Below are 288,358 nucleotides of genomic sequence, written 5' to 3' on the forward strand. Positions count from 1 at the left end.
ATTCACTTGTCACTCCGAAGGGTACCACAGACTAAATCTCCCTCTGCGTGGCCCCAGCGAGCATAAGAAGACGAGAGAGTCCAGTGATTTCATTGAAATCAGCGTGCTATACTAGATACACTTGTCACTCAGACGACTACCACAGACCAAACCTGCCGCTGCGAGGCCCCACAGTGGATATTAAGACGAAAGAGACGCGTGATTTCATTGAAATCAGCGTGCTATACTCAGATACACTTGTCACTAAGAAGGCTACCACAGACTAAATCTGCCGCTGCGTGGCCCCAGCGAGCATAAGAAGAGGAGAGAGTCGAGTGATTTTCTTGAAATAAGCGTGCTATGCTCAGATTGTCTTGTCACTCAGAAGGGTACCACAGACTAAATCTGCGGCTGCGTGGCCCCAGCGAGCATAAGAGGAGAGAGTCGAGTGATTTTCTTGACATAAGCGTGCTATGCTCAGACTCACTTGTCACTCAGAGGGGTCCACAGACTAAACCTGCTGCTGCGTCGCCCCACAGAGGATATTAAGACGAGAGAGTCGAGTGATTTTCATAAAATAAGCGTGCTATGCTCAGATTCACTTGTCACTCAGAAGGGTACCACAGAATAAATCTGCCGCTGCGTGGCCCCAGCGAGCATAAGAAGAGGAGAGAGTCGAGTGATTTTCTTGAAATAAGCATGCTATGCTCAGATTCACTTGTCACTCAGAAGGGTACCACAGACTAAATCTGCCGCTGCGTGGCCCCAGCAAGCATAAGAGGAGAGAGTCGAGTGATTTTCTTGAAATAAGCGTGCTATGCTCACATTCACTTGTCACTAAGGGTACCACAGACTAAATCTGCCGCTGCGTCGCCCCACAGAGGATATTATGACGAGAGAGTCGAGTGATTTTCTTGAAATTAGTGTGCTATGCTGAGATTCGCTTGTCACTCAGAAGGGTACCAAAGACTAAATCTGCCGCTGCGTGGCCCCAGCGAGCATAAGAGGTGAGAGTCGAGTGATTTTCTTGAAATAAGCGTGCTATGCTCAGATTCACTTGTCACTCAGACGGGTACCACAAACTAAACCTGCTGCTGCGTCGCCCCACAGAGGATATTAAGACGAGAGAGTCGAGTGATTTTCTTGAAATTAGCGTGCTAGGGTCAGATTCACTTGTCACTCAGACGGGTACCACAGACTAAACCTGCCACTGCGTGGCACCACAGAGGATATTAAGACGAGAGAGATGCCTGATTTTCATGAAATAAGCGTGCTATGCTCAGATTCACTTGTCACTCAGAAGGGTACCACAGAATAAATCTGCCGCTGCGTGGCCCCAGCGAGCATAAGAAGAGGAGAGAGTCGAGTGATTTTCTTGAAATAAGCGTGCTATGCTCAGATTCACTTGTCACTGAGAAGGGTACCACAGACTAAACCTGCCGCTGCGTGGCCCCACAGTGGATATTAAGACGAGAGAGACGCGTGATTTCATTGAAATCAGCGTGCTATACTCAGATACACTTGTCATTCAGAAGGGTACCACAGACTAAATCTGCCGCTGCGTGGCCCCAGCCAGCATAAGAAGACGAGAGAGTCGAGTGATTTTCTTGAAATAAGCTTGCTATGCTCTTATTCACTTTTCACTCAGAAGGGTACCACAGACTAAATCTGCCGCTGCGTGGCCCCAGCGAGCATAAGAAGAGGAGAGAGTCTAGTGATTTTCTTGAAATAAGCGTGCTATGCTCTTATTCACTTTTCACTCAGAAGGGTACCACAGACTAAATCTTCCGCTGCGTGGCCCCAGCGAGCATAAGAAGAGGAGAGAGTCTAGTGATTTTCTTGAAATAAGCTTGCTATGCTCTTATTCACTTGTCACTCAGAAGGGTACCACAGACTAAATCTTCCGCTGCGTGGCCCCAGCGAGCATAAGAAGAGGAGAGAGTCGAGTGATTTTCTTGAAATAAGCGTTCTATGCTCAGATTCACTTGTCACTCAGAAGGGTACCACAGACTAAATCTGCCGCTGCGTGGCCCCAGCGAGCATAAGAAGAGGAGAGAGTCGAGTGATTTTCTTGAAATAAGCGTTCTATGCTCAGATTCACTTGTCACTCAGAAGGGTACCACAGACTAAATCTGCCGCTGCGTGGCCCCAGCCAGCATAAGAAGACGAGAGAGTCGAGTGATTTTCTTGAAATAAGCTTGCTATGCTCTTATTCACTTTTCACTCAGAAGGGTACCACAGACTAAATCTGCCGCTGCGTGGCCCCAGCGAGCATAAGAAGAGGAGAGAGTCTAGTGATTTTCTTGAAATAAGCTTGCTATGCTCTTATTCACTTTTCACTCAGAAGGGTACCACAGACTAAATCTGCCGCTGCGTGGCCCCAGCGAGCATAAGAAGAGGAGAGAGTCTAGTGATTTTCTTGAAATAAGCTTGCTATGCTCTTATTCACTTGTCACTCAGAAGGGTACCACAGACTAAATCTTCCGCTGCGTGGCCCCAGCGAGCATAAGAAGAGGAGAGAGTCGAGTGATTTTCTTGAAATAAGCGTTCTATGCTCAGATTCACTTGTCACTCAGAAGGGTACCACAGACTAAATCTGCCGCTGCGTGGCCCCAGCGAGCATAAGAAGAGGAGAGAGTCGAGTGATTTTCTTGAAATAAGCGTGCTATGCTCAGATTGTCTTGTCACTCAGAAGGGTACCACAGACTAAATCTGCGGCTGCGTGGCCCCAGCGAGCATAAGAGGAGAGAGTCGAGTGATTTTCTTGACATAAGCGTGCTAGGGTCAGATTCACTTGTCACTCAGACGGGTACCACAGACTAAACCTGCCACTGCGTGGCACCACAGAGGATATTAAGACGAGAGAGATGCCTGATTTTCATGAAATAAGCGTGCTATGCTCAGATTCACTTGTCACTCAGAAGGGTACCACAGAATAAATCTGCCGCTGCGTGGCCCCAGCGAGCATAAGAAGAGGAGAGAGTCGAGTGATTTTCTTGAAATAAGCGTGCTATGCTCAGATTCACTTGTCACTGAGAAGGGTACCACAGACTAAACCTGCCGCTGCGTGGCCCCACAGTGGATATTAAGACGAGAGAGACGCGTGATTTCATTGAAATCAGCGTGCTATACTCAGATGCACTTGTCATTCAGAAGGGTACCACAGACTAAATCTGCCGCTGCGTGGCCCCAGCCAGCATAAGAAGACGAGAGAGTCGAGTGATTTTCTTGAAATAAGCTTGCTATGCTCTTATTCACTTTTCACTCAGAAGGGTACCACAGACTAAATCTGCCGCTGCGTGGCCACAGCGAGCATAAGAGGAGAGAGTCTAGTGATTTTCTTGAAATAAGCGTGCTATGCTCTTATTCACTTTTCACTCAGAAGGGTACCACAGACTAAATCTTCCGCTGCGTGGCCCCAGCGAGCATAAGAAGAGGAGAGAGTCTAGTGATTTTCTTGAAATAAGCTTGCTATGCTCTTATTCACTTGTCACTCAGAAGGGTACCACAGACTAAATCTTCCGCTGCGTGGCCCCAGCGAGCATAAGAAGAGGAGAGAGTCGAGTGATTTTCTTGAAATAAGCTTTCTATGCTCAGATTCACTTGTCACTCAGAAGGGTACCACAGACTAAATCTGCCGCTGCGTGGCCCCAGCGAGCATAAGAAGAGGAGAGAGTCGAGTGATTTTCTTGAAATAAGCGTTCTATGCTCAGATTCACTTGTCACTCAGAAGGGTACCACAGACTAAATCTGCCGCTGCGTGGCCCCAGCCAGCATAAGAAGACGAGAGAGTCGAGTGATTTTCTTGAAATAAGCTTGCTATGCTCTTATTCACTTTTCACTCAGAAGGGTACCACAGACTAAATCTGCCGCTGCGTGGCCCCAGCGAGCATAAGAAGAGGAGAGAGTCTAGTGATTTTCTTGAAATAAGCTTGCTATGCTCTTATTCACTTTTCACTCAGAAGGGTACCACAGACTAAATCTGCCGCTGCGTGGCCCCAGCGAGCATAAGAAGAGGAGAGAGTCTAGTGATTTTCTTGAAATAAGCTTGCTATGCTCTTATTCACTTGTCACTCAGAAGGGTACCACAGACTAAATCTTCCGCTGCGTGGCCCCAGCGAGCATAAGAAGAGGAGAGAGTCGAGTGATTTTCTTGAAATAAGCGTTCTATGCTCAGATTCACTTGTCACTCAGAAGGGTACCACAGACTAAATCTGCCGCTGCGTGGCCCCAGCGAGCATAAGAAGAGGAGAGAGTCGAGTGATTTTCTTGAAATAAGCGTGCTATGCTCAGATTGTCTTGTCACTCAGAAGGGTACCACAGACTAAATCTGCGGCTGCGTGGCCCCAGCGAGCATAAGAGGAGAGAGTCGAGTGATTTTCTTGACATAAGCGTGCTATGCTCAGACTCACTTGTCACTCAGAGGGGTCCACAGACTAAACCTGCTGCTGCGTCGCCCCACAGAGGATATTAAGACGAGAGAGTCATGTGATTTTCTTGAAAATAACGTTCTATGCTCAGACTCACTTGTCACTCATACAGGTACCACAAACTAAACCTGCTGCTGCGTCGCCCCACAGAGGATATTAAGACGAGACAGTCGAGTGATTTTCTTGAAATTAGCGTGCTAGGGTCAGATTCACTTGTCACTCAGACGGGTACCACAGACAACCTGCTGCTGCGTCGCCCCACAGAGGATATTAAGACGAGAGAGTCGAGTGATTTTCATAAAATAAGCGTGCTATGCTCAGATTCACTTGTCACTCAGAAGGGTACCACAGAATAAATCTGCCGCTGCGTGGCCCCAGCGAGCATAAGAAGAGGAGGGAGTCGAGTGATTTCTTTGAAATAAGCATGCTATGCTCAGATTCACTTGTCACTCAGAAGGGTACCAAAGACTAAATCTGCCGCTGCGTGGCCCCAGCAAGCATAAGAGGAGAGAGTCGAGTGATTTTCTTGAAATAAGCGTGCTATGCTCACATTCACTTGTCACTAAGGGTACCACAGACTAAATCTGCCGCTGCGTCGCCCCACAGAGGATATTATGACGAGAGAGTCGAGTGATTTTCTTGAAATTAGTGTGCTATGCTCAGATTCGCTTGTCACTCAGAAGGATACCAAAGACTAAATCTGCCGCTGCGTGGCCCCAGCGAGCATAAGAGGTGAGAGTCGAGTGATTTTCTTGAAATTAGTGTGATATGCTCAGATTCACTTGTCACTCAGAAGGGTACCACAGACTATATATGCCGCTGCGTGGCCCCAGCGAGCATAAGAAGAGAGAGTCGAGTGATTTTCTTGAAATAAGCGTGCTATGCTCAGATTCACTTGTCACTCAGACGGGTACCACAAACTAAACCTGCTGCTGCGTCGCCCCACAGAGGATATTAAAACGAGAGAGTCGAGTGATTTTCTTGAAATTAGCGTGCTAGGGTCAGATTCACTTGTCACTCAGACGGGTACCACAGACTAAACCTGCCACTGCGTGGCACCACAGAGGATATTAAGACGAGAGAGATGCCTGATTTTCATGAAATAAGAGTGCTATGCTCAGATTCACTTGTCACTCAGAAGGGTACCACAGAAAAAACCAGCCGCTGCGTGGCCCCAGCGAGCATAAGAAGAGGAGAGAGTCGAGGGATTTTGTTGAAATAAGCGTGCTATGCTGAGAATCCCTTGTCACTCAGACGGATAACACAGACTAAGTCTGCAGCTGCGTGGCCCCAGCGAGCATAAGAAGAGGAGAGTGTCGAGTGATTTTCTTGAAATAAGCGTGCTATGCTCACATTCACTTTTAACTCAGAAGGGTACCACAGACTAAATCTGCCGCTGCGTCGCCCCAGCGAGCATAAGAAGCCGAGAGAGTCGAGTGATTTCATTGAAATCAGCGTGCTATGCTCAGATTCACTTGTCACGCAGAAGGGTACCACAGACTAAATCTCCTTCTGCATGGCCCCAGCGAGCATAAGAAGACGAGAGAGTCGAATGATTTCATTAAAAGCAGCGTGCTATACTTAGATTCACTTGTCACGCAGAAGGGTACCACAGACTAAATCTCCTTCTGCATGGCCCCAGCGAGCATAAGAAGACGAGAGAGTCGAATGATTTCATTGAAAGCAGCGTGCTATACTTAGATTCACTTGTCACTCAGAGGGGTACCACAGACTAAACCTGCCGCTGCGTTTCCCCAGCGAGCATAGGAAGTGGAGAGAGTCGACTGATTTTCTTTAAATAAGCGTGCCATGCTCACATTCACTTGTCACTCAGATGGGTACCAAAGACTAAATCTGCCGCTGCGTGGCCCCAGCGAGCATAAGAGGAGAGAGTCGAGTGATTTTCTTGAAATTAATGTGTTATGCTCAGATTCACTTGTCACTCAGAAGGGTACCACAGACTAAATATGCCGCTGCGTGGCCCCAGCGAGCATAAGAAGACGAGAGAGTCGAGTTATTTCATTGAAAGCAGCGTGCTATGCTCCGATTCACTTGTCACTCAGAAGGGTACCACAGACTAAATCTCCCTCTGCGTGGCCCCAGCGAGCATAAGAAGACGAGAGAGTCCAGTGATTTGATTGAAATCAGCGTGCTATACTCAGATACACTTGTCACTCAGACGGCTACCACAGACCAAACCTGCCGCTGCGAGGCCCCACAGTGGATATTAAGACGAAAGAGACGCGTGATTTCATTGAAATCAGCGTGCTATACTCAGATACACTTGTCACTGAGAAGGCTACCACAGAATAAATCTGCCGCTGCGTGGCCCCAGCGAGCATAAGAAGAGGAGAGAGTGGAGTGATTTTCTTGAAATAAGCGTGCTATGCGCAGATTCACTTGTCACTCAGAAGGGTACCACAGACTAAATCTGCCGCTCCGTCGCCCCACAGACGATATTATGACGAGAGAGTCGAGTGATTTTTATGAAATTAATGTGCTATTCTCAGATTCACTTGTCACTCAGAAGGGTACCACAGAATAAATCTGCCGCTGCGTGGCCCCAGCGAGCATAAGAAGAGGAGAGAGTCGAGTGATTTTCTTGAAATAAGCATGCTATGCTCAGATTCACTTGTCACTCAGAAGGGTACCACAGACTAAATCTGCCGCTGCGTGGCCCCAGCAAGCATAAGAGGAGAGAGTCGAGTGATTTTCTTGAAATAAGCGTGCTATGCTCACATTCACTTGTCACTAAGGGTACCACAGACTAAATCTGCCGCTGCGTCGCCCCACAGAGGATATTATGACGAGAGAGTCGAGTGATTTTCTTGAAATTAGTGTGCTATGCTCAGATTCGCTTGTCACTCAGAAGGGTACCAAAGACTAAATCTGCCGCTGCGTGGCCCCAGCGAGCATAAGAGGTGAGAGTCGAGTGATTTTCTTGAAATTAGTGTGATATGCTCAGATTCACTTGTCACTCAGAAGGGTACCACAGACTATATATGCCGCTGCGTGGCCCCAGCGAGCATAAGAAGAGAGAGTCGAGTGATTTTCTTGAAATAAGCGTGCTATGCTCAGATTCACTTGTCACTCAGACGGGTACCACAAACTAAACCTGCTGCTGCGTCGCCCCACAGAGGATATTAAGACGAGAGAGTGGAGTGATTTTCTTGAAATTAGCGTGCTAGGGTCAGATTCACTTGTCACTCAGACGGGTACCACAGACTAAACCTGCCACTGCGTGGCACCACAGAGGATATTAAGACGAGAGAGATGCCTGATTTTCATGAAATAAGCGTGCTATGCTCAGATTCACTTGTCACTCAGAAGGGTACCACAGAATAAATCTGCCGCTGCGTGGCCCCAGCCAGCATAAGAAGACGAGAGAGTCGAGTGATTTTCTTGAAATAAGCTTGCTATGCTCTTATTCACTTTTCACTCAGAAGGGTACCACAGACTAAATCTGCCGCTGCGTGGCCCCAGCGAGCATAAGAAGAGGAGAGAGTCTAGTGATTTTCTTGAAATAAGCGTGCTATGCTCTTATTCACTTTTCACTCAGAAGGGTACCACAGACTAAATCTGCCGCTGCGTGGCCCCAGCGAGCATAAGAAGAGGAGAGAGTCTAGTGATTTTCTTGAAATAAGCTTGCTATGCTCTTATTCACTTGTCACTCAGAAGGGTACCACAGACTAAATCTTCCGCTGCGTGGCCCCAGCGAGCATAAGAAGAGGAGAGAGTCGAGTGATTTTCTTGAAATAAGCGTTCTATGCTCAGATTCACTTGTCACTCAGAAGGGTACCACAGACTAAATCTGCCGCTGCGTGGCCCCAGCGAGCATAAGAAGAGGAGAGAGTCGAGCGATTTTCTTGAAATTAGTGTGATATGCTCAGATTCACTTGTCACTCAGAAGGGTACCACAGACTATATATGCCGCTGCGTGGCCCCAGCGAGCATAAGAAGAGAGAGTCGAGTGATTTTCTTGAAATAAGCGTGCTATGCTCAGATTCACTTGTCACTCAGACGGGTACCACAAACTAAACCTGCTGCTGCGTCGCCCCACAGAGGATATTAAGACGAGAGAGTCGAGTGATTTTCTTGAAATTAGCGTGCTAGGGTCAGATTCACTTGTCACTCAGACGGGTACCACAGAAAAAATCTGCCGCTACGTGGCCCCAGCGAGCATAAGAAGAGGAGAGAGTCGAGTGATTTTCTTGAAATAAGCGTGCTATGCTCTGATTCACTTTTCACTCAGAAGGGTACCACAGACTAAATCTGCCGCTGCGTGGCCCCAGCCAGCATAAGAAGAGGAGAGAGTCGTATGATTTTCTTGAAATAAGCGTGCTATGCTCAGATTCACTTGTCACTCAGAAGGGTACCACAGACTAAACCTGCCGCTGCGTGGCCCCACAGTGGATATTAAGACGAGAGAGACGCGTGATTTCATTGAAATCAGCGTGCTATACTCAGATACACTTGTCATTCAGAAGGGTACCACAGACTAAATCTGCCGCTGCGTGGCCCCAGCCAGCATAAGAAGACGAGAGAGTCGAGTGATTTTCTTGAAATAAGCTTGCTATGCTCTTATTCACTTTTCACTCAGAAGGGTACCACAGACTAAATCTGCCGCTGCGTGGCCCCAGCGAGCATAAGAAGAGGAGAGAGTCTAGTGATTTTCTTGAAATAAGCGTGCTATGCTCTTATTCACTTTTCACTCAGAAGGGTACCACAGACTAAATCTGCCGCTGCGTGGCCCCAGCGAGCATAAGAAGAGGAGAGAGTCTAGTGATTTTCTTGAAATAAGCTTGCTATGCTCTTATTCACTTGTCACTCAGAAGGGTACCACAGACTAAATCTTCCGCTGCGTGGCCCCAGCGAGCATAAGAAGAGGAGAGAGTCGAGTGATTTTCTTGAAATAAGCGTTCTATGCTCGGATTCACTTGTCACTCAGAAGGGTACCACAGACTAAATCTGCCGCTGCGTGGCCCCAGCGAGCATAAGAAGAGGAGAGAGTCGAGTGATTTTCTTGAAATAAGCGTGCTATGCTCAGATTGTCTTGTCACTCAGAAGGGTACCAAGACTAAATCTGCGGCTGCGTGGCCCCAGCGAGCATAAGAGGAGAGAGTCGAGTGATTTTCTTGACATAAGCGTGCTATGCTCAGACTCACTTGTCACTCAGAGGGGTCCACAGACTAAACCTGCTGCTGCGTCGCCCCACAGAGGATATTAAGACGAGAGAGTCATGTGATTTTCTTGAAAATAACGTTCTATGCTCAGACTCACTTGTCACTCATACAGGTACCACAAACTAAACCTGCTGCTGCGTCGCCCCACAGAGGATATTAAGACGAGACAGTCGAGTGATTTTCTTGAAATTAGCGTGCTAGGGTCAGATTCACTTGTCACTCAGACGGGTACCACAGACAACCTGCTGCTGCGTCGCCCCACAGAGGATATTAAGACGAGAGAGTCGAGTGATTTTCATAAAATAAGCGTGCTATGCTCAGATTCACTTGTCACTCAGAAGGGTACCACAGAAAAAATCTGCCGCTACGCGGCCCCAGCGAGCATAAGAAGAGGAGAGAGTCGAGTGATTTTCTTGAAATAAGCGTGCTATGCTCTGATTCACTTTTCACTCAGAAGGGTACCACAGACTAAATCTGCCGCTGCGTGGCCCCAGCCAGCATAAGAAGAGGAGAGAGTCGTATGATTTTCTTGAAATAAGCGTGCTATGCTCAGATTCACTTGTCACTCAGAAGGGTACCACAGACTAAATCTGCCGCTGCGTGGCCCCAGTGAGCATAAGAAGAGGAGAGAGTCGAGTGATTTTCTTGAAATAAGCATGCTATGCTCAGATTCATATGTCACTCAGAAGGGTACCTACCACAGACTAAATCTCCCTCTGTGTGGCCCCAGCGAGCATAAGAAGACGAGAGAGTCAAGTGATTTTCTTGAAATAAGCGTGCTATGCTCAGATTCACTTGTCACTCAGACGGGTACCACAAACTAAACCTGCTGCTGCGTCGCCCCACAGAGGATATTAAGACGAGAGAGTCGAGTGATTTTCTTGAAATTAACGTGCTAGGGTCAGATTCACTTGTCACTCAGACGGGTACCACAGACTAAACCTGCCACTGCGTGGCACCACAGAGGATATTAAGACGAGAGAGATGCCTGATTTTCATGAAATAAGCGTGCTATGCTCAGATTCACTTGTCACTCAGAAGGGTACCACAGAATAAATCTGCCGCTGCGTGGCCCCAGCGAGCATAAGAAGAGGAGAGAGTCGAGTGATTTTCTTGAAATAAGCGTGCTATGCTCAGATTCACTTGTCACTGAGAAGGGTACCACAGACTAAACCTGCCGCTGCGTGGCCTCACAGTGGATATTAAGACGAGAGAGACGCTTCATTTCATTGAAATCAGCGTGCTATACTCAGATACACTTGTCATTCAGAAGGGTACCACAGACTAAATCTGCCGCTGCGTGGCCCCAGCCAGCATAAGAAGACGAGAGAGTCGAGTGATTTTCTTGAAATAAGCTTGCTATGCTCTTATTCACTTGTCACTCAGAAGGGTACCACAGACTAAATCTGCCGCTGCGTGGCCCCAGCGAGCATAAGAAGAGGAGAGAGTCTAGTGATTTTCTTGAAATAAGCTTGCTATGCTCTTATTCACTTTTCACTCAGAAGGGTACCACAGACTAAATCTTCCGCTGCGTGGCCCCAGCGAGCATAAGAAGAGGAGAGAGTCGAGTGATTTTCTTGAAATAAGCGTTCTATGCTCTTATTCACTTGTCACTCAGAAGGGTACCACAGACTAAATCTTCCGCTGCGTGGCCCCAGCGAGCATAAGAAGAGGAGAGAGTCGAGTGATTTTCTTGAAATAAGCTTGCTATGCTCTTATTCACTTTTCACTCAGAAGGGTACCACAGACTAAATCTTCCGCTGCGTGGCCCCAGCGAGCATAAGAAGAGGAGAGAGTCGAGTGATTTTCTTGAAATAAGCTTGCTATGCTCTTATTCACTTTTCACTCAGAAGGGTACCACAGACTAAATCTGCCGCTGCGTGGCCCCAGCGACCATAAGAAGAGGAGAGAGTCTAGTGATTTTCTTGAAATAAGCTTGCTATGCTCTTATTCACTTTTCACTCAGAAGGGTACCACAGACTAAATCTTCCGCTGCGTGGCCCCAGCGAGCATAAGAAGAGGAGAAAGTCGAGTGATTTTCTTGAAATAAGCGTTCTATGCTCTTATTCACTTGTCACTCAGAAGGGTACCACAGACTAAATCTTCCGCTGCGTGGCCCCAGCGAGCATAAGAAGAGGAGAGAGTCTAGTGATTTTCTTGAAATAAGCTTGCTATGCTCTTATTCACTTTTCACTCAGAAGGGTACCACAGACTAAATCTGCCGCTGCGTGGCCCCAGCGAGCATAAGAAGAGGAGAGAGTGTAGTGATTTTCTTGAAATAAGCTTGCTATGCTCTTATTCACTTGTCACTCAGAAGGGTACCACAGACTAAATCTTCCGCTGCGTGGCCCCAGCGAGCATAAGAAGAGGAGAGAGTCGAGTGATTTTCTTGAAATAAGCGTGCTATGCTCAGATTGTCTTGTCACTCAGAAGGGTACCACAGACTAAATCTGCGGCTGCGTGGCCCCAGCGAGCATAAGAGGAGAGAGTCGAGTGATTTTCTTGACATAAGCGTGCTATGCTCAGACTCACTTGTCACTCAGAGGGGTCCACAGACTAAACCTGCTGCTGCGTCGCCCCACAGAGGATATTAAGACGAGAGAGTCGAGTGATTTTCATAAAATAAGCGTGCTATGCTCAGATTCACTTGTCACTCAGAAGGGTACCACAGAATAAATCTGCCGCTGCGTGGCCCCAGCGAGCATAAGAAGAGGAGAGAGTCGAGTGATTTTCTTGAAATAAGCATGCTATGCTCAGATTCACTTGTCACTCAGAAGGGTACCACAGACTAAATCTGCCGCTGCGTGGCCCCAGCAAGCATAAGAGGAGAGAGTCGAGTGATTTTCTTGAAATAAGCGTGCTATGCTCACATTCACTTGTCACTAAGGGTACCACAGACTAAATCTGCCGCTGCGTCGCCCCACAGAGGATATTATGACGAGAGAGTCGAGTGATTTTCTTGAAATTAGTGTGCTATGCTGAGATTCGCTTGTCACTCAGAAGGGTACCAAAGACTAAATCTGCCGCTGCGTGGCCCCAGCGAGCATAAGAGGTGAGAGTCGAGTGATTTTCTTGAAATAAGCGTGCTATGCTCAGATTCACTTGTCACTCAGACGGGTACCACAAACTAAACCTGCTGCTGCGTCGCCCCACAGAGGATATTAAGACGAGAGAGTCGAGTGATTTTCTTGAAATTAGCGTGCTAGGGTCAGATTCACTTGTCACTCAGACGGGTACCACAGACTAAACCTGCCACTGCGTGGCACCACAGAGGATATTAAGACGAGAGAGATGCCTGATTTTCATGAAATAAGCGTGCTATGCTCAGATTCACTTGTCACTCAGAAGGGTACCACAGAATAAATCTGCCGCTGCGTGGCCCCAGCGAGCATAAGAAGAGGAGAGAGTCGAGTGATTTTCTTGAAATAAGCGTGCTATGCTCAGATTCACTTGTCACTGAGAAGGGTACCACAGACTAAACCTGCCACTGCGTGGCCCCACAGTGGATATTAAGACGAGAGAGACGCGTGATTTCATTGAAATCAGCGTGCTATACTCAGATACACTTGTCATTCAGAAGGGTACCACAGACTAAATCTGCCGCTGCGTGGCCCCAGCCAGCATAAGAAGACGAGAGAGTCGAGTGATTTTCTTGAAATAAGCTTGCTATGCTCTTATTCACTTTTCACTCAGAAGGGTACCACAGACTAAATCTGCCGCTGCGTGGCCCCAGCGAGCATAAGAAGAGGAGAGAGTCTAGTGATTTTCTTGAAATAAGCGTGCTATGCTCTTATTCACTTTTCACTCAGAAGGGTACCACAGACTAAATCTTCCGCTGCGTGGCCCCAGCGAGCATAAGAAGAGGAGAGAGTCTAGTGATTTTCTTGAAATAAGCTTGCTATGCTCTTATTCACTTGTCACTCAGAAGGGTACCACAGACTAAATCTTCCGCTGCGTGGCCCCAGCGAGCATAAGAAGAGGAGAGAGTCGAGTGATTTTCTTGAAATAAGCTTTCTATGCTCAGATTCACTTGTCACTCAGAAGGGTACCACAGACTAAATCTGCCGCTGCGTGGCCCCAGCGAGCATAAGAAGAGGAGAGAGTCGAGTGATTTTCTTGAAATAAGCGTTCTATGCTCAGATTCACTTGTCACTCAGAAGGGTACCACAGACTAAATCTGCCGCTGCGTGGCCCCAGCCAGCATAAGAAGACGAGAGAGTCGAGTGATTTTCTTGAAATAAGCTTGCTATGCTCTTATTCACTTTTCACTCAGAAGGGTACCACAGACTAAATCTGCCGCTGCGTGGCCCCAGCGAGCATAAGAAGAGGAGAGAGTCTAGTGATTTTCTTGAAATAAGCTTGCTATGCTCTTATTCACTTTTCACTCAGAAGGGTACCACAGACTAAATCTGCCGCTGCGTGGCCCCAGCGAGCATAAGAAGAGGAGAGAGTCTAGTGATTTTCTTGAAATAAGCTTGCTATGCTCTTATTCACTTGTCACTCACAAGGGTACCACAGACTAAATCTTCCGCTGCGTGGCCCCAGCGAGCATAAGAAGAGGAGAGAGTCGAGTGATTTTCTTGAAATAAGCGTTCTATGCTCAGATTCACTTGTCACTCAGAAGGGTACCACAGACTAAATCTGCCGCTGCGTGGCCCCAGCGAGCATAAGAAGAGGAGAGAGTCGAGTGATTTTCTTGAAATAAGCGTGCTATGCTCAGATTGTCTTGTCACTCAGAAGGGTACCACAGACTAAATCTGCGGCTGCGTGGCCCCAGCGAGCATAAGAGGAGAGAGTCGAGTGATTTTCTTGACATAAGCGTGCTATGCTCAGACTCACTTGTCACTCAGAGGGGTCCACAGACTAAACCTGCTGCTGCGTCGCCCCACAGAGGATATTAAGACGAGAGAGTCATGTGATTTTCTTGAAAATAACGTTCTATGCTCAGACTCACTTGTCACTCATACAGGTACCACAAACTAAACCTGCTGCTGCGTCGCCCCACAGAGGATATTAAGACGAGACAGTCGAGTGATTTTCTTGAAATTAGCGTGCTAGGGTCAGATTCACTTGTCACTCAGACGGGTACCACAGACAACCTGCTGCTGCGTCGCCCCACAGAGGATATTAAGACGAGAGAGTCGAGTGATTTTCATAAAATAAGCGTGCTATGCTCAGATTCACTTGTCACTCAGAAGGGTACCACAGAATAAATCTGCCGCTGCGTGGCCCCAGCGAGCATAAGAAGAGGAGGGAGTCGAGTGATTTCTTTGAAATAAGCATGCTATGCTCAGATTCACTTGTCACTCAGAAGGGTACCAAAGACTAAATCTGCCGCTGCGTGGCCCCAGCAAGCATAAGAGGAGAGAGTCGAGTGATTTTCTTGAAATAAGCGTGCTATGCTCACATTCACTTGTCACTAAGGGTACCACAGACTAAATCTGCCGCTGCGTCGCCCCACAGAGGATATTATGACGAGAGAGTCGAGTGATTTTCTTGAAATTAGTGTGCTATGCTCAGATTCGCTTGTCACTCAGAAGGATACCAAAGACTAAATCTGCCGCTGCGTGGCCCCAGCGAGCATAAGAGGTGAGAGTCGAGTGATTTTCTTGAAATTAGTGTGATATGCTCAGATTCACTTGTCACTCAGAAGGGTACCACAGACTATATATGCCGCTGCGTGGCCCCAGCGAGCATAAGAAGAGAGAGTCGAGTGATTTTCTTGAAATAAGCGTGCTATGCTCAGATTCACTTGTCACTCAGACGGGTACCACAAACTAAACCTGCTGCTGCGTCGCCCCACAGAGGATATTAAAACGAGAGAGTCGAGTGATTTTCTTGAAATTAGCGTGCTAGGGTCAGATTCACTTGTCACTCAGACGGGTACCACAGACTAAACCTGCCACTGCGTGGCACCACAGAGGATATTAAGACGAGAGAGATGCCTGATTTTCATGAAATAAGCGTGCTATGCTCAGATTCACTTGTCACTCAGAAGGGTACCACAGAATAAATCTGCCGCTGCGTGGCCCCAGCGAGCATAAGAAGAGGAGAGAGTCGAGTGATTTTCTTGAAATAAGCGTGCTATGCTCAGATTCACTTGTCACTGAGAAGGGTACCACAGACTAAACCTGCCGCTGCGTGGCCCCACAGTGGATATTAAGACGAGAGAGACGCGTGATTTCATTGAAATCAGCGTGCTATACTCAGATACACTTGTCATTCAGAAGGGTACCACAGACTAAATCTGCCGCTGCGTGGCCCCAGCCAGCATAAGAAGACGAGAGAGTCGAGTGATTTTCTAGAAATAAGCTTGCTATGCTCTTATTCACTTTTCACTCAGAAGGGTACCACAGACTAAATCTGCCGCTGCGTGGCCCCAGCGAGCATAAGAAGAGGAGAGAGTCTAGTGATTTTCTTGAAATAAGCGTGCTATGCTCTTATTCACTTTTCACTCAGAAGGGTACCACAGACTAAATCTGCCGCTGCGTGGCCCCAGCGAGCATAAGAAGAGGAGAGAGTCTAGTGATTTTCTTGAAATAAGCTTGCTATGCTCTTATTCACTTGTCACTCAGAAGGGTACCACAGACTAAATCTTCCGCTGCGTGGCCCCAGCGAGCATAAGAAGAGGAGAGAGTCGAGTGATTTTCTTGAAATAAGCGTTCTATGCTCAGATTCACTTGTCACTCAGAAGGGTACCAGAGACTAAATCTGCCGCTGCGTGGCCCCAGCGAGCATAAGAAGAGGAGAGAGTCGAGTGATTTTCTTGAAATAAGCGTTCTATGCTCAGATTCACTTGTCACTCAGAAGGGTACCAGAGACTAAATCTGCCGCTGCGTGGCCCCAGCGAGCATAAGAAGAGGAGAGAGTCGAGTGATTTTCTTGAAATAAGCATGCTATGCTCAGATTGTCTTGTCACTCAGAAGGGTACCACAGACTATATCTGCGGCTGCGTGGCCCCAGCGAGCATAAGAGGAGAGAGTCGAGTGATTTTCTTGACATAAGCGTGCTATGCTCAGACTCACTTGTCACTCAGAGGGGTCCACAGACTAAACCTGCTGCTGCGTCGCCCCACAGAGGATATTAAGACGAGAGAGTCATGTGATTTTCTTGAAAATAACGTTCTATGCTCAGACTCACTTGTCACTCATACAGGTACCACAAACTAAACCTGCTGCTGCGTCGCCCCACAGAGGATATTAAGACGAGACAGTCGAGTGATTTTCATGAAATAAGCGTGCTATGCTCAGATTCACTTGTCACTCAGAAGGGTACCACAGAATAAATCTGCCGCTGCGTGGCCCCAGCGAGCATAAGAAGAGGAGAGAGTCGAGTGATTTTCTTGAAATAAGCGTGCTATGCTCAGATTCACTTGTCACTGAGAAGGGTACCACAGACTAAACCTGCCGCTGCGTGGCCCCACAGTGGATATTAAGACGAGAGAGACGCGTGATTTCATTGAAATCAGCGTGCTATACTCAGATACACTTGTCATTCAGAAGGGTACCACAGACTAAATCTGCCGCTGCGTGGCCCCAGCCAGCATAAGAAGACGAGAGAGTCGAGTGATTTTCTAGAAATAAGCTTGCTATGCTCTTATTCACTTTTCACTCAGAAGGGTACCACAGACTAAATCTGCCGCTGCGTGGCCCCAGCGAGCATAAGAAGAGGAGAGAGTCTAGTGATTTTCTTGAAATAAGCGTGCTATGCTCTTATTCACTTTTCACTCAGAAGGGTACCACAGACTAAATCTGCCGCTGCGTGGCCCCAGCGAGCATAAGAAGAGGAGAGAGTCTAGTGATTTTCTTGAAATAAGCTTGCTATGCTCTTATTCACTTGTCACTCAGAAGGGTACCACAGACTAAATCTTCCGCTGCGTGGCCCCAGCGAGCATAAGAAGAGGAGAGAGTCTAGTGATTTTCTTGAAATAAGCTTGCTATGCTCTTATTCACTTTTCACTCAGAAGGGTACCACAGACTAAATCTGCCGCTGCGTGGCCCCAGCGAGCATAAGAAGAGGAGAGAGTCGAGTGATTTTCTTGAAATAAGCGTTCTATGCTCAGATTCACTTGTCACTCAGAAGGGTACCAGAGACTAAATCTGCCGCTGCGTGGCCCCAGCGAGCATAAGAAGAGGAGAGAGTCGAGTGATTTTCTTGAAATAAGCATGCTATGCTCAGATTGTCTTGTCACTCAGAAGGGTACCACAGACTATATCTGCGGCTGCGTGGCCCCAGCGAGCATAAGAGGAGAGAGTCGAGTGATTTTCTTGACATAAGCGTGCTATGCTCAGACTCACTTGTCACTCAGAGGGGTCCACAGACTAAACCTGCTGCTGCGTCGCCCCACAGAGGATATTAAGACGAGAGAGTCATGTGATTTTCTTGAAAATAACGTTCTATGCTCAGACTCACTTGTCACTCATACAGGTACCACAAACTAAACCTGCTGCTGCGTCGCCCCACAGAGGATATTAAGACGAGACAGTCGAGTGATTTTCTTGAAATTAGCGTGCTAGGGTCAGATTCACTTGTCACTCAGACGGGTACCACAGACAACCTGCTGCTGCGTCGCCCCACAGAGGATATTAAGACGAGAGAGTCGAGTGATTTTCTTAAAATAAGCGTGCTATGCTCAGATTCACTTGTCACTCCGAAGGGTACCACAGAAAAAATCTGCCGCTACGTGGCCCCAGCGAGCATAAGAAGAGGAGAGAGTCGAGTGATTTTCTTGAAATAAGCGTGCTATGCTCTGATTCACTTTTCACTCAGAAGGGTACCACAGACTAAATCTGCTGCTGCGTGGCCCCAGCCAGCATAAGAAGAGGAGAGAGTCGTATGATTTTCTTGAAATAAGCGTGCTATGCTCAGATTCACTTGTCACTCAGAAGGGTACCACAGACTAAATCTGCCGCTGCGTGGCCCCAGTAAGCTTAAGAAGAGGAGAGAGTCGAGTGATTTTCTTGAAATAAGCGTGCTATGCTTAAATTCACTTGTCACTCAGAAGGGCACCACAGACTAAATCTGCGGCTGCTTGGCCCCAGCGAGCATAAGAAGGGGAGAATGTCGAGTGATTTTCTTGAAATAAGCGTGCTATACTCAGATTCATATGTCACTCAGACGGGTACCACTGACTAAACCAGCCACTGCGTGGCACCGCAGAGGATATTATGACGAGAGAGATGCGTGATTTTCATGAAATAAGCGTGCTGTGCTCAGATTTACTTGTCACTCAGAAGGGTACCACAGAATAAATCTGCTGCTGCGTCGCCCCACAGAGGATATTAAGACGAGAGAGTCATGTGATTTTCTTGAAATTAGCGTTCTATGCTCAGACTCACTTGTCACTCATACGGGTACCACAAACTAAACCTGCTGCTGCATCGCCCCACAGAGGATATTAAGAAGAGAGAGTCGACTGATTTTCATAAAATAAGCGTGCTATGCTCAGATTCACTTGTCACTCAGAAGGGTACCACAGAATAAATCTGCCGCTGCGTGGCCCCAGCGAGCATAAAAAGAGGAGAGAGTCGAGTGATTTTCTTGAAATAAGCGTGCTATGCTCTGATTCACTTTTCACTCAGAAGGGCGCCACAGACTAAATCTGCCGCTGCGTGGCCCCAGCGAGCATAAGAAGAGGAGAGAGTCGAGTGATTTTCTTGAAATAAGCGTGCTATGCTCACATTCACTTTTCACTCAGAAGGGTACCACAGACTAAATCTGCCGCTGCGTCGCCCCAGCGAGCATAAGAAGACGAGAGAGTCGAGTGATTTCATTGAAATCAGCGTGCTATGCTCAGATTCACTTGTCACGCAGAAGGGTACCACAGACTAAATCTCCTTCTGCATGGCCCCAGCGAGCATAAGAAGACGAGAGAGTCGAATGATTTCATTGAAAGCAGCGTGCTATACTTAGATTCACTTGTCACGCAGAAGGGTACCACAGACTAAATCTCCTTCTGCATGGCCCCAGCGAGCATAAGAAGACGAGAGAGTCGAATGATTTCATTGAAAGCAGCGTGCTATACTTAAATTCACTTGTCACTCAGAGGGGTACCACAGACTAAACCTGCCGCTGCGTGGCCCCAGCGAGCATAAGAAGTGGAGAGAGTCGAGTGATTTTCTTTAAATAAGCGTGCTATGCTCACATTCACTTGTCACTCAGATGGGTACCAAAGACTAAATCTGCCGCTGCGTGGCCCCAGCGAGCATAAGAGGAGAGAGTCGAGTGATTTTCTTGAAATAAGCATGCTATGCTCACATTCACTTGTCACTCAGAAGGGTACCACAGACTAAATCTGCCGCTGCGTCGCCCCACAGACGATATTATGACGAGAGAGTCGAGTGATTTTCTTGAAATTAATGCGCTATGCTCAGATTCACTTGTCACTCAGAAGGGTACCACAGGCTAAATATGCCGCTGCGTGGCCCCCGCGAGCATCAGAAGACGAGAGAGTCGAGTTATTTCATTGAAAGCAGCGTGCTATGCTCAGATTCACTTGTCACTCCGAAGGGTACCACAGACTAAATCTCCCTCTGCGTGGCCCCAGCGAGCATAAGAAGACGAGAGAGTCCAGTGATTTCATTGAAATCAGCGTGCTATACTCAGATACACTTGTCACTCAGACGACTACCACAGACCAAACCTGCCGCTGCGAGGCCCCACAGTGGATATTAAGACGAAAGAGACGCGTGATTTCATTGAAATCAGCGTGCTATACTCAGATACACTTGTCACTAAGAAGGCTACCACAGACTAAATCTGCCGCTGCGTGGCCCCAGCGAGCATAAGAAGAGGAGAGAGTCGAGTGATTTTCTTGAAATAAGCGTGCTATGCTCAGATTGTCTTGTCACTCAGAAGGGTACCACAGACTAAATCTGCGGCTGCGTGGCCCCAGCGAGCATAAGAGGAGAGAGTCGAGTGATTTTCTTGACATAAGCGTGCTATGCTCAGACTCACTTGTCACTCAGAGGGGTCCACAGACTAAACCTGCTGCTGCGTCGCCCCACAGAGGATATTAAGACGAGAGAGTCGAGTGATTTTCATAAAATAAGCGTGCTATGCTCAGATTCACTTGTCACTCAGAAGGGTACCACAGAATAAATCTGCCGCTGCGTGGCCCCAGCGAGCATAAGAAGAGGAGAGAGTCGAGTGATTTTCTTGAAATAAGCATGCTATGCTCAGATTCACTTGTCACTCAGAAGGGTACCACAGACTAAATCTTGCGCTGCGTGGCCCCAGCAAGCATAAGAGGAGAGAGTCGAGTGATTTTCTTGAAATAAGCGTGCTATGCTCACATTCACTTGTCACTAAGGGTACCACAGACTAAATCTGCCGCTGCGTCGCCCCACAGAGGATATTATGACGAGAGAGTCGAGTGATTTTCTTGAAATTAGTGTGCTATGCTGAGATTCGCTTGTCACTCAGAAGGGTACCAAAGACTAAATCTGCCGCTGCGTGGCCCCAGCGAGCATAAGAGGTGAGAGTCGAGTGATTTTCTTGAAATAAGCGTGCTATGCTCAGATTCACTTGTCACTCAGACGGGTACCACAAACTAAACCTGCTGCTGCGTCGCCCCACAGAGGATATTAAGACGAGAGAGTCGAGTGATTTTCTTGAAATTAGCGTGCTAGGGTCAGATTCACTTGTCACTCAGACGGGTACCACAGACTAAACCTGCCACTGCGTGGCACCACAGAGGATATTAAGACGAGAGAGATGCCTGATTTTCATGAAATAAGCGTGCTATGCTCAGATTCACTTGTCACTCAGAAGGGTACCACAGAATAAATCTGCCGCTGCGTGGCCCCAGCGAGCATAAGAAGAGGAGAGAGTCGAGTGATTTTCTTGAAATAAGCGTGCTATGCTCAGATTCACTTGTCACTGAGAAGGGTACCACAGACTAAACCTGCCGCTGCGTGGCCCCACAGTGGATATTAAGACGAGAGAGACGCGTGATTTCATTGAAATCAGCGTGCTATACTCAGATACACTTGTCATTCAGAAGGGTACCACAGACTAAATCTGCCGCTGCGTGGCCCCAGCCAGCATAAGAAGACGAGAGAGTCGAGTGATTTTCTTGAAATAAGCTTGCTATGCTCTTATTCACTTTTCACTCAGAAGGGTACCACAGACTAAATCTGCCGCTGCGTGGCCCCAGCGAGCATAAGAAGAGGAGAGAGTCTAGTGATTTTCTTGAAATAAGCGTGCTATGCTCTTATTCACTTTTCACTCAGAAGGGTACCACAGACTAAATCTTCCGCTGCGTGGCCCCAGCGAGCATAAGAAGAGGAGAGAGTCTAGTGATTTTCTTGAAATAAGCTTGCTATGCTCTTATTCACTTGTCACTCAGAAGGGTACCACAGACTAAATCTTCCGCTGCGTGGCCCCAGCGAGCATAAGAAGAGGAGAGAGTCGAGTGATTTTCTTGAAATAAGCGTTCTATGCTCAGATTCACTTGTCACTCAGAAGGGTACCACAGACTAAATCTGCCGCTGCGTGGCCCCAGCGAGCATAAGAAGAGGAGAGGGTCGAGTGATTTTCTTGAAATAAGCGTTCTATGCTCAGATTCACTTGTCACTCAGAAGGGTACCACAGACTAAATCTGCCGCTGCGTGGCCCCAGCCAGCATAAGAAGACGAGAGAGTCGAGTGATTTTCTTGAAATAAGCTTGCTATGCTCTTATTCACTTTTCACTCAGAAGGGTACCACAGACTAAATCTGCCGCTGCGTGGCCCCAGCGAGCATAAGAAGAGGAGAGAGTCTAGTGATTTTCTTGAAATAAGCTTGCTATGCTCTTATTCACTTTTCACTCAGAAGGGTACCACAGACTAAATCTGCCGCTGCGTGGCCCCAGCGAGCATAAGAAGAGGAGAGAGTCTAGTGATTTTCTTGAAATAAGCTTGCTATGCTCTTATTCACTTGTCACTCAGAAGGGTACCACAGACTAAATCTTCCGCTGCGTGGCCCCAGCGAGCATAAGAAGAGGAGAGAGTCGAGTGATTTTCTTGAAATAAGCGTTCTATGCTCAGATTCACTTGTCACTCAGAAGGGTACCACAGACTAAATCTGCCGCTGCGTGGCCCCAGCGAGCATAAGAAGAGGAGAGAGTCGAGTGATTTTCTTGAAATAAGCGTGCTATGCTCAGATTGTCTTGTCACTCAGAAGGGTACCACAGACTAAATCTGCGGCTGCGTGGCCCCAGCGAGCATAAGAGGAGAGAGTCGAGTGATTTTCTTGACATAAGCGTGCTAGGGTCAGATTCACTTGTCACTCAGACGGGTACCACAGACTAAACCTGCCACTGCGTGGCACCACAGAGGATATTAAGACGAGAGAGATGCCTGATTTTCATGAAATAAGCGTGCTATGCTCAGATTCACTTGTCACTCAGAAGGGTACCACAGAATAAATCTGCCGCTGCGTGGCCCCAGCGAGCATAAGAAGAGGAGAGAGTCGAGTGATTTTCTTGAAATAAGCGTGCTATGCTCAGATTCACTTGTCACTGAGAAGGGTACGACAGACTAAACCTGCCGCTGCGTGGCCCCACAGTGGATATTAAGACGAGAGAGACGCGTGATTTCATTGAAATCAGCGTGCTATACTCAGATACACTTGTCATTCAGAAGGGTACCACAGACTAAATCTGCCGCTGCGTGGCCCCAGCCAGCATAAGAAGACGAGAGAGTCGAGTGATTTTCTTGAAATAAGCTTGCTATGCTCTTATTCACTTTTCACTCAGAAGGGTACCACAGACTAAATCTGCCGCTGCGTGGCCCCAGCGAGCATATGAAGAGGAGAGAGTCTAGTGATTTTCTTGAAATAAGCGTGCTATGCTCTTATTCACTTTTCACTCAGAAGGGTACCACAGACTAAATCTTCCGCTGCGTGGCCCCAGCGAGCATAAGAAGAGGAGAGAGTCTAGTGATTTTCTTGAAATAAGCTTGCTATGCTCTTATTCACTTGTCACTCAGAAGGGTACCACAGACTAAATCTTCCGCTGCGTGGCCCCAGCGAGCATAAGAAGAGGAGAGAGTCGAGTGATTTTCTTGAAATAAGCTTTCTATGCTCAGATTCACTTGTCACTCAGAAGGGTACCACAGACTAAATCTGCCGCTGCGTGGCCCCAGCGAGCATAAGAAGAGGAGAGAGTCGAGTGATTTTCTTGAAATAAGCGTTCTATGCTCAGATTCACTTGTCACTCAGAAGGGTACCACAGACTAAATCTGCCGCTGCGTGGCCCCAGCCAGCATAAGAAGACGAGAGAGTCGAGTGATTTTCTTGAAACAAGCTTGCTATGCTCTTATTCACTTTTCACTCAGAAGGGTACCACAGACTAAATCTGCCGCTGCGTGGCCCCAGCGAGCATAAGAAGAGGAGAGAGTCTAGTGATTTTCTTGAAATAAGCTTGCTATGCTCTTATTCACTTTTCACTCAGAAGGGTACCACAGACTAAATCTGCCGCTGCGTGGCCCCAGCGAGCATAAGAAGAGGAGAGAGTCTAGTGATTTTCTTGAAATAAGCTTGCTATGCTCTTATTCACTTGTCACTCAGAAGGGTACCACAGACTAAATCTTCCGCTGCGTGGCCCCAGCGAGCATAAGAAGAGGAGAGAGTCGAGTGATTTTCTTGAAATAAGCGTTCTATGCTCAGATTCACTTGTCACTCAGAAGGGTACCACAGACTAAATCTGCCGCTGCGTGGCCCCAGCGAGCATAAGAAGAGGAGAGAGTCGAGTGATTTTCTTGAAATAAGCGTGCTATGCTCAGATTGTCTTGTCACTCAGAAGGGTACCACAGACTAAATCTGCGGCTGCGTGGCCCCAGCGAGCATAAGAGGAGAGAGTCGAGTGATTTTCTTGACATAAGCGTGCTATGCTCAGACTCACTTGTCACTCAGAGGGGTCCACAGACTAAACCTGCTGCTGCGTCGCCCCACAGAGGATATTAAGACGAGAGAGTCATGTGATTTTCTTGAAAATAACGTTCTATGCTCAGACTCACTTGTCACTCATACAGGTACCACAAACTAAACCTGCTGCTGCGTCGCCCCACAGAGGATATTAAGACGAGACAGTCGAGTGATTTTCTTGAAATTAGCGTGCTAGGGTCAGATTCACTTGTCACTCAGACGGGTACCACAGACAACCTGCTGCTGCGTCGCCCCACAGAGGATATTAAGACGAGAGAGTCGAGTGATTTTCATAAAATAAGCGTGCTATGCTCAGATTCACTTGTCACTCAGAAGGGTACCACAGAATAAATCTGCCGCTGCGTGGCCCCAGCGAGCATAAGAAGAGGAGGGAGTCGAGTGATTTCTTTGAAATAAGCATGCTATGCTCAGATTCACTTGTCACTCAGAAGGGTACCAAAGGCTAAATCTGCCGCTGCGTGGCCCCAGCAAGCATAAGAGGAGAGAGTCGAGTGATTTTCTTGAAATAAGCGTGCTATGCTCACATTCACTTGTCACTAAGGGTACCACAGACTAAATCTGCCGCTGCGTCGCCCCACAGAGGATATTATGACGAGAGAGTCGAGTGATTTTCTTGAAATTAGTGTGCTATGCTCAGATTCGCTTGTCACTCAGAAGGATACCAAAGACTAAATCTGCCGCTGCGTGGCCCCAGCGAGCATAAGAGGTGAGAGTCGAGTGATTTTCTTGAAATTAGTGTGATATGCTCAGATTCACTTGTCACTCAGAAGGGTACCACAGACTATATATGCCGCTGCGTGGCCCCAGCGAGCATAAGAAGAGAGAGTCGAGTGATTTTCTTGAAATAAGCGTGCTATGCTCAGATTCACTTGTCACTCAGACGGGTACCACAAACTAAACCTGCTGCTGCGTCGCCCCACAGAGGATATTAAAACGAGAGAGTCGAGTGATTTTCTTGAAATTAGCGTGCTAGGGTCAGATTCACTTGTCACTCAGACGGGTACCACAGACTAAACCTGCCACTGCGTGGCACCACAGAGGATATTAAGACGAGAGAGATGCCTGATTTTCATGAAATAAGCGTGCTATGCTCAGATTCACTTGTCACTCAGAAGGGTACCACAGAATAAATCTGCCGCTGCGTGGCCCCAGCGAGCATAAGAAGAGGAGAGAGTCGAGTGATTTTCTTGAAATAAGCGTGCTATGCTCAGATTCACTTGTCACTGAGAAGGGTACCACAGACTAAACCTGCCGCTGCGTGGCCCCACAGTGGATATTAAGACGAGAGAGACGCGTGATTTCATTGAAATCAGCGTGCTATACTCAGATACACTTGTCATTCAGAAGGGTACCACAGACTAAATCTGCCGCTGCGTGGCCCCAGCCAGCATAAGAAGACGAGAGAGTCGAGTGATTTTCTAGAAATAAGCTTGCTATGCTCTTATTCACTTTTCACTCAGAAGGGTACCACAGACTAAATCTGCCGCTGCGTGGCCCCAGCGAGCATAAGAAGAGGAGAGAGTCTAGTGATTTTCTTGAAATAAGCGTGCTATGCTCTTATTCACTTTTCACTCAGAAGGGTACCACAGACTAAATCTGCCGCTGCGTGGCCCCAGCGAGCATAAGAAGAGGAGAGAGTCTAGTGATTTTCTTGAAATAAGCTTGCTATGCTCTTATTCACTTGTCACTCAGAAGGGTACCACAGACTAAATCTTCCGCTGCGTGGCCCCAGCGAGCATAAGAAGAGGAGAGAGTCGAGTGATTTTCTTGAAATAAGCGTTCTATGCTCAGATTCACTTGTCACTCAGAAGGGTACCAGAGACTAAATCTGCCGCTGCGTGGCCCCAGCGAGCATAAGAAGAGGAGAGAGTCGAGTGATTTTCTTGAAATAAGCGTTCTATGCTCAGATTCACTTGTCACTCAGAAGGGTACCAGAGACTAAATCTGCCGCTGCGTGGCCCCAGCGAGCATAAGAAGAGGAGAGAGTCGAGTGATTTTCTTGAAATAAGCATGCTATGCTCAGATTGTCTTGTCACTCAGAAGGGTACCACAGACTATATCTGCGGCTGCGTGGCCCCAGCGAGCATAAGAGGAGAGAGTCGAGTGATTTTCTTGACATAAGCGTGCTATGCTCAGACTCACTTGTCACTCAGAGGGGTCCACAGACTAAACCTGCTGCTGCGTCGCCCCACAGAGGATATTAAGACGAGAGAGTCATGTGATTTTCTTGAAAATAACGTTCTATGCTCAGACTCACTTGTCACTCATACAGGTACCACAAACTAAACCTGCTGCTGCGTCGCCCCACAGAGGATATTAAGACGAGACAGTCGAGTGATTTTCATGAAATAAGCGTGCTATGCTCAGATTCACTTGTCACTCAGAAGGGTACCACAGAATAAATCTGCCGCTGCGTGGCCCCAGCGAGCATAAGAAGAGGAGAGAGTCGAGTGATTTTCTTGAAATAAGCGTGCTATGCTCAGATTCACTTGTCACTGAGAAGGGTACCACAGACTAAACCTGCCGCTGCGTGGCCCCACAGTGGATATTAAGACGAGAGAGACGCGTGATTTCATTGAAATCAGCGTGCTATACTCAGATACACTTGTCATTCAGAAGGGTACCACAGACTAAATCTGCCGCTGCGTGGCCCCAGCCAGCATAAGAAGACGAGAGAGTCGAGTGATTTTCTAGAAATAAGCTTGCTATGCTCTTATTCACTTTTCACTCAGAAGGGTACCACAGACTAAATCTGCCGCTGCGTGGCCCCAGCGAGCATAAGAAGAGGAGAGAGTCTAGTGATTTTCTTGAAATAAGCGTGCTATGCTCTTATTCACTTTTCACTCAGAAGGGTACCACAGACTAAATCTGCCGCTGCGTGGCCCCAGCGAGCATAAGAAGAGGAGAGAGTCTAGTGATTTTCTTGAAATAAGCTTGCTATGCTCTTATTCACTTGTCACTCAGAAGGGTACCACAGACTAAATCTTCCGCTGCGTGGCCCCAGCGAGCATAAGAAGAGGAGAGAGTCTAGTGATTTTCTTGAAATAAGCTTGCTATGCTCTTATTCACTTTTCACTCAGAAGGGTACCACAGACTAAATCTGCCGCTGCGTGGCCCCAGCGAGCATAAGAAGAGGAGAGAGTCGAGTGATTTTCTTGAAATAAGCGTTCTATGCTCAGATTCACTTGTCACTCAGAAGGGTACCAGAGACTAAATCTGCCGCTGCGTGGCCCCAGCGAGCATAAGAAGAGGAGAGAGTCGAGTGATTTTCTTGAAATAAGCATGCTATGCTCAGATTGTCTTGTCACTCAGAAGGGTACCACAGACTATATCTGCGGCTGCGTGGCCCCAGCGAGCATAAGAGGAGAGAGTCGAGTGATTTTCTTGACATAAGCGTGCTATGCTCAGACTCACTTGTCACTCAGAGGGGTCCACAGACTAAACCTGCTGCTGCGTCGCCCCACAGAGGATATTAAGACGAGAGAGTCATGTGATTTTCTTGAAAATAACGTTCTATGCTCAGACTCACTTGTCACTCATACAGGTACCACAAACTAAACCTGCTGCTGCGTCGCCCCACAGAGGATATTAATTCGAGACAGTCGAGTGATTTTCTTGAAATTAGCGTGCTAGGGTCAGATTCACTTGTCACTCAGACGGGTACCACAGAAAACCTGCTGCTGCGTCGCCCCACAGAGGATATTAAGACGAGAGAGTCGAGTGATTTTCTTAAAATAAGCGTGCTATGCTCAGATTCACTTGTCACTCCGAAGGGTACCACAGAAAAAATCTGCCGCTACGTGGCCCCAGCGAGCATAAGAAGAGGAGAGAGTCGAGTGATTTTCTTGAAATAAGCGTGCTATGCTCTGATTCACTTTTCACTCAGAAGGGTACCACAGACTAAATCTGCTGCTGCGTGGCCCCAGCCAGCATAAGAAGAGGAGAGAGTCGTATGATTTTCTTGAAATAAGCGTGCTATGCTCAGATTCACTTGTCACTCAGAAGGGTACCACAGACTAAATCTGCCGCTGCGTGGCCCCAGTAAGCTTAAGAAGAGGAGAGAGTCGAGTGATTTTCTTGAAATAAGCGTGCTATGCTTAAATTCACTTGTCACTCAGAAGGGCACCACAGACTAAATCTGCGGCTGCTTGGCCCCAGCGAGCATAAGAAGGGGAGAATGTCGAGTGATTTTCTTGAAATAAGCGTGCTATACTCAGATTCATATGTCACTCAGACGGGTACCACTGACTAAACCAGCCACTGCGTGGCACCGCAGAGGATATTATGACGAGAGAGATGCGTGATTTTCATGAAATAAGCGTGCTGTGCTCAGATTTACTTGTCACTCAGAAGGGTACCACAGAATAAATCTGCTGCTGCGTCGCCCCACAGAGGATATTAAGACGAGAGAGTCATGTGATTTTCTTGAAATTAGCGTTCTATGCTCAGACTCACTTGTCACTCATACGGGTACCACAAACTAAACCTGCTGCTGCATCGCCCCACAGAGGATATTAAGAAGAGAGAGTCGACTGATTTTCATAAAATAAGCGTGCTATGCTCAGATTCACTTGTCACTCAGAAGGGTACCACAGAATAAATCTGCCGCTGCGTGGCCCCAGCGAGCATAAAAAGAGGAGAGAGTCGAGTGATTTTCTTGAAATAAGCGTGCTATGCTCTGATTCACTTTTCACTCAGAAGGGCGCCACAGACTAAATCTGCCGCTGCGTGGCCCCAGCGAGCATAAGAAGAGGAGAGAGTCGAGTGATTTTCTTGAAATAAGCGTGCTATGCTCACATTCACTTTTCACTCAGAAGGGTACCACAGACTAAATCTGCCGCTGCGTCGCCCCAGCGAGCATAAGAAGACGAGAGAGTCGAGTGATTTCATTGAAATCAGCGTGCTATGCTCAGATTCACTTGTCACGCAGAAGGGTACCACAGACTAAATCTCCTTCTGCATGGCCCCAGCGAGCATAAGAAGACGAGAGAGTCGAATGATTTCATTGAAAGCAGCGTGCTATACTTAGATTCACTTGTCACGCAGAAGGGTACCACAGACTAAATCTCCTTCTGCATGGCCCCAGCGAGCATAAGAAGACGAGAGAGTCGAATGATTTCATTGAAAGCAGCGTGCTATACTTAAATTCACTTGTCACTCAGAGGGGTACCACAGACTAAACCTGCCGCTGCGTGGCCCCAGCGAGCATAAGAAGTGGAGAGAGTCGAGTGATTTTCTTTAAATAAGCGTGCTATGCTCACATTCACTTGTCACTCAGATGGGTACCAAAGACTAAATCTGCCGCTGCGTGGCCCCAGCGAGCATAAGAGGAGAGAGTCGAGTGATTTTCTTGAAATAAGCATGCTATGCTCACATTCACTTGTCACTCAGAAGGGTACCACAGACTAAATCTGCCGCTGCGTCGCCCCACAGACGATATTATGACGAGAGAGTCGAGTGATTTTCTTGAAATTAATGCGCTATGCTCAGATTCACTTGTCACTCAGAAGGGTACCACAGGCTAAATATGCCGCTGCGTGGCCCCCGCGAGCATAAGAAGACGAGAGAGTCGAGTTATTTCATTGAAAGCAGCGTGCTATGCTCAGATTCACTTGTCACTCCGAAGGGTACCACAGACTAAATCTCCCTCTGCGTGGCCCCAGCGAGCATAAGAAGACGAGAGAGTCCAGTGATTTCATTGAAATCAGCGTGCTATACTCAGATACACTTGTCACTCAGACGACTACCACAGACCAAACCTGCCGCTGCGAGGCCCCACAGTGGATATTAAGACGAAAGAGACGCGTGATTTCATTGAAATCAGCGTGCTATACTCAGATACACTTGTCACTAAGAAGGCTACCACAGACTAAATCTGCCGCTGCGTGGCCCCAGCGAGCATAAGAAGAGGAGAGAGTCGAGTGATTTTCTTGAAATAAGCGTGCTATGCTCAGATTGTCTTGTCACTCAGAAGGGTACCACAGACTAAATCTGCGGCTGCGTGGCCCCAGCGAGCATAAGAGGAGAGAGTCGAGTGATTTTCTTGACATAAGCGTGCTATGCTCAGACTCACTTGTCACTCAGAGGGGTCCACAGACTAAACCTGCTGCTGCGTCGCCCCACAGAGGATATTAAGACGAGAGAGTCGAGTGATTTTCATAAAATAAGCGTGCTATGCTCAGATTCACTTGTCACTCAGAAGGGTACCACAGAATAAATCTGCCGCTGCGTGGCCCCAGCGAGCATAAGAAGAGGAGAGAGTCGAGTGATTTTCTTGAAATAAGCATGCTATGCTCAGATTCACTTGTCACTCAGAAGGGTACCACAGACTAAATCTGCCGCTGCGTGGCCCCAGCAAGCATAAGAGGAGAGAGTCGAGTGATTTTCTTGAAATAAGCGTGCTATGCTCACATTCACTTGTCACTAAGGGTACCACAGACTAAATCTGCCGCTGCGTCGCCCCACAGAGGATATTATGACGAGAGAGTCGAGTGATTTTCTTGAAATTAGTGTGCTATGCTGAGATTCGCTTGTCACTCAGAAGGGTACCAAAGACTAAATCTGCCGCTGCGTGGCCCCAGCGAGCATAAGAGGTGAGAGTCGAGTGATTTTCTTGAAATAAGCGTGCTATGCTCAGATTCACTTGTCACTCAGACGGGTACCACAAACTAAACCTGCTGCTGCGTCGCCCCACAGAGGATATTAAGACGAGAGAGTCGAGTGATTTTCTTGAAATTAGCGTGCTAGGGTCAGATTCACTTGTCACTCAGACGGGTACCACAGACTAAACCTGCCACTGCGTGGCACCACAGAGGATATTAAGACGAGAGAGATGCCTGATTTTCATGAAATAAGCGTGCTATGCTCAGATTCACTTGTCACTCAGAAGGGTACCACAGAATAAATCTGCCGCTGCGTGGCCCCAGCGAGCATAAGAAGAGGAGAGAGTCGAGTGATTTTCTTGAAATAAGCGTGCTATGCTCAGATTCACTTGTCACTGAGAAGGGTACCACAGACTAAACCTGCCGCTGCGTGGCCCCACAGTGGATATTAAGACGAGAGAGACGCGTGATTTCATTGAAATCAGCGTGCTATACTCAGATACACTTGTCATTCAGAAGGGTACCACAGACTAAATCTGCCGCTGCGTGGCCCCAGCCAGCATAAGAAGACGAGAGAGTCGAGTGATTTTCTTGAAATAAGCTTGCTATGCTCTTATTCACTTTTCACTCAGAAGGGTACCACAGACTAAATCTGCCGCTGCGTGGCCCCAGCGAGCATAAGAAGAGGAGAGAGTCTAGTGATTTTCTTGAAATAAGCGTGCTATGCTCTTATTCACTTTTCACTCAGAAGGGTACCACAGACTAAATCTTCCGCTGCGTGGCCCCAGCGAGCATAAGAAGAGGAGAGAGTCTAGTGATTTTCTTGAAATAAGCTTGCTATGCTCTTATTCACTTGTCACTCAGAAGGGTACCACAGACTAAATCTTCCGCTGCGTGGCCCCAGCGAGCATAAGAAGAGGAGAGAGTCGAGTGATTTTCTTGAAATAAGCGTTCTATGCTCAGATTCACTTGTCACTCAGAAGGGTACCACAGACTAAATCTGCCGCTGCGTGGCCCCAGCGAGCATAAGAAGAGGAGAGAGTCGAGTGATTTTCTTGAAATAAGCGTTCTATGCTCAGATTCACTTGTCACTCAGAAGGGTACCACAGACTAAATCTGCCGCTGCGTGGCCCCAGCCAGCATAAGAAGACGAGAGAGTCGAGTGATTTTCTTGAAATAAGCTTGCTATGCTCTTATTCACTTTTCACTCAGAAGGGTACCACAGACTAAATCTGCCGCTGCGTGGCCCCAGCGAGCATAAGAAGAGGAGAGAGTCTAGTGATTTTCTTGAAATAAGCTTGCTATGCTCTTATTCACTTTTCACTCAGAAGGGTACCACAGACTAAATCTGCCGCTGCGTGGCCCCAGCGAGCATAAGAAGAGGAGAGAGTCTAGTGATTTTCTTGAAATAAGCTTGCTATGCTCTTATTCACTTGTCACTCAGAAGGGTACCACAGACTAAATCTTCCGCTGCGTGGCCCCAGCGAGCATAAGAAGAGGAGAGAGTCGAGTGATTTTCTTGAAATAAGCGTTCTATGCTCAGATTCACTTGTCACTCAGAAGGGTACCACAGACTAAATCTGCCGCTGCGTGGCCCCAGCGAGCATAAGAAGAGGAGAGAGTCGAGTGATTTTCTTGAAATAAGCGTGCTATGCTCAGATTGTCTTGTCACTCAGAAGGGTACCACAGACTAAATCTGCGGCTGCGTGGCCCCAGCGAGCATAAGAGGAGAGAGTCGAGTGATTTTCTTGACATAAGCGTGCTATGCTCAGACTCACTTGTCACTCAGAGGGGTCCACAGACTAAACCTGCTGCTGCGTCGCCCCACAGAGGATATTAAGACGAGAGAGTCATGTGATTTTCTTGAAAATAACGTTCTATGCTCAGACTCACTTGTCACTCATACAGGTACCACAAACTAAACCTGCTGCTGCGTCGCCCCACAGAGGATATTAAGACGAGACAGTCGAGTGATTTTCTTGAAATTAGCGTGCTAGGGTCAGATTCACTTGTCACTCAGACGGGTACCACAGACAACCTGCTGCTGCGTCGCCCCACAGAGGATATTAAGACGAGAGAGTCGAGTGATTTTCATAAAATAAGCGTGCTATGCTCAGATTCACTTGTCACTCAGAAGGGTACCACAGAATAAATCTGCCGCTGCGTGGCCCCAGCGAGCATAAGAAGAGGAGGGAGTCGAGTGATTTCTTTGAAATAAGCATGCTATGCTCAGATTCACTTGTCCCTCAGAAGGGTACCAAAGACTAAATCTGCCGCTGCGTGGCCCCAGCAAGCATAAGAGGAGAGAGTCGAGTGATTTTCTTGAAATAAGCGTGCTATGCTCACATTCACTTGTCACTAAGGGTACCACAGACTAAATCTGCCGCTGCGTCGCCCCACAGAGGATATTATGACGAGAGAGTCGAGTGATTTTCTTGAAATTAGTGTGCTATGCTCAGATTCGCTTGTCACTCAGAATGATACCAAAGACTAAATCTGCCGCTGCGTGGCCCCAGCGAGCATAAGAGGTGAGAGTCGAGTGATTTTCTTGAAATTAGTGTGATATGCTCAGATTCACTTGTCACTCAGAAGGGTACCACAGACTATATATGCCGCTGCGTGGCCCCAGCGAGCATAAGAAGAGAGAGTCGAGTGATTTTCTTGAAATAAGCGTGCTATGCTCAGATTCACTTGTCACTCAGACGGGTACCACAAACTAAACCTGCTGCTGCGTCGCCCCACAGAGGATATTAAAACGAGAGAGTCGAGTGATTTTCTTGAAATTAGCGTGCTAGGGTCAGATTCACTTGTCACTCAGACGGGTACCACAGACTAAACCTGCCACTGCGTGGCACCACAGAGGATATTAAGACGAGAGAGATGCCTGATTTTCATGAAATAAGCGTGCTATGCTCAGATTCACTTGTCACTCAGAAGGGTACCACAGAATAAATCTGCCGCTGCGTGGCCCCAGCGAGCATAAGAAGAGGAGAGAGTCGAGTGATTTTCTTGAAATAAGCGTGCTATGCTCAGATTCACTTGTCACTGAGAAGGGTACCACAGACTAAACCTGCCGCTGCGTGGCCCCACAGTGGATATTAAGACGAGAGAGACGCGTGATTTCATTGAAATCAGCGTGCTATACTCAGATACACTTGTCATTCAGAAGGGTACCACAGACTAAATCTGCCGCTGCGTGGCCCCAGCCAGCATAAGAAGACGAGAGAGTCGAGTGATTTTCTAGAAATAAGCTTGCTATGCTCTTATTCACTTTTCACTCAGAAGGGTACCACAGACTAAATCTGCCGCTGCGTGGCCCCAGCGAGCATAAGAGGAGAGAGTCTAGTGATTTTCTTGAAATAAGCGTGCTATGCTCTTATTCACTTTTCACTCAGAAGGGTACCACAGACTAAATCTGCCGCTGCGTGGCCCCAGCGAGCATAAGAAGAGGAGAGAGTCTAGTGATTTTCTTGAAATAAGCTTGCTATGCTCTTATTCACTTGTCACTCAGAAGGGTACCACAGACTAAATCTTCCGCTGCGTGGCCCCAGCGAGCATAAGAAGAGGAGAGAGTCGAGTGATTTTCTTGAAATAAGCGTTCTATGCTCAGATTCACTTGTCACTCAGAAGGGTACCACAGACTAAATCTGCCGCTGCGTGGCCCCAGCGAGCATAAGAAGAGGAGAGAGTCGAGTGATTTTCTTGAAATAAGCGTTCTATGCTCAGATTCACTTGTCACTCAGAAGGGTACCACAGACTAAATCTGCCGCTGCGTGGCCCCAGCCAGCATAAGAAGACGAGAGAGTCGAGTGACTTTCTTGAAATAAGCTTGCTATGCTCTTATTCACTTTTCACTCAGAAGGGTACCACAGACTAAATCTGCCGCTGCGTGGCCCCAGCGAGCATAAGAAGAGGAGAGAGTCTAGTGATTTTCTTGAAATAAGCTTGCTATGCTCTTATTCACTTTTCACTCAGAAGGGTACCACAGACTAAATCTGCCGCTGCGTGGCCCCAGCGAGCATAAGAAGAGGAGAGAGTCTAGTGATTTTCTTGAAATAAGCTTGCTATGCTCTTATTCACTTGTCACTCAGAAGGGTACCACAGACTAAATCTTCCGCTGCGTGGCCCCAGCGAGCATAAGAAGAGGAGAGAGTCGAGTGATTTTCTTGAAATAAGCGTTCTATGCTCAGATTCACTTGTCACTCAGAAGGGTACCACAGACTAAATCTGCCGCTGCGTGGCCCCAGCGAGCATAAGAAGAGGAGAGAGTCGAGTGATTTTCTTGAAATAAGCGTGCTATGCTCAGATTGTCTTGTCACTCAGAAGGGTACCACAGACTAAATCTGCGGCTGCGTGGCCCCAGCGAGCATAAGAGGAGAGAGTCGAGTGATTTTCTTGACATAAGCGTGCTATGCTCAGACTCACTTGTCACTCAGAGGGGTCCACAGACTAAACCTGCTGCTGCGTCGCCCCACAGAGGATATTAAGACGAGAGAGTCATGTGATTTTCTTGAAAATAACGTTCTATGCTCAGACTCACTTGTCACTCATACAGGTACCACAAACTAAACCTGCTGCTGCGTCGCCCCACAGAGGATATTAAGACGAGACAGTCGAGTGATTTTCTTGAAATTAGCGTGCTAGGGTCAGATTCACTTGTCACTCAGACGGGTACCACAGACAACCTGCTGCTGCGTCGCCCCACAGAGGATATTAAGACGAGAGAGTCGAGTGATTTTCATAAAATAAGCGTGCTATGCTCAGATTCACTTGTCACTCAGAAGGGTACCACAGAATAAATCTGCCGCTGCGTGGCCCCAGCGAGCATAAGAAGAGGAGGGAGTCGAGTGATTTCTTTGAAATAAGCATGCTATGCTCAGATTCACTTGTCCCTCAGAAGGGTACCAAAGACTAAATCTGCCGCTGCGTGGCCCCAGCAAGCATAAGAGGAGAGAGTCGAGTGATTTTCTTGAAATAAGCGTGCTATGCTCACATTCACTTGTCACTAAGGGTACCACAGACTAAATCTGCCGCTGCGTCGCCCCACAGAGGATATTATGACGAGAGAGTCGAGTGATTTTCTTGAAATTAGTGTGCTATGCTCAGATTCGCTTGTCACTCAGAATGATACCAAAGACTAAATCTGCCGCTGCGTGGCCCCAGCGAGCATAAGAGGTGAGAGTCGAGTGATTTTCTTGAAATTAGTGTGATATGCTCAGATTCACTTGTCACTCAGAAGGGTACCACAGACTATATATGCCGCTGCGTGGCCCCAGCGAGCATAAGAAGAGAGAGTCGAGTGATTTTCTTGAAATAAGCGTGCTATGCTCAGATTCACTTGTCACTCAGACGGGTACCACAAACTAAACCTGCTGCTGCGTCGCCCCACAGAGGATATTAAAACGAGAGAGTCGAGTGATTTTCTTGAAATTAGCGTGCTAGGGTCAGATTCACTTGTCACTCAGACGGGTACCACAGACTAAACCTGCCACTGCGTGGCACCACAGAGGATATTAAGACGAGAGAGATGCCTGATTTTCATGAAATAAGCGTGCTATGCTCAGATTCACTTGTCACTCAGAAGGGTACCACAGAATAAATCTGCCGCTGCGTGGCCCCAGCGAGCATAAGAAGAGGAGAGAGTCGAGTGATTTTCTTGAAATAAGCGTGCTATGCTCAGATTCACTTGTCACTGAGAAGGGTACCACAGACTAAACCTGCCGCTGCGTGGCCCCACAGTGGATATTAAGACGAGAGAGACGCGTGATTTCATTGAAATCAGCGTGCTATACTCAGATACACTTGTCATTCAGAAGGGTACCACAGACTAAATCTGCCGCTGCGTGGCCCCAGCCAGCATAAGAAGACGAGAGAGTCGAGTGATTTTCTAGAAATAAGCTTGCTATGCTCTTATTCACTTTTCACTCAGAAGGGTACCACAGACTAAATCTGCCGCTGCGTGGCCCCAGCGAGCATAAGAAGAGGAGAGAGTCTAGTGATTTTCTTGAAATAAGCGTGCTATGCTCTTATTCACTTTTCACTCAGAAGGGTACCACAGACTAAATCTGCCGCTGCGTGGCCCCAGCGAGCATAAGAAGAGGAGAGAGTCTAGTGATTTTCTTGAAATAAGCTTGCTATGCTCTTATTCACTTGTCACTCAGAAGGGTACCACAGACTAAATCTTCCGCTGCGTGGCCCCAGCGAGCATAAGAAGAGGAGAGAGTCGAGTGATTTTCTTGAAATAAGCGTTCTATGCTCAGATTCACTTGTCACTCAGAAGGGTACCAGAGACTAAATCTGCCGCTGCGTGGCCCCAGCGAGCATAAGAAGAGGAGAGAGTCGAGTGATTTTCTTGAAATAAGCATGCTATGCTCAGATTGTCTTGTCACTCAGAAGGGTACCACAGACTATATCTGCGGCTGCGTGGCCCCAGCGAGCATAAGAGGAGAGAGTCGAGTGATTTTCTTGACATAAGCATGCTATGCTCAGACTCACTTGTCACTCAGAGGGGTCCACAGACTAAACCTGCTGCTGCGTCGCCCCACAGAGGATATTAAGACGAGAGAGTCATGTGATTTTCTTGAAAATAACGTTCTATGCTCAGACTCACTTGTCACTCATACAGGTACCACAAACTAAACCTGCTGCTGCGTCGCCCCACAGAGGATATTAAGACGAGACAGTCGAGTGATTTTCTTGAAATTAGCGTGCTAGGGTCAGATTCACTTGTCACTCAGACGGGTACCACAGACAACCTGCTGCTGCGTCGCCCCACAGAGGATATTAAGACGAGAGAGTCGAGTGATTTTCTTAAAATAAGCGTGCTATGCTCAGATTCACTTGTCACTCCGAAGGGTACCACAGAAAAAATCTGCCGCTACGTGGCCCCAGCGAGCATAAGAAGAGGAGAGAGTCGAGTGATTTTCTTGAAATAAGCGTGCTATGCTCTGATTCACTTTTCACTCAGAAGGGTACCACAGACTAAATCTGCTGCTGCGTGGCCCCAGCCAGCATAAGAAGAGGAGAGAGTCGTATGATTTTCTTGAAATAAGCGTGCTATGCTCAGATTCACTTGTCACTCAGAAGGGTACCACAGACTAAATCTGCCGCTGCGTGGCCCCAGTAAGCTTAAGAAGAGGAGAGAGTCGAGTGATTTTCTTGAAATAAGCATGCTATGCTTAAATTCACTTGTCACTCAGAAGGGCACCACAGACTAAATCTGCGGCTGCTTGGCCCCAGCGAGCATAAGAAGGGGAGAATGTCGAGTGATTTTCTTGAAATAAGCGTGCTATACTCAGATTCATATGTCACCCAGACGGGTACCACTGACTAAACCAGCCACTGCGTGGCACCGCAGAGGATATTATGACGAGAGAGATGCGTGATTTTCATGAAATAAGCGTGCTGTGCTCAGATTTACTTGTCACTCAGAAGGGTACCACAGAATAAATCTGCTGCTGCGTCGCCCCACAGAGGATATTAAGACGAGAGAGTCATGTGATTTTCTTGAAATTAGCGTTCTATGCTCAGACTCACTTGTCACTCATACGGGTACCACAAACTAAACCTGCTGCTGCATCGCCCCACAGAGGATATTAAGAAGAGAGAGTCGACTGATTTTCATAAAATAAGCGTGCTATGCTCAGATTCACTTGTCACTCAGAAGGGTACCACAGAATAAATCTGCCGCTGCGTGGCCCCAGCGAGCATAAAAAGAGGAGAGAGTCGAGTGATTTTCTTGAAATAAGCGTGCTATGCTCTGATTCACTTTTCACTCAGAAGGGCGCCACAGACTAAATCTGCCGCTGCGTGGCCCCAGCGAGCATAAGAAGAGGAGAGAGTCGAGTGATTTTCTTGAAATAAGCGTGCTATGCTCACATTCACTTTTCACTCAGAAGGGTACCACAGACTAAATCTGCCGCTGCGTCGCCCCAGCGAGCATAAGAAGACGAGAGAGTCGAGTGATTTCATTGAAATCAGCGTGCTATGCTCAGATTCACTTGTCACGCAGAAGGGTACCACAGACTAAATCTCCTTCTGCATGGCCCCAGCGAGCATAAGAAGACGAGAGAGTCGAATGATTTCATTGAAAGCAGCGTGCTATACTTAGATTCACTTGTCACTCAGAAGGGTACCACAGACTAAATCTTCCGCTGCGTGGCCCCAGCGAGCATAAGAAGAGGAGAGAGTCGAGTGATTTTCTTGAAATAAGCGTTCTATGCTCAGATTCACTTGTCACTCAGAAGGGTACCACAGACTAAATCTGCCGCTGCGTGGCCCCAGCGAGCATAAGAAGAGGAGAGAGTCGAGTGATTTTCTTGAAATAAGCGTGCTATGCTCAGATTGTCTTGTCACTCAGAAGGGTACCACAGACTAAATCTGCGGCTGCGTGGCCCCAGCGAGCATAAGAGGAGAGAGTCGAGTGATTTTCTTGACATAAGCGTGCTATGCTCAGACTCACTTGTCACTCAGAGGGGTCCACAGACTAAACCTGCTGCTGCGTCGCCCCACAGAGGATATTAAGACGAGAGAGTCATGTGATTTTCTTGAAAATAACGTTCTATGCTCAGACTCACTTGTCACTCATACAGGTACCACAAACTAAACCTGCTGCTGCGTCGCCCCACAGAGGATATTAAGACGAGACAGTCGAGTGATTTTCTTGAAATTAGCGTGCTAGGGTCAGATTCACTTGTCACTCAGACGGGTACCACAGACAACCTGCTGCTGCGTCGCCCCACAGAGGATATTAAGACGAGAGAGTCGAGTGATTTTCATAAAATAAGCGTGCTATGCTCAGATTCACTTGTCACTCAGAAGGGTACCACAGAATAAATCTGCCGCTGCGTGGCCCCAGCGAGCATAAGAAGAGGAGGGAGTCGAGTGATTTCTTTGAAATAAGCATGCTATGCTCAGATTCACTTGTCCCTCAGAAGGGTACCAAAGACTAAATCTGCCGCTGCGTGGCCCCAGCAAGCATAAGAGGAGAGAGTCGAGTGATTTTCTTGAAATAAGCGTGCTATGCTCACATTCACTTGTCACTAAGGGTACCACAGACTAAATCTGCCGCTGCGTCGCCCCACAGAGGATATTATGACGAGAGAGTCGAGTGATTTTCTTGAAATTAGTGTGCTATGCTCAGATTCGCTTGTCACTCAGAAGGATACCAAAGACTAAATCTGCCGCTGCGTGGCCCCAGCGAGCATAAGAGGTGAGAGTCGAGTGATTTTCTTGAAATTAGTGTGATATGCTCAGATTCACTTGTCACTCAGAAGGGTACCACAGACTATATATGCCGCTGCGTGGCCCCAGCGAGCATAAGAAGAGAGAGTCGAGTGATTTTCTTGAAATAAGCGTGCTATGCTCAGATTCACTTGTCACTCAGACGGGTACCACAAACTAAACCTGCTGCTGCGTCGCCCCACAGAGGATATTAAAACGAGAGAGTCGAGTGATTTTCTTGAAATTAGCGTGCTAGGGTCAGATTCACTTGTCACTCAGACGGGTACCACAGACTAAACCTGCCACTGCGTGGCACCACAGAGGATATTAAGACGAGAGAGATGCCTGATTTTCATGAAATAAGCGTGCTATGCTCAGATTCACTTGTCACTCAGAAGGGTACCACAGAATAAATCTGCCGCTGCGTGGCCCCAGCGAGCATAAGAAGAGGAGAGAGTCGAGTGATTTTCTTGAAATAAGCGTGCTATGCTCAGATTCACTTGTCACTGAGAAGGGTACCACAGACTAAACCTGCCGCTGCGTGGCCCCACAGTGGATATTAAGACGAGAGAGACGCGTGATTTCATTGAAATCAGCGTGCTATACTCAGATGCACTTGTCATTCAGAAGGGTACCACAGACTAAATCTGCCGCTGCGTGGCCCCAGCCAGCATAAGAAGACGAGAGAGTCGAGTGATTTTCTAGAAATAAGCTTGCTATGCTCTTATTCACTTTTCACTCAGAAGGGTACCACAGACTAAATCTGCCGCTGCGTGGCCCCAGCGAGCATAAGAAGAGGAGAGAGTCTAGTGATTTTCTTGAAATAAGCGTGCTATGCTCTTATTCACTTTTCACTCAGAAGGGTACCACAGACTAAATCTGCCGCTGCGTGGCCCCAGCGAGCATAAGAAGAGGAGAGAGTCTAGTGATTTTCTTGAAATAAGCTTGCTATGCTCTTATTCACTTGTCACTCAGAAGGGTACCACAGACTAAATCTTCCGCTGCGTGGCCCCAGCGAGCATAAGAAGAGGAGAGAGTCGAGTGATTTTCTTGAAATAAGCGTTCTATGCTCAGATTCACTTGTCACTCAGAAGGGTACCAGAGACTAAATCTGCCGCTGCGTGGCCCCAGCGAGCATAAGAAGAGGAGAGAGTCGAGTGATTTTCTTGAAATAAGCATGCTATGCTCAGATTGTCTTGTCACTCAGAAGGGTACCACAGACTATATCTGCGGCTGCGTGGCCCCAGCGAGCATAAGAGGAGAGAGTCGAGTGATTTTCTTGACATAAGCGTGCTATGCTCAGACTCACTTGTCACTCAGAGGGGTCCACAGACTAAACCTGCTGCTGCGTCGCCCCACAGAGGATATTAAGACGAGAGAGTCATGTGATTTTCTTGAAAATAACGTTCTATGCTCAGACTCACTTGTCACTCATACAGGTACCACAAACTAAACCTGCTGCTGCGTCGCCCCACAGAGGATATTAAGACGAGACAGTCGAGTGATTTTCTTGAAATTAGCGTGCTAGGGTCAGATTCACTTGTCACTCAGACGGGTACCACAGACAACCTGCTGCTGCGTCGCCCCACAGAGGATATTAAGACGAGAGAGTCGAGTGATTTTCTTAAAATAAGCGTGCTATGCTCAGATTCACTTGTCACTCCGAAGGGTACCACAGAAAAAATCTGCCGCTACGTGGCCCCAGCGAGCATAAGAAGAGGAGAGAGTCGAGTGATTTTCTTGAAATAAGCGTGCTATGCTCTGATTCACTTTTCACTCAGAAGGGTACCACAGACTAAATCTGCTGCTGCGTGGCCCCAGCCAGCATAAGAAGAGGAGAGAGTCGTATGATTTTCTTGAAATAAGCGTGCTATGCTCAGATTCACTTGTCACTCAGAAGGGTACCACAGACTAAATCTGCCGCTGCGTGGCCCCAGTAAGCTTAAGAAGAGGAGAGAGTCGAGTGATTTTCTTGAAATAAGCATGCTATGCTTAAATTCACTTGTCACTCAGAAGGGCACCACAGACTAAATCTGCGGCTGCTTGGCCCCAGCGAGCATAAGAAGGGGAGAATGTCGAGTGATTTTCTTGAAATAAGCGTGCTATACTCAGATTCATATGTCACCCAGACGGGTACCACTGACTAAACCAGCCACTGCGTGGCACCGCAGAGGATATTATGACGAGAGAGATGCGTGATTTTCATGAAATAAGCGTGCTGTGCTCAGATTTACTTGTCACTCAGAAGGGTACCACAGAATAAATCTGCTGCTGCGTCGCCCCACAGAGGATATTAAGACGAGAGAGTCATGTGATTTTCTTGAAATTAGCGTTCTATGCTCAGACTCACTTGTCACTCATACGGGTACCACAAACTAAACCTGCTGCTGCATCGCCCCACAGAGGATATTAAGAAGAGAGAGTCGACTGATTTTCATAAAATAAGCGTGCTATGCTCAGATTCACTTGTCACTCAGAAGGGTACCACAGAATAAATCTGCCGCTGCGTGGCCCCAGCGAGCATAAAAAGAGGAGAGAGTCGAGTGATTTTCTTGAAATAAGCGTGCTATGCTCTGATTCACTTTTCACTCAGAAGGGCGCCACAGACTAAATCTGCCGCTGCGTGGCCCCAGCGAGCATAAGAAGAGGAGAGAGTCGAGTGATTTTCTTGAAATAAGCGTGCTATGCTCACATTCACTTTTCACTCAGAAGGGTACCACAGACTAAATCTGCCGCTGCGTCGCCCCAGCGAGCATAAGAAGACGAGAGAGTCGAGTGATTTCATTGAAATCAGCGTGCTATGCTCAGATTCACTTGTCACGCAGAAGGGTACCACAGACTAAATCTCCTTCTGCATGGCCCCAGCGAGCATAAGAAGACGAGAGAGTCGAATGATTTCATTGAAAGCAGCGTGCTATACTTAGATTCACTTGTCACGCAGAAGGGTACCACAGACTAAATCTCCTTCTGCATGGCCCCAGCGAGCATAAGAAGACGAGAGAGTCGAATGATTTCATTGAAAGCAGCGTGCTATACTTAAATTCACTTGTCACTCAGAGGGGTACCACAGACTAAACCTGCCGCTGCGTGGCCCCAGCGAGCATAAGAAGTGGAGAGAGTCGAGTGATTTTCTTTAAATAAGCGTGCTATGCTCACATTCACTTGTCACTCAGATGGGTACCAAAGACTAAATCTGCCGCTGCGTGGCCCCAGCGAGCATAAGAGGAGAGAGTCGAGTGATTTTCTTGAAATAAGCATGCTATGCTCACATTCACTTGTCACTCAGAAGGGTACCACAGACTAAATCTGCCGCTGCGTCGCCCCACAGACGATATTATGACGAGAGAGTCGAGTGATTTTCTTGAAATTAATGCGCTATGCTCAGATTCACTTGTCACTCAGAAGGGTACCACAGGCTAAATATGCCGCTGCGTGGCCCCCGCGAGCATAAGAAGACGAGAGAGTCGGGTTATTTCATTGAAAGCAGCGTGCTATGCTCAGATTCACTTGTCACTCAGAAGGGTACCACAGACTAAATCTGCCGCTGCGTCGCCCCACAGACGATATTATGACGAGAGAGTCGAGTGATTTTCTTGAAATTAATGCGCTATGCTCAGATTCACTTGTCACTCAGAAGGGTACCACAGGCTAAATATGCCGCTGCGTGGCCCCCGCGAGCATAAGAAGACGAGAGAGTCGGGTTATTTCATTGAAAGCAGCGTGCTATGCTCAGATTCACTTGTCACTCAGAAGGGTACCACAGACTAAATCTGCCGCTGCGTCGCCCCACAGACGATATTATGACGAGAGAGTCGAGTGATTTTCTTGAAATTAATGCGCTATGCTCAGATTCACTTGTCACTCAGAAGGGTACCACAGGCTAAATATGCCGCTGCGTGGCCCCAGCGAGCATAAGAAGTGGAGAGAGTCGAGTGATTTTCTTTAAATAAGCGTGCTATGCTCACATTCACTTGTCACTCAGATGGGTACCAAAGACTAAATCTGCCGCTGCGTGGCCCCAGCGAGCATAAGAGGAGAGAGTCGAGTGATTTTCTTGAAATAAGCATGCTATGCTCACATTCACTTGTCACTCAGAAGGGTACCACAGACTAAATCTGCCGCTGCGTCGCCCCACAGACGATATTATGACGAGAGAGTCGAGTGATTTTCTTGAAATTAATGCGCTATGCTCAGATTCACTTGTCACTCAGAAGGGTACCACAGGCTAAATATGCCGCTGCGTGGCCCCCGCGAGCATAAGAAGACGAGAGAGTCGGGTTATTTCATTGAAAGCAGCGTGCTATGCTCAGATTCACTTGTCACTCAGAAGGGTACCACAGACTAAATCTGCGCTGCGTCGCCCCACAGACGATATTATGACGAGAGAGTCGAGTGATTTTCTTGAAATTAGCGTGCTATGCTCAGATTCACTTCTCACTCAGAAGAGTACCACAGACTAAATCTGCGGCTGCGTCGCCCCACAGACGATATTATGACGAGAGAGTCGAGTGATTTTCTTGAAATTAGTGTGCTATGCTCAGATTCACTTGTCACTCAGAAGGGTACCACAGACTAAATATGCCGCTGCGTGGCCCCAGCGAGCATAAGAAGACGAGAGAGTCGAGTTATTTCATTGAAAGCAGCGTGCTATGCTCAGATTCACTTGTCACTCAGAAGGGTACCACAGAATAAATCTGCCGCTGCGTGGCCCCAGCGAGCATAAGAAGAGGAGAGAGTCGAGTGATTTTCTTGAAATAAGCATGCTATGCTCAGATTCACATGTCACCCAGACGGGTACCACAGAAAAAATCTGCCGCTGCGTGGCCCCACAGAGGATATTAAGACGAGAGAGTCGAGTGATTTTCTTGAAATTATCGTGCTATGCTCACATTCACTTGTCACTCAGAAGGGTACCGCAGACTAAATCTCCCTCTGCGTGGCCCTAGCGAGCATAAGAAGACGAGAGAGTCGAGTGATTTTCTTGAAATAAGCGTGCTATGCTCAGATTCACATGTCACCCAGACGGGTACCACAGAAAAAATCTGCCGCTGCGTGGCCCCACAGAGGATATTAAGACGAGAGAGTCGAGTCATTTTCTTGAAATTAGCGTGCTATGCTCAGATTCACTTGTCACTCAGAAGAGTACCACAGACTAAATCTGCGGCTGCGTGGCCCCAGCGAGCATAATAAGAGGAGAAAGTCGAGTGATTTTCTTGTAATAAGCGTGCTATGCTCACATTCACTTGTCACTCAGAAGGGTACCACAGACTAAATCTCCCTCTGCGTGGCCCCAGCGAGCATAAGAAGAGGAGAGTCGAGTGATTTTCTTGAAATAAGCGTGCTATGCTCGCACTCACTTGTCACTCAGACGGGTACCACAAACTAAACCTGCTGCTGCGTCGCCCCACAGAGGATATTACGACGAGAGAGTCGAGTGATTTTCTTGAAATTAGCGTGCTATGCTCAGATTCACTTGTCACTCAGAAGGGTACAACAGACTAAATCTCCCTCTGCGTGGCCCGAGCTAGCATAAGAAGAGGAGAGAGTCGAGTGATTTTCTTGAAATAAGCGTGCTATGCACAGATTCACTTGTCACTCAGAAGGATACCACAGACTAAATCTGCTGTGGCGTGGCCCCAGCGAGCATAAGAAGACGAGAGAGTCCAGTGATTTCATTGAAATCAGCGTGCTATACTCAGATACACTTGTCATTAGGAAGGGTACCACAGACTAAATCTGCCGCTGCGTGGCCCCAGCCAGCATAAGAAGACGAGAGAGTCGAGTGATTTTCTTGAAGTTAGTGTGCTATGCTCAGATTCACTTGTCACTCAGAAGGGTACCACAGAATAAATCTGCCGCTGCGTGGCCCCAGCGAGCATAAGAGGAGAGAGTCCAGTGATTTTCTTGAAATAAGCGTGCTATGCTCAGATTCACTTGTCACTCACAAGGGTACCACAGACTAAATCTGCCGCTGCGTCGCCCCACAGACGATATTATGACGAGAGAGTCGAGTGATTTTCTTGAAATAAGCATGCTATGCTCAGATTCACTTGTCACTCAGAAGGGTACCACAGACTAAATCTGCCGCTGCGTCGCCCCACAGACGATATTATGACGAGAGTCGAGTGATTTTCTTGAAATAAGCATGCTATGCTCAGATTCACTTGTCACTCAGAAGGGTACCACAGACTAAATCTGCCGCTGCGTCGCCCCACAGACGATATTATGACGAGAGAGTCGAGTGATTTTCTTGAAATTAGTGTGCTATGCTCAGATTCACTTGTCACTCAGAATTGTACCACAGAATAAATCTGCCGCTGCGTGGCCCCAGCGAGCATAAGAGGAGAGAGTCCAGTGATTTTCTTGAAATAAGCGTGCTATGCTCAGATTCACTTGTCACTCACAAGGGTACCACAGACTAAATCTGCCGCTGCGTCGCCCCACAGACGATATTATGACGAGAGAGTCGAGTGATTTTCTTGAAATAAGCGTGCTATGCTCAGATTGTCTTGTCACTCAGAAGGGTACCACAGACTAAATCTGCCGCTGTTTGGCCCCAGCGAGCATAAGAAGAGGAGAGAGTCGAGTGATTTTCTTGAAATAAGCGTGCTATGCTCAGATTCACTTGTCACTCAGAAGGGTACCACAGACAAAATCTGCCGCTGCGTGGCCCCAGCGAGCATAAGAGGAGAGAGTCGAGTGATGTTCTTGAAATAAGCGTGCTATGCTCAGATTCACTTGTCACTCAGACGGGTACCGCAGACTAAATCTGCTGCTGTTTGGCCCCAGCGAGCATAAGAAGAGGAGAGAGTCGAGTGATTTTCTTGAAATAAGCGTGCTATGCTCAGATTCACTTGTCACTCAGAAGGGTACCACAGACAAAATCTGCCGCTGCGTGGCCCCAGCGAGCATAAGAAGAGGAGAGAGTCGAGTGATTTTCTTGAAATCAGCGTGCTATACTCAGATACACTTGTCATTCAGAAGGGTACCACAGACTAAATCTGCCGCTGCGTGGCCCCAGCCAGCATAAGAAGACGAGAGAGTCGAGTGATTTTCTTGAAATAAGCTTGCTATGCTCTTATTCACTTTTCACTCAGAAGGGTACCACAGACCAAATCTGCCGCTGCGTGGCCCCAGCGAGCATAAGAAGAGGAGAGAGTCGAGTGATTTTTTTGAAATAAGCGTGCTATCCTCAGATTCACTTGCCACTCAGAAGGGTACCACAGACTAAATCTTCCGCTGCGTGGCCCCAGCGAGCATAAGAAGAGGGAGAGTCGAGTGATTTTCTTGAAATAAGCGTTCTATGCTCAGATTCACTTGTCACTCAGAAGGGTACCACAGACTAAATCTGCCGCTGCGTGGCCCCAGCGAGCATAAGAAGAGGAGAGAGTCGAGTGATTTTCTTGAAATAAGCGTGCTTAGCTCAGATTGTCTTGTCACTCAGAAGGGTACCACAGACTAAATCTGCCGCTGTTTGGCCCCAGCGAGCATAAGAAGAGGAGAGAGTCGAGTGATTTTCTTGAAATAAGCGTGCTATGCTCAGATTCACTTGTCACTCAGAAGGGTACCACAGACAAAATCTGCCGCTGCGTGGCCCCAGCGAGCATAAGAAGAGGAGAGAGTCGAGTGATGTTCTTGAAATAAGCGTGCTATGCTCAGATTCACTTGTCACTCAGACGGGTACCGCAGACTAAATCTGCTGCTGTTTGGCCCCAGCGAGCATAAGAAGAGGAGAGAGTCGAGTGATTTTCTTGAAATAAGCGTGCTATGCTCAGATTCACTTGTCACTCATATGGGTACCACAGACAAAATCTGCCGCTGCGTGGCCCCAGCGAGCATAAGAAGAGGAGAGAGTCGAGTGATTTTCTTGAAATCAGCGTGCTATACTCAGATACACTTGTCATTCAGAAGGGTACCACAGACTAAATCTGCCGCTGCGTGGCCCCAGCCAGCATAAGAAGACGAGAGAGTCGAGTGATTTTCTTGAAATAAGCTTGCTATGCTCTTATTCACTTTTCACTCAGAAGGGTACCACAGACCAAATCTGCCGCTGCGTGGCCCCAGCGAGCATAAGAAGAGGAGAGAGTCGAGTGATTTTTTTGAAATAAGCGTGCTATCCTCAGATTCACTTGCCACTCAGAAGGGTACCACAGACTAAATCTTCCGCTGCGTGGCCCCAGCGAGCATAAGAAGAGGGAGAGTCGAGTGATTTTCTTGAAATAAGCGTTCTATGCTCAGATTCACTTGTCACTCAGAAGGGTACCACAGACTAAATCTGCCGCTGCGTGGCCCCAGCGAGCATAAGAAGAGGAGAGAGTCGAGTGATTTTCTTGAAATAAGCGTGCTTAGCTCAGATTGTCTTGTCACTCAGAAGGGTACCACAGACTAAATCTGCCGCTGTTTGGCCCCAGCGAGCATAAGAAGAGGAGAGAGTCGAGTGATTTTCTTGAAATAAGCATGCTATGCTCAGATTCACATGTCACCCAGACGGGTACCACAGAAAAAATCTGCCGCTGCGTGGCCCCACAGAGGATATTAAGACGAGAGAGTCGAGTGATTTTCTTGAAATTAGCGTGCTATGCTCACATTCACTTGTCACTCAGAAGGGTACTGCAGACTAAATCTCCCTCTGCGTGGCCCTAGCGAGCATAAGAAGACGAGAGAGTCGAGTGATTTTCTTGAAATAAGCGTGCTATGCTCAGATTCACATGTCACCCAGACGGGTACCACAGAAAAAATCTGCCGCTGCGTGGCCCCACAGAGGATATTAAGACGAGAGAGTCGAGTCATTTTCTTGAAATTAGCGTGCTATGCTCAGATTCACTTGTCACTCAGAAGAGTACCACAGACTAAATCTGCGGCTGCGTGGCCCCAGCGAGCATAATAAGAGGAGAAAGTCGAGTGATTTTCTTGTAATAAGCGTGCTATGCTCACATTCACTTGTCACTCAGAAGGGTACCACAGACTAAATCTCCCTCTGCGTGGCCCCAGCGAGCATAAGAAGAGGAGAGTCGAGTGATTTTCTTGAAATAAGCGTGCTATGCTCGCACTCACTTGTCACTCAGACGGGTACCACAAACAAAACCTGCTGCTGCGTCGCCCCACAGAGGATATTACGACGAGAGAGTCGAGTGATTTTCTTGAAATTAGCGTGCTATGCTCAGATTCACTTGTCACTCAGAAGGGTACAACAGACTAAATCTCCCTCTGCGTGGCCCGAGCTAGCATAAGAAGAGGAGAGAGTCGAGTGATTTTCTTGAAATAAGCGTGCTATGCACAGATTCACTTGTCACTCAGAAGGATACCACAGACTAAATCTGCTGTGGCGTGGCCCCAGCGAGCATAAGAAGACGAGAGTCCAGTGATTTCATTGAAATCAGCGTGCTATACTCAGATACACTTGTCATTAGGAAGGGTACCACAGACTAAATCTGCCGCTGCGTGGCCCCAGCCAGCATAAGAAGACGAGAGAGTCGAGTGATTTTCTTGAAATTAGTGTGCTATGCTCAGATTCACTTGTCACTCAGAAGGGTACCACAGAATAAATCTGCCGCTGCGTGGCCCCAGCGAGCATAAGAGGAGAGAGTCCAGTGATTTTCTTGAAATAAGCGTGCTATGCTCAGATTCACTTGTCACTCACAAGGGTACCACAGACTAAATCTGCCGCTGCGTCGCCCCACAGACGATATTATGACGAGAGAGTCGAGTGATTTTCTTGAAATAAGCATGCTATGCTCAGATTCACTTGTCACTCAGAAGGGTACCACAGACTAAATCTGCCGCTGCGTCGCCCCACAGACGATATTATGACGAGAGTCGAGTGATTTTCTTGAAATAAGCATGCTATGCTCAGATTCACTTGTCACTCAGAAGGGTACCACAGACTAAATCTGCCGCTGCGTCGCCCCACAGACGATATTATGACGAGAGAGTCGAGTGATTTTCTTGAAATTAGTGTGCTATGCTCAGATTCACTTGTCACTCAGAATTGTACCACAGAACAAATCTGCCGCTGTGTGGCCCCAGCGAGCATAAGAGGAGAGAGTCCAGTGATTTTCTTGAAATAAGCGTGCTATGCTCAGATTCACTTGTCACTCACAAGGGTACCACAGACTAAATCTGCCGCTGCGTCGCCCCACAGACGATATTATGACGAGAGAGTCGAGTGATTTTCTTGAAATAAGCGTGCTATGCTCAGATTGTCTTGTCACTCAGAAGGGTACCACAGACTAAATCTGCCGCTGTTTGGCCCCAGCGAGCATAAGAAGAGGAGAGAGTCGAGTGATTTTCTTGAAATAAGCGTGCTATGCTCAGATTCACTTGTCACTCAGAAGGGTACCACAGACAAAATCTGCCGCTGCGTGGCCCCAGCGAGCATAAGAAGAGGAGAGAGTCGAGTGATGTTCTTGAAATAAGCGTGCTATGCTCAGATTCACTTGTCACTCAGACGGGTACCGCAGACTAAATCTGCTGCTGTTTGGCCCCAGCGAGCATAAGAAGAGGAGAGAGTCGAGTGATTTTCTTGAAATAAGCGTGCTATGCTCAGATTCACTTGTCACTCAGAAGGGTACCACAGACAAAATCTGCCGCTGCGTGGCCCCAGCGAGCATAAGAAGAGGAGAGAGTCGAGTGATTTTCTTGAAATCAGCGTGCTATACTCAGATACACTTGTCATTCAGAAGGGTACCACAGACTAAATCTGCCGCTGCGTGGCCCCAGCCAGCATAAGAAGACGAGAGAGTCGAGTGATTTTCTTGAAATAAGCTTGCTATGCTCTTATTCACTTTTCACTCAGAAGGGTACCACAGACCAAATCTGCCGCTGCGTGGCCCCAGCGAGCATAAGAAGAGGAGAGAGTCGAGTGATTTTTTTGAAATAAGCGTGCTATCCTCAGATTCACTTGCCACTCAGAAGGGTACCACAGACTAAATCTTCCGCTGCGTGGCCCCAGCGAGCATAAGAAGAGGGAGAGTCGAGTGATTTTCTTGAAATAAGCGTTCTATGCTCAGATTGACTTGTCACTCAGAAGGGTACCACAGACTAAATCTGCCGCTGCGTGGCCCCAGCGAGCATAAGAAGAGGAGAGAGTCGAGTGATTTTCTTGAAATAAGCGTGCTTAGCTCAGATTGTCTTGTCACTCAGAAGGGTACCACAGACTAAATCTGCCGCTGTTTGGCCCCAGCGAGCATAAGAAGAGGAGAGAGTCGAGTGATTTTCTTGAAATAAGCGTGCTATGCTCAGATTCACTTGTCACTCAGAAGGGTACCACAGACAAAATCTGCCGCTGCGTGGCCCCAGCGAGCATAAGAAGAGGAGAGAGTCGAGTGATGTTCTTGAAATAAGCGTGCTATGCTCAGATTCACTTGTCACTCAGACGGGTACCGCAGACTAAATCTGCTGCTGTTTGGCCCCAGCGAGCATAAGAAGAGGAGAGAGTCGAGTGATTTTCTTGAAATAAGCGTGCTATGCTCAGATTCACTTGTCACTCATAAGGGTACCACAGACAAAATCTGCCGCTGCGTGGCCCCAGCGAGCATAAGAAGAGGAGAGAGTCGAGTGATTTTCTTGAAATCAGCGTGCTATACTCAGATACACTTGTCATTCAGAAGGGTACCACAGACTAAATCTGCCGCTGCGTGGCCCCAGCCAGCATAAGAAGACGAGAGAGTCGAGTGATTTTCTTGAAATAAGCTTGCTATGCTCTTATTCACTTTTCACTCAGAAGGGTACCACAGACCAAATCTGCCGCTGCGTGGCCCCAGCGAGCATAAGAAGAGGAGAGAGTCGAGTGATTTTTTTGAAATAAGCGTGCTATCCTCAGATTCACTTGCCACTCAGAAGGGTACCACAGACTAAATCTTCCGCTGCGTGGCCCCAGCGAGCATAAGAAGAGGGAGAGTCGAGTGATTTTCTTGAAATAAGCGTTCTATGCTCAGATTCACTTGTCACTCAGAAGGGTACCACAGACTAAATCTGCCGCTGCGTGGCCCCAGCGAGCATAAGAAGAGGAGAGAGTCGAGTGATTTTCTTGAAATAAGCGTGCTTAGCTCAGATTGTCTTGTCACTCAGAAGGGTACCACAGACTAAATCTGCCGCTGTTTGGCCCCAGCGAGCATAAGAAGAGGAGAGAGTCGAGTGATTTTCTTGAAATAAAGTGCTATGCTCAGATTCACTTGTCACTCAGAAGGGTACCACAGACAAAATCTGCCGCTGCGTGGCCCCAGCGAGCATAAGAAGAGGAGAGAGTCGAGTGATGTTCTTGAAATAAGCGTGCTATGCTCAGATTCACTTGTCACTCAGACGGGTACCGCAGACTAAATCTGCTGCTGTTTGGCCCCAGCGAGCATAAGAAGAGGAGAGAGTCGAGTGATTTTCTTGAAATAAGCGTGCTATGCTCAGATTCACTTGTCACTCAGAAGGGTACCACAGACAAAATCTGCCGCTGTTTGGCCCCAGCGAGCATAAGAAGAGGAGAGAGTCGAGTGATTTTCTTGAAATCAGCGTGCTATACTCAGATACACTTGTCATTCAGAAGGGTACCACAGACTAAATCTGCCGCTGCGTGGCCCCAGCCAGCATAAGAAGACGAGAGAGTCGAGTGATTTTCTTGAAATAAGCTTGCTATGCTCTTATTCACTTTTCACTCAGAAGGGTACCACAGACCAAATCTGCCGCTGCGTGGCCCCAGCGAGCATAAAAAGAGGAGAGAGTCGAGTGATTTTCATAAAATAAGCGTGGTATGCTCAGATTCACTTGTCACTCAGAAGGGTACCACAGAATAAATCTGCCGCTGCGTGGCCCCAGCGAGCATAAAAAGAGGAGAGAGTCGAGTGATTTTCTTGAAATAAGCGTGCTATGCTCAGATTCACTTGTCACTCAGAAGGATACCACAGACTAAATCTGCTGTGGCGTGGCCCCAGCGAGCATAAGAAGACGAGAGAGTCCAGTGATTTCATTGAAATCAGCGTGCTATACTCAGATACACTTGTCATTCAGAAGGGTACCACAGACTAAATCTGCCGCTGCGTGGCCCCAGCCAGCATAAGAAGACGAGAGAGTCGAGTGATTTTCTTGAAATTAGTGTGCTATGCTCAGATTCACTTGTCACTCAGAAGGGTACCACAGAATAAATCTGCCGCTGCGTGGCCCCAGCGAGCATAAGAGGAGAGAGTCGAGTGATTTTCTTGAAATAAGCATGGTATGCTCAGATTCACTTGTCACTCAGAAGGGTACCACAGACTAAATCTGCCGCTGCGTGGCCCCAGGGAGCATAAGAGGAGAGAGTCGAGTGATTTTCTTGAAATAAGCGTGCTATGCTCACATTCACTTGTTACTCAGAAGGGTACCACAGACTAAATCTGCCGCTGCGTCGCCCCACAGACGATATTATGACGAGAGAGTCGAGTGATTTTCTTGAAATTAGCGTGCTATGCTCAGATTCACTTCTCACTCAGAAGAGTACCACAGACTAAATCTGCGGCTGCGTCGCCCCACAGACGATATTATGACGAGAGAGTCGAGTGATTTTCTTGAAATTAGTGTGCTATGCTCAGATTCACTTGTGACTCAGAAGGGTACCACAGACTAAATATGCCGCTGCGTGGCCCCAGCGAGCATAAGAAGACGAGAGAGTCGGGTTATTTCATTGAAAGCAGCCTGCTATGCTCAGATTCACTTGTCACTCAGAAGGGTACCACAGACTAAATCTGCGGCTGCGTCGCCCCACAGACGATATTATGACGAGAGAGTCGAGTGATTTTCTTGAAATTAGTGTGCTATGCTCAGATTCACTTGTCACTCAGAAGGGTACCACAGACTAAATATGCCGCTGCGTGGCCCCAGTGAGCATAAGAAGACGAGAGAGTCGAGTTATTTCATTGAAAGCAGCGTGCTATGCTCAGATTCACTTGTCACTCAGAAGGGTACCACAGAATAAATCTGCCGCTGCGTGGCCCCAGCGAGCATAAGAAGAGGAGAGAGTCGAGTGATTTTCTTGAAATAAGCATGCTATGCTCAGATTCACATGTCACCCAGACGGGTACCACAGAAAAAATCTGCCGCTGCGTGGCCCCACAGAGGATATTAAGACGAGAGAGTCGAGTGATTTTCTTGAAATTAGCGTGCTATGCTCACATTCACTTGTCACTCAGAAGGGTACCGCAGACTAAATCTCCCTCTGCGTGGCCCTAGCGAGCATAAGAAGACGAGAGAGTCGAGTGATTTTCTTGAAATAAGCGTGCCATGCTCAGATTCACATGTCACCCAGACGGGTACCACAGAAAAAATCTGCCGCTGCGTGGCCCCACAGAGGATATTAAGACGAGAGAGTCGAGTGATTTTCTTGAAATTAGCGTGCTATGCTCACATTCACTTGTCACTCAGAAGGGTACCGCAGACTAAATCTCCCTCTGCGTGGCCCTAGCGAGCATAAGAAGACGAGAGAGTCGAGTGATTTTCTTGAAATAAGCGTGCCATGCTCAGATTCACATGTCACCCAGACGGGTACCACAGAAAAAATCTGCCGCTGCGTGGCCCCACAGAGGATATTAAGACGAGAGAGTCGAGTGATTTTCTTGAAATTAGCGTGCTATGCTCAGATTCACTTGTCACTCAGAAGAGTACCACAGACTAAATCTGCGGCTGCGTGGCCCCAGCGAGCATAATAAGAGGAGAAAGTCGAGTGATTTTCTTGTAATAAGCGTGCTATGCTCACATTCACTTGTCACTCAGAAGGGTACCACAGACTAAATCTCCCTCTGCGTGGCCCCAGCGAGCATAAGAAGAGGAGAGTCGAGTGATTTTCTTGAAATAAGCGTGCTATGCTCGCACTCACTTGTCACTCAGACGGGTACCACAAACTAAACCTGCTGCTGCGTCGCCCCACAGAGGATATTACGACGAGAGAGTCGAGTGATTTTCTTGAAATTAGCGTGCTATGCTCAGATTCACTTGTCACTCAGAAGGGTACAACAGACTAAATCTCCCTCTGCGTGGCCCGAGCTAGCATAAGAAGAGGGGAGAGTCGAGTGATTTTCTTGAAATAAGCGTGCTATGCACAGATTCACTTGTCACTCAGAAGGATACCACAGACTAAATCTGCTGTGGCGTGGCCCCAGCGAGCATAAGAAGACGAGAGAGTCCAGTGATTTCATTGAAATCAGCGTGCTATACTCAGATACACTTGTCATTAGGAAGGGTACCACAGACTAAATCTGCCGCTGCGTGGCCCCAGCCAGCATAAGAAGACGAGAGAGTCGAGTGATTTTCTTGAAATTAGTGTGCTATGCTCAGATTCACTTGTCACTCAGAAGGGTACCACAGAATAAATCTGCCGCTGCGTGGCCCCAGCGAGCATAAGAGGAGAGAGTCCAGTGATTTTCTTGAAATAAGCGTGCTATGCTCAGATTCACTTGTCACTCACAAGGGTACCACAGACTAAATCTGCCGCTGCGTCGCCCCACAGACGATATTATGACGAGAGAGTCGAGTGATTTTCTTGAAATAAGCATGCTATGCTCAGATTCACTTGTCACTCAGAAGGGTACCACAGACTAAATCTGCCGCTGCGTCGCCCCACAGACGATATTATGACGAGAGTCGAGTCATTTTCTTGAAATAAGCATGCTATGCTCAGATTCACTTGTCACTCAGAAGGGTACCACAGACTAAATCTGCCGCTGCGTCGCCCCACAGACGATATTATGACGAGAGAGTCGAGTGATTTTCTTGAAATTAGTGTGCTATGCTCAGATTCACTTGTCACTCAGAATTGTACCACAGAATAAATCTGCCGCTGCGTGGCCCCAGCGAGCATAAGAGGAGAGTCCAGTGATTTTCTTGAAATAAGCGTGCTATGCTCAGATTCACTTGTCACTCACAAGGGTACCACAGACTAAATCTGCCGCTGCGTCGCCCCACAGACGATATTATGACGAGAGAGTCGAGTGATTTTCTTGAAATAAGCGTGCTATGCTCAGATTGTCTTGTCACTCAGAAGGGTACCACAGACTAAATCTGCCGCTGTTTGGCCCCAGCGAGCATAAGAAGAGGAGAGAGTCGAGTGATTTTCTTGAAATAAGCGTGCTATGCTCAGATTCACTTGTCACTCAGAAGGGTACCACAGACAAAATCTGCCGCTGCGTGGCCCCAGCGAGCATAAGAAGAGGAGAGAGTCGAGTGATGTTCTTGAAATAAGCGTGCTATGCTCAGATTCACTTGTCACTCAGACGGGTACCGCAGACTAAATCTGCTGCTGTTTGGCCCCAGCGAGCATAAGAAGAGGAGAGAGTCGAGTGATTTTCTTGAAATAAGCGTGCTATGCTCAGATTCACTTGTCACTCAGAAGGGTACCACAGACAAAATCTGCCGCTGCGTGGCCCCAGCGAGCATAAGAAGAGGAGAGAGTCGAGTGATTTTCTTGAAATCAGCGTGCTATACTCAGATACACTTGTCATTCAGAAGGGTACCACAGACTAAATCTGCCGCTGCGTGGCCCCAGCCAGCATAAGAAGACGAGAGAGTCGAGTGATTTTCTTGAAATAAGCTTGCTATGCTCTTATTCACTTTTCACTCAGAAGGGTACCACAGACCAAATCTGCCGCTGCGTGGCCCCAGCGAGCATAAGAAGAGGAGAGAGTCGAGTGATTTTTTTGAAATAAGCGTGCTATCCTCAGATTCACTTGCCACTCAGAAGGGTACCACAGACTAAATCTTCCGCTGCGTGGCCCCAGCGAGCATAAGAAGAGGGAGAGTCGAGTGATTTTCTTGAAATAAGCGTTCTATGCTCAGATTCACTTGTCACTCAGAAGGGTACCACAGACTAAATCTGCCGCTGCGTGGCCCCAGCGAGCATAAGAAGAGGAGAGAGTCGAGTGATTTTCTTGAAATAAGCGTGCTTAGCTCAGATTGTCTTGTCACTCAGAAGGGTACCACAGACTAAATCTGCCGCTGTTTGGCCCCAGCGAGCATAAGAAGAGGAGAGAGTCGAGTGATTTTCTTGAAATAAGCGTGCTATGCTCAGATTCACTTGTCACTCAGAAGGGTACCACAGACAAAATCTGCCGCTGCGTGGCCCCAGCGAGCATAAGAAGAGGTGAGAGTCGAGTGATGTTCTTGAAATAAGCGTGCTATGCTCAGATTCACTTGTCACTCAGACGGGTACCGCAGACTAAATCTGCTGCTGTTTGGCCCCAGCGAGCATAAGAAGAGGAGAGAGTCGAGTGATTTTCTTGAAATAAGCGTGCTATGCTCAGATTCACTTGTCACTCATAAGGGTACCACAGACAAAATCTGCCGCTGCGTGGCCCCAGCGAGCATAAGAAGAGGAGAGAGTCGAGTGATTTTCTTGAAATCAGCGTGCTATACTCAGATACACTTGTCATTCAGAAGGGTACCACAGACTAAATCTGCCGCTGCGTGGCCCCAGCCAGCATAAGAAGACGAGAGAGTCGAGTGATTTTCTTGAAATAAGCTTGCTATGCTCTTATTCACTTTTCACTCAGAAGGGTACCACAGACCAAATCTGCCGCTGCGTGGCCCCAGCGAGCATAAGAAGAGGAGAGAGTCGAGTGATTTTTTTGAAATAAGCGTGCTATCCTCAGATTCACTTGCCACTCAGAAGGGTACCACAGACTAAATCTTCCGCTGCGTGGCCCCAGCGAGCATAAGAAGAGGGAGAGTCGAGTGATTTTCTTGAAATAAGCGTTCTATGCTCAGATTCACTTGTCACTCAGAAGGGTACCACAGACTAAATCTGCCGCTGCGTGGCCCCAGCGAGCATAAGAAGAGGAGAGAGTCGAGTGATTTTCTTGAAATAAGCGTGCTTAGCTCAGATTGTCTTGTCACTCAGAAGGGTACCACAGACTAAATCTGCCGCTGTTTGGCCCCAGCGAGCATAAGAAGAGGAGAGAGTCGAGTGATTTTCTTGAAATAAAGTGCTATGCTCAGATTCACTTGTCACTCAGAAGGGTACCACAGACAAAATCTGCCGCTGCGTGGCCCCAGCGAGCATAAGAAGAGGAGAGAGTCGAGTGATGTTCTTGAAATAAGCGTGCTATGCTCAGATTCACTTGTCACTCAGACGGGTACCGCAGACTAAATCTGCTGCTGTTTGGCCCCAGCGAGCATAAGAAGAGGAGAGAGTCGAGTGATTTTCTTGAAATAAGCGTGCTATGCTCAGATTCACTTGTCACTCAGAAGGGTACCACAGACAAAATCTGCCGCTGTTTGGCCCCAGCGAGCATAAGAAGAGGAGAGAGTCGAGTGATTTTCTTGAAATCAGCGTGCTATACTCAGATACACTTGTCATTCAGAAGGGTACCACAGACTAAATCTGCCGCTGCGTGGCCCCAGCCAGCATAAGAAGACGAGAGAGTCGAGTGATTTTCTTGAAATAAGCTTGCTATGCTCTTATTCACTTTTCACTCAGAAGGGTACCACAGACCAAATCTGCCGCTGCGTGGCCCCAGCGAGCATAAGAAGAGGAGAGAGTCGAGTGATTTTTTTGAAATAAGCATGCTATCCTCAGATTCACTTGTCACTCAGAAGGGTACCACCGACTAAATCTTCCGCTGCGTGGCCCCAGCGAGCATAAGAAGAGGAGAGAGTCGAGTGATTTTCTTGAAATAAGCGTTCTATGCTCAGATTCACTTGTCACTCAGAAGGGTACCACAGACTAAATCTGCCGCTGCGTGGCCCCAGCGAGCATAAGAAGAGGAGAGAGTCGAGTGATTTTCTTGAAATAAGCGTGCTATGCTCAGATTGTCTTGTCACTCAGAAGGGTACCACAGACTAAATCTGCGGCTGCGTGGCCCCAGCGAGCATAAGAGGAGAGAGTCGAGTGATTTTCTTGACATAAGCGTGCTATGCTCAGATTCACTTGTCACTCAGAGGGGTCCACAGACTAAACCTGCTGCTGCGTCGCCCCACAGAGGATATTAAGACGAGAGAGTCATGTGATTTTCTTGAAAATAACGTTCTCTGCTCAGACTCACTTGTCACTCATACAGGTACCACAAACTAAACCTGCTGCTGCGTCGCCCCACAGAGGATATTAAGACGAGACAGTCGAGTGATTTTCTTGAAATTAGCGTGCTAGGGTCAGATTCACCAGTCACTCCGACGGGTACCACAGACAACCTGCTGCTGCGTCGCCCCACAGAGGATATTAAGACGAGAGAGTCGAATGATTTTCATAAAGTAAGCGTGCTATGCTCAGATTCACTTGTCACTCAGAAGGGTACCACAGAAAAAATCTGCCGCTACGTGGCCCCAGCGAGCATAAGAAGAGGAGAGAGTCGAGTGATTTTCTTGAAATAAGCGTGCTATGCTCTGATTCACTTTTCACTCAGAAGGGTACCACAGACTAAATCTGCCGCTGCGTGGCCCCAGCCAGCATAAGAAGAGGAGAGAGTCGAGTGATTTTCTTGAAATAAGCGTGCTATGCTCAGATTCACTTGTCACTCAGAAGGGTACCACAGACTAAATCTGCCGCTGCGTGGCCCCAGTGAGCATAAGAAGAGCGGAGAGTCGAGTGATTTTCTTGAAATAAGCGTGCTATGCTCAAATTCACTTGTCACTCAGAAGGGCACCACAGACTAAATCTGCGGCTGCTTGGCCCCAGCGAGCATAAGAAGGGGAGAAAGTCGAGTGATTTTCTTGAAATAAGCGTGCTATGCTCAGATTCATATGTCACTCAGACGGGTACCACTGACTAAACCTGCCACTGCGTGGCACCGCAGAGGATATTAAGACGAGAGAGATGCGTGATTTTCATGAAATAAGCATGCTGTGCTCAGATTTACTTGTCACTCAGAAGGGTACCACAGAATAAATCTGCCGCTGCGTGGCCCCAGCGAGCATAAGAAGAGGAGAGAGTCGACTGATTTTCTTGACATAAGCGTGCTATGCTCAGATTCACTTGTCACTCAGACGGGTCCACAGACTAAACCTGCTGCTGCGTCGCCCCACAGAGGATATTAAGACGAGAGAGTCATGTGATTTTCTTGAAATTAGCGTTCTATGCTCAGACTCACTTGTCACTCATACGGGTACCACAAACTAAACCTGCTGCTGCATCGCCCCACAGAGGATATTAAGACGAGAGAGTCGAGTGATTTTCATAAAATAAGCGTGCTATGCTCAGATTCACTTGTCACTCAGAAGGGTACCACAGAATAAATCTGCCGCTGCGTGGCCCCAGCGAGCATAAAAAGAGGAGAGAGTCGAGTGATTTTCTTGAAATAAGCGTGCTATGCTCTGATTCACTTGTCACTCAGAAGGGTACCACAGACAAAATCTGCCGCTGTTTGGCCCCAGCGAGCATAAGAAGAGGAGAGAGTCGAGTGATTTTCTTGAAATCAGCGTGCTATACTCAGATACACTTGTCATTCAGAAGGGTACCACAGACTAAATCTGCCGCTGCGTGGCCCCAGCCAGCATAAGAAGACGAGAGAGTCGAGTGATTTTCTTGAAATAAGCTTGCTATGCTCTTATTCACTTTTCACTCAGAAGGGTACCACAGACCAAATCTGCCGCTGCGTGGCCCCAGCGAGCATAAGAAGAGGAGAGAGTCGAGTGATTTTTTTGAAATAAGCATGCTATCCTCAGATTCACTTGTCACTCAGAAGGGTACCACCGACTAAATCTTCCGCTGCGTGGCCCCAGCGAGCATAAGAAGAGGAGAGAGTCGAGTGATTTTCTTGAAATAAGCGTTCTATGCTCAGATTCACTTGTCACTCAGAAGGGTACCACAGACTAAATCTGCCGCTGCGTGGCCCCAGCGAGCATAAGAAGAGGAGAGAGTCGAGTGATTTTCTTGAAATAAGCGTGCTATGCTCAGATTGTCTTGTCACTCAGAAGGGTACCACAGACTAAATCTGCGGCTGCGTGGCCCCAGCGAGCATAAGAGGAGAGAGTCGAGTGATTTTCTTGACATAAGCGTGCTATGCTCAGATTCACTTGTCACTCAGAGGGGTCCACAGACTAAACCTGCTGCTGCGTCGCCCCACAGAGGATATTAAGACGAGAGAGTCATGTGATTTTCTTGAAAATAACGTTCTCTGCTCAGACTCACTTGTCACTCATACAGGTACCACAAACTAAACCTGCTGCTGCGTCGCCCCACAGAGGATATTAAGACGAGACAGTCGAGTGATTTTCTTGAAATTAGCGTGCTAGGGTCAGATTCACCAGTCACTCCGACGGGTACCACAGACAACCTGCTGCTGCGTCGCCCCACAGAGGATATTAAGACGAGAGAGTCGAATGATTTTCATAAAGTAAGCGTGCTATGCTCAGATTCACTTGTCACTCAGAAGGGTACCACAGAAAAAATCTGCCGCTACGTGGCCCCAGCGAGCATAAGAAGAGGAGAGAGTCGAGTGATTTTCTTGAAATAAGCGTGCTATGCTCTGATTCACTTTTCACTCAGAAGGGTACCACAGACTAAATCTGCCGCTGCGTGGCCCCAGCCAGCATAAGAAGAGGAGAGAGTCGAGTGATTTTCTTGAAATAAGCGTGCTATGCTCAGATTCACTTGTCACTCAGAAGGGTACCACAGACTAAATCTGCCGCTGCGTGGCCCCAGTGAGCATAAGAAGAGCGGAGAGTCGAGTGATTTTCTTGAAATAAGCGTGCTATGCTCAAATTCACTTGTCACTCAGAAGGGCACCACAGACTAAATCTGCGGCTGCTTGGCCCCAGCGAGCATAAGAAGGGGAGAAAGTCGAGTGATTTTCTTGAAATAAGCGTGCTATGCTCAGATTCATATGTCACTCAGACGGGTACCACTGACTAAACCTGCCACTGCGTGGCACCGCAGAGGATATTAAGACGAGAGAGATGCGTGATTTTCATGAAATAAGCATGCTGTGCTCAGATTTACTTGTCACTCAGAAGGGTACCACAGAATAAATCTGCCGCTGCGTGGCCCCAGCGAGCATAAGAAGAGGAGAGAGTCGACTGATTTTCTTGACATAAGCGTGCTATGCTCAGATTCACTTGTCACTCAGACGGGTCCACAGACTAAACCTGCTGCTGCGTCGCCCCACAGAGGATATTAAGACGAGAGAGTCATGTGATTTTCTTGAAATTAGCGTTCTATGCTCAGACTCACTTGTCACTCATACGGGTACCACAAACTAAACCTGCTGCTGCATCGCCCCACAGAGGATATTAAGACGAGAGAGTCGAGTGATTTTCATAAAATAAGCGTGCTATGCTCAGATTCACTTGTCACTCAGAAGGGTACCACAGAATAAATCTGCCGCTGCGTGGCCCCAGCGAGCATAAAAAGAGGAGAGAGTCGAGTGATTTTCTTGAAATAAGCGTGCTATGCTCTGATTCACTTTTCACTCAGAAGGGCGCCACAGACTAAATCTGCCGCTGCGTGGCCCCAGCGAGCATAAGAAGAGGAGAGAGTCGAGTGATATTCTTGAAATAAACGTGCTATGCTCAGATTAACTTGTCACTCAGAAGGGTACCACAGACTAAATCTGCCGCTGCGTCGCCCCAGCGAGCATAAGAAGACGAGAGAGTCGTGTGATTTCATTGAAATCAGCGTGCTATGCTCAGATTCACTTGTCACGCAGAAGGGTACCACAGACTAAATCTCCTTCTGCATGGCCCCAGCGAGCATAAGAAGACGAGAGAGTCGAATGATTTCATTGAAAGCAGCGTGCTATACTTAGATTCACTTGTCACTCAGAGGGGTACCACAGACTAAACCTGCTGCTGCGTGGCCCCAGCGAGCATAAGAAGTGGAGAGAGTCGAGTGATTTTCTTTAAATAAGCGTGCTATACTCAGATACACTTGTCACTAAGAAGGCTACCAATGAATAAATCTGCCGCTGCGTGGCCCCAGCGAGCATAAGAAGAGGAGAGAGTGGAGTGATTTTCTTGAAATAAGCGTGCTATGCGCAGATTCACTTGTCACTCAGAAGGGTACCACAGACTAAATCTGCCGCTCCGTCGCCCCACAGACGATATTATGACGAGAGAGTCGAGTGATTTTCTTCAAATTAGTGTGCTATGCTCAGATTCACTTGTCACTCAGAAGGGTACCACAGACTATATATGCCGCTGCGTGGCCCCAGCGAGCATAAGAAGAAGAGAGAGTCGAGTGATTTTCTTGAAATAAGCGTGCTATGCTCAGATTCACTTGTCACACAGACGGGTCCAAAGACTAAACCTGCTGCTGCGTCGCCCCACAGAGGATATTAAGACGAGAGAGTCGAGTGATTTTCTTGAAATTAGCGTGCTAGGGTCAGATTCACTTGTCACTCGGACGGGTACCACAGACTAAACCTGCTGCTGCGTCGCCCCACAGAGGATATTAAGACGAGAGAGTCGAGTGATTTTCATAAAATAAGCGTGCTATGCTCAGATTCACTTGTCACTCAGAAGGGTACCACAGACTAAATCTGCCGCTGCGTGGCCCAAGTGAGCTTAAGAAGAGGAGAGAGTCGAGTGATTTTCTTGAAATAATCGTGCTATGCTCAGATTCACTTGTCACTCAGAAGGGTACCACAGACTAAATCTGCCGCTGCGTGGCCCCAGCGAGCATAAGAAGAGGAGAGAGTCGAGTGATTTTCTTGAAATAAGCGTGCTCTTCTCAGATTGTCTTGTCACTCAGAAGGGTACCACAGACTAAATCTGCGGCTGCGTGGCCCCAGCGAGCATAAGAGGAGAGAGTCGAGTGATTTTCTTGACATAAGCGTGCTATGCTCAGATTCACTTGTCACTCAGAGGGGTCCACAGACTAAACCTGCTGCTGCGTCGCCCCACAGAGGATATTAAGACGAGAGAGTCATGTGATTTTCTTGAAAATAACGTTCCCTGCTCAGACTCACTTGTCACTCATACAGGTACCACAAACTAAACCTGCTGCTGCGTCGCCCCACAGAGGATATTAAGACGAGACAGTCGAGTGATTTTCTTGAAATTAGCGTGCTAGCGTCAGATTCACTTGTCACTCAGACGGGTACCACAGACAACCTGCTGCTGCGTCGCCCCACAGAGGATATTAAGACGAGAGAGTCGAATGATTTTCATAAAGTAAGCGTGCTATGCTCAGATTCACTTGTCACTCAGAAGGGTACCACAGAAAAAATCTGCCGCTACGTGGCCCCAGCGAGCATAAGAAGAGGAGAGAGTCGAGTGATTTTCTTGAAATAAGCGTGCTATGCTCTGATTCACTTTTCACTCAGAAGGGTACCACAGACTAAATCTGCCGCTGCGTGGCCCCAGCCAGCATAAGAAGAGGAGAGAGTCGAGTGATTTTCTTGAAATAAGCGTGCTATGCTCAGATTCACTTGTCACTCAGAAGGGTACCACAGACTAAATCTGCCGCTGCGTGCCCCAGTGAGCATAAGAAGAGGAGAGAGTCGAGTGATTTTCTTGAAATAAGCGTGCTATGCTCAAATTCACTTGTCACTCAGAAGGGCACCACAGACTAAATCTGCGGCTGCTTGGCCCCAGCGAGCATAAGAAGGGGAGAAAGTCGAGTGATTTTCTTGAAATAAGCGTGCTATGCTCAGATTCATATGTCACTCAGACGGGTACCACTGACTAAACCTGCCACTGCGTGGCACCGCAGAGGATATTAAGACGAGAGAGATGCGTGATTTTCATGAAATAAGCGTCCTGTGCTCAGATTTACTTGTCACTCAGAAGGTTACCACAGAATAAATCTGCCGCTGCGTGGCCCCAGCGAGCATAAGAAGAGGAGAGAGTCGACTGATTTTCTTGACATAAGCGTGCTATGCTCAGATTCACTTGTCACTCAGACGGGTCCACAGACTAAACCTGCTGCTGCGTCGCCCCACAGAGGATATTAAGACGAGAGAGTCATGTGATTTTCTTGAAATTAGCGTCCTATGCTCAGACTCACTTGTCACTCATACGGGTACCACAAACTAAACCTGCTGCTGCATCGCCCCACAGAGGATATTAAGACGAGAGAGTCGAGTGATTTTCATAAAATAAGCGTGCTATGCTCAGATTCACTTGTCACTCAGAAGGGTACCACAGAATAAATCTGCCGCTGCGTGGCCCCAGCGAGCATAAAAAGAGGAGAGAGTCGAGTGATTTTCTTGAAATAAGCGTGCTATGCTCTGATTCACTTTTCACTCAGAAGGGCGCCACAGACTAAATCTGCCGCTGCGTGGCCCCAGCGAGCATAAGAAGAGGAGAGAGTCGAGTGATATTCTTGAAATAAACGTGCTATGCTCAGATTAACTTGTCACTCAGAATGGTACCACAGACTAAATCTGCCGCTGCGTGGCCCCAGTGAGCATAAGAAGAGGAGAGAGTCGAGTGATTTTCTTGAAATAAGCGTGCTATGCTCAGATTCATATGTCACTCAGACGGGTACCACAGACTAAACCTGCTGCTGCGTCGCCCCACAGAGGATATTAAGACGAGAGAGTCATGTGATTTTCTTGAAATTAGCGTTCTATGCTCAGACCTACTTGCCACTCAGACGGGTACCACAATCTAAACCTGCTGCTGCGTCGCCCCACAGAGGATATTAAGATGAGAGAGTCATGTGATTTTCTTGAAATTAGCGTTCTATGCTCAGACTCACTTGTCACTCATACGGGTACCACAAACTAAACCTGCTGCTGCGTCGCCCCACAGAGGATATTAAGACGAGACAGTCGAGTGATTTTCTTGAAATTAGCGTGCTAGCGTCAGATTCACTTGTCACTCAGACGGGTACCACAGACAACCTGCTGCTGCGTCGCCCCACAGAGGATATTAAGACGAGAGAGTCGAATGATTTTCATAAAGTAAGCGTGCTATGCTCAGATTCACTTGTCACTCAGAAGGGTACCACAGAAAAAATCTGCCGCTACGTGGCCCCAGCGAGCATAAGAAGAGGAGAGAGTCGAGTGATTTTCTTGAAATAAGCGTGCTATGCTCTGATTCACTTTTCACTCAGAAGGGTACCACAGACTAAATCTGCCGCTGCGTGGCCCCAGCCAGCATAAGAAGAGGAGAGAGTCGAGTGATTTTCTTGAAATAAGCGTGCTATGCTCAGATTCACTTGTCACTCAGAAGGGTACCACAGACTAAATCTGCCGCTGCGTGCCCCAGTGAGCATAAGAAGAGGAGAGAGTCGAGTGATTTTCTTGAAATAAGCGTGCTATGCTCAAATTCACTTGTCACTCAGAAGGGCACCACAGACTAAATCTGCGGCTGCTTGGCCCCAGCGAGCATAAGAAGGGGAGAAAGTCGAGTGATTTTCTTGAAATAAGCGTGCTATGCTCAGATTCATATGTCACTCAGACGGGTACCACTGACTAAACCTGCCACTGCGTGGCACCGCAGAGGATATTAAGACGAGAGAGATGCGTGATTTTCATGAAATAAGCGTCCTGTGCTCAGATTTACTTGTCACTCAGAAGGTTACCACAGAATAAATCTGCCGCTGCGTGGCCCCAGCGAGCATAAGAAGAGGAGAGAGTCGACTGATTTTCTTGACATAAGCGTGCTATGCTCAGATTCACTTGTCACTCAGACGGGTCCACAGACTAAACCTGCTGCTGCGTCGCCCCACAGAGGATATTAAGACGAGAGAGTCATGTGATTTTCTTGAAATTAGCGTCCTATGCTCAGACTCACTTGTCACTCATACGGGTACCACAAACTAAACCTGCTGCTGCATCGCCCCACAGAGGATATTAAGACGAGAGAGTCGAGTGATTTTCATAAAATAAGCGTGGTATGCTCAGATTCACTTGTCACTCAGAAGGGTACCACAGAATAAATCTGCCGCTGCGTGGCCCCAGCGAGCATAAAAAGAGGAGAGAGTCGAGTGATTTTCTTGAAATAAGCGTGCTATGCTCAGATTCACTTGTCACTCAGAAAGGCAGCACAGACTAAATCTGCGGCTGCGTGGCCCCAGCGAGCATAATAAGAGGAGAAAGTCGAGTGATTTTCTTGTAATAAGCGTGCTATGCTCACATTCACTTGTCACTCAGAAGGGTACCACAGACTAAATCTCCCTCTGCGTGGCCCCAGCTAGCATAAGAAGAGGAGAGAGTCGAGTGATTTTCTTGAAATAAGCGTGCTATGCACAGATTCACTTGTCACTCAGAAGGATACCACAGACTAAATCTGCTGTGGCGTGGCCCCAGCGAGCATAAGAAGACGAGAGAGTCCAGTGATTTCATTGAAATCAGCGTGCTATACTCAGATACACTTGTCATTCAGAAGGGTACCACAGACTAAATCTGCCGCTGCGTGGCCCCAGCCAGCATAAGAAGACGAGAGAGTCGAGTGATTTTCTTGAAATTAGTGTGCTATGCTCAGATTAACTTGTCACTCAGAAGGGTACCACAGAATAAATCTGCCGCTGCGTGGCCCCAGCGAGCATAAGAGGAGAGAGTCGAGTGATTTTCTTGAAATAAGCGTGCTATGCTCAGATTCACTTGTCACTCAGAAGGGTACCACAGACTAAATCTGCCGCTGCGTCGCCCCACAGACGATATTATGACGAGAGAGTCGAGTGATTTTCTTGAAATAAGCATGCTATGCTCAGATTCACTGGTCACTCAGAAGGGTACCACAGACTAAATCTGCCGCTGCGTCGCCCCACAGACGATATTATGACGAGAGAGTCGAGTGATTTTCTTGAAATAAGCATGCTATGCTCAGATTCACTTGTCACTCAGAAGGGTACCACAGACTAAATCTGCCGCTGCGTCGCCCCACAGACGATATTATGACGAGAGAGTCGAGTGATTTTCTTGATATTAGTGTGCTATGCTCAGATTCACTTGTCACTCAGAATTGTACCACAGAATAAATCTGCCGCTGCGTGGCCCCAGCGAGCATAAGAAGAGGAGAGAGTCGAGTGATTTTCTTGAAATAAGCATGGTATGCTCACATTCAATTGTTACTCAGAAGGGTACCACAGACTAAATCTGCAGCTGCGTCGCCCCACAGACGATATTATGACGAGAGAGTCGAGTGATTTTCTTGAAATTAGCGTGCTATGCTCAGATTCACTTCTCACTCAGAAGAGTACCACAGACTAAATCTGCGGCTGCGTCGCCCCACAGACGATATTATGACGAGAGAGTCGAGTGATTTTCTTGAAATTAGTGTGCTATGCTCAGATTCACTTGTGACTCAGAAGGGTACCACAGACTAAATATGCCGCTGCGTGGCCCCAGCGAGCATAAGAAGACGAGAGAGTCGGGTTATTTCATTGAAAGCAGCGTGCTATGCTCAGATTCACTTGTCACTCATAAGGGTACCACAGACTAAATCTGCCGCGGCGTCGCCCCACAGACGATATTATGACGAGAGAGTCGAGTGATTTTCTTGAAATTAGCGTGCTATGCTCAGATTCACTTCTCACTCAGAAGAGTACCACAGACTAAATCTGCGGCTGCGTCGCCCCACAGACGATATTATGACGAGAGAGTCGAGTGATTTTCTTGAAATTAGTGTGCTATGCTCAGATTCACTTGTCACTCAGAAGGGTACCACAGACTAAATATGCCGCTGCGTGGCCCCAGCGAGCATAAGAAGACGAGAGAGTCGAGTGATTTTCTTGAAATTAGCGTGCTATGCTCACATTCACTTGTCACTCAGAAGGGTACCGCAGACTAAATCTCCCTCTGCGTGGCCCTAGCGAGCATAAGAAGACGAGAGAGTCGAGTGATTTTCTTGAAATAAGCGTGCTATGCTCAGATTCACATGTCACCCAGACGGGTACCACAGAAAAAATCTGCCGCTGCGTGGCCCCACAGAGGATATTAAGACGAGAGAGTCGAGTGATTTTCTTGAAATTAGCGTGCTATGCTCAGATTCACTTGTCACTCAGAAGAGTACCACAGACTAAATCTGCGGCTGCGTGGCCCCAGCGAGCATAATAAGAGGAGAAAGTCGAGTGATTTTCTTGTAATAAGCGTGCTATGCCCACATTCACTTGTCACTCAGAAGGGTACCACAGACTAAATCTCCCTCTGCGTGGCACCACAGAGGATATTAAGACGAGAGATGCGTGATTTTCATGAAATAAGCGTGCTATGCTCACATTCACTTCTCACTCAGAAGGGTACCACAGACTAAATCTGCCGCTGCGTGGCCCCAGCGAGCATAAGAAGAGGAGAGAGTCGAGTGCTTTTCTTGAAATAAGCGTGGAATGGTCAGACTCACTTGTCACTCAGACGGGTACCACTGACTAAACCTGCTGCTGCGTCGCCCCACAGAGGATATTAAGACGAGAGAGTCATGTGATTTTCTTGAAATTAGCGTTCTATGCTCAGACTCACTTGTCACTCAGACGGGTACCACAAACTAAACCTGCTGCTGCGTCGCCCCACAGAGGATATTAAGACGAGAGAGTCGAGTGATTTTCTTGAAATTAGCGTGCTATGCTCAGATTCACTTGTCACTCAGAAGGGTACCACAGACTAAATCTCCCTCTGCGTGGCCCCAGCTAGCATAAGAAGAGGAGAGAGTCGAGTGATTTTCTTGAAATAAGCGTGCTATGCTCAGATTCACTTGTCACTCAGAAGGGTACCACAGACTAAATCTGCTGTGGAGTGGCCCCAGCGAGCATAAGAAGACGAGAGAGTCCAGTGATTTCATTGGAATCAGCGTGCTATACTCAGATACACTTGTCACTCAGACGGCTACCACCAGACTAAACCTGCCGCTGCGTGGCCCCACAGTGGATATTAAGACGAGAGAGACGCGTGATTTCATTGAAATCAGCGTGCTATACTCAGATACACTTGTCACTCAGAAGGGTACCACAGACTAAATCTGCGCTGCTTCGCCCCACAGGGGATATTAAGACGAGAGAGTTGAGTGATTTTCTTGAAATTAGCGAGAGAGATGCGTGATTTTCTAGAAATTAGCGAGAGAGCTGCGTGATTTTCTTGAAATTAGCGAGAGAGATGCGTGATTTTCTTGAAATTAGCGAGAGTGATGCGTGATTTTCATGAAATAAGCGTGCTATGCTCAGATTCACTTGTCACTCAGAAGGGTACCACAGAATAAATCTGCCGCTGCGTGGCCCCAGCGAGCATAAGAAGCGGAGAGAGTCGAGTGATTTTCTTGAAAAGCGTGCTATGCTCAGATTCACTTGTCACTCAGAAGGGTACCACAGACTAAATCTGCGCTGCGTCGCCCCACAGGGGATATTAAGACGAGAGAGTTGAGTGATTTTCTTGAAATTAGCGAGAGAGATGCGTGATTTTCTAGAAATTAGCGAGAGAGATGCGTGATTTTCTTGAAATTAGCGAGAGAGATGCGTGATTTTCTTGAAATTAGCGAGAGTGATGCGTGATTTTCATGAAATAAGCGTGCTATGCTCAGATTCACTTGTCACTCAGAAGGGTACCGCAGACTAAATCTGCCGCTGCGTGGCCCCAGCGAGCATAAGAAGCGGAGAGAGTCAAGTGATTTTCTTGAAATAAGCTTGCTATGCTCAGATTCACTTGTCACTCAGAAGGCACCACAGACTAAATCTCCCTCTGCGTGGCCCCAGCGAGCATAAGAAGAGGAGAGAGTCGAGTGATTTTCTTGAAAAGCCTGCTATGCTCAGATTCACTTGTCACTCAGAAGGGTACCACAGACTAAATCTGCGCTGCGTCGCCCCACAGGGGATATTAAGACGCGAGAGTTGAGTGATTTTCTTGAAATTAGCGAGAGAGATGCGTGATTTTCTAGAAATTAGCGAGAGAGATGCGTGATTTTCTTGAAATTAGCGAGAGAGATGCGTGATTTTCTTGAAATTAGCGAGAGTGATGCGTGATTTTCATGAAATAAGCGTGCTATGCTCAGATTCACTTGTCACTCAGAAGGGTACCACAGACTAAATCTGCCGCTGCGTGGCCCCAGCGAGCATAAGAAGAGGAGAGAGTCGAGTGATTTTCTTGAAATAAGCTTGCTATGCTCAGATTCACTTGTCACTCAGAAGGCACCACAGACTAAATCTGCGGCTGCGTGGCCCCAGCGAGCATAAGAAGAGGAGAGAGTCCAGTGATTTTCTTGAAGTAAGCGTGCTATGCTCAGATTCACTTGTCACTAAAAGGGCACCGCAGACTAAATCTGCGGCTGCGTGGCCCCAGCGAGCATAATAAGAGGAGAAAGTCGAGTGATTTTCTTGTAATAAGCGTGCTATGCTCACATTCACTTGTCACTCAGAAGGGTACCACAGACTAAATCTCCCTCTGCGTGGCCCCAGCGAGCATAAGAAGACGAGAGAGTCAAGTGATTTTCTTGAAATAAGCGTGCTATGCTCAGATTCATATGTCACTCAGACGGGTACCACAGACTAAACCTGCCACTGCGTGGCACCACAGAGGATATTAAGACGAGAGAGATGCGTGATTTTCATGAAATAAGCGTGCTATGCTCAGATTCTCTTGTCACTCAGAAGGGTACCACAGAATAAATCTGCCGCTGCGTGGCCCCAGCGAGCATAAGAAGAGGAGAGACTCGAGTGATTTTCTTGAAATAAGCGTGCTATGCTCAGATTCACTTGTCACTCAGAAGGGTACCACAGACTAAATCTGCCGCTACGTGGCCCCAGCGAGCAGAAGAAGAGGAGAGAGTCGAGTGATGTTCTTGAAATAAGCGTGCTATGCTCACATTCACTTGTCACTCAGAAGGGTACGACAGACTAAATCTCCCTCTGCGTGGCCCCAGCGAGCATAAGAAGAGGAGAGAGTCGAGTGATTTTCTTGAAATAAGCGTGCTATGCTCGGACTCACTTGTCACTCAGACGGGTACCACAAACTAAACCTGCTGCTGCGTCGCCCCACAGAGGATATTAAGAGGAGATAGATGCGTGATTTTCATGAAATAAGCGTGATATGCTCAGATTCACTTGTCACTCAAAAGGGTACCACAGACTAAATCTCCCTCTGCGTGGCCCTAGTGAGCATAAGAAGACGAGAGAGTCAAGTGATTTTCTTGAAATAAGCGTGCTATGCTCAGATTCATAAGTCACTCAGACGGGTACCACAGACTAAACCTGCCACTGCGTGGCACCACAGAGGATATTAAGACGAGAGAGATGCGTGATGTTCATGAAATAAGCGTGTTATGCTCAGATGCACTTGTCACTCAGAAGGGTACCACAGAATAAATCTCCCGCTGCGTGGCCCCAGCTAGCATAACAAGAGGAGAGAGTCGAGTGATTTTCTTGAAATAAGCGTGCTATGTTCAGATTCACTTGTCACTAAGAAGGGTACCACAGACTAAATCTGCCGCGGCGTGGCCCCAGCGAGCATAAGAAGACGAGAGAGTCCAGTGATTTCATTGAATTCAGCGTGCTATACTCAGACACACTTGTCACTCAGACGGCTACCACAGACTAAACCTGCCGCTGCATGGCCCCACAGTGGATATTAAGACGAGAGAGACGCGTGATTTCATTGAAATCAGCGTGCTCTACTCAGATACACTTGTCATTCAGAAGGGTACAACAGACTAAATCTGCCGCTGCGTGGCCCCAGCCAGCGTAAGAAGACGAGAGAGTCGAGTGATTTTCTTGAAACAAGCCCGCTATGCTCAGATTCAGTTGTCATTTAGAAGGGTACCAAAGACTATATCTCCCTCTGCGTGGCCCCAGCGAGCATAAGAAGACGAGAGAGTGAAGTGATTTTCTTGAAATAAGCGTGCTATGCTCAGATTCATAAGTCACTCAGACGGGTACCACAGACTAAACCTGCCACTGCGTGGCACCACAGAGGATATTAAGACGAGAGAGATGCGTGATGTTCATGAAATAAGCGTGTTATGCTCAGATGCACTTGTCACTCAGAAGGGTACCACAGAATAAATCTCCCGCTGCGTGGCCCCAGCTAGCATAACAAGAGGAGAGAGTCGAGTGATTTTCTTGAAATAAGCATGCTATGTTCAGATTCACTTGTCACTAAGAAGGGTACCACAGACTAAATCTGCCGCGGCGTGGCCCCAGCGAGCATAAGAAGACGAGAGAGTCCAGTGATTTCATTGAATTCAGCGTGCTATACTCAGACACACTTGTCACTCAGACGGCTACCACAGACTAAACCTGCCGCTGCATGGCCCCACAGTGGATATTAAGACGAGAGAGACGCGTGATTTCATTGAAATCAGCGTGCTCTACTCAGATACACTTGTCATTCAGAAGGGTACAACAGACTAAATCTGCCGCTGCGTGGCCCCAGCCAGCGTAAGAAGACGAGAGAGTCGAGTGATTTTCTTGAAACAAGCCCGCTATGCTCAGATTCAGTTGTCATTTAGAAGGGTACCAAAGACTAAATCTCCCTCTGCGTGGCCCCAGCGAGCATAAGAAGACGAGGGAGTGAAGTGATTTTCTTGAAATAAGCGTGCTATGCTCAGATTCATAAGTCACTCAGACGGGTACCACAGACTAAACCTGGTACTGCGTGGCACCACAGAGGATATTAAGACGAGAGAGATGCGTGATGTTCATGAAATAAGCGTGCTATGCTCAGATGCACTTGTCACTCAGAAGGGTACCACAGACTAAATCTGCCGCGGCGTGGCCCCAGCGAGCATAAGAAGACGAGAGAGTCCAGTGATTTCATTGAAATCAGCGTGCTATACTCAGATACACTTGTCACTCAGACGGCTACCACAGACTAAACCTGCCGCTGCGAGGCCCCACAGTGGATATTAAGACGAAAGAGATGCGTGATTTCATTGAAATCAGCGTGCTATACTCAGATACACTTGTCACTAAGAAGGGTAGCACAGACTAAATCTCCCTCTGCGTGGCCCCAGCGAGCATAAGAGGAGAGAGTCGAGTGATTTTCTTGAAAAGCGTGCTATGCTCAGATTCACTTGTCACTCAGAAGGGTACCACAGACTAAATCTGCGCTGCTTCGCCCCACAGGGGATATTAAGACGAGAGAGTTGAGTGATTTTCTTGAAATTAGCGAGAGAGATGCGTGATTTTCTAGAAATTAGCGAGAGAGATGCGTGATTTTCTTGAAATTAGCGAGAGAGATGCGTGATTTTCTTGAAATTAGCGAGAGTGATGCGTGATTTTCATGAAATAAGCGTGCTATGCTCAGATTCACTTGTCACTCAGAAGGGTACCACAGACTAAATCTGCCGCTGCGTGGCCCCAGCGAGCATAAGAAGAGGAGAGAGTCGAGTGATTTTCTTGAAATAAGCTTGCTATGCTCAGATTCACTTGTCACTCAGAAGGCACCACAGACTAAATCTGCGGCTGCGTGGCCCCAGCGAGCATAAGAAGAGGAGAGAGTCCAGTGATTTTCTTGAAGTAAGCGTGCTATGCTCAGATTCACTTGTCACTCAGAAGGGCACCGCAGACTAAATCTGCGGCTGCGTGGCCCCAGCGAGCATAATAAGAGGAGAAAGTCGAGTGATTTTCTTGTAATAAGCGTGCTATGCTCACATTCACTTGTCACTCAGAAGGGTACCACAGACTAAATCTCCCTCTGCGTGGCCCCAGCGAGCATAAGAAGACGAGAGAGTCAAGTGATTTTTCTTGAAATAAGCGTGCTATGCTCAGATTCATATGTCACTCAGACGGGTACCACAGACTAAACCTGCCACTGCGTGGCACCACAGAGGATATTAAGACGAGAGAGATGCGTGATTTTCATGAAATAAGCGTGCTATGCTCAGATTCTCTTGTCACTCAGAAGGGTACCACAGAATAAATCTGCCGCTGCGTGGCCCCAGCGAGCATAAGAAGAGGAGAGACTCGAGTGATTTTCTTGAAATAAGCGTGCTATGCTCAGATTCACTTGTCACTCAGAAGGGTACCACAGACTAAATCTGCCGCTGCGTGGCCCCAGCGAGCAGAAGAAGAGGAGAGAGTCGAGTGATGTTCTTGAAATAAGCGTGCTATGCTCACATTCACTTGTCACTCAGAAGGGTACGACAGACTAAATCTCCCTCTGCGTGGCCCCAGCGAGCATAAGAAGAGGAGAGAGTCGAGTGATTTTCTTGAAATAAGCGTGCTATGCTCGGACTCACTTGTCACTCAGACGGGTACCACAAACTAAACCTGCTGCTGCGTCGCCCCACAGAGGATATTAAGAGGAGATAGATGCGTGATTTTCATGAAATAAGCGTGATATGCTCAGATTCACTTGTCACTCAAAAGGGTACCACAGACTAAATCTCCCTCTGCGTGGCCCTAGTGAGCATAAGAAGACGAGAGAGTCAAGTGATTTTCTTGAAATAAGCGTGCTATGCTCAGATTCATAAGTCACTCAGACGGGTACCACAGACTAAACCTGCCACTGCGTGGCACCACAGAGGATATTAAGACGAGAGAGATGCGTGATGTTCATGAAATAAGCGTGTTATGCTCAGATGCACTTGTCACTCAGAAGGGTACCACAGAATAAATCTCCCGCTGCGTGGCCCCAGCTAGCATAACAAGAGGAGAGAGTCGAGTGATTTTCTTGAAATAAGCGTGCTATGTTCAGATTCACTTGTCACTAAGAAGGGTACCACAGACTAAATCTGCCGCGGCGTGGCCCCAGCGAGCATAAGAAGACGAGAGAGTCCAGTGATTTCATTGAATTCAGCGTGCTATACTCAGACACACTTGTCACTCAGACGGCTACCACAGACTAAACCTGCCGCTGCATGGCCCCACAGTGGATATTAAGACGAGAGAGACGCGTGATTTCATTGAAATCAGCGTGCTCTACTCAGATACACTTGTCATTCAGAAGGGTACAACAGACTAAATCTGCCGCTGCGTGGCCCCAGCCAGCGTAAGAAGACGAGAGAGTCGAGTGATTTTCTTGAAACAAGCCCGCTATGCTCAGATTCAGTTGTCATTTAGAAGGGTACCAAAGACTATATCTCCCTCTGCGTGGCCCCAGCGAGCATAAGAAGACGAGAGAGTGAAGTGATTTTCTTGAAATAAGCGTGCTATGCTCAGATTCATAAGTCACTCAGACGGGTACCACAGACTAAACCTGCCACTGCGTGGCACCACAGAGGATATTAAGACGAGAGAGATGCGTGATGTTCATGAAATAAGCGTGTTATGCTCAGATGCACTTGTCACTCAGAAGGGTACCACAGAATAAATCTCCCGCTGCGTGGCCCCAGCTAGCATAACAAGAGGAGAGAGTCGAGTGATTTTCTTGAAATAAGCGTGCTATGTTCAGATTCACTTGTCACTAAGAAGGGTACCACAGACTAAATCTGCCGCGGCGTGGCCCCAGCGAGCATAAGAAGACGAGAGAGTTTAGTGATTTCATTGAATTCAGCGTGCTATACTCAGACACACTTGTCACTCAGACGGCTACCACAGACTAAACCTGCCGCTGCATGGCCCCACAGTGGATATTAAGACGAGAGAGACGCGTGATTTCATTGAAATCAGCGTGCTCTACTCAGATACACTTGTCATTCAGAAGGGTACAACAGACTAAATCTGCCGCTGCGTGGCCCCAGCCAGCGTAAGAAGACGAGAGAGTCGAGTGATTTTCTTGAAACAAGCCCGCTATGCTCAGATTCAGTTGTCATTTAGAAGGGTACCAAAGACTAAATCTCCCTCTGCGTGGCCCCAGCGAGCATAAGAAGACGAGAGAGTGAAGTGATTTTCTTGAAATAAGCGTGCTATGCTCAGATTCATAAGTCACTCAGACGGGTACCACAGACTAAACCTGGTACTGCGTGGCACCACAGAGGATATTAAGACGAGAGAGATGCGTGATGTTCATGAAATAAGCGTGCTATGCTCAGATGCACTTGTCACTCAGAAGGGTACCACAGACTAAATCTGCCGCGGCGTGGCCCCAGCGAGCATAAGAAGACGAGAGAGTCCAGTGATTTCATTGAAATCAGCGTGCTATACTCAGATACACTTGTCACTCAGACGGCTACCACAGACTAAACCTGCCGCTGCGAGGCCCCACAGTGGATATTAAGACGAAAGAGATGCGTGATTTCATTGAAATCAGCGTGCTATACTCAGATACACTTGTCACTAAGAAGGGTAGCACAGACTAAATCTCCCTCTGCGTGGCCCCAGCGAGCATAAGAAGAGGAGAGAGTCGAGTGATTTTCTTGAAAAGCGTGCTATGCTCAGATTCACTTGTCACTCAGAAGGGTACCACAGACTAAATCTGCGCTGCTTCGCCCCACAGGGGATATTAAGACGAGAGAGTTGAGTGATTTTCTTGAAATTAGCGAGAGATGCGTGATTTTCTAGAAATTAGCGAGAGAGCTGCGTGATTTTCTTGAAATTAGCGAGAGAGATGCGTGATTTTCTTGAAATTAGCGAGAGTGATGCGTGATTTTCATGAAATAAGCGTGCTATGCTCAGATTCACTTGTCACTCAGAAGGGTACCACAGAATAAATCTGCCGCTGCGTGGCCCCAGCGAGCATAAGAAGCGGAGAGAGTCGAGTGATTTTCTTGAAAAGCGTGCTATGCTCAGATTCACTTGTCACTCAGAAGGGTACCACAGACTAAATCTGCGCTGCGTCGCCCCACAGGGGATATTAAGACGAGAGAGTTGAGTGATTTTCTTGAAATTAGCGAGAGAGATGCGTGATTTTCTAGAAATTAGCGAGAGAGATGCGTGATTTTCTTGAAATTAGCGAGAGAGATGCGTGATTTTCTTGAAATTAGCGAGAGTGATGCGTGATTTTCATGAAATAAGCGTGCTATGCTCAGATTCACTTGTCACTCAGAAGGGTACCGCAGACTAAATCTGCCGCTGCGTGGCCCCAGCGAGCATAAGAAGCGGAGAGAGTCAAGTGATTTTCTTGAAATAAGCTTGCTATGCTCAGATTCACTTGTCACTCAGAAGGCACCACAGACTAAATCTCCCTCTGCGTGGCCCCAGCGAGCATAAGAAGAGGAGAGAGTCGAGTGATTTTCTTGAAAAGCGTGCTATGCTCAGATTCACTTGTCACTCAGAAGGGTACCACAGACTAAATCTGCGCTGCGTCGCCCCACAGGGGATATTAAGACGCGAGAGTTGAGTGATTTTCTTGAAATTAGCGAGAGAGATGCGTGATTTTCTAGAAATTAGCGAGAGAGATGCGTGATTTTCTTGAAATTAGCGAGAGAGATGCGTGATTTTCTTGAAATTAGCGAGAGTGATGCGTGATTTTCATGAAATAAGCGTGCTATGCTCAGATTCACTTGTCACTCAGAAGGGTACCACAGACTAAATCTGCCGCTGCGTGGCCCCAGCGAGCATAAGAAGAGGAGAGAGTCGAGTGATTTTCTTGAAATAAGCTTGCTATGCTCAGATTCACTTGTCACTCAGAAGGCACCACAGACTAAATCTGCGGCTGCGTGGCCCCAGCGAGCATAAGAAGAGGAGAAAGTCGAGTGATTTTCTTGAAATAAGCGTGCTATGCTCCCATTCACTTGTCACTCAGAAGGGTACCACAGACTAAATCTCCCTCTGCGTGGTCCCAGCGAGCATAAGAAGACGAGAGAGTCAAGTGATTTTCTTGATATAAGCGTGCTATGCTCAGATTCATATGTCACTCAGACGGGTACCACAGACTAAACCTGCCACTGCGTGGCACCACAGAGTATATTAAGACGAGAGATGCGTGATTTTCATGAAATAAGCGTGCTATGCTCACATTCACTTCTCACTAAGAAGGGTACCACAGACTAAATCTGCCGCTGCGTGGCCCCAGCGAGCATAAAAAGAGGAGAGAGTCGAGTGCTTTTCTTGAAATAAGCGTGCTATGGTCAAACTCACTTGTCACTCAGACGGGTGCCACAAACTAAACCTGCTGCAGCGTCGCCCCACAGAGAATATTAAGACGAGAGAGTCGAGTGATTTTCTTGAAATTAGCGTGCTATGCTCAGATTCACTTGTCACTCAGAAGGGTACCACAGACTAAATCTGCGCTGCGTCGCCCCACAGAGGATATTAAGACGAGAGAGTCGAGTGATTTTCTTGAAATTAGCGTGCTAGGGCCAGATTCACTTGTCACTCAGACGGGTACCACAGACTACACCTGCTGCTGCGTCGCCCCACAGAGGATATTAAGACGAGAGAGTCGAGTGATTTTCTTGAAATTAGCGTTCTTGCTCAGACTCACTTGTCACTCAGACGGGTACCACAAACTAAACCTGCTGCTGCGTCGCCCCACAGAGGATATTAAGACGAGAGAGTCGAGTGATTTTCTTGAAATTAGCGTACTATGCCCAGATTGACTTGTCACTCAGAAGGGTACCACAGACTAAATCTCCCTCTGCGTGGCCCCAGCTAGCATAACAAGAGGAGAGAGTCGAGTGATTTTCTTGAAATAAGCGTTCTATGCTCAGACTCACTTGTCACTCAGACGGGTACCACAAACTAAACCTGCGGCTGCGTCGCCCCACAAAGGATATTAATACGAGAGTCATGTGATTTTCTTGAAATTAGCGTTCTATGCTCAGACTCACTTGTCACTCAGACGGGTACCACAAACTAAACCTGCTGCTGCGTCGCCCCACAGAGGATATTAAGACGACAGAGTCGAGTGATTTTCTTGAGATTAGCGTGCTATGCTCAGATTCACTTGTCACTCAGAAGGGTACCACAGACTAAATCTCCCTCTGCGTGGCCCCAGCTAGCATAAGAAGAGGACAGAGTCGAGTGATTTTCTTGAAATAAGCGTGCTATACTCAGATACACTTGTCACTCAGACGGCTACCACAGACTAAACCTGCCGCTGTGAGGCCCCACAGTGGATATTAAGACGAAAGAGACGCGTGATTTCATTGAAATCAGCGTGCTATACTCAGATACACTTGTCACTAAGAAGGGTACCACAGAATAAATCTGCCGCTGCGTGGCCCAAGCGAGCATAAGAGGAGAGAGTGGAGTGATTTTCTTGAAATAAGCGTGCTATGCGCAGATTCACTTGTCACTCAGAAGGGTACCACAGACTAAATCTGCCGCTGCGTGGCCCCAGCGACCTTCAGAAGAGGACAGAGTCCAGTGATTTTCTTGAAGTAAGCGTGCTATGCTCAGATTCACTTGTCACTCAGAATTGCACCGCAGACTAAATCTGCGGCTGCGTGGCCCCAGCGAGCATAATAAGAGGAGAAATTCGAGTGATTTTCTTGTAATAAGCGTGCTATGCTCACATTCACTTGTCACTCAGAAGGGTACCACAGACTAAATCTCCCTCTGCGTGGCCCCAGCGAGCATAAGAAGACGAGAGAGTCAAGTGATTTTCTTGAAATAAGCGTGCTATGCTCAGATTCATATGTCACTCAGACGGGTACCACAGACTAAACCTGCCACTGCGTGGCACCACAGAGGATATTAAGACGAGAGAGATGCGTGATTTTCATGAAATAAGCGTGCTATGCTCAGATTCTCTTGTCACTCAGAAGGGTACCACAGAATAAATCTGCCGCTGCGTGGCCCCAGCGAGCATAAAAAGAGGAGAGAGTCGAGTGCTTTTCTTGAAATAAGCGTGCTAAGTCAGACTCACTTGTCACTCAGACGGGTGCCACAAACTAAACCTGCTGCTGCGTCGCCCCACAGAGGATATTAAGACGAGAGAGTCGAGTGATTTTCTTGAAATTAGCGTGCTATGCTCAGATTCACTTGTCACTCAGAAGGGTACCAGAGACTAAATCTGCGCTGCGTCGCCCCACAGAGGATATTAAGACGAGAGAGTCGAGTGATTTTCTTGAAATTAGCGTGCTAGGGCCAGATTCACTTGTCACTCAGACGGGTACCACAGACTACACCTGCTGCTGCGTCGCCCCACAGAGGATATTAAGACGAGAGAGTCGAGTGATTTTCTTGAAATTAGCGTTCTTGCTCAGACTCACTTGTCACTCAGACGGGTACCACAAACTAAACCTGCTGCTGCGTCGCCCCACAGAGGATATTAAGACGAGAGAGTCGAGTGATTTTCTTGAAATTAGCGTGCTATGCCCAGATTGACTTGTCACTCAGAAGGGTACCACAGACTAAATCTCCCTCTGCGTGGCCCGAGCTAGCATAACAAGAGGAGAGAGTCGAGTGATTTTCTTGAAATAAGCGTTCTATGCTCAGACTCACTTGTCACTCAGACGGGTACCACAAACTAAACCTGCGGCTGCGTCGCCCCACAAAGGATATTAATACGAGAGTGATGTGATTTTCTTGAAATTAGCGTTCTATGCTCAGACTCACTTGTCACTCAGACGGGTACCACAAACTAAACCTGCTGCTGCGTCGCCCCACAGAGGATATTAAGACGACAGAGTCGAGTGATTTTCTTGAGATTAGCGTGCTATGCTCAGATTCACTTGTCACTCAGAAGGGTACCACAGACTAAATCTCCCTCTGCGTGGCCCCAGCTAGCATAAGAAGAGGAGAGAGTCGAGTGATTTTCTTGAAATAAGCGTGCTATACTCAGATACACTTGTCACTCAGACGGCTACCACAGACTAAACCTGCCGCTGTGAGGCCCCACAGTGGATATTAAGACGAAAGAGACGCGTGATTTCATTGAAATCAGCGTGCTATACTCAGATACACTTGTCACTAAGAAGGGTACCACAGAATAAATCTGCCGCTGCGTGGCCCAAGCGAGCATAAGAGGAGAGAGTGGAGTGATTTTCTTGAAGTAAGCGTGCTATGCTCAGATTCACTTGTCACTCAGAAGGGCACCGCAGACTAAATCTGCGGCTGCGTGGCCCCAGCGAGCATAATAAGAGGAGAAAGTCGAGTGATTTTCTTGTAATAAGCGTGCTATGCTCACATTCACTTGTCACTCAGAAGGGTACCACAGACTAAATCTCCCTCTGCGTGGCCCCAGCGAGCATAAGAAGACGAGAGAGTCAAGTGATTTTCTTGAAATAAGCGTGCTATGCTCAGATTCATATGTCACTCAGACGGGTACCACAGACTAAACCTGCCACTGCGTGGCACCACAGAGGATATTAAGACGAGAGAGATGCGTGATTTTCATGAAATAAGCGTGCTATGCTCAGATTCTCTTGTCACTCAGAAGGGTACCACAGAATAAATCCGCCGCTGCGTGGCCCCAGCGAGCATAAGAAGAGGAGAGAGTCGAGTGATTTTCTTGAAATAAGCGTGCTATGCTCAGATTCACTTGTCACTCAGAAGGGTACCACAGACTAAATCTACCGCGGCGTGGCCCCAGCGAGCATAAGAAGAGGAGAGAGTCGAGTGATTTTCTTGAAATAAGCGTGCTATGCTCACATTCACTTGTCACTCAGAAGGGTACCACAGACTAAATCTCCCTCTGCGTGGCCCCAGCGAGCATAAGAAGAGGAGAGAGTCGAGTGATTTTCTTGAAATAAGCGTGCTATGCTCGGACTCACTTGTCACTCAGACGAGTACCACAAACTAAACCTGCTGCTGCGTCGCCCCACAGAGGATATTAAGACGAGATAGATGCGTGATTTTCATGAAATGAGCGTGCTATGCTCAGATTCACTTGTCACTCAAAAGGGTACCACAGACTAAATCTCCCTCTGCGTGGCCCTAGTGAGCATAAGAAGACGAGAGAGTCAAGTGATTTTCTTGAAATAAGCGTGCTATGCTCAGATTCATAAGTCACTCAGACGGGTACCACAGACTAAATCTGCCGCGGCGTGGCCCCAGCGAGCATAAGAAGACGAGAGAGTCCAGTGATTTCATTGAATTCAGCGTGCTATACTCAGACACACTTGTCATTCAGAAGGGTACAACAGACTAAATCTGCCGCTGCGTGGCCCCAGCCAGCGTAAGAAGACGAGAGAGTCGAGTGATTTTCTTGAAACAAGCGTGCTATGCTCAGATTCACTTGTCATTTAGAAGGGTACCAAAGACTAAATCTTCCTCTGCGTGGCCCCAGCGAGCATAAGAAGACGAGAGTCAAGTGATTTTCTTGATATAAGCGTGCTATGCTGAGATTCATATGTCACTCAGACGGGTACCACAGACTAAACCTGCCACTGCGTGGCACCACAGAGGATATTAAGACGAGAGATGCGTGATTTTCATGAAATAAGCGTGCTATGCTCACATTCACTTCTCACTCAGAAGGGTACCACAGACTAAATCTGCCGCTGCGTGGCCCCAGCGAGCATAAGAAGAGGAGAGAGTCGAGTGCTTTTCTTGAAATAAGCGTGCAATGGTCAGACTCACTTGTCACTCAGACGGGTACCACTGACTAAACCTGCTGCTGCGTCGCCCCACAGAGGATATTAAGACGAGAGAGTCATGTGATTTTCTTGAAATTAGCGTTCTATGCTCAGACTCACTTGTCACTCAGACGGGTACCACAAACTAAACCTGCTGCTGCGTCGCCCCACAGAGGATATTGAGACGAGAGAGTCGAGTGGTTTTCTTGAAATTAGCGTGCTATGCTCAGATTCACTTGTCACTCAGAAGGGTACCACAGACTAAATCTCCCTCTGCGTGGCCCCAGCTAGCATAAGAAGAGGAGAGAGTCGAGTGATTTTCTTGAAATAAGCGTGCTATGCTCAGATTCACTTGTCACTCAGAAGGGTACCACAGACTAAATCTGCTGTGGAGTGGCCCCAGCGAGCATAAGAAGACGAGAGAGTCCACTGATTTCATTGGAATCAGCGTGCTATACTCAGATACACTTGTCACTCAGACGGCTACCACCAGACTAAACCTGCCGCTGCGTGGCCCCACAGTGGATATTAAGACGAGAGAGACGCGTGATTTCATTGAAATCAGCGTGCTATACTCAGATACACTTGTCATTCAGAAGGGTACCACAGACTAAATCTGCCGCTGCGTGGCCCCAGCCAGCATAAGAAGACGAGAGAGTCGAGTGATTTTCTTGAAATAAGCGTGCTATGCTCAGATTCACTTGTCATTTAGAAGGGTACCAAAGACTAAACCTCCCTCTGCGTGGCCCCAGCGAGCATAACAAGACGAGAGAGTCAAGTGATTTTCTTGAAATAAGCGTGCTATGCTCAGATTCATATGTCACTCAGACGGGTACCACAGACTAAATCTCCCTCTGCGTGGACCAAGCGAGCATAAGAAGAGGAGAAAGTCGAGTGATTTTCTTGAAAAGCGTGCTATGCTCAGATTCACTTGTCACTCAGAAGGGTACCAGAGACTAAATCTGCGCTGCGTCGCCCCACAGAGGATATTAAGACGAGAGAGTCGAGTGATTTTCTTGAAATTAGCGTGCTAGGGCCAGATTCACTTGTCACTCAGACGAGTACCACAGACTACACCTGCTGCTGCGTCGCCCCGCAGAGGATATTAAGAAGAGAGAGTCGAGTGATTTTCTTGAAGTTAGCGTTCTTGCTCAGACTCACTTGTCACTCAGACGGGTACCACAAACTAAACCTGCTGCTGCGTCGCCCCACAGAGGATATTAAGACGAGAGAGTCGAGTGATTTTCTTGAAATTAGCGTGCTATGCCCAGATTGACTTGTCACTCAGAAGGGTACCACAGACTAAATCTCCCTCTGTGTGGCCCCAGCTAGCATAACAAGAGGAGAGAGTCGAGTGATTTTCTTGAAATATGCGTTCTATGCTCAGACTCACTTGTCACTCAGACGGGTACCACAAACTAAACCTGCGGCTGCGTCGCCCCACAGAGGATATTAATACGAGAGTCATGTGATTTTCTTGAAATTAGCGTTCTATGCTCAGACTCACTTGTCACTCAGACGGGTACCACAAACTAAACCTGCTGCTGCGTCGCCCCACAGAGAATATTAAGACGACAGAGTCGAGTGATTTTCTTGAGATTAGCGTGCTATGCTCAGATTCACTTGTCACTCACAAGGGTACCACAGACTAAATCTCCCCCTGCGTGGCCCCAGCTAACATAAGAAGAGGAGAGAGTCGAGTGATTTTCTTGAAATAAGCGTGCTATACTCAGATACACTTGTCACTCAGACGGCTACCACAGACTAAACCTGCCGCTGCGAGGCCCCACAGTGGATATTCAGACGAAAGAGAAGCGTGATTTCATTGAAATCAGCGTGCTATACTCAGATACACTTGTCACTAAGAAGGGTACCACAGAATAAATCTGCCGCTGCGTGGCCCCAGCGAGCATATGAGGAGAGAGTGGAGTGATTTTCTTGAAATAAGCGTGCTATGCGCAGATTCACTTGTCACTCAGAAGGGTACCACAGACTAAATCTGCCGCTGCGTGGCCCCAGCGAGCATAAGAGGAGAGAGTCGAGTGATTTTCTTGAAATAAGCGTGCTATGCTCGGACTCACTTGTCACTCAGACGGGTACCACAAACTAAACCTGCTGCTGCGTCGCCCCACAGAGGATATTAAGACGAGATAGATGCGTGATTTTCATGAAATGAGCGTGCAATGCTCAGATTCACTTGTCACTCAAAAGGGTACCACAGACTAAATCTCCCTCTGCGTGGCCCTAGTGAGCATAAGAAGACGAGAGAGTCAAGTGATTTTCTTGAAATAAGCGTGCTATGCTCAGATTCATAAGTCACTCAGACGGGTACCACAGACTAAATCTGCCGCGGCGTGGCCCCAGCGAGCATAAGAAGACGAGAGTGTCCAGTGATTTCATTGAATTCAGCGTGCTATACTCAGACACACTTGTCATTCAGAAGGGTACAACAGACTAAATCTGCCGCTGCGTGGCCCCAGCCAGCGTAAGAAGACGAGAGAGTCGAGTGATTTTCTTGAAACAAGCGTGCTATGCTCAGATTCACTTGTCATTTAGAAGGGTACCAAAGACTAAATCTCCCTCTGCGTGGCCCCAGCGAGCATAAGAAGACGAGAGAGTCAAGTGATTTTCTTGATATAAGCGTGCTATGCTGAGATTCATATGTCACTCAGACGGGTACCACAGACTAAACCTGCCACTGCGTGGCACCACAGAGGATATTAAGACGAGAGATGCGTGATTTTCATGAAATAAGCGTGCTATGCTCACATTCACTTCTCACTCAGAAGGGTACCACAGACTAAATCTGCCGCTGCGTGGCCCCAGCGAGCATAAGAAGAGGAGAGAGTCGAGTGCTTTTCTTGAAATAAGCGTGCAATGGTCAGACTCACTTGTCACTCAGACGGGTACCACTGACTAAACCTGCTGCTGCGTCGCCCCACAGAGGATATTAAGACGAGAGAGTCATGTGATTTTCTTGAAATTAGCGTTCTATGCTCAGACTCACTTGTCACTCAGACGGGTACCACAAACTAAACCTGCTGCTGCGTCGCCCCACAGAGGATATTAAGACGAGAGAGTCGAGTGATTTTCTTGAAATTAGCGTGCTATGCTCAGATTCACTTGTCACTCAGAAGGGTACCACAGACTAAATCTCCCTCTGCGTGGCCCCAGCTAGCATAAGAAGAGGAGAGAGTCGAGTGATTTTCTTGAAATAAGCGTGCTATGCTCAGATTCACTTGTCACTCAGAAGGGTACCACAGACTAAATCTGCTGTGGAGTGGCCCCAGCGAGCATAAGAAGACGAGAGAGTCCAGTGATTTCATTGGAATCAGCGTGCTATACTCAGATACACTTGTCACTCAGACGGCTACCACCAGACTAAACCTGCCGCTGCGTGGCCCCACAGTGGATATTAAGACGAGAGAGACGCGTGATTTCATTGAAATCAGCGTGCTATACTCAGACACACTTGTCATTCAGAAGGGTACCACAGACTAAATCTGCCGCTGCGTGGCCCCAGCCAGCATAAGAAGACGAGAGAGTCGAGTGATTTTCTTGAAATAAGCGTGCTATGCTCAGATTCACTTGTCATTTAGAAGGGTACCAAAGACTAAACCTCCCTCTGCGTGGCCCCAGCGAGCATAAGAAGACGAGAGAGTCAAGTGATTTTCTTGAAATAAGCGTGCTATGCTCAGATTCATATGTCACTCAGACGGGTACCACAGACTAAATCTCCCTCTGCGTGGACCAAGCGAGCATAAGAAGAGGAGAAAGTCGAGTGATTTTCTTGAAAAGCGTGCTATGCTCAGATTCACTTGTCACTCAGAAGGGTACCAGAGACTAAATCTGCGCTGCGTCGCCCCACAGAGGATATTAAGACGAGAGAGTCGAGTGATTTTCTTGAAATTAGCGTGCTACGGCCAGATTCACTTGTCACTCAGACGAGTACCACAGACTACACCTGCTGCTGCGTCGCCCCGCAGAGGATATTAAGAAGAGAGAGTCGAGTGATTTTCTTGAAGTTAGCGTTCTTGCTCAGACTCACTTGTCACTCAGACGGGTACCACAGACTAAATCTCCCTCTGTGTGGCCCCAGCTAGCATAACAAGAGGAGAGAGTCGAGTGATTTTCTTGAAATATGCGTTCTATGCTCAGACTCACTTGTCACTCAGACGGGTACCACAAACTAAACCTGCGGCTGCGTCGCCCCACAGAGGATATTAATACGAGAGTCATGTGATTTTCTTGAAATTAGCGTTCTATGCTCAGACTCACTTGTCACTCAGACGGGTACCACAAACTAAACCTGCTGCTGCGTCGCCCCACAGAGGATATTAAGACGACAGAGTCGAGTGATTTTCTTGAGATTAGCGTGCTATGCTCAGATTCACTTGTCACTCACAAGGGTACCACAGACTAAATCTCCCCCTGCGTGGCCCCAGCTAACATAAGAAGAGGAGAGAGTCGAGTGATTTTCTTGAAATAAGCGTGCTATACTCAGATACACTTGTCACTCAGACGGCTACCACAGACTAAACCTGCCGCTGCGAGGCCCCACAGTGGATATTAAGACGAAAGAGACGCGTGATTTCATTGAAATCAGCGTGCTATACTCAGATACACTTGTCACTAAGAAGGGTACCACAGAATAAATCTGCCCCTGCGTGGCCCCAGCGAGCATATGAGGAGAGAGTGGAGTGATTTTCTTGAAATAAGCCTGCTATGCGCAGATTCACTTGTCACTCAGAAGGGTACCACAGACTAAATCTGCCGCTGCGTGGCCCCAGCGACCATAAGAAGAGGAGAGAGTCCAGTGATTTTCTTGAAGTAAGCGTGCTATGCTCAGATTCACTTGTCACTCAGAAGGGCACCGCAGACTAAATCTGCGGCTGCGTGGCCCCAGCGAGCATAATAAGAGGAGAAAGTCGAGTGATTTTCTTGTAATAAGCGTGCTATGCTCACATTCACTTGTCACTCAGAAGGGTACCACAGACTAAATCTCCCTCTGCGTGGCCCCAGCGAGCATAAGAAGACGAGAGAGTCAAGTGATTTTCTTGAAATAAGCGTGCTATGCTCAGATTCATATGTCACTCAGACGGGTACCAAAGACTAAACCTGCCACTGCGTGGCACCACAGAGGATATTAAGACGAGAGAGATGCGTGATTTTCATGAAATAAGCGTGCTATGCTCAGATTCTCTTGTCACTCAGAAGGGTACCACAGAATAAATCTGCCGCTGCGTGGCCCCAGCGAGCATAAGAAGAGGAGAGAGTCGAGTGATTTTCTTGAAATAAGCGTGCTATGCTCAGATTCACTTGTCACTCAGAAGGGTACCACAGACTAAATCTGCCGCTGCGTGGCCCCAGCGAGCAGAAGAAGAGGAGAGAGTCGAGTGATTTTCTTGAAATAAGCGTGCTATCCTCACATTCACTTGTCACTCAGAAGGGTACCACAGACTAAATCTCCCTCTGCGTGGCCCCAGCGAGCATAAGAAGAGGAGAGAGTCGAGTGATTTTCTTGAAATAAGCGTGCTATGCTCGGACTCACTTGTCACTCAGACGGGTACCACAAACTAAACCTGCTGCTGCGTCGCCCCACAGAGGATATTAACAGGAGATAGATGCGTGATTTTCATGAAATAAGCGTGATATGCTCAGATTCACTTGTCACTCAAAAGGGTACCACAGACTAAATCTCCCTCTGCGTGGCCCTAGTGAGCATAAGAAGACGAGAGAGTCAAGTGACTTTCTTGAAATAAGCGTGCTATGCTCAGATTCATAAGTCACTCAGACGGGTACCACAGACTAAACCTGCCACTGCGTGGCACCACAGAGGATATTAAGACGAGAGAGATGCGTGATGTTCATGAAATAAGCGTGTTATGCTCAGATGCACTTGTCACTCAGAAGGGTACCACAGAATAAATCTCCCGCTGCGTGGCCCCAGCTAGCATAACAAGAGGCGAGAGTCGAGTGATTTTCTTGAAATAAGCGTGCTATGTTCAGATTTACTTGTCACTAAGAAGGGTACCACAGACTAAATCTGCCGCGGCGTGGCCCCAGCGAGCATAAGAAGACGAGAGAGTCCAGTGATTTCATTGAATTCAGCGTGCTATACTCAGACACACTTGTCACTCAGACGGCTACCACAGACTAAACCTGCCGCTGCATGGCCCCACAGTGGATATTAAGACGAGAGAGACGCGTGATTTCATTGAAATCAGCGTGCTCTACTCAGATACACTTGTCATTCAGAAGGGTACAACAGACTAAATCTGCCGCTGCGTGGCCCCAGCCAGCGTAAGAAGACGAGAGAGTCGAGTGATTTTCTTGAAACAAGCCCGCTATGCTCAGATTCAGTTGTCATTTAGAAGGGTACCAAAGACTAAATCTCCCTCTGCGTGGCCCCAGCGAGCATAAGAAGACGAGAGAGTGAAGTGATTTTCTTGAAATAAGCGTGCTATGCTCAGATTCATAAGTCACTCAGACGGGTACCACAGACTAAACCTGCCACTGCGTGGCACCACAGAGGATATTAAGACGAGAGAGATGCGTGATGTTCATGAAATAAGCGTGCTATGCTCAGATGCACTTGTCACTCAGAAGGGTACCGCAGACTAAATCTGCGGCTGCGTGGCCCCAGCGAGCATAATAAGAGGAGAAAGTCGAGTGATTTTCTTGTAATAAGCGTGCTATGCTCACATTCACTTGTCACTCAGAAGGGTACCACAGACTAAATCTCCCTCTGCGTGGCCCCAGCGAGCATAAGAAGACGAGAGAGTCGAGTGATTTTCTTGAAATAAGCGTGCTATGCTCAGATTCATATGTCACTCAGACGGGTACCAAAGACTAAACCTGCCACTGCGTGGCACCACAGAGGATATTAAGACGAGAGAGATGCGTGATTTTCATGAAATAAGCGTGCTATGCTCAGATTCTCTTGTCACTCAGAAGGGTACCACAGAATAAATCTGCCGCTGCGTGGCCCCAGCGAGCATAAGAGCAGGAGAGAGTCGAGTGATTTTCTTGAAATAAGCGTGCTATGCTCAGATTCACTTGTCACTCAGACGGGTACCACAGATTAAATCTGCGGCTGCGTCGCCCCAGCGACCATAAGAAGAGGAGAGAGTCCAGTGATTTTCTTGAAGTAAGCGTGCTATGCTCAGATTCACTTGTCACTCAGAAGGGCACCACAGACTAAATCAGCGGCTGCGTGGCCCCAGCGAGCATAATAAGAGGAGAAAGTCGAGTGATTTTCTTGAAATAAGCGTGCTATGCTCACATTCACTTGTCACTCAGAAGAGTACCACAGACTAAATCTCCCTCTGCGTGGCCCCAGCGAGCATAAGAAGACGAGAGTGTCAAGTGATTTTCTTGAAATAAGCGTGCTATGCTCAGATTCATATGTCACTCAGACGGGTACCACAGACTAAACCTGCCACTGCGTGGCACCACAGAGGATATTAAGACGAGAGAGATGCGTGATTTTCATGAAATAAGCGTGCTATGCTCAGATTCTCTTGTCACTCAGAAGGGTACCACAGAATAAATCTGCCGCTGCGTGGCCCTAGCGAGCATAAGATGAGGAGAGAGTCGAGTGATTTTCTTGAAATAAGCGTGCTCTGCTCAGATTCACTTGTCACTCAGAAGGGTACCACACACTAAATCTGCCGCTGCGTGGCCCCAGCGAGCATAGGAAGAGGAGAGAGTCGAGTGATTTTCTTGAAACAAGCGTGCTATGCTCACATTCACTTGTCACTCAGAAAGGTACCACAGACTAAATCTCCCTCTGCGTGGCCCCAGCTAGCATAAGAAGAGGAGAGAGTCGAGTGATTTTCTTGAAATAAGCGTGCTATGCTCAGATTCATAAGTCACTCAGACGGGTACCACAGACTAAACCTGCCACTGCGTGGCACCACAGAGGATATTAAGACGAGAGAGATGCGTGATGTTCATGAAATAAGCGTGCTATGCTCAGATGCACTTGTCACTCAGAAGGGTACCACCGAATAAATCTACCGCTGCGTGGCCCCAGCGAGCATAAGAGCAGGAGAGAGTCGAGTGATTTTCTTGAAATAAGCGTGCTATGCTCAGATTCACTTGTCACTCAGACGGGTACCACAGACTAAATCTGCGGCTGCGTCGCCCCAGCGACCATAAGAAGAGGAGAGAGTCCAGTGATTTTCTTGAAGTAAGCGTGCTATGCTCAGATTCACTTGTCACTCAGAAGGGTACCACACACTAAATCTGCCGCTGCGTGGCCCCAGCGAGCATAAGAAGAGGAGAGAGTCGAGTGATTTTCTTGAAATAAGCGTGCTATGCTCTCATTCACTTGTCACTCAGAAGGGTACCACAGACTAAATCTCCCTCTGCGTGGCCCCAGCGAGCATAAGAAGAGGAGAGAGTCGAGTGATTTTCTTGAAATAAGCGTGCTATGCTCGGACTCACTTGTCACTCAGACGGGTACCACAAACTAAACCTGCTGCTGCGTCGCCCCACAGAGGATATTAAGACGAGAGAGTCGAGTGATTTTCTTGAAATTAGCGTGCTATGTCAGATTCACTTGTCACTCAGAAGGGTACCACAGACTAAATCTCCCTCTGCGTGGCCCCAGCTAGCATAAGAATAGGAGAGAGTCGAGTGATTTTCTTGAAATAAGCGTGCTATGCACAGATTCACTTGTCACTCAGAAGGATAGCACACACTAAATCGGCTGTGGCGTGGCCCCAGCGAGCATAAGACGAGAGAGTCCAGTGATTTCATTGAAATCAGCGTGCTATACTCAGATACACTTGTCACTCAGACGGCTACCACAGACTAAACCTGCCGCTGCGTGGCCCCACAGTGGATATTAAGACGAGAGAGACGCGTGATTTCATTGAAATCAGCGTGCTATACTCAGACACACTTGTCATTCAGAAGGGTACCACAGACTAAATCTGCCGCTGCGTGGCCCCAGCCAGCATAAGAAGACGAGAGAGTCGAGTGATTTTCTTGAAATAAGCGTGCTATGCTCAGATTCACTTGTCATTTAGAAGGGTACCAAAGACTAAACCTCCCTCTGCGTGGCCCCAGCGAGCATAAGAAGACGAGAGAGTCAAGTGATTTTCTTGAAATAAGCGTGCTATGCTCAGATTCATATGTCACTCAGACGGGTACCACAGACTAAATCTCCCTCTGCGTGGACCAAGCGAGCATAAGAAGAGGAGAAAGTCGAGTGATTTTCTTGAAAAGCGTGCTATGCTCAGATTCACTTGTCACTCAGAAGGGTACCAGAGACTAAATCTGCGCTGCGTCGCCCCACAGAGGATATTAAGACGAGAGAGTCGAGTGATTTTCTTGAAATTAGCGTGCTAGGGCCAGATTCACTTGTCACTCAGACGAGTACCACAGACTACACCTGCTGCTGCGTCGCCCCGCAGAGGATATTAAGAAGAGAGAGTCGAGTGATTTTCTTGAAGTTAGCGTTCTTGCTCAGACTCACTTGTCACTCAGACGGGTACCACAGACTAAATCTCCCTCTGTGTGGCCCCAGCTAGCATAACAAGAGGAGAGAGTCGAGTGATTTTCTTGAAATATGCGTTCTATGCTCAGACTCACTTGTCACTCAGACGGGTACCACAAACTAAACCTGCGGCTGCGTCGCCCCACAGAGGATATTAATACGAGAGTCATGTGATTTTCTTGAAATTAGCGTTCTATGCTCAGACTCACTTGTCACTCAGACGGGTACCACAAACTAAACCTGCTGCTGCGTCGCCCCACAGAGGATATTAAGACGACAGAGTCGAGTGATTTTCTTGAGATTAGCGTGCTATGCTCAGATTCACTTGTCACTCACAAGGGTACCACAGACTAAATCTCCCCCTGCGTGGCCCCAGCTAACATAAGAAGAGGAGAGAGTCGAGTGATTTTCTTGAAATAAGCGTGCTATACTCAGATACACTTGTCACTCAGACGGCTACCACAGACTAAACCTGCCGCTGCGAGGCCCCACAGTGGATATTAAGACGAAAGAGACGCGTGATTTCATTGAAATCAGCGTGCTATACTCAGATACACTTGTCACTAAGAAGGGTACCACAGAATAAATCTGGCCCTGCGTGGCCCCAGCGAGCATATGAGGAGAGAGTGGAGTGATTTTCTTGAAATAAGCCTGCTATGCGCAGATTCACTTGTCACTCAGAAGGGTACCACAGACTAAATCTGCCGCTGCGTGGCCCCAGCGACCATAAGAAGAGGAGAGAGTCCAGTGATTTTCTTGAAGTAAGCGTGCTATGCTCAGATTCACTTGTCACTCAGAAGGGCACCGCAGACTAAATCTGCGGCTGCGTGGCCCCAGCGAGCATAATAAGAGGAGAAAGTCGAGTGATTTTCTTGTAATAAGCGTGCTATGCTCACATTCACTTGTCACTCAGAAGGGTACCACAGACTAAATCTCCCTCTGCGTGGCCCCAGCGAGCATAAGAAGACGAGAGAGTCAAGTGATTTTCTTGAAATAAGCGTGCTATGCTCAGATTCATATGTCACTCAGACGGGTACCAAAGACTAAACCTGCCACTGCGTGGCACCACAGAGGATATTAAGACGAGAGAGATGCGTGATTTTCATGAAATAAGCGTGCTATGCTCAGATTCTCTTGTCACTCAGAAGGGTACCACAGAATAAATCTGCCGCTGCGTGGCCCCAGCGAGCATAAGAAGAGGAGAGAGTCGAGTGATTTTCTTGAAATAAGCGTGCTATGCTCAGATTCACTTGTCACTCAGAAGGGTACCACAGACTAAATCTGCCGCTGCGTGGCCCCAGCGAGCAGAAGAAGAGGAGAGAGTCGAGTGATTTTCTTGTAATAAGCGTGCTATCCTCACATTCACTTGTCACTCAGAAGGGTACCACAGACTAAATCTCCCTCTGCGTGGCCCCAGCGAGCATAAGAAGAGGAGAGAGTCGAGTGATTTTCTTGAAATAAGCGTGCTATGCTCGGACTCACTTGTCACTCAGACGGGTACCACAAACTAAACCTGCTGCTGCGTCGCCCCACAGAGGATATTAAGAGGAGATAGATGCGTGATTTTCATGAAATAAGCGTGATATGCTCAGATTCACTTGTCACTCAAAAGGGTACCACAGACTAAATCTCCCTCTGCGTGGCCCTAGTGAGCATAAGAAGACGAGAGAGTCAAGTGACTTTCTTGAAATAAGCGTGCTATGCTCAGATTCATAAGTCACTCAGACGGGTACCACAGACTAAACCTGCCACTGCGTGGCACCACAGAGGATATTAAGACGAGAGAGATGCGTGATGTTCATGAAATAAGCGTGTTATGCTCAGATGCACTTGTCACTCAGAAGGGTACCACAGAATAAATCTCCCGCTGCGTGGCCCCAGCTAGCATAACAAGAGGAGAGAGTCGAGTGATTTTCTTGAAATAAGCGTGCTATGTTCAGATTTACTTGTCACTAAGAAGGGTACCACAGACTAAATCTGCCGCGGCGTGGCCCCAGCGAGCATAAGAAGACGAGAGAGTCCAGTGATTTCATTGAATTCAGCGTGCTATACTCAGACACACTTGTCACTCAGACGGCTACCACAGACTAAACCTGCCGCTGCATGGCCCCACAGTGGATATTAAGACGAGAGAGACGCGTGATTTCATTGAAATCAGCGTGCTCTACTCAGATACACTTGTCATTCAGAAGGGTACAACAGACTAAATCTGCCGCTGCGTGGCCCCAGCCAGCGTAAGAAGACGAGAGAGTCGAGTGATTTTCTTGAAACAAGCCCGCTATGCTCAGATTCAGTTGTCATTTAGAAGGGTACCAAAGACTAAATCTCCCTCTGCGTGGCCCCAGCGAGCATAAGAAGACGAGAGAGTGAAGTGATTTTCTTGAAATAAGCGTGCTATGCTCAGATTCATAAGTCACTCAGACGGGTACCACAGACTAAACCTGCCACTGCGTGGCACCACAGAGGATATTAAGACGAGAGAGATGCGTGATGTTCATGAAATAAGCGTGCTATGCTCAGATGCACTTGTCACTCAGAAGGGTACCACAGAATAAATCTGCCGCTGCGTGGCCCCAGCGAGCATAAGAAGAGGAGAGAGTCAAGTGATTTTCTTGAAATAAGCGTGCTATGCTCCCATTCACTTGTCACTCAGAAAGGTACCACAGACTAAATCTCCCTCTGTGTGGCCCCAGCTAGCATAAGAAGAGGAGAGAGTCGAGTGATTTTCTTGAAATAAGCGTGCTATGCTCAGATTCATAAGTCACTCAGACGGGTACCACAGACTAAACCTGCTACTGCGTGGAACCACAGAGGATATTAAGACGAGAGAGATGCGTGATGTTCATTAAATAAGCGTGCTATGCTCAGATGCACTTGTCACTCAGAAGGGTACCACCGAATAAATCTACTGCTGCGTGGCCCCAGCGAGCATAAGAGCAGGAGAGAGTCGAGTGATTTTCTTGAAATAAGCGTGCTATGCTCAGATTCACTTGTCACTCAGACGGGTACCACAGATTAAATCTGCGGCTGCGTCGCCCCAGCGACCATAAGAAGAGGAGAGAGTCCAGTGATTTTCTTGAAGTAAGCGTGCTATGCTCAGATTCACTTGTCACTCAGGAGGGCACCACAGACTAAATCAGCGGCTGCGTGGCCCCAGCGAGCATAATAAGAGGAGAAAGTCGAGTGATTTTCTTGAAATAAGCGTGCTATGCTCACATTCACTTGTCACTCAGAAGAGTACCACAGACTAAATCTCCCTCTGCGTGGCCCCAGCGAGCATAAGAAGACGAGAGTGTCAAGTGATTTTCTTGAAATAAGCGTGCTATGCTCAGATTCATATGTCACTCAGACGGGTACCACAGACTAAACCTGCCACTGCGTGGCACCACAGAGGATATTAAGACGAGAGAGATGCGTGATTTTCATGAAATAAGCGTGCTATGCTCAGATTCTCTTGTCACTCAGAAGGGTACCACAGAATAAATCTGCCGCTGCGTGGCCCTAGCGAGCATAAGATGAGGAGAGAGTCGAGTGATTTTCTTGAAATAAGCGTGCTCTGCTCAGATTCACTTGTCACTCAGAAGGGTACCACACACTAAATCTGCCGCTGCGTGGCCCCAGCGAGCATAGGAAGAGGAGAGAGTCGAGTGATTTTCTTGAAACAAGCGTGCTATGCTCACATTCACTTGTCACTCAGAAAGGTACCACAGACTAAATCTCCCTCTGCGTGGCCCCAGCTAGCATAAGAAGAGGAGAGAGTCGAGTGATTTTCTTGAAATAAGCGTGCTATGCTCAGATTCATAAGTCACTCAGACGGGTACCACAGACTAAACCTGCCACTGCGTGGCACCACAGAGGATATTAAGACGAGAGAGATGCGTGATGTTCATGAAATAAGCGTGCTATGCTCAGATGCACTTGTCACTCAGAAGGGTACCACCGAATAAATCTACCGCTGCGTGGCCCCAGCGAGCATAAGAGCAGGAGAGAGTCGAGTGATTTTCTTGAAATAAGCGTGCTATGCTCAGATTCACTTGTCACTCAGACGGGTACCACAGACTAAATCTGCGGCTGCGTCGCCCCAGCGACCATAAGAAGAGGAGAGAGTCCAGTGATTTTCTTGAAGTAAGCGTGCTATGCTCAGATTCACTTGTCACTCAGAAGGGTACCACACACTAAATCTGCCGCTGCGTGGCCCCAGCGAGCATAAGAAGAGGAGAGAGTCGAGTGATTTTCTTGAAATAAGCGTGCTATGCTCTCATTCACTTGTCACTCAGAAGGGTACCACAGACTAAATCTCCCTCTGCGTGGCCCCAGCGAGCATAAGAAGAGGAGAGAGTCGAGTGATTTTCTTGAAATAAGCGTGCTATGCTCGGACTCACTTGTCACTCAGACGGGTACCACAAACTAAACCTGCTGCTGCGTCGCCCCACAGAGGATATTAAGACGAGAGAGTCGAGTGATTTTCTTGAAATTAGCGTGCTATGTCAGATTCACTTGTCACTCAGAAGGGTACCACAGACTAAATCTCCCTCTGCGTGGCCCCAGCTAGCATAAGAATAGGAGAGAGTCGAGTGATTTTCTTGAAATAAGCGTGCTATGCACAGATTCACTTGTCACTCAGAAGGATAGCACACACTAAATCGGCTGTGGCGTGGCCCCAGCGAGCATAAGACGAGAGAGTCCAGTGATTTCATTGAAATCAGCGTGCTATACTCAGATACACTTGTCACTCAGACGGCTACCACAGACTAAACCTGCCGCTGCGTGGCCCCACAGTGGATATTAAGACGAGAGAGACGCGTGATTTCATTGAAATCAGCGTGCTATACTCAGATACACTTGTCATTCAGAAGGGTACCACAGACTAAATCTGCCGCTGCGTGGCCCCAGCCAGCATAAGAAGACGAGAGAGTCGAGTGATTTTCTTGAAATAAGCATGCTATGCTCAGATTCACTTGTCACTCAGAAGGGTACCACAGACTAAATCCGCCGCTGCGTGGCCCCAGCGAGCATAAGAGGAGAGAGTCGAGTGATTTTCTTGAAATAAGCGTGCTATGCTCACATTCACTTGTCACTCAGAAGGGTACCACCGACTAAATCTGCCGCTGCGTCGCCCCACAGACGATATTATGACGAGAGAGTCGAGTGATTTTCTTGAAATTAATGTGCTATGCTCAGATTCACTTTTCACTCAGAAGGGTACCACAGAATAAATCTGCCGCTGCGTGGCCCCAGCGAGCATAAGAAGAGGAGAGAGTCGAGTGATTTTCTTGAAATAAGCATGCTATGCTCAGATTCACTTGTCACTCAGAAGGGTACCACAGACTAAATCTGCCGCTGCGTGGCCCCAGCAAGCATAAGAGGAGAGAGTCGAGTGATTTTCTTGAAATAAGCGTGCTATGCTCACATTCACTTGTCACTCAGAAGGGTACCACAGACTAAATCTGCCGCTGCGTCGCCCCGCAGAGGATATTAAGAGGAGATAGATGCGTGATTTTCATGAAATAAGCGTGATATGCTCAGATTCACTTGTCACTCAAAAGGGTACCACAGACTAAATCTCCCTCTGCGTGGCCCTAGTGAGCATAAGAAGACGAGAGAGTCAAGTGACTTTCTTGAAATAAGCGTGCTATGCTCAGATTCATAAGTCACTCAGACGGGTACCACAGACTAAACCTGCCACTGCGTGGCACCACAGAGGATATTAAGACGAGAGAGATGCGTGATGTTCATGAAATAAGCGTGTTATGCTCAGATGCACTTGTCACTCAGAAGGGTACCACAGAATAAATCTCCCGCTGCGTGGCCCCAGCTAGCATAACAAGAGGAGAGAGTCGAGTGATTTTCTTGAAATAAGCGTGCTATGTTCAGATTTACTTGTCACTAAGAAGGGTACCACAGACTAAATCTGCCGCGGCGTGGCCCCAGCGAGCATAAGAAGACGAGAGAGTCCAGTGATTTCATTGAATTCAGCGTGCTATACTCAGACACACTTGTCACTCAGACGGCTACCACAGACTAAACCTGCCGCTGCATGGCCCCACAGTGGATATTAAGACGAGAGAGACGCGTGATTTCATTGAAATCAGCGTGCTCTACTCAGATACACTTGTCATTCAGAAGGGTACAACAGACTAAATCTGCCGCTGCGTGGCCCCAGCCAGCGTAAGAAGACGAGAGAGTCGAGTGATTTTCTTGAAACAAGCCCGCTATGCTCAGATTCAGTTGTCATTTAGAAGGGTACCAAAGACTAAATCTCCCTCTGCGTGGCCCCAGCGAGCATAAGAAGACGAGAGAGTGAAGTGATTTTCTTGAAATAAGCGTGCTATGCTCAGATTCATAAGTCACTCAGACGGGTACCACAGACTAAACCTGCCACTGCGTGGCACCACAGAGGATATTAAGACGAGAGAGATGCGTGATGTTCATGAAATAAGCGTGCTATGCTCAGATGCACTTGTCACTCAGAAGGGTACCACAGAATAAATCTGCCGCTGCGTGGCCCCAGCGAGCATAAGAAGAGGAGAGAGTCAAGTGATTTTCTTGAAATAAGCGTGCTATGCTCCCATTCACTTGTCACTCAGAAAGGTACCACAGACTAAATCTCCCTCTGCGTGGCCCCAGCTAGCATAAGAAGAGGAGAGAGTCGAGTGATTTTCTTGAAATAAGCGTGCTATGCTCAGATTCATAAGTCACTCAGACGGGTACCACAGACTAAACCTGCTACTGCGTGGAACCACAGAGGATATTAAGACGAGAGAGATGCGTGATGTTCATTAAATAAGCGTGCTATGCTCAGATGCACTTGTCACTCAGAAGGGTACCACCGAATAAATCTACCGCTGCGTGGCCCCAGCGAGCATAAGAGCAGGAGAGAGTCGAGTGATTTTCTTGAAATAAGCGTGCTATGCTCAGATTCACTTGTCACTCAGACGGGTACCACAGATTAAATCTGCGGCTGCGTCGCCCCAGCGACCATAAGAAGAGGAGAGAGTCCAGTGATTTTCTTGAAGTAAGCGTGCTATGCTCAGATTCACTTGTCACTCAGAAGGGCACCACAGACTAAATCAGCGGCTGCGTGGCCCCAGCGAGCATAATAAGAGGAGAAAGTCGAGTGATTTTCTTGAAATAAGCGTGCTATGCTCACATTCACTTGTCACTCAGAAGAGTACCACAGACTAAATCTCCCTCTGCGTGGCCCCAGCGAGCATAAGAAGACGAGAGTGTCAAGTGATTTTCTTGAAATAAGCGTGCTATGCTCAGATTCATATGTCACTCAGACGGGTACCACAGACTAAACCTGCCACTGCGTGGCACCACAGAGGATATTAAGACGACATACACTCAGCAGCAGCGGTCCCGAATGTTCCTGGCGCTCGGCTAAAACAACCCTTCATATATTACAGGATTCACATCATCACCAGCACGTGCCTTGCTCCTTCCTCAAGCCCAGATCCAGCCGATTAACAGAAGACAACGCCCCTGTTCCGTTCATCACCACTTCATAACCACGTCACATCAGGACCACTACAAAAAGGGCCCACATCGACAGCAGCTTCACATACACTCAGCAGCAGCGGTCCCGAATGTTCCTGGCGCTCGGCTAAAACAACCCTTCATATATTACAGGATTCACATCATCACCAGCACGTGCCTTGCTCCTTCCTCAAGCCCAGATCCAGCCGATTAACAGAAGACAACGCCCCTGTTCCGTTCATCACCACTTCATAACCACGTCACATCAGGACCACTACAAAAAGGGCCCACATCGACAGCAGCTTCACATACACTCAGCAGCAGCGGTCCCGAATGTTCCTGGCGCTCGGCTAAAACAACCCTTCATATATTACAGGTTGGTCCGGTTGACTTTGTACTTAGAGGGTGTGTGGTTGCCGCTGCTGCTGAGCGCGCCTGGTTTTATAAACATGTCTGAATGTCTCATATGCAACAACTCGTTTGGCGACGACGAAATTTTCCTGTCTTGTTCGGAATGTCAGTTCAGTTATCATGTGGGCGCCTGTTCGGGAGTATCTTTAACTGCGCACCGAAAAAAATCCGAGGCGGCCCTAAATTCCTGGAAATGTGCCACTTGCAAAACAGCCAAGGCCCGAAGTGGTCAGAGTGCCGCAGCCGATGACGAGGTAGCTGAGCCGAACCTTTCAGCTGAAATTTTAGAGATTCACCGCAAACTTGCCATTCTAATCGAAATGAAAGTTAAAGTAGATGCCTTGGAGGAAATAAAGGACACAGTATTAAATGTCGAACAGTCAATGCACGAGATGTCCTCAAAATATGACGAGGTCATCATTCAGATGAAGCAGCAAAATGCGGACATCGCAAGCCTACGTAAACGTGTGGAGAAGCTGGAGGTCAAAGTAAATGATCAGGAAATTCATGAGCTGCGGCAGCAAGTAAATGACATCGATCAGTACAGCAGACGGCTCAATCTAGAAGTACATGGTCTTCCCTTACATGAAAGTGAAAATCTGCTAGAAAAGCTTAATCGTATCGCAGACGATCTGCAGCTTCCGCCTCTCTCTGGATCAGACATTGAATCCGCCCACCGCCTTCCCCTGAAGCCACGATCTGATGGAACTGATGTCGATGCTGAGAAAGCTAGTACCGACAGGAATGTGAAGTTTCCACCCGTTCTTGTCCGCTTTACTTCCCGTAGAACAAGAGACGCTTGGCTCGAAAAAAAAGCTGCACTGAAAGAATCAAGAAAAAACATTTATTTCAATGAAAACCTCACAGCACAAAACAAAAAGCTTTTCTGGCACATGAAGGCACGAGCAGATGAAAAAGACTATGAATTTGCGTGGCACAAGAATGGTAGACTGTTCGTACGCCGTGCCGGCCGCTCTCGGGTTATCAGAATTGTCACGATGGAAGATCTCGATAAAATAAGGTAGAGGCAGTCATCTGTGCCAGTTTCTTGGTTTATTTGTGCCCAAAATGACAATCCCTTCTCGCGAATGCAAGTACTATGACACGCAATCCTTTAAAGAAAGCAGATCATTTCGCCGTGGCAACCGGCTTTCTATGTTTCACTTGAATGCACAAAGCTTAAAAAGTAAACATGAATCTGTTTGCTTGCTCCTAGATGAATTAAACCACGAATTTGATATTATGGCTTTTTCTGAGACATGGTTTCGTGATGAGTCTGATGCGGTGCACTTCCCAGGATATAGATGTGTTTCACTGCCCAGGAAAAACAAAAGAGGGGGAGGTGTAGCTTTTTATGTCAAATCAAACTATTCCTTTGATGTTATTCGTGAGTTTACGGTTACGCTTGATGACTACGAATCACTGATGATTGAATGTGCTAGAACTATATTTGTCGTTATTTACAGGCCACCCACTGGAGTCAAATCTAAGCTGCTTGATTTTATTGAGCACATGTTTGATTACTGTTCACATCTTGGCAAACGTGTCGTTGTCACTGGGGATTTTAATATTAATCTACTTTATTTGGAGCATCACGCGCAGGCATTTTTAGATGTGTTCTTTTCTTTTGGCTACGGAAATGTTATCACTGTTCCTACAAGGGTGACGAATGAATCTGAAACCCTACTTGACTTGTGCTTCACGACGCAAACAGCTGGTCTAGAGTCGGGTGTCCTAATATCAGATGTAAGTGATCACATGCCGATATTTGTATTTTTTAACCCAGAAACAAAAATACACCGACAACGCGAACATGACGTGCGACCACCATACAGAGCAATAAACGAGAGCACGATGGCTATTTTTGAAAGATCAATCAGCAAACTAGACTGGTCTTGCATTTACAACATGACGGATCCTGTAGAGGCGTTCTGCCGTTTTGCTACAGTATTCAAACAGCTTTATGAGGAGGCATTTCCTTTAAGAGAGACTAAATGCAATAGGAAATGCAGAAAACCATGGATTGACAACGAGCTGTTAAAAAGAATAAAAGAGCGAGAACGACTTTTTGCTGCTTTTATAAAGACAAGGAATCCGGAGTACTTAATAAAATTTAAAAAGGTAAGAAACAGACTGACCCGGGATGTAAAATTAGCACGCGAAAATTATTATGAGAACAAATTCAGTACTATTCTTAATGACCCCAAAAAGGTCTGGAAAACTCTAAATGAACTGCTTCCTCATAAAAAAGAAAGCCCTGTTTCTGAGATAAGCGATGGCGGAACAATATACACCGGAGTTTCACTCGCGAATAAGTTTAACCAACATTTCTTGAAAAGTGGATCCTCAAGTGCTTCGGACACTTGCAACCCTACGTATAGATCGTATATCTCCGCTAGTATAAGCAGGTCTTTATTTTTCACACCTACAGATGAGACAGAAATATGCGATCTTCTTTCCAAGTTAAAGAACTCGGCAGCTTGTGGTATCGACGGTATAAAAGCACAGCCTGTCAAAACAGTTGCCGCATTCATTAGTAAACCCCTTTCATACATGTGCAATCTGATATTATCAAATGGTATCTTTCCAGACGAATTAAAAATCGCGAAAGTATCCGTGATATTTAAAGGTGGTGACAGGAATGACATTAACAACTACAGGCCCATTTCTATCTTGCCAGTTTTTTCAAAAGTAGTCGAACAGGTGATTAATAAACGTTTATTAAGTTTCTGCAATATAAATAACATTCTGACCGATAAACAGTACGGGTTTCGAAAACAACAATGTACGGAAACAGCACTACTACGCATTAAAGAAAAAATAGTTAGCAACTTTGAGAATAAACTGTTCACAATAGGAATATTTCTTGACTTTAAAAAGGCGTTCGACTCTATCAAACACGATATCTTATTGCTAAAGTTAAGTGAGTATGGCATAAGGGGAATTGCACTTAACCTAGTGAAAAGCTATTTAAGTAATCGACTACAGTGCACAGAAATACTTAAATCGAGATCCGCACTAGGAGATATCAAATATGGTGTCCCACAAGGTTCTATTCTCGGTCCGCTCCTTTTTCTTTTGTACATAAATGACATTATTAACGTGCCCCTAACAGCAGACATCATACTATATGCTGATGACACTAACGTATTTTTTTCTGGTGCAAACTTATCTAATGTTCAGCGCGAAGCTAACATTTGGCTAAAGAACATTTCTGAATGGCTAAGAATAAATAAATTAGAACTTAACATTAAGAAAACAAAGTACATTGTTTTTCGCCCTCGTGGTAAGCATATTGATGAAAACATAGCGCTAAAATATAACGGTGAGACCATCGAGCGCTCCATTTCTCATAAATTTCTGGGAGTTTTGTTTGAAGAAAACTTGGACTGGTCAAATCATATCGACAGCATAAAAACCAGTATTGTGAGATCTATTGGTATTATTAATAAGTTAAGAAACTTGCTACCCCAACAACTGAAAATTCAGCTTTATTATAGTCTAGTGCATTCACGCCTTCAATACTGTTTATCCGTTTGGGGAACTACAACAAAAACCAACTTAGATAGGTTATATACATTACAGAAACGAATAGTACGCATTATAGAAAATGCACCTTACAGGACTCATTCTGCCCCACTTTTCAAGAAGAACACTGTGCTAACTATCGAAAACCTGTTAAACAGAAAAACTGCAATTGCCATATTCCGCGCAGTCAAGCTTAATGAAACTGAATTTTTCCGAAAATATCTGCTGAAAGAACACAGCTACAACACAAGGTGCACAGCTTACAACATATGTAAAATACGCACAAATTATGGCATGCAAAAGCAATCCTTTGTTATACCCGATTTGTTAAATCGTCACCCAGCCATCATGACAATTGTAAATCAATCACCGTCCATAGGGGTTTTCAAAAAGAAGTTGAATGCCTACTTAATGTCATAGTAGAAAGGACTTGACTTCGTACATTTCTTGCTTTTTGAGTGCTAGTTTCTTACCTTTGCATCACGTTTTGTATCGCTGCATGTTTTTTTCTTTTTTTTTGTTTTTTCACCTGTAATTCAGTGCCTGCAACCGTTTTCATGTCCACATTTTCCTTTCTTTTCCTTCACCGTATGCTGAGGTGCTGTGTGTATTGAGAGGCTGACACTCGTCAGGCACCTGTGCCTTTTTGTCAGCCTCTTAGACAGACCTGTACATTTGTATCACGTCTGCCTGAAATAAATAAACTTCAAACTTCAAGAGAGATGCGTGATTTTCATGAAATAAGCGTGCTATGCTCAGATTCTCTTGTCACTCAGAAGGGTACCACAGAATAAATCTGCCGCTGCGTGGCCCTAGCGAGCATAAGATGAGGAGAGAGTCGAGTGATTTTCTTGAAATAAGCGTGCTCTGCTCAGATTCACTTGTCACTCAGAAGGGTACCACACACTAAATCTGCCGCTGCGTGGCCCCAGCGAGCATAGGAAGAGGAGAGAGTCGAGTGATTTTCTTGAAACAAGCGTGCTATGCTCACATTCACTTGTCACTCAGAAAGGTACCACAGACTAAATCTCCCTCTGCGTGGCCCCAGCTAGCATAAGAAGAGGAGAGAGTCGAGTGATTTCCTTGAAATAAGCGTGCTATGCTCAGATTCATAAGTCACTCAGACGGGTACCACAGACTAAACCTGCCACTGCGTGGCACCACAGAGGGTATTAAGACGAGAGAGATGCGTGATGTTCATGAAATAAGCGTGCTATGCTCAGATGCACTTGTCACTCAGAAGGGTACCACCGAATAAATCTACCGCTGCGTGGCCCCAGCGAGCATAAGAGCAGGAGAGAGTCGAGTGATTTTCTTGAAATAAGCGTGCTATGCTCAGATTCACTTGTCACTCAGACGGGTACCACAGACTAAATCTGCGGCTGCGTCGCCCCAGCGACCATAAGAAGAGGAGAGTCCAGTGATTTTCTTGAAGTAAGCGTGCTATGCTCAGATTCACTTGTCACTCAGAAGGGTACCACACACTAAATCTGCCGCTGCGTGGCCCCAGCGAGCATAAGAAGAGGAGAGAGTCGAGTGATTTTCTTGAAATAAGCGTGCTATGCTCACATTCACTTGTCACTCAGAAGGGTACCACAGACTAAATCTCCCTCTGCGTGGCCCCAGCGAGCATAAGAAGAGGAGAGAGTCGAGTGATTTTCTTGAAATAAGCGTGCTATGCTCGGACTCACTTGTCACTCAGACGGGTACCACAAACTAAACCTGCTGCTGCGTCGCCCCACAGAGGATATTAAGACGAGAGAGTCGAGTGATTTTCTTGAAATTAGCGTGCTATGTCAGATTCACTTGTCACTCAGAAGGGTACCACAGACTAAAATTCCCTCTGCGTGGCCCCAGCTAGCATAAGAATAGGAGAGAGTCGAGTGATTTTCTTGAAATAAGCGTGCTATGCACAGATTCACTTGTCACTCAAAAGGATAGCACACACTAAATCGGCTGTGGCGTGGCCCCAGCGAGCATAAGACGAGAGAGTCCAGTGATTTCATTGAAATCAGCGTGCTATACTCAGATACACTTGTCACTCAGACGGCTACCACAGACTAAACCTGCCGCTGCGTGGCCCCACAGTGGATATTAAGACGAGAGAGACGCGTGATTTCATTGAAATCAGCGTGCTATACTCAGATACACTTGTCATTCAGAAGGGTACCACAGACTAAATCTGCCGCTGCGTGGCCCCAGCCAGCATAAGAAGACGAGAGAGTCGAGTGATTTTCTTGAAATAAGCATGCTATGCTCAGATTCACTTGTCACTCAGAAGGGTACCACAGACTAAATCCGCCGCTGCGTGGCCCCAGCGAGCATAAGAGGAGAGAGTCGAGTGATTTTCTTGAAATAAGCGTGCTATGCTCACATTCACTTGTCACTCAGAAGGGTACCACCGACTAAATCTGCCGCTGCGTCGCCCCACAGACGATATTATGACGAGAGAGTCGAGTGATTTTCTTGAAATTAATGTGCTATGCTCAGATTCACTTTTCACTCAGAAGGGTACCACAGAATAAATCTGCCGCTGCGTGGCCCCAGCGAGCATAAGAAGAGGAGAGAGTCGAGTGATTTTCTTGAAATAAGCATGCTATGCTCAGATTCACTTGTCACTCAGAAGGGTACCACAGACTAAATCTGCCGCTGCGTGGCCCCAGCAAGCATAAGAGGAGAGAGTCGAGTGATTTTCTTGAAATAAGCGTGCTATGCTCACATTCACTTGTCACTCAGAAGGGTACCACAGACTAAATCTGCCGCTGCGTCGCCCCGCAGAGGATATTATGACGAGAGAGTCGAGTGATTTTCTTGAAATAAGCGTGCTATGCTCAGATTCACTAGTCACTCAGAAGGGTACCACACACTAAATCTCCCTCTGCATGGCCCCAGCGAGCATAAGAATAGGAGAGAGTCGAGTGATTTTCTTGAAATAAGCGTGCTATGCTCAGATTCACTTGTCACTCAGAAGGGTACCACAGACTAAATCTGCCGCTGCGTGGCCCCAGCGAGCATAAGAAGAGGAGAGAGTCGAGTGATTTTCTTGAAATAAGCGTGCTATGCTCAGATTCATAAGTCACTCAGACGGGTACCACAGACTAAACCTGCCACTGCGTGGTACCACAGAGGATATTAAGACGAGAGAGATGCGTGATGTTCATGAAATAAGCGTGCTATGCTCAGATGCACTTGTCACTCAGAAGGGTACCACCGAATAAATCTACCGCTGCGTGGCCCCAGCGAGCATAAGAGCAGGAGAGAGTCGAGTGATTTTCTTGAAATAAGCGTGCTATGCTCAGATTCACTTGTCACTCAGAAGGGTACCACGGACTAAATCTGCCGCTGCGTCGCCCCACAGACGATATTATGACGATAGAGTCGAGTGATTTTCTTGAAATTAGTGTGCTATGCTCAGATTCACTTGTCACTCAGGAGGGTACCACAGACTAAATATGCCGCTGCGTGGCCCCAGCGAGCATAAGAAGAGGAGAGAGTCGAGTGATTTTCTTGAAATAAGCGTGCTATGCTCAGATTCACTTGTCACTCAGAAGGGTACCACAGACTAAATCTGCCGCTGCGTGGCCCCAGCGAGCATAAGAAGAGGAGAGAGTCGAGTGATTTTCTTGAAATAAGCGTGCTATGCTCAGATTCATAAGTCACTCAGACGGGTACCACAGACTAAACCTGCCACTGCGTGGTACCACAGAGGATATTAAGACGAGAGAGATGCGTGATGTTCATGAAATAAGCGTGCTATGCTCAGATGCACTTGTCACTCAGAAGGGTACCACCGAATAAATCTACCGCTGCGTGGCCCCAGCGAGCATAAGAGCAGGAGAGAGTCGAGTGATTTTCTTGAAATAAGCGTGCTATGCTCAGATTCACTTGTCACTCAGACGGGTACCACAGACTAAATCTGCGGCTGCGTCGCCCCAGCGACCATAAGAAGAGGAGAGAGTCCAGTGATTTTCTTGAAGTAAGCGTGCTATGCTCAGATTCACATGTCACTCAGAAGGGCACCACAGACTAAATCAGCGGCTGCGTGGCCCCAGCGAGCATAATAAGAGGAGAAAGTCGAGTGATTTTCTTGAAATAAGCGTGCTATGCTCACATTCACTTGTCACTCAGAAGAGTACCACAGACTAAATCTCCCTCTGCGTGGCCCCAGCGAGCATAAGAAGACGAGAGTGTCAAGTGATTTTCTTGAAATAAGCGTGCTATGCTCAGATTCATATGTCACTCAGACGGGTACCACAGACTAAACCTGCCACTGCGTGGCACCACAGAGGATATTAAGACGAGAGAGATGCGTGATTTTCATGAAATAAGCGTGCTATGCTCAGATTCTCTTGTCACTCAGAAGGGTACCACAGAATAAATCTGCCGCTGCGTGGCCCTAGCGAGCATAAGAAGAGGAGAGAGTCGAGTGATTTTCTTGAAATAAGCGTGCTCTGCTCAGATTCACTTGTCACTCAGAAGGGTACCACACACTAAATCTGCCGCTGCGTGGCCCCAGCGAGCATAAGAAGAGGAGAGAGTCGAGTGATTTTATTGAAATAAGCGTGCTATGCTCGGACTCACTTGTCACTCAGACGGGTACCACAAACTAAACCTGCTGCTGCGTCGCCCCACAGAGGATATTAAGACGAGAGAGTCGAGTGATTTTCTTGAAATTAGCGTGCTATGTCAGATTCACTTGTCACTCAGAAGGGTACCACAGACTAAATCTCCCTCTGCGTGGCCCCAGCTAGCATAAGAATAGGAGAGAGTCGAGTGATTTTCTTGAAATAAGCGTGCTATGCACAGATTCACTTGTCACTCAGAAGGATAGCACACACTAAATCGGCTGTGGCGTGGCCCCAGCGAGCATAAGAAGACGAGAGAGTCCAGTGATTTCATTGAAATCAGCGTGCTATACTCAGATACACTTGTCACTCAGACGGCTACCACAGACTAAACCTGCCGCTGCGTGGCCCCACAGTGGATATTAAGACGAGAGAGACGCGTGATTTCATTGAAATCAGCGTGCTATACTCAGATACACTTGTCATTCAGAAGGGTACCACAGACTAAATCTGCCGCTGCGTGGCCCCAGCCAGCATAAGAAGACGAGAGAGTCGAGTGATTTTCTTGAAATAAGCGTGCTATGCTCAGATTCACTTGTCATTTAGAAGGGTACCACAAACTAAACCTGCTGCTGCGTCGCCCCACAGAGGATATTAAGACGAGATAGATGCGTGATTTTCTTGAAATTAATGTGCTATGCTCAGATTCACTTTTCACTCAGAAGGGCATCACAAAATAAATCTGCCGCTGCGTGGCCCCAGCGAGCATAAGAAGAGGAGAGAGTCGAGTGATTTTCTTGAAATAAGCATGCCATGCTCAGATTCACTTGTCACTCAGAAGGGTACCACAGACTAAATCTGCCGCTGCGTGGCCCCAGCGAGCATAAGAGGAGAGAGTCGAGTGATTTTCTTGAAATAAGCGTGCTATGCTCACATTCACTTGTCACTCAGAAGGGTACCACCGACTAAATCTGCCGCTGCGTCGCCCCACAGACGATATTATGACGAGAGAGTCGAGTGATTTTCTTGAAATTAATGTGCTATGCTCAGATTCACTTTTCACTCAGAAGGGTACCACAGAATAAATCTGCCGCTGCGTGGCCCCAGCGAGCATAAGAAGAGGAGAGAGTCGAGTGATTTTCTTGAAATAAGCATGCTATGCTCAGATTCACTTGTCACTCAGAAGGGTACCACAGACTAAATCTGCCGCTGCGTGGCCCCAGCAAGCATAAGAGGAGAGAGTCGAGTGATTTTCTTGAAATAAGCGTGCTATGCTCAAATTCACTTGTCACTCAGAAGGGTACCACAGACTAAATCTGCCGCTGCGTCGCCCCGCAGAGGATATTATGACGAGAGAGTCGAGTGATTTTCTTGAAATTAGTGTGCTATGCTCAGATTCGCTTGTCACTCAGAAGGGTACCAAAGACTAAATCTGCCGCTGCGTGGCCCCAGCAAGCATAAGAGGACGAGAGAGTCGAGTGATTTTCTTGAAATAAGCGTGCTATGCTCAGATTCACTAGCCACTCAGAAGGGTACCACACACTAAATCTCCCTCTGCATGGCCCCAGTGAGCATAAGAAGACGAGAGAGTCGAATGATTTCATTGAAAGCAGCGTGCTATACTTAGATTCACTTGTCACTCAGATGGGTACCACAGACTAAACCTGCCGCTGCGTGGCCCCAGCGAGCATAAGAAGAGGAGAGAGTCGAGTGATTTTCTTGAAATAAGCGTGCTATGCTCACATTCACTTGTCACTCAGAAGGGTACAACAGACTAAATCTGCCGCTGCGTCGCCCCACAGACGATATTATGACGATAGAGTCGAGTGATTTTCTTGAAATTAGTGTGCTATGCTCAGATTCACTTGTCACTCAGAAGGGTACCACAGACTAAATATGCCGCTGCATGGCCCCAGCGAGCATAAGAAGAGGAGAGAGTCGAGTGATTTTCTTGAAATAAGCGTGCTATGCTCAGATTCACTTGTCACTCAGAAGGGTACCACAGACTAAATCTGCCGCTGCGTGGCCCCAGCGAGCATAAGAAGAGGAGAGAGTCGAGTGATTTTCTTGAAATAAGCGTGCTATGCTCACATTCACTTGTCACTCAGAAGGGTACCACAGACTAAATCTCCCTCTGCGTGGCCCCAGCGAGCATAAGAAGAGGAGAGAGTCGAGTGATTTTCTTGAAATAAGCGTGCTATGCTCGGACTCACTTGTCACTCAGACGGGTACCACAAACTAAACCTGCTGCTGCGTCGCCCCACAGAGGATATTAAGACGAGATAGATGCGTGATTTTCATGAAATAAGCGTGCTATGCTCAGATTCACTTGTCACTCAAAAGGGTACCACAGACTAAATCTCCCTCTGCGTGGCCCTAGTGAGCATAAGAAGACGAGAGTCAAGTGATTTTCTTGAAATAAGCGTGCTATGCTCAGATTCATAAGTGACTCAGACGGGTACCACAGACTAAACCTGCCACTGCGTGGCACTACAGAGGATATTAAGACGAGAGAGATGCGTGATGTTCATGAAATAAGCGTGTTATGCTCAGAAGCACTTGTCACTCAGAAGGGTACCACAGTCTAAATCTCCCTCTGCGTGGCCCTAGTGAGCATAAGAAGACGAGAGAGTCAAGTGATTTTCTTGAAATAAGCGTGCTATGCTCAGATTCATAAGTCACTCAGACGGGTACCACAGACTAAACCTGCCACTGCGTGGCACTACAGAGGATATTAAGACGAGAGAGATGCGTGATGTTCTTGAAATAAGCGTGCTATGCTCACATTCACTTCTCACTCAGAAGGGTACCACAGACTAAATCTGCCGCTGCGTGGCCCCAGCGAGCATAAGAAGAGGAGAGAGTCGAGTGCTTTTCTTGAAATAAGCGTGCTATGGTCAGACTCACTTGTCACTCAGACGGGTACCACTGACTAAACCTGCTGCTGCGTCGCCCCACAGAGGATATTAAGACGAGAGAGTGATGTGATTTTCTTGAAATTAGCGTTCTATGCTCAGACTCACTTGTCACTCAGACGGGTACCACAAACTAAACCTGCTGCTGCGTCGCCCCACAGAGGATATTAAGACGAGAGAGTCGAGTGATTTTCTTGAAATTAGCGTGCTATGCTCAGATTCACTTGTCACTCAGAAGGGTACCACAGACTAAATCTCCCTCTGCGTGGCCCCAGCTAGCATAAAAAGAGGAGAGAGTCGAGTGATTTTCTTGAAATAAGCGTGCTATGCTCAGATTCACTTGTCACTCAGAAGGGTACCACAGACTAAATCTGCTGTGGAGTGGCCGCAGCGAGCATAAGAAGACGAGAGAGTCCAGGGATTTCATTGGAATCAGCGTGCTATACTCAGATAAACATCACTCAGACGGCTACCACCAGACTAAACCTGCCGCTGCGTGGCCCCACAGTGGATATTAAGACGAGAGAGACGAGTGATTTCATTGAAATCAGCGTGCTATACTCAGATACACTTGTCATTCAGAAGGGTTCCACAGACTAAATCTGCCGCTGCGTGGCCCCAGCCAGCATAAGAAGACGAGAGAGTCGAGTGATTTTCTTGAAATAAGCGTGCTATGCTCAGATTCACTTGTCATTTAGAAGGGTACCAAAGACTAAACCTCCCTCTGCGTGGCCCCAGCGAGCATAAGAAGACGAGAGAGTCAAGTGATTTTCTTGAAATAAGCGTGCTATGCTCAGATTCATATGTCACTCAGACGGGTACCACAGACTAAATCTCCCTCTGCGTGGCTCAAGCGAGCATAAGAAGAGGAGAAAGTCGAGTGATTTTCTTGAAAAGCGTGCTATGCTCAGATTCACTGGTCACTCAGAAGGGTACCAGAGACTAAATCTGCGCTGCGTCGCCCCACAGAGGATATTAAGACGAGAGAGTCGAGTGATTTTCTTGAAATTAGCGTGCTAGGGCCAGATTCACTTGTCACTCAGACGGGTACCACAGACTACACCTGCTGCTGCGTCGCCCCGCAGAGGATATTAAGAAGAGAGAGTCGAGTGATTTTCTTGAAATTAGCGTTCTATGCTCAGACTCACTTGTCACTCAGACGGGTACCACAAACTAAACCTGCTGCTGCGTCGCCCCACAGAGGATATTAAGACGACAGAGTCGAGTGATTTTCTTGAGATTAGCGTGCTATGCTCAGATTCACTTGTCACTCACAAGGGTACCACAGACTAAATCTCCCCCTGCGTGGCCCCAGCTAGCATAAGAAGAGGAGAAAGTCGAGTGATTTTCTTGAAATAAGCGTGCTATACTCAGATACACTTGTCACTCAGACGGCTACCACAGACTAAACCTGCCGCTGCGAGGCCCCACATTGGATATTAAGACGAAAGAGACGCGTGATTTCATTGAAATCAGCGTGCTATACTCAGATACACTTGTCACTAAGAAGGGTACCACAGAATAAATCTGCCGCTGCGTGGCCCCAGCGAGCATAAGAGGAGAGAGTGGAGTGATTTTCTTAAAATAAGCGTGCTATGCGCAGATTCACTTGTCACTCAGACGGCTACCACAGACTAATTCTGCCGCTGCGAGGCCCCACAGTGGATATTAAGACGAAAGAGACGCGTGATTTCATAGAAATCAGCGTGCTATACTCAGATACACTTGTCATTCAGAAGGGTACAACAGACTAAATCTGCCGCTGCGTGGCCCCAGCCAGCGTAAGAAGACGAGAGAGTCGAGTGATTTTCTTGAAACAAGCGTGCTATGCTCAGATTCACTTGTCATTTAGAAGGGTACCAAAGACTAAATCTCCCTCTGCGTGGCCCCAGCGAGCATAAGACGAGAGAGTCAAGTGATTTTCTTGATATAAGCGTGCTATGCTGAGATTCATATGTCACTCAGACGGCTACCACAGACTAAACCTGCCGCTGCGAGGCCCCACAGTGGATATTAAGACGAAAGAGTCGCGTGATTTCATTGAAATCAGCGTGCTATACTCAGATACACTTGTTACTAAGAAGGGTACCACAGAATAAATCTGCCGCTGCGTGGCCCCAGCGAGCATAAGAGGAGAGAGTGGAGTGATTTTCTTGAAATAAGCGTGCTATGCGCAGATTCACTTGTCACTCAGACGACTACCACAGACTAAACCTGCCGCTGCGAGGAACCACAGTGGATATTAAGACGAAAGAGACGCGTGATTTCATTGAAATCAGCGTGCTATACTCAGATACACTTGTCATTCAGAAGGGTACAACAGACTAAATCTGCCGCTGCGTGGCCCCAGCCAGCGTAAGAAGACGAGAGAGTCGAGTGATTTTCTTGAAACAAGCGTGCTATGCTCAGATTCACTTGTCATTTAGAAGGGTACCAAAGACTAAATCTCCCTCTGCGTGGCCCCAGCGAGCATAAGAAGACGAGAGAGTCAAGTGATTTTCTTGATATAAGCGTGCTATGCTGAGATTCATATGTCACTCAGACGGGTACCACAGACTAAACCTGCCACTGCGTGGCACCACAGAGGATATTAAGACGAGAGATGCGTGATTTTCATGAAATAAGCGTGCTATGCTCACATTCACTTCTCACTCAGAAGGGTACCACAGACTAAATCTGCCGCTGCGTGGCCCCAGCGAGCATAAGAAGAGGAGAGAGTCGAGTGCTTTTCTTGAAATAAGCGTGCTATGGTCAGGCTCACTTGTCACTCAGACGGGTACCACTGACTAAACCTGCTGCTGCGTCGCCCCGCAGAGGATATTAAGACGAGAGAGTCATGTGATTTTCTTGAAATTAGCGTTCTATGCTCAGACTCACTTGTCACTCAGACGGGTACCACAAACTAAACCTGCTGCTGCGTCGCCCCACAGAGGATATTAAGACGAGAGAGTCGAGTGATTTTCTTGAAATTAGCGTGCTATGCTCAGATTCACTTGTCACTCAGAAGGGTACCACAGACTAAATCTCCTCTGCGTGGCCCCAGCTAGCATAAGAAGGGGAGAGAGTCGAGTGATTTTCTTGAAATAAGCGTGCTATGCTCAGATTCACTTGTCACTCAGAAGGGTACCACAGACTAAATCTGCTGTGGAGTGGCCCCAGCGAGCATAAGAAGACGAGAGAGTCCAGTGATTTCATTGGAATCAGCGTGCTATTCTCAGATACACTTGTCACTCAGACGGCTACCACCAGACTAAACCTGCCGCTGCGTGGCCCCACAGTGGATATTAAGACGAGAGAGACGCGTGATTTCATTGAAATCAGCGTGCTATACTCAGATACACTTGTCATTCAGAAGGGTACCACAGACTAAATCTGCCGCTGCGTGGCCCCAGCCAGCATAAGACGAGAGAGTCGAGTGATTTTCTTGAAATAAGCGTGCTATGCTCAGATTCATATGTCACTCAGACGGGTACCACAGACTAAATCTCCCTCTGCGTGGCTCAAGCGAGCATAAGAAGAGGAGAAAGTCGAGTGATTTTCTTGAAAAGCGTGCTATGCTCAGATTCACTGGTCACTCAGAAGGGTACCAGAGACTAAATCTGCGCTGCGTCGCCCCACAGAGGATATTAAGACGAGAGAGTCGAGTGATTTTCTTGAAATTAGCGTGCTAGGGCCAGATTCACTTGTCACTCAGACGGGTACCACAGACTACACCTGCTGCTGCGTCGCCCCGCAGAGGATATTAAGAAGAGAGAGTCGAGTGATTTTCTTGAAATTAGCGTTCTATGCTCAGACTCACTTGTCACTCAGACGGGTACCACAAACTAAACCTGCTGCTGCGTCGCCCCACAGAGGATATTAAGACGACAGAGTCGAGTGATTTTCTTGAGATTAGCGTGCTATGCTCAGATTCACTTGTCACTCACAAGGGTACCACAGACTAAATCTCCCCCTGCGTGGCCCCAGCTAGCATAAGAAGAGGAGAGAGTCGAGTGATTTTCTTGAAATAAGCGTGCTATACTCAGATACACTTGTCACTCAGACGGCTACCACAGACTAAACCTGCCGCTGCGAGGCCCCACAGTGGATATTAAGACGAAAGAGACGCGTGATTTCATTGAAATCAGCGTGCTATACTCAGATACACTTGTCACTAAGAAGGGTACCACAGAATAAATCTGCCGCTGCGTGGCCCCAGCGAGCATAAGAGGAGAGAGTGGAGTGATTTTCTTGAAATAAGCGTGCTATGCGCAGATTCACTTGTCACTCAGACGGCTACCACAGACTAATTCTGCCGCTGCGAGGCCCCACAGTGGATATTAAGACGAAAGAGACGCGTGATTTCATTGAAATCAGCGTGCTATACTCAGATACACTTGTCATTCAGAAGGGTACAACAGACTAAATCTGCCGCTGCGTGGCCCCAGCCAGCGTAAGAAGACGAGAGAGTCGAGTGATTTTCTTGAAACAAGCGTGCTATGCTCAGATTCACTTGTCATTTAGAAGGGTACCAAAGACTAAATCTCCCTCTGCGTGGCCCCAGCGAGCATAAGACGAGAGAGTCAAGTGATTTTCTTGATATAAGCGTGCTATGCTGAGATTCATATGTCACTCAGACGGCTACCACAGACTAAACCTGCCGCTGCGAGGCCCCACAGTGGATATTAAGACGAAAGAGACGCGTGATTTCATTGAAAGCAGCGTGCTATACTCAGATACACTTGTTACTAAGAAGGGTACCACAGAATAAATCTGCCGCTGCGTGGCCCCAGCGAGCATAAGAGGAGAGAGTGGAGTGATTTTCTTGAAATAAGCGTGCTATGCGCAGATTCACTTGTCACTCAGACGACTACCACAGACTAAACCTGCCGCTGCGAGGAACCACAGTGGATATTAAGACGAAAGAGACGCGTGATTTCATTGAAATCAGCGTGCTATACTCAGATACACTTGTCATTCAGAAGGGTACAACAGACTAAATCTGCCGCTGCGTGGCCCCAGCCAGCGTAAGAAGACGAGAGAGTCGAGTGATTTTCTTGAAACAAGCGTGCTATGCTCAGATTCACTTGTCATTTAGAAGGGTACCAAAGACTAAATCTCCCTCTGCGTGGCCCCAGCGAGCATAAGAAGACGAGAGAGTCAAGTGATTTTCTTGATATAAGCGTGCTATGCTGAGATTCATATGTCACTCAGACGGGTACCACAGACTAAACCTGCCACTGCGTGGCACCACAGAGGATATTAAGACGAGAGATGCGTGATTTTCATGAAATAAGCGTGCTATGCTCACATTCACTTCTCACTCAGAAGGGTACCACAGACTAAATCTGCCGCTGCGTGGCCCCAGCGAGCATAAGAAGAGGAGAGAGTCGAGTGCTTTTCTTGAAATAAGCGTGCTATGGTCAGGCTCACTTGTCACTCAGACGGGTACCACTGACTAAACCTGCTGCTGCGTCGCCCCACAGAGGATATTAAGACGAGAGAGTCATGTGATTTTCTTGAAATTAGCGTTCTATGCTCAGACTCACTTGTCACTCAGACGGGTACCACAAACTAAACCTGCTGCTGCGTCGCCCCACAGAGGTTATTAAGACGAGAGAGTCGAGTGATTTTCTTGAAATTAGCGTGCTATGCTCAGATTCACTTGTCACTCAGAAGGGTACCACAGACTAAATCTCCTCTGCGTGGCCCCAGCTAGCATAAGAAGGGGAGAGAGTCGAGTGATTTTCTTGAAATAAGCGTGCTATGCTCAGATTCACTTGTCACTCAGAAGGGTACCACAGACTAAATCTGCTGTGGAGTGGCCCCAGCGAGCATAAGAAGACGAGAGAGTCCAGTGATTTCATTGGAATCAGCGTGCTATTCTCAGATACACTTGTCACTCAGACGGCTACCACCAGACTAAACCTGCCGCTGCGTGGCCCCACAGTGGATATTAAGACGAGAGAGACGCGTGATTTCATTGAAATCAGCGTGCTATACTCAGATACACTTGTCATTCAGAAGGGTACCACAGACTAAATCTGCCGCTGCGTGGCCCCAGCCAGCATAAGACGAGAGAGTCGAGTGATTTTCTTGAAATAAGCGTGCTATGCTCAGATTCACTTGTCATTTAGAAGGGTACCAAAGACTAAACCTCCCTCTGCGTGGCCCCAGCGAGCATAAGAAGACGAGAGAGTCAAGTGATTTTCTTGAAATAAGCGTGCTATGCTCAGATTCATATGTCACTCAGACGGGTACCACAGACTAAATCTCCCTCTGCGTGGCCCCAGCGAGCATAAGAAGAGGAGGGAGTCGAGTGATTTTCTTGAAATAAGCGTGCTATGCTCAGATTCACTTGTCACTCAGAAGGGTACCACAGACAAAATCTGCCGCTGCGTGGCCCCAGCGAGCATAAGAAGAGGAGAGAGTCGAGTGATTTTCTTGAAATAAGCGTGCTATGCTCACATTCACTTGTCACTCAGAAGGGTACCACAGACTAAATCTCCCTCTGCGTGGCCCCAGCGAGCATAAGAAGAGGAGAGAGTCGAGTGATTTTCTTGAAATAAGCGTGCTATGCTCGGACTCACTTGTCACTCAGACGGGTACCACAAACTAAACCTGCTGCTGCGTCGCCCCACAGAGGAATTAAGACGAGATAGATGCGTGATTTTCATGAAATAAGCGTGCTATGCTCAGATTCACTTGTCACTCAAAAGGGTACCACACACTAAATCTCCCTCTGCGTGGCCCTAGTGAGCATAAGAAGACGAGAGAGTCAAGTGATTTTCTTGAAATAAGCGTGCTATGCTCAGATTCATAAGTGACTCAGACGGGTACCACAGACTAAACCTGCCACTGCGTGGCACTACAGAGGATATTAAGACGAGAGAGATGCGTGATGTTCATGAAATAAGCGTGTTATGCTCAGAAGTACTTGTCACTCAGAAGGGTACCACAGTCTAAATCTCCCTCTGCGTGGCCCTAGTGAGCATAAGAAGACGAGAGAGTCAAGTGATTTTCTTGAAATAAGCGTGCTATGCTCAGATTCATAAGTCACTCAGACGGGTACCACAGACTAAACCTGCCACTGCGTGGCACTACAGAGGATATTAAGACGAGAGAGATGCGTGATGTTCTTGAAATAAGCGTGCTATGCTCACATTCACTTCTCACTCAGAAGGGTACCACAGACTAAATCTGCCGCTGCGTGGCCCCAGCGAGCATAAGAAGAGGAGAGAGTCGAGTGCTTTTCTTGAAATAAGCGTGCTATGGTCAGACTCACTTGTCACTCAGACGGGTACCACTGACTAAACCTGCTGCTGCGTCGCCCCACAGAGGATATTAAGACGAGAGAGTGATGTGATTTTCTTGAAATTAGCGTTCTATGCTCAGACTCACTTGTCACTCAGACGGGTACCACAAACTAAACCTGCTGCTGCGTCGCCCCACAGAGGATATTAAGACGAGAGAGTCGAGTGATTTTCTTGAAATTAGCGTGCTATGCTCAGATTCACTTGTCACTCAGAAGGGTACCACAGACTAAATCTCCCTCTGCGTGGCCCCAGCTAGCATAAAAAGAGGAGAGAGTCGAGTGATTTTCTTGAAATAAGCGTGCTATGCTCAGATTCACTTGTCACTCAGAAGGGTACCACAGACTAAATCTGCTGTGGAGTGGCCGCAGCGAGCATAAGAAGACGAGAGAGTCCAGTGATTTCATTGGAATCAGCGTGCTATACTCAGATAAACATCACTCAGACGGCTACCACCAGACTAAACCTGCCGCTGCGTGGCCCCACAGTGGATATTAAGACGAGAGAGACGAGTGATTTCATTGAAATCAGCGTGCTATACTCAGATACACTTGTCATTCAGAAGGGTTCCACAGACTAAATCTGCCGCTGCGTGGCCCCAGCCAGCATAAGAAGACGAGAGAGTCGAGTGATTTTCTTGAAATAAGCGTGCTATGCTCAGATTCACTTGTCATTTAGAAGGGTACCAAAGACTAAACCTCCCTCTGCGTGGCCCCAGCGAGCATAAGAAGACGAGAGAGTCAAGTGATTTTCTTGAAATAAGCGTGCTATGCTCAGATTCATATGTCACTCAGACGGGTACCACAGACTAAATCTCCCTCTGCGTGGCTCAAGCGAGCATAAGAAGAGAAAGTCGAGTGATTTTCTTGAAAAGCGTGCTATGCTCAGATTCACTGGTCACTCAGAAGGGTACCAGAGACTAAATCTGCGCTGCGTCGCCCCACAGAGGATATTAAGACGAGAGAGTCGAGTGATTTTCTTGAAATTAGCGTGCTAGGGCCAGATTCACTTGTCACTCAGACGGGTACCACAGACTACACCTGCTGCTGCGTCGCCCCGCAGAGGATATTAAGAAGAGAGAGTCGAGTGATTTTCTTGAAATTAGCGTTCTATGCTCAGACTCACTTGTCACTCAGACGGGTACCACAAACTAAACCTGCTGCTGCGTCGCCCCACAGAGGATATTAAGACGACAGAGTCGAGTGATTTTCTTGAGATTAGCGTGCTATGTTTAGATTCACTTGTCACTCACAAGGGTACCACAGACTAAATCTCCCCCTGCGTGGCCCCAGCTAGCATAAGAAGAGGAGAGAGTCGAGTGATTTTCTTGAAATAAGCGTGCTATACTCAGATACACTTGTCACTCAGACGGCTACCACAGACTAAACCTGCCGCTGCGAGGCCCCACAGTGGATATTAAGACGAAAGAGACGCGTGATTTCATTGAAATCAGCGTGCTATACTCAGATACACTTGTCACTAAGAAGGGTACCACAGAATAAATCTGCCGCTGCGTGGCCCCAGCGAGCATAAGAGGAGAGAGTGGAGTGATTTTCTTGAAATAAGCGTGCTATGCGCAGATTCACTTGTCACTCAGACGGCTACCACAGACTAATTCTGCCGCTGCGAGGCCCCACAATGGATATTAAGACGAAAGAGACGCGTGATTTCATTGAAATCAGCGTGCTATACTCAGATACACTTGTCATTCAGAAGGGTACAACAGACTAAATCTGCCGCTGCGTGGCCCCAGCCAGCGTAAGAAGACGAGAGAGTCGAGTGATTTTCTTGAAACAAGCGTGCTATGCTCAGATTCACTTGTCATTTAGAAGGGTACCAAAGACTAAATCTCCCTCTGCGTGGCCCCAGCGAGCATAAGACGAGAGAGTCAAGTGATTTTCTTGATATAAGCGTGCTATGCTGAGATTCATATGTCACTCAGACGGCTACCACAGACTAAACCTGCCGCTGCGAGGCCCCACAGTGGATATTAAGACGAAAGAGACGCGTGATTTCATTGAAATCAGCGTGCTATACTCAGATACACTTGTTACTAAGAAGGGTACCACAGAATAAATCTGCCGCTGCGTGGCCCCAGCGAGCATAAGAGGAGAGAGTGGAGTGATTTTCTTGAAATAAGCGTGCTATGCGCAGATTCACTTGTCACTCAGACGACTACCACAGACTAAACCTGCCGCTGCGAGGAACCACAGTGGATATTAAGACGAAAGAGACGCGTGATTTCATTGAAATCAGCGTGCTATACTCAGATACACTTGTCATTCAGAAGGGTACAACAGACTAAATCTGCCGCTGCGTGGCCCCAGCCAGCGTAAGAAGACGAGAGAGTCGAGTGATTTTCTTGAAACAAGCGTGCTATGCTCAGATTCACTTGTCATTTAGAAGGGTACCAAAGACTAAATCTCCCTCTGCGTGGCCCCAGCGAGCATAAGAAGACGAGAGAGTCAAGTGATTTTCTTGATATAAGCGTGCTATGCTGAGATTCATATGTCACTCAGACGGGTACCACAGACTAAACCTGCCACTGCGTGGCACCACAGAGGATATTAAGACGAGAGATGCGTGATTTTCATGAAATAAGCGTGCTATGCTCACATTCACTTCTCACTCAGAAGGGTACCACAGACTAAATCTGCCGCTGCGTGGCCCCAGCGAGCATAAGAAGAGGAGAGAGTCGAGTGCTTTTCTTGAAATAAGCGTGCTATGGTCAGGCTCACTTGTCACTCAGACGGTTACCACTGACTAAACCTGCTGCTGCGTCGCCCCACAGAGGATATTAAGACGAGAGAGTCATGTGATTTTCTTGAAATTAGCGTTCTATGCTCAGACTCACTTGTCACTCAGACGGGTACCACAAACTAAACCTGCTGCTGCGTCGCCCCACAGAGGATATTAAGACGAGAGAGTCGAGTGATTTTCTTGAAATTAGCGTGCTATGCTCAGATTCACTTGTCACTCAGAAGGGTACCACAGACTAAATCTCCTCTGCGTGGCCCCAGCTAGCATAAGAAGGGGAGAGAGTCGAGTGATTTTCTTGAAATAAGCGTGCTATGCTCAGATTCACTTGTCACTCAGAAGGGTACCACAGACTAAATCTGCTGTGGAGTGGCCCCAGCGAGCATAAGAAGACGAGAGAGTCCAGTGATTTCATTGGAATCAGCGTGCTATTCTCAGATACACTTGTCACTCAGACGGCTACCACCAGACTAAACCTGCCGCTGCGTGGCCCCACAGTGGATATTAAGACGAGAGAGACGCGTGATTTCATTGAAATCAGCGTGCTATACTCAGATACACTTGTCATTCAGAAGGGTACCACAGACTAAATCTGCCGCTGCGTGGCCCCAGCCAGCATAAGACGAGAGAGTCGAGTGATTTTCTTGAAATAAGCGTGCTATGCTCAGATTCACTTGTCATTTAGAAGGGTACCAAAGACTAAACCTCCCTCTGCGTGGCCCCAGCGAGCATAAGAAGACGAGAGAGTCAAGTGATTTTCTTGAAATAAGCGTGCTATGCTCAGATTCATATGTCACTCAGACGGGTACCACAGACTAAATCTCTCTCTGCGTGGCCCCAGCGAGCATAAGAAGAGGAGGGAGTCGAGTGATTTTCTTGAAATAAGCGTGCTATGCTCAGATTCACTTGTCACTCAGAAGGGTACCACAGACAAAATCTGCCGCTGCGTGGCCCCAGCGAGCATAAGAAGAGGAGAGAGTCGAGTGATTTTCTTGAAATAAGCGTGCTATGCTCACATTCACTTGTCACTCAGAAGGGTACCACAGACTAAATCTCCCTCTGCGTGGCCCCAGCGAGCATAAGAAGAGGAGAGAGTCGAGTGATTTTCTTGAAATAAGCGTGCTATGCTCGGACTCACTTGTCACTCAGACGGGTACCACAAACTAAACCTGCTGCTGCGTCGCCCCACAGAGGAATTAAGACGAGATAGATGCGTGATTTTCATGAAATAAGCGTGCTATGCTCAGATTCACTTGTCACTCAAAAGGGTACCACACACTAAATCTCCCTCTGCGTGGCCCTAGTGAGCATAAGAAGACGAGAGAGTCAAGTGATTTTCTTGAAATAAGCGTGCTATGCTCAGATTCATAAGTCACTCAGACGGGTACCACAGACTAAACCTGCCACTGCGTGGCACCACAGAGGATATTAAGACGAGAGAGATGCGTGATGTTCATGAATAAGCGTGTTATGCTCAGATGCACTTGTCACTCAGAAGGGTACCACAGACTAAATCTCCCTCTGCGTGGCCCTAGTGAGCATAAGAAGACGAGAGAGTCAAGTGATTTTCTTGAAATAAGCGTGCTATGCTCAGATTCATAAGTCACTCAGACGGGTACCACAGACTAAACCTGCCACTGCGTGGCACTACAGAGGATATTAAGACGAGAGAGATGCGTGATGTTCTTGAAATAAGCGTGCTATGCTCACATTCACTTCTCACTCAGAAGGGTACCACAGACTAAATCTGCCGCTGCGTGGCCCCAGCGAGCATAAGAAGAGGATAGAGTCGAGTGCTTTTCTTGAAATAAGCGTGCTATGGTCAGACTCACTTGTCACTCAGACGGGTACCACAAACTAAACCTGCTGCTGCGTCGCCCCACAGAGGATATTAAGACGAGAGAGTCGAGTGATGTTCTTGAAATAAGCGTGCTATGCTCACATTCACTTCTCACTCAGAAGGGTACCACAGACTAAATCTGCCGCTGCGTGGCCCCAGCCAGCGTAAGAAGACGAGAGAGTCGAGTGATTTTCTTGAAACAAGCGTGCTATGCTCAGATTCACTTGTCATTTAGAAGGGTACCAAAGACTAAATCTCCCTCTGCGTGGCCCCAGCGAGCATAAGAAGACGAGAGAGTCAAGTGATTTTCTTGATATAAGCGTGCTATGCTCAGATTCATATGTCACTCAGACGGGTACCACAGACTAAACCTGCCACTGCGTGGCACCACAGAGGATATTAAGACGAGAGATGCGTGATTTTCATGAAATAAGCGTGCTATGCTCACATTCACTTCTCACTCAGAAGGGTACCACAGACTAAATCTGCCGCTGCGTGGCCCCAGCGAGCATAAGAGGAGAGAGTCGAGTGCTTTTCTTGAAATAAGCGTGCTATGGTCAGACTCACTTGTCACTCATACGGGTACCACTGACTAAACCTGCTGCTGCGTCGCCCCACAGAGGATATTAAGACGAGAGAGTCATGTGATTTTCTTGAAATTAGCGTGCTATGCTCAGATTCACTTGTCACTCAGAAGGGTACCACAGACTAAATCTCCCTCTGCGTGGCCCCAGTGAGCATAAGAAGAGGAGAAAGTCGAGTGATTTTTTTGAAAAGCGTGCTATGCTCAGATTCACTTGTCACTCAGAAGGGTACCAGAGACTAAATCTCCCTCTGCGTGGCCCCAGCGAGCATAAGAAGAAGAGAAAGTCGAGTGATTTTCTTGAAAAGCGTGCTATGCTCAGATTCACTTGTCACTCAGAAGGGTACCACAAACTAAACCTGCTGCTGCGTCGCCCCACAGAGGATATTAAGACGAGATAGATGCGTGATTTTCATGAAATAAGCGTGCTATGCTCAGATTCACTTGTCACTCAAAAGGGTACCACAGACTAAATCTCCCTCTGCGTGGCCCTAGTGAGCATAAGAAGACGAGAGAGTCAAGTGATTTTCTTGAAATAAGCGTGCTATGCTCAGATTCATATGTCACTCAGACGGGTACCACAGACTAAATCTCCCTCTGCGTGGCTCAAGCGAGCATAAGAAGAGGAGAAAGTCGAGTGATTTTCTTGAAAAGCGTGCTATGCTCAGATTCACTGGTCACTCAGAAGGGTACCAGAGACTAAATCTGCGCTGCGTCGCCCCACAGAGGATATTAAGACGAGAGAGTCGAGTGATTTTCTTGAAATTAGCGTGCTAGGGCCAGATTCACTTGTCACTCAGACGGGTACCACAGACTACACCTGCTGCTGCGTCGCCCCGCAGAGGATATTAAGAAGAGAGAGTCGAGTGATTTTCTTGAAGTTAGCGTTCTTGCTCAGACTCACTTGTCACTCAGACGGGTACCACAAACTAAACCTGCTGCTGCGTCGCCCCACAGAGGATATTAAGACGAGAGAGTCGAGTGATTTTCTTGAAATTAGCGTGCTATGCCCAGATTGACTTGTCACTCAGAAGGGTACCACAGACTAAATCTCCCTCTGCGTGGCCCCAGCTAGCATAACAAGAGGAGAGAGTCGAGTGATTTTCTTGAAATAAGCGTTCTATGCTCAGACTCACTTGTCACTCAGACGGGTACCACAAACTAAACCTGCGGCTGCGTCGCCCCACAGAGGATATTAATACGAGAGTCATGTGATTTTCTTGAAATTAGCGTTCTATGGTCAGACTCACTTGTCACTCAGACGGGTACCACAAACTAAACCTGCTGCTGCGTCGCCCCACAGAGGATATTAAGACGACAGAGTCGAGTGATTTTCTTGAGATTAGCGTGCTATGCTCAGATTCACTTGTCACTCAGAAGGGTACCACAGACTAAATCTCCCTCTGCGTGGCCCCAGCTAGCATAAGAAGAGGAGAGAGTCGAGTGATTTTCTTGAAATAAGCGTGCTAAACTCAGATACACTTGTCACTCAGACGGCTACCACAGACTAAACCTGCCGCTGCGAGGCCCCACAGTGGATATTAAGACGAAAGAGACGCGTGATTTCATTGAAATCAGCGTGCTATACTCAGATACACTTGTCACTAAGAAGGGTACCACAGAATAAATCTGCCGCTGCGTGGCCCCAGCGAGCATAAGAGGAGAGAGTGGAGTGATTTTCTTGAAATAAGCGTGCTATGCGCAGATTCACTTGTCACTCAGAAGGGTACCACAAATTAAATCTGCCGCTGCGTGGCCCCAGCGACCATAAGAAGAGGAGAGAGTCCAGTGATTTTCTTGAAGTAAGCGTGCTATGCTCAGATTCACTTGTCACTCAGAAGGGCACCGCAGACTAAATCTGCGGCTGCGTGGCCCCAGCGAGCATAATAAGAGGAGAAAGTCGAGTGATTTTCTTGTAATAAGCGTGCTATGCTCACATTCACTTGTCACTCAGAAGGGTACCACAGACTAAATCTCCCTCTGCGTGGCCCCAGCGAGCATAAGAAGACGAGAGAGTCAAGTGATTTTCTTGAAATAAGCGTGCTATGCTCAGATTCATATGTCACTCAGATGGGTACCACTGACTAAACCTGCCACTGCGTGGCACCACAGAGGATATTAAGACGAGAGAGATGCGTGATTTTCATGAAATAAGCGTGCTATGCTCAGATTCTCTTGTCACTCAGAAGGGTACCACAGAATAAATCTGCCGCTGCGTGGCCCCAGCGAGCATAAGAAGAGGAGAGAGTCGAGTGATTTTCTTGAAGTAAGCGTGCTATGCTCAGATTCACTTGTCACTCAGAAGAGTACCACAGACTAAATCTGCCGCTGCGTGGCCCCAGCGAGCATAAGAAGAGGAGAGAGTCGAGTGATTTTCTTGAAATAAGCGTGCTATGCTCACATTCACTTGTCACTCAGAAGGGTACCACAGACTAAATCTCCCTCTGCGTGGCCCCAGCGAGCATAAGAAGAGGAGAGAGTCGAGTGATTTTCTTGAAATAAGCGTTCTATGCTCAGACTCACTTGTCACTCAGACGGGTACCACAAACTAAACCTGCGGCTGCGTCGCCCCACAGAGGATATTAATACGAGAGTCATGTGATTTTCTTGAAATTAGCGTTCTATGCTCAGACTCACTTGTCACTCAGACGGGTACCACAAACTAAACCTGCTGCTGCGTCGCCCCACAGAGGATATTAAGACGACAGAGTCGAGTGATTTTCTTGAGATTAGCGTGCTATGCTCAGATTCACTTGTCACTCAGAAGGGTACCACAGACTAAATCTCCCTCTGCGTGGCCCCAGCTAGCATAAGAAGAGGAGAGAGTCGAGTGATTTTCTTGAAATAAGCGTGCTAAACTCAGATACACTTGTCACTCAGACGGCTACCACAGACTAAACCTGCCGCTGCGAGGCCCCACAGTGGATATTAAGACGAAAGAGACGCGTGATTTCATTGAAATCAGCGTGCTATACTCAGATACACTTGTCACTAAGAAGGGTACCACAGAATAAATCTGCCGCTGCGTGGCCCCAGCGAGCATAAGAGGAGAGAGTGGAGTGATTTTCTTGAAATAAGCGTGCTATGCGCAGATTCACTTGTCACTCAGAAGGGTACCACAAATTAAATCTGCCGCTGCGTGGCCCCAGCGACCATAAGAAGAGGAGAGAGTCCAGTGATTTTCTTGAAGTAAGCGTGCTATGCTCAGATTCACTTGTCACTCAGAAGGGCACCGCAGACTAAATCTGCGGCTGCGTGGCCCCAGCGAGCATAATAAGAGGAGAAAGTCGAGTGATTTTCTTGTAATAAGCGTGCTATGCTCACATTCACTTGTCACTCAGAAGGGTACCACAGACTAAATCTCCCTCTGCGTGGCCCCAGCGAGCATAAGAAGACGAGAGAGTCAAGTGATTTTCTTGAAATAAGCGTGCTATGCTCAGATTCATATGTCACTCAGATGGGTACCACTGACTAAACCTGCCACTGCGTGGCACCACAGAGGATATTAAGACGAGAGAGATGCGTGATTTTCATGAAATAAGCGTGCTATGCTCAGATTCTCTTGTCACTCAGAAGGGTACCACAGAATAAATCTGCCGCTGCGTGGCCCCAGCGAGCATAAGAAGAGGAGAGAGTCGAGTGATTTTCTTGAAGTAAGCGTGCTATGCTCAGATTCACTTGTCACTCAGAAGGGTACCACAGACTAAATCTGCCGCTGCGTGGCCCCAGCGAGCATAAGAAGAGGAGAGAGTCGAGTGATTTTCTTGAAATAAGCGTGCTATGCTCACATTCACTTGTCACTCAGAAGGGTACCACAGACTAAATCTCCCTCTGCGTGGCCCCAGCGAGCATAAGAAGAGGAGAGAGTCGAGTGATTTTCTTGAAATAAGCGTGCTATGCTCGGACTGACTTGTCACTCAGACGGGTACCACAAACTAAACCTGCTGCTGCGTCGCCCCACAGAGGATATTAAGACGAGATAGATGCGTGATTTTCATGAAATAAGCGTGCTATGCTCAGATTCACTTGTCACTCAAAAGGGTACCACAGACTAAATCTCCCTCTGCGTGGCCCTAGTGAGCATAAGAAGACGAGAGAGTCAAGTGATTTTCTTGAAATAAGCGTGCTATGCTCAGATTCATAAGTGACTCAGACGGGTACCACAGACTAAACCTGCCACTGCGTGGCACCACAGAGGATATTAAGACGAGAGAGATGCGTGATGTTCATGAAATAAGCGTGTTATGCTCAGATGCACTTGTCACTCAGAAGGGTACCGCAGAATAAATCTCCCGCTGCGTGGCCCCAGCTAGCATAACAAGAGGAGAGTGGAGTGATTTTCTTGAAATAAGCGTGCTATGTTCAGATTCACTTGTCACTCAGAAGGGTACCACAGACTAAATCTGCCGCGGCGTGGCCCCAGCGAGCATAAGAAGACGAGAGAGTCCAGTGATTTCATTGAATTCAGCGTGCTATACTCAGACACACTTGTCACTCAGACGGCTACCACAGACTAAACCTGCCGCTGCATGGCCCCACAGTGGATATTAAGACGAGAGAGACGCGTGATTTCATTGAAATCAGCGTGCTCTACTCAGATACACTTGTCATTCAGAAGGGTACAACAGACTAAATCTGCCGCTGCGTGGCCCCAGCCAGCGTAAGAAGACGAGAGAGTCGAGTGATTTTCTTGAAACAAGCGCGCTATGCTCAGATTCACTTGTCATTTAGAAGGGTACCAAAGACTAAATCTCCCTCTGCGTGGCCCCAGCGAGCATAAGAAGACGAGAGAGTGAAGTGATTTTCTTGAAGTAAGCGTGCTATGCTCAGATTCATATGTCACTCAGACGGGTACCACAGACTAAACCTGCCACTTCGTGGCACCACAGAGGATATTAAGACGAGATAGATGCGTGATTTTCATGAAATAAGCGTGCTATGCTCAGATTCACTTGTCACTCAAAAGGCTACCACAGACTAAATCTCCCTCTGCGTGGCCCTAGCGATCATAAGAAGACGAGAGAGTCAAGTGATTTTCTTGAAATAAGCGTGCTATGCTCAGATTCATAAGTCCCTCAGACGGGTACCACAGACTAAACCTGCCACTGCGTGGCACCACAGAGGATATTAAGACGAGAGAGATGCGTGATGTTCATGAAATAAGCGTGCTATGCTCAGATGCACATGTCACTCAGAAGGGTACCACAGAATAAATCTGCCGCTGCGTGGCCCCAGCGAGCATAAGAAGAGGAGAGAGTCGAGTGATTTTCTTGAAATAAGCGTGCTATGCTCCCATTTACTTGTCACTCAGAAAGGTACCACAGACTAAATCTCCCTCTGCGTGGCCCCAGCTAGCATAAGAAGAGGAGAGAGTCGAGTGATTTTCTTGAAATAAGTGTGCTATGCTCAGATTCACTTGTCACTCAGAAGGGTACCACAGACTAAATCTGCTGTGGAGTGGCCCCAGCGAGCATAAGAAGACGAGAGAGTCCAGTGATTTCATTGAAATCAGCGTGCTATACTCAGATACACTTGTCACTCAGACGGCTACCACAGACTAAACCTGCCGTTGCGTGGCCCCACAGTGGATATTAAGACGAGAGAGACGCGTGATTTCATTGAAATCAGCGTGCTATACTCAGATAAACTTGTCATTCAGAAGGGTACCACAGACTAAATCTGCCGCTGCGTGGCCCCAGCCAGCATAAGAAGACGAGAGAGTCGAGTGATTTTCTTGAAATAAGCGTGCTATGCTCAGATTCATATGTCACTCAGACGGGTACCAGAGACTAAACCTGCCACTGCGTGGCACCACAGAGGATATTAAGACGAGAGAGATGCGTGATTTTCATGAAATAAGCGTGCTATGCTCAGATTCACTTGTCACTCAGAAGGGTACCACAGAATAAATCTACCGCTGCGTGGCCCCAGCGAGCATAAGAGCAGGAGAGAGTCGAGTGATTTTCTTGAAATAAGCGTGCTATGCTCAGATTCACTTGTCACTCAGACGGGTACCACAGACTAAATCTGCGGCTGCGTCGGCCCAGCGACCATAAGAAGAGGAGAGAGTCCAGTGATTTTCTTGAAGTAAGCGTGCTATGCTCAGATTCACTTGTCACTCAGAAGGGCACCACAGAATAAATCTGCGGCTGCGTGGCCTCAGCGAGCATAATAAGAGGAGAAAGTCGAGTGATTTTCTTGAAATAAGCGTGCTATGCTCACATTCACTTGTCACTCAGAAGAGTACCACAGACTAAATCTCCCTCTGCGTCGCCCCAGCGAGCATAAGAAGACGAGAGAGTCAAGTGATTTTCTTGAAATAAGCGTGCTATGCTCAGATTCATATGTCACTCAGACGGATACCACAGACTAAACCTGCCACTGCGTGGCACCACAGAGGATATTAAGACGAGAGAGATGCGTGATTTTCATGAAATAAGCGTGCTATGCTCAGATTCTCTTGTCACTCAAAGGGTACCACAGAATAAATCTGCCGCTGCGTGGCCCCAGCGAGCATAAGAAGAGGAGAGAGTCGAGTGATTTTCTTGAAATAAGCGTGCTATGCTCAGATTAACTTGTCACTCAGAAGGGTACCACAGACTAAATCTGCCGCTGCGTGGCCCCAGCGAGCATAAGAAGAGGAGAGAGTCGAGTGATTTTCTTGAAGTAAGCGTGCTATGCTCACATTCACTTGTCACTCAGAAGGGTACCAGAGACTAAATCTCCCTCTGCGTGGCCCCAGCGAGCATAAGAAGAGGAGAGAGTCGAGTGATTTTCTTGAAATAAGCGTGCTATGCTCGGACTCACTTGTCACTCAGACGGGTACCACAAACTAAACCTGCTGCTGCGTCGCCCCACAGAGGATATTAAGACGAGATAGATGCGTGATTTTCATGAAATAAGCGTGCTATGCTCAGATTCACTTGTCACTCAAAAGGGTACCACAGACTAAATCTCCCTCTGCGTGGCCCTAGTGAGCATAAGAAGACGAGAGAGTCAAGTGATTTTCTTGAAATAAGCGTGCTATGCTCAGATTCATAAGTGACTCAGACGGGTACCACAGACTAAACCTGCCACTGCGTGGCACCACAGAGGATATTAAGACGAGAGAGATGCGTGATGTTCATGAAATAAGCGTGTTATGCTCAGATGCACTTGTCACTCAGAAGGGTACCGCAGAATAAATCTCCCGCTGCGTGGCCCCAGCTAGCATAACAAGAGGAGAGTGGAGTGATTTTCTTGAAATAAGCGTGCTATGTTCAGATTCACTTGTCACTCAGAAGGGTACCACAGACTAAATCTGCCGCGGCGTGGCCCCAGCGAGCATAAGAAGACGAGAGAGTCCAGTGATTTCATTGAATTCAGCGTGCTATACTCAGACACACTTGTCACTCAGACGGCTACCACAGACTAAACCTGCCGCTGCATGGCCCCACAGTGGATATTAAGACGAGAGAGACGCGTGATTTCATTGAAATCAGCGTGCTCTACTCAGATACACTTGTCATTCAGAAGGGTACAACAGACTAAATCTGCCGCTGCGTGGCCCCAGCCAGCGTAAGAAGACGAGAGAGTCGAGTGATTTTCTTGAAACAAGCGCGCTATGCTCAGATTCACTTGTCATTTAGAAGGGTACCAAAGACTAAATCTCCCTCTGCGTGGCCCCAGCGAGCATAAGAAGACGAGAGAGTGAAGTGATTTTCTTGAAGTAAGCGTGCTATGCTCAGATTCATATGTCACTCAGACGGGTACCACAGACTAAACCTGCCACTTCGTGGCACCACAGAGGATATTAAGACGAGATAGATGCGTGATTTTCATGAAATAAGCGTGCTATGCTCAGATTCACTTGTCACTCAAAAGGGTACCACAGACTAAATCTCCCTCTGCGTGGCCCTAGCGATCATAAGAAGACGAGAGAGTCAAGTGATTTTCTTGAAATAAGCGTGCTATGCTCAGATTCATAAGTCCCTCAGACGGGTACCACAGACTAAACCTGCCACTGCGTGGCACCACAGAGGATATTAAGACGAGAGAGATGCGTGATGTTCATGAAATAAGCGTGCTATGCTCAGATGCACATGTCACTCAGAAGGGTACCACAGAATAAATCTGCCGCTGCGTGGCCCCAGCGAGCATAAGAAGAGGAGAGAGTCGAGTGATTTTCTTGAAATAAGCGTGCTATGCTCCCATTTACTTGTCACTCAGAAAGGTACCACAGACTAAATCTCCCTCTGCGTGGCCCCAGCTAGCATAAGAAGAGGAGAGAGTCGAGTGATTTTCTTGAAATAAGTGTGCTATGCTCAGATTCACTTGTCACTCAGAAGGGTACCACAGACTAAATCTGCTGTGGAGTGGCCCCAGCGAGCATAAGAAGACGAGAGAGTCCAGTGATTTCATTGAAATCAGCGTGCTATACTCAGATACACTTGTCACTCAGACGGCTACCACAGACTAAACCTGCCGCTGCGTGGCCCCACAGTGGATATTAAGACGAGAGAGACGCGTGATTTCATTGAAATCAGCGTGCTCTACTCAGATACACTTGTCATTCAGAAGGGTACAACAGACTAAATCTGCCGCTGCGTGGCCCCAGCCAGCGTAAGAAGACGAGAGAGTCGAGTGATTTTCTTGAAACAAGCGCGCTATGCTCAGATTCACTTGTCATTTAGAAGGGTACCAAAGACTAAATCTCCCTCTGCGTGGCCCCAGCGAGCATAAGAAGACGAGAGAGTGAAGTGATTTTCTTGAAGTAAGCGTGCTATGCTCAGATTCATATGTCACTCAGACGGGTACCACAGACTAAACCTGCCACTTCGTGGCACCACAGAGGATATTAAGACGAGATAGATGCGTGATTTTCATGAAATAAGCGTGCTATGCTCAGATTCACTTGTCACTCAAAAGGGTACCACAGACTAAATCTCCCTCTGCGTGGCCCTAGCGATCATAAGAAGACGAGAGAGTCAAGTGATTTTCTTGAAATAAGCGTGCTATGCTCAGATTCATAAGTCCCTCAGACGGGTACCACAGACTAAACCTGCCACTGCGTGGCACCACAGAGGATATTAAGACGAGAGAGATGCGTGATGTTCATGAAATAAGCGTGCTATGCTCAGATGCACATGTCACTCAGAAGGGTACCACAGAATAAATCTGCCGCTGCGTGGCCCCAGCGAGCATAAGAAGAGGAGAGAGTCGAGTGATTTTCTTGAAATAAGCGTGCTATGCTCCCATTTACTTGTCACTCAGAAAGGTACCACAGACTAAATCTCCCTCTGCGTGGCCCCAGCTAGCATAAGAAGAGGAGAGAGTCGAGTGATTTTCTTGAAATAAGTGTGCTATGCTCAGATTCACTTGTCACTCAGAAGGGTACCACAGACTAAATCTGCTGTGGAGTGGCCCCAGCGAGCATAAGAAGACGAGAGAGTCCAGTGATTTCATTGAAATCAGCGTGCTATACTCAGATACACTTGTCACTCAGACGGCTACCACAGACTAAACCTGCCGCTGCGTGGCCCCACAGTGGATATTAAGACGAGAGAGACGCGTGATTTCATTGAAATCAGCGTGCTATACTCAGATAAACTTGTCATTCAGAAGGGTACCACAGACTAAATCTGCCGCTGCGTGGCCCCAGCCAGCATAAGAAGACGAGAGAGTCGAGTGATTTTCTTGAAATAAGCGTGCTATGCTCAGATTCATATGTCACTCAGACGGGTACCAGAGACTAAACCTGCCACTGCGTGGCACCACAGAGGATATTAAGACGAGAGAGATGCGTGATTTTCATGAAATAAGCGTGCTATGCTCAGATTCACTTGTCACTCAGAAGGGTACCACAGAATAAATCTACCGCTGCGTGGCCCCAGCGAGCATAAGAGCAGGAGAGAGTCGAGTGATTTTCTTGAAATAAGCGTGCTATGCTCAGATTCACTTGTCACTCAGACGGGTACCACAGACTAAATCTGCGGCTGCGTCGGCCCAGCGACCATAAGAAGAGGAGAGAGTCCAGTGATTTTCTTGAAGTAAGCGTGCTATGCTCAGATTCACTTGTCACTCAGAAGGGCACCACAGAATAAATCTGCGGCTGCGTGGCCTCAGCGAGCATAATAAGAGGAGAAAGTCGAGTGATTTTCTTGAAATAAGCGTGCTATGCTCACATTCACTTGTCACTCAGAAGAGTACCACAGACTAAATCTCCCTCTGCGTCGCCCCAGCGAGCATAAGAAGACGAGAGAGTCAAGTGATTTTCTTGAAATAAGCGTGCTATGCTCAGATTCATATGTCACTCAGACGGATACCACAGACTAAACCTGCCACTGCGTGGCACCACAGAGGATATTAAGACGAGAGAGATGCGTGATTTTCATGAAATAAGCGTGCTATGCTCAGATTCTCTTGTCACTCAAAGGGTACCACAGAATAAATCTGCCGCTGCGTGGCCCCAGCGAGCATAAGAAGAGGAGAGAGTCGAGTGATTTTCTTGAAATAAGCGTGCTATGCTCAGATTAACTTGTCACTCAGAAGGGTACCACAGACTAAATCTGCCGCTGCGTGGCCCCAGCGAGCATAAGAAGAGGAGAGAGTCGAGTGATTTTCTTGAAGTAAGCGTGCTATGCTCACATTCACTTGTCACTCAGAAGGGTACCAGAGACTAAATCTCCCTCTGCGTGGCCCCAGCGAGCATAAGAAGAGGAGAGAGTCGAGTGATTTTCTTGAAATAAGCGTGCTATGCTCGGACTCACTTGTCACTCAGACGGGTACCACAAACTAAACCTGCTGCTGCGTCGCCCCACAGAGGATATTAAGACGAGATAGATGCGTGATTTTCATGAAATAAGCGTGCTATGCTCAGATTCACTTGTCACTCAAAAGGGTACCACAGACTAAATCTCCCTCTGCGTGGCCCTAGTGAGCATAAGAAGACGAGAGAGTCAAGTGATTTTCTTGAAATAAGCGTGCTATGCTCAGATTCATAAGTGACTCAGACGGGTACCACAGACTAAACCTGCCACTGCGTGGCACCACAGAGGATATTAAGACGAGAGAGATGCGTGATGTTCATGAAATAAGCGTGTTATGCTCAGATGCACTTGTCACTCAGAAGGGTACCGCAGAATAAATCTCCCGCTGCGTGGCCCCAGCTAGCATAACAAGAGGAGAGTGGAGTGATTTTCTTGAAATAAGCGTGCTATGTTCAGATTCACTTGTCACTCAGAAGGGTACCACAGACTAAATCTGCCGCGGCGTGGCCCCAGCGAGCATAAGAAGACGAGAGAGTCCAGTGATTTCATTGAATTCAGCGTGCTATACTCAGACACACTTGTCACTCAGACGGCTACCACAGACTAAACCTGCCGCTGCATGGCCCCACAGTGGATATTAAGACGAGAGAGACGCGTGATTTCATTGAAATCAGCGTGCTCTACTCAGATACACTTGTCATTCAGAAGGGTACAACAGACTAAATCTGCCGCTGCGTGGCCCCAGCCAGCGTAAGAAGACGAGAGAGTCGAGTGATTTTCTTGAAACAAGCGCGCTATGCTCAGATTCACTTGTCATTTAGAAGGGTACCAAAGACTAAATCTCCCTCTGCGTGGCCCCAGCGAGCATAAGACGAGAGAGTGAAGTGATTTTCTTGAAGTAAGCGTGCTATGCTCAGATTCATATGTCACTCAGACGGGTACCACAGACTAAACCTGCCACTTCGTGGCACCACAGAGGATATTAAGACGAGATAGATGCGTGATTTTCATGAAATAAGCGTGCTATGCTCAGATTCACTTGTCACTCAAAAGGGTACCACAGACTAAATCTCCCTCTGCGTGGCCCTAGCGATCATAAGAAGACGAGAGAGTCAAGTGATTTTCTTGAAATAAGCGTGCTATGCTCAGATTCATAAGTCCCTCAGACGGGTACCACAGACTAAACCTGCCACTGCGTGGCACCACAGAGGATATTAAGACGAGAGAGATGCGTGATGTTCATGAAATAAGCGTGCTATGCTCAGATGCACATGTCACTCAGAAGGGTACCACAGAATAAATCTGCCGCTGCGTGGCCCCAGCGAGCATAAGAAGAGGAGAGAGTCGAGTGATTTTCTTGAAATAAGCGTGCTATGCTCCCATTTACTTGTCACTCAGAAAGGTACCACAGACTAAATCTCCCTCTGCGTGGCCCCAGCTAGCATAAGAAGAGGAGAGAGTCGAGTGATTTTCTTGAAATAAGTGTGCTATGCTCAGATTCACTTGTCACTCAGAAGGGTACCACAGACTAAATCTGCTGTGGAGTGGCCCCAGCGAGCATAAGAAGACGAGAGAGTCCAGTGATTTCATTGAAATCAGCGTGCTATACTCAGATACACTTGTCACTCAGACGGCTACCACAGACTAAACCTGCCGCTGCGTGGCCCCACAGTGGATATTAAGACGAGAGAGACGCGTGATTTCATTGAAATCAGCGTGCTATACTCAGATAAACTTGTCATTCAGAAGGGTACCACAGACTAAATCTGCCGCTGCGTGGCCCCAGCCAGCATAAGAAGACGAGAGAGTCGAGTGATTTTCTTGAAATAAGCGTGCTATGCTCAGATTCATATGTCACTCAGACGGGTACCAGAGACTAAACCTGCCACTGCGTGGCACCACAGAGGATATTAAGACGAGAGAGATGCGTGATTTTCATGAAATAAGCGTGCTATGCTCAGATTCACATGTCACTCAGAAGGGTACCACAGAATAAATCTACCGCTGCGTGGCCCCAGCGAGCATAAGAGCAGGAGAGAGTCGAGTGATTTTCTTGAAATAAGCGTGCTATGCTCAGATTCACTTGTCACTCAGACGGGTACCACAGACTAAATCTGCGGCTGCGTCGGCCCAGCGACCATAAGAAGAGGAGAGAGTCCAGTGATTTTCTTGAAGTAAGCGTGCTATGCTCAGATTCACTTGTCACTCAGAAGGGCACCACAGAATAAATCTGCGGCTGCGTGGCCTCAGCGAGCATAATAAGAGGAGAAAGTCGAGTGATTTTCTTGAAATAAGCGTGCTATGCTCACATTCACTTGTCACTCAGAAGAGTACCACAGACTAAATCTCCCTCTGCGTCGCCCCAGCGAGCATAAGAAGACGAGAGAGTCAAGTGATTTTCTTGAAATAAGCGTGCTATGCTCAGATTCATATGTCACTCAGACGGATACCACAGACTAAACCTGCCACTGCGTGGCACCACAGAGGATATTAAGACGAGAGAGATGCGTGATTTTCATGAAATAAGCGTGCTATGCTCAGATTCTCTTGTCACTCAAAGGGTACCACAGAATAAATCTGCCGCTGCGTGGCCCCAGCGAGCATAAGAAGAGGAGAGAGTCGAGTGATTTTCTTGAAATAAGCGTGCTATGCTCAGATTAACTTGTCACTCAGAAGGGTACCACAGACTAAATCTGCCGCTGCGTGGCCCCAGCGAGCATAAGAAGAGGAGAGAGTCGAGTGATTTTCTTGAAGTAAGCGTGCTATGCTCACATTCACTTGTCACTCAGAAAGGTACCAGAGACTAAATCTCCCTCTGCGTGGCCCCAGCGAGCATAAGAAGAGGAGAGAGTCGAGTGATTTTCTTGAAATAAGCGTGCTATGCTCGGACTCACTTGTCACTCAGACGGGTACCACAAACTAAACCTGCTGCTGCGTCGCCCCACAGAGGATATTAAGACGAGAGAGTCGAGTGATTTTCTTGAAATTAGCGTGCTATGTCAGATTCACTTGTCACTCAGAAGGGTACCACAGACTAAATCTCCCTCTGCGTGGCCCCAGCTAGCATAAGAATAGGAGAGAGTTGAGTGATTTTCTTGAAATAAGCGTGCTATGCACAGATTCACTTGTCACTCAGAAGGATAGCACACACTAAATCTGCTGTGGCGTGGCCCCAGCGAGCATAAGAAGACGAGAGAGTCCAGTGATTTCATTGAAATCAGCGTGCTATACTCAGATACACTTGTCACTCAGACGGCTACCACAGACTAAACCTGCCGCTGCGTGGCCCCACAGTGGATATTAAGACGAGAGAGACGCGTGATTTCATTGAAATCAGCGTGCTATACTCAGATACACTTGTCATTCAGAAGGGTACCACAGACTAAATCTGCCGCTGCGTGGCCCCAGCCAGCATAAGAAGACGAGAGAGTCGAGTGATTTTCTTGAAATAAGCGTGCTATGCTCAGATTCACTTGTCATTTAGAAGGGTACCAAAGACTAAATCTCCCTCTGCGTGGCCCCAGCGAGCATAAGAAGACTAGAGATTCAAGTGATCTTCTTGAAATAAGCATGCTATGCTCAGATTCACTTGTCACTCAGAAGGGTACCACAGACTAAATCTGCCGCTGCGTCGCCCCACAGACGATATTATGACGAGAGAGTCGAGTGATTTTCTTGAAATTAGTGCGCTATGCTCAGATTCACTTGTCACTCAGAAGGGTACCACAAAATAAATCTGCCGCTGCGTGGCCCCAGCGAGCATAAGAAGAGGAGAGAGTCGAGTGATTTTCTTGAAATAAGCATGCCATGCTCAGATTCACTTGTCACTCAGAAGGGTACCACAGACTAAATCTGCCGCTGCGTGGCCCCAGCGAGCATAAGAGGAGAGAGTCGAGTGATTTTCTTGAAATAAGCGTGCTATGCTCACATTCACTTGTCACTCAGAAGGGTACCACAGACTAAATCTGCCGCTGCGTCGCCCCACAGACGATATTATGACGAGAGAGTCGAGTGATTTTCTTGAAATTAATGTGCTATGCTCAGATTCGCTTGTCACTCAGAAGGGTACCAAAGACTAAATCCGCCGCTGCGTGGCCCCAGCAAGCATAAGAGGACGAGAGAGTCGAGTGATTTTCTTGAAATAAGCGTGCTATGCTCAGATTCACTAATCACTCAGAAGGGCACCACACACTAAATCTCCCTCTGCATGGCCCCAGCGAGCATAAGACGAGAGAGTCGAATGATTTCATTGAAAGCAGCGTGCTATACTTAGATTCACTTGTCACTCAGAGGGGTACCACAGACTAAACCTGCCGCTGCGTGGCCCCAGCGAGCATAAGAAGAGGAGAGAGTCGAGTGATTTTCTTGAAATAAGCGTGCTATGCTCACATTCACTTGTCACTCAGAAGGGTACCACAGACTAAATCTGCCGCTGCGTCGCCCCACAGACGATATTATGACGATAGAGTCGAGTGATTTTCTTGAAATTAGTGTGCTATGCTCAGATTCACTTGTCACTCAGAAGGGTACCACAGACTAAATATGCCGCTGCGTGGCCCCAGCGAGCATAAGAAGACGAGAGAGTCGAGTTATTTCATTGAAAACAGCGTGCTATGCTCAGATTCACTTGTCACTCAGAAGGGTACCACAGACTAAATCTCCCTCTGCGTGGCCCCAGCTAGCATAAGAATAGGAGAGAGTCGAGTGATTTTCTTGAAATAAGCGTGCTATGCACAGATTCACTTGTCACTCAGAAGGATAGCACACACTAAATCTGCTGTGGCGTGGCCCCAGCGAGCATAAGAAGACGAGAGAGTCCAGTGATTTCATTGAAATCAGCGTGCTATACTCAGATACACTTGTCACTCAGACGGCTACCACAGACTAAACCTGCCGCTGCGTGGCCCCACAGTGGATATTAAGACGAGAGAGACGCGTGATTTCATTGAAATCAGCGTGCTATACTCAGATACACTTGTCATTCAGAAGGGTACCAATGACTAAATCTGCCGCTGCGTGGCCCCAGCCAGCATAAGAAGACGAGAGAGTCGAGTGATTTTCTTGAAATAAGCGTGCTATGCTCAGATTCACTTGTCATTTAGAAGGGTACCAAAGACTAAATCTCCCTCTGCGTGGCCCCAGCGAGCATAAGAAGACGAGAGATTCAAGTGATCTTCTTGAAATAAGCATGCTATGCTCAGATTCACTTCTCACACAGAAGGGTACCTCAGACTAAATCTGCCGCTGCGTCGCCCCACAGACGATATTATGACGAGAGAGTCGAGTGATTTTCTTGAAATTAGTGTGCTATGCTCAGATTCACTTGTCACTCAGAAGGGTACCACAGACTAAATATGCCGCTGCGTTGCCCCAGCGAGCATAAGAAGACGAGAGAGTCGAATGATTTCATTGAAAGCAGCGTGCTATACTTAGATTCACTTGTCACTCAGAGGGGTACCACAGACTAAACCTGCCGCTGCGTGGCCCCAGCGAGCATAGAAGAGGAGAGAGTCGAGTGATTTTCTTGAAATAAGCGTGCTATGCTCACATTCACTTGTCACTCAGAAGGGTACCACAGACTAAATCTGCCGCTGCGTCGCCCCACAGACGATATTATGACGAGAGAGTGGAGTGATTTTCTTGAAATTAGTGTGCTATGCTCAGATTCACTTGTCACTCAGAAGGGTACCAAAGACTAAATATGCCGCTGCGTGGCCCCAGCGAGCATAAGAAGACGAGAGAGTCGAGTTATTTCATTGAAAGCAGCGTGCTACGCTCAGATTCACTTGTCACTCAGAAGGGTACCACAGACTAAATCTGCCGCTGCGTCGCCCCACAGAGGATATTATGACGAGAGAGTCGAGTGATTTTCTTGAAATAAGCGTGCTATGCTCAGATTCACTTGTCACTCAGAAGGGTACCACAGACTAAATCTGCCGCTGCGTGGCCCCAGCGAGCATAAGAAGAGGAGAGAGTCGAGTGATTTTCTTGAAATAAGCGTGCTATGCTCACATTCACTTGTCACTCAGAAGGGTGCCACAGACTAAATCTCCCTCTGCGTGGCCCTAGCGAGCATAAGAAGACGAGAGAGTCGAGTGATTTTCTTGAAATAAGCTTGCTATGCTCAGATTCACATGTCACCCAGACGGGTACCACAGACTAAACCTGCCACTGCGTGGAACCACAGAGGATATTAGGACGAGAGAGATGCGTGATTTTCATGAAATAAGCGTGCTATGCTCAGATTCACTTGCCACTCAGAAGGGTACCACAGAAAAAATCAGCCGCTGCGTGGCCCCAGCGAGCATAAGAAGAGGAGAGAGTCGAGTGATTTTGTTGAAATAAGCGTGCTATGCTCAGATTCACTTGTCACTCAGACGGATAACACAGACTAAGTCTGCAGCTGCGTGGCCCCAGCGAGCATAAGAAGAGGAGAGAGTCGAGTGATTTTCTTGAAATAAGCGTGATATGCTCAGATTCACTTGTCACTCAGAAGGGTACCACAGACTAAATCTGCCGCTGCGTCGCCCCAGCGAGCATAAGAAGACGAGAGAGTCGAGTGATTTCATTGAAATCAGCGTGCTATGCTCAGATTCACTTGTCACGCAGAAGGGTACCACAGACTAAATCTCCTTCTGCATGGCCCCAGCGACCATAAGAAGACGAGAGAGTCGAATGATTGCATTGAAAGCAGCGTACTATACTTAGATTCACTTGTCACGCAGAAGGGTACCACAGACTAAATCTCCTTCTGCATGGCCCCAGCGAGCATAAGAAGACGAGAGAGTCGAATGATTTCATTGAAAGCAGCGTGCTATACTTAGATTCACTTGTCACTCAGAGGGGTACCACACACTAAACCTGCCGCTGCGTGGCCCCAGCGAGCATAAGAAGTGGAGAGAGTCGAGTGATTTTCTAGAAATAAGCGTGCTATGCTCACATTCACTTGTCACTCAGAAGGGTACCACAGACTAAATCTGCAGCTGCGTCGCCCCACAGAGGATATTATGACGAGAGAGTCGAGTGATTTTCTTGAAATTAGTGTGATATGCTCAGATTCACTTGTCACTCAGATGGGTACCAAAGACTAAATCTGCCACTGCGTGGCCCCAGCGAGCATAAGAGGAGAGAGTCGAGTGATTTCCTTGAAATAAGCATGCTATGCTCACATTCACTTGTCACTCAGAAGGGTACCACAGACTAAATCTGCCGCGGCGTCGCCCCACAGACGATATTATGACGAGAGAGTCGAGTGATTTTCTTGAAATTAGTGTGCTATGCTCAGATTCACTTGTCACTCAGAAGGGTACCACAGACTAAATATGATGCTGCGTGGCCCCAGCGAGCATAAGAAGACGAGAGAGTCGAGTTATTTCATTGAAAGCAGCGTGCTATGCTCAGATTCACTTGTCACTCAGAAGGGTACCACAGACTAAATCCCCCTCTGCGTGGCCCCAGCGAGCATAAGAAGACGAGAGAGTCCAGTGATTTCATTGAAATCAGCGTGCTATACTCAGATACACTTGTCACTCAGACGGCTACCACAGACCAAACCTGCCGCTGCGAGGCCCCACAGTGGATATTAAGACGAAAGAGACGCGTGATTTCATTGAAATCAGCGTGCTATACTCAGATACACTTGTCACTAAGAAGGGTACCACAGAATAAATCTGCCGCTGCGTGGCCCCAGGGAGCATAAGAGGAGAGAGTGGAGTGATTTTCTTGAAATCAGCATGCTATGCTCAGATTCACTTGTCACTCAGAAGGGTACCACAGAATAAATCTGCCGCTGCGTGGCCCCAGCGAGCATAAGAAGAGGAGAGAATCGAGTGATTTTCTTGAAATAAGCGTGCTATGCTCGGACTCACTTGTCACTCAGACGGGTACCACAAACTAAACCTGCTGCTGCGTCGCCCCACAGAGGATATTAAGAAGTGAGAGTCGAGTGATTTTCTTGAAATTATCGTGCTATGTCAGATTCACTTGTCACTCAGAAGGGTACCACAGACTAAATCTCCCTCTGCGTGGCCCCAGCTAGCATAAGAATAGGAGAGAGTCGAGTGATGTTCTTGAAATAAGCGTGCTATGCACAGATTCACTTGTCACTCAGAAGGATAGCACACACTAAATCTGCTGTGGCGTGGCCCCAGCGAGCATAAGAAGACGAGAGAGTCCAGTGATTTCATTGAAATCAGCGTGCTATACTCAGATACACTTGTCACTCAGACGGCTACCACAGACTAAACCTGCCGCTGCGTGGCCCCACAGTGCATATTAAGACGAGAGAGACGCGTGATTTCATTGAAATCAGCGTGCTATACACAGATACACTTGTCACTCAGAAGGGTACCAAAGACTAAATCTCCCTCTGCGTGGCCCCAGCGAGCATAAGAAGACGAGAGATTCAAATGATCTTCTTGAAATAAGCATGCTATGCTCAGATTCACTTGTCACTCAGAAGGACCCACAGACTAAATCTGCCGCTGCGTCGCCCCACAGACGATATTATGACGAGAGAGTCGAGTGATTTCGAGTGTCGAGTGTTTTTTTGGCAGCAGCGGCGGCAGCAGCCAAGTCGACCAACTGTGAACGCTGTTCTACTGCATTTTTGCAGGGCCGACAGATGTGTACATCGATGTTCGTGTGATCAGCTCCCGCACTTCGATTCAAGAGAAGAAAGAGAGCAAATCTTGACGATACCGGCCGACGCCCTGCCTGCAGCTGTGCAACATCCCTCGGAGCATCGTGACGTCAACGTGACCAAGCATGTCGCTGCCAAGCGTATAAGAAGGACGGAACCACCCTCGGCTGAGCTTTTTGGCAGCAGCGGCGGCAGCAGCCAAGTCGACCAACTGTGAACGCTGTTCTACTGCATTTTTGCAGGTTGGTCGAAAATTCCTCTGTATTATTCTTACCTTTCTTCGTTACCCTTGCTGCTGCTACTGCTGCTGCTGGTGCTGCCGATCTGTCGTTGTAATTTGATCTGTTTCTCTCGTAGTTCGCGGCTAAATACGCGTGTGTGAAATTGTGCTTGTATGCTGCCATGCCTGCGGAGGTGTGTTCGGCCTGTAATGACGATTGCCCAGATGACGAGGGCTTTCCATGTGTGGATTGCACTTATATGTATCACTTCGGAAAGTGCTCAGGAGTTGCTGAATCAACGTTCAGGTCAAAGGGTGAAGCATGGCGTAAGGCGTGGCGCTGTCCAACATGTCGGCATGCAGGCGCAAGGGGCAGCCAAAGTGGCAGGTCGAACATGGAGCAGGAAACTGATTATGCCAGCTTGTTCATGAGCATAAATGACAAACTGGAACAGCTTATGACCTTGAAGTGCACGGTGGAGAACATTGAGCAGTCCGTGCAAACAATGTCAGATCAGTATGACACAATTCTTCAGCACATTACCCGCCAAGATAAGGACATAGCCGAATTAAGGAATCGGGTTGACGCTATAGAAAGCAGGGAACCCTTGCTTGACTCTGAACAGATAATGAAGGATATTAATGACCTTGAGTGGCAGAGCAGGAAATTAAACCTCGAATTCCATGGAATTTCAGAAAGTGAAAATGAAGACCTGTTGTCGAAGGTTAACGCTGTTACGAGCAAGGTGAGCCTGCCCGCGCTGACTGTGAGCGATGTGGCCGCTGTGCATCGATTGCCAGCAGCTATAGATAAGGTCCCAGCGATTCTTGTCCGGTTTTCAAGACAATCACACAAAGATCTGTTCTTGAGCAAGAGGGCAGAACTGAACCAAATGAAAACAAACTGCTTTATGCTCGAGAACTTGACAAAAAGGAACAAGGAGTTGCTTAGGGACGCAAAAATCTGGGCTAAAAACAACAACTTCAAGTACGTTTGGCACAGAAATGGGAAAATTTTTGTCAGACAGCGAGACGGGGCGAATGCAATTCATGTTGCGTGTACAGCAGATTTGGATAAAGCTGTTTAGCTTTATTACGCGTTCCTTTTTCGTTAGTCTTTTTCAGTTTCAGTTTTGTCAGTGACAGCGTCAAAGTACACTTCCTTCATTGCACATGGCGTTGGACACTTCTGGTTGTTTAATGCCAAGTGAATTTCTGAATGTTTGCGGATCTCAGAACCCGCAATCATTTAGTGTATTTCATTTAAATGCTCGTTCAGCGGTGGCTAAGACAGCCGATCTCGAGTTGCTTTTTACACAGTTAGGCTTTGATTTTGATACGGTCATGCTGACCGAAACTTGGTATACTGAACATAACAACGTATTCAAGCTTCCTTTGTACGACTCACACTTTATCAATCGCACGAACAGTCGCGGTGGCGGCGTACTGTTGATGGTAAAAAAACATTTTCAATCTGAAGTGTTGCATGAATTTTCTTTTGTCCACCCTGATTATGAAGTCCTGTCTCTTGTTATCGAAAGGAAGGTTGTGGCAGTTATCTATCGTCCCCCAAGCGGAAACTTAAAATCCTTTTTTGTCTTTCTCGACTCTTTCTTATCTTTTATAAGCGAAAACAAATACGATGTCATTTTAGGTGGTGATTTCAATATCAACTTCCTTGTAGACAACCCCACGAAAATTGAATTTGAAAATCTATTGAATTCCTTCGCTCTTCAGAACGTGATTTCCAATCCTACACGTGTTACACTGCAGTCTGAATCACTAATTGACCTATTTATAACCAATACGCATATGCCTGTCCTGAACGCAGGTGTAATAAATACAGATATCAGTGACCACCGCGCCACTTTTATGTGCATTCCGAAAAGTAAATTTCCTAATATAAAAGTGACAACTAAATTATTTCGGGATATTTCGACAAAAAAACTGAACACTTTCAAAGAGGAAGTTAATAGGCATGATTGGAGTGACGTTCTCAATGAAACAGCTGCCGAAAGGGCTTATGCTTTGTTTTTAACGGCCTTTTTACGTATATACAACAAGTGTTTTCCTTATAAACATGCAGAGAAACGTAAGAACATTAGGAAGCCATGGATTACACCTGAATTACTGAAGAAAATTCGTAAAAAGGAAAAGCTTTACAAAAAGTTTGAAAAAACACGAGACCCTGACATATTTAAAGCGTTTAAAGTGTTTCGAAATAAACTGACGACGGAAATACGGAGAGCGCGCGATCAATATTTTTGTGACAAGTTTTCCTCTATGAATAAATCAGATGAATTATGGAGGAAACTGAATGCACTTCTGGGCAGGTCTTCAGGTTCAAGCCCAATAACAACAATTCAGAATGGGGGTAAGGAATTGACAGGCATTGATTTAGCTAATGCATTTAACAGCCACTTTACAGATATAACTAGTAATTTCGTCGATTCAAATACTCTTAATACTCGAAACGAGAAAGCTATGTTCTTAACGCCAATATCAGAGTAAGAGGTGATATCGGTTTTCGTGGCCTTAAATAACAGTAAAAGTGCTGACGCAGACGACATTGTAATAAAACCAGTAAAGTATGTGATAGAAGACATAGCAGGGTGCTTAACTCAAATATATAACCTTTGCTTATCTCAAGGACTATTTCCGAAGCAAATGCAGCTTGCCAAAGTGAGTGTACTGCACAAGAAAGGAAGTAAGAATGAATTTACAAACTTTAGACCCGTGTCAATACTTCCTGTTTTTTCTAAAGGATTTGAAAAAATGATTCTCTCTAGAATAAGAAATTTTAGTGAACAATGCAATATCCTTCACGACGCGCAATACGGCTTCAGAAAACACAGATCAACAGAAATGGCACTGCTGGAGCAAAAGGAATTTGTTCTAGAATCTCTCGAAAACAAAGAAGTAGCCCTTGGGGTATATGTCGATTTCACAAAAGCTTTTGATTACTTAAATCACTCTATCCTACTGAAAAAACTTGAAATGTACGGCTTCCGTGGAACTGTGCTATCGCTTTTGACATCCTACCTAAATGATCGAAACCAGTACGTATATTTAAACGGCTACTCGTCCCATGTATTGCCCATTTCTGCAGGTGTGCCTCAGGGGAGTATTCTTGGCCCGTTTCTTTTTAATTTGTACCTAAATGACATCGTAAGCATCGATCTCACGGTGAAATTTGTCATTTACACGGATGATTTGACACTGTTGTTCACTGCAGCTAGCGCAGATGAGGTCATCACTAGAGCGAACAAAACTCTTGAGAAATTAGACATATGGGCCCAACTAAACAAATTAAAAATAAACGTTAGTAAAACGAAGGCTGTCCTATACCATGCGAAAAACAAAATTATTAGCATTGACAGAGACATTAAGTTGAACAACTCAAAGATAGAGATAGTAAACACATTTAAAATACTTGGAGTATATTTCACCGAAAATATGACGTGGGACAATCACGTGAGCCACGTCATCTCAAAACTGTCTTGCATCGTGGGGGTAACGTACGCAAACAGATATACTCTACCTCCAAAAGTTAAACTTTTATTGTACAATGCACTATTCCACTCACACATAAACTATTGCCAATTAGTCTGGGGGAATACAACCAAAGGAAATTTGCAAAAAATCCTGACATTGCAGAAAAAAATGTTAAGAAACATTGAAAACGTCCCCAGAAGTCACCCTTCCCACCTTTTGTTCTCGAAATATTGTATAATGAAAATAGACAGCCTATACTCGCACGGCTTGTGTTCACGTTATAGGATTGAAATAAAAAACAACACTCACTGTCTATTACGGTTGGCATCTCTTTGTAAAAGGACACTAGCTTATGAATATAGAAGCACACAGCCTTGGTTAGTAAAAACGTGCAGGACAGATTACGGACGACAAATGATAAACAGAATGCTACCACACTTGCTAAATATCTGTTACAAAAACGGTATCACTCCCGAGTTAACTTCAAAAAGAGAACTGAAATTACTGTTCACAGACAACAATCCGTTCATATGATGGTGCATTTCTCGCATTCTGCATATGTACGCTGTACCCTTCCTTGAGCGACGCTTTTCTGTTCATGCGCATTGTTTTTCTTCGTCTCTTTCCTTTACTTATGTAACGTTCTTGCTTTTTCGGGCTTTTTCCGGCATGTACATTCGCTTATCACCGGTGTCTCGTACAGTTCAATTAGAATTGTTTTGTTTATTTTCCTTGTACAAGCCGATTTGACTTTGTAAACAAAACATTTCTGTATTTTGATTTGTGCTGTTCTTATGCCGCTCTGCCATTATTTTATTTTATTTTTTTTTTCTTCGCCTCTCTTTTTTTTGTTTCCTGAATTTTTTGTACTCTGGGGAGCTGGGAACTAGTCAAGCTGAATTTTCAGCTTTTTTTCCCGCACTCCCTCACTTCATGAGTGAAATAAAGAATTTATTATTATTATTATTATTATTTTCTTGAAATTAGTGCGCTATGGTCAGATTCACTTGTCACTCAGAAGGGTACCACAGAATAAATCTGCCGCTGCGTGGCCCCAGCGAGCATAAGAAGAGGAGAGAGTCGAGTGATTTTCTTGAAATAAGCATGCCATGCTCAGATTCACTTGTCACTCAGAAGGGTACCACAGACTAAATCTGCCGCTGCGTCGCCCCACAGACGATATTATGACGAGAGAGTCGAGTGATTTTCTTGAAATTAATGTGCTATGCTCAGATTCACTTGTCACTCAGAAGGGTACCACAGAATAAATCTGCCGCTGCGTGGCCCCAGCGAGCATAAGAAGAGGAGAGAGTCGAGTGATTATCTTGAAATAAGCCTGCTATGCTCAGATTCACTTGTCACTCAGAAGGGTACCAAAGACTAAATCCGCCGCTGCGTGGCCCCAGCAAGCATAAGAAGACGAGAGAGTCGAGTGATTTTCTTGAAATAAGCGTGCTATGCTCAGATTCACATGTCACTAAGAAGGGTACCACACACTAAATCTCCCTCTGCATGGCCCCAGCGAGCATAAGAAGACGAGAGAGTCGAATGATTTCATTGAAAGCAGCGTGCTATACTTAGATTCACTTGTCACTCAGAGGGGTACCACAGACTAAACCTGCCGCTGCGTGGCCCCAGCGAGCATAAGAAGAGGAGAGAGTCGAGTGATTTTCTTGAAATAAGCGTGCTATGCTCACATTCACTTGTCACTCAGAAGGGTACCACAGACTAAATCTGCCGCTGCGTCGCCCCACAGACGATATTATGACGAGAGAGTGGAGTGATTTTCTTGAAATTAGCGTGCTATGCTCAGATTCACTTGTCACTCAGAAGGGTACCACAGACTAAATATGCCGCTGCGTGGCCCCAGCGAGCATAAGAAGACGAGAGAGTCGAGTTATTTTACTGAAAGCAGCGTGCTATGCTCAGATTCAATTGTCACTCAGAAGGGTACCACACACTAAATCTCCCTCTGCATGGCCCCAGCGAGCATAAGAAGACGAGAGAGTCGAATGATTTCATTGAAAGCAGCGTGCTATACTTAGATTCACTTGTCACTCAGAGGGGTACCACAGACTAAACCTGCCGCTGCGTGGCCCCAGCGAGCATAAGAAGAGGAGAGAGTCGAGTGATTTTCTTGAAATAAGCGTGCTATGCTCACATTCACTTGTCACTCAGAAGGGTACCACAGACTAAATCTGCCGCTGCGTCGCCCCACAGACGATATTATGACGAGAGAGTGGAGTGATTTTCTTGAAATTAGTGTGCTATGCTCAGATTCACTTGTCACTCAGAAGGGTACCACAGACTAAATATGCCGCTGCGTGGCCCCAGCGAGCATAAGAAGACGAGAGAGTCGAGTTATTTCATTGAAAGCAGCGTGCTATGCTCAGATTCACTTGTCACTCAGAAGGGTACCACAGACTAAATCTGCCGCTGCGTCGCCCCACAGAGGATATTATGACGAGAGAGTCGAGTGATTGTCTTGAAATAAGCATGGTATGCTCAGATTCACTTGTCACTCAGAAGGGCACCACAGACTAAATCTGCCGCTGCGTGGCCCCAGCGAGCATAAGAAGAGGAGAGAGTCGAGTGATTTTCTTGAAATAAGCGTGCTATGCTCACATTCACTTGTCACTCAGAAGGCTAACACAGACTAAATCTCCCTCTGCGTGGCCCTAGCGAGCATAAGAAGACGAGAGAGTCGAGTGATTTTCTTGAAATAAGCGTGCTATGCTCAGATTCACATGTCACCCAGACGGGTACCACAGACTAAACCTGCCACTGCGTGGCACCACAGAGGATATTAGGACGAGAGAGATGGGTGATTTTCATGAAATAAGCGTGCTATGCTCACATTCACTTGTCACTCAGAAGGGTACCACAGACTAAATCTGCCGCTGCGTCGCCCCACAGACGATATTATGACGAGAGAGTGGAGTGATTTTCTTGAAATTAGTGTGCTATGCTCAGATTCACTTGTCACTCAGAAGGGTACCACAGACTAAATATGCCGCTGCGTGGCCCCAGCGAGCATAAGAAGACGAGAGAGTCGAGTTATTTCATTGAAAGCAGCGTGCTATGCTCAGATTCACTTGTCACTCAGAAGGGTACCACAGACTAAATCTGCCGCTGCGTCGCCCCACAGAGGATATTATGACGAGAGAGTCGAGTGATTGTCTTGAAATAAGCGTGGTATGCTCAGATTCACTTGTCACTCAGAAGGGCACCACAGACTAAATCTGCCGCTGCGTGGCCCCAGCGAGCATAAGAGGAGAGAGTCGAGTGATTTTCTTGAAATAAGCGTGCTATGCTCACATTCACTTGTCACTCAGAAGGCTAACACAGACTAAATCTCCCTCTGCGTGGCCCTAGCGAGCATAAGAAGACGAGAGAGTCGAGTGATTTTCTTGAAATAAGCGTGCTATGCTCAGATTCACGTCACCCAGACGGGTACCACAGACTAAACCTGCCACTGCGTGGCACCACAGAGGATATTAGGACGAGAGAGATGCGTGATTTTCATGAAATAAGCGTGCTATGCTCAGATTCACTTGTCACTCAGAAGGGTACCACAGAAAAAATCAGCCGCTGCGTGGCCCCAGCGAGCATAAGAACAGGACAGAGTCGAGTGATTTTGTTGAAATAAGCGTGCTATGCTCAGATTCACTTGTCACTCAGAAGAGTACCACAGTCTAAATCTGCGGCTGCGTGGCCCCAGCGAGCATAAGAAGAGGAGAAAGTCGAGTGATTTTCTTGAAATAAGCGTGCTATGCTCAGATTCACATGTCACTCAGACGGATAACACAGACTAAGTCTGCAGCTGCGTGGCCCCAGCGAGCATAAGATGAGGAGAGAGTCGAGTGATTTTCTTGAAATAAGCGGGCTATGCTCACATTCACTTGTCACTCAGAAGGGTACCACAGACTAAATCTGCCGCTGCGTCGCCCCAGCGAGCATAAGAAGACGAGAGAGTCGAGTGATTTCATTGAAATCAGCGTGCTATGCTCAGATTCACTTGTCACGCACAAGGGTACCACAGACTAAATCTCCTTCTGCATGGCCCCAGCGAGCATAAGAAGACGAGAGTCGAATGATTTCATTGAAAGCAGCGTGCTATACTTAGATTCACTTGTCACGCAGAACGGTACCACAGACTAAATCTCCTTCTGCATGGCCCCAGCGAGCATAAGAAGACGAGAGAGTCGAATGATTTCATTGAAAGCAGCGTGCTATACTTAGATTCACTTGGCACTCAGAGGGGTACCACAGGCTAAACCTGCCGCTGCGTGGCCCCAGCGAGCATAAGAAGTGGAGAGAGTCGAGTGATTTTCTTGAAATAAGCGTGCTATGCTCACATTCACTTGTCACTCAGATGGGTACAAAAGACTAAATCTGCCGCTGCTTGGCCCCAGCGAGCATAAGAGGAGAGAGTCGAGTGATTTTCTTGAAATAAGCATGCTATGCTCACATTCACTTGTCACTCAGAAGGGTACCACAGACGATATTATGACGAGAGAGTCGAGTGATTTTCTTGAAATTAGTGTGCTATGCTCAGATTCACTTGTCACTCAGAAGGGTACCACAGACTAAATATGCCGCTGCGTGGCCCCAGCGAGCATAAGAAGACGATAGTGGAGTGATTTTCTTGAAATAAGCGTGCTATGCGCAGATTCACTTGTCACTCAGAAGGGTACCACAGACAAAATCTGCCGCTGCGTCGCCCCACAGACGATATTATGACGAGAGAGTCGAGTGATTTTCTTGAAATTAATGTGCTATGCTCAGATTCACTTGTCACTCAGAAGGGTACCACAGAATAAATCTGCCGCTGCGTGGCCCCAGCGAGCATAAGAAGAGGAGAGAGTCGAGTGATTTTCTTGAAATAAGCATGCTATGTTCAGATTCACTTGTCACTCAGAAGGGTACCACAGACTAAATCTGCCGCTGCGTGGCCCCAGCAAGCAGAAGAGGAGAGAGTCGAGTGATTTTCTTGAAATAAGCGTGCTATGCTCACATTCCCTTGTCACTCAGAAGGGTACCACAGACTAAATCTGCAGCTGCGTCGCCCCACAGAGGATATTATGACGAGAGAGTCGAGTGATTTTCTTGAAATTAGTGTGATATGCTCAGATTCACTTGTCACTCAGATGGGTACCAAAGACTAAATCTGCCGCTGCGTGGCCCCAGCGAGCATAAGAGGAGAGAGTCGAGTGATTTTCTTGAAATAAGCATGCTATGCTCACATTCACTTGTCACTCAGAAGGGTACCACAGACTAAATCTGCCGCTGCGTCGCCCCACAGACGATATTATGACGAGAGAGTCGATTGATTTTCTTGAAATTAGTGTGCTATGCTCAGATTCACTTGTCACTCAGAAGGGTACCACAGACTAAATATGCCGCTGCGTGGCCCCAGCGAGCATAAGAAGACGAGAGTCGAGTTATTTCATTGAAAGCAGCGTGCTATGCTCAGATTCACTTGTCACTCAGAAGGGTACCACAGACTAAATCTCCCTCTGCGTGGCCCCAGCGAGCATAAGAAGACGAGAGAGTCCAGTGATTTCATTGAAATCAGCGTGCTATACTCAGATACACTTGTCACTCAGACGGCTACCACAGACCAAACCTGCCGCTGCGAGGCCCCACAGTGGATATTAAGACGAAAGAGACGCGTGATTTCATTGAAATCAGCGTGCTATACTCAGATACACTTGTCACTAAGAAGGGTACCACAGAATAAATCTGCCGCTGCGTGGCGCCAGCGAGCATAAGAGGAGAGAGTGGAGTGATTTTCTTGAAATAAGCGTGCTATGAGCAGATTCACTTGTCACTCAGAAGGGTACCACAGACTAAATCTGCCGCTGCGTCGCCCCACAGACGATATTATGACGAGAGAGTCGAGTGATTTTCTTGAAATTAATGTGCTATGCTCAGATTCACTTGTCACTCAGAAGGGTACCACAGAATAAATCTGCCGCTGCGTGGCCCCAGCGAGCATAAGAAGAGGAGAGAGTCGAGTGATTTTCTTGAAATAAGCGTGCTATGCTCGGACTCACTTGTCACTCAGACGGGTACCACAAACTAAACCTGCTGCTGCGTCGCCGCACAGAGGATATTAAGACGAGAGAGTCGAGTGATTTTCTTGAAATAAGCGTGCTATGCTCACATTCACTTGTCACTCAGAAGGGTACCACAGACTAAATCTGCAGCTGCGTCGCCCCACAGAGGATATTATGACGAGAGAGTCGAGTGATTTTCTTGAAATTAGTGTGATATGCTCAGATTCACTTGTCACTCAGATGGGTACCAAAGACTAAATCTGCCGCTGCGTGGCCCCAGCGAGCATAAGAGGAGAGAGTCGAGTGATTTTCTTGAAATAAGCATGCTATGCTCACATTCACTTGTCACTCAGAAGGGTACCACAGACTAAATCTGCCGCTGCGTCGCCCCACAGACGATATTATGACGAGAGAGTCGATTGATTTTCTTGAAATTAGTGTGCTATGCTCAGATTCACTTGTCACTCAGAAGGGTACCACAGACTAAATATGCCGCTGCGTGGCCCCAGCGAGCATAAGAAGACGAGAGTCGAGTTATTTCATTGAAAGCAGCGTGCTATGCTCAGATTCACTTGTCACTCAGAAGGGTACCACAGACTAAATCTCCCTCTGCGTGGCCCCAGCGAGCATAAGAAGACGAGAGAGTCCAGTGATTTCATTGAAATCAGCGTGCTATACTCAGATACACTTGTCGCTCAGACGGCTACCACAGACCAAACCTGCCGCTGCGAGGCCCCACAGTGGATATTAAGACGAAAGAGACGCGTGATTTCATTGAAATCAGCGTGCTAAACTCAGATACACTTGTCACTAAGAAGGGTACCACAGAATAAATCTGCCGCTGCGTGGCCCCAGCGAGCATAAGAGGAGAGAGTGGAGTGATTTCCTTGAAATAAGCATGCTATGCGCAGATTCACTTGTCACTCAGAAGGGTACCACAGACTAAATCTGCCGCTGCGTCGCGCCACAGACGATATTATGACGAGAGAGTCGAGTGATTTTCTTGAAATTAATGTGCTATGCTCAGATTCACTTGTCACTCAGAAGGGTACCACAGAATAAATCTGCCGCTGCGTGGCCCCAGCGAGCATAAGAAGAGGAGAGAGTCGAGTGATTTTCTTGAAATAAGCGTGCTATGCTCGGACTCACTCGTCACTCAGACGGGTACCACAAAATAAACCTGCTGCTGCGTCGCCCCACAGAGGATATTAAGACGAGAGAGTCGAGTGATTTTCTTGAAATTAGCGTGCAATGTCAGATTCACTTGTCACTCAGAAGGGTACCACAGACTAAATCTCCCTCTGCGTGGCCCCAGCTAGCATAAGAATAGGAGAGAGTCGAGTGATGTTCTTGAAATAAGCGTGCTATGCACAGATTCTCTTGTCACTCAGAAGGATAGCACACACTAAATCTGCTGTGGCGTGGCCCCAGCGAGCATAAGAAGACGAGAGAGTCCAGTGATTTTATTGAAATCAGCGTGCTATACTCAGATACACTTGTCACTCAGACGGCTACCACAGACTAAATCTCCCTCTGCGTGGCCCCAGCGATCATAAGACGAGAGATTCAAGTGATCTTCTTGAAATAAGCATGGTATGCTCAGATTCACTTGTCACTCAGAAGGGTACCACAGACTAAATCTGCCGCTGCGTCGCCCCACAGACGATATTATGACGAGAGAGTCGAGTGATTTTCTTGAAATTAGTGCGCTATGCTCAGATTCACTTGTCACTCAGAAGGGTACCACAGAATAAATCTGCCGCTGCGTGGCCCCAGCGAGCATAAGAAGAGGAGAGAGTCGAGTGATTTTCTTGAAATAAGCATGCCATGCTCAAATTCACTTGTCACTCAGAAGGGTACCACAGACTAAATCTGCCGCTGCGTCGCCCCACAGACGATATTATGACGAGAGAGTCGAGTGATTTTCTTGAAATTAATGTGCTATGCTCAGATTCACTTGTCACTCAGAAGGGTACCACAGAATAAATCTGCCGCTGCGTGGCCTCAGCGAGCATAAGATGAGGAGAGAGTCGAGTGATTATCTTGAAATAAGCCTGCTATGCTCAGATTCACTTGTCACTCAGAAGGGTACCAAAGACTAAATCCGCCGCTGCGTGGCCCCAGCAAGCATAAGAAGACGAGAGAGTCGAATGATTTCATTGAAAGCAGCGTGCTATACTTAGATTCACTTGTCACTCAGAGGGGTACCACAGACTAAACCTGCCGCTGCGTGGCCCCAGCGAGCATAAGAAGAGGAGAGAGTCGAGTGATTTTCTTGAAATAAGCGTGCTATGCTCACATTCACTTGTCACTCAGAAGGGTACCACGGACTAAATCTGCCGCTGCGTCGCCCCACAGACGATATTATGACGAGAGAGTCGAGTGATTTTCTTGAAATTAGTGTGCTATGCTCAGATTCACTTGTCACTCAGAAGGGTACCACAGACTAAATAAGCCACTGCGTGGCCCCAGCGAGCATAAGAAGACGAGAGAGTCGAGTTATTTTATTGAAAGCAGCGTGCTATGCTCAGATTCACTTGTCACTCAGAAGGGTACCACACACTAAATCTCCCTCTGCATGGCCCCAGCGAGCATAAGAAGACGAGAGAGTCGAATGATTTCATTGAAAGCAGCGTGCTATACTTAGATTCACTTGTCACTCAGAGGGGTGCCACAGACTAAACCTGCCGCTGCGTGGCCCCAGCGAGCATAAGAAGAGGAGAGAGTCGAGTGATTTTCTTGAAATAAGCGTGCTATGCTCACATTCACTTGTCACTCAGAAGGGTACCACAGACTAAATCTCCCTCTGCGTGGCCCTAGCGAGCATAAGAAGACGAGAGAGTCGAGTGATTTTCTTGAAATAAGCGTGCTATGCTCAGATTCACATGTCACCCAGACGGGTACCACAGACTAAACCTGCCACTGCGTGGCACCACAGAGGATATTAGGACGAGAGAGATGCGTGATTTTCATGAAATAAGCGTGCTATGCTCAGATTCTCTTGTCACTCAGAAGGGTACCACAGAAAAAATCAGCCGCTGCGTGGCCGCAGCGAGCATAAGAAGAGGAGAGAGTCGAGTGATTTTGTTGAAATAAGCGTGCTATGCTCAGATTCACTTGTCACTCAGAAGAGTACCACAGACTAAATCTGCGGCTGCGTGGCCCCAGCGAGCATAAGAAGAGGAGAAAGTCGAGTGATTTTCTTGAAATAAGCGTGCTATGCTCAGATTCACATGTCACTCAGACGGATAACACAGACTAAGTCTGCAGCTGCGTGGCCCCAGCGAGCATAAGATGAGGAGAGAGTCGAGTGATTTTCTTGAAATAAGCGGGCTATGCTCACATTCACTTGTCACTCAGAAGGGTACCACAGACTAAATCTGCCGCTGCGTCGCCCCAGCGAGCATAAGAAGACGAGAGAGTCGAGTGATTTCATAGAAATCAGCGTGCTATGCTCAGATTCACTTGTCACGCAGAAGGGTACCACAGACTAACTCTCCTTCTGCATGGCCCCAGCGAGCATAAGAAGACGAGAGTCGAATGATTTCATGAAAGCAGCGTGCTATACTTAGATTCACTTGTCACGCAGAAGGGTACCACAGACTAAATCTCCTTCTGCATGGCCCCAGCGAGCATAAGAAGACGAGAGAGTCGAATGATTTCATTGAAAGCAGCGTGCTATACTTAGATTCACTTGTCACTCAGAGGGGTACCACAGGCTAAACCTGCCGCTGCGTGGCCCCAGCGAGCATATGAAGTGGAGAGAGTCGAGTGATTTTCTTGAAATAAGCGTGCTATGCTCACATTCACTTGTCACTCAGATGGGTACCAAAGACTAAATCTGCCGCTGCGTGGCCCCAGCGAGCATAAGAGGAGAGAGTCGAGTGATTTTCTTGAAATAAGCATGCTATGCTCACATTCACTTGTCACTCAGAAGGGTACCACAGACTAAATCTGCCGCTGCGTCGCCCCACAGACGATATTATGACGAGAGAGTCGAGTGATTTTCTTGAAATTAGTGTGCTATGCTCAGATTCACTTGTCACTCAGAAGGGTACCACAGACTAAATATGCCGCTGCGTGGCCCCAGCGAGCATAAGAAGACGAGAGAGTCGAGTTATTTCATTGAAAGCAGCGTGCTATGCTCAGATTCACTTGTCACTCAGAAGGGTACCACAGACTAAATCTCACTCTGCGTGGCCCCAGCGAGCATAAGAAGACGAGAGAGTCCAGTGATTTCATTGAAATCAGCGTGCTATACTCAGATACACTTGTCACTCAGACGGCTACCACAGACCAAACCTGCCGCTGCGAGGCCCCACAGTGGATATTAAGACGAAAGAGACGCGTGATTTCATTGAAATCAGCGTGCTATACTCAGATACACTTGTCACTAAGAAGGGTACCACAGAATATATCTGCCGCTGCGTGGCCTCAGCGAGCATAAGAAGAGGAGATAGTGGAGTGATTTTCTTGAAATAAGCGTGCTATGCGCAGATTCACTTGTCACTCGGAAGGGTACCACAGACAAAATCTGCCGCTGCGTCGCCCCACAGACGATATTATGACGAGAGAGTCGAGTGATTTTCTTGAAATTAATGTGCTATGCTCAGATTCACTTGTCACTCAGAAGGGTACCACAGAATAAATCTGCCGCTGCGTGGCCCCAGCGAGCATAAGAAGAGGAGAGAGTCGAGTGATTTTCTTGAAATAAGCATGCTATGCTCAGATTCACTTGTCACTCAGAAGGGTACCACAGACTAAATCTGCCGCTGCGTGGCCCCAGCAAGCATAAGAGGAGAGAGTCGAGTGATTTTCTTGAAATAAGCGTGCTATGCTCACATTCACTTGTCACTCAGAAGGGTACCACAGACTAAATCTGCCGCTGCGTCGCCCCACAGACGATATTATGACGAGAGAGTCGAGTGATTTTCTTGAAATTAGTGTGCTATGCTCAGATTCACTTGTCACTCAGAAGGGTACCACAGACTAAATATGCCGCTGCGTGGCCCCAGCGAGCATAAGAAGACGAGAGAGTCGAGTTATTTCATTGAAAGCAGGGTGCTATGCTCAGATTCACTTGTCACTCAGAAGGGTACCACAGACTAAATCTCGCTCTGCGTGGCCCCAGCGAGCATAAGAAGACGAGAGAGTCCAGTGATTTCATTGAAATCAGCGTGCTATACTCAGATACACTTGTCACTCAGACGGCTACCACAGACCAAACCTGCCGCTGCGAGGCCCCACAGTGGATATTAAGAAGAAAGAGACGCGTGATTTCATTGAAATCAGCGTGCTATACTCAGATACACTTGTCACTAAGAAGGGTACCACAGAATAAATGTGCCGCTGCGTGGCCCCAGCGAGCATAAGAAGAGGAGAGAGTGGAGTGATTTTCTTGAAATAAGCGTGCTATGCGCAGATTTACTTGTCACTCAGAAGGGTACCACAGACAAAATCTGCCGCTGCGTCGCCCCACAGAGGATATTATGACGAGAGTCGAGTGATTGTCTTGAAATAAGCGTGGTATGCTCAGATTCACTTGTCACTCAGAAGGGCACCACAGACTAAATCTGCCGCTGTGTGGCCCCAGCGAGCATAAGAGGAGAGAGTCGAGTGATTTTCTTGAAATAAGCGTGCTATGCTCACATTCACTTGTCACTCAGAAGGCTAACACAGACTAAATCTCCCTCTGCGTGGCCCTAGCGAGCATAAGAAGACGGGAGAGTCGAGTGATTTTCTTGAAATAAGCGTGCTATGCTCAGATTCACGTCACCCAGACGGGTACCACAGACTAAACCTGCCACTGCGTGGCACCACAGAGGATATTAGGACGAGAGAGATGCGTGATTTTCATGAAATAAGCGTGCTATGCTCAGATTCACTTGTCACTCAGAAGGATACCACAGAAAAAATCAGCCGCTGCATGGCCCCAGCGAGCATAAGAACAGGAGAGAGTCGAGTGATTTTGTTGAAATAAGCGTGCTATGCTCAGATTCACTTGTCACTCAGAAGAGTACCACAGACTAAATCTGCGGCTGCGTGGCCCCAGCGAGCATAAGAAGAGGAGAAAGTCGAGTGATTTTCTTGAAATAAGCGTGCTATGCTCAGATTCACATGTCACTCAGACGGATAACACAGACTAAGTCTGCAGCTGCGTGGCCCCAGCGAGCATAAGATGAGGAGAGAGTCGAGTGATTTTCTTGAAATAAGCGGGCTATGCTCACATTCACTTGTCACTCAGAAGGGTACCACAGACTAAATCTGCCGCTGCGTCGCCCCAGCGAGCACAAGAAGACGAGAGAGTCGAGTGATTTCATTGAAATCAGCGTGCTATGCTCAGATTCACTTGTCACGCACAAGGGTACCACAGACTAAATCTCCTTCTGCATGGCCCCAGCGAGCATAAGAAGACGAGAGTCGAATGATTTCATTGAAAGCAGCGTGCTATACTTAGATTCACTTGTCACGCAGAAGGGTACCACAGACTAAATCTCCTTCTGCATGGCCCCAGCGAGCATAAGAAGACGAGAGAGTCGAATGATTTCATTGAAAGCAGCGTGCTATACTTAGATTCACTTGGCACTCAGAGGGGTACCACAGGCTAAACCTGCCGCTGCGTGGCCCCAGCGAGCATAAGAAGTGGAGAGAGTCGAGTGATTTTCTTGAAATAAGCGTGCTATGCTCACATTCACTTGTCACTCAGATGGGTACCAAAGACTAAATCTGCCGCTGCTTGGCCCCAGCGAGCATAAGAGGAGAGAGTCGAGTGATTTTCTTGAAATAAGCATGCTATGCTCACATTCACTTGTCACTCAGAAGGGTACCACAGACGATATTATGACGAGAGAGTCGAGTGATTTTCTTGAAATTAGTGTGCTATGCTCAGATTCACTTGTCACTCAGAAGGGTACCACAGACTAAATATGCCGCTGCGCGGCCCCAGCGAGCATAAGAACACGAGAGTGGAGTGATTTTCTTGAAATAAGCGTGCTATGCGCAGATTCACTTGTCACTCAGAAGGGTACCACAGACAAAATCTGCCGCTGCGTCGCCCCACAGACGATATTATGACGAGAGAGTCGATTGATTTTCTTGAAATTAGAGTGCTATGCTCAGATTCACTTGTCACTCAGAAGGGTACCACAGACTAAATATGCCGCTGCGTGGCCCCAGCGAGCATAAGAAGACGAGAGTCGAGTTATTTCATTGAAAGCAGCGTGCTATGCTCAGATTCACTTGTCCCTCAGAAGGGTACCACAGACTAAATCTCCCTCTGCGTGGCCCCAGCGAGCATAAGAAGACGAGAGAGTCCAGTGATTTCATTGAAATCAGCGTGCTATACTCAGATACACTTGTCACTCAGACGGCTACCACAGACCAAACCTGCCGCTGCGAGGCCCCACAGTGGATATTAAGACGAAAGAGACGCGTGATTTCATTGAAATCAGCGTGCTAAACTCAGATACACTTGTCACTAAGAAGGGTACCACACAATAAATCTCCCGCTGCGTGGCCCCAGCGAGCATAAGAGGAGAGAGTGGAGTGGTTTCCTTGAAATAAGCATGCTATGCGCAGATTCACTTGTCACTCAGAAGGGTACCACAGACTAAATCTGCCGCTGCGTCGCCCCACAGACGATATTATGACGAGAGAGTCGAGTGATTTTCTTGAAATTAATGTGCTATGCTCAGATTCACTTGTCACTCAGAAGGGTACCACAGAATAAATCTGCCGCTGCGTGGCCCCAGCGAGCATAAGAAGAGGAGAGAGTCGAGTGATTTTCTTGAAATAAGCGTGCTATGCTCGGACTCACTTGTCACTCAGACGGGTACCACAAAATAAACCTGCTGCTGCGTCGCCCCACAGAGGATATTAAGACGAGAGAGTCGAGTGATTTTCTTGAAATTAGCGTGCAATGTCAGATTCACTTGTCACTCAGAAGGGTACCACAGACTAAATCTCCCTCTGCGTGGCCCCAGCTAGCATAAGAATAGGAGAGAGTCGAGTGATGTTCTTGAAATAAGCGTGCTATGCACAGATTCTCTTGTCACTCAGAAGGATAGCACACACTAAATCTGCTGTGGCGTGGCCCCAGCGAGCATAAGAAGACGAGAGAGTCCAGTGATTTCATTGAAATCAGCGTGCTATACTCAGATACACTTGTCACTCAGACGGCTACCACAGACTAAACCTGCCACTGCGTGGCCCCACAGCGGATATTAAGACGAGAGAAACGCGTGATTTCATTGAAATCAGCGTGCTATACTCAGATACACTTGTCACTCAGAAGGGTACCAAAGACTAAATCTCCCTCTGCGTGGCCCCAGCGATCATAAGACGAGAGATTCAAGTGATCTTCTTGAAATAAGCATGGTATGCTCAGATTCACTTGTCACTCAGAAGGGTACCACAGACTAAATCTGCCGCTGCGTCGCCCCACAGACGATATTATGACGATAGAGTCGAGTGATTTTCTTGAAATTAGTGCGCTATGCTCAGATTCACTTGTCACTCAGAAGGGTACCAGAGACTAAATATGCCGCTGCGTGGCCCCAGCGAGCATAAGAAGACGAGAGTCGAGTTATTTCATTGAAAGCAGCGTGCTATGCTCAGATTCACTTGTCACTGAGAAGGGTACCACAGACTAAATCTCCCTCTGCGTGGCCCCAGCGAGCATAAGAAGACGAGAGAGTCCAGTGATTTCATTGAAATTAGCGTGCTATACTCAGATACACTTGTCACTCAGACGGCTACCACAGACCAAACCTGCCGCTGCGAGGCCCCACAGTGGATATTAAGACGAAAGAGACGCGTGATTTCATTGAAATCAGCGTGCTAAACTCAGATACACTTGTCACTAAGAAGGGTACCACAGAATAAATCTGCCGCTGCGTGGCCCCAGCGAGCATAAGAGGAGAGAGTGGAGTGATTTGCTTGAAATAAGCATGCTATGCGCAGATTCACTTGTCACTCAGAAGGGTACCACAGACTAAATCTGCCGCTGCGTCGCCCCACAGACGATATTATGACGAGAGAGTCGAGTGATTTTCTTGAAATTAATGTGCTATGCTCAGATTCACTTGTCACTCAGAAGGGTACCACAGAATAAATCTGCCGCTGCGTGGCCCCAGCGAGCATAAGAAGAGGAGAGAGTCGAGTGATTTTCTTGAAATAAGCGTGCTATGCTCGGACTCACTTGTCACTCAGACGGGTACCACAAAATAAACCTGCTGCTGCGTCGCCCCACAGAGGATATTAAGACGAGAGAGTCGAGTGATTTTATTGAAATTAGCGTGCAATGTCAGATTCACTTGTCACTCAGAAGGGTACCACAGACTAAATCTCCCTCTGCGTGGCCCCAGCTAGCATAAGAATAGGAGAGAGTCGAGTGATGTTCTTGAAATAAGCGTGCTATGCACAGATTCTCTTGTCACTCAGAAGGATAGCACACACTAAATCTGCTGTGGCGTGGCCCCAGCGAGCATAAGAAGACGAGAGAGTCCAGTGATTTTATTGAAATCAGCGTGCTATACTCAGATACACTTGTCACTCAGACGGCTACCACAGACTAAACCTGCCACTGCGTGGCCCCACAGTGGATATTAAGACGAGAGAAACGCGTGATTTCATTGAAATCAGCGTGCTATACTCAGATACACTTGTCACTCAGAAGGGTACCAAAGACTAAATCTCCCTCTGCGTGGCCCCAGCGATCATAAGACGAGAGATTCAAGTGATCTTCTTGAAATAAGCATGGTATGCTCAGATTCACTTGTCACTCAGAAGGGTACCACAGACTAAATCTGCCGCTGCGTCGCCCCACAGACGATATTATGACGAGAGAGTCGAGTGATTTTCTTGAAATTAGTGCGCTATGCTCAGATTCACTTGTCACTCAGAAGGGTACCACAGAATAAATCTGCCGCTGCGTGGCCCCAGCGAGCATAAGAAGAGGAGAGAGTCGAGTGATTTTCTTGAAATAAGCATGCCATGCTCAAATTCACTTGTCACTCAGAAGGGTACCACAGACTAAATCTGCCGCTGCGTCGCCCCACAGACGATATTATGACGAGAGAGTCGAGTGATTTTCTTGAAATTAATGTGCTATGCTCAGATTCACTTGTCACTCAGAAGGGTACCACAGAATAAATCTGCCGCTGCGTGGCCTCAGCGAGCATAAGAAGAGGAGAGAGTCGAGTGATTATCTTGAAATAAGCCTGCTATGCTCAGATTCACTTGTCACTCAGAAGGGTACCAAAGACTAAATCCGCCGCTGCGTGGCCCCAGCAAGCATAAGAAGACGAGAGAGTCGAATGATTTCATTGACAGCAGGGTGCTATACTTAGATTCACTTGTCACTCAGAGGGGTACCACAGACTAAACCTGCCGCTGCGTGGCCCCAGCGAGCATAAGAAGAGGAGAGAGTCGAGTGATTTTCTTGAAATAAGCGTGCTATGCTCACATTCACTTGTCACTCAGAAGGGTACCACGGACTAAATCTGCCGCTGCGTCGCCCCACAGACGATATTATGACGAGAGAGTCGAGTGATTTTCTTGAAATTAGTGTGCTATGCTCAGATTCACTTGTCACTCAGAAGGGTACCACAGACTAAATAAGCCGCTGCGTGGCCCCAGCGAGCATAAGAAGACGAGAGAGTCGAGTTATTTTATTGAAAGCAGCGTGCTATGCTCAGATTCACTTGTCACTCAGAAGGGTACCACACACTAAATCTCCCTCTGCATGGCCCCAGCGAGCATAAGAAGACGAGAGAGTCGAATGATTTCATTGAAAGCAGCGTGCTATACTTAGATTCACTTGTCACTCAGAGGGGTGCCACAGACTAAACCTGCCGCTGCGTGGCCCCAGCGAGCATAAGAAGAGGAGAGAGTCGAGTGATTTTCTTGAAATAAGCGTGCTATGCTCACATTCACTTGTCACTCAGAAGGGTACCACAGACTAAATCTGCCGCTGCGTCGCCCCACAGAGGATATTATGACGAGAGAGTCGAGTGATTGTCTTGAAATAAGCGTGGTATGCTCAGATTCACTTGTCACTCAGAAGGGTACCACAGACTAAATCTGACGCTGCGTGGCCCCAGCGAGCATAAGAAGAGGAGAGAGTCGAGTGATTTTCTTGAAATAAGCGTGCTATGCTCACATTCACTTGCCACTCAGAAGGGTACCACAGACTAAATCTCCCTCTGCGTAGCCCTAGCGAGCATAAGAAGACGAGAGAGTCGAGTGATTTTCTTGAAATAAGCGTGCTATGCTCAGATTCACATGTCACCCAGACGGGTACCACAGACTAAACCTGCCACTGCGTGGCACCACAGAGGATATTAGGACGAGAGAGATGCGTGATTTTCATGAAATAAGCGTGCTATGCTCAGATTCTCTTGTCACTCAGAAGGGTACCACAGAAAAAATCAGCCGCTGCGTGGCCCCAGCGAGCATAAGAAGAGGAGAGAGTCGAGTGATTTTGTTGAAATAAGCGTGCTATGCTCAGATTCACTTGTCACTCAGAAGAGTACCACAGACTAAATCTGCGGCTGCGTGGCCCCAGCGAGCATAAGAAGAGGAGAAAGTCGAGTGATTTTCTTGAAATAAGCGTGCTATGCTCAGATTCACATGTCACTCAGACGGATAACACAGACTAAGTCTGCAGCTGCGTGGCCCCAGCGAGCATAAGATGAGGAGAGAGTCGAGTGATTTTCTTGAAATAAGCGGGCTATGCTCACATTCACTTGTCACTCAGAAGGGTACCACAGACTAAATCTGCCGCTGCGTCGCCCCAGCGAGCATAAGAAGACGAGAGAGTCGAGTGATTTCATTGAAATCAGCGTGCTATGCTCAGATTCACTTGTCACGCAGAAGGGTACCACAGACTAACTCTCCTTCTGCATGGCCCCAGCGAGCATAAGAAGACGAGAGTCGAATGATTTCATGAAAGCAGCGTGCTATACTTAGATTCACTTGTCACGCAGAAGGGTACCACAGACTAAATCTCCTTCTGCATGGCCCCAGCGAGCATAAGAAGACGAGAGAGTCGAATGATTTCATTGAAAGCAGCGTGCTATACTTAGATTCACTTGTCACTCAGAGGGGTACCACAGGCTAAACCTGCCGCTGCGTGGCCCCAGCGAGCATATGAAGTGGAGAGAGTCGAGTGATTTTCTTGAAATAAGCGTGCTATGCTCACATTCACTTGTCACTCAGATGGGTACCAAAGACTAAATCTGCCGCTGCGTGGCCCCAGCGAGCATAAGAGGAGAGAGTCGAGTGATTTTCTTGAAATAAGCATGCTATGCTCACATTCACTTCTCACTCAGAAGGGTACCACAGACTAAATCTGCCGCTTCGTCGCCCCACAGACGATATTATGACGAGAGATTCGAGTGATTTTCTTGAAATTAGTGTGCTATGCTCAGATTCACTTGTCACTCAGAAGGGTACCACAGACTAAATATGCCGCTGCGTGGCCCCAGCGAGCATAAGAAGACGAGAGAGTCGAGTTATTTCATTGAAAGCAGCGTGCTATGCTCAGATTCACTTGTCACTCAGAAGGGTACCACAGACTAAATCTCACTCTGCGTGGCCCCAGCGAGCATAAGAAGACGAGAGAGTCCAGTGATTTCATTGAAATCAGCGTGCTATACTCAGATACACTTGTCACTCAGACGGCTACCACAGACCAAACCTGCCGCTGCGAGGCCCCACAGTGGATATTAAGACGAAAGAGACGCGTGATTTCATTGAAATCAGCGTGCTATACTCAGATACACTTGTCACTAAGAAGGGTACCACAGAATATATCTGCCGCTGCGTGGCCCCAGCAAGCATAAGAAGAGGAGATAGTGGAGTGATTTTCTTGAAATAAGCGTGCTATGCGCAGATTCACTTGTCACTCGGAAGGGTACCACAGACAAAATCTGCCGCTGCGTCGCCCCACAGACGATATTATGACGAGAGAGTCGAGTGATTTTCTTGAAATTAATGTGCTATGCTCAGATTCACTTGTCACTCAGAAGGGTACCACAGAATAAATCTGCCGCTGCGTGGCCCCAGCGAGCATAAGAAGAGGAGAGAGTCGAGTGATTTTCTTGAAATAAGCATGCTATGCTCAGATTCACTTGTCACTCAGAAGGGTACCACAGACTAAATCTGCCGCTGCGTGGCCCCAGCAAGCATAAGAGGAGAGAGTCGAGTGATTTTCTTGAAATAAGCGTGCTATGCTCACATTCACTTGTCACTCAGAAGGGTACCACAGACTAAATCTGCCGCTGCGTCGCCCCACAGACGATATTATGACGAGAGAGTCGAGTGATTTTCTTGAAATTAGTGTGCTATGCTCAGATTCACTTGTCACTCAGAAGGGTACCACAGACTAAATATGCCGCTGCGTGGCCCCAGCGAGCATAAGAAGACGAGAGAGTCGAGTTATTTCATTGAAAGCAGGGTGCTATGCTCAGATTCACTTGTCACTCAGAAGGGTACCACAGACTAAATCTCGCTCTGCGTGGCCCCAGCGAGCATAAGAAGACGAGAGAGTCCAGTGATTTCATTGAAATCAGCGTGCTATACTCAGATACACTTGTCACTCAGACGGCTACCACAGACCAAACCTGCCGCTGCGAGGCCCCACAGCGGATATTAAGAAGAAAGAGACGCGTGATTTCATTGAAATCAGCGTGCTATACTCAGATACACTTGTCACTAAGAAGGGTACCACAGAATAAATGTGCCGCTGCGTGGCCCCACCGAGCATAAGAAGAGGAGAGAGTGGAGTGATTTTCTTGAAATAAGCGTGCTATGCGCAGATTTACTTGTCACTCAGAAGGGTACCACAGACAAAATCTGCCGCTGCGTCGCCCCACAGGGGATATTATGACGAGAGAGTCGAGTGATTGTCTTGAAATAAGCGTGGTATGCTCAGATTCACTTGTCACTCAGAAGGGCACCACAGACTAAATCTGCCGCTGCGTGGCCCCAGCGAGCATAAGAGGAGAGAGTCGAGTGATTTTCTTGAAATAAGCGTGCTATGCTCACATTCACTTGTCACTCAGAAGGCTAACACAGACTAAATCTCCCTCTGCGTGGCCCTAGCGAGCATAAGAAGACGAGAGAGTCGAGTGATTTTCTTGAAATAAGCGTGCTATGCTCAGATTCACGTCACCCAGACGGGTACCACAGACTAAACCTGCCACTGCGTGGCACCACAGAGGATATTAGGACGAGAGAGATGCGTGATTTTCATGAAATAAGCGTGCTATGCTCAGATTCACTTGTCACTCAGAAGGATACCACAGAAAAAATCAGCCGCTGCATGGCCCCAGCGAGCATAAGAACAGGAGAGAGTCGAGTGATTTTGTTGAAATAAGCGTGCTATGCTCAGATTCACTTGTCACTCAGAAGAGTACCACAGACTAAATCTGCGGCTGCGTGGCCCCAGCGAGCATAAGAAGAGGAGAAAGTCGAGTGATTTTCTTGAAATAAGCGTGCTATGCTCAGATTCACATGTCACTCAGACGGATAACACAGACTAAGTCTGCAGCTGCGTGGCCCCAGCGAGCATAAGATGAGGAGAGAGTCGAGTGATTTTCTTGAAATAAGCGGGCTATGCTCACATTCACTTGTCACTCAGAAGGGTACCACAGACTAAATATGCCGCTGCGTCGCCCCAGCGAGCATAAGAAGACGAGAGAGTCGAGTGATTTCATTGAAATCAGCGTGCTATGCTCAGATTCACTTGTCACGCACAAGGGTACCACAGACTAAATCTCCTTCTGCATGGCCCCAGCGAGCATAAGAAGACGAGAGTCGAATGATTTCATTGAAAGCAGCGTGCTATACTTAGATTCACTTGTCACGCAGAAGGGTACCACAGACTAAATCTCCTTCTGCATGGCCCCAGCGAGCATAAGAAGACGAGAGAGTCGAATGATTTCATTGAAAGCAGCGTGCTATACTTAGATTCACTTGGCACTCAGAGGGGTACCACAGGCTAAACCTGCCGCTGCGTGGCCCCAGCGAGCATAAGAAGTGGAGAGAGTCGAGTGATTTTCTTGAAATAAGCGTGCTATGCTCACATTCACTTGTCACTCAGATGGGTACCAAAGACTAAATCTGCCGCTGCTTGGCCCCAGCGAGCATAAGAGGAGAGAGTCGAGTGATTTTCTTGAAATAAGCATGCTATGCTCACATTCACTTGTCACTCAGAAGGGTACCACAGACGATATTATGACGAGAGAGTCGAGTGATTTTCTTGAAATTAGTGTGCTATGCTCAGATTCACTTGTCACTCAGAAGGGTACCACAGACTAAATATGCCGCTGCGCGGCCCCAGCGAGCATAAGAAGACGAGAGTGGAGTGATTTTCTTGAAATAAGCGTGCTATGCGCAGATGCACTTGTCACTCAGAAGGGTACCACAGACTAAATCTGCAGCTGCGTCGCCCCACAGAGGATATTATGACGAGAGAGTCGAGTGATTTTCTTGAAATTAGTGTGATATGCTCAGATTCACTTGTCACTCAGATGGGTACCAAAGACTAAATCTGCCGCTGCGTGGCCCCAGCGAGCATAAGAGGAGAGAGTCGAGTGATTTTCTTGAAATAAGCATGCTATGCTCACATTCACTTGTCACTCAGAAGGGTACCACAGACTAAATCTGCCGCTGCGTCGCCCCACAGACGATATTATGACGAGAGAGTCGATTGATTTTCTTGAAATTAGTGTGCTATGCTCAGATTCACTTGTCACTCAGAAGGGTACCACAGACTAAATATGCCGCTGCGTGGCCCCAGCGAGCATAAGAAGACGAGAGTCGAGTTATTTCATTGAAAGCAGCGTGCTATGCTCAGATTCACTTGTCACTCAGAAGGGTACCACAGACTAAATCTCCCTCTGCGTGGCCCCAGCGAGCATAAGAAGACGAGAGAGTCCAGTGATTTCATTGAAATCAGCGTGCTATACTCAGATACACTTGTCACTCAGACGGCTACCACAGACCAAACCTGCCGCTGCGAGGCCCCACAGTGGATATTAAGACGAAAGAGACGCGTGATTTCATTGAAATCAGCGTGCTAAACTCAGATACACTTGTCACTAAGAAGGGTACCACAGAATAAATCTGCCGCTGCGTGGCCCCAGCGAGCATAAGAGGAGAGAGTGGAGTGATTTGCTTGAAATAAGCATGCTATGCGCAGATTCACTTGTCACTCAGAAGGGTACCACAGACTAAATCTGCCGCTGCGTCGCCCCACAGACGATATTATGACGAGAGAGTCGAGTGATTTTCTTGAAATTAATGTGCTATGCTCAGACTCACTTGTCACTCAGAAGGGTACCACAGAATAAATCTGCCGCTGCGTGGCCCCAGCGAGCATAAGAAGAGGAGAGAGTCGAGTGATTTTCTTGAAATAAGCGTGCTATGCTCGGACTCACTTGTCACTCAGACGGGTACCACAAAATAAACCTGCTGCTGCGTCGCCCCACAGAGGATATTAAGACGAGAGAGTCGAGTGATTTTATTGAAATTAGCGTGCAATGTCAGATTCACTTGTCACTCAGAAGGGTACCACAGACTAAATCTCCCTCTGCGTGGCCCCAGCTAGCATAAGAATAGGAGAGAGTCGAGTGATGTTCTTGAAATAAGCGTGCTATGCACAGATTCTCTTGTCACTCAGAAGGATAGCACACACTAAATCTGCTGTGGCGTGGCCCCAGCGAGCATAAGAAGACGAGAGAGTCCAGTGATTTTATTGAAATCAGCGTGCTATACTCAGATACACTTGTCACTCAGACGGCTACCACAGACTAAACCTGCCACTGCGTGGCCCCACAGTGGATATTAAGACGAGAGAAACGCGTGATTTCATTGAAATCAGCGTGCTATACTCAGATACACTTGTCACTCAGAAGGGTACCAAAGACTAAATCTCCCTCTGCGTGGCCCCAGCGATCATAAGACGAGAGATTCAAGTGATCTTCTTGAAATAAGCATGGTATGCTCAGATTCACTTGTCACTCAGAAGGGTACCACAGACTAAATCTGCCGCTGCGTCGCCCCACAGACGATATTATGACGAGAGAGTCGAGTGATTTTCTTGAAATTAGTGCGCTATGGTCAGATTCACTTGTCACTCAGAAGGGTACCACAGAATAAATCTGCCGCTGCGTGGCCCCAGCGAGCATAAGAAGAGGAGAGAGTCGAGTGATTTTCTTGAAATAAGCATGCCATGCTCAAATTCACTTGTCACTCAGAAGGGTACCACAGACTAAATCTGCCGCTGCGTCGCCCCACAGACGATATTATGACGAGAGAGTCGAGTGATTTTCTTGAAATTAATGTGCTATGCTCAGATTCACTTGTCACTCAGAAGGGTACCACAGAATAAATCTGCCGCTGCGTGGCCCCAGCGAGCATAAGAAGACGAGAGAGTCGAGTTATTTTATTGAAAGCAGCGTGCTATACTTAGATTCACTTGTCACTCAGAGGGGTACCACAGACTAAACCTGCCGCTGCGTGGCCCCAGCGAGCATAAGAAGAGGAGAGAGTCGAGTGATTTTCTTGAAATAAGCGTGCTATGCTCACATTCACTTGTCACTCAGAAGGGTACCACGGACTAAATCTGCCGCTGCGTCGCCCCACAGACGATATTATGACGAGAGAGTCGAGTGATTTTCTTGAAATTAGTGTGCTATGCTCAGATTCACTTGTCACTCAGAAGGGTACCACAGACTAAATAAGCCGCTGCGTGGCCCCAGCGAGCATAAGAAGACGAGAGAGTCGAGTTATTTTATTGAAAGCAGCGTGCTATGCTCAGATTCACTTGTCACTCAGAAGGGTACCACACACTAAATCTCCCTCTGCATGGCCCCAGCGAGCATAAGAAGACGAGAGAGTCGAATGATTTCATTGAAATCAGCGTGCTATACTTAGATTCACTTGTCACTCAGAGGGGTGCCACAGACTAAACCTGCCGCTGCGTGGCCCCAGCGAGCATAAGAAGAGGAGAGAGTCGAGTGATTTTCTTGAAATAAGCGTGCTATGCTCACATTCACTTGTCACTCAGAAGGGTACCACAGACTAAATCTGCCGCTGCGTCGCCCCACAGAGGATATTATGACGAGAGAGTCGAGTGATTGTCTTGAAATAAGCGTGGTATGCTCAGATTCACTTGTCACTCAGAAGGGTACCACAGACTAAATCTGACGCTGCGTGGCCCCAGCGAGCATAAGAAGAGGAGAGAGTCGAGTGATTTTCTTGAAATAAGCGTGCTATGCTCACATTCACTTGCCACTCAGAAGGGTACCACAGACTAAATCTCCCTCTGCGTGGCCCTAGCGAGCATAAGAAGACGAGAGAGTCGAGTGATTTTCTTGAAATAAGCGTGCTATGCTCAGATTCACATGTCACCCAGACGGGTACCACAGACTAAACCTGCCACTGCGTGGCACCACAGAGGATATTAGGACGAGAGAGATGCGTGATTTTCATGAAATAAGCGTGCTATGCTCAGATTCTCTTGTCACTCAGAAGGGTACCACAGAAAAAATCAGCCGCTGCGTGGCCCCAGCGAGCATAAGAAGAGGAGAGAGTCGAGTGATTTTGTTGAAATAAGCGTGCTATGCTCAGATTCACTTGTCACTCAGAAGAGTACCACAGACTAAATCTGCGGCTGCGTGGCCACAGCGAGCATAAGAAGAGGAGAAAGTCGAGTGATTTTCTTGAAATAAGCGTGCTATGCTCAGATTCACATGTCACTCAGACGGATAACACAGACTAAGTCTGCAGCTGCGTGGCCCCAGCGAGCATAAGATGAGGAGAGAGTCGAGTGATTTTCTTGAAATAAGCGGGCTATGCTCACATTCACTTGTCACTCAGAAGGGTACCACAGACTAAATCTGCCGCTGCGTCGCCCCAGCGAGCATAAGAAGACGAGAGAGTCGAGTGATTTCATTGAAATCAGCGTGCTATGCTCAGATTCACTTGTCACGCAGAAGGGTACCACAGACTAACTCTCCTTCTGCATGGCCCCAGCGAGCATAAGAAGACGAGAGTCGAATGATTTCATGAAAGCAGCGTGCTATACTTAGATTCACTTGTCACGCAGAAGGGTACCACAGACTAAATCTCCTTCTGCATGGCCCCAGCGAGCATAAGAAGACGAGAGAGTCGAATGATTTCATTGAAAGCAGCGTGCTATACTTAGATTCACTTGTCACTCAGAGGGGTACCACAGGCTAAACCTGCCGCTGCGTGGCCCCAGCGAGCATATGAAGTGGAGAGAGTCGAGTGATTTTCTTGAAATAAGCGTGCTATGCTCACATTCACTTGTCACTCAGATGGGTACCAAAGACTAAATCTGCCGCTGCGTGGCCCCAGCGAGCATAAGAGGAGAGAGTCGAGTGATTTTCTTGAAATAAGCATGCTATGCTCACATTCACTTGTCACTCAGAAGGGTACCACAGACTAAATCTGCCGCTGCGTCGCCCCACAGACGATATTATGACGAGAGATTCGAGTGATTTTCTTGAAATTAGTGTGCTATGCTCAGATTCACTTGTCACTCAGAAGGGTACCACAGACTAAATATGCCGCTGCGTGGCCCCAGCGAGCATAAGAAGACGAGAGAGTCGAGTTATTTCATTGAAAGCAGCGTGCTATGCTCAGATTCACTTGTCACTCAGAAGGGTACCACAGACTAAATCTCACTCTGCGTGGCCCCAGCGAGCATAAGAAGACGAGAGAGTCCAGTGATTTCATTGAAATCAGCGTGCTATACTCAGATACACTTGTCACTCAGACGGCTACCACAGACCAAACCTGCCGCTGCGAGGCCCCACAGTGGATATTAAGACGAAAGAGACGCGTGATTTCATTGAAATCAGCGTGCTATACTCAGATACACTTGTCACTAAGAAGGGTACCACAGAATATATCTGCCGCTGCGTGGCCCCAGCGAGCATAAGAAGAGGAGATAGTGGAGTGATTTTCTTGAAATAAGCGTGCTATGCGCAGATTCACTTGTCACTCGGAAGGGTACTACAGACAAAATCTGCCGCTGCGTCGCCCCACAGACGATATTATGACGAGAGAGTCGAGTGATTTTCTTGAAATTAATGTGCTATGCTCAGATTCACTTGTCACTCAGAAGGGTACCACAGAATAAATCTGCCGCTGCGTGGCCCCAGCGAGCATAAGAAGAGGAGAGAGTCGAGTGATTTTCTTGAAATAAGCATGCTATGCTCAGATTCACTTGTCACTCAGAAGGGTACCACAGACTAAATCTGCCGCTGCGTGGCCCCAGCAAGCATAAGAGGAGAGAGTCGAGTGATTTTCTTGAAATAAGCGTGCTATGCTCACATTCACTTGTCACTCAGAAGGGTACCACAGACTAAATCTGCCGCTGCGTCGCCCCACAGACGATATTATGACGAGAGAGTCGAGTGATTTTCTTGAAATTAGTGTGCTATGCTCAGATTCACTTGTCACTCAGAAGGGTACCACAGACTAAATATGCCGCTGCGTGGCCCCAGCGAGCATAAGAAGACGAGAGAGTCGAGTTATTTCATTGAAAGCAGGGTGCTATGCTCAGATTCACTTGTCACTCAGAAGGGTACCACAGACTAAATCTCGCTCTGCGTGGCCCCAGCGAGCATAAGAAGACGAGAGAGTCCAGTGATTTCATTGAAATCAGCGTGCTATACTCAGATACACTTGTCACTCAGACGGCTACCACAGACCAAACCTGCCGCTGCGAGGCCCCACAGTGGATATTAAGAAGAAAGAGACGCGTGATTTCATTGAAATCAGCGTGCTATACTCAGATACACTTGTCACTAAGAAGGGTACCACAGAATAAATGTGCCGCTGCGTGGCCCCAGCGAGCATAAGAAGAGGAGAGAGTGGAGTGATTTTCTTGAAATAAGCGTGCTATGCGCAGATTTACTTGTCACTCAGAAGGGTACCACAGACAAAATCTGCCGCTGCGTCGCCCCACAGGGGATATTATGACGAGAGAGTCGAGTGATTGTCTTGAAATAAGCGTGGTATGCTCAGATTCACTTGTCACTCAGAAGGGCACCACAGACTAAATCTGCCGCTGCGTGGCCCCAGCGAGCATAAGAGGAGAGAGTCGAGTGATTTTCTTGAAATAAGCGTGCTATGCTCACATTCACTTGTCACTCAGAAGGCTAACACAGACTAAATCTCCCTCTGCGTGGCCCTAGCGAGCATAAGAAGACGAGAGAGTCGAGTGATTTTCTTGAAATAAGCGTGCTATGCTCAGATTCACGTCACCCAGACGGGTACCACAGACTAAACCTGCCACTGCGTGGCACCACAGAGGATATTAGGACGAGAGAGATGCGTGATTTTCATGAAATAAGCGTGCTATGCTCAGATTCACTTGTCACTCAGAAGGATACCACAGAAAAAATCAGCCGCTGCATGGCCCCAGCGAGCATAAGAACAGGAGAGAGTCGAGTGATTTTGTTGAAATAAGCGTGCTATGCTCAGATTCACTTGTCACTCAGAAGAGTACCACAGACTAAATCTGCGGCTGCGTGGCCCCAGCGAGCATAAGAAGAGGAGAAAGTCGAGTGATTTTCTTGAAATAAGCGTGCTATGCTCAGATTCACATGTCACTCAGACGGATAACACAGACTAAGTCTGCAGCTGCGTGGCCCCAGCGAGCATAAGATGAGGAGAGAGTCGAGTGATTTTCTTGAAATAAGCGGGCTATGCTCACATTCACTTGTCACTCAGAAGGGTACCACAGACTAAATCTGCCGCTGCGTCGCCCCAGCGAGCATAAGAAGACGAGAGAGTCGAGTGATTTCATTGAAATCAGCGTGCTATGCTCAGATTCACTTGTCACGCACAAGGGTACCACAGACTAAATCTCCTTCTGCATGGCCCCAGCGAGCATAAGAAGACGAGAGTCGAATGATTTCATTGAAAGCAGCGTGCTATACTTAGATTCACTTGTCACGCAGAAGGGTACCACAGACTAAATCTCCTTCTGCATGGCCCCAGCGAGCATAAGAAGACGAGAGAGTCGAATGATTTCATTGAAAGCAGCGTGCTATACTTAGATTCACTTGGCACTCAGAGGGGTACCACAGGCTAAACCTGCCGCTGCGTGGCCCCAGCGAGCATAAGAAGTGGAGAGAGTCGAGTGATTTTCTTGAAATAAGCGTGCTATGCTCACATTCACTTGTCACTCAGAAGGGTACCACAGACGATATTATGACGAGAGAGTCGAGTGATTTTCTTGAAATTAGTGTGCTATGCTCAGATTCACTTGTCACTCAGAAGGGTACCACAGACTAAATATGCCGCTGCGCGGCCCCAGCGAGCATAAGAAGACGAGAGTGGAGTGATTTTCTTGAAATAAGCGTGCTATGCGCAGATTCACTTGTCACTCAGAAGGGTACCACAGACAAAATCTGCCGCTGCGTCGCCCCACAGACGATATTATGACGAGAGAGTCGAGTGATTTTCTTGAAATTAATGTGCTATGCTCAGATTCACTTGTCACTCAGAAGGGTACCACAGAATAAATCTGCCGCTGCGTGGCCCCAGCGAGCATAAGAAGAGGAGAGAGTCGAGTGATTTTCTTGAAATAAGCATGCTATGTTCAGATTCACTTGTCACTCAGAAGGGTACCACAGACTAAATCTGCCGCTGCGTTGCCCCAGCAAGCAGAAGAGGAGAGAGTCGAGTGATTTTCTTGAAATAAGCGTGCTATGCTCACATTCACTTGTCACTCAGAAGGGTACCACAGACTAAATCTGCAGCTGCGTCGCCCCACAGAGGATATTATGACGAGAGAGTCGAGTGATTTTCTTGAAATTAGTGTGATATGCTCAGATTCACTTGTCACTCAGATGGGTACCAAAGACTAAATCTGCCGCTGCGTGGCCCCAGCGAGCATAAGAGGAGAGAGTCGAGTGATTTTCTTGAAATAAGCATGCTATGCTCACATTCACTTGTCACTCAGAAGGGTACCACAGACTAAATCTGCCGCTGCGTCGCCCCACAGACGATATTATGACGAGAGAGTCGATTGATTTTCTTGAAATTAGAGTGCTATGCTCAGATTCACTTGTCACTCAGAAGGGTACCACAGACTAAATATGCCGCTGCGTGGCCCCAGCGAGCATAAGAAGACGAGAGTCGAGTTATTTCATTGAAAGCAGCGTGCTATGCTCAGATTCACTTGTCACTCAGAAGGGTACCACAGACTAAATCTCCCTCTGCGTGGCCCCAGCGAGCATAAGAAGACGAGAGAGTCCAGTGATTTCATTGAAATCAGCGTGCTATACTCAGATACACTTGTCACTCAGACGGCTACCACAGACCAAACCTGCCGCTGCGAGGCCCCACAGTGGATATTAAGACGAAAGAGACGCGTGATTTCATTGAAATCAGCGCGCTAAACTCAGATACACTTGTCACTAAGAAGGGTACCACACAATAAATCTGCCGCTGCGTGGCCCCAGCGAGCATAAGAGGAGAGAGTGGAGTGGTTTCCTTGAAATAAGCATGCTATGCGCAGATTGACTTGTCACTCAGAAGGGTACCACAGACTAAATCTGCCGCTGCGTCGCCCCACAGACGATATTATGACGAGAGAGTCGAGTGATTTTCTTGAAATTAATGTGCTATGCTCAGATTCACTTGTCACTCAGAAGGGTACCACAGAATAAATCTGCCGCTGCGTGGCCCCAGCGAGCATAAGAAGAGGAGAGAGTCGAGTGAATTTCTTGAAATAAGCGTGCTATGCTCGGACTCACTTGTCACTCAGACGGGTACCACAAAATAAACCTGCTGCTGCGTCGCCCCACAGAGGATATTAAGACGAGAGAGTCGAGTGATTTTCTTGAAATTAGCGTGCAATGTCAGATTCACTTGTCACTCAGAAGGGTACCACAGACTAAATCTCCCTCTGCGTGGCCCCAGCTAGCATAAGAATAGGAGAGAGTCGAGTGATGTTCTTGAAATAAGCGTGCTATGCACAGATTTTCTTGTCACTCAGAAGGATAGCACACACTAAATCTGCTGTGGCGTGGCCCCAGCGAGCATAAGAAGACGAGAGAGTCCAGTGATTTCATTGAAATCAGCGTGCTATACTCAGATACACTTGTCACTCAGACGGCTACCACAGACTAAACCTGCCACTGCGTGGCCCCACAGTGGATATTAAGACGAGAGAAACGCGTGATTTCATTGAAATCAGCGTGCTATACTCAGATACACTTGTCACTCAGAAGGGTACCAAAGACTAAATCTCCCTCTGCGTGGCCCCAGCGATCATAAGACGAGAGATTCAAGTGATCTTCTTGAAATAAGCATGGTATGCTCAGATTCACTTGTCACTCAGAAGGGTACCACAGACTAAATCTGCCGCTGCGTCGCCCCACAGACGATATTATGACGAGAGAGTCGAGTGATTTTCTTGAAATTAGTGCGCTATGCTCAGATTCACTTGTCACTCAGAAGGGTACCACAGAATAAATCTGCCGCTGCGTGGCCCCAGCGAGCATAAGAAGAGGAGAGAGTCGAGTGATTTTCTTGAAATAAGCATGCCATGCTCAAATTCACTTGTCACTCAGAAGGGTACCACAGACTAAATCTGCCGCTGCGTCGCCCCACAGACGATATTATGACGAGAGAGTCGAGTGATTTTCTTGAAATTAATGTGCTATGCTCAGATTCACTTGTCACTCAGAAGGGTACCACAGAATAAATCTGCCGCTGCGTGGCCTCAGCGAGCATAAGAAGAGGAGAGAGTCGAGTGATTATCTTGAAATAAGCCTGCTATGCTCAGATTCACTTGTCACTCAGAAGGGTACCAAAGACTAAATCCGCCGCTGCGTGGCCCCAGCAAGCATAAGAAGACGAGAGAGTCGAATGATTTCATTGAAAGCAGCGTGCTATACTTAGATTCACTTGTCACTCAGAGGGGTACCACAGACTAAACCTGCCGCTGCGTGGCCCCAGCGAGCATAAGAAGAGGAGAGAGTCGAGTGATTTTCTTGAAATAAGCGTGCTATGCTCACATTCACTTGTCACTCAGAAGGGTACCACGGACTAAATCTGCCGCTGCGTCGCCCCACAGACGATATTATGACGAGAGAGTCGAGTGATTTTCTTGAAATTAGTGTGCTATGCTCAGATTCACTTGTCACTCAGAAGGGTACCACAGACTAAATATGCCGCTGCGTGGCCCCAGCGAGCATAAGAAGACGAGAGAGTCGAGTTATTTTATTGAAAGCAGCGTGCTATGCTCAGATTCACTTGTCACTCAGAAGGGTACCACACACTAAATCTCCCTCTGCATGGCCCCAGCGAGCATAAGAAGACGAGAGAGTCGAATGATTTCATTGAAAGCAGCGTGCTATACTTAGATTCACTTGTCACTCAGAGGGGTGCCACAGACTAAACCTGCCGCTGCGTGGCCCCAGCGAGCATAAGAAGAGGAGAGAGTCGAGTGATTTTCTTGAAATAAGCGTGCTATGCTCACATTCACTTGTCACTCAGAAGGGTACCACAAACTAAATCTGCCGCTGCGTCGCACCACAGAGGGTATTATGACGAGAGAGTCGAGTGATTGTCTTGAAATAAGCGTGGTATGCTCAGATTCACTTGTCACTCAGAAGGGTACCACAGACTAAATCTGACGCTGCGTGGCCCCAGCGAGCATAAGAAGAGGAGAGAGTCGAGTGATTTTCTTGAAAGCAGCGTGCTATGCTCACATTCACTTGTCACTCAGAAGGGTACCACACACTAAATCACCCTCTGCATGGCCCTAGCGAGCATAAGAAGAGGAGAGAGTCGAGTGATTTTGTTGAAATAAGCGTGCTATGCTCAGATTCACTTGTCACTCAGAAGAGTACCACAGACTAAATCTGCGGCTGCGTGGCCCCAGCGAGCATAAGAAGAGGAGAAAGTCGAGTGATTTTCTTGAAATAAGCGTGCTATGCTCAGATTCACATGTCACTCAGACGGATAACACAGACTAAGTCTGCAGCTGCGTGGCCCCAGCGAGCATAAGATGAGGAGAGAGTCGAGTGATTTTCTTGAAATAAGCGGGCTATGCTCACATTCACTTGTCACTCAGAAGGGTACCACAGACAATCTGCCGCTGCGTCGCCCCAGCGAGCATAAGAAGACGAGAGAGTCGAGTGATTTCATTGAAATCAGCGTGCTATGCTCAGATTCACTTGTCACGCAGAAGGGTACCACAGACTAACTCTCCTTCTGCATGGCCCCAGCGAGCATAAGAAGACGAGAGTCGAATGATTTCATTGAAAGCAGCGTGCTATACTTAGATTCACTTGTCACGCAGAAGGGTACCACAGACTAAATCTCCTTCTGCATGGCCCCAGCGAGCATAAGAAGACGAGAGAGTCGAATGATTTCATTGAAAGCAGCGTGCTATACTTAGATTCACTTGTCACTCAGAGGGGTACCACAGGCTAAACCTGCCGCTGCGTGGCCCCAGCGAGCATATGAAGTGGAGAGAGTCGAGTGATTTTCTTGAAATAAGCATGCTATGCTCACATTCACTTGTCACTCAGAAGGGTACCACAGACTAAATCTGCCGCTGCGTCGCCCCACAGACGATATTATGACGAGAGAGTCGAGTGATTTTCTTGAAATTAGTGTGCTATGCTCAGATTCACTTGTCACTCAGAAGGGTACCACAGACTAAATATGCCGCTGCGTGGCCCCAGCGAGCATAAGAAGACGAGAGAGTCGAGTTATTTCATTGAAAGCAGCGTGCTATGCTCAGATTCACTTGTCACTCAGAAGGGTACCACAGACTAAATCTCACTCTGCGTGGCCCCAGCGAGCATAAGAAGACGAGAGAGTCCAGTGATTTCATTGAAATCAGCGTGCTATACTCAGATACACTTGTCACTCAGACGGCTACCACAGACCAAACCTGCCGCTGCGAGGCCCCACAGTGGATATTAAGACGAAAGAGACGCGTGATTTCATTGAAATCAGCGTGCTATACTCAGATACACTTGTCACTAAGAAGGGTACCACAGAATATATCTGCCGCTGCGTGGCCCCAGCGAGCATAAGAAGAGGAGATAGTGGAGTGATTTTCTTGAAATTAATGTGCTATGCTCAGATTCACTTTTCACTCAGAAGGGTACCACAGAATAAATCTGCCGCTGCGTGGCCCCAGCGAGCATAAGAAGAGGAGAGAGTCGAGTGATTTTCTTGAAATAAGCATGCTATGCTCAGATTCACTTGTCACTCAGAAGGGTACCAAAGACTAAATCTGCCGCTGCGTGGCCCCAGCAAGCATAAGAGGAGAGAGTCGAGTGATTTTCTTGAAATAAGCGTGCTATGCTCACATTCACTTGTCACTCAGAAGGGTACCACAGACTAAATCTGCCGCTGCGTCGCCCCACAGACGATATTATGACGAGAGAGTCGAGTGATTTTCTTGAAATTAGTGTGCTATGCTCAGATTCACTTGTCACTCAGAAGGGTACCACAGACTAAATATGCCGCTGCGTGGCCCCAGCGAGCATAAGAAGACGAGAGAGTCGAGTTATTTCATTGAAAGCAGGGTGCTATGCTCAGATTCACTTGTCACTCAGAAGGGTACCACAGACTAAATCTCGCTCTGCGTGGCCCCAGCGAGCATAAGAAGACGAGAGAGTCCAGTGATTTCATTGAAATCAGCGTGCTATACTCAGATACACTTGTCACTCAGACGGCTACCACAGACCAAACCTGCCGCTGCGAGGCCCCACAGTGGATATTAAGAAGAAAGAGACGCGTGATTTCATTGAAATCAGCGTGCTATACTCAGATACACTTGTCACTAAGAAGGGTACCACAGAATAAATGTGCCGCTGCGTGGCCCCAGCGAGCATAAGAAGAGGAGAGAGTGGAGTGATTTTCTTGAAATAAGCGTGCTATGCGCAGATTTACTTGTCACTCAGAAGGGTACCACCGACAAAATCTGCCGCTGCGTCGCCCCACAGACGATATTATGACGAGAGAGTCGAGTGATTTTCTTGAAATTAATGTGCTATGCTCAGATTCACTTGTCACTCAGAAGGGTACCACAGAATAAATCTGCCGCTGCGTGGCCCCAGCGAGCATAAGAAGAGGAGAGAGTCGAGTGATTTTCTTGAAATAAGCATGCTATGCTCAGATTCACTTGTCACTCAGAAGCGTACCACAGACTAAATCTGCCGCTGCGTGGCCCCAGCGAGCATAAGAAGAGGAGAGAGTCGAGTGATTTTCTTGAAATAAGCGTGCTATGCTCACATTCACTTGTCACTCAGAAGGGTACCACAGACTAAATCTGCTGCTGCGTCGCCCCACAGACGATATTATGACGAGAGAGTCGAGTGATTTTCTTGAAATTAGTGTGCTATGCTCAGATTCACTTGTCACTCAGAAGGGTACCACAGACTAAATATGCCGCTGCGTGGCACCAGCGAGCATAAGAAGACGAGAGAGTCGAGTGATTTCATTGAAATCAGCGTGCTATGCTCAGATTCACTTGTCACTCAGAAGGGTACCACAGACTAAACCTGCCGCTGCGTGGTCCCAGCGAGCATAAGAAGACGAGAGAGTCGAGTGATTTTCTTGAAATAAGCGTGCTATGCTCTGATTCACTTGTCACTCAGAGGGGTACCACAGACTAAATCTGCCGCTGCGTGGCCCCAGCGAGCATAAGAAGAGGAGAGAGTCCAGTGATTTTCTTGAAATAAGCGTGCTATGCTCAGATTCACTTGTCACTCAGAAGGGTACCACAGACTAAATCTGCCGCTGCGTGGCCCCAGCGAGCATAAGAGGTGAGAGTCGAGTGATTTTCTTGAAATTAGTGTGATATGCTCAGATTCACTTGTCACTCAGAAGGGTACCACAGACTAAATCTGCCGCTGCGTCGCCCCACAGACGATATTATGACGAGAGTCGAGTGATTTTCTTGAAATAAGCATGCTATGCTCAGATTCACTTGTCACTCAGAAGGGTACCACAGACTAAATCTGCCGCTGCATGGCCCTAGCGAGCATAAGAGGAGAAAGTCGAGTGATTTTCTTGAAATAAGCATGCTATGCTCACATTCACTTGTCACTAAGAAGGGTACCACAGACTAAATCTCCCTCTGTGTGGCCCCAGCGAGCATAAGCAGACGAGAGAGTCAAGTGATTTTCTTGAAATAAGCGTGCTATGCTCAGATTCATATGTCACTCAGACGGGTACCACAGACTAAACTTGCCACTGCGTGGCACCACAGAGGATATTAAGACGAGAGAGATGCGTGATACTCATGAAATAAGCGTGCTATGCTCAGATTCACTTGTCACTCAGAAGGGTACCACAGACTAAATCTGCCGCTGCGTGGCCCCAGCGAGCATAAGAAGAGGAGAGAGTCGAGTGATTTTCTTGAAATAAGCGTGCTATGCTCAGATTCACTTGTCACTCAGAAGGGTACCACAGACTAAATCTGCCGCTGCGTGGCCCCAGCGAGCATAAGAAGAGGAGAGAGTCGAGTGATTTTCTTGAAATAAGCGTGCTATGCTCAGATTCACTTGTCACTCAGAAGGGTACCACAGACTAATTCTGCCGCTGCGTGGCCCCAGCGAGCATAAGAAGAGGAGAGAGTCGAGTGATTTTCTTGAAATAAGCGTGCTATGCTCAGATTCACTCGTCACTGAGAAGAGTACCACAGACTAAACCTGCCGCTGCATGGCCCCACAGTGGATATTAAGACGAGAGAGACGCGTGATTTCATTGAAATCAGCGTGCTATACTCAGATACACTTGTCATTCAGAAGGGTACCACAGACTAAATCTGCCGCTGCGTGGCCCCAGCCAGCATTAGAAGACGAGAGTCGAGTGATTTTCTTGAAATAAGCGTGCTATCCTCTGATTCACTTGTCACTCAGAAGGGCACCACAGACTAAATCTGCGGCTGCGTGGCCCCAGCGAGCATAAGAAGAGGAGAAACTCGAGTGATTTTCTTGAAATAAGCGTGCTATGCTCACATTCACTTGTCACTCAGAAGGGTACCACAGACTAAATCTCCCTCTGAGTGGCCCCAGCGAGCATAAGAAGACGAGAGAGTCCAGTGATTTTCTTGAAATAAGTGTGCTATGCTCAGATTCACTTGTCACTGAGAAGGGTACCAAAGACTAAATCTGCCGCTGCGTGGCCCCAGTGAGCATAAGAAGAGGAGAGAGTCGAGTGATTTTCTTGAAATAAGCGTGCTATGCTCAGATTCACTTGTCACTCAGAAGGGCACCACAGACTAAATCTGCGGCTGCGTGGCCCCAGCGAGCATAAGAAGAGGAGAAAGTCGAGTGATTTTCTTGAAATAAGCATGCTATTGTCACATTCACATGTCACTAAGAAGGGTACCACAGACTAAATCTCCCTCTGCGTGGCCCCAGCGAGCATAAGCAGACGAGAAAGTCAAGTGATTTTCTTGAAATAAGCGTGCTATGCTCAGATTCATATGTCACTCAGACGGGTACCACAGACGAAACCTGCCACTGCGTGGCACCACAGAGGATATTAAGACGAGAGAGATGCGTGATTTTCATGAAATAAGCGTGCTATGCTCAGATTCACTTGTCGCTCAGAAGGGTACCAGAGAATAAATATGCCGCTGCGTGGCCCCAGCGAGCATAAGAAGAGGAGAGAGTCGAGTGATTTTCTTGACATAAGCGTGCTATGCTAAGATTCACTTGTCACTGAGACTGGTCCACAGACTAAACCTGCTGCTGCGTCGCCCCACAGAGGATATTAAGACGAGAGAGTCATGTGATTTTCTTGAAATTAGCGTTCTATGCTCAGACTCACTTGTCACTCATACGGGTACCACAAACTAAACCTGCTGCTGCGTCGCCCCACAGAGGATATTAAGACGAGAGTGTCGAGTGATTTTCTCTAAATTAGCGTGCTAGGGTCAGATTCACTTGTCACTCAGACGGGTACCACAGACTAAACCTGCTGCTGCGTCGCCCCACAGAGGATATTAAGACGAGAGAGTCGAGTGATTTTCATAAAATAGGCGTGCTATGCTCAGATTCACTTGTCACTCAGAAGGGTACCACAGAATAACTCTGCCGCTGCGTGGCCCCAGCGAGCATAAGAAGAGGAGAGAGTCGAGTGATTTTCTTGAAATAAGCGTGCTATGCTCAGATTCACTTGTCACTCAGAAGGGTACCACAGACTAAATCTGCCGCTGCGTGGCCCCAGCGAGCATAAGAAGACGAGAGAGTTGAGTGACTTTCTTGAAATAAGCGTGCTATGCTCAGATTCACTTGTCACTCTGAAGGGTACCAAGGACTAAATCTGCCGCTGCGCGGCCCCAGCGAGCATAAGAAGACGAGAGAGTCCAGTGATTTCATTGAAATCAGCGTGCTATACTCAGATACACTTGTCACTCAGACGGCTACCACAGACCAAACCTGCCGCTGCGAGGCCCCACAGTGGATATTAAGAAGAAAGAGACGCGTGATTTCATTGAAATCAGCGTGCTATACTCAGATACACTTGTCACTAAGAAGGGTACCACAGAATAAATGTGCCGCTGCGTGGCCCCAGCGAGCATAAGAAGAGGAGAGAGTGGAGTGATTTTCTTGAAATAAGCGTGCTATGCGCAGATTTACTTGTCACTCAGAAGGGTACCACCGACAAAATCTGCCGCTGCGTCGCCCCACAGACGATATTATGACGAGAGAGTCGAGTGATTTTCTTGAAATTAATGTGCTATGCTCAGATTCACTTGTCACTCAGAAGGGTACCACAGAATAAATCTGCCGCTGCGTGGCCCCAGCGAGCATAAGAAGAGGAGAGAGTCGAGTGATTTTCTTGAAATAAGCATGCTATGCTCAGATTCACTTGTCACTCAGAAGCGTACCACAGACTAAATCTGCCGCTGCGTGGCCCCAGCAAGCATAAGAGGAGAGAGTCGAGTGATTTTCTTGAAATAAGCGTGCTATACTCACATTCACTTGTCACTCAGAAGGGTACCACAGACTAAATCTGCCGCTGCGTCGCCCCACAGAGGATAGTATGACGAGAGAGTCGAGTGATTTTCTTGAAATTAGTGTGCTATGCTCAGATTCGCTTGTCACTCAGAAGGGTACCAAAGACTAAATCCGCCGCTGCGTGGCCCCAGCAAGCATAAGAAGACGAGAGAGTCGAGTGATCTTCTTGAAATAAGCATGCTATGCTCAGATTCACTTGTCACTCAGAAGGGTACCACAGACTAAATCTGCCGCTGCGTGGCCCCAGCGAGCATAAGAAGAGGAGAGAGTCGAGTGATTTTCTTGAAATAAGCGTGCTATGCTCACATTCACTTGTCACTCAGAAGGGTACCACAGACTAAATCTGCCGCTGCGTCGCCCCACAGACGATATTATGACGAGAGAGTCGAGTGATTTTCTTGAAATTAGTGTGCTATGCTCAGATTCACTTGTCACTCAGAAGGGTACCACAGACTAAATATGCCGCTGCGTGGCACCAGCGAGCATAAGAAGACGAGAGAGTCGAGTGATTTCATTGAAATCAGCGTGCTATGCTCAGATTCACTTGTCACTCAGAAGGGTACCACAGACTAAACCTGCCGCTGCGTGGTCCCAGCGAGCATAAGAAGACGAGAGAGTCGAGTGATTTTCTTGAAATAAGCGTGCTATGCTCTGATTCACTTGTCACTCAGAGGGGTACCACAGACTAAATCTGCCGCTGCGTGGCCCCAGCGAGCATAAGAAGAGGAGAGAGTCCAGTGATTTTCTTGAAATAAGCGTGCTATGCTCAGATTCACTTGTCACTCAGAAGGGTACCACAGACTAAATCTGCCGCTGCGTGGCCCCAGCGAGCATAAGAGGTGAGAGTCGAGTGATTTTCTTGAAATTAGTGTGATATGCTCAGATTCACTTGTCACTCAGAAGGGTACCACAGACTAAATCTGCCGCTGCGTCGCCCCACAGACGATATTATGACGAGAGTCGAGTGATTTTCTTGAAATAAGCATGCTATGCTCAGATTCACTTGTCACTCAGAAGGGTACCACAGACTAAATCTGCCGCTGCGTGGCCCTAGCGAGCATAAGAGGAGAAAGTCGAGTGATTTTCTTGAAATAAGCATGCTATGCTCACATTCACTTGTCACTAAGAAGGGTACCACAGACTAAATCTCCCTCTGTGTGGCCCCAGCGAGCATAAGCAGACGAGAGAGTCAAGTGATTTTCTTGAAATAAGCGTGCTATGCTCAGATTCATATGTCACTCAGACGGGTACCACAGACTAAACTTGCCACTGCGTGGCACCACAGAGGATATTAAGACGAGAGAGATGCGTGATACTCATGAAATAAGCGTGCTATGCTTAGATTCACTTGTCACTCAGAAGGGTACCACAGACTAAATCTGCCGCTGCGTGGCCCCAGCGAGCATAAGAAGAGGAGAGAGTCGAGTGATTTTCTTGAAATAAGCGTGCTATGCTCAGATTCACTTGTCACTCAGAAGGGTACCACAGACTAAATCTGCCGCTGCGTGGCCCCAGCGAGCATAAGAAGAGGAGAGAGTCGAGTGATTTTCTTGAAATAAGCGTGCTATGCTCAGATTCACTTGTCACTCAGAAGGGTACCACAGACTAATTCTGCCGCTGCGTGGCCCCAGCGAGCATAAGAAGAGGAGAGAGTCGAGTGATTTTCTTGAAATAAGCGTGCTATGCTCAGATTCACTCGTCACTGAGAAGAGTACCACAGACTAAACCTGCCGCTGCATGGCCCCACAGTGGATATTAAGACGAGAGAGACGCGTGATTTCATTGAAATCAGCGTGCTATACTCAGATACACTTGTCATTCAGAAGGGTACCACAGACTAAATCTGCCGCTGCGTGGCCCCAGCCAGCATTAGAAGACGAGAGTCGAGTGATTTTCTTGAAATAAGCGTGCTATCCTCTGATTGACTTGTCACTCAGAAGGGCACCACAGACTAAATCTGCGGCTGCGTGGCCCCAGCGAGCATAAGAAGAGGAGAAACTCGAGTGATTTTCTTGAAATAAGCGTGCTATGCTCACATTCACTTGTCACTCAGAAGGGTACCACAGACTAAATCTCCCTCTGAGTGGCCCCAGCGAGCATAAGAAGACGAGAGAGTCCAGTGATTTTCTTGAAATAAGTGTGCTATGCTCAGATTCACTTGTCACTGAGAAGGGTACCAAAGACTAAATCTGCCGCTGCGTGGCCCCAGTGAGCATAAGAAGAGGAGAGAGTCGAGTGATTTTCTTGAAATAAGCGTGCTATGCTCAGATTCACTTGTCACTCAGAAGGGCACCACAGACTAAATCTGCGGCTGCGTGGCCCCAGCGAGCATAAGAAGAGGAGAAAGTCGAGTGATTTTCTTGAAATAAGCATGCTATGGTCACATTCACATGTCACTAAGAAGGGTACCACAGACTAAATCTCCCTCTGCGTGGCCCCAGCGAGCATAAGCAGACGAGAAAGTCAAGTGATTTTCTTGAAATAAGCGTGCTATGCTCAGATTCATATGTCACTCAGACGGGTACCACAGACGAAACCTGCCACTGCGTGGCACCGCAGAGGATATTAAGACGAGAGAGATGCGTGATTTTCATGAAATAAGCGTGCTATGCTCAGATTCACTTGTCGCTCAGAAGGGTACCAGAGAATAAATATGCCGCTGCGTGGCCCCAGCGAGCATAAGAAGAGGAGAGAGTCGAGTGATTTTCTTGACATAAGCGTGCTATGCTAAGATTCACTTGTCACTGAGACTGGTCCACAGACTAAACCTGCTGCTGCGTCGCCCCACAGAGGATATTAAGACGAGAGAGTCATGTGATTTTCTTGAAATTAGCGTTCTATGCTCAGACTCACTTGTCACTCATACGGGTACCACAAACTAAACCTGCTGCTGCGTCGCCCCACAGAGGATATTAAGACGAGAGTGTCGAGTGATTTTCTCTAAATTAGCGTGCTAGGGTCAGATTCACTTGTCACTCAGACGGGTACCACAGACTAAACCTGCTGCTGCGTCGCCCCACAGAGGATATTAAGACGAGAGAGTCGAGTGATTTTCATAAAATAGGCGTGCTATGCTCAGATTCACTTGTCACTCAGAAGGGTACCACAGAATAACTCTGCCGCTGCGTGGCCCCAGCGAGCATAAGAAGAGGAGAGAGTCGAGTGATTTTCTTGAAATAAGCGTGCTATGCTCAGATTCACTTGTCACTCAGAAGGGTACCACAGACTAAATCTGCCGCTGCGTGGCCCCAGCGAGCATAAGAAGACGAGAGAGTTGAGTGACTTTCTTGAAATAAGCGTGCTATGCTCAGATTCACTTGTCACTCTGAAGGGTACCAAGGACTAAATCTGCCGCTGCGCGGCCCCAGCGAGCATAAGAAGACGAGAAAGTCGAGTGATTTCATTGAAATAAGCGTGCTATGCTGAGATTCACTTGACACTCAGACGGGTACCACAGGCAAAATCTCCCGCTGCGTGGCCCCAGCGAGTATAAGAAGGCGAGCGAGTTGAGTGATTTTCTTGAAATAAGCGTGCTCTGCTCATATTCACTTGTCACTCAGAAGGGTACCAAAGACTAAATCGGCCGCTGCGTGGCCCCAGCGAGCATAAGATGACGAGAGATACCCGTGATTTTTTTTAAATAAGCGTGCTATGCTCAGATTCACTTGTCACTCAGACGGGTACCACAGGCTAAATCGGCCGCTGTGTGGCTCCAGCGAGCATAAGAAGACGTGAGAGACGCGTGATTTTCTTGAAATAAGCGTGCTATCCTTATATTCGCTTGTCACTCAGAAGGGTACCAAAGACTGAATCGGCCGCTGCGTGGCCTCGACGAGCATACGATGACGAGAGAGTCGAGTGATTTTCTTGAAATAAGCGTTTTATGCTCAAATTCACTTCTCACTCAGAAGGTTTGGTTTGGTTTATGGGCTTTAACTTCCCAAAGCGACTGAGGCTATGAGAGACGGCGTAGTGGACGGCTCCGGAAATTTCGACTACCTGGGGTTCTTTAGCTTGCACTGACATCGCACAGTACACCGGCCTCTAGAATTTCTCCTCCAAAAAAATTCTAGCCGCCGCGGCCGCGATCGAACCCGCGTCTTTTTAGGTGAGCAGCCGAGCACCATAACCACAGAGCCACAGCGGCCACAGACTAAATCTCCAGCTGCGTAGCCCCAGCGAGCATAAGAAGACGAGAGAGTCGAGTGATTTTCTTGAAATAATCATGCTATGCTCAGATTCACTTGTCATTTAGAAGGGTACCAAAGACTAAATCTCCCTCTCCGTGGCCCCAGCGAGCTAAGGAGACAAGAGAGTCGAGTGAATTTCTTGAAATAAGCGTGCTATGCTCAGATTCACTTGTCACTCAGAAAGGTACCTCAGACTAAACCTGCCGCTGCGTGGCCCACGCGAGCATAAGACGAGTGAGTCGAGTGATTTTCTTTAATTAAGCGTGCTATGCCCAGATTCACTTGTCACTCAGAAGGGTACCAAGGACTAAATCTGCCGCTGCGTGGCCCCAGCGTGCATAAGAAGACGAGAGAGTCGAGTGATTTCATTGAAGTAAGCGTGCTATGCTGAGATTCACTTGTGACTCAGACGGGTACCACAGACAAAATCGCCCGCTGCGCGGCCCCAGCGAGCATAAGAAGACGAGAGAGTCGAGTGATTTTCTTGAAATAAGCGTGCTATGCTCATATTCACTTGTCACTCAAACGCGTACCACAGACTAAAATGGCCGCTGCGTGGCCTCAGCGTGGATAAGAAGACCAGAGAGTCGAGTGATTTTATTGAAATGCGTGCTATGCTCAGATTCACTTCTCACTCAGACGGGTACCACAGACTAAATCGGCCGCTGCGTGGCCCCGACGAGCATATGATGACGAGAGAGACGCGTGATTTTTTTGAAAAAGCGTGCTATGCCAAGATTCACTTGTCACTCAGAAGGGTACCAAGGACTAAATCTGCCGCTGCGTGGCCCCAGCGTGCATAAGAAGACGAGAGAGTCGAGTGATTTCATTGAAGTAAGCGTGCTATGCTGAGATTCACTTTTCACTCAGAGGGGTACCACAGACTAAATCTGCCGCTGCGTGGCCCCAGCGAGCATAAGAAGAGGAGAGAGTCGAGTGATTTTCTTGAAATAAGCGTGCTATGCTCAGATTCACTTGTCACTCAGAAGGGTACCACAGACTAAATCTGCCGCTGCGTGGCCCCAGCGAGCATAAGAAGACGAGAGAGTTGAGTGATTTTCTTGAAATAAGCGTGCTATGCTCAGATTCACTTGTCACTCTGAAGGGTACCAAGGACTAAATCTGCCGGTGCGCGGCCCCAGCGAGCATAACAAGACGAGAAAGTCGAGTGATTTCATTGAAATACGCGTGCTATGATGAGATTCACTACACACTGAGACGGGTACCACACTAGAAATCTGCCGCTGCGTGGCCCCAGCGAGTATAAGAAGGCGAGCGAGTTGAGTGATTTTCTTGAAATAAGCGTGCTCTGCTCATATTCACTTGTCACTCAGACGGGTACCACAGGCTAAATCGGCCGCTCTGTGGCTCCAGCGAGCATAAGAAGACGAGAGAGACGCGTGATTTTTTTAAACAAGCGTGCTATGCTCATATTCACTTGTCACTCAGAAGGGTACCAAAGACTAAATCGGCCGCTGCGTGGCCCCAGCGAGCATAAGATGACGAGAGATACCCGTGATTTTTTTTAAATAAGCGTGCTATGCTCAGATTCACTAGTCACTCAGAAGGGTACCACAGACTAAATCTGCTGCTGCGTCGCCCCAGCGAGCATAAGAAGACGAGAGTGACGCGTGATTTTCTTGAAATAAGCGTGCTATGCTCAGATTCACTTGTCACTCAGACGGGTACCACAGGCTAAATCGGCCGCTGTGTGGCTCCAGCGAGCATAAGAAGACGAGAGAGACGCGTGATTGTCTTGAAATAAGCGTGCTATCCTTATATTCACTTGTCACTCAGAAGGGCACCAAAGACTGAATCGGCCGCTGCGTGGCCCCGACGAGCATACGATGACGAGAGAGTCGAGTGATTTTCTTGAAATAAGCGTTTTATGCTCATATTCACTTCTCACTCAGAAGGTTTGGTTTGGTTTGGTTTATGGGCTTTAACTTCCCAAAGCGACTGAGGCTATGAGAGACGGCGTAGTGGACGGCTCCGGAAATTTCGACTACCTGGGGTTCTTTAGCTTGCACTGACATCGCACAGTACACCGGCCTCTAGAATTTCTCCTCCAAAGAAATTCTAGCCGCCGCGGCCGCGATCGAACCCGCGTCTATTTAGGTGAGCAGCCGAGCACCATAACCACAGAGCCACAGCGGCCACAGACTAAATCTCCCGCTGCGTAGCCGCAGCGAGCATAAGAAGACGAGAGAGTCGAGTGATTTTCTTGAAATAATCATGCTATGCTCAGATTCACTTGTCATTTAGAAGGGTACCAAAGACTAAATCTCCCTCTCCGTGGCCCCAGCGAGCTAAGGAGACGAGAGAGTCGAGTGAATGTCTTGAAATAAGCGTGCTATGCTCAGATTCACTTGTCACTCAGACAGGTACCGCAGACTAAACCTGCCGCTGCGTGGCGCACGCGAGCATAAGAAGACGAGTGAGTCGAGTGATTTTCTTTAATTAAGCGTGCTATGCCCAGATTCACTTGTCACTCAGAAGGGTACCAAGGACTAAATCTGCCGCTGCGTGGCCCCAGCGTGCATAAGAAGACGAGAGAGTCGAGTGATTTCATTGAAGTAAGCGTGCTATGCTGAGATTCACTTGTGACTCAGACGGGTACCACAGACAAAATCGCCCGCTGCGTGGCACCACAGAGGATATTAAGAGAGAGATATGCGTGATTTTCATGAAATAAGCGTGCTATGCTCAGATTCACTTGTCACTCAGAAGGGTACCACAGACTAAACCTACCACTGCGTGGCACCAGAGAGGATATTAAGACGAGAGAGACGCGTGATTTTAATGAAATAAGCGTGCTATGCTCAGATTCACTTGTCACTCAGAAGGGTACCACAGAATAAATCTGCCGCTGCGTGGCCCCAGCGAGCATAAGAAGACGAGAGAGTCGAGTGATTTTATTGAAATAAGCGTGCTATGCTCAGATTCGCTTGTCATTCAGAAGGGTACACACACTAAATCTGCCGCTGCGTGGCCCCAGCGAGCATAAGAAGACGAGAGAGTCGTGTGATTTTCTTGAAATAAGCGTGCTATGCTCAGATTCACTTTTCACTCAGAAGGGTACCACAGACTATATCTGCCGCTGCGTGGCCCCAGCGAGCATAAGAAGAGGAGAGAGTCGAGTGATTTTCTTGAAATAAGCGTGCTATGCTCAGATTCACTTGTCACTCAGAAGGGTACTACAGACTAAATCTGCCGCTGCGTGGCCCCAGTGAGCATAAGAAGAGGAGAGAGTCGAGTGATTTTCTTGAACTAAGCGTGCTATGCTCTGATTCAGTTTTCACTCGGAAGGGTACCAAAGACTAAATCTGCCGCTGCGTAGCCCCAGCGAGCATAAGAAGAGGAGAGAGTCGAGTGATTTTCTTGAAATAAGCGTGCTATGCTCTGATTCACTTTTCACTCAGAAGGGTACCACAGACTAAATCTGAGGCTGCGTGACCCCAGCGAGCATAAGAAGAGTAGAAAGTCGAGTGATTTTTTTGAAATAAGCATGCTATGCTCACATTCACTTGTCACTCAGAAGGGTACCACAGACTAAATCTCCCTCTGCGTGGCCCCAGCGAGCATAAGCAGACGAGATAGCCAAGTGATTTTCTTGAAATAAGCGTGCTATGCTCAGATTCATATGTCACTCAGACGGGTACCACAGACTAAACCTGCCACTGCGTGGCACCACAGAGGATATTAAGACGAGAGAGATGCGTGATTTTCATGAAATAAGCGTGCTATGCTCAGATTCACGTGTCACTCAGAAGGGTACGACAGACTAAATCTGCCGCTGCGTGGCCCCAGCGAGACAAAGAAGAGGAGAGAGTCGAGTGATTTTCTTGAAATAAGCGTGCTATGCTCAGATTCACTTGTCACTGAGAAGGGTACCACAGGCTAAACCTGCCGCTGCGTGGCCCCAGCGAGCATAAGAAGAGGAGAGAGTCGAGTGATTTTCTTGAAATAAGCGTGCTATGCTCAGATTCACTTGTCACTCAGAAGGGTACCACAGACTAAATCTGCCGCTGCGTGGCCCCAGCGAGACAAAGAAGAGGAGAGAGTCGAGTGATTTTCTTGAAAGATGCGTGGTATGCTCAGATTCACTTGTCACTGAGAAGGGTACCACAGACTAAACCTGCCGCTGCGTGGCCCCACAGTGGATATTAAGACGAGAGAGACGCGTGATCTCATTGAAATCAGCGTGCTATACTCAGATACACTTGTCATTCAGAAGGCTACCACAGACTAAATCTGCCGCTGCGTGGCCCCAGCGAGCATAAGAAGAGGAGAGAGTCGAGTGATTTTCTTGAAATAAGCGTGCTATGCTCAGATTGTCTTGTCACTCAGAAGGGTACCACAGACTAAATCTGGCGCTGGGTGGCCCCAGCGAGCATAAGAAGAGGAGAGAGTCGAGTGATTTTCTTGAAATAAGCGTGCTATGCTCAGATTGTCTTGTCACTCAGAAGGGTACCACAGACTAAATCTGTGGCTGCGTGACCCCAGCGAGCATAAGAAGAGGAGAAAGTCGAGTGATTTTCTTGAAATAAGCATGCTATGCTCACATTCACTTGTCACTCAGAAGGGTACCACAGACTAAATCTCCCTCTGCGTGGCCCCAGCGAGCATAAGCAGACGAGAGAGTCAAGTGATTTTCTTGAAATAAGCGTGCTATCCTCAGATTCATATGTCACTCAGACGGGTACCACAGACTAAACCTGCCACTGCGTGGCACCACAGAGGATATTAAGACGAGAGAGATGCGTGATTTTCATGAAATAAGCGTGCTATGCTCAGATTCACTTGTCACTCAGAAGGGTACCACAGACTAAATCTCCCTCTGAGTGGCCCCAGCGAGCATAAGAAGACGAGAGAGTCAAGTGATTTTCTTGAAATAAGCGTGCTATGCTCAGATTCACTTGTCACTCAGAAGGGTACCACAGACTAAATCTGCCGCTGCGTGGCCCCAGCGAGCATAAGAAGAGGAGAGAGTCGAGTGATTTTCTTGAAATAAGCGTGCTATGCTCAGATTGTCTTGTCACTCAGAAGGGTACCACAGACTAAATCTGCCGCTGCGTGGCCCCAGCGAGCATAAGAAGAGGTGAGAGTCGAGTGATTTTCTTGAAATAAGTGTGCTATGCTCAGATTCACTTGTCACTGAGAAGGGTACCAAAGACTAAATCTGCCGCTGCGTGGCCCCAGTGAGCATAAGAAGAGGAGAGAGTCGAGTGATTTTCTTGAAATAAGCGTGCCATGCTCAGATTCACTTGTCACTCAGAAGGGCACCACAGACTAAATCTGCGGCTGCGTGGCCCCAGCGAGCATAAGAAGAGGAGAAAGTCGAGTGATTTTCTTGAAATAAGCATGCTATGGTCACATTCACATGTCACTAAGAAGGGTAAAACAGACTAAATCTCCCTCTGCGTGGCCCCAGCGAGCATAAGCAGACGAGAAAGTCAAGTGATTTTCTTGAAATAAGCGTGCTATGCTCAGATTCATATGTCACTCAGACGGGTACCACAGACGAAACCTGCCACTGCGTGGCACCACAGAGGATATTAAGACGAGAGAGATGCGTGATTTTCATGAAATAAGCGTGCTATGCTCAGATTCACTTGTCGCTCAGAAGGGTACCAGAGAATAAATATGCCGCTGCGTGGCCCCAGCGAGCATAAGAAGAGGAGAGAGTCGAGTGATTTTCTTGACATAAGCGTGCTATGCTAAGATTCACTTGTCACTCAGACTGGTCCACAGACTAAACCTGCTGCTGCGTCGCCCCACAGAGGATATTAAGACGAGAGTGTCGAGTGATTTTCTCTAAATTAGCGTGCTAGGGTCAGATTCACTTGTCACTCAGACGGGTACCACAGACTAAACCTGCTGCTGCGTCGCCCCACAGAGGATATTAAGACGAGAGAGTCGAGTGATTTTCATAAAATAAGCGTGCTATGCTCAGATTCACTTGTCACTCAGAAGGGTACCACAGAATAACTCTGCCGCTGCGTGGCCCCAGCGAGCATAAGAAGAGGAGAGAGTCGAGTGATTTTCTTGAAATAAGCGTGCTATGCTCTGATTCACTTTTCACTCAGAGGGGTACCAAAGACTAAATCTGCCGCTGCGTGGCCCCAGCGTGCATAAGAAGACGAGAGAGTCGAGTGATTTCATTGAAGTAAGCGTGCTATGCTGAGGTTCACTTGTGACTCAGACGGGTACCACAGACAAAATCGCCCGCTGCGTGGCACCACAGAGGATATTAAGAGAGAGATATGCGTGATTTTCATGAAATAAGCGTGCTATGCTCAGATTCACTTGTCACTCAGAAGGGTACCACAGAATAAATCTGCCGCTGCGTGGCCCCAGCGAGCATAAGAAGACGAGAGAGTTGAGTGATATTCTTGAAATAAGCGTGCTATGCTCAGATTCACATGTAACTCAGACGGGTACCACAGACTAAACCTGCCACTGCGTCGCCCCACAGAGGATATTAAGACGAGAGAGACGCGTGATTTTCTTGAAATAAGCGTGCTATGCTCAGATTCACTTGTCACTCAGACGGGTACCACTGACTAAACCTGCCACTGCGTGGCCCCACAGAGGATATTAAGACGAGAGAGACGCGTGATTTTCTTGAAATAAGCGTGCTATGCGCAGATTCACTTGTCACTCAGGAGGGTGCCAAGGACTAAATCTGCCGCTGCGTGGCCCCAGCGAGCATAAGAAGGCGAGAGAGTTGAGTGATTTTCTTGAAATACGCGTGCTATGCTCAGATTCATTTGTCACTCAGACGGGTACCACAGACTAAACCTGCTGCTGCGTCGCCCCACAGAGGATATTAAGACGAGAGAGTCGAGTGATTTTCTTGAAATAAGCATGCTATGCTCAGATTCACTTGTCATTTAGAAGGGTACCAAAGACTAAATCTCCCTCTGAGTGGCCCCAGCGAGCTAAGAAGTCGAGAGAGTCGAGTGATTTTCTTGAAATAAGCGTGCTATGCTCAGAATCACTTGTCACTCAGACAGGCACCACAGACTAAACCTGCCGCTGCGTGGCCCCAGCGAGCATAAGAAGACGAGAGAGTCGAGTGATTTTCTTGAAATAAGCGTGCTATGCTCAGATTCACATGTCACTCAGACGGGTACCACAGACTAAACCTACCACTGCGTGGCACCACAGAGGATATTAAGACGAGAGAGACGCGTGATTTTAATGAAATAAGCGTGCTATGCTCAGATTCACTTGTCACTCAGAAGGGTACCACAGAATAAATCTGCCGCTGCGTGGCCTCAGCGAGCATAAGAAGACGAGAGAGTCGAGTGATTTTATTGAAATAAGCTTGCTATACTCAGATTCGCTTGTCATTCAGAAGGGTACACAGACTAAATCTGCCGCTGCGTGGCCCCAGCGAGCATAAGAAGACGAGAGAGTCGTGTGATTTTCTTGAAATAAGCGTGCTATGCTCAGATTCACTTGTCACTCAGAAGGGTACCAAGGACTGAATCGGCCGCTGCGTGGCTCCAGAGAGCATACGAAGACGAGAGAGTCGAGTGATTTTCTTGAAATAAGCTTGTTATGCTCAGATTCACTTCTCACTCAGGTTTGGTTTGGTTTGGTTTATGGGGTTTAACTTCCCTAAGCGACTGAGGCTATGAGAGACGGCGTAGTGGAGGGCTCCTGAAATTTCGACTACCTGGGGTTCTTTAGCGTGCACTGACATCGCACAGTACACCGGCCTCTAGAATTTCTCCTCCAAAGAAATTCTAGCCGCCGCGGCCGCGATCGAACCCGCGTATTTTTATGTCAGCGCCGAGCACCATAACCACAGAGCCACCGCGGCCACAGACTAAATCTCCCGCTGCGTAGCCCCAGCTAGCATAAGAAGACGAGAGAGTCGAGTGATTTTCTTGAAATAAGCATGCTATGCTCAGATTGACTTGTCATTTAGAAGGGTACCAAGGACTAAATCTGCAGCTGCGTGGCCCCAGCGAGCATAAGAAGACGAGAGAGTCGAGTGATTTTCTTGAAATTAGCGTGCTATGCTCAGATTCACTTGTCACTCCGAGGGGTACCACTGACTAAACCTGCCACTGCGTGGCCCCACAGAGGATATTAAGACGAGAGAGTCATGTGATTTTCTTGAAATTAGCGTTCTATGCTCAGATTCACTTGTCACTCAGAAGGGTACCACAGAATAAATCTGCCGCTGCGTGGCCCCAGCGAGCATAAGAAGAGGAGAGAGTCGAGTGATTTTCTTGAAATAAGCGTGCTATGCTCTGATTCACTTTTCACTCAGAAGGGTACCACAGACTATATCTCCCGCTGCGTGGCCCCAGCGAGCATAAGAAGAGGAGAGAGTCGAGTGATTTTCTTGAAATAAGCGTGCTATGCTCAGATTCACTTGTCACTCAGAAGGGTACTACAGACTAAATCTGCCGCTGCGTGGCCCCAGTGAGCATAAGAAGAGGAGAGAGTCGAGTGATTTTCTTGAAATAAGCGTGCTATGCTCAGATTCACTTGTCACTCAGAAGGGCACCACAGACTAAATCTGCGGCTGCGTGGCCCCAGCGAGCATAAGAAGAGGAGAAAGTCGAGTGATTTTCTTGAAATAAGCATGCTATGCTCACATTCACTTGTCACTCAGAAGGGTACCACAGACTAAATCTCCCTCTGCGTGTCCCCAGCGAGCATAAGCAGACGAGAGAGGCAAGTGATTTTCTTGAAATAAGCGTGCTATGCTCAGATTCATATGTCACTCAGACGGGTACCACAGACTAAACCTGCTGCTGCGTCGCCCCACAGAGGATATTAAGACGAGAGAGTCGAGTGATTTTCATAAAATAAGCGTGCTATGCTCAGCATCATTTGTCACTCAGAAGGGTACCACAGAATAAATCTGCTGCTGCGTGGCCCCAGCGAGCATAAGAAGAGGAGAGAGTCGAGTGATTTTCTTGAACTAAGCGTGCTATGCTCTGATTCAGTTTTCACTCGGAAGGGTACCAAAGACTAAATCTGCCGCTGCGTAGCCCCAGCGAGCATAAGAAGAGGAGAGAGTCGAGTGATTTTCTTGAAATAAGCGTGCTATGCTCTGATTCACTTTTCACTCAGAAGGGTACCACAGACTAAATCTGTGGCTGCGTGACCCCAGCGAGCATAAGAAGAGTAGAAAGTCGAGTGATTTTTTTGAAATAAGCATGCTATGCTCACATTCACTTGTCACTCAGAAAGGTACCACAGACTAAATCTCCCTCTGCGTGGCCCCAGCGAGCATAAGCAGACGAGATAGCCAAGTGATTTTCTTGAAATAAGCGTGCTATGCTCAGATTCATATGTCACTCAGACGGGTACCACAGACTAAACCTGCCACTGCGTGGCACCACAGAGGATATTAAGACGAGAGAGATGCGTGATTTTCATGAAATAAGCGTGCTATGCTCAGATTCACTTGTCACTCAGAAGGGTACCACAGACTAAATCTGCCGCTGCGTGGCCCCAGCGAGCATAAGAAGAGGGGAGAGTCGAGTGATTTTCTTGAAATAAGCGTGCTATGCTCAGATTCACTTGTCACTCAGAAGGGTACCACAGACTAAATCTGCCGCTGCGTGGCCCCAGCGAGACAAAGAAGAGGAGAGAGTCGAGTGATTTTCTTGAAATAAGCGTGCTATGCTCAGATTCACTTGTCACTGAGAAGGGTACCACAGGCTAAACCTGCCGCTGCGTGGCCCCAGCGAGCATAAGAAGAGGAGAGAGTCGAGTGATTTTCTTGAAATAAGCGTGCTATGCTCAGATTCACTTGTCACTCAGAAGGGTACCACAGACTAAATCTGCCGCTGCGTGGCCCCAGCGAGACAAAGAAGAGGAGAGAGTCGAGTGATTTTCTTGAAAGATGCGTGGTATGCTCAGATTCACTTGTCACTGAGAAGGGTACCACAGACTAAACCTGCCGCTGCGTGGCCCCACAGTGGATATTAAGACGAGAGAGACGCGTGATTTCATTGAAATCAGCGTGCTATACTCAGATACACTTGTCATTCAGAAGGCTACCACAGACTAAATCTGCCGCTGCGTGGCCCCAGCGAGCATAAGAAGAGGAGAGAGTCGAGTGATTTTCTTGAAATAAGCGTGCTATGCTCAGATTGTCTTGTCACTCAGAAGGGTACCACAGACTAAATCTGCCGCTGCGTGGCCCCAGCGAGCATAAGAAGAGGAGAGAGTCGAGTGATTTTCTTGAAATAAGCGTGCTATGCTCAGATTGTCTTGTCACTCAGAAGGGAACCACAGACTAAATCTGTGGCTGCGTGACCACAGCGAGCATAAGAAGAGGAGAAAGTCGAGTGATTTTCTTGAAATAAGCATGCTATGCTCACATTAACTTGTCACTCAGAAGGGTACCACAGACTAAATCTCCCTCTGCGTGGCCCCAGCGAGCATAAGCAGACGAGAGAGTCAAGTGATTTTCTTGAAATAAGCGTGCTATTCTCAGATTCATATGTCACTCAGACGGGTACCACAGACTAAACCTGCCACTGCGTGGCACCACAGAGGATATTAAGACGAGAGAGATGCGTGATTTTCATGAAATAAGCGTGCTATGCTCAGATTCACTTGTCACTCAGAAGGGTACCAGAGACTAAATCTGCCGCTGCGTGGCCCCAGCGAGCATAAGAAGAGGAGAGAGTCGAGTGATTTTCTTGAAATAAGCGTGCTATGCTCAGATTCACTTGTCACTCAGAAGGGTACCACAGACTAAATCTGCCGCTGCGTGGCCCCAGCGAGACAAAGAAGAGGAGAGAGTCGAGTGATTTTCTTGAAATAAGCGTGCTATGCTCAGATTCACTTGTCACTGAGAAGGGTACCACAGGCTAAACCTGCCGCTGCGTGGCTCCAGCGAGCATAAGAAGAGGAGAGAGTCGAGTGATTTTCTTGAAATAAGCGTGCTATGCTCAGATTCACTTGTCACTCAGAAGGGTACCACAGACTAAATCTGCTGCTGCGTGGCCCCAGCGAGACAAAGAAGAGGAGAGAAACGAGTGATTTTCTTGATATAAGCGTGCTATGCTCAGATTCACTTGTCACTGAGAAGGGTACCACAGACTAAACCTGCCGCTGCATGGCCCCACAGTGGATATTAAGACGAGAGAGACGCGTGATTTCATTGAAATCAGCGTGCTATACTCAGATACACTTGTCATTCAGAAGGGTACCACAGACTAAATCTGCCGCTGCGTGGCCCCAGCGAGCATAAGAAGACGAGAGAGTCGAGTGATTTTCTTGAAATAAGCGTGCTATGCTCAGATTCATATGTCACTCAGACGGGTACCACAGACTAAACCTGCCACTGCATGGCACCACAGAGGATATTAAGACGAGAGAGATGCGTGATTTTCATGAAATAAGCGTGCTATGCTCAGATTCACTTGTCACTCAGAAGGGTACCACAGACTAAATCTGCCGCTGCGTGGCCCCAGCGAGCATAAGAAGAGGGGAGAGTCGAGTGATTTTCTTGAAATAAGCGTGCTATGCTCAGATTCACTTGTCACTCAGAAGGGTACCACAGACTAAATCTGCCGCTGCGTGGCCCCAGCGAGACAAAGAAGAGGAGAGAGTCGAGTGATTTTCTTGAAATAAGCGTGCTATGCTCAGATTCACTTGTCACTCAGAAGGGTACCAAAGACTAAATCTGCCGCTGCGTGGCCCCAGCGAGACAAAGAAGAGGAGAGAGTCGAGTGATTTTCTTGAAAGATGCGTGGTATGCTCAGATTCACTTGTCACTGAGAAGGGTACCACAGACTAAACCTGCCGCTGCGTGGCCCCACAGTGGATATTAAGACGAGAGAGACGCGTGATTTCATTGAAATCAGCGTGCTATACTCAGATACACTTGTCATTCAGAAGGCTACCACAGACTAAATCTGCCACTGCGTGGCCCCAGCGAGCATAAGAAGAGGAGAGAGTCGAGTGATTTTCTTGAAATAAGCGTGCTATGCTCAGATTGTCTTGTCACTCAGAAGGGTACCACAGACTAAATCTGCCGCTGCGTGGCCCCAGCGAGCATAAGAGGAGAGAGTCGAGCGATTTTCTTGAAATAAGCGTGCTATGCTCAGATTGTCTTGTCACTCAGAAGGGTACCACAGACTAAATCTGTGGCTGCGTGACCCCAGCGAGCATAAGCAGACGAGAGAGTCAAGTGATTTTCTTGAAATAAGCGTGCTATTCTCAGATTCATATGTCACTCAGACGGGTACCACAGACTAAACCTGCCACTGCGTGGCACCACAGAGGATATTAAGACGAGAGAGATGCGTGATTTTCATGAAATAAGCGTGCTATGCTCAGATTCACTTGTCACTCAGAAGGGTACCACAGACTAAATCTGCCGCTACGTGGCCCCAGCGAGCATAAGAAGAGGAGAGAGTCGAGTGATTTTCTTGAAATAAGCGTGCTATGCTCAGATTCACTTGTCACTCAGAAGGGTACCACAGACTAAATCTGCCGCTGCGTGGCCCCAGCGAGACAAAGAAGAGGAGAGAGTCGAGTGATTTTCTTGAAATAAGCGTGCTATGCTCAGATTCATTTGTCACTGAGAAGGGTACCACAGGCTAAACCTGCCGCTGCGTGGCCCCAGCGAGCATAAGAAGAGGAGAGAGTCGAGTGATTTTCTTGAAATAAGCGTGCTATGCTCAGATTCACTTGTCACTCAGAAGGGTACCACAGACTAAATCTGCTGCTGCGTGGCCCCAGCGAGACAAAGAAGAGGAGAGAGTCGAGTGATTTTCTTGATATAAGCGTGCTATGCTCAGATTCACTTGTCACTGAGAAGGGTACCACAGACTAAACCTGCCGCTGCATGGCCCCACAGTGGATATTAAGACGAGAGAGACGCGTGATTTCATTGAAATCAGCGTGCTATACTCAGATACACTTGTCATTCAGAAGGGTACCACAGACTAAATCTGCCGCTGCGTGGCCCCAGCGAGCATAAGAAGACGAGAGAGTCGAGTGATTTTCTTGAAATAAGCTTGCTATGCTCTTATTCACTTTTCACTCAGAAGGGTACCACAGACTAAATCTGCCGCTGCGTGGCCCCAGCGAGCATAAGAAGAGGAGAGAGTCGAGTGATTTTCTTGAAATAAGCGTGCTATGCTCAGATTGTCTTGTCACTGAGAAGGGTACCACAGACTAAGCCTGCCGCTGCGTGGCCCCACAGTGGATATTAAGACGAGAGAGACGCGTGATTTCATTGAAATCAGCGTGCTATACTCAGATACACTTGTCATTCAGAAGGCTACCACAGACTAAATCTGCCGCTGCGTGGCCCCAGCGAGCATAAGAAGAGGAGAGAGTCGAGTGATTTTCTTGAAATAAGCGTGCTAAGCTCAGATTGTCTTGTCACTCAGAAGGGTACCACAGACTAAATCTGCCGCTGCATGGCCCCAGCGAGCATAAGAAGAGGAGAGAGTCGAGTGATTTTCTTGAAATAAGCGTGCTATGCTCAGATTGTCTTGTCACTCAGAAGGGTACCACAGACTAAATCTGTGGCTGCGTGACCCCAGCGAGCATAAGAAGAGGAGAAAGTCGAGTGATTTTCTTGAAATAAGCATGCTATGCTCGCATTCACTTGTCACTCAGAAGGGTACCACAGACTAAATCTCCCTCTGCGTGGCCCCAGCGAGCATAAGCAGACGAGAGAGTCAAGTGATTTTCTTGAAATAAGCGTGCTATCCTCAGATTCATATGTCACTCAGACGGGTAGCACAGACTAAACCTGCCACTGCGTGGCACCACAGAGGATATTAAGAAGAGAGAGATGCGTGATTTTCATGAAATAAGCGTGCTATGCTCAGATTCACTTGTCACTCAGAAGGGTACCACAGACTAAATCTGCCGCTGCGTGACCCCAGCGAGACAAAGAAGACGAGAGAGTCGAGCGAGTTTCTTGAAATAAGCTTGCTATGCTCTTATTCACTTTTCACTCAGAAGGGTACCACAGACTAAATGTGCCGCTGCGTGGCCCCAGCGAGCATAAGAAGAGGAGAGAGTCGAGTGATTTTCTTGAAATAAGCGTGCTATGCTCAGATTGTCTTGTCACTCAGAAGGGTACCACAGACTAAATCTGCCGCTGCGTGGCCCCAGTGAGCATAAGAAGAGGAGAGAGTCGAGTGATTTTCTTGAAATAAGCGTGCTATGCTCAGATTCACTTGTCACTCAGAAGGGCACCACAGACTAAATCTGCGGCTGCGTAGCCCCAGCGAGCATAAGAAGAGGAGAAAGTCGAGTGATTTTCTTGAAATAAGCATGCTATGCTCACATTCACTTGTCACTAAGAAGGGTACCACAGACTAAATCTCCCTCTGTGTGGCCCCAGCGAGCATAAGCAGACGAGAGAGTCAAGTGATTTTCTTGAAATAAGCGTGCTATGCTCAGATTCATATGTCACTCAGACGGGTACCACAGACTAAACTTGCCACTGCGTGGCACCACAGAGGATATTAAGACGAGAGAGATGCGTGATACTCATGAAATAAGCGTGCTATGCTCAGATTCACTTGTCACTCAGAAGGGTACCACAGACTAAATCTGCCGCTGCGTGGCCCCAGCGAGCATAAGAAGAGGAGAGAGTCGAGTGATTTTCTTGAAATAAGCGTGCTATGCTCAGATTCACTTGTCACTGAGAAGGGTACCACAGGCTAAACCTGCCGCTGCGTAGCCCCAGCGAGCATAAGAAGAGGAGAGAGTCGAGTGATTTTCTTGAAATAAGCGTGCTATGCTCAGATTCACTTGTCACTCAGAAGGGTACCACAGACTAATTCTGCCACTGCGTGGCCCCAGCGAGCATAAGAAGAGGAGAGAGTCGAGTGATTTTCTTGAAATAAGCGTGCTATGCTCAGATTCACTCGTCACTGAGAAGGGTACCACAGACTAAACCTGCCGCTGCATGGCCCCACAGTGGATATTTAGACGAGAGAGACGCGTGATTTCATTGAAATCAGCGTGCTATACTCAGATACACTTGTCATTCAGAAGGGTACCACAGACTAAATCTGCCGCTGCGTGGCCCCAGCCAGCATTAGAAGACGAGAGTCGAGTGATTTTCTTGAAATAAGCGTGCTATCCTTTGATTCACTTGTCACTCAGAAGGGCACCACAGACTAAATCTGCGGCTGCGTGGCCCCAGCGAGCATAAGAAGAGGAGAATCTCGAGTGATTTTCTTGAAATAAGTGTGCTATGCTCACATTCACTTGTCACTCAGAAGGGTACCACAGACTAAATCTCGCTCTGAGTGGCCCCAGCGAGCATAAGAAGACGAGAGAGTCAAGTGATTTTCTTGAAATAAGCGTGCTATGCTCAGATTCACTTGTCAGTCAGAAGGGTACCACAGACTAAATCTGCCGCTGCGTGGCCCCAGCGAGCATAAGAAGAGGGGAAAGTCGAGTGATTTTCTTGAAATAAGCGTGCTATGCTCAGATTCACTTGTCACTCAGAAGGGTACCACAGACTAAATCTGCCGCTGCGTGGCCCCAGCGAGACAAAGAAGAGGAGAGAGTCGAGTGATTTTCTTGAAATAAGCGTGCTATGCTCAGATTCACTTGTCACTCAGAAGGGTACCACAGACTAAATCTGCCGCTGCGTGGCCCCAGCGAGACAAAGAAGAGGAGAGAGTCGAGTGATTTTCTTGAAAGATGCGTGGTATGCTCAGATTCACTTGTCACTGAGAAGGGTACCACAGACTAAACCTGCCGCTGCGTGGCCCCACAGTGGATATTAAGACGAGAGAGACGCGTGATTTCATTGAAATCAGCGTGCTATACTCAGATACACTTGTCATTCAGAAGGCTACCACAGACTAAATCTGCCACTGCGTGGCCCCAGCGAGCATAAGAAGAGGAGAGAGTCGAGTGATTTTCTTGAAATAAGCGTGCTATGCTCAGATTGTCTTGTCACTCAGAAGGGTACCACAGACTAAATCTGCCGCTGCGTGGCCCCAGCGAGCATAAGAAGAGGAGAGAGTCGAGCGATTTTCTTGAAATAAGCGTGCTATGCTCAGATTGTCTTGTCACTCAGAAGGGTACCACAGACTAAATCTGTGGCTGCGTGACCCCAGCGAGCATAAGCAGACGAGAGAGTCAAGTGATTTTCTTGAAATAAGCGTGCTATTCTCAGATTCATATGTCACTCAGACGGGTACCACAGACTAAACCTGCCACTGCGTGGCACCACAGAGGATATTAAGACGAGAGAGATGCGTGATTTTCATGAAATAAGCGTGCTATGCTCAGATTCACTTGTCACTCAGAAGGGTACCACAGACTAAATCTGCCGCTACGTGGCCCCAGCGAGCATAAGAAGAGGAGAGAGTCGAGTGATTTTCTTGAAATAAGCGTGCTATGCTCAGATTCACTTGTCACTCAGAAGGGTACCACAGACTAAATCTGCCGCTGCGTGGCCCCAGCGAGACAAAGAAGAGGAGAGAGTCGAGTGATTTTCTTGAAATAAGCGTGCTATGCTCAGATTCATTTGTCACTGAGAAGGGTACCACAGGCTAAACCTGCCGCTGCGTGGCCCCAGCGAGCATAAGAAGAGGAGAGAGTCGAGTGATTTTCTTGAAATAAGCGTGCTATGCTCAGATTCACTTGTCACTCAGAAGGGTACCACAGACTAAATCTGCTGCTGCGTGGCCCCAGCGAGACAAAGAAGAGGAGAGAGTCGAGTGATTTTCTTGATATAAGCGTGCTATGCTCAGATTCACTTGTCACTGAGAAGGGTACCACAGACTAAACCTGCCGCTGCATGGCCCCACAGTGGATATTAAGACGAGAGAGACTCGTGATTTCATTGAAATCAGCGTGCTATACTCAGATACACTTGTCATTCAGAAGGGTACCACAGACTAAATCTGCCGCTGCGTGGCCCCAGCGAGCATAAGAAGACGAGAGAGTCGAGTGATTTTCTTGAAATAAGCTTGCTATGCTCTTATTCACTTTTCACTCAGAAGGGTACCACAGACTAAATCTGCCGCTGCGTGGCCCCAGCGAGCATAAGAAGAGGAGAGAGTCGAGTGATTTTCTTGAAATAAGCGTGCTATGCTCAGATTGTCTTGTCACTGAGAAGGGTACCACAGACTAAGCCTGCCGCTGCGTGGCCCCACAGTGGATATTAAGACGAGAGAGACGCGTGATTTCATTGAAATCAGCGTGCTATACTCAGATACACTTGTCATTCAGAAGGCTACCACAGACTAAATCTGCCGCTGCGTGGCCCCAGCGAGCATAAGAAGAGGAGAGAGTCGAGTGATTTTCTTGAAATAAGCGTGCTAAGCTCAGATTGTCTTGTCACTCAGAAGGGTACCACAGACTAAATCTGCCGCTGCATGGCCCCAGCGAGCATAAGAAGAGGAGAGAGTCGAGTGATTTTCTTGAAATAAGCGTGCTATGCTCAGATTGTCTTGTCACTCAGAAGGGTACCACAGACTAAATCTGTGGCTGCGTGACCCCAGCGAGCATAAGAAGAGGAGAAAGTCGAGTGATTTTCTTGAAATAAGCATGCTATGCTCGCATTCACTTGTCACTCAGAAGGGTACCACAGACTAAATCTCCCTCTGCGTGGCCCCAGCGAGCATAAGCAGACGAGAGAGTCAAGTGATTTTCTTGAAATAAGCGTGCTATCCTCAGATTCATATGTCACTCAGACGGGTAGCACAGACTAAACCTGCCACTGCGTGGCACCACAGAGGATATTAAGAAGAGAGAGATGCGTGATTTTCATGAAATAAGCGTGCTATGCTCAGATTCACTTGTCACTCAGAAGGGTACCACAGACTAAATCTGCCGCTGCGTGACCCCAGCGAGACAAAGAAGACGAGAGAGTCGAGCGAGTTTCTTGAAATAAGCTTGCTATGCTCTTATTCACTTTTCACTCAGAAGGGTACCACAGACTAAATCTGCCGCTGCGTGGCCCCAGCGAGCATAAGAAGAGGAGAGAGTCGAGTGATTTTCTTGAAATAAGCGTGCTATGCTCAGATTGTCTTGTCACTCAGAAGGGTACCACAGACTAAATCTGCCGCTGCGTGGCCCCAGTGAGCATAAGAAGAGGAGAGAGTCGAGTGATTTTCTTGAAATAAGCGTGCTATGCTCAGATTCACTTGTCACTGAGAAGGGTACCACAGACTAAACCTGCCGCTGCATGGCCCCACAGTGGATATTAAGACGAGAGAGACTCGTGATTTCATTGAAATCAGCGTGCTATACTCAGATACACTTGTCATTCAGAAGGGTACCACAGACTAAATCTGCCGCTGCGTGGCCCCAGCGAGCATAAGAAGACGAGAGAGTCGAGTGATTTTCTTGAAATAAGCTTGCTATGCTCTTATTCACTTTTCACTCAGAAGGGTACCACAGACTAAATCTGCCGCTGCGTGGCCCCAGCGAGCATAAGAAGAGGAGAGAGTCGAGTGATTTTCTTGAAATAAGCGTGCTATGCTCAGATTGTCTTGTCACTGAGAAGGGTACCACAGACTAAGCCTGCCGCTGCGTGGCCCCACAGTGGATATTAAGACGAGAGAGACGCGTGATTTCATTGAAATCAGCGTGCTATACTAAGATACACTTGTCATTCAGAAGGCTACCACAGACTAAATCTGCCGCTGCGTGGCCCCAGCGAGCATAAGAAGAGGAGAGAGTCGAGTGATTTTCTTGAAATAAGCGTGCTAAGCTCAGATTGTCTTGTCACTCAGAAGGGTACCACAGACTAAATCTGCCGCTGCATGGCCCCAGCGAGCATAAGAAGAGGAGAGAGTCGAGTGATTTTCTTGAAATAAGCGTGCTATGCTCAGATTGTCTTGTCACTCAGAAGGGTACCACAGACTAAATCTGTGGCTGCGTGACCCCAGCGAGCATAAGAAGAGGAGAAAGTCGAGTGATTTTCTTGAAATAAGCATGCTATGCTCGCATTCACTTGTCACTCAGAAGGGTACCACAGACTAAATCTCCCTCTGCGTGGCCCCAGCGAGCATAAGCAGACGAGAGAGTCAAGTGATTTTCTTGAAATAAGCGTGCTATCCTCAGATTCATATGTCACTCAGACGGGTAGCACAGACTAAACCTGCCACTGCGTGGCACCACAGAGGATATTAAGAAGAGAGAGATGCGTGATTTTCATGAAATAAGCGTGCTATGCTCAGATTCACTTGTCACTCAGAAGGGTACCACAGACTAAATCTGCCGCTGCGTGACCCCAGCGAGACAAAGAAGACGAGAGAGTCGAGCGAGTTTCTTGAAATAAGCTTGCTATGCTCTTATTCACTTTTCACTCAGAAGGGTACCACAGACTAAATCTGCCGCTGCGTGGCCCCAGCGAGCATAAGAAGAGGAGAGAGTCGAGTGATTTTCTTGAAATAAGCGTGCTATGCTCAGATTGTCTTGTCACTCAGAAGGGTACCACAGACTAAATCTGCCGCTGCGTGGCCCCAGTGAGCATAAGAAGAGGAGAGAGTCGAGTGATTTTCTTGAAATAAGCGTGCTATGCTCAGATTCACTTGTCACTCAGAAGGGCACCACAGACTAAATCTGCGGCTGCGTAGCCCCAGCGAGCATAAGAAGAGGAGAAAGTCGAGTGATTTTCTTGAAATAAGCATGCTATGCTCACATTCACTTGTCACTAAGAAGGGTACCACAGACTAAATCTCCCTCTGTGTGGCCCCAGCGAGCATAAGCAGACGAGAGAGTCAAGTGATTTTCTTGAAATAAGCGTGCTATGCTCAGATTCATATGTCACTCAGACGGGTACCACAGACTAAACTTGCCACTGCGTGGCACCACAGAGGATATTAAGACGAGAGAGATGCGTGATACTCATGAAATAAGCGTGCTATGCTCAGATTCACTTGTCACTCAGAAGGGTACCACAGACTAAATCTGCCGCTGCGTGGCCCCAGCGAGCATAAGAAGAGGAGAGAGTCGAGTGATTTTCTTGAAATAAGCGTGCTATGCTCAGATTCACTTGTCACTGAGAAGGGTACCACAGGCTAAACCTGCCGCTGCGTAGCCCCAGCGAGCATAAGAAGAGGAGAGAGTCGAGTGATTTTCTTGAAATAAGCGTGCTATGCTCAGATTCACTTGTCACTCAGAAGGGTACCACAGACTAATTCTGCCACTGCGTGGCCCCAGCGAGCATAAGAAGAGGAGAGAGTCGAGTGATTTTCTTGAAATAAGCGTGCTATGCTCAGATTCACTCGTCACTGAGAAGGGTACCACAGACTAAACCTGCCGCTGCATGGCCCCACAGTGGATATTTAGACGAGAGAGACGCGTGATTTCATTGAAATCAGCGTGCTATACTCAGATACACTTGTCATTCAGAAGGGTACCACAGACTAAATCTGCCGCTGCGTGGCCCCAGCCAGCATTAGAAGACGAGAGTCGAGTGATTTTCTTGAAATAAGCGTGCTATCCTTTGATTCACTTGTCACTCAGAAGGGCACCACAGACTAAATCTGCGGCTGCGTGGCCCCAGCGAGCATAAGAAGAGGAGAATCTCGAGTGATTTTCTTGAAATAAGTGTGCTATGCTCACATTCACTTGTCACTCAGAAGGGTACCACAGACTAAATCTCGCTCTGAGTGGCCCCAGCGAGCATAAGAAGACGAGAGAGTCAAGTGATTTTCTTGAAATAAGCGTGCTATGCTCAGATTCACTTGTCACTCAGAAGGGTACCACAGACTAAATCTGCCGCTGCGTGGCCCCAGCGAGCATAAGAAGAGGAGAGAGTCGAGTGATTTTCTTGAAATAAGCGTGCTAAGCTCAGATTGTCTTGTCACTCAGAAGGGTACCACAGACTAAATCTGCCGCTGCGTGGCCCCAGCGAGCATAAGAAGAGGTGAGAGTCGAGTGATTTTCTTGAAATAAGTGTGCTATGCTCAGATTCACTTGTCACTGAGAAGGGTACCACAGACTAAATCTGCCGCTGCGTGGCCCCAGCGAGCATAAGAGGAGAGAGTCGAGTGATTTTCTTGAAATAAGCGTGCTATGCTCAGATTGTCTTGTCACTCAAAAGGGTACCACAGACTAAATCTGCCGCTGCGTGGCCCCAGTGAGCATAAGAAGAGGAGAGAGTCGAGTGATTTTCTTGAAATAAGCGTGCTATGCTCAGATTCACTTGTCACTCAGAAGGGCACCACAGACTAAATCTGCGGCTGCGTAGCCCCAGCGAGCATAAGAAGAGGAGAAAGTCGAGTGATTTTCTTGAAATAAGCATGCTATGCTCACATTCACTTGTCACTAAGAAGGGTACCACAGACTAAATCTCCCTCTGTGTGGCCCCAGCGAGCATAAGCAGACGAGAGAGTCAAGTGATTTTCTTGAAATAAGCGTGCTATGCTCAGATTCATATGTCACTCAGACGGGTACCACAGACTGAACTTGCCACTGCGTGGCACCACAGAGGATATTAAGACGAGAGAGATGCGTGATACTCATGAAATAAGCGTGCTATGCTCAGATTCACTTGTCACTCAGAAGGGTACCACAGACTAAATCTGCCGCTGCGTGGCCCCAGCGAGCATAAGAAGAGGAGAGAGTCGAGTGATTTTCTTGAAATAAGCGTGCTATGCTCAGATTCACTTGTCACTCAGAAGGGTACCACAGACTAATTCTGCCGCTGCGTGGCCCCAGCGAGCATAAGAGGAGAGAGTCGAGTGATTTTCTTGAAATAAGCGTGCTATGCTCAGATTCACTCGTCACTGAGAAGGGTACCACAGACTAAACCTGCCGCTGCATGGCCCCACAGTGGATATTTAGACGAGAGAGACGCGTGATTTCATTGAAATCAGCGTGCTATACTCAGATACACTTGTCATTCAGAAGGGTACCACAGACTAAATCTGCCGCTGCGTGGCCCCAGCCAGCATTAGAAGACGAGAGTCGAGTGATTTTCTTGAAATAAGCGTGCTATCCTCTGATTCACTTGTCACTCAGAAGGGCACCACAGACTAAATCTGCGGCTGCGTGGCCCCAGCGAGCATAAGAAGGGGAGAATCTCGAGTGATTTTCTTGAAATAAGTGTGCTATGCTCACATTCACTTGTCCCTCAGAAGGGTACCACAGACTAAATCTCGCTCTGAGTGGCCCCAGCGAGCATAAGAAGACGAGAGAGTCAAGTGATTTTCTTGAAATAAGCGTGCTATGCTCAGATTCACTTGTCACTCAGAAGGGTACCACAGACTAAATCTGCCGCTGCGTGGCCCCAGCGAGCATAAGAAGAGGAGAGAGTCGAGTGATTTTCTTGAAATAAGCGTGCTAAGCTCAGATTGTCTTGTCACTCAGAAGGGTACCACAGACTAAATCTGCCGCTGCGTGGCCCAGCGAGCATAAGAAGAGGTGAGAGTCGAGTGATTTTCTTGAAATAAGTGTGCTATGCTCAGATTCACTTGTCACTGAGAAGGGTACCAAAGACTAAATCTGCCGCTGCGTGGCCCCAGTGAGCATAAAAAGAGTAGAGAGTCGAGTGATTTTCTTGAAATAAGCGTGCTATGCTCAGATTCACTTGTCACTCAGAAGGGCACCACAGACTAAATCTGCGGCTGCGTGGCCCCAGCGAGCATAAGAAGAGGAGAAAGTCGAGTGATTTTCTTGAAATAAGCATGCTATGGTCACATTCACATGTCACTAAGAAGGGTAAAACAGACTAAATCTCCCTCTGCGTGGCCCCAGCGAGCATAAGCAGACGAGAAAGTCAAGTGATTTTCTTGAAATAAGCGTGCTATGCTCAGATTCATATGTCACTCAGACGGGTACCACAGACGAAACCTGCCACTGCGTGGCACCACAGAGGATATTAAGACGAGAGAGATGCGTGATTTTCATGAAATAAGCGTGCTATGCTCAGATTCACTTGTCGCTCAGAAGGGTACCAGAGAATAAATATGCCGCTGCGTGGCCCCAGCGAGCATAAGAAGAGGAGAGAGTCGAGTGATTTTCTTGACATAAGCGTGCTATGCTAAGATTCACTAGTCACTCAGACTGGTCCACAGACTAAACCTGCTGCTGCGTCGCCCCACAGAGGATATTAAGACGAGAGAGTCATGTGATTTTCTTGAAATTAGCGTTCTATGCTCAGACTCACTTGTCACTCATACGGGTACCACAAACTAAACCTGCTGCTGCGTCGCCCCACAGAGGATATTAAGACGAGAGAGTCGAGTGATTTTCTCTAAATTAGCGTGCTAGGGTCAGATTCACTTGTCACTCAGACGGGTACCACAGACTAAACCTGCTGCTGCGTCGCCCCACAGAGGATATTAAGACGAGAGAGTCGAGTGATTTTCATAAAATAAGCGTGCTATGCTCAGATTCACTTGTCACTCAGAAGGGTACCACAGAATAACTCTGCCGCTGCGTGGCCCCAGCGAGTAGAAGAAGAGGAGAGAGTCGAGTGATTTTCTTGAAATAAGCGTGCTATGCTCAGATTCACTTGTCACTCAGAAGGGTACCACAGACTAAATCTGCCGCTGCGTGTCCCCAGCAAGCATAAGAGGACGAGAGAGTTGAGTGATTTTCTTGAAATAAGCGTGCTATGCTCAGATTCACTTGTCACTCTGAAGGGTACCAAGGACTAAATCTGCCGCTGCGCGGCCCCAGCGAGCATAAGAAGACGAGAAAGTCGAGTGATTTCATTGAAATAAGCGTGCTATGCTGAGATTCCCTTGACACTCAGACGGGTACCACAGGCAAAATCTGCCACTTCGTGGCCCCAGCGAGTATAAGAAGGCGAGCGAGTTGAGTGATTTTCTTGAAATAAGCGTGCTATGCTCAGATTCACTTGTCGCTCAGATGGGTACCAGAGAATAAATCTGCCGCTGCGTGGCCACAGCGAGCATAAGAAGAGGAGAGAGTCGAGTGATTTTCTTGAAATAAGCGTGCTATGCTAAGATTCACTTGTCACTCAGACGGGTCCACAGACTAAACCTGCTGCTGCGTGGCCCCAGTGAGCATAAGAAGAGGAGAGAGTCGAGTGATTTTCTTGAAATAAGCGTGCTATGCTCAGATTCACTTGTCACTCAGAAGGGTACCACAGACTAAATCTGCCGCTGCGTGGCCCCAGTGAGCATAAGAAGAGGAGAGAGTCGAGTGATTTTTTTGAAATAAGCATGCTATGCTCAGATTCACTTGTCACTCAGAAGGGTACCACAGACTAAATCTGCCGCTGCGTGGCCCCAGCGAGCATAAGAAGAGGAGAGAGTCGAGTGATTTTCTTGAAATTAGCGTGCTAGGGTCAGATTCACTTGTCACTCAGACGGGTACCACAGATTAAACCTGCTGCTGCGTCGCCCCACAGAGGATATTAAGACGAGAGAGTCGAGTGATTTTCATAAAATAAGCGTGCTATGCTCAGATTCACTTGTCACTCAGAAGGGTACCACAGAATAACTCTTCCGCTGCGTGGCCCCAGCGAGCATAAGAAGAGAGAGTCGAGTGATTTTCTTGATATAAGCGTGCTATGCTCTGATTCACTTTTCACTCAGAGGGGTACCACAGACTAAATCTGCCGCTGCGTGGCCCCAGCGAGCATAAGAAGAGGAGAGAGTCGAGTGATTTTCTTGAAATAAGCGTGCTATGCTCAGATTCACTTGTCACTCAGAAGGGTACCACAGACTAAATCTGCCGCTGCGTGGCCCCAGCGAGCATAAGAAGACGAGAGAGTTGAGTGATTTTCTTGAAATAAGCGTGCTATGCTCAGATTCACTTGTCACTCTGAAGGGTACCAAGGACTAAATCTGCCGCTGCGCGGCCCCAGCGAGCATAAGAAGACGAGAAAGTCGAGTGATTTCATTGAAATAAGCGTGCTATGCTGAGATTCACTTGACACTCAGACGGGTACCACAGGCAAAATCTGCCGCTGCGTGGCCCCAGCGAGTATAAGAAGGCGAGCGAGTTGAGTGATTTTCTTGAAATAAGCGTGCTCTGCTCATATTCACTTGTCACTCAGAAGGGTACCAAAGACTAAATCGGCCGCTGCGTGGCCCCAGCGAGCATAAGATGACGAGAGATACCCGTGATTTTTTTCAAATAAGCATGCTATGCTCAGATTCACTTGTCACTCAAAAGGGTACCACAGACTAAATCTGCTGCTGCGTCGCCCCAGCGAGCATAAGAAGACGAGAGTGACGCGTGATTTTCTTGAAATAAGCGTGCTATGCTCAGATTCACTTGTCACTCAGACGGGTACCACAGGCTAAATCGGCCGCTGTGTGGCTCCAGCGAGCATAAGAAGACGAGAGAGACGCGTGATTTTCTTGAAATAAGCGTGCTATCCTTATATTCGCTTGTCACTCAGAAGGGTACCAAAGACTGAATCGGCCGCTGCGTGGCCTCGACGAGCATACGATGACGAGAGAGTCGAGTGATTTTCTTGAAATAAGCGTTTTATGCTCAAATTCACTTCTCACTAAGAAGGTTTGGTTTGGTTTGGTTTATGGGCTTTAACTTCCCAAAGCGACTGAGGCTATGAGAGACGGCGTAGTGGACGGCTCCGGAAATTTCGACTACCTGGGGTTCTTTAGCTTGCACTGACATCGCACAGTACACCGGCCTCTAGAATTTCTCCTCCAAAGAAATTCAAGCCGCCGCGGCCGCGATCGAACCCGCGTCTATTTAGGTGAGCAGCCGAGCACCATAACCACAGAGCCACAGCGGCCACAGACTAAATCTCCCGCTGCGTAGCCGCAGCGAGCATAAGAAGACGAGAGAGTCGAGTGATTTTCTTGAAATAATCATGCTATGCTCAGATTCACTTGTCATTTAGAAGGGTACCAAAGACTAAATCTCCCTCTCCGTGGCCCCAGCGAGCTAAGGAGACGAGAGAGTCGAGTGAATGTCTTGAAATAAGCGTGCTATGCTCAGATTCACTTGTCACTCAGACAGGTACCGCAGACTAAACCTGCCGCTGCGTGGCGCACGCGAGCATAAGAAGACGAGTGAGTCGAGTGATTTTCTTTAATTAAGCGTGCTATGCCCAGATTCACTTGTCACTCAGAAGGGTATCAAGCACTAAATCTGCCGCTGCGTGGCCCCAGCGTGCATAAGAAGACGAGAGAGTCGAGTGATTTCATTGAAGTAAGCGTGCTATGCTGAGATTCACTTGTGACTCAGACGGGTACCACAGACTAAAATGGCCGCTTTGTGGCCTCAGGGAGCATAAGAAGACGAGAGAGTCGAGTGATTTTATTGGAATAAGCGTGCTATGCTCAGATTCACTTCTCACTCAGACGGGTACCACAGACTATATCGGCCGCTCCGTGGCCCCGACGAGCATAAGATGACGAGAGAGACGCGTGATGTTTTTGAAAAAAACGTGATATACTCAGATTCACTTGTCACTCAGAAGGGTACCACAGACTAAATCGGCATCTGCGTCGCGCCAGCGAGCATAAGACGAAAGTGACGCGTGATTTTCTTGAAATAAGCGTGCTATGCTCATATTCACTTGTCACTCAGACGGGTACCACAGGCTAAATCGGCGCTGTGTGGCTCCAGCGAGCATAAGAAGGCGAGAGAGACGCGTGATTTTTTTTAAACAAGCGTGCTATGCTCATATTCACTTGTCACTCAGAAGGGTACCAAAGACTAAATCGGCCGCTGCGTGGCCCCAGCGAGCATAAGAAGACGAGAGAGACGCGTGATTTTCTTGAAATAAGTGTGCTATCCTCATATTCACTTGTCACTCAGAAGGGTACCAAAGACTAAATCGGCCGCTGCGTGGCTCCAGCGAGCATACGAAGACGAGAGAGTCGAGTGATTTTCTTGAAATAAGCGTGTTATGCTCAGATTCACTTGTCACTCAGACGGGTACCACAGGCTAAATCGGCCGCTGTGTGGCTCCAGCGAGCATAAGAAGACGAGAGAGACGCGTGATTGTCTTGAAATAAGCGTGCTATCCTTATATTCGCTTGTCACTCAGAAGGGTACCAAAGACTGAATCGGCCGCTGCGTGGCCCCGACGAGCATACAATGACGAGAGAGTCGAGTGATTTTCTTGAAATAAGCGTTTTATGCTCAAATTCACTTCTCACTCAGAAGGTTTGGTTTGGTTTGGTTTATGGGCTTTAACTTCCCAAAGCGACTGAGGCTATGAGAGACGGCGTAGTGGACGGCTCCGGAAATTTCGACTACCTGGGGTTCTTTAGCTTGCACTGACATCGCACAGTACACCGGCCTCTAGAATTTCTCCTCCAAAGAAATTCTAGCCGCCGCGGCCGCGATCGAACCCGCGTCTATTTAGGTGAGCAGCCGAGCACCATAACCACAGAGCCACAGCGGCCACAGACTAAATCTCCCGCTGCGTAGCCGCAGCGAGCATAAGAAGACGAGAGAGTCGAGTGATTTTCTTGAAATAATCATGCTATGCTCAGATTCACTTGTCATTTAGAAGGGTACCAAAGACTAAATCTCCCTCTCCGTGGCCCCAGCGAGCTAAGGAGACGAGAGAGTCGAGTGAATGTCTTGAAATAAGCGTGCTATGCTCAGATTCACTTGTCACTCAGACAGGTACCGCAGACTAAATCTGCCGCTGCGTGGCCCCAGCGAGCATAAGAAGAGGAGAGAGTCGAGTGATTTTCTTGAAATAAGCGTGCTATGCTCAGATTCACTTGTCACTCAGAAGGGTACCACAGACTAAATCTGCCGCTGCGTGGCCCCAGCGAGCATAAGAAGACGAGAGAGTTGAGTGATTTTCTTGAAATAAGCGTGCTATGCTCAGATTCACTTGTCACTCTGAAGGGTACCAAGGACTAAATCTGCCGCTGCGCGGCCCCAGCGAGCATAAGAAGACGAGAAAGTCGAGTGATTTCATTGAAATAAGCGTGCTATGCTGAGATTCACTTGACACTCAGACGGGTACCACAGGCAAAATCTGCCGCTGCGTGGCCCCAGCGAGTATAAGAAGGCGAGCGAGTTGAGTGATTTTCTTGAAATAAGCGTGCTCTGCTCATATTCACTTGTCACTCAGAAGGGTACCAAAGACTAAATCGGCCGCTGCGTGGCCCCAGCGAGCATAAGATGACGAGAGATACCCGTGATTTTTTTCAAATAAGCATGCTATGCTCAGATTCACTTGTCACTCAGAAGGGTACCACAGACTAAATCTGCTGCTGCGTCGCCCCAGCGAGCATAAGAAGACGAGAGTGACGCGTGATTTTCTTGAAATAAGCGTGCTATGCTCAGATTCACTTGTCACTCAGACGGGTACCACAGGCTAAATCGGCCGCTGTGTGGCTCCAGCGAGCATAAGAAGACGAGAGAGACGCGTGATTTTCTTGAAATAAGCGTGCTATCCTTATATTCGCTTGTCACTCAGAAGGGTACCAAAGACTGAATCGGCCGCTGCGTGGCCTCGACGAGCATACGATGACGAGAGAGTCGAGTGATTTTCTTGAAATAAGCGTTTTATGCTCAAATTCACTTCTCACTCAGAAGGTTTGGTTTGGTTTGGTTTATGGGCTTTAACTTCCCAAAGCGACTGAGGCTATGAGAGACGGCGTAGTGGACGGCTCCGGAAATTTCGACTACCTGGGGTTCTTTAGCTTGCACTGACATCGCACAGTACACCGGCCTCTAGAATTTCTCCTCCAAAGAAATTCAAGCCGCCGCGGCCGCGATCGAACCCGCGTCTATTTAGGTGAGCAGCCGAGCACCATAACCAGAGAGCCACAGCGGCCACAGACTAAATCTCCCGCTGCGTAGCCGCAGCGAGCATAAGAAGACGAGAGAGTCGAGTGATTTTCTTGAAATAATCATGCTATGCTCAGATTCACTTGTCATTTAGAAGGGTACCAAAGACTAAATCTCCCTCTCCGTGGCCCCAGCGAGCTAAGGAGACGAGAGAGTCGAGTGAATGTCTTGAAATAAGCGTGCTATGCTCAGATTCACTTGTCACTCAGACAGGTACCGCAGACTAAACCTGCCGCTGCGTGGCGCACGCGAGCAAAAGAAGACGAGTGAGTCCAGTGATTTTCTTTAATTAAGCGTGCTATGCCCAGATTCACTTGTCACTCAGAAGGGTATCAAGCACTAAATCTGCCGCTGCGTGGCCCCAGCGTGCATAAGAAGACGAGAGAGTCGAGTGATTTCATTGAAGTAAGCGTGCTATGCTGAGATTCACTTGTGACTCAGACGGGTACCACAGACTAAAATGGCCGCTTTGTGGCCTCAGGGAGCATAAGAAGACGAGAGAGTCGAGTGATTTTATTGGAATAAGCGTGCTATGCTCAGATTCACTTCTCACTCAGACGGGTACCACAGACTATATCGGCCGCTCCGTGGCCCCGACGAGCATAAGATGACGAGAGAGACGCGTGATGTTTTTGAAAAAAACGTGATATACTCAGATTCACTTGTCACTCAGAAGGGTACCACAGACTAAATCGGCATCTGCGTCGCGCCAGCGAGCATAAGACGAAAGTGACGCGTGATTTTCTTGAAATAAGCGTGCTATGCTCATATTCACTTGTCACTCAGACGGGTACCACAGGCTAAATCGGCGCTGTGTGGCTCCAGCGAGCATAAGAAGGCGAGAGAGACGCGTGATTTTTTTTAAACAAGCGTGCTATGCTCATATTCACTTGTCACTCAGAAGGGTACCAAAGACTAAATCGGCCGCTGCGTGGCCCCAGCGAGCATAAGAAGACGAGAGAGACGCGTGATTTTCTTGAAATAAGTGTGCTATCCTCATATTCACTTGTCACTCAGAAGGGTACCAAAGACTAAATCGGCCGCTGCGTGGCTCCAGCGAGCATACGAAGACGAGAGAGTCGAGTGATTTTCTTGAAATAAGCGTGTTATGCTCAGATTCACTTGTCACTCAGACGGGTACCACAGGCTAAATCGGCCGCTGTGTGGCTCCAGCGAGCATAAGAAGACGAGAGAGACACGTGATTGTCTTGAAATAAGCGTGCTATCCTTATATTCGCTTGTCACTCAGAAGGGTACCAAAGACTGAATCGGCCGCTGCGTGGCCCCGACGAGCATACAATGACGAGAGAGTCAAGTGATTTTCTTGAAATAAGCGTTTTATGCTCAAATTCACTTCTCACTCAGAAGGTTTGGTTTGGTTTGGTTTATGGGCTTTAACTTCCCAAAGCGACTGAGGCTATGAGAGACGGCGTAGTGGACGGCTCCGGAAATTTCGACTACCTGGGGTTCTTTAGCTTGCACTGACATCGCACAGTACACCGGCCTCTAGAATTTCTCCTCCAAAGAAATTCTAGCCGCCGCGGCCGCGATCGAACCCGCGTCTATTTAGGTGAGCAGCCGAGCACCATAACCACAGAGCCACAGCGGCCACAGACTAAATCTCCCGCTGCGTAGCCGCAGCGAGCATAAGAAGACGAGAGAGTCGAGTGATTTTCTTGAAATAATCATGCTATGCTCAGATTCACTTGTCATTTAGAAGGGTACCAAAGACTAAATCTCCCTCTCCGTGGCCCCAGCGAGCTAAGGAGACGAGAGAGTCGAGTGAATGTCTTGAAATAAGCGTGCTATGCTCAGATTCACTTGTCACTCAGACAGGTACCGCAGACTAAACCTGCCGCTGCGTGGCGCACGCGAGCATAAGAAGACGAGTGAGTCGAGTGATTTTCTTTAATTAAGCGTGCTATGCCCAGATTCACTTGTCACTCAGAAGGGTACCAAGGACTAAATCTGCCGCTGCGTGGCCCCAGCGTGCATAAGAAGACGAGAGAGTCGAGTGATTTCATTGAAGTAAGCGTGCTATGCTGAGATTCACTTGTGACTCAGACGGGTACCACAGACTAAAATGGCCGCTTTGTGGCCTCAGGGAGCATAAGAAGACGAGAGAGTCGAGTGATTTTATTGGAATAAGCGTGCTATGCTCAGATTCACTTCTCACTCAGACGGGTACCACAGACTATATCGGCCGCTCCGTGGCCCCGACGAGCATAAGATGACGAGAGAGACGCGTGATGTTTTTGAAAAAAACGTGATATACTCAGATTCACTTGTCACTCAGAAGGGTACCACAGACTAAATCGGCATCTGCGTCGCGCCAGCGAGCATAAGACGAAAGTGACGCGTGATTTTCTTGAAATAAGCGTGCTATGCTCATATTCACTTGTCACTCAGACGGGTACCGCAGGCTAAATCGGCGCTGTGTGGCTCCAGCGAGCATAAGAAGGCGAGAGAGACGCGTGATTTTTTTTAAACAAGCGTGCTATGCTCATATTCACTTGTCACTCAGAAGGGTACCAAAGACTAAATCGGCCGCTGCGTGGCCCCAGCGAGCATAAGAAGACGAGAGAGACGCGTGATTTTCTTGAAATAAGTGTGCTATCCTCATATTCACTTGTCACTCAGAAGGGTACCAAAGACTAAATCGGCCGCTGCGTGGCTCCAGCGAGCATACGAAGACGAGAGAGTCGAGTGATTTTCTTGAAATAAGCGTGTTATGCTCAGATTCACTTCTCACTCAGAAGGTTTGGTTTGGTTTGGTTTATGGGGTTTAACTTCCCAAAGCGACTGAGGCTATGAGAGACGGCGTTGTGGAGGGCTCCGGAAATTTCGACTACCTGGGGTTCTTTAGCGTGCACTGACATCGCAGAGTACACCGGCCTCTAGAATTTCTCCTCCAAAGAAATTCTAGCCGCCGCGGCCGCGATCGACCCCGCGTCTTTTTAGGTCAGCAGCCGAACACCATAACCACAGAGCCACCACGGCCACAGGCTAAATCTCCCGCTGCGTAGCCCCAGCGAGCATAAGAAGACGTGAGAGTCGAGTGATTTTCTTGAAATAAGCATGCTATGCCCAGATTCACTTGCCATTTAGAAGGGTACCAACGACTATATCTCCCTCTGCGTGGCCCCAGCGAGCTAAGAAGACGAGATAGTCGAGTGATTTTCTTGAAATAAGCGTGCTATGCTCAGATTCACATGTCACTCAGACGGGTACCACAGACTAAAGCTGACACTGCGTCACCCCACAGAGGATATTAAAAAGAGAGAGACGCGTGATTTGCTTGAAATAAGCGTGCTATGCTCATATTCACTTGTCACTGAGACGGGTACCACAGACTAAAATGGGCGCTGCGTGGCCTCAGGGAGCATAAGAAGACGAGAGAGTCGAGTGATTTTATTGGAATAAGAGTGCTATGCTCATATTCACTTCTCACTCAGACGGGTACCACAGACTAAACCTGCCACTGCGTGGCCCCACAGAGGATATTAAGACGAGAGAGACGCGTGTTTTTCTTGAAATAAGCGTGCTATGCTCAGATTCACTTGTCACTCAGGAGGGTGCCAAGGACTAAATCGGCCGCTCTGTGGCTCCAGCGAGAATAAGAAGACGAGAGAGACGCGTGATTTTCTTGAAATAAGCGTGCTATCCTCATATTCACTTGTCACTCAGAAGGGTACCAAAGACTTGGCAATAGCGACGACGACCTGGGTGCATCACCTCACGCTGTTTCTGCCGTTTTTACGCAGATTGAGTGCGAAAGTACAACGAGTGGCTACGGAAGGATCGGCTGAATACACGTGCGCCTACGCCCATCGGAACGACGCCCACCGGAACGACGCTCAAGCGGACGATAGCGTTGCGACCAGCAGCGTTTCCTATTGACACCAGAGGCCGTGACGTCACCTGTCTCTTGCTATTGACTGCGAAAGTACAACGAGTGGCTACGGAAGGATCGGCTGAATACACGTGCGCCTACGCCCATCGGAACGACGCCCACCGGAACGACGCTCAAGCGGACGATAGCGTTGCGACCAGCAGCGTTTCCTATCGACACCAGAGGCCGTGACGTCACCTGTCTCTTGCTGTAAAAAGAAGCCTACGATGCTGCCGGCTTTCACTTGGCAGTAGCGACGACGACCTGGGTGCATCACCTCACGCTGTTTCTGCCGTTTTTACGCAGGTTAGTGCAGTGTATGTTGTACGGTGTATTCCTTTTTCATACTCTACCGTCGCTGCTGCCAAGTGACTAGGGCTGTTTTTCCTCTGTAAAGATGTCAAAAGAAATTGCCAAAATCAAAGACGAAATCTACGCGAAGCTCAAAGATGATCTCAGGCAGGAATTTAAAACGGCCCGAGAGGCCTATGAAAGGGATTTGCGTAATGAAATGCGCGATCTGAAGTCTGAGCAGAAAAGCATGACAACGAGTCTTGAGTTTGCTTATGAAGAAATTGAAGCACTGAAGAAAAAACTGGATGCGGAAGTAGCAAAGAATGCTAAACTTGCCACAGAAAACCAGGCAACTCTTGAGAGATGTGTGGCTCTTGAAAAGAAAAATGCTGACCTTGAAAAGCAGCTCGTTCACATTGAACAATACTCCAGGAATGCAAACATTGAGATCCAGGGTGTTTCAAAAACAGAAGATGAAAACATCACTGCCATTGTATCAAAAATTGGTGATCTCATCAAAGAACCAATCTCTGCAGACGATATCGAGGTTTGCCATCGGGTTCCGATCCGAAACAGTGACAAAACAAATATAATTGTACAATTTAAGTCTAGAGTGAAACGTGACATCACACTAAAGAAAGGAAAGAAAGCTCGCTTCACCAACCGCGACATTGGACTGGATAATGACAATCCGATATATGTGAATGAGCACTTATGCCCCAGTCTGAAGAAGCTTCTAAGTATGGCAATAAAGCGTAAGAAGGAACACAAATGGAAGTCAGTGTGGACACAAAACGGAAAAATCCTTGCAAGGCAGTCCGATGGTTCTGAGATTGTACCCATTGCCCAAGAAGACGATCTTGCTAAGATATTTTCAGTACCACCTCATAGCCAATCACCCAAGAAAACAAAAAAATTGACAATGGAATATTACAATTTTGTTTTACCTCAAGCAGTTCCCTCTCCCTCTGCATCGTATACTTCAGCTCTGCACATTAATGCATGCTCCGCACCCGGAAAGCATGATAACATATCTTATCTCCTAAGTCAGTTTTCTTTTTCATATAACATAATAATGTTGACCGAGACATGGTATTATGATGAGGGCGACATACTTCATTTTGACAATTATAAGAGTTTTGTCATGAATCGCACTAACCGCAAAGGGGGTGGTGTTGCAATTTATGTTGAACCTACTCGGGATTACGAACTTCTCTATGAATATTGTATTATTACCCCAGACTATGAAATCCTAACTTTAAAGCAGAACCTTGAACTAATAGCTGTTTACCGTCCTCCACAGGGCAATTTTAGGGAGTTCATGAATTTTTTTGAAAACTTCTTGCAGTTTGTTTCCGATGGCAATTTTAAGCTGATTTGTGGCGGTGATCTCAACACAGATGTTTGCAGTGATAGCTCGAATGCACAAGACTTTAACAACACTGTTTATTCAACTGGCTTTATTAACATAATTACATCGCCCACAAGAGTGACGGTTTCTTCTTCCACTTCTCTTGACCTTTTTATTACAAATATTGAAAACACCATTTCTCATGCCGGAACAATCGCGTTTGATATTAGTGATCACTGTCCAATCTTTATGTTCTACTGTAACCGACTTGGGCAGAGAACCTACAGACGAGACATAGTTACGGTTCAGTCCCTCTCTGAAGAGGCTCTCCTTTCTTTCGAAAGAGATATTGGTGCGCAGGACTGGTCAGTTATATATACAATTACTGATGTAAATGAAGCATATTTAAAATTCATGGAACTTTTTGTAAAACTATACACAATGCACTTCCCTTTTAGAACTTTCAAGCCATCGAAAAGAGTTAGGAAACCATGGATCACACCATACCTTCTCGGGATGATTAAAAAGAAGAATAAACTTTTCCATGCTTTCTTACGAACTCGGTTCCTGGCAACGTTAACAGAATTTAAGTCTTATAGAAATAGAGTAAATAAAGAACTTAGGCGCGCAAAAACTGCGTATTATGAACACCTGTTCTTTGATATCGTTAGCAAAAAACCACAAGTTGCATGGAAGGTGATAAATAATGTTTTAGGTCGCCAAAATAAACATGTTATTCCTGACAGAATAGTACACAATAACCGCGAGCTTATTGGTAAAGAACTGGCTGATCATTTCAATAAAGTGTTTGTCGATATTGCCGCAGAAGACAGCTGCCTTCCTCCTGTTCAGCCTACCGACAATAGCCCTGTAGAGAGTTTTGCTCTCCATTTAATAACTGAACATGAAATTTACAGCACATTTATGAATCTAAAGAACAGCAAAGCCCTGGATATAGATAACTTACAGATTACGCCCGTAAAACACGTTTTGCAGCATATCGTCCCGGCACTCGCATACATATTCAACCTTGTTATAGAAAAAGGTGTGTTTCCTACTGCCATGAAGAGGTCTAGGGTATCCATCATATATAAAAGCGGGTATAAAAATGATGCGAGAAACTACAGACCAATATCTGTAATACCTGTTTTTTCAAAGGGTTTGGAAAAAATAATATCTGTACGATTAACCAAGTTTTTGGACACGCGTAACTTGCTCTCAGATAACCAGTTTGGATTTCGAAGGGGACGATCAACCGAATCTGCACTTCTATCACTTAAAGAATTTGTGTTGCAAAATATTGATCAAAAACTCTTTATACTTGGTCTCTTTATTGACTACAGTAAGGCTTTCGATTCTCTTGATCACAACATTTTAATATTTAAGCTCACACATTATGGCATTCGTGGCAAATCTCTTGAATTACTTCGGTCATACTTAAAAAATAGGACTCAGTGCGTTCACCTTGGCAATCATAAATCTTCACCTCTACCAATTTTAACTGGTGTACCACAAGGTAGCATCTTGGGCCCATTACTTTTCATCATCTATATAAACGATATTGCCCATATTGACGGGGGGGCTAAATTTATCGTGTACGCAGATGACAGCAGTATTTTGCTATCAGGCATTGATGTTAATACTCTTATATCAAAGGGTAATAACATTCTTGAAAAATTAATCTTTTGGTCACGATCAAATAAGCTGAAGATCAACCCCTCAAAAACCAAAGCAGTTATTTTTCGCGCTAGAAATAAGTTAGTTAAAATTGAGCAAGATATCCGCTGCGAAAGCCAAATTATTGAGATTGTTGAAGAAATCAAGATACTTGGCATAACATTTAGTTCTCATCTTATGTAGGACTCTCACATAGATAACCTCTGCAAAAAGCTTTCAACAGTTACAGGGGCATTATCACGTTGCCGTTCTTTTCTACCAACAAAAATAAAACTACAAGTCTACAATGCCTTGTTTGCCTCCTACACTAACTATTGCAATTTAGTTTGGTTGACTACATCACAAAGAAATGTCCAGAGGATATACGTACTCCAGAAAAAAAATATTCGTAACATCGCCAATATAGACTTCCTGTCGTCAACAGCAGAATATTTTCACTCCTACAATATAATTAGCATCAAACGTGCTTACGAGTTTCGAGTCCTGCGATCATTTTATTTAGCAATGGATTCTTTCAGGCATTTCCTTAAGTCATTAGCCTCTTTAGAACTCAATAAAAACACTCATACACGGAACACTGATCCATGGTTCATACCTCGTTTCCGCACAAATTATAAAGTGCAAACACTTCAGCATAATCTTCCAGTCATTCTAAATAAATACAAACACATAACTAGGCCTACACTAAAACAGTTACTTGACCAATTCTTGTCCACATAGCTGTACCTTTATTTACAAATTATACCAGATGTGCACAAGTGTACTCATTTTAGCTATAATTGTATAATGTTGGTTTCGAGATTGTGTGTATTATGTGCCTTTTCCTAGATATATTACCGGTTAACTATTTTATGGATAGTTTGTTCATGCTACTATTTGCTTAGCCTTAATGTATTTTGTTTTTTTGTATGCCACATAATTGTATTTCTAAAACAATATGTGTAAATTTCCTTTGAAGTTATTGTCGATACTTCGTTAATACTGTTTTCTGTAAAACTGGTGACAAGCTCTAAAATGTAATTCTTGTTAATGTATGTTCTTGTTAATGTATATTTTTCTACTCAGCTATTATCCATGTTTGTAGTCATATATTGTGTGTTAAACATATTTTATTCTTCTTTCAATATTCTGCATCATAAGGTCATCACCTACTGCCTCGTTGGTGGTTTTATAGGCCTTTGTCAAGCTGTCAGGAACAGCTTTTTGCCTATGAGTCCCCCAGAATCTTTCTGGAAAATAAAATGAATAGAAAAAAAAATGAATTGAAAATGACTGAATCGGCTGCTGCGTGGCTCCAGCGAGCATACGAAGACGAGAGAGTCGAGTGATTTTGTTGAAATAAGCGTGCTATGCTCAGATTCACAAGTCATTCAGACGGGTACCACAGACTAAACCTGCCACTGCGTGGCACCACAGAGGATATTAGGAGAGAGATATGCGTGATTTTCATGAAATAAGCGTGCTATGCTCAGATTCACTTGTCACTCAGAAGGGTACCACTGACTAAACCTGCCACTGCGTGGCCCCACAGAGGATATTAAGACGAGAGAGACGCGTGATTTTCTTGAAATAAGTGTGCTATGCGCAGATTCACTTGTCACTCAGGAGGGTGCCAAGGACTAAATCTGCCGCTGCGTGGCCCCAGCGAGCATAAGAAGGCGAGAGAGTTGAGTGATTTTCTTGAAATAAGCGTGCTATGCTCAGATTCACATGTCAGTCAGATGGGTACCACAGACTAAACCTGCCACTGCGTCGCCCCACAGAGGATATTAAGACGAGAGAGACGCGTGATTTTCTTGAAATAAGCGTGCTATGCTCAGATTCACTTGTCACTCAGACGGCTACCACTGACTAAACCTGCCACTGCATGGCCCCACAGAGGATATTAAGACGAGAGAGACGCGTGATTTTCTTGAAATAAGTGTGCTATGCGCAGATTCACTTGTCACTCAGGAGGGTGCCAAGGACTAAATCTGCCGCTGCGTGGCCCCAGCGAGCATAAGAAGGCGAGAGAGTTGAGTGATTTTCTTGAAATACGCGTGCTATGCTCAGATTCATTTGTCACTCAGACGGGTACCACAGACTAAACCTGCTGCTGCGTCGCCCCACAGAGGATATTAAGACGAGAGAGTCGAGTGATTTTCTTGAAATAAGCGTGTTAAGCTCAGATTCACTTCTCTCAGAAGGTTTGGTTTGGTTTGGTTTGGTTTATGGGGTTTAACTTCCCAAAGCGACTGAGGCTATGAGAGACGGCGTAGTGGAGGGCTCCGGAAATTTCGATTACCTGTGGTTCTTTAGCGTGCACTGACATCGCACAGTACACCGGCCTCTAGAATTTCTCCTCCAAAGAAATTCTAGCCGCCGCGGCCGCGATCGACCCCGCGTCTTTTTAGGTCAGCAGCCGAACACCATAACCACAGAGCCACCACGGCCACAGGCTAAATCTCCCGCTGCGTAGCCCCAGCGAACATAAGAAGACGAGAGAGTCGAGTGATTTTCTTGAAATAAGCATGCTATGCCCAGATTCACTTGCCATTTAGAAGGGTACCAACGACTATATCTCCCTCTGCGTGGCCCCAGCGAGCTAAGACGACGAGAGAGTCGAGTGATTTTCTTGAAATAAGCGTGCTATGCTCAGATTCACATGTCACTCAGACGGGTACCACAGACTAAAGCTGACACTGCGTCGCCCCACAGAGGATATTAAGACGAGAGAGACGCGTGATTTTCTCGAAATAAGCGTGCTATGCTCAGATTCACTTGTCACTCAGGAGGGTGCCAAGGACTAAATCTGCTGCTGCGTGGTTCCAGCGAGCATAAGAAGACGAGAAAGTCGGGTGATTTCATTGAAATAAGCGTGCTATGCTGAGATTCACTTGTCACTGAGACGGGTACCAGAGACAAAATCTGCCGCTGCGTGGCCCCAGCGAGCATAAGAAGGCGAGAGAGTTGAGTGATTTTCTTGAAATACGCGTGCTATGCTCAGATTCACTTGTCACTCAGACAGGTACCACAGACTAAACCTGCGCTGCGTGGCCCCAGCGAGCGTAAGAAGACGAGAGAGTCGAGTGATTTTATTGAAATAAGCGTGCTATGCTCAGATTCACTTGTCATTCAGAAGGGTACACATACTAAATCTGCCGCTGCGTGGCCCCAGCGAGCATAAGAAGACGAGAGAGTAGAGTGATTTTCTTGAAATAAGCGTGCTATGCTCAGATTCAAATGTCACTCAGACGGGTACCACAGACTAAACCTACCACTGCGTGGCACCACAGAGGATACTAAGACGAGAGAGACGCCTGATTTTAATGAAATAAGCGCGCTATGCTCAGATTCACTTGTCACTCAGAAGGGTACCACAGAATAAATCTACCGCTGCGTGGCCCCAGCGAGCATACGAAGACGAGAGAGTTGAGTGATTTTCTTGAAGTAAGCGTGCTATGCCCAGATTCACTTGTCACTGAGAAGGGTGCCACAGACTAAATCTCCCTCTGCGTGGCCCCAGCGAGCATAAGAAGACGAGAGAGTCGAGTGATTTTCTTGAAATAAGCGTGCTATGCTCAGATTCACAAGTCACTCAGACGGGTACCACAGACTAAACCTGACACTGCGTGGCACCGCAGAGGATATTAAGAGAGAGATGTGCGTGATTTTCATGAAATAAGCGTGCTATGCTCAGATTCACTTGTCACTCAGAAGGGTACCACAGAATAAATCTGCCGCTGCGTGGCCCCAGCGAGCATAAGAAGACGAGAGAGTTGAGTGATTTTCTTGAAATAAGCGTGCTATGCTCAGATTCACATGTCACTCAGACGGGTACCACAGACTAAACCTGCCACTGCGTCGCCCCACAGAGGATATTAAGACGAGAGAGACGCATGATTTTCTTGAAATAAGCGTGCTATGCTCAGATTCACTTTTCACTGAGACGGGTACCACTGACTATACCTGCCACTGCGTGGCCCCACAGAGGATGTTAAGACGAGAGAGACGCGTGATTTTCTTGAAATAAGTGTGCTATGCGCAGATTCACTTGTCACTCAGGAGGGTGCCAAGGACTAAATCTGCCGCTGCGTGGCCCCAGCGAGCATAAGAAGGCGAGAGAGTTGAGTGATTTTCTTGAAATACGCGTGCTATGCTCAGATTCATTTGTCACTCAGACGGGTACCACAGACTAAACCTGCTGCTGCGTCGCCCCACAGAGGATATTAAGACCAGAGAGTCGAGTGATTTTCTTGAAATAAGCGTGTTATGCTCAGATTCACTTCTCTCAGAAGGTTTGGTTTGGTTTGGTTTGGTTTATGGGGTTTAACTTCCCAAAGCGACTGAGGCTATGAGAGACGGCGTAGTGGAGGGCTCCGGAAATTTCGATTACCTGGGGTTCTTTAGCCTGCACTGACATCGCACAGTACACCGGCCTCTAGAATGTCTCCTCCAAAGATTCTAGCCGCTGCGGCCGCGATCGAACCCGCGTCTTTTTAGGTCAGCAGCCGAACACCATAACCACAGAGCCACCGCGGCCACAGGCTAAATCTCCCGCTGCGTAGCCCCAGCGAGCATAAGAAGACGGGAGAGTCGAGTGATTTTCTTGAAATAAGCATGCTATGCCCAGATTCACTTGCCATTTAGAAGGGTACCAACGACTATATCTCCCTCTGCGTGGCCCCAGCGAGCCAAGAAGACGAGAGAGTCGAGTGATTTTCTTGAAATAAGCGTGCTATGCTCAGATTCACATGTCACTCAGACGGGTACCACAGACTAAAGCTGACACTGCGTCGCCCCACAGAGGATATTAAGACGAGAGAGACGCGTGATTTTCTTGATATAAGCGTGCTATGCTCAGATTCACTTGTCACTCACACGGGTACCACTGACTAAACCTGCCACTGCGTGGCCCCACAGAGGATATTAAGACGAGAGAGACGCGTGATTTTCCTGAAATAAGCGTGCTATGCTCAGATTCACTTGTCACTCATGAGGGTGCCAAGGACTAAATCTGCTGCTGCGTGGCTCCAGCGAGCATAACAAGACGAGAAAGTCGAGTGATTTCATTGAAATAAGCGTGCTATGCTGAGATTCACTTGTCACTGAGACGGGTACCACAGACAAAATCTGCCGCTGCGTGGCCCCAGCGAGCATAAGAAGGCGAGAGAGTTTAGTGAATTTCTTGAAATAAGCGTGCTATGCTGAGATTCACTTGTCACTCAGACAGGTACCACAGACTAAACCTGCGCTGCGTGGCCCCAGCGAGCGTAAGAAGACGAGAGAGTCGAGTGATATTATTGAATTAAGCGTGCTATGCTCAGATTCACTTGTCATTCAGAAGGGTACACAGACTAAATCTGCCGCTGCGTGGCCCCAGCGAGCATAAGAAGACGAGAGAGTCGAGTGATTTTCTTGAAATAAGCGTGCTATGCTCAGATTCAAATGTCACTCAGAAGGGTACCACAGACTAAATCTCCCTCTGCCTTGCCCCAGCGAGCATAAGAAGACGAGAGAGTCGAGTGATTTTCTTGAAATAAGCGTGCTATGCTCAGATTCACAAGTCACTCAGACGGGTACCACAGACTAAACCTGCCACTGCGTGGCACCACAGAGGATATTAAGAGACAGATATGGGTGACTTTCATGAAATAAGCGTGCTATGCTCAGATTCACTTGTCACTAAGAAGGGTACCCCAGAATAAATCTGCCGCTGCGTGGCTCCAGCGAGCATAAGAAGACGAGAGAGTTGAGTGATTTTCTTGAAAAAAGTGTGCTATGCTCAGATTCACTTGTCACTCAGACGGGCACCACTGACTAAACCTGCCACTGCGTGGCCCCACAGAGGATATTAAGACGAGAGAGACGCGTGATTTTCTTGAAATAAGTGTGCTATGCGCAGATTCACTTGTCACTCAGGAGGGTGCCAAGGACTAAATCTGCCGCTGCGTGGCCCCAGCGAGCATAAGAAGGCGAGAGAGTTGAGTGATTTTCTTGAAATACGCGTGCTATGCTCAGATTCATTTGTCACTCAGACGAGTACCACAGACTAAACCTGCTGCTGCGTCGCCCCACAGAGGATATTAAGACGAGAGAGTCGAGTGATTTTCTTGAAATAAGCGTGCTATGCTCAGATTCACATGTTGCTCAGACGGATATCACAGACTAAATCTCCTGCTGCGTGGCCCCAGAGAGCGTAAGAAGAGAGAGTCGAGTGATATTATTGAATTAAGCGTGCTATGCTCAGATTCACTTGTCATTCAGAAGGGTACACAGACTAAATCTTCCGCTGCGTGGCCCCAGCGAGCATAAGAAGACGAGAGAGTCGAGTGATTTTCTTGAAATAAGCGTGCTATGCTCAGATTCAAATGTCACTCAGACGGGTACCACAGACTAAACCTACCACTGCGTGGCACCACAGAGGATACTAAGACGAGAGAGACGCCTGATTTTAATGAAATAAGCGTGCTATGCTCAGATTCACTTGTCACTCAGAAGGGTACCACAGAATAAATCGGCCGCTGCGTCGGCCCACAGAGGATATTAAGACGAGTGAGTCGAGTGATTTTCTTGAAATTAGCGTCCTATGCTCAGATTCACTTGTCACTCAGAAGGGTACCACAGAATAAATCTACCGCTGCGTGGCACCACAGAGGATACTAAGACGAGAGAGACGCGTGATTTTAATGAAATAAGCGTGCTATGCTCAGATTCACTTGTCACTCAGAAGGCTGCCACAGAATAAATCTTCCGCTGCGTGGCCCAAGCGAGCATACGAAGACGAGAGAGTTGAGTGATTTTCTTGAAGTAAGCGTGCTATGCCCAGATTCACTTGTCACTGAGAAGGGTGCCACAGACTAAATCTCCCTCTGCGTTGCCCCAGCGAGCATAAGAAGACGAGAGAGTCGAGTGATTTTCTTGAAATAAGCGTGATATGCTCAGATTCACAAGTCACTCAGACGGGTACCACAGACTAAACCTGCCACTGCGTGGCACCACAGAGGATATTAAGAGAGAGATATGCGTGATTTTCATGAAATAAGCGTGCTATGCTCAGATTCACTTGTCACTCAGAAGGGTACCACAGAATAAATCTGCCGCTGCGTGGCCGCAGCGAGCATAAGAAGACGAGAGAGTTGAGTGATTTTCTTGAAATAACCGTGCTATGCTCAGATTCACATGTCACTCAGACGGGTACCACAGACTAAACCTGCCACTGCGTCGCCCCACAGAGGATATTAAGACGAGAGAGACGCGTGATTTTCTTGAAATAAGCGCGCTATGCTCAGATTCACTTGTCACTCAGACGGGTACCACAGACTAAACCTGCCACTGCGTGGCCCCACAGAGGATATTAAGACGAGAGAGACCCGTGATTTTCTTGAAATAAGTGTGCTATGCGCAGATTCACTTGTCACTCAGGAGGGTGCCAAGGACTAAATCTGCCGCTGCGTGGCCTCAGCGAGCATAAGAAGGCGAGAGAGTTGAGTGACTTTCTTGAAATACGCGTGCTATGCTCAGATTCATTTGTCACTCAGACGGGTACCACAGACTAAACCTGCTGCTGCGTCGCCCCACAGAGGATATTAAGACGAGAGAGTCGAGTGATTTTCTCGAAATAAGCGTGCTATGCTCAGATTCACTTGTCACTCAGAAGGGTACCACAGACTAAATCGGCTGCTGCGTCGCCCCAGCGAGCATAAGACTAGAGTGACGCGTGATTTTCTTCAAAGAAGCGTGCTATGCTCAGATTCACTTGTTGCCCAAACGGATATCACAGACTAAATCTCCCGCTGCGTGGCCCCAGCGAGCATAAGAAGACGAGAGTGACGCGTGATTTTATTGAAATAAGCGTGCTATGCTCAGATTCGCTTGTCATTCAGAAGGGTACACAGACTAAATCTGCCGCTGCGTGGCCCCAGCGAGCATAAGAAGACGGAGAAAGTCGAGTGATTTTCTTGAAATAAGCGTGCTATGCTCAGATTCACTTGTCACTCAGAAGGGTACCAAGGACTGAATCGGCCGCTGCGTGGCTCCAGAGAGCATACGAAGAAGAGAGAGTCGAGTGATTTTCTTGAAATAAGCGTGTTATGCTCAGATTCACTTCTCACTCAGAAGGTTTGGTTTGGTTTGGTTTATGGGGTTTAACTTCCCTAAGCGACTGAGGCTATGAGAGACGGCGTAGTGGAGGGCTCCGGAAATTTCGACTACCTGGGGTTCTTTACCGTGCACTGACATCGCACAGTACACCGGCCTCTAGAATTTCTCCTCCAAAGAAATTCTAGCCGCCGCGGCCGTGATCGAACCCGCGTATTTTTAGGTCAGCAGCCGAGCACCATAACCACAGAGCCACCGCGGCCACAGACTAAATCTCCCGCTGCGTAGCCCCAGCGAGCATAAGAAGACGAGAGAGTCGAGTGATTTTTCTTGAAATAAGCATGCTATGCTCAGATTCACTTGTCATTTAGAAGGGTACCAAATACTAAATCTCCCTCTGCGTGGCCGCAGCGAGCTAAGAAGACGAGAGAGTCGAGTGATTTTCTTGAAATAAGCGTGCTATGCTCAGATTCACTTGTCACTCAGACAGGCGCCACAGACTAAACCTGCCGCTGCGTGGCCACAGCGAGCATAAGAAGACGAGAGAGTTGAGTGATTTTATTGAATTAAGCGTGCTATGCTCAGATTCATTTGTCATTCAGAAAGGTACACAGAGTAAATCTGCCGCTGCCTGGCCCCAGCGAGCATAACAAGACGAGAGAGTCGAGTGATTTTCTTGAAATAAGCGTGCTATGCCGAGATTCACATGTCACTCAGACGGGTACCACAGACTAAACCTACCACTGCGTGGCACCACAGAGGATATTAAGACGAGGGAGACGCGTGATTTTAATGAAATAAGCGTGCTATGCTCAGATTCACTTGTCACTCAGAAGGGTACCAAGGACTAAATCTGACGCTGCGTGGCCCCAGCGAGCATAAGACGAAAGAGTCGAATGATTCCATTGAAATAAGCGTGCTATGCTCATATTCACTTGTCACTCAGACGGGTACCACAGACTAAAATGGCCGCTGCGTGGCCTCAGCGACCATAAGAAGACGAGAGAGTCGAGTGATTTTATTGAAATAAGCATGCTATGCTCAGATTCACTTCTCACTCAGACGGGTACCACAGACTAAATCGGCCGCTGCGTGGCCCCGACGAGCATAAGATGACGGGAGAGACGCGTGATTTTTTTGAAAAAGCGTAATATACTCAGATTCACTTGTCACTCAGAAGGGTACCACAGACTAAATCGGCTGCTGCGTCGCCCCAGCGAGCATAAGACGAAAGTGACGCGTGATTTTCTTGAAATAAGCGTGCTATGCTCAGATGCACTTGTCACTCAGACGGGTACCACAGGCTAAATCGGCGCTGTGTGGCTCCAGCGAGCATAAGAAGACGAGAGAGACGCGTGATTTTTTTTAAACAAGCGTGCTATGCTCATATTCACTTGTCACTCAGAAGGGTTCCAAAGACTAAATCGGCCGCTGCGTGACCCCAGCGAGCATAAGAAGAGGAGAGAGTCGAATGATTTTCTTGAAATAAGCGTGCTATGCTCAGATTCACTTTTCACTGAGAAGGGTACACCAGACTAAACCTGCCGCTGCGTGGCCCCACAGAGGGTATTTAGACGAGAGAGACGCGTGATTTCATTGAAATCAGCGTGCTATACTCAGACACACTTGTCATTCAGAAGGGTACCACAGACTAAATCTGCCGCTGCGTGGCCCCAGCCAGCATAAGAAGACGAGAGAGTCGAGTGATTTTTCTTGAAATAAGCTTGCTATGCTCTTATTCACTTTTCACTCAGAAGGGTACCACAGAATAAATCTACCGCTGCGTGGCCCCAGCGAGCATACGAAGACGAGAGAGTTGAGTGATTTTCTTGAAGTAAGCCTGCTATGCTCAGATTCACTTGTCACTCAGAAGGGTGCCACAGACTAAATCTCTCTCTGCGTGGCCTCAGCGAGCATAAGAAGACGAGAGAGTCGAGTGATTTTCTTCAAATAAGCGTGCTATGCTCAGATTCACATGTCACTCAGACGGGTACCACAGACTAAACCTGCCACTGCGTGGCACCACAGAGGATATTAAGAGAGAGATATGCGTGATTTTCATGAAATAAGTGTGCTATGCTCAGATTCACTTGTCACTCAGAAGGGTACCACAGAATAAATCTGCCGCTGCGTGGCCCCAGCGAGCTAAGAAGACGAGAGAGACGCGTGATTTTCTTGAAATAAGCGTGCTATGCGCAGATTCACTTGTGACTCAGGAGGGTGCCAAGGACTAAATCTGCCGCTGCGTGGCCCCAGCGAGCATAAGAAGACGAGAAAGTCGAGTGATTTCATTGAAATAAGCGTGCTATGCTGAGATTCACTTGTCACTCAGACGGGTACCACAGACAAAATCTGCCGCTGCGTGGCCCCAGCGAGCATCAGAAGGCGAGAGAGTTGAGTGATTTTCTTGAAATACGCGTGCTATGCTCAGATTCATTTGTCACTCAGACGGGTACCACAGACTAAACCTGCTGCTGCGTCGCCCCACAGAGGATATTAAGACGAGAGAGTCGAGTGATTTTCTTGAAATAAGCGTGCTATGCTCAGATTCACTTGTCACTCAGACGGGTACCACAGACTAAATCGGCCGCTGCGTGGCTCCAGCGAGCATAAGATGACGAGAGAGACGCCTGATTTTCTTGAAATAAGCGTGCTATGCTCATATTCACTTGTCACTCAGACGGGTACCACTGACTAAATCGGCGCTGCGAGGCTCCAGCGAGCGTAACACGAGAGAGACGAGTGATTTTCTTGAAATAAGCGTGCTCTGCTCATATTCACTTGTCACTCAGAACGGTACCAAAGACTAAATCGGCCGCTGCGTGGCCCCAGCGAGCATAAGATGACGAGAGAGACGCGTGATTTTTTTTAAACCAGCGTGCTATGCTCATATTCTTTTGTCACTCAGAAGGGTTCCAAAGACTAAATCGGCCGCTGCGTGGCCCCAGCGAGCATAAGAGGAGAGAGTCGAGTGATTTTCTTGAAATAAGCGTGCTATGCTCAGATTCACTTGTCACTGAGAAGGGTACCACAGACTAAACCTGCCGCTGCGTGGCCCACAGTGGATATTAAGACGAGAGAGACGCGTGATTTTAATGAAATAAACGTGCTATGCTCAGATTCACTTGTCACTCAGAAGGGTACCACAGAATAAATCTGCCGCTGCGTGGCCCCAGCGAGCATAAGAAGACGAGAGAGTCGAGTGATTTTATTGAAATAAGCGTGCTATGCTCAGAAGCACTTCTCACTCAGAAGGTTTGGTTTGGTTTGGTTTATGGGGTTTAACTTCCCAAAGCGACTGAGGCTATGAGAGACGGCGTAGTGGAGGGCTCCGGAAATTTGGACTACCTGGGGTTCTTTAGCGTGCACTGACATCGCACAGTACACCGGCCTCTAGAATTTCTCCTCCAAAGAAATTCTAGCCGCCGCGGCCGCGATCGCACCCGCGTATTTTTAGGTCAGCAGCCGAGCACCATAACCACAGAGCCACCGCGGCCACAGACTAAATCACCCGTTGCGTAGCCCCAGCGAGCATAAGAAGACGAGAGATTCGAGTGATTTTCTTGAAATAAGCATGCTATGCTCAGATTCACTTCTCACTCAGACGGGTACCACAGACTAAATCGGCCGCTGCGTGGCCCCGACGAGCATAAGATGACGGGAGAGACGAGTGATTTTTTCGAAAAAGCGTGATATACTCAGATTCACTTGTCACTCAGAAGGGTACCACAGAATAAATCTGCCGCTGCGTGGCCCCAGCGAGCATAAGAAGACGAGAGAGTTGAGTGATTTTCTTGAAATAAGCATGCTATGCTTAGATTCACTTGTCATTTAGAAGGGTACCAACGACTAAATCTCCCTCTGCGTGGCCCCAGCGAGCTAAGAAGACGAGAGAGTCGAGTGATTTTCTTGAAATAAGCGTGCCATGCTCAGATTCACATGTCACTCAGACGGGTACCACAGACTATACCTGCCACTGCGTCGCCCCACAGAGGATATTAAGACGAGAGAGACGCGTGATTTTCTTGAAATAAACGTGCTAGGCTCAGATTCACTTGTCACTCAGACGGGTACCACTGACTAAACCTGCCACTGCGTGGCCCCACAGAGGATATTAAGACGAGAGAGACGCGTCATTTTCTTGAAATAAGCGTGCTATGCGCAGATTCACTTGTCACTCAGACGGGTACCACAGACTAAATCGGCCGCTGCGTGGCTCCAGCGAGCATAAGATGACGAGAGAGACGCCTGATTTTCTTGAAATAAGCGTGCTATGCTCATATTCACTTGTCACTCAGACGGGTACCACTGACTAAATCGGCGCTGCGAGGCTCCAGCGAGCATAACACGAGAGAGACGAGTGATTTTCTTGAAATAAGCGTGCTCTGCTCATATTCACTTGTCACTCAGAACGGTACCAAAGACTAAATCGGCCGCTGCGTGGCCCCAGCGAGCATAAGATGACGAGAGAGACGCGTGATTTTTTTTAAATAAGCGTGCTATGCTCACATTCACTTGTCACTGAGAAGGGTACCACAGACTAAACCTGCCGCTGCGTGGCCCCACAGTGGATATTTAGACGAGAGAGACGCGTGATTTCATTGAAATCAGCGTGCTATACTCAGATACACTTGTCATTCAGACGGGTACCACAGGCTAAATCGGCGCTGTGTGGCTCCAGCGAGCATAAGAAGACGAGAGAGACGCGTGATTTTTTTTAAACAAGCGTGCTATGCTTATATTCACTTGTCACTCAGAATGGTTCCAAAGACTAAATCGGCCGCTGCGTGGCCCCAGCGAGCATAAGAAGAGGAGAGAGTCGAGTGATTTTCTTGAAATAAGCGTGCTATGCTCAGATTCACTTGTCCCTGAGAAGGGTACCACAGACTAAACCTGCGGCTGCGTGGCCCCACAGTGGATATTTAGACGAGAGAGACGCGTGATTTCATTGAAATCAGCGTGCTATACTCAGATACACATGTCATTCAGAAGGGTACCACAGACTAAATCTGCCGCTGCGTGGCCCCAGCCAGCATAAGAAGACGAGAGAGTCGAGTGATTTTCTTGAAATAAGCTTGCTATGCTCTTATTCACTTTTTACTCAGAAGGGTACCACAGAATAAATCTACCACTGCGTGGCCCCAGCGAGCATACGAAGACGAGAGAGTTGAGTGATTTTCTTGAAGTAAGCATGCTATGCTCAGATTCACTTGTCATTTAGAAGGGTACCAACGACTAAATCTCCCTCTGCGTGGCCCCAGCGAGCTAAGAAGACGAGAGAGTCGAGTGATTTTCTTGAAATAAGCGTGCTATGCTCAGATTCACATGTCACTCAGACGGGTACCACAGACTATACCTGCCACTGCGTCGCCCCACAGAGGATATTAAGACGAGAGAGACGCGTGATTTTCTTGAAATAAGCGTGCTATGCTCAAATTCACTTGTCACTCAGACGGGTACCACTGACTAAACCTGCCACTGCGTGGCCCCACAGAGGATATTAAGACGAGAGAGACGCTTGATTTTCTTGAAATAAGCGTGCTATGCGCAGATTCACTTGTCACTCAGGAGGGTGCCAAGGACTAAATCTGCCGCTGCGTGGCCCCAGCGAGCATAAGAAGACGAGAAAGTCGAGTGATTTCATTGAAATAAGCGTGCAATGCTGAGATTCACTTGTCACTCAGACGGGTACCACAGACAAAATCTGCCGCTGCGTGGCCCCAGCGAGCATAAGAAGGCGAGAGAGTTGAGTGATTTTCTTGAAATACGCGTGCTATGCTCAGATACACTTGTCACTCAGACGGGTACCACAGACTAAATCGGCCGCTGTGTGGCTCCAGCGAGCATAAGATGACGAGAGAGACGCCTGATTTTCTGGAAATAAGCGTGCTATGCTCAGATTCACTTGTCACTGAGAAGGGTACCACAGACTAAACCTGCCGCTGCGTGGCCCCACAGTGGATATTTAGACGAGAGAGACGCGTAATTTCATTGAAATCAGCGTGCTATACTCAGATACACATGTCATTCAGAAGGGTACTACAGACTAAATCTGCCGCTGCGTGGCCCCAGCCAGCATATGAAGACGAGAGAGTCGAGTGATTTTCTTGAAATAAGCTTGCTATGCTCTTATTCACTTTTCACTCAGAAGGGTACCACAGAATAAATCTACCGCTGCGTGGCCCCAGCGAGCATACGAAGACGAGAGAGTTGAGTGATTTTCTTGAAGTAAGCGTGCTATGCTCAGATTCACTTGTCACTCAGAAGGGTGCCACAGACTAAATCTCTCTCTGCGTGGCCCCAGCGAGCATAAGAAGACGAGAGAGTCGAGTGATTTTCTTGAAATAAGCGTGCTATGCTCAGATTCACATGTCACACAGACGGGTACCACAGACTAAACCTGCCACTGCGTGGCACCACAGAGGATATTAAGAGAGAGATATGCGTGATTTTCATGAAATAAGCGTGCTATGCTCAGATTCACTTGTCACTCAGAAGGGTACCACAGAATAAATCTGCCGCTGCGTGGCCCCAGCGAGCATAAGAAGACGAGAGAGTTGAGTGATTTTTTTGAAATAAGCATGCTATGCTCAGATTCACTTGTCATTTAGAAGGGTACCAACGACTAAATCTCCCTCTGCGTGGCCCCAGCGAGCTAAGAAGACGAGAGAGTCGAGTGATTTTCTTGAAATAAGCGTGCTATGCTAAGATTCACATGTCACTCAGACGGGTACCACAGACTATACCTGCCACTGCGTCGCCCCACAGAGGGTATTAAGACGAGAGAGACGCGTGATTTTCTTGAAATAAGCGTGCTATGCTCAAATTCACTTGTCACTCAGACGGGTACCACTGACTAAACCTGCCACTGCGTGGCCCCACAGAGGATATTAAGACGAGAGAGACGCGTGATTTTCTTGAAATAAGCGTGCTATGCGCAGATTCACTTGTCACTCTGGAGGGTGCCAAGGACTAAATCTGCCGCTGCGTAGCCCCTGCGAGCATAAGAAGACGAGAAAGTCGAGTGATTTCATTGAAATAAGCGTGCTATGCTGAGATTCACTTGTCACTCAGACGGGTACCACAGACAAAATCTGCCGCTGCGTGGCCCCAGCGAGCATAAGAAGGCGAGAGAGTTGAGTGATTTTCTTGAAATACGCGTGCGATGCTCAGATTCACTTGTCACTCAGAAGGGTACCACAGAATAAATCTGCCGCTGCGTGGCCCCAGCGAGCATAAGAAGACGAGAGAGTTGAGGGATTTTCTTGAAATAAGCGTGCTCTGCTCAGATTCACATGTCACTCAGACGGGTACCACAGACTAAACCTGCCACTGCGTCGCCCCACAGAGGATATTAAGACGAGAGAGACGCATGATTTTCTTGAAATAAGCGTGCTATGCTCAGATTCACTTTTCACTGAGACGGGTACCACTGACTAAACCTGCCACTGCGTGGCCCCACAGAGGATGTTAAGACGAGAGAGACGCGTGATTTTCTTGAAATAAGTGTGCTATGCGCAGATTCACTTGTCACTCAGGAGGGTGCCAAGGACTAAATCTGCCGCTGCGTGGCCCCAGCGAGCATAAGAAGGCGAGAGAGTTGAGTGATTTTCTTGAAATACGCGTGCTATGCTCAGATTCATTTGTCACTCAGACGGGTACCACAGACTAAACCTGCTGCTGCGTCGCCCCACAGAGGATATTAAGACCAGAGAGTCGAGTGATTTTCTTGAAATAAGCGTGTTATGCTCAGATTCACTTCTCTCAGAAGGTTTGGTTTGGTTTGGTTTATGGGGTTTAACTTCCCAAAGCGACTGAGGCTATGAGAGACGGCGTAGTGGAGGGCTCCGGAAATTTCGATTACCTGGGGTTCTTTAGCCTGCACTGACATCGCACAGTACACCGGCCTCTAGAATGTCTCCTCCAAAGATTCTAGCCGCCGCGGCCGCGATCGAACCCGCGTCTTTTTAGGTCAGCAGCCGAACACCATAACCACAGAGCCACCGCGGCCACAGGCTAAATCTCCCGCTGCGTAGCCCCAGCGAGCATAAGAAGACGGGAGAGTCGAGTGATTTTCTTGAAATAAGCATGCTATGCCCAGATTCACTTGCCATTTAGAAGGGTACCAACGACTATATCTCCCTCTGCGTGGCCCCAGCGAGCCAAGAAGACGAGAGAGTCGAGTGATTTTCTTGAAATAAGCGTGCTATGCTCAGATTCACATGTCACTCAGACGGGTACCACAGACTAAAGCTGACACTGCGTCGCCCCACAGAGGATATTAAGACGAGAGAGACGCGTGATTTTCTTGATATAAGCGTGCTATGCTCAGATTCACTTGTCACTCACACGGGTACCGCTGACTAAACCTGCCACTGCGTGGCCCCACAGAGGATATTAAGACGAGAGAGACGCGTGATTTTCCTGAAATAAGCGTGCTATGCTCAGATTCACTTGTCACTCATGAGGGTGCCAAGGACTAAATCTGCTGCTGCGTGGCTCCAGCGAGCATAACAAGACGAGAAAGTCGAGTGATTTCATTGAAATAAGCGTGCTATGCTGAGATTCACTTGTCACTGAGACGGGTACCACAGACAAAATCTGCCGCTGCGTGGCCCCAGCGAGCATAAGAAGGCGAGAGAGTTTAGTGAATTTCTTGAAATAAGCGTGCTATGCTGAGATTCACTTGTCACTCAGACAGGTACCACAGACTAAACCTGCGCTGCGTGGCCCCAGCGAGCGTAAGAAGACGAGAGAGTCGAGTGATATTATTGAATTAAGCGTGCTATGCTCAGATTCACTTGTCATTCAGAAGGGTACACAGACTAAATCTGCCGCTGCGTGGCCCCAGCGAGCATAAGAAGACGAGAGAGTCGAGTGATTTTCTTGAAATAAGCGTGCTATGCTCAGATTCAAATGTCACTCAGAAGGGTACCACAGACTAAATCTCCCTCTGCCTTGCCCCAGCGAGCATAAGAAGACGAGGGAGTCGAGTGATTTTCTTGAAATAAGCGTGCTATGCTCAGATTCACAAGTCACTCAGACGGGTACCACAGACTAAACCTGCCACTGCGTGGCACCACAGAGGATATTAAGAGACAGATATGGGTGACTTTCATGAAATAAGCGTGCTATGCTCAGATTCACTTGTCACTAAGAAGGGTACCACAGAATAAATCTGCCGCTGCGTGGCTCCAGCGAGCATAAGAAGACGAGAGAGTTGAGTGATTTTCTTGAAAAAAGTGTGCTATGCTCAGATTCACTTGTCACTCAGACGGGCACCACTGACTAAACCTGCCACTGCGTGGCCCCACAGAGGATATTAAGACGAGAGAGACGCGTGATTTTCTTGAAATAAGTGTGCTATGCGCAGATTCACTTGTCACTCAGGAGGGTGCCAAGGACTAAATCTGCCGCTGCGTGGCCCCAGCGAGCATAAGAAGGCGAGAGAGTTGAGTGATTTTCTTGAAATACGCGTGCTATGCTCAGATTCATTTGTCACTCAGACGGGTACCACAGACTAAACCTGCTGCTGCGTCGCCCCACAGAGGATATTAAGACGAGAGAGTCGAGTGATTTTCTTGAAATAAGCGTGCTATGCTCAGATTCACATGTTGCTCAGACGGATATCACAGACTAAATCTCCTGCTGCGTGGCCCCAGCGAGCGTAAGAAGAGAGAGTCGAGTGATATTATTGAATTAAGCGTGCTATGCTCAGATTCACTTGTCATTCAGAAGGGTACACAGACTAAATCTGCCGCTGCGTGGCCCCAGCGAGCATAAGAAGACGAGAGAGTCGAGTGATTTTCTTGAAATAAGCGTGCTATGCTCAGATTCAAATGTCACTCAGACGGGTACCACAGACTAAACCTACCACTGCGTGGCACCACAGAGGATACTAAGACGAGAGAGACGCCTGATTTTAATGAAATAAGCGTGCTATGCTCAGATTCACTTGTCACTCAGAAGGGTACCACAGAATAAATCGGCCGCTGCGTCGGCCCACAGAGGATATTAAGACGAGTGAGTCGAGTGATTTTCTTGAAATTAGCGTCCTATGCTCAGATTCACTTGTCACTCAGAAGGGTACCACAGAATAAATCTACCGCTGCGTGGCACCACAGAGGATACTAAGACGAGAGAGACGCGTGATTTTAATGAAATAAGCGTGCTATGCTCAGATTCACTTGTCACTCAGAAGGCAGCCACAGAATAAATCTTCCGCTGCGTGGCCCCAGCGAGCATACGAAGACGAGAGAGTTGAGTGATTTTCTTGAAGTAAGCGTGCTATGCCCAGATTCACTTGTCACTGAGAAGGGTGCCACAGACTAAATCTCCCTTCGCGTTGCCCCAGCGAGCATAAGAAGACGAGAGAGTCGAGTGATTTTCTTGAAATAAGCGTGATATGCTCAGATTCACAAGTCACTCAGACGGGTACCACAGACTAAACCTGCCACTGCGTGGCACCACAGAGGATATTAAGAGAGAGATATGCGTGATTTTCATGAAATAAGCGTGCTATGCTCAGATTCACTTGTCACTCAGAAGGGTACCACAGAATAAATCTGCCGCTGCGTGGCCGCAGCGAGCATAAGAAGACGAGAGAGTTGAGTGATTTTCTTGAAATAAGCGTGCTATGCTCAGATTCACATGTCACTCAGACGGGTACCACAGACTAAACCTGCCACTGCGTCGCCCCACAGAGGATATTAAGACGAGAGAGACGCGTGATTTTCTTGAAATAAGCGTGCTATGCTCAGATTCATTTGTCACTCAGACGGGTACCACAGACTAAACCTGCCACTGCGTGGCCCCACAGAGGATATTAAGACGAGAGAGACCCGTGATTTTCTTGAAATAAGTGTGCTATGCGCAGATTCACTTGTCACTCAGGAGGGTGCCAAGGACTAAATCTGCCGCTGCGTGGCCTCAGCGAGCATAAGAAGGCGAGAGAGTTGAGTGATTTTCTTGAAATACGCGTGCTATGCTCAGATTGATTTGTCACTCAGACGGGTACCACAGACTAAACCTGCTGCTGCGTCGCCCCACAGAGGATATTAAGACGAGAGAGTCGAGTGATTTTCTTGAAATAAGCGTGCTATGCTCAGATTCACTTGTCACTCAGAAGGGTACCACAGACTAAATCGGCTGCTGCGTCGCCCCAGCGAGCATAAGACGAGAGTGACGCGTGATTTTCTTCAAAGAAGCGTGCTATGCTCAGATTCACTTGTTGCTCAAACGGATATCACAGTCTAAATCTCCCGCTGCGTGGCCCCAGCGAGCATAAGAAGACGAGAGTGACGCGTGATTTTATTGAAATAAGCGTGCTATGCTCAGATTCGCTTGTCATTCAGAAGGGTACACAGACTAAATCTGCCGCTGCGTGGCCCCAGCGAGCATAAGAAGACGGAGAAAGTCGAGTGATTTTCTTGAAATAAGCGTGCTATGCTCAGATTCACTTGTCACTGAGAAGGGTACCAAGGACTGAATCGGCCGCTGCGTGGCTCCAGAGAGCATACGAAGAAGAGAGAGTCGAGTGATTTTCTTGAAATAAGCGTGTTATGCTCAGATTCACTTCTCACTCAGAAGGTTTGGTTTGGTTTGGTTTATGGGGTTTAACTTCCCTAAGCGACTGAGGCTATGAGAGACGGCGTAGTGGAGGGCTCCGGAAATTTCGACTACCTGGGGTTCTTTACCGTGCACTGACATCGCACAGTACACCGGCCTCTAGAATTTCTCCTCCAAAGAAATTCTAGCCGCCGCGGCCGTGATCGAACCCGCGTATTTTTAGGTCAGCAGCCGAGCACCATAACCACAGAGCCACCGCGGCCACAGACTAAATCTCCCGCTGCGTAGCCCCAGCGAGCATAAGAAGACGAGAGAGTCGAGTGATTTTTCTTGAAATAAGCATGCTATGCTCAGATTCACTTGTCATTTAGAAGGGTACCAAAGACTAAATCTCCCTCTGCGTGGCCGCAGCGAGCTAAGAAGACGAGAGAGTCGAGTGATTTTCTTGAAATAAGCGTGCTATGCTCAGATTCACTTGTCACTCAGACAGGCGCCACAGACTAAACCTGCCGCTGCTTGGCCACAGCGAGCATAAGAAGACGAGAGAGTCGAGTGATTTTATTGAATTAAGCGTGCTATGCTCAGATTCATTTGTCATTCAGAAAGGTACACAGAGTAAATCTGCCGCTGCCTGGCCCCAGCGAGCATAACAAGACGAGAGAGTCGAGTGATTTTCTTGAAATAAGCGTGCTATGCCGAGATTCACATGTCACTCAGACGGGTACCACAGACTAAACCTACCACTGCGTGGCACCACAGAGGATATTAAGACGAGAGAGACGCGTGATTTTAATGAAATAAGCGTGCTATGCTAAGATTCACTTGTCATTCAGAAGGGTACACAGACTAAATCTGCCGCTGCGTGGCCCCAGCGAGCATAAGAAGACGGGAGAGTCGAGTGATTTTCTTTAATTAAGCGTGCTATGCTCAGATTCACTTGTCACTCAGAAGGGTACCAAGGACTAAATCTGACGCTGCGTGGCCCCAGCGAGCATAAGACGAAAGAGTCGAATGATTCCATTGAAATAAGCGTGCTATGCTCATATTCACTTGTCACTCAGACGGGTACCACAGACTAAAATGGCCGCTGCGTGGCCTCAGCGACCATAAGAAGACGAGAGAGTCGAGTGATTTTATTGAAATAAGCATGCTATGCTCATATTCACTTCTCACTCAGACGGGTACCACAGACTAAATCGGCCGCTGCGTGGCCCCGACGAGCATAAGATGACGGGAGAGACGCGTGATTTTTTTGAAAAAGCGTAATATACTCAGATTCACTTGTCACTCAGAAGGGTACCACAGACTAAATCGGCTGCTGCGTCGCCCCAGCGAGCATAAGACGAAAGTGACGCGTGATTTTCTTGAAATAAGCGTGCTATGCTCAGATGCACTTGTCACTCAGACGGGTACCACAGGCTAAATCGGCGCTGTGTGGCTCCAGCGAGCATAAGAAGACGAGAGAGACGCGTGATTTTTTTTAAACAAGCGTGCTATGCTCATATTCACTTGTCACTCAGAAGGGTTCCAAAGACTAAATCGGCCGCTGCGTGACCCCAGCGAGCATAAGAAGAGGAGAGAGTCGAATGATTTTCTTGAAATAAGCGTGCTATGCTCAGATTCACTTTTCACTGAGAAGGGTACACCAGACTAAACCTGCCGCTGCGTGGCCCCACAGAGGATATTTAGACGAGAGAGACGCGTGATTTCATTGAAATCAGCGTGCTATACTCAGATACACTTGTCATTCAGAAGGGTACCACAGACTAAATCTGCCGCTGCGTGGCCCCAGCCAGCATAAGAAGACGAGAGAGTCGAGTGATTTTTCTTGAAATAAGCTTGCTATGCTCTTATTCACTTTTCACTCAGAAGGGTACCACAGAATAAATCTACCGCTGCGTGGCCCCAGCGAGCATACGAAGACGAGAGAGTTGAGTGATTTTCTTGAAGTAAGCCTGCTATGCTCAGATTCACTTGTCACTCAGAAGGGTGCCACAGACTAAATCTCTCTCTGCGTGGCCTCAGCGAGCATAAGAAGACGAGAGAGTCGAGTGATTTTCTTGAAATAAGCGTGCTATGCTCAGATTCACGTCACTCAGACGGGTACCACAGACTAAACCTGCCACTGCGTGGCACCACAGAGGATATTAAGAGAGAGATATGCGTGATTTTCATGAAATAAGTGTGCTATGCTCAGATTCACTTGTCACTCAGAAGGGTACCACAGAATAAATCTGCCGCTGCGTGGCCCGAGCGAGCTAAGAAGACGAGAGAGACGCGTGATTTTCTTGAAATAAGCGTGCTATGCGCAGATTCACTTGTCACTCAGGAGGGTGCCAAGGACTAAATCTGCCGCTGCGTGGCCCCAGCGAGCATAAGAAGACGAGAAAGTCGAGTGATTTCATTGAAATAAGCGTGCTATGCTGAGATTCACTTGTCACTCAGACGGGTACCACAGACAAAATCTGCCGCTGCGTGGCCCCAGCGAGCATAAGAAGGCGAGAGAGTTGAGTGATTTTCTTGAAATACGCGTGCTATGCTCAGATTCATTTGTCACTCAGACGGGTACCACAGACTAAACCTGCTGCTGCGTCGCCCCACAGAGGATATTAAGACGAGAGAGTCGAGTGATTTTCTTGAAATAAGCGTGCTATGCTCAGATTCACTTCTCACTCAGACGGGTACCACAGACTAAATCGGCCGCTGCGTGGCTCCAGCGAGCATAAGATGACGAGAGAGACGCCTCATTTTCTTGAAATAAGCGTGCTATGCTCATATTCACTTGTCACTCAGACGGGTACCACTGACTAAATCGGCGCTGCGAGGCTCCAGCGAGCGTAACACGAGAGAGACGAGTGATTTTCTTGAAATAAGCGTGCTCTGCTCATATTCACTTGTCACTCAGAACGGTACCAAAGACTAAATCGGCCGCTGCGTGGCCCCAGCGAGCATAAGAAGACGAGAGTGACGCGTGATTTTATTGAAATAAGCGTGCTATGCTCAGATTCGCTTGTCATTCAGAAGGGTACACAGACTAAATCTGCCGCTGCGTGGCCCCAGCGAGCATAAGAAGACGGAGAAAGTCGAGTGATTTTCTTGAAATAAGCGTGCTATGCTCAGATTCACTTGTCACTGAGAAGGGTACCAAGGACTGAATCGGCCGCTGCGTGGCTCCAGAGAGCACACGAAGAAGAGAGAGTCGAGTGATTTTCTTGAAATAAGCGTGTTATGCTCAGATTCACTTCTCACTCAGAAGGTTTGGTTTGGTTTGGTTTATGGGGTTTAACTTCCCTAAGCGACTGAGGCTATGAGAGACGGCGTAGTGGAGGGCTCCGGAAATTTCGACTACCTGGGGTTCTTTACCGTGCACTGACATCGCACAGTACACCGGCCTCTAGAATTTCTCCTCCAAAGAAATTCTAGCCGCCGCGGCCGTGATCGAACCCGCGTATTTTTAGGTCAGCAGCCGAGCACCATAACCACAGAGCCACCGCGGCCACAGACTAAATCTCCCGCTGCGTAGCCCCAGCGAGCATAAGAAGACGAGAGAGTCGAGTGATTTTTCTTGAAATAAGCATGCTATGCTCAGATTCACTTGTCATTTAGAAGGGTACCAAAGACTAAATCTCCCTCTGCGTGGCCGCAGCGAGCTAAGAAGACGAGAGAGTCGAGTGATTTTCTTGAAATAAGCGTGCTATGCTCAGATTCACTTGTCACTCAGACAGGCGCCACAGACTAAACCTGCCGCTGCGTGGCCACAGCGAGCATAAGAAGACGAGAGAGTCGAGTGATTTTATTGAATTAAGCGTGCTATGCTCAGATTCATTTGTCATTCAGAAAGGTACACAGAGTAAATCTGCCGCTGCCTGGCCCCAGCGAGCATAACAAGACGAGAGAGTCGAGTGATTTTCTTGAAATAAGCGTGCTATGCCGAGATTCACATGTCACTCAGACGGGTACCACAGACTAAACCTACCACTGCGTGGCACCACAGAGGATATTAAGACGAGAGAGACGCGTGATTTTAATGAAATAAGCGTGCTATGCTAAGATTCACTTGTCATTCAGAAGGGTACACAGACTAAATCTGCCGCTGCGTGGCCCCAGCGAGCATAAGAAGACGGGAGAGTCGAGTGATTTTCTTTAATTAAGCGTGCTATGCTCAGATTCACTTGTCACTCAGAAGGGTACCAAGGACTAAATCTGACGCTGCGTGGCCCCAGCGAGCATAAGACGAAAGAGTCGAATGATTCCATTGAAATAAGCGTGCTATGCTCATATTCACTTGTCACTCAGACGGGTACCACAGACTAAAATGGCCGCTGCGTGGCCTCAGCGACCATAAGAAGACGAGAGAGTCGAGTGATTTTATTGAAATAAGCATGCTATGCTCAGATTCACTTCTCACTCAGACGGGTACCACAGACTAAATCGGCCGCTGCGTGGCCCCGACGAGCATAAGATGACGGGAGAGACGCGTGATTTTTTTGAAAAAGCGTAATATACTCAGATTCACTTGTCACTCAGAAGGGTACCACAGACTAAATCGGCTGCTGCGTCGCCCCAGCGAGCATAAGACGAAAGTGACGCGTGATTTTCTTGAAATAAGCGTGCTATGCTCAGATGCACTTGTCACTCAGACGGGTACCACAGGCTAAATCGGCGCTGTGTGGCTCCAGCGAGCATAAGAAGACGAGAGAGACGCGTGATTTTTTTTAAACAAGCGTGCTATGCTCATATTCACTTGTCACTCAGAAGGGTTCCAAAGACTAAATCGGCCGCTGCGTGACCCCAGCGAGCATAAGAAGAGGAGAGAGTCGAATGATTTTCTTGAAATAAGCGTGCTATGCTCAGATTCACTTTTCACTGAGAAGGGTACACCAGACTAAACCTGCCGCTGCGTGGCCCCACAGAGGATATTTAGACGAGAGAGACGCGTGATTTCATTGAAATCAGCGTGCTATACTCAGATACACTTGTCATTCAGAAGGGTACCACAGACTAAATCTGCCGCTGCGTGGCCCCAGCCAGCATAAGAAGACGAGAGAGTCGAGTGATTTTTCTTGAAATAAGCTTGCTATGCTCTTATTCACTTTTCACTCAGAAGGGTACCACAGAATAAATCTACCGCTGCGTGGCCCCAGCGAGCATACGAAGACGAGAGAGTTGAGTGATTTTCTTGAAGTAAGCCTGCTATGCTCAGATTCACTTGTCACTCAGAAGGGTGCCACAGACTAAATCTCTCTCTGCGTGGCCTCAGCGAGCATAAGAAGACGAGAGAGTCGAGTGATTTTCTTGAAATAAGCGTGCTATGCTCAGATTCACATGTCACTCAGACGGGTACCACAGACTAAACCTGCCACTGCGTGGCACCACAGAGGATATTAAGAGAGAGATATGCGTGATTTTCATGAAATAAGTGTGCTATGCTCAGATTCACTTGTCACTCAGAAGGGTACCACAGAATAAATCTGCCGCTGCGTGGCCCGAGCGAGCTAAGAAGACGAGAGAGACGCGTGATTTTCTTGAAATAAGCGTGCTATGCGCAGATTCACTTGTCACTCAGGAGGGTGCCAAGGACTAAATCTGCCGCTGCGTGGCCCCAGCGAGCATAAGAAGACGAGAAAGTCGAGTGATTTCATTGAAATAAGCGTGCTATGCTGAGATTCACTTGTCACTCAGACGGGTACCACAGACAAAACCTGCCGCTGCGTGGCCCCAGCGAGCATAAGAAGGCGAGAGAGTTGAGTGATTTTCTTGAAATACGCGTGCTATGCTCAGATTCATTTGTCACTCAGACGGGTACCACAGACTAAACCTGCTGCTGCGTCGCCCCACAGAGGATATTAAGACGAGAGAGTCGAGTGATTTTCTTGAAATAAGCGTGCTATGCTCAGATTCACTTGTCACTCAGACGGGTACCACAGACTAAATCGGCCGCTGCGTGGCTCCAGCGAGCATAAGATGACGAGAGAGACGCCTGATTTTCTTGAAATAAGCGTGCTATGCTCATATTCACTTGTCGCTCAGACGGGTACCACTGACTAAATCGGCGCTGCGAGGCTCCAGCGAGCGTAACACGAGAGAGACGAGTGATTTTCTTGAAATAAGCGTGCTCTGCTCATATTCACTTGTCACTCAGAACGGTACCAAAGACTAAATCGGCCGCTGCGTGGCCCCAGCGAGCATAAGATGACGAGAGAGACGCGTGATTTTTTTTAAACCAGCGTGCTATGCTCATATTCTTTTGTCACTCAGAAGGGTTCCAAAGACTAAATCGGCCGCTGCGTGGCCCCAGCGAGCATAAGAAGAGGAGAGAGTCGAGTGATTTTCTTGAAATAAGCGTGCTATGCTCAGATTCACTTGTCACTGAGAAGGGTACCACAGACTAAACCTGCCGCTGCGTGGCCCACAGTGGATATTAAGACGAGAGAGACGCGTGATTTTAATGAAATAAACGTGCTATGCTCAGATTCACTTGTCACTCAGAAGGGTACCACAGAATAAATCTGCCGCTGCGTGGCCCCAGCGAGCATAAGAAGACGAGAGAGTCGAGTGATTTTATTGAAATAAGCGTGCTATGCTCAGAAGCACTTCTCACTCAGAAGGTTTGGTTTGGTTTGGTTTATGGGGTTTAACTGCCCAAAGCGACTGAGGCTATGAGAGACGGCGTAGTGGAGGGCTCCGGAAATTTGGACTACCTGGGGTTCTTTAGCGTGCACTGACATCGCACAGTACACCGGCCTCTAGAATTTCTCCTCCAAAGAAATTCTAGCCGCCGCGGCCGCGATCGCACCCGCGTATTTTTAGGTCAGCAGCCGAGCACCATAACCACAGAGCCACCGCGGCCACAGACTAAATCACCCGTTGCGTAGCCCCAGCGAGCATAAGAAGACGAGAGAGTCGAGTGATTTTCTTGAAATAAGCATGCTATGCTCATATTCACTTGTCACTCAGACGGGTACCACAGAATAAAATGGCCGCTGCGTGGCCTCAGCAAGCATAAGAAGACGAGAGAGTCGAATGATTTTATTGAAATAAGCGTGCTATGCTCAGATTCACTTCTCACTCAGACGGGTACCACAGACTAAATCGGCCGCTGCGTGGCCCCGACGAGCATAAGATGACGGGAGAGACGAGTGATTTTTTCGAAAAAGCGTGATATACTCAGATTCACTTGTCACTCAGAAGGGTACCACAGATTAAATCGGCTGCTGCGTCGCCCCAGCGAGCATAAGACGAGAGTGACGCGTGATTTTCTTGAAATAAGCGTGCTATGCTCAGATTCACTTGTCACTCAGACGGTTACCACAGGCTAAATCGGCGCTGTGTGGCTCCAGCGAGCATAAGAAGACGAGAGAGACGCGTGAATTTTTTTAAAACAAGCGTGCTATGCTCATATTCACTTGTCACTCAGAAGGGTACCACAGAATAAATCTACCGCTGCGTGGCCCCAGCGAGCATACGAAGACGAGAGAGTTGAGTGATTTTCTTGAAGTAAGCGTGCTATGCTCAGATTCACTTGTCACTCAGACGGGTACCAACGACTAAATCTCCCTCTGCGTGGCCCCAGCGAGCTAAGAAGACGAGAGAGTCGAGTGATTTTCTTGAAATAAGCGTGCCATGCTCAGATTCACATGTCACTCAGACGGGTACCACAGACTATACCTGCCACTGCGTCGCCCCACAGAGGATATTAAGACGAGAGAGACGCGTGATTTTCTTGAAATAAACGTGCTAGGCTCAGATTCACTTGTCACTCAGACGGGTACCACTGACTAAACCTGCCACTGCGTGGCCCCACAGAGGATATTAAGACGAGAGAGACGCGTGATTTTCTTGAAATAAGCGTGCTATGCGCAGATTCACTTGTCACTCAGACGGGTACCACAGACTAAATCGGCCGCTGCGTGGCTCCAGCGAGCATAAGATGACGAGAGAGACGCCTGATTTTCTTGAAATAAGCGTGCTATGCTCATATTCACTTGTCACTCAGACGGGTACCACTGACTAAATCGGCGCTGCGAGGCTCCAGCGAGCATAACACGAGAGAGACGAGTGATTTTCTTGAAATAAGCGTGCTCTGCTCATATTCACTTGTCACTCAGAACGGTACCAAAGACTAAATCGGCCGCTGCGTGGCCCCAGCGAGCATAAGATGACGAGAGAGACGCGTGATTTTTTTTAAATAAGCGTGCTATGCTCAGATTCACTTGTCACTGAGAAGGGTACCACAGACTAAACCTGCCGCTGCGTGGCCCCACAGTGGATATTTAGACGAGAGAGACGCGTGATTTCATTGAAATCAGCGTGCTATACTCAGATACACTTGTCATTCAGACGGGTACCACAGGCTAAATCGGCGCTGTGTGGCTCCAGCGAGCATAAGAAGACGAGAGAGACGCGTGATTTTTTTTAAACAAGCGTGCTATGCTTATATTCACTTGTCACTCAGAATGGTTCCAAAGACTAAATCGGCCGCTGCGTGGCCCCAGCGAGCATAAGAAGAGGAGAGAGTCGAGTGATTTTCTCGAAATAAGCGTGCTATGCTCAGATTCACTTGTCCCTGAGAAGGGTACCACAGACTAAACCTGCGGCTGCGTGGCCCCACAGTGGATATTTAGACGAGAGAGACGCGTGATTTCATTGAAATCAGCGTGCTATACTCAGATACACATGTCATTCAGAAGGGTACCACAGACTAAAGCTGCCGCTGCGTGGCCCCAGCCAGCATAAGAAGACGAGAGAGTCGAGTGATTTTCTTGAAATAAGCTTGCTATGCTCTTATTCACTTTTTACTCAGAAGGGTACCACAGAATAAATCTACCACTGCGTGGCCCCAGCGAGCATACGAAGACGAGAGAGTTGAGTGATTTTCTTGAAGTAAGCATGCTATGCTCAGATTCACTTGTCATTTAGAAGGGTACCAACGACTAAATCTCCCTCTGCGTGGCCCCAGCGAGCTAAGAAGACGAGAGAGTCGAGTGATTTTCTTGAAATAAGCGTGCTATGCTCAGACTCACATGTCACTCAGACGGGTACCACAGACTATACCTGCCACTGCGTCGCCCCACAGAGGATATTAAGACGAGAGAGACGCGTGATTTTCTTGAAATAAGCGTGCTATGCTCAAATTCACTTGTCACTCAGACGGGTACCACTGACTAAACCTGCCACTGCGTGGCCCCACAGAGGATATTAAGACGAGAGAGACGCGTGATTTTCTTGAAATAAGCGTGCTATGCGCAGATTCACTTGTCACTCAGGAGGGTGCCAAGGACTAAATCTGCCGCTGCGTGGCCCCAGCGAGCATAAGAAGACGAGAAAGTCGAGTGATTTCATTGAAATAAGCGTGCAATGCTGAGATTCACTTGTCACTCAGACGGGTACCACAGACAAAATCTGCCGCTGCGTGGCCCCAGCGAGCATAAGAAGGCGAGAGAGTTGAGTGATTTTCTTGAAATACGCGTGCTATGCTCAGATACACTTGTCACTCAGACGGGTACCACAGACTAAATCGGCCGCTGTGTGGCTCCAGCGAGCATAAGATGACGAGAGAGACGCCTGATTTTCTTGAAATAAGCGTGCTATGCTCAGATTCACTTGTCACTGAGAAGGGTACCACAGACTAAACCTGCCGCTGCGTGGCCCCACAGTGGATATTTAGACGAGAGAGACGCGTAATTTCATTGAAATCAGCGTGCTATACTCAGATACACATGTCATTCAGAAGGGTACCACAGACTAAATCTGCCGCTGCGTGGCCCCAGCCAGCATAAGAAGACGAGAGAGTCGAGTGATTTTCTTGAAATAAGCTTGCTATGCTCTTATTCACTTTTCACTCAGAAGGGTACCACAGAATAAATCTACCGCTGCGTGGCCCCAGCGAGCATACGAAGACGAGAGAGTTGAGTGATTTTCTTGAAGTAAGCGTGCTATGCTCAGATTCACTTGTCACTCAGAAGGGTGCCACAGACTAAATCTCTCTCTGCGTGGCCCCAGCGAGCATAAGAAGACGAGAGAGTCGAGTGATTTTCTTGAAATAAGCGTGCTATGCTCAGATTCACATGTCACTCAGACGGGTACCACAGACTAAACCTGCCACTGCGTGGCACCACAGAGGATATTAAGAGAGAGATATGCGTGATTTTCATGAAATAAGCGTGCTATGCTCAGATTCACTTGTCACTCAGAAGGGTACCACAGAATAAATCTGCCGCTGCGTGGCCCCAGCGAGCATAAGAAGACGAGAGAGTTGAGTGATTTTCTTGAAATAAGCATGCTATGCTCAGATTCACTTGTCATTTAGAAGGGTACCAACGACTAAATCTCCCTCTGCGTGGCCCCAGCGAGCTAAGAAGACGAGAGAGTCGAGTGATTTTCTTGAAATAAGCGTGCTATGCTAAGATTCACATGTCACTCAGACGGGTACCACAGACTATACCTGCCACTGCGTCGCCCCACAGAGGATATTAAGACGAGAGAGACGCGTGATTTTCTTGAAATAAGCGAGCTATGCTCAAATTCACTTGTCACTCAGACGGGTACCACTGACTAAACCTGCCACTGCGTAGCCCCACAGAGGATATTAAGACGAGAGAGACGCGTGATTTTCTTGAAATAAGCGTGCTATGCGCAGATTCACTTGTCACTCTGGAGGGTGCCAAGGACTAAATCTGCCGCTGCGTAGCCCCTGCGAGCATAAGAAGACGAGAAAGTCGAGTGATTTCATTGAAATAAGCGTGCTATGCTGAGATTCACTTGTCACTCAGACGGGTACCACAGACAAAATCTGCCGCTGCGTGGCCCCAGCGAGCATAAGAAGGCGAGAGAGTTGAGTGATTTTCTTGAAATACGCGTGCGATGCTCAGATTCACTTGTCACTCAGACGGGTACCGCAGACTAAATCGGCCGCTGCGTGGCTCCAGCGAGCATAAGATGACGAGAGAGACGCCTGATTTTCTTGAAATAAGCGTGCTATGCTCAGATTCACTTGTCACTGAGAAGGGTACCACAGACTAAACCTGCCGCTGCGTGGCCCCACAGTGGATATTTAGACGAGAGAGACGCGTGATTTCATTCAAATCAGCGTGCTATACTCAGATACACTTGTCATTCAGACGGGTACCACAGGCTAAATCGGCGCTGTGTGGCTCCAGCGAGCATAAGAAGACGAGAGAGACGCGTGATTTTTTTTAAACAAGCGTGCTATGCTCATATTCACTTGTCACTCAGAAGGGTTCCAAAGACTAAATCGGCCGCTGCGGGGCCTCAGCGAGCATAAGAAGAGGAGAGAGTCGAGTGATTTTCTTGAAATAAGCGTGCTATGCTCAGATTCACTTGTCACTGAGAAGGGTACCACAGACTAAACCTCCCGCTGCGTGGCCCCACATTGGATATTTAGACGAGAGAGACGCGTGATTTCATTGAAATCAGCGTGCTATGCTCAAATTCACTTGTCACTCAGACGGGTACCACTGACTAAACCTGCCACTGCGTGTCCCCACAGAGGATATTAAGACGAGAGAGACGCGTGATTTTCTTGAAATAAGCGTGCTATGCGCAGACTCACTTGTCACTCAGGAGGGTGCCAAGGACTAAATCTGCCGCTGCGTGGCCCCAGCGAGCATAAGACGAGAAAGTCGAGTGATTTCATTGAAATAAGCGTGCAATGCTGAGATTCACTTGTCACTCAGACGGGTACCACAGACAAAATCTGCCGCTGCGTGGCCCCAGCGAGCATAAGAAGGCGAGAGAGTTGAGTGATTTTCTTGAAATACGCGTGCTATGCTCAGATACACTTGTCACTCAGACGGGTACCACAGACTAAATCGGCCGCTGTGTGGCTCCAGCGAGCATAAGATGACGAGAGAGACGCCTGATTTTCTTGAAATAATCGTGCTATGCTCAGATTCACTTGTCACTGAGAAGGGTACCACAGACTAAACCTGCCGCTGCGTGGCCCCACAGTGGATATTTAGACGAGAGAGACGCGTAATTTCATTGAAATCAGCGTGCTATACTCAGATACACATGTCATTCAGAAGGGTACCACAGACTAAATCTGCCGCTGCGTGGCCCCAGCCAGCATAAGAAGACGAGAGAGTCGAGTGATTTTCTTGAAATAAGCTTGCTATGCTCTTATTCACTTTTCACTCAGAAGGGTACCACAGAATAAATCTACCGCTGCGTGGCCCCAGCGAGCATACGAAGACGAGAGAGTTGAGTGATTTTCTTGAAGTAAGCGTGCTATGCTCAGATTCACTTGTCACTCTGGAGGGTGCCAAGGACTAAATCTGCCGCTGCGTAGCCCCTGCGAGCATAAGAAGACGAGAAAGTCGAGTGATTTCATTGAAATAAGCGTGCTATGCTGAGATTCACTTGTCACTCAGACGGGTACCACAGACAAAATCTGCCGCTGCGTGGCCCCAGCGAGCATAAGAAGGCGAGAGAGTTGAGTGATTTTCTTGAAATACGCGTGCGATGCTCAGATTCACTTGTCACTCAGACGGGTACCGCAGACTAAATCGGCCGCTGCGTGGCTCCAGCGAGCATAAGATGACGAGAGAGACGCCTGATTTTCTTGAAATAAGCGTGCTATGCTCAGATTCACTTGTCACTGAGAAGGGTACCACAGACTAAACCTGCCGCTGCGTGGCCCCACAGTGGATATTTAGACGAGAGAGACGCGTGATTTCATTCAAATCAGCGTGCTATACTCAGATACACTTGTCATTCAGACGGGTACCACAGGCTAAATCGGCGCTGTGTGGCTCCAGCGAGCATAAGAAGACGAGAGAGACGCGTGATTTTTTTTAAACAAGCGTGCTATGCTCATATTCACTTGTCACTCAGAAGGGTTCCAAAGACTAAATCGGCCGCTGCGGGGCCCCAGCGAGCATAAGAAGAGGAGAGAGTCGAGTGATTTTCTTGAAATAAGCGTGCTATGCTCAGATTCACTTGTCACTGAGAAGGGTACCACAGACTAAACCTCCCGCTGCGTGGCCCCACATTGGATATTTAGACGAGAGAGACGCGTGATTTCATTGAAATCAGCGTGCTATACTCAGATACACATGTCATTCAGAAGGGTACCACAGACTAAATCTGCCGCTGCGTGGACCCAGCCAGCATAAGACGAGAGAGTCGAGTGATTTTCTTGAAATAAGCTTCCTATGCTCTTATTCACTTTTTAATCAGAAGGGTACCACAGAATAAATCTACCACTGCGTGGCCCCAGCGAGCATACGAAGACGAGAGAGTTGAGTGATTTTCTTGAAGTAAGCATGCTATGCTCAGATTCACTTGTCATTTAGAAGGGTACCAACGACTAAATCTCCCTCTGCGTGGCCCCAGCGAGCTAAGAAGACGAGAGAGTCGAGTGATTTTCTTGAAATAAGCGTGCTATGCTCAGATTCACATGTCACTCAGACGGGTACCACAGACTATACCTGCCACTGCGTCGCCCCACAGAGGATATTAAGACGAGAGAGACGCGTGATTTTCTTGAAATAAGCGTGCTATGCTCAAATTCACTTGTCACTCAGACGGGTACCACTGACTAAACCTGCCACTGCGTGGCCCCACAGAGGATATTAAGACGAGAGAGACGCGTGATTTTCTTGAAATAAGCGTGCTATGCGCAGACTCACTTGTCACTCAGGAGGGTGCCAAGGACTAAATCTGCCGCTGCGTGGCCCCAGCGAGCATAAGAAGACGAGAAAGTCGAGTGATTTCATTGAAATAAGCGTGCAATGCTGAGATTCACTTGTCACTCAGACGGGTACCACAGACAAAATCTGCCGCTGCGTGGCCCCAGCGAGCATAAGAAGGCGAGAGAGTTGAGTGATTTTCTTGAAATACGCGTGCTATGCTCAGATACACTTGTCACTCAGACGGGTACCACAGACTAAATCGGCCGCTGTGTGGCTCCAGCGAGCATAAGATGACGAGAGAGACGCCTGATTTTCTTGAAATAAGCGTGCTATGCTCAGATTCACTTGTCACTGAGAAGGGTACCACAGACTAAACCTGCCGCTGCGTGGCCCCACAGTGGATATTTAGACGAGAGAGACGCGTAATTTCATTGAAATCAGCGTGCTATACTCAGATACACATGTCATTCAGAAGGGTACCACAGACTAAATCTGCCGCTGCGTGGCCCCAGCCAGCATAAGAAGACGAGAGAGTCGAGTGATTTTCTTGAAATAAGCTTGCTATGCTCTTATTCACTTTTCACTCAGAAGGGTACCACAGAATAAATCTACCGCTGCGTGGCCCCAGCGAGCATACGAAGACGAGAGAGTTGAGTGATTTTCTTGAAGTAAGCGTGCTATGCTCAGATTCACTTGTCACTCAGAAGGGTGCCACAGACTAAATCTCTCTCTGCGTGGCCCCAGCGAGCATAAGAAGACGAGAGAGTCGAGTGATTTTCTTGAAATAAGCGTGCTATGCTCAGATTCACATGTCACTCAGACGGGTACCACAGACTAAACCTGCCACTGCGTGGCACCACAGAGGATATCAAGAGAGAGATATGCGTGATTTTCATGAAATAAGCGTGCTATGCTCAGATTCACTTGTCACTCAGAAGGGTACCTCAGAATAAATCTGCCGCTGCGTGGCCCCAGCGAGCATACGAAGACGAGAGAGTTGAGTGATTTTCTTGAAGTAAGCATGCTATGCTCAGATTCACTTGTCATTTAGAAGGGTACCAACGACTAAATCTCACTCTGCGTGGCCCCAGCGAGCTAAGAAGACGAGAGAGTCGAGTGATTTTCTTGAAATAAGCGTGCTATGCTCAGATTTACATGTCACTCAGACGGGTACCACAGACTATACCTGCCACTGCGTCGCCCCACAGAGGATATTAAGACGAGAGAGACGCGTGATTTTCTTGAAATAAGCGTGCTATGCTCAAATTCACTTGTCACTCAGACGGGTACCACTGACTAAACCTGCCACTGCGTGGCCCCACAGAGGATATTAAGACGAGAGAGACGCGTGATTTTCTTGAAATAAGCGTGCTATGCGCAGATTCACTTGTCACTCAGGAGGGTGCCAAGGACTAAATCTGCCGCTGCGTGGCCCCAGCGAGCATAAGAAGACGAGAAAGTCGAGTGATTTCATTGAAATAAGCGTGCAATGCTGAGATTCACTTGTCACTCAGACGGGTACCACAGACAAAATCTGCCGCTGCGTGGCCCCAGCGAGCATAAGAAGGCGAGAGAGTTGAGTGATTTTCTTGAAATACGCGTGCTATGCTCAGATTCACTTGTCACTCAGACGGGTACCACAGACTAAATCGGCCGCTGTGTGGCTCCAGCGAGCATAAGATGACGAGAGAGACGCCTGATTTTCTTGAAATAAGCGTGCTATGCTCAGATTCACTTGTCACTGAGAAGGGTACCACAGACTAAACCTGCCGCTGCGTGGCCCCACAGTGGATATTTAGACGAGAGAGACGCGTAATTTCATTGAAATCAGCGTGCTATACTCAGATACACATGTCATTCAGAAGGGTACCACAGACTAAATCTGCCGCTGCGTGGCCCCAGCCAGCATAAGACGAGAGAGTCGAGTGATTTTCTTGAAATAAGCTTGCTATGCTCTTATTCACTTTTCACTCAGAAGGGTACCACAGAATAAATCTACCGCTGCGTGGCCCCAGCGAGCATACGAAGACGAGAGAGTTGAGTGATTTTCTTGAAGTAAGCGTGCTATGCTCACATTCACTTGTCACTCAGAAGGGTGCCACAGACTAAATCTCTCTCTGCGTGGCCCCAGCGAGCATAAGAAGACGAGAGAGTCGAGTGATTTTCTTGAAATAAGCGTGCTATGCTCAGATTCACATGTCACTCAGACGGGTACCACAGACTAAACCTGCCACTGCGTGGCACCACAGAGGATATTAAGAGAGAGATATGCGTGATTTTCATGAAATAAGCGTGTTATGCTCAGATTCACTTGTCACTCAGAAGGGTACCACAGAATAAATCTGCCGCTGCGTGGGCCAGCGAGCATAAGAAGACGAGAGAGTTGAGTGATTTTCTTGAAATAAGCATGCTATGCTCAGATTCACTTGTCATTTAGAAGGGTACCAACGACTAAATCTCCCTCTGCGTGGCCCCAGCGAGCTAAGAAGACGAGAGAGTCGAGTTATTTTCTTGAAATAAGCGTGCTATGCTCAGATTCACATGTCACTCAGACGGGTACCACTGACTAAACCTGCCACTGCGTGGCCCCACAGAGGATATTAAGACGAGAGAGACGCGTGATTTTCTTGAAATAAGCGTGCTATGCGCAGATTCACTTGTCACTGAGGAGGGTGCCAAGGACTAAATCTGCCGCTGCGTGGCCCCAGCGAGCATAAGAAGACGAGAAAGTCGAGTGATTTCATTGAAATAAGCGTGCTATGCTGAGATTCACTTGTCACTCAGACGGGTACCGCAGACTAAATCGGCCGCTGCGTGGCTCCAGCGAGCATAAGATGACGAGAGACGCCTGATTTTCTTGAAATAAGCGTGCTATGCTCAGATTCACTTGTCACTGAGAAGGGTAGCACAGAATAAACCTGCCGCTGCGTGGCCCCACAGTGGATATTTAGACGAGAGAGACGCGTGATTTCATTGAAATCAGCGTGCTATACTCAGATACACTTGTCATTCAGACGGGTACCACAGGCTAAATCGGCGCTGTGTGGCTCCAGCGAGCATAAGAAGACGAGAGAGACGCGTGATTTTTTTTAAACAAGCGTGCTATGCTCATATTCACTTGTCACTCAGAAGGGTTCCAAAGACTAAATCGGCCGCTGCGTGGCCCCAGCGAGCATAAGAAGAGGAGAGAGTCGAGTGATTTTCTTGAAATAAGCGTGCTATGCTCAGATTCACTTGTCACTGAGAAGGGTACCACAGACTAAACCTGCCGCTGCGTGGCCCCACATTGGATATTTAGAGGAGAGAGACGCGTGATTTCATTGAAATCAGCGTGCTATACTCAGATACACATGTCATTCAGAAGGGTACCACAGACTAAATCTGCCGCTGCGTGGCCCCAGCCAGCATAAGACGAGAGAGTCGAGTGATTTTCTTGAAATAAGCTTGCTATGCTCTTATTCACTTTTTACTCAGAAGGGTACCACAGAATAAATCTACCACTGCGTGGCCCCAGCGAGCATACGAAGACGAGAGAGTTGAGTGATTTTCGTGAAGTAAGCATGCTATGCTCAGATTCACTTGTCATTTAGAAGGGTACCAACGACTAAATCTCCCTCTGCGTGGCCCCAGCGAGCTAAGAAGACGAGAGAGTCGAGTGATTTTCTTGAAATAAGCGTGCTATGCTCAGATTCACATGTCACTCAGACGGGTACCACAGACTATACCTGCCACTGCGTCGCCCCACAGAGGATATTAAGACGAGAGAGACGCGTGATTTTCTTGAAATAAGCGTGCTATGCGCAGATTCACTTGTCACTCAGGAGGGTGCCAAGGACTAAATCTGCCGCTGCGTGGCCCCAGCGAGCATAAGAAGACGAGAAAGTCGAGTGATTTCATTGAAATAAGCGTGCTATGCTGAGATTCACTTGTCACTCAGACGGGTACCACAGACAAAATCTGCCGCTGCGTGGCCCCAGCGAGCATAAGAAGGCGAGAGAGTTGAGTGATTTTCTTGAAATACGCGTGCTATGCTCAGATTCACTTGTCACTCAGACGGGTACCACAGACTAAATCGGCCGCTGTGTGGCTCCAGCGAGCATAAGATGACGAGAGAGACGCCTGATTTTCTTGAAATAAGCGTGCTATGCTCAGATTCACTTGTCACTGAGAAGGGTACCACAGACTAAACCTGCCGCTGCGTGGCCCCACAGTGGATATTTAGACGAGAGAGACGCGTAATTTCATTGAAATCAGCGTGCTATACTCAGATACACATGTCATTCAGAAGGGTACCACAGACTAAATCTGCCGCTGCGTGGCCCCAGCCAGCATAAGAAGACGAGAGTGTCGAGTGATTTTCTTGAAATAAGCTTGCTATGCTCTTATTCACTTTTCACTCAGAAGGGTACCACAGAATAAATCTACCGCTGCGTGGCCCCAGCGAGCATACGAAGACGAGAGAGTTGAGTGATTTTCTTGAAGTAAGCGTGCTATGCTCAGATTCACTTGTCACTCAGAAGGGTGCCACAGACTAAATCTCTCTCTGCGTGGCCCCAGCGAGCATAAGAAGACGAGAGAGTCGAGTGATTTTCTTGAAATAAGCGTGCTATGCTCAGATTCACATGGCACTCAGACGGGTACCACAGACTAAACCTGCCACTGCGTGGCACCACAGAGGATATTAAGAGAGAGATATGCGTGATTTTCATGAAATAAGCGTGCTATGCTCAGATTCACTTGTCACTCAGAAGGGTACCACAGAATAAATCTGCCGCTGCGTGGCCCCAGCGAGCTAAGAAGACGAGAGAGTCGAGTGATTTTCTTGAAATAAGCGTGCTATGCTCAGATTCACATGTCACTCAGACGGGTACCACAGACTATACCTGCCACTGCGTCGCCCCACAGAGGATATTAAGACGAGAGAGACGCGTGATTTTCTTGAAATAAGCGTGCTATGCTCAAATTCACTTGTCACTCAGACGGGTACCACTGACTAAACCTGCCACTGCGTGGCCCCACAGAGGATATTAAGACGAGAGAGACGCGTGATTTTCTTGAATTAAGCGTGCTATGCGCAGATTCACTTGTCACTCAGCAGGGTGCCAAGGACTAAATCTGCTGCTGCTTGGCCCCAGCGAGCATAAGAAGACGAGAAAGTCGAGTGATTTCATTGAAATAAGCGTGCTATGCTGAGATTCACTTGTCACTCAGACGGGTACCACAGACAAAATCTGCCGCTGCGTGGCCCCAGCGAGCATAAGAAGGCGAGAGAGTTGAGTGATTTTCTTGAAATACGCGTGCTATGCTCAGATTCATTTGTCACTCAGACGGGTACCACAGACTAAACCTGCTGCTGCGTCGCCCCACAGAGGATATTAAGACGAGAGAGACGCGTGATTTTCTTGAAATAAGCGTGCTAGGCTCAGATTCACTTGTCACTCAGACGGGTACCACTGACTAAACCTGCCACTGCGTGGCCCCACAGAGGATATTAAGACGAGAGAGACGCGTGATTTTCTTGAAATAAGTGTGCTATGCGCAGATTCACTTGTCACTCAGGAGGGTGCCAAGGACTAAATCTGCCGCTGCGTGGCCCCAGCGAGCATAAGAAGACGAGAAAGTCGAGTGATTTCATTGAAATAAGCGTGCTATGCTGAGATTCACTTGTCACTCAGACGGGTACCACAGACAAAATCTGCCGCTGCGTGGCCCCAGCGAGCATAAGAAGGCGAGAGAGTTGAGTGATTTTCTTGAAATACGCGTGCTATGCTCAGATTCAATTGTCCCTCAGACGGGTACCACAGACTAAACCTGCTGCTGCGTCGCCCCACAGAGGATATTAAGACGAGAGAGTCGAGTGATTTTCTTGAAATAAGCGTGCTATGCTCAGATTCACTTGTCACTCAGACGGGTACCACAGACTAAATCGGCCGCTGCGTGGCTCCAGCGAGCATAAGATGACGAGAGAGACGCCTGATTTTCTTGAAATAAGCGTGCTATGCTCATATTCACTTGTCACTCAGACGGGTACCACTGACTAAATCGACCGCTGTGTGGCCCCAGTGAGCATAAAAAGACGAGAGAGTCGAGTGATTTTATTGAAATAAGCGTGCTATGCTCAGATTCACTTGTCACTGAGAAGGGTACCACAGACTAAACCTGCCGCTGCGTGGCCCCACAGTGGATATTTAGACGAGAGAGACGCGTGATTTCATTGAAATCAGCGTTCTCAGATACACTTGTCATTCAGACGGGTACCACAGGCTAAATCGGCGCTGTGTGGCTCCAGCGAGCATAAGAAGACGAGAGAGACGCGTGATTTTTTTTAAACAAGCGTGCTATGCTCATATTCACTTGTCACTCAGAAGGGTTCCAAAGACTAAATCGGCCGCTGCGTGGCCCCAGCGAGCATAAGAAGAGGAGAGAGTCGAGTGATTTTCTTGAAATAAGCGTGCTATGCTCAGATTCACTTGCACTGAGAAGGGTACCACAGACTAAACCTGCCGCTGCGTGGCCCTACAGTGGATATTTAGACGAGAGAGACGCGTGATTTCATTGAAATCAGCGTGCTATACTCAGATACACATGTCATTCAGAAGGGTACCACAGACTAAATCTGCCGCTGCGTGGCCCCAGCCAGCATAAGAAGACGAGAGAGTCGAGTGATTTTCTTGAAGTAAGCTTGCTATGCTCTTATTCACTTTTCACTCAGAAGGGTACCACAGAATAAATCTACCGCTGCGTGGCCCCAGCGAGCATACGAAGACGAGAGAGTTGAGTGATTTTCTTGAAGTAAGCGTGCTATGCTCAGATTCACTTGTCACTCAGACGGGTACCACAGACTAAATCTCTCTCTGCGTGGCCCCAGCGAGCATAAGAAGACGAGAGAGTCGAGTGATTTTCTTGAAATAAGCGTGCTATGCTCAGATTCACATGTCACTCAGACGGGTACCACAGACTAAACCTGCCACTGCGTGGCACCACAGAGGATATTAAGAGAGAGATACGCGTGATTTTCATGAAATAAGCGTGCTATGCTCAGATTCACTTGTCACTCAGAAGGGTACCACAGAATAAATCTGCCGCTGCGTGGGCCAGCGAGCATAAGAAGACGAGAGAGTTGAGTGATTTTCTTGAAATAAGCATGCTATGCTCAGATTCACTTGTCATTTAGAAGGGTACCAACGACTAAATCTCCCTCTGCGTGGCCCCAGCGAGCTAAGAAGACGAGAGAGTCGAGTGATTTTCTTGAAATAAGCGTGCTATGCTCAGATTCACATGTCACTCAGACGGGTACCACAGACTATACCTGCCACTGCGTCGCCCCACAGAGGATATTAAGACGAGAGAGACGCGTGATTTTCTTGAAATAAGCGTGCTATGCGCAGATTCACTTGTCACTCAGGAGGGTGCCAAGGACTAAATCTGCTGCTGCGTGGCCTCCGCGAGAATAAGAAGACGAGAAAGTCGAGTGATTTCATTGAAATAAGCGTGCTATGCTCAGATTCACTTCTCACTCAGACGGGTACCACAGACTAAATCGGCGCTGCGTGGCCCCAGCGAGCATAAGAAGAGGAGAGAGTCGAGTGATTTTCTTGAAATGAGCGTGCTATGCTCAGATTCACTTGTCACTGAGAAAGGTACCACAGAATAAACCTGCCGCTGCGTGGCCCCACAGTGGATATTTAGACGAGAGAGACGCGTGATTTCATTGAAATCAGCGTGCTATACTCAGATACACTTGTCATTCAGAAGGGTACCACAGACTAAATCTGCCGCTGCGTGGCCCCAGCCTGCATAAGAAGACGAGAAAGTCGAGTGATTTTCTTGAAATAAGCGTGCTATGCTCAGATTCACTTGTCACTCAGAAGGGTACCACAGACTAAATCGGTGCTGCGTCGCCCCAGCGAGCATAAGAAGACGAGAGTGACGCGTGATTTTCTTCATAGAAGCGTGCTATGCTCAGATTCACTTGTTGCTCAGACGGATATCACAGACTAAATCTCCCGCTGCGTGGCCCCAGCGAGCATAAGAAGACGAGAGTGACGCGTGATTTTCTTGAAATAAGCGTGCTATGCTCAGATTCACTTGTCACTGAGAAGGGTACCACAGACTAAATCTGCAGCTGCGTGGCCCCAGCGAGCATAAGAAGACGAGAGAGTCGAGTGATTTCATTGAAATAAGCGTGCTATGCTGACATTCACCTGTCACTCAGAAGGGAACCGCAGACTAAATCTGCGGCTGCGTGGCCCCAGCGAGCATAAGAGTCGAGTGATTTTCTTGAAATAAGCATGCTATGCTCACATTCACTTGTCACTAAGAAGGGTACCACAGACTAAATCTCCTTCTGCGTGGCCCCAGCGAGCATAAGCAGACGAGAGAGTCAAGTGATTTTCTTGAAATAAGCGTGCTATGCTCAGATTCATATGTCACTCAGACGGGTACCACAGACTAAACCTGCCACTGCGTGGTACCACAGAGGATATTAAGACGAGAGAGATGCGTGATTTTCATGAAATAAGCGTGCTATGCTCAGATTCACTTGTCGCTCAGAAGGGTACCACAGAATAAATCTGCCGCTGCGTGGCTCCAGCGAGCATAAGAAGAGGAGAGAGTCGAGTGATTTTCTTGACATAAGCGTGCTATGCTAAGATTCACTTGTCACTCAGACGGGTCCACAGACTAAACCTGCTGCTGCGTCGCCCCACAGAGGATATTAAGACGAGAGAGTCATGTGAATTTCTTGAAATTAGCGTTCTATGCTCAGACTCACTTGTCACTCATACGGGTACCACAAACTAAACCTGCTGCTGCGTCGCCCCACAGAGGATATTAAGACGAGAGAGTCGAGTGATTTTCTTGAAATTAGCGTGGTAGGGTCAGATTCACTTGTCACTCAGACGGGTACCACAGACTAAACCTGCTGCTGCGTCGCCCCACAGAGGATATTAAGACGAGAGAGTCGAGTGATTTTCATAAAATAAGCGTGCTATGCTCAGATTCACTTGTCACTCAGAAGGGTACCACAGAATAACTCTGCCGCTGCGTGGCCCCAGCGAGCATAAGAAGAGGAGAGAGTCGAGTGATTTTCTTGAAATAAGCGTGCTATGCTCTGATTCACTTTTCACTCAGAGGGGTACCACAGACTAAATCTGCCGCTGCGTGGCCCGAGCGAGCATAAGAACAGGAGAGAGTCGAGTGATTTTCTTGAAATAAGCGTGCTATGCTCAGATTCACTTGTCACTCAGAAGAGTACCACAGACTAAATCTGCCGCTGCGTGGCCCCAGTGAGCATCAGAAGAGGGGAGAGTCGAGTGATTTTTTTAAATAAGCATGCTATGCTCAGATTCACTTGTCACTCAGAAGGGTACCGCAGACTAAATCTGCCGCTGCGTGGCCCCAGCGAGCATAAGAAGACGAGAGAGTTGAGTGATTTTCTTGAAATAAGCGTGCTATGCTCAGATTCACTTGTCACTCTGAAGGGTACCAAGGACTAAATCTGCCGCTGCGCGACCCCAGAGAGCATAAGAAGACGAGAAAGTCGAGTGATTTCATTGAAATAAGCGTGCTATGCTGAGATTCACTTGACACTCAGACGGGTACCACAGGCAAAATCTACCGCTGCGTGGCCCCAGCGAGTATAAGAAGGCGAGCGAGTTGAGTGATTTTCTTGAAATAAGCGTGCTCTGCTCATATTCACTTGTCACTAAGAACGGTACCAAAGACTAAATCGGCCGCTGTGTGGCCCCAGCGAGCATAAGATGACGAGAGAGACGCGGGATTTTTTTGAAATAAGCGTGCTATGCTCAGATTCACTTGTCACTCAGAAGGGTACCACAGACTAAATCGGCTGCTGCATCGCCCCAGCAAGCATAAGAAGACGAGAGTGAGGCGTGATTTTCTTGAAATAAGCGTGCTATGCTCAGATTCACTTGTCACTCATACGGGTACCACAGGCTAAATCGGCCGCTGTGTGGCTCCAGCGAGCATAAGAAGACGAGAGAGACGCGTGATTTTTTTAAACAAGCGTGCTATGCTCATATTCACTTGTCACTCAGAAGGGTACCAAAGACTAAATCGGCCGCTGCGTGGCCCCAGCGAGCATAAGATGACGAGAGAGACCCGTGATTTTCTTTAAATAAGCGTGCTATGCTCAGATTCACTTTTCACTCAGAAGGGTACCACAGACAAAATCTGCCGTTGCGTGGCCCCAGCGAGCATAAGAAGAGGAGAGAGTCGAGTGATTTTCTTGAAATAAGCGTGCTATGCTACGATTGTCTTGTCACTCAGAAGGGTACCACAGACTAAATCTGCCGCTGCGTGGCCCCAGTGAGCATAAGAGGAGAGAGTCTAGTGATTTTCTTGAAATAAGCATGCTATGCTCACATTCACTTGTCACTAAGAAGGGTACCACAGACTAAATCTGCCGCTGCATGGCCGCAGCGAGCATAAGACGACGAGAGAGTTGAGTGATTTTCTTGAAATAAGCGTGCTATGCTCAGATTCACTTGTCACTCTGAAGGGTACCAAGGACTAAATCTGCCGCTGCGCGGCCCCACAGTGGATATTTAGACGAGAGAGACGCGTGATTTCATTGAAATCAGCGTGCTATAATCAGATACACTTGTCATTAAGAAGGGTACCACAGACTAAATCTGCCGCTGCGTGGCCCCAACCAGCATAAGAAGACGAGAGAGTCGAGTGATTTTCTTGAAATAAGCGTGCTATCCTCTGATTCACTTGTCACTCAGAAGGGCAACACAGACTAAATCTGCGGCTGCGTGGCCCCAGCGAGCATAAGAAGAGGAGAAACTCGAGTGATTGTCTTGAAATAAGTGTGCTATGCTCACATTCGCTTGTCACTCAGAAACGTACCACAGACTAAATCTCCCTCTGAGTGGCCCCAGCGAGCATAAGAAGACGAGAGAGTCAAGTGATTTTCTTGAAATAAGCGTGCTATGCTCAGATTGTCTTGTCACTCAGAAGGGTACCACAGACTAAATCTGCCGCTGCGTGGCCCCAGCGAGCATAAGAAGAGGAGAGAGTCGAGTGATTTTCTTGACATAAGTGTGCTATGCTAAGATTCACTTGTCACTCAGACGGGTCCACAGACTAAACCTGCTGCTGCGTCGCCCCACAGAGGATAATAAGACGAGAGAGTCATGTGATTTTCTTGAAGTTAGCGTTCTATGCTCAGACTCACTTGTCACTCATACGGGTACCACAAACTAAACCTGCTGCTGCGTCGCCCCACAGAGGATATTAAGACGAGAGAGTCGAGTGATTTTCTTGAAATTAGCGTGCTAAGGTCAGATTCACTTGTCACTCAGACGGGTACCACAGACTAAACCTGCTGCTGCGTCCCCCACAGAGGATATTAAGACGAGAGAGTCGAGTGATTTTCATAAAATAAGCGTGCTATGCTCAGATTCACTTGTCACTCAGAAGGGTACCACAGAATAACTCTGCCGCTGCGTGGCCCCAGCGAGCATAAGAAGACGAGCGAGTTGAGTGATTTTCTTGAAATAAGCATGCTATGCTCAGATTCACTTGTCACTCTGAAGGGTACCAAGGACTAAATCTGCCGCTGCGCGGCCCCAGCGAGCTTAAGAAGACGAGAAAGTCGAGTGATTTCATTGAAATAAGCGTGCTATGCTGAGATTCACTTGACCATCAGACGGGTACCACAGGCAAAATCTGCCGCTGCGTGGCCCCAACGAGTATAAGAAGGCGAGCGAGTTGAGTGATTTTCTTGAAATAAGCGTGCTCTGCTCATATTCATTTGTCACTAAGAACGGTACCAAAGACTAAATCGGCCGCTGTGTGGCCCCAGCGAGCATAAGATGACGAGAGAGACGCGTGATTTTTTTGAAATAAGCGTGTTATGCTCAGATTCACTTGTCACTCAGAAGGGTACCACAGACTAAATCGGCTGCTGCATCGCCCCAGCGAGCATAAGAAGACGAGAGTGAGGCGTGATTTTCTTGAAATAAGCGTGATATGCTCAGATTCACTTGTCACTCAGAAGGGTACCAAAGACTAAATCGGCCGCTGCGTGGCCCCAGCGAGCATAAGAAGAGGAGAGAGACGCGTGATTTTCTTGAAATAAGCGTGCTATCCTCATATTCACTTGTCACTCAGAAGGGTACCAAAGACTAAATCGGCCGCTGCGTGGCTCCAGCGAGCATACGAAGACGAGAGAGCCGAGTGATTTTCTTGAAATAAGCGTGCTCTGCTCATATTCACTTGTCACTAAGAACGGTACCAAAGACTAAATCGGCCGCTTTGTGGCCCCAGCGAGCATAAGATGACGAGAGGGACGCGTGATTTTTTTTTAAATAAGCGTGCTATGCTCCGATTCACTTGTCACTCAGAAGGGTTCCAAAGACTAAATCGGCCGCTGCGTGGCCCCAGCGAGCATAAGAAGAGGAGAGAGTCGAGTGATTTTCTTGAAATAAGCTTGCTATGCTCTTATTCACTTTTCACTCAGAAGGGTACCACAGAATAAATCTACCGCTGCGTGGCCCCAGCGAGCATACGAAGACGAGAGAGTTGAGTGATTTCCTTGAAGTAAGCGTGCTATGCTCAGATTCACTTGTCACTCAGACGGGTACCACAGACTAAACTGCCACTGCGTGGCACCACAGAGGATATTAAGAGAGAGATATGCGTGATTTTCATGAAATAAGTGTGCTATGCTCAGATTCATTTGTCACTCAGAAGGGTACCACAGAATAAATCTGCCGCTGCGTGGCAACAGCGAGCATAAGAAGACGAGAGAGTTGAGTGATTTTCTTGAAATAAGCATGCTATGCTCAGATTCACTTGTCATTTAGAAGGGTACCAACGACTAAATCTCCCTCTGCGTGGCCCCAGCGAGCTAAGAAGACGAGAGAGGCGAGTGATTTTCTTGAAAAAAGCGTGCTATGCTCAGATTCACATGTCACTCAGACGGGTACCACAGACTATACCTGCCACTGCGTCGCCCCACAGAGGATATTAACACGAGAGAGACGCGTGATTTTCTTGAAATAAGCGTGCTAGGCTCAGATTCACTTCTCACTCAGACGGGTACCACTGACTAAACCTGCCACTGCGTGGCCCCACAGAGGATATTAAGACGAGAGAGACGCGTGATTTTCTTGAAATGAGAGTGCTATGCGCATATTCACTTGTCACTCATCAGGGTGCCAAGGACTAAATCTGCCGCTGCGTGGCCCCAGCGAGCATAAGAAGACGAGAAAGTCGAGTGATTTCATTGAAATAAGCGTGCTATGCTGAGATTCACTTGTCACTCAGACGGGTACAACAGACAAAATCTGCCGCTGCGTGGCCCCACAGAGGATATTAAGACGGGAGAGTCGAGTGATTTTCTTGAAATAAGCGTGCTATGCTCAGATTCACTTGTCACTCAGACGGGTACCACAGACTAAATCGGCCGCTGCGTGGCTCCAGCGAGCATAAGATGACGAGAGAGACGCCTGATTTTCTTGAAATAAGCGTGCTATGCTCATATTCACTTGTCACTCAGACGGGTACCACTGACTAAATCGGCCGCTGTGTGGCCCCAGTGAGCATAAAAAGACGAGAGAGTCGAGTGATTTTATTGAAATAAGCGTGCTATGCCCAGATTCAGTTGACACTCAGACGGGTACCACAGACTAAATCGGCGCTGCGAGGCTCCAGCGAGCATAACACGAGAGAGACGAGTGATTTTCTTGAAATAAGCGTGCTCTGCTCATATTCACTTGTCACTCAGAACGGTACCAAAGACTAAATCGGCCGCTGCGTGGCCCCAGCGAGCATAAGATGACGAGAGAGACGCGTGATTTTTTTTAAATAAGCGTGCTATGCTCAGATTCACTTGTCACTGAGAAGGGTACCACAGTCTAAACCTGCCGCTGCGTGGCCCCACAGTGGATATTTAGACGAGAGAGACGCGTAATTTCATTGAAATCAGCGTGCTATACTCAGATACACTTGTCATTCAGACGGGTACCACAGGCTAAATCGGCGCTGTGTGGCTCCAGCGAGCATAAGAAGACGAGAGAGACGCGTGATTTTTTTTAAACAAGCGTGCTATGCTCATATTCACTTGTCACTCAGAAGGGTTCCAAAGACTAAATCGGCCGCTGCGTGGCCCCAGCGAGCATAAGAAGAGGAGAGAGTCCAGTGATTTTCTTGAAATAAGCGTGCTATGCTCAGATTCACTTGTCACTGAGAAGGGTACCACAGACTAAACCTGCCGCTGCATGGCCCCACAGTGGATATTTAGACGAGAGAGACGCGTGATTTCATTGAAATCAGCGTGCTATACTCAGATACACATGTCATTCAGAAGGGTACCACAGACTAAACTGCCGCTGCGTGGCCCCACCCAGCATAAGACGAGAGAGTCGAGTGATTTTCTTGAAATAAGCTTGCTATGCTCTTATTCACTTTTCACTCAGAAGGGTACCACAGAATAAATCTACCGCTGCGTGGCCCCAGCGAGCATACGAAGACGAGAGAGTTGAGTGATTTTCTTGAAGTAAGCGTGCTATGCTCAGATTCACTTGTCACTCAGAAGGGTGCCACAGACTAAATCTCTCTCTGCGTGGCCCCAGCGAGCATAAGAAGACGAGAGAGTCGAGTGATTTTCTTGAAATAAGCGTGCTATGCTCAAATTCACTTGTCACTCAGACGGGTACCACTGACTAAGCCTGCCACTGCGTGGCCCCACAGAGGATATTAAGACGAGAGAGACGCGTGATTTTCTTTAAATAAGCGTGCTATGCGCAGATTCACTTGTCATTCAGGAGGGTGCCAAGGACTAAATCTGCCGCTGCATGGCCCCAGCGATCATAAGAAGACGAGAAAGTCGAGTGATTATATTGAAATAAGCGTGCTATGCTGAGATTCACTTGTCACTCAGACGGGTACCACAGACAAAATCTTCCGCTGCGTGGCCCCAGCGAGCATAAGAAGGCGAGAGAGTTGAGTGATTTTCTTGAAATACGCGTGCTATGCTCAGATTCATTTGTCACTCAGAAGGGTGCCACAGACTAAATCTCTCTCTGCGTGGCCCCAGCGAGCATAAGAAGACGAGAGAGTCGAGTGATTTTCTTGAAGTAAGCGTGCTATGCTCAGATTCACTTGTCACTCAGAAGGGTGCCACAGACTAAATCTCTCTCTGCGTGGCCCCAGCGAGCATAAGAAGACGAGAGAGTCGAGTGATTTTCTTGAAATAAGCGTGCTATGCTCAAATTCACTTATCACTCAGACGGGTACCACTGACTAAACCTGCCACTGCGTGGCCCCACAGAGGATATTAAGACGAGAGAGACGCGTGATTTTCTTTAAATAAGCGTGCTATGCGCAGATTCACTTGTCATTCAGGAGGGTGCCAAGGACTAAATCTGCCGCTGCATGGCCCCAGCGATCATAAGAAGACGAGAAAGTCGAGTGATTTCATTGAAATAAGCGTGCTATGCTGAGATTCACTTGTCACTCAGACGGGTACCACAGACAAAATCTTCCGCTGCGTGGCCCCAGCGAGCATAAGAAGACGAGAGTGACGCGTGATTTTCTTCATAGAAGCGTGCTATGCTCAGATTCACTTGTTGCTCAGACGGATATCACAGACTAAATCTCCCGCTGCGTGGCCCCAGCGAGCATAAGAAGACGAGAGTGACGCGTGATTTTCTTGAAATAAGCGTGCTATGCTCAGATTCACTTGTCACTCAGAAGGGTACCGTGGACTAAATCTGCAGCTGCGTGGCCCCAGCGAGCATAAAAAGACGAGAGAGTCGAGTGATTTCATTGAAATAAGCGTGCTATGCTGAGATTCACCTGTCACTCAGACGGGTACCACAGACAAAATCGCCCGCTGCGTGGCCCCAGCGAGCATAAGAAGACGAGAGAGTCGAGTGATTTTCTTGAAATAAGCGTGCTATGCTCAGATTCACATGTCACTCAGACGGATACCACAGACTAAGCCTACCACTGCGTGGCACCACAGAGGATATTAAGACGAGAGAGACGCGTGATTTTAATGAAATAAACGTGCTATGCTCAGATTCACTTGTCACTCAGAAGGGTACCACAGAATAAATCTGCCGCTGCGTGGCCCCAGCGAGCATAAGAAGACGAGAGAGTCGAGTGATTTTATTGAAATAAGCGTGCTATGCTCAGATTCACTTGTCATTCAGAAGGGTACATTGACTAAATCTGCCGCTGTGTGGCCCCAGCGAGCATAAGAAGACGAGAGAGTCGAGTGATTTTCTTTAATTAAGCGTGCTATGCTCAGATTCACTTGTCACTCAGAAGGGTTCCAAAGACTAAATCGGCCGCTGCGTGGCCCCAGCGAGCATAAGAAGAGGAGAGAGTCGAGTGATTTTCTTGAAATAAGCGTGCTATGCTCAGATTCACTTGTCACTGAGAAGGGTACCACAGACTAAACCTGCCGCTGCGTGGCCCCACAGTGGATATTTAGACGAGAGAGACGCGTGATTTCATTGAAATCAGCGTGCTATACTCAGATACACTTGTCATTCAGAAGGGTACCACAGACTAAATCTGCCGCTGCGTGGCCCCAGCCTGCATAACAAGACGAGAGAGTCGAGTGATTTTCTTGAAATAAGCTTGCTATGCTCTTATTCACTTTTCACTCAGACGGGTACCACAGACTAAAATGGCGCTGCGTGGCCCCAGCGAGCATAAGAAGAGGAGAGAGTCGAGTGATTTTCTTGAAATAAGCGTGCTATCCTCTGATTCACTTGTCACTCAGAAGGGCACCACAGACTAAATCTGCCGCTGCGTGGCCCCAGATAGCATAAGAAGAGGAGAGAGTCGAGTGATTTTCTTGAAATAAGCGTGCTATGCTCAGATTGTCTTGTCACTCAAAGGGTACCACAGACTAAATCTCCCGCTGCGTGACTCCAGCGAGCATAAGAAGAGGAGAGAGTCGAGTGATTTTCTTGAAATAAGCGTGCTATGCTCAGATTCACTTATCACTCAGAAGGGTACCAAAGACTAATTCTGGCGCTGCGTGGCCCCAGTGAGCATAAGAAGAGGAGAGAGTCGAGTGATTTTCTTGAAATAAGCGTGTTATGCTCAGATTCACTTCTCACTCAGAAGGTTTGGTTTCGTTTGGTTTATGGGGTTTAACTTCCCAAAGCGACTGAGGCTATGAGAGACGGCGTAGTGGAGGGCTCCGGAAATTTCGACTACCTGGGGTTCTTTAGCGTGCACTGACATCGCACAGTACACCGGCCTCTAGAATTTCTCCTCCAAAGAAATTCTAGCCGCCGCGGCCGCGATCGCACCCGCGTATCTTTAGGTCAGCAGCCGAGCACCATAACCACAGAGCCACCGCGGCCACAGACTAAATCTCCCGCTGCGTAGCCCCAGCGAGCATAAGAAGACGAGAGAGTCGAGTGATTTTCTTGAAATAAGCATGCTATGCTCATATTCACTTGTCACTCAGACGGGTACCACAGACTAAAATGGCCGCTGCGTGGCCTCAGCGAGCACAAGAAGACGAGAGAGTCGAGTGATTTTATTGAAATAAGCGTGCTATGCTCAGATTCACTTCTCACTCAGGCGGGTACCACAGACTAAATCGGCCGCTGCGTGGCCCCGACGAGCATAAGATGACGGGAGAGACGAGTGATTTTTTTGAAAAAGCGTGATATACTCAGATTCACTTGTCACTCAGAAGGGTACCACAGATTAAATCGGCTGCTGCGTCGCCCCAGCGAGCATAAGACGAGAGTGACGCGTGATTTTCTTGAAATAAGCGTGCTATGCTCAGATTCACTTGTCACTCAGACGGGTACCACAGGCTAAATCGGCGCTGTGTGGCTCCAGCGAGCATAAGAAGACGAGAGAGACGCGTGTTTTTTTTTAAACAAGCGTTCTATGCTCATATTCACTTGTCACTCAGAAGGGTTCCAAAGACTAAATCGGCCGCTGCGTGGCCCCAGCGAGAATAAGAAGAGGAGAGAGTCGAGTGATTTTCTTGAAATAAGCGTGCTATGCTCAGATTCACTTGTCACTGAGAAGGGTACCACAGACTAAACCTGCCGCTGCGTGGCCCCACAGTGGATATTTAGACGAGAGAGACGCGTGATTTCATTGAAATCAGCGTGCTATACTCAGATACACTTGTCATTCAGAAGGGTACCACAGACTAAATCTGCCGCTGCGTGGCCCCAGCCTGCATAACAAAACGAGAGAGTCGAGTGATTTTCTTGAAATAAGCTTGCTATGCTCTTATTCACTTTTCACTCATAAGGGTACCACAGACTAAATCTGCCGCTGCGTGGCCCCAGCGAGCATAAGAAGAGGAGAGAGTCGAGTGATTTTCTTGACATAAGCGTGCTATGCTCAGATTCACTTGTCACTCAGAAGGGTACCACAGACTAAATCTGCCGCTGCGTGGCCGCAGCGAGCATAAGAAGACGAGAGAGTTGAGTGATTTTCTTGAAATAAGCGTGCTATGCTCAGATTCACTTGTCACTCAGAAAGGCACCACAGACTAAATCTGCGGCTGCGTGGCCCCAGCGAGCATAAGAAGAGGAGAAAGTCGAGTGATTTTCTTGAAATAAGCATGCTATGCTCACATTCACTTGTCACTAAGAAGGGTACCACAGACTAAATCTCCTTCTGCGTGGCCCCAGCGAGCATAAGCAGACGAGAGAGTCAAGTGATTTTCTTGAAATAAGCGTGCTATTCTCAGATTCACTTGTCGCTCAGACGGGTACCACAGACTAAACCTGCTGCTGCATCGCCCCACAGAGTTTATTAAGACGAGAGAGTCGAGTGATTTTCATAAAATAAGCGTGCTATGCTCAGATTCACTTGTCACTCAGAAGGGTACCACAGAATAACTCTGCCGCTGCGTGGCCCCAGCGAGCATAAGAAGAGGAGAGAGTCGAGTGATTTTCTTGAAATAAGCGTGCTAGGGTCAGATTCACTTGTCACTCAGACGGGTACCACAGACTAAACCTGCTGCTGCGTCGCCCCAGCGAGCATAAGAAGACGAGAGAGTTGAGTGATTTTCTTGGAATAAACGTGCTATGCTCAGATTCACTTGTCACTCTGAAGCGTACCAAGGACTAAATCTGCCGCTGCGCGACCCCAGCGAGCATAAGAAGACGAGAAAGTCGAGTAATTGCATTGAAATAAGCGTGCTATGCTGAGATTCACTTGACACTCAGACGGGTACCACAGGCAAAATCTGCCGCTGCGTGGCCCCAGGGTGTATAAGAAGGCGAGCGAGTTGAGTGATTTTCTTGAAATAAGCGTGCTCTGCTCATATTCACTTGTCACTAAGAACGGTACCAAAGACTAAATCGGCCGCTGTGTGGCCCCAGCGAGCATAAGATGACGAGAGAGACGCGTGATTTTTTTTAAATAAGCGTGCTATGCTCAGATTCACTTGTCACTCAGAAGGGTACCAAGGACTAAATCGGCTGCTGCATCGCCCCAGCGAGCATAAGAAGACGAGAGTGAGGCGTGATTTTCTTGAAATAAGCGTGCTATGCTCAGATTCACTTGTCACTCAGACGGGTACCACAGGCTAAATCGGCCGCTGTGTGGCTCCAGCGAGCATAAGAAGACGAGAGAGACGCGTGATTTTTTTAAACAAGCGTGCAATGCTCAGATTCACTTGTCACTCAGAAGGATACCAAAGACTAAATCGGCCGCTGCGTGGCCCCAGCGAGCATAAGATGACTAGAGAGACCCGTGATTTTCTTTCAATAAGCGTGCTATGCTCAGATTCATTGTCACTCAGAAGGGTACCACAGACTAAATCTGCCGCTGCGTGGCCCCAGCGAGCATAAGAAGAGGAGAGAGTCGAGTGATTTTCTTGAAATAAGCGTGCTATGCTCAGATTCACTTGTCACTCAGAAGGGTACCACAGACTAAATCTGCCGCTGCGTGGCCCCAGTGAGCATAAGAAGAGGAGAGAGTCGAGTGATTTTTTTGAAATAAGCATGCTATGCTCAGATTCACTTGTCACTCAGAAGGGTACCACAGACTAAATCTGCCGCTGCGTGGCCCCAGCGAGCATAAGAAGACGAGAGAGTTGAGTGATTTTCTTGAAATAAGCGTGCTATGCTCAAATTCACTTGTCACTCTGAAGGGTACCAAGGACTAAATCTGCCGCTGCGCGGCCGCAGCGAGCATAAGAAGACGAGAGAGTTGAGTGATTTTCTTGAAATAAGCGTGCTATGCTCAGATTCACTTGTCACTCTGAAGGGTGCCAAGGACTAAATCTGCCGCTGCCCGGCCCCAGCGAGCATAAGAAGACGAGAAAGTCGAGTGATTTCATTGAAATAAGCGTGCTATTCTGAGATTCACTTGACACTCAGACGGGTACCACAGGCAAAATCTGCCGCTGCGTGGCCCCAGCGAGTATAAGAAGGCGAGCGAGTTGAGTGATTTTCTTGAAATAAGCGTGCTCTGCTCATATTCACTTGTCACTTAGAACGGTACCAAAGACTAAATCGGCCGCTGTGTGGCCCCAGCGAGCATAAGATGACAAGAGAGACGCGTGATATTTTTTAAATAAGCGTGCTATGCTCCGATTCACTTGTCACTCAGAAGGGTACCACAGACTAAATCGGCTGCTGCATCGCCCCAGCGAGCATAAGAAGACGAGAGTGAGGTGTGATTTTCTTGAAATAAGCGTGATATGCTCAGATTCACTTGTCACTCAGAAGGGTACCACAGACTAAATCGGCAGCTGCGTCGCCCCAGCGAGCATAAGACGAGAGTGACGCGTTATTTTCTTGAAATAAGCGTGCTATGCTCAGATTCCCTTGTCACGCAGACGGGTACCAAAGGCTAAATCGGCGCTGTGTGGCTCCAGCGAGCATAAGAAGACGAGAGAGACGCGTGATTTCTTTTAAACAAGCGTGCTATGCTCATATTCACTTGTCACTCAGAAGGGTACCAAAGACTAAATCGGCCGCTGCGTGGCCCCAGCGAGCATAAGAAGACGAGAGAGACGCGTGATTTTCTTGAAATAAGCGTGCTATCCTCATATTCACTTGTCACTCAGAAGGGTACCAAAGACTAAATCGGCCGCTGCGTGGCTCCAGCGAGCATACGAAGACGAGAGAGTCGAGTGATTTTCTTGAAATAAGCGTGTTATGCTCAGATTCACTTCTCACTCAGAAGGTTTGGTTTGGTTTGGTTTGGTTTATGGTGTTTAACTTCCCAAAGCGACTGAGGCTATGAGAGACGGCATAGTGGAGGGCTCCGGAAATTTCGACTACCTGGGGTTCTTTAGCGTGCACTGACATCGCACAGTACACCGGCCTCTAGAATTTCTCCTCCAAAGAAATTCTAGCCGCCGCGGCCGCGATCGAACCCGCGTCTTTTTAGGTCAGCAGCCGAGCACCATAACCACAGAGCCACCGAGGACACAGACTAAATCTCCCGCTGCGTAGCCCCAGCGAGCTAAGAAGACGAGAGAGTCGAGTGATTTTCTTGAAATAAGCGTGCTATGCTCATATTCACTTGTCACTCAGAAGGGTACCACAGAATAACTCTGCCGCTGCGTGGCCCCAGCGAGCATAAGAAGAGGAGAGAGTCGAGTGATTTTCTTGAAATAAGCGTGCTGTGCTCAGATTCACTTGTCACTCAGAAGGGTACCAAAGACTAAATCTGCCGCTGCGTGGCCCCAGCGAGCATAAGAAGAGGAGAGAGTCGAGTGATTTTCTTGAAATAAGCGTGCTATGCTCAGATTCACTTGTCACTCAGAAGGGTACCACAGACTAAATCTGCCGCTGCGTGGCCCCAGTGAGCATAAGAAGAGGAGAGAGTCGAGTGATTTTTTTGAAATAAGCATGCTATGCTCAGATTCACTTGTCACTCAGAAGGGTACCACAGACTAAATCTGCCGCTGCGTGGCCCCAGCGAGCACAGGAAGAGGAGAGAGTCGAGTGATTTTCTTGAAATTAGCGTGCTAGGGTCAGATTCACTTGTCGCTCAGACGGGTACCACAGACTAAACCTGCTGCTGCATCGCCCCACAGAGTTTATTAAGACGAGAGAGTCGAGTGATTTTCATAAAATAAGCGTGCTATGCTCAGATTCACTTGTCACTCAGAAGGGTACCACAGAATAACTCTGCCGCTGCGTGGCCCCAGCGAGCATAAGAAGAGGAGAGAGTCGAGTGATTTTCTTGAAATAAGCGTGCTAGGGTCAGATTCACTTGTCATACACTCAGCAGCACATACACTCAGCACATACACACATACACTCAGCAGCAGCGGTCCCGAATGTTCCTGGCGCTCGGCTAAAACAACCCTTCATATATTACAGGATTCACATCATCACCAGCACGTGCCTTGCTCCTTCCTCAAGCCCAGATCCAGCCGATTAACAGAAGACAACGCCCCTGTTCCGTTCATCACCACTTCATAACCACGTCACATCAGGACCACTACAAAAAGGGCCCACATCGACAGCAGCTTCACATACACTCAGCAGCAGCGGTCCCGAATGTTCCTGGCGCTCGGCTAAAACAACCCTTCATATATTACAGGATTCACATCATCACCAGCACGTGCCTTGCTCCTTCCTCAAGCCCAGATCCAGCCGATTAACAGAAGACAACGCCCCTGTTCCGTTCATCACCACTTCATAACCACGTCACATCAGGACCACTACAAAAAGGGCCCACATCGACAGCAGCTTCACATACACTCAGCAGCAGCGGTCCCGAATGTTCCTGGCGCTCGGCTAAAACAACCCTTCATATATTACAGGTTGGTCCCGTTGACTTTGTACTCAGAGGGTGTGTGGTTGCCGCTGCTGCTGAGCGCGCCTGGTTTTATAAACATGTCTGAATGTCTCATATGCAACAACTCGTTTGGCGACGACGAAATTTTCCTGTCTTGTTCGGAATGTCAGTTCAGTTATCATGTGGGCGCCTGTTCGGGAGTATCTTTAACTGCGCACCGAAAAAAATCCGAGGCGGCCCTAAATTCCTGGAAATGTGCCACTTGCAAAACAGCCAAGGCCCGAAGTGGTCAGAGTGCCGCAGCCGATGACGAGGTAGCTGAGCCGAACCTTTCAGCTGAAATTTTAGAGATTCACCGCAAACTTGCCATTCTAATCGAAATGAAAGTTAAAGTAGATGCCTTGGAGGAAATAAAGGACACAGTATTAAATGTCGAACAGTCAATGCACGAGATGTCCTCAAAATATGACGAGGTCATCATTCAGATGAAGCAGCAAAATGCGGACATCGCAAGCCTACGTAAACGTGTGGAGAAGCTGGAGGTCAAAGTAAATGATCAGGAAATTCATGAGCTGCGGCAGCAAGTAAATGACATCGATCAGTACAGCAGACGGCTCAATCTAGAAGTACATGGTCTTCCCTTACATGAAAGTGAAAATCTGCTAGAAAAGCTTAATCGTATCGCAGACGATCTGCAGCTTCCGCCTCTCTCTGGATCAGACATTGAATCCGCCCACCGCCTTCCCCTGAAGCCACGATCTGATGGAACTGATGTCGATGCTGAGAAAGCTAGTACCGACAGGAATGTGAAGTTTCCACCCGTTCTTGTCCGCTTTACTTCCCGTAGAACAAGAGACGCTTGGCTCGAAAAAAAAGCTGCACTGAAAGAATCAAGAAAAAACATTTATTTCAATGAAAACCTCACAGCACAAAACAAAAAGCTTTTCTGGCACATGAAGGCACGAGCAGATGAAAAAGACTATGAATTTGCGTGGCACAAGAATGGTAGACTGTTCGTACGCCGTGCCGGCCGCTCTCGGGTTATCAGAATTGTCACGATGGAAGATCTCGATAAAATAAGGTAGAGGCAGTCATCTGTGCCAGTTTCTTGGTTTATTTGTGCCCAAAATGACAATCCCTTCTCGCGAATGCAAGTACTATGACACGCAATCCTTTAAAGAAAGCAGATCATTTCGCCGTGGCAACCGGCTTTCTATGTTTCACTTGAATGCACAAAGCTTAAAAAGTAAACATGAATCTGTTTGCTTGCTCCTAGATGAATTAAACCACGAATTTGATATTATGGCTTTTTCTGAGACATGGTTTCGTGATGAGTCTGATGCGGTGCACTTCCCAGGATATAGATGTGTTTCACTGCCCAGGAAAAACAAAAGAGGGGGAGGTGTAGCTTTTTATGTCAAATCAAACTATTCCTTTGATGTTATTCGTGAGTTTACGGTTACGCTTGATGACTACGAATCACTGATGATTGAATGTGCTAGAACTATATTTGTCGTTATTTACAGGCCACCCACTGGAGTCAAATCTAAGCTGCTTGATTTTATTGAGCACATGTTTGATTACTGTTCACATCTTGGCAAACGTGTCGTTGTCACTGGGGATTTTAATATTAATCTACTTTATTTGGAGCATCACGCGCAGGCATTTTTAGATGTGTTCTTTTCTTTTGGCTACGGAAATGTTATCACTGTTCCTACAAGGGTGACGAATGAATCTGAAACCCTACTTGACTTGTGCTTCACGACGCAAACAGCTGGTCTAGAGTCGGGTGTCCTAATATCAGATGTAAGTGATCACATGCCGATATTTGTATTTTTTAACCCAGAAACAAAAATACACCGACAACGCGAACATGACGTGCGACCACCATACAGAGCAATAAACGAGAGCACGATGGCTATTTTTGAAAGATCAATCAGCAAACTAGACTGGTCTTGCATTTACAACATGACGGATCCTGTAGAGGCGTTCTGCCGTTTTGCTACAGTATTCAAACAGCTTTATGAGGAGGCATTTCCTTTAAGAGAGACTAAATGCAATAGGAAATGCAGAAAACCATGGATTGACAACGAGCTGTTAAAAAGAATAAAAGAGCGAGAACGACTTTTTGCTGCTTTTATAAAGACAAGGAATCCGGAGTACTTAATAAAATTTAAAAAGGTAAGAAACAGACTGACCCGGGATGTAAAATTAGCACGCGAAAATTATTATGAGAACAAATTCAGTACTATTCTTAATGACCCCAAAAAGGTCTGGAAAACTCTAAATGAACTGCTTCCTCATAAAAAAGAAAGCCCTGTTTCTGAGATAAGCGATGGCGGAACAATATACACCGGAGTTTCACTCGCGAATAAGTTTAACCAACATTTCTTGAAAAGTGGATCCTCAAGTGCTTCGGACACTTGCAACCCTACGTATAGATCGTATACCTCCGCTAGTATAAGCAGGTCTTTATTTTTCACACCTACAGATGAGACAGAAATATGCGATCTTCTTTCCAAGTTAAAGAACTCGGCAGCTTGTGGTACCGACGGTATAAAAGCACAGCCTGTCAAAACAGTTGCCGCATTCATTAGTAAACCCCTTTCATACATGTGCAATCTGATATTATCAAATGGTATCTTTCCAGACGAATTAAAAATCGCGAAAGTATCCGTGATATTTAAAGGTGGTGACAGGAATGACATTAACAACTACAGGCCCATTTCTATCTTGCCAGTTTTTTCAAAAGTAGTCGAACAGGTGATTAATAAACGTTTATTAAGTTTCTGCAATATAAATAACATTCTGACCGATAAACACTACGGGTTTCGAAAACAACAATGTACGGAAACAGCACTACTACGCATTAAAGAAAAAATAGTTAGCAACTTTGAGAATAAACTGTTCACAATAGGAATATTTCTTGACTTTAAAAAGGCGTTCGACTCTATCAAACACGATATCTTATTGCTAAGGTTAAGTGAGTATGGCATAAGGGGAATTGCACTTAACCTAGTGAAAAGCTATTTAAGTAATCGACTACAGTGCACAGAAATACTTAAATCGAGATCCGCACTAGGAGATATCAAATATGGTGTCCCACAAGGTTCTATTCTCGGTCCGCTCCTTTTTCTTTTGTACATAAATGACATTATTAACGTGCCCCTAACAGCAGACATCATACTATATGCTGATGACACTAACGTATTTTTTTCTGGTGCAAACTTATCTAATGTTCAGCGCGAAGCTAACATTTGGCTAAAGAACATTTCTGAATGGCTAAGAATAAATAAATTAGAACTTAACATTAAGAAAACAAAGTACATTGTTTTTCGCCCTCGTGGTAAGCATATTGATGAAAACATAGCGCTAAAATATAACGGTGAGACCATCGAGCGCTCCATTTCTCATAAATTTCTGGGAGTTTTGTTTGAAGAAAACTTGAACTGGTCAAATCATATCGACAGCATAAAAACCAGTATTGTGAGATCTATTGGTATTATTAATAAGTTAAGAAACTTGCTACCCCAACAACTGAAAATTCAGCTTTATTATAGTCTAGTGCATTCACGCCTTCAATACTGTTTATCCGTTTGGGGAACTACAACAAAAACTAACTTAGATAGGTTATATACATTACAGAAACGAATAGTACGCATTATAGAAAATGCACCTTACAGGACTCATTCTGCCCCACTTTTCAAGAAGAACACTGTGCTAACTATCGAAAACCTGTTAAACAGAAAAACTGCAATTGCCATATTCCGCGCAGTCAAGCTTAATGAAACTGAATTTTTCCGAAAATATCTGCTGAAAGAACACAGCTACAACACAAGGTGCACAGCTTACAACATATGTAAAATACGCACAAATTATGGCATGCAAAAGCAATCCTTTGTTATACCCGATTTGTTAAATCGTCACCCAGCCATCATGACAATTGTAAATCAATCACCGTCCATAGGGGTTTTCAAAAAGAAGTTGAATGCCTACTTAATGTCAATAGTAGAAAGGACTTGACTTCGTACATTTCTTGCTTTTTGAGTGCTAGTTTCTTACCTTTGCATCACGTTTTGTATCGCTGCATGTTTTTTTCTTTTTTTTCGTTTTTTCACCTGTAATTCAGTGCCTGCAACCGTTTTCATGTCCACATTTTCCTTTCTTTTCCTTCACCGTATGCTGAGGTGCTGTGTGTATTGAGAGGCTGACACTCGTCAGGCACCTGTGCCTTTTTGTCAGCCTCTTAGACAGACCTGTACATTTGTATCACGTCTGCCTGAAATAAATAAACTTCACTCAGACGGGTACCACAGACTAAACCTGCTGCTGCGTCGCCCCACAGAGTTTATTAAGACGAGAGAGTCGAGTGATTTTCATAAAATAAGCGTGCTATGCTCAGATTCACTTGTCACCCAGAAGGGTACCACAGAATAACTCTGCCGCTGCGTGGCCCCAGCGAGCATAAGAAGAGAGAGTCGAGTGATTTTCTTGAAATAAGCGTGCTATGCTCTGATTCACTTTTCACTCAGAGGGGTACCACAGACTAAATCTGCCGCTGCGTGGCCCCAGCGAGCATAACAAGAGGAGACAGTCGAGTGATTTTCTTGAAATAAGCGTGCTATGCTCAGATTCACTTGTCACTCAGAAGGGTACCACAGACTAAATCTGCCGCTGCGTGGCCCCAGTGAGCATAAGAAGAGGAGAGAGTCGAGTGATTTTTTTGAAATAAGCATGCTATGCTCAGATTCACTTGTCACTCAGAAGGGTACCACAGACTAAATCTGCCGCTGCGTGGCCCCAGCGAGCATAAGAAGACGAGAGAGTTGAGTGATTTTCTTGAAATAAGCGTGCTATGCTCAGATTCACTTGTCACTCTGAAGGGTACCAAGGACTAAATCTGCCGCTGCGCGACCCCAGCGAGCATAAGAAGACGAGAAAGTCGAGTGATTGCATTGAAATAAGCGTGCTATGCTGAGATTCACTTGACACTCAGACGGGTACCACAGGCAAAATCTGCCGCTGCGTGGCCCCAGGGAGTATAAGAAGGCGAGCGAGTTGAGTGATTTTCTTGAAATAAGCGTGCTCTGCTCATATTCACTTGTCACTAAGAACGGTACCAAAGACTAAATCGGCCGCTGTGTGGCCCCAGCGAGCATAAGATGACGAGAGAGATGCGTGATTTTTTTTAAATAAGCGTGCTATGCTCAGATTCACTTGTCACTCAGAAGGGTACCACAGACTAAATCGGCTGCTGCATCGCCCCAGCGAGCATAAGAAGACGAGAGTGAGGCGTGATTTTCTTGAAATAAGCGTGCTATGCTCAGATTCACTTGTCACTCAGACGGGTACCACAGGCTAAATCGGCCGCTGTGTGGCTCCAGCGAGCATAAGAAGACGAGAGAGACGCGTGATTTTTTTAAACAAGCGTGCAATGCTCATATTCACTTGTCACTCAGAAGGATACCAAAGAATAAATCGGCCGCTGCGTGGCCCCAGCGAGCATAAGATGACGAGAGAGACCCGTGATTTTCTTTCAATAAGCGTGCTATGCTCAGATTCACTTGTCACTCAGAAGGGTACCACAGACTAAATCTGCCGCTGCGTGGCCCCAGCGAGCATAAGAAGAGGAGAGAGTCGAGTGATTTTCTTGAAATAAGCGTGCTATGCTCAGATTCACTTGTCACTCAAAAGGGTACCACAGACTAAATCTGCCGCTGCGTGGCCCCAGTGAGCATAAGAAGAGGAGAGAGTCGAGTGATTTTTTTGAAATAAGCATGCTATGCTCAGATTCACTTGTCACTCAGAAGGGTACCACAGACTAAATCTGCCGCTGCGTGGCCCCAGCGAGCATAAGAAGACGAGAGAGTTGAGTGATTTTCTTGAAATAAGCGTGCTATGCTCAGATTCACTTGTCACTCTGAAGGGTGCCAAGGACTAAATCTGCCGCTGCGCGGCCCCAGCGAGCATAAGAAGACGAGAAAGTCGAGTGATTTCATTGAAATAAGCGTGCTATTCTGAGATTCACTTGACACTCAGACGGGTACCACAGGCAAAATCTGCCGCTGCGTGGCCCCAGCGAGTATAAGAGGCGAGCGAGTTGAGTGATTTTCTTGAAATAAGCGTGCTCTGCTCATATTCACTTGTCACTTAGAACGGTACCAAAGACTAAATCGGCCGCTGTGTGGCCCCAGCGAGCATGACGAGAGAGACGCGTGATATTTTTTAAATAAGCGTGCTATGCTCCGATTCACTTGTCACTCAGAAGGGTACCACAGACTAAATCGGCTGCTGCATCGCCCCAGCGAGCATAAGAAGACGAGAGTGACGCGTCATTTTCTTGAAATAAGCGTGCTATGCTCAGATTCCCTTGTCACGCAGACGGGTACCAAAGGCTAAATCGGCGCTGTGTGGCTCCAGCGAGCATAAGAAGACGAGAGAGACGCGTGATTTCTTTTAAACAAGCGTGCTATGCTCATATTCACTTGTCACTCAGAAGGGTACCAAAGACTAAATCGGCCGCTGCGTGGCCCCAGCGAGCATAAGAAGACGAGAGAGACGCGTGATTTTCTTGAAATAAGCGTGCTATCCTCATATTCACTTGTCACTCAGAAGGGTACCAAAGACTAAATCGGCCGCTGCGTGGCTCCAGCGAGCATACG

Source organism: Amblyomma mixtum, chromosome 6, assembly GCF_055824585.1.
Source record: "Amblyomma mixtum isolate Tamu chromosome 6, ASM5582458v1, whole genome shotgun sequence".
Taxonomy (NCBI): Eukaryota; Metazoa; Arthropoda; class Arachnida; order Ixodida; family Ixodidae; genus Amblyomma; species Amblyomma mixtum.